This window comes from Neodiprion pinetum, chromosome 7, assembly GCF_021155775.2.
Source record: "Neodiprion pinetum isolate iyNeoPine1 chromosome 7, iyNeoPine1.2, whole genome shotgun sequence".
Lineage (NCBI taxonomy): Eukaryota > Metazoa > Arthropoda > Insecta > Hymenoptera > Diprionidae > Neodiprion > Neodiprion pinetum.
In genome coordinates this window covers 21,937,613-22,140,788 of record NC_060238.1, presented here as the reverse complement: position 1 = coordinate 22,140,788, position 203,176 = coordinate 21,937,613, and the positions used below count along the sequence as shown (strand labels likewise).

Sequence of the window (203,176 nt, the reverse complement as noted above, 5' to 3'; positions counted from 1 at the left end):
CATTTACAAATGTGATAAACAAAAATATATTTTCACGCCGAAAGGGCGTATCGACCAAACACGACACCTTTTAGAACCTTTACTTATTTTTTCTGCTAATTTTAGTGTAGATATATATGCGTTATTTGGAGTGCTTTTGAGTGGCAAATACCGTGTACAAAAAAAAGAAAGTTATCCGTTCTTTTACCACCAAATTCACCCTTTGGGTGTAAGCGTCCTTATACCATTAGACACGCCATATTATTATTACCATACAGACTCGACCTGCGGTTCCGGAATTACATTACATTAATTACCTACATACTTGTTGTTGCGTTACTACGAATAATTATTCCGTCTCTGTAACGTATACATAATATATATTACATATACATTATTCAATCATAAATATGTCTACTTAGCGGCTAAGATTGTAGTTGAAGCTTGGTCATATATATGTATATTTTCTTTCTTCAAATTACAAATTCAGAGATACAAAAATCGTAACGATTTGATTAATAAGTCATAAAAAATCAATGATCGTCGTTCCCAATTTATATTCGTAGATATAGAAAAATAATTTATACATACACACACTGAGAGAAATTTTTATTTCCGGTTACCGCTCGTCCTTGACTATTTTCATTTTTTACCGCAATCGACAAAAATATAGTTCTAGGTAGAAAATGAAAATTAGTTTTCTAACTGTTACCGGAAAGTCTTCTATCCGTTACTATTCTTTCGCATTACGATCACTGTTGCTAGATTTTCTTGCAACTGTTGCTAAAATTTAACGCTCGTGCAACGATAAATTGACGTTAAGGCCTTGTTTGATTAAAAAAGTAGTGTAAACCGAACAAACTGATTTTGCTTTGCAATAACCAAAAAAGTATCGACGATAGCGCAAAATGGTTACACGTACCTCGTTTCTCGTAATTCCAACAATATTCAAACAGTTTTTTTTAACGATACCTGTTTAACTAAATTTTCCTAGTTACTGTAACAAATAAAATTTTTCTCAGTGCACCCCGATTAATTTTCACTGTAAACCGAACGAAAGAGAAAAAAAAAAAAAAAAAACACACAACGAAATAAATGAAATGTAAAAGGAAACCTTTAAAAGAATCTTGGAAATTTGACCACACGATTAAATACACATGTATTTATATCGCGAATCGCGTATAATATACATATAGCGGAAAGCAGAATCGAGGGTCAGATCAATTGCGATGTTAATAATAATATTAACAGCTGATTTCAGAACGGATCCCTGAAATGCATTACGTTCGGTTATGTAGTTATATTACAAGGGCCGTCCGGAAGGTCAAAGGGTTCGATGAAAACGTGATCCGTTTTCTCATATCCGGTATCGTCGTCGGCCATTACAATACGTATATCTACCCTGCCCATTACACACCACCTTAAACACGTTGATTCGAAGGATATCTGTGACAACGCGTGTCGATGAAAAAAAAAAAAATTATTTCTTTTCGAGTTTATAATTAAATGAATAAATTTTTATTCCATACATCTAATGATAACCAAAATCTGCATTCGTTGCTCAATTAAAATAGTTTGCTTTTGTCATTTTTACGTTCGTAAGTAAGGCAAGAGCAAACTTTAATATAATCAATATTATCAATTATTCGATGTATAAGAATCGAAATTTACTTATTTAAATAATATAAACTGAAAAAAAAACAAAATCTTTTTCAGTTTACCTGTGATTAATTATTATTTTTGATGAAAAAGTGATTTAAATGGTTAATTGTTACTTATTCACAATAAATGTTGAGAGAAAATGGACAAATTTTCTCAAAATCCGAAATATCGTTCCGACTTCTAAAAATGCAAACTTTGTCTGATAAAACTATTTTTTTCTTTTGATAGTTACAAAAACAAAACGCGTAACGTGATCGGTAAAGCTCGTAAGCTTTATTTTTGTTCACCGTTCGATAAAATGGAGAACAGAGAATACGTAAAAAAAAGAAAAAAAAAAAAAAAAAACAGCAAATAAATAAAAGAATGAAAGACAAGAAATAACAAGGAAATTAAAATCCAACAAAATATCTTGTCGACGATTACGACGTATAAAATATAAATGTAATAATTAGATCGTATTTATACGACATGCGCTAGGTTAAAATTTAAACTATATCTCTCACGATCGACTGTAAAAGTGTGTAAGGTCAAAAATGAAAACGGAGGAAAATAAAAAAAAAAAAAAAAAAAAAGAAAACAAACGAATCCGTACAAATCAGACAAGATTTGTTTCTATGCTACGTTATGTGATACGCACGTTACGCACGCGTGAAAAAAACCGCAAGCGTTGCATCGCATCAACGAGATCGATCGTAGCGGGGAGAAAGAATGACATTTTTCCTCTTCTTTTATTACTTTCCACGCCAATTTTTTTTTTTATTTTTTCTCTTTTTTTCGCCGTTGTTCTTGTTTTCCCCCCCCTCCCCCAGTTTTCTTTTGTTACGTTTTTTTTTTTTCTTTCTCCTCCTTTCGCGCGTCCACGCGAATTATCTCCGCGAATGAATAATTCAAATTCAGGGTGGTCAAAACACGCAACGCATACCGGATATATCATACATTACATGTATAGGTACTTATATGGGGCGTTCCACGCCAACTCGGTAGACGGTTCACTTGACTAAATTTTTTTTTTTTTTTTTTTTTATTTCGTTACAGATTTTTTCTATTACGGTACGACGGCTGAAAACCATCGAAGGAACGAATGTCGATTTTCTTTTTAATCGCTCGTCTTTACTCTATGAATTTTCAAACCCGTATAAAAATTGACGGAATCGATTTTTTTTTTTTTTTTTTTTTACTCAACAAGAAAAAAAAAACATTCCGTTCTCGAAGTGAAACATTTTTACCCAAGATTCAACGTCGAAGAACGTTTTCTATTATTTCCCCTATCGTTTTTGATATCTTTTTCAAATCGTTTTTTTCTTCTTTCGTTTACCATCATAACAGTTCGAAACCTGTGATAAAAATTGGTGAATAAAATGAAAAAAAAAGAAAATCGTAGGGTGTATTTCAGGACTACAGAATCGGAAAAAAAAAAAACGAGAAACAAATCAGTAATCAAATCGGAGGTCCGATACATGCGTTGCATTAAATTTGAGACAAGTACGATACTAGTAGAAACGATTTGAGAAATAGGAAGAAAAAAATGGTGAGAAAACAAAAAAAAAAAATAGAAAAAAACCTTCTTCCGCTCTGAATCTTGCGTATGAAACGTTTCGTTTCGAAGACGTGATGTCTTTTTTTTATTTTTGTTTTAGTAAAAATCGATTCAGACATTTTTCTCGGATGGGTTTAAAAATTTGTAGGGTGAATGTGACGGGTGATTGAAGTAAATTGAAAGATATTTTTTTTTTTTTTCCATGGTTATCAGGGTTCGTACCAGCGTAAGAAAACTACTTTATGAAATTAAAAAATGTCACGCACGTATAAAACCGTTTACCGAATTCGCGTTGAATTCTCCATATATATATATATATATATATATATATATATATATATATACATATATATACGTGTATTATTAAATAATCCGATCGTTGAAATGACTCGAAAAATTTTACAACATATAAAATCATCCCTCTTATCCTGCATTAATTGTAGTATCGTATATGCGCGTTATAAATATCCTGTTCATCGAATCGAACTTATTATATACTCGATGAATATAATATAATACTATTATACAGCTGCGTGTGTTGTCTGAGGTGTAACAAAAAAGAAGAAAACCAACATCACTTATAATAACGCAAACTCGATGATTTCTATACGCGCGTTATCTAAACCATAATTAATAACAATAGTAGTAATAATAATAATAGTAATAACAATAATGATAATTGTTATGATAATAACAATCACCACGACCATCGTCATCATCAATCATCAATCATCAATCATCGTCGTCATCATTACCATGAAAACAATCATCAACAATCGTGAGAAGTTCTAATTCTAATCAATTATCACAAATAACGACGGTTATACATATAGAACTATACGCGTATACGGATCTCTTTTAAGCGAATCTGTATAATCGTTATAACATAAAAAGTTTTATCATCATCATCATCATCATTATTATTGATGTAAAAAAGTGATTTATTGATAAATAATTGCGAGAAATACGTAGACGATTTAAAGAATTCATATATAATAGTATACGCATACGGGTAGGTGTATGTATGCATATATATAGGTGTATTATTACTATTATTATTATTATTGTTGTTGTTGTTGTTGTTTTTGTTGTTATTATGATAATGTGAAACCCGATTAGACCGGAAGCTGCTGGTATACTGTATATTATTATATTGTATCAATTTAGCCGATAATTCATTCAACGTCACTCTCGTGTATTGTAATTACTCATATATACATACATATTCGATTATATGAATATATATTATGTATACACGCATGCATACATGTATATATATATATACGTAATGTAATAGTAAAATAAAAATCGTAGAGTACGATATAATAAATAAAGCGGATTGATTAATCTGAATCGGGCTCGAATATTTGCGCAAACTTCTCACACAGGCAACTATCTGAAAAAATAACGAGCAGCATGGGAATATGTGGGAAAGATGAGAGTGAGGGTTTGAAAAAAAAAAAAAAAAACAAAGAGTAAAGTGTATTTCGGAACTTTCTGTGTGGAAAAAAATAAAATTAAAATTAAACGCGTTGACATGCGATCGGTTTTACAGAAAAGAATATGATAAACGATAAAAGTTGCAGATAAACATCGGCAAGAAACAATGCAATTGGAAAATAAAAACCGTTCTCGTTTAGCAATTAAAATCGTTGAATTTTTTTTATTTTCTCATCACGTTCATAATCGAAATATTAATAGGATATAGGTTCAAGATGAAGAGGAAAAAATGATTGTATAAATCGCGAGTTACGATTCGAACGTTACTTGAAACCAATTTCGTGTGACATTTTACTTACCTATAATATAATAAAAAACTCAAACGTTAAATCTATAAATAGTACGAAAGTAAAAAAAGAAAGAGTGTGTGCGGTGTGAAAAGATTTTTGAAGAATTAAAAAAAAAAAAAAACTACATGATAAGAATAATAATGATAATGATAATGATAATAATATTACAAATATATTAAACAAAATCGGTAGGCTGCTGATTGTACGATTATACTATATTACACACGTATGTTTGTGTGCGTATGAATTTTAAAGAGTCACCTCGAGAAGGGAAAAAAAATAAATAAATAAAAAATTTATAAATACATGTATGATAATTAATAATTAACTATACACATTGTATTATATTAATATGTGTTGCAAGGTTTGAAACTCCTGATTGAGATCGCGAATTTGTTAACGTGAAAAATTAAACATCAAAACGAAGAGAAAAAATACAAAGAAAAAAATTTCAGGGACCCGCGGAGTAAATTATAACAACACGAATAAACGAATAAATAATAAATCGTATCGGTATAATAGAAATATGTATACACGGATGATGTAGCCTGCAGATGTTTTCGGGTGAGAGAGAGAGAGAGAGAGAAAGAGAGAGAAAGAGAGAGTGATAAAAAAGAATTGCTTATCACAATTATCATTACGATAACGATAATTGTCGTTATATTTCTTGTTCCCCTTACATTATTTCACGAGAGAAAGAAACAAATTTCCTTCATTTTTCATACGTTTATCTATTTGTTTATTCATTTTAGTACTTTGTACGAAAATCTTACACCTCGAATCGACAAATAATGCGACAGATCTGTAAACGAAGTAATTGATTAATCGATCGATGCGGGATAATTGCGAAAAGAAGAAAAGAAGAGTTGAAAACAAAAACCGGGATGAAAAATTTAGAGAAAAAAGAAAAAGAAAAATATAAAAATACGAAAATCACGGGACCATTTCGCTAGCGATTTTTATTATATGTATAAATCACCGTTTACGTGTATGTAAAAATTTTCTCTCCCGTGCGATCCTACTTCAGTTTCATTAAAATCAGCATACACACATGCAAAATACGCGTGCGGTATAATACTTTTTCAATTCAATCTGATATTGGACAAAGCTGACAAAGCTAGTGGTTAAAATTATAATTTTATACTCCGAGAGACACACTAGAAAAAAAGAAAAAATATATATTATATTGTTTTTCCAATCGCTGTCACACCTGTCTATATAATAATGAATTCATTTTGTTTTCTAATAAATAATTACGTTATAATATGTATATACACGTCTGCAGGCAGCATCGACAAGTGTGTATACATGCATATACATATATATATATATATTTCCAAATTTATAACATTGCGTATTATTGCGCATTTAAAAAATATTATATTAGATTATAACATATTATTATTATTATTATTATTATACATATATATACATATATATATATATACACGTATCGCGCTTAATCGCACGGATCGACGCGATTAAACAATAATTATTGTTATATTAAGATATAATATTGTATAATTACCGTTAGTTGATGTAAATTATTTAGGGAATTGGGATAACGTTTCAATTTTAGTATTTTGTTTCATCGATTTTTTTTTCTCTTTCTTTCTTCTTTAATGACAGCTCTTTGTTCATTCTCAGTGTTGAAAGAGCACAGAAAAAAAAAAAAGGAAAAAACATTTATATCAAAAGGTACGATTAAAATTGAGAATTTGAACGGAAGAAAATCTATATATATATATATAGCAAAATGGCAAGAATCTGGGAATATTTTTTTCATCTCAATTGATTTAGGGAAAATTGTTTCATAGAATGTAATTATAATTATAATATTAAATTAAACGCGATATTATTAACGTCATCATTACCTGATCACCATCGTCATTATATGATAATTAATACTGTTATTATTAATCTAGGTCCGGTTATAACTATATAGTATACACACACACACACACACATATACATGTATATATACATGTATATATGGAAATTATGTGTATACATACATGCATAAATTAAGGTAAAATAATAATTAATTACAATACAATTATATTATGTAATTTCGAATTAATTCTAAAGAAAAACGAAACAAATAAACAAGAAGAAAATTTGAGGAAGTAGAGGAAAAGAAAAAAAAAAAAAACAAGGAAAAGAAGTCTAATAACAATAACTTGCAACTCGAACATTTCTCAATATATGTCTGCAATCATGTATTATAGAAGGTATATTGATTTAATTCAATAAAAAATACGAAAAATAGTATAATCACGATGAATTTCTTTGCCTATTGCAATATCGTTTCGAAGATACCCGTTATTTGCTTCGATCCCGCAATTAATTAATCCCTCGAGCCCGATGACGCGCGATGAGAAGGAGAAAAGAAAAAAGAAAAAAACAAAAAAATATCTTACTCCTCTTCGAGTAAACAAATATTTCGTTCGCTTCATCGTCGATAACAACGCGTAAGCGCGTGCGATAAAGATAAACGAAAAGAAAAAGAAAATCAGCGCCGTTGTATGTCTTTTATTGTTTATAGAAACAAAAATTCTACCGCGTATTTAAAAAAAAAAACCAACAGGTAAGAAACACCACGACGACAATTCATCGTTTGTATAATATTTATATTTATTTGCGCATTGTATGTAATAATATACAATAAAAATTGCCTTAATTCTATACGAAACTATAATGACAAATTCAATATTAACTGCGACAGGGTCAGTGGCATTTATATCGAAGACCGTAGCATAAGGTAGGTCAAGTTTTTTATTTTCCTTACGTAAATCCGAGAAGTTGAAGGAAGAAAAAAAAAATATATATACATATATATATATATTTATAACACACTTCACACCCGCTTTTATCGTTACCGCGGTCAGAGAAAAAAAACACGCATAATTTTCCCAAAATCGATTATTCTTCGTTAATAATTTATACTCTGAATGTTAATTAAAAATGTTTACAATTATTATATATATATATATATGCACATACGCGCGCGTGTGTTTCTATGCGTGTACGTCTATAATAAACGGTAAGTAACGAAGTGTTGAAGAATACAAAAAAAAAAAATGCACGAAAAAGAATGTGTGTGTATATATATATATATATATATATATATATTCGTGATTCAACAATACAGTTTAAATACAACGCAAATATATGATATGTACCTACAATGTGTGTTTGTGTGTGTGTGTTTTGTGTTGCAACAGTAGAATATATGTGTATTTAATATAAATATAGATGCCTATGTATATAGGTAAGGTATACCTATTCAATTTGGCACTGACAACTGCAAGACTGTCACCAAAAATTTATCAATCGTTTGACAAACGCGAATAACGATAACTCGATAATTATCGTTCGATGAATTTAGCTTCGTTACGTTTTTTTTTTTTTTTTTAAACTACAAACTTTTACGCCGTATCGCTAAATAATAACATGAGACAGAACTGTAACATCTGAATAATAAAATCTATGTATCAAGATATCTGTTGCTATTTTATTTTCTCCCTGTTCCGTTTCTAACACCCCCCCCCCCCCCCCCCCCCCCCCCACCCACGTATTATATATAAACCGAAAATTAACGCGTTTTTGAATAGACGGAGAAAAAAAAAATATATATATATATCTATAATATGCATATAAATATATGTATAAAGTGTACAAACGGATCGCGGATGGTGCGAAAATTGATTACGGAAATGAAATAAACGATTGAAATTAATTTCGATGTAAGGCAGTAGTTATTAAATCTATGTATTATTATTATTATTATTATTATTATATATTATATATTATGTATACATATTATACAGGTGGTGCGAATACGTGTGTATATATATATATATATATATATATGTATATATTCAATAATTCCTTTCACGCGCGATAATTATGCGGTAAGTATAATTAACCAGTGGAATGATAATAAACCGTTGATTGTATAATTTGTTGTACATAGTATCGATGGTTGTCGTTGTAGTTACGGTGGTGGTGGTGGTGGTGGTGGTGGTGGTGGTGGTGGTGGTGGTGGTGGTAATAACAATAAGTTTAAAATGAGCAAACTTTGAATCACAGAGTAGGCGAAGAACCCCTAACTTAGCTATACAGCATATTATAAACCTCGCTAACAATAACGATAAGGATCAGAGATCAGAGATCAACGAATTACTCGTGCAAAGTCGGAGAGCGAAGAGCGCCGAAATTACATCGATGTAATATGTATATTGTATAGAAGCCAAAGCCAAAGCCAAAGCCAAAGACCCTTCGCAGCCTTTTTCTCGTTTGAGACATAACGTTTAACGTTTATTATCGATAATAATATTATCATTATTATTATTATTAGATATTATATCCTGCTAAATCTATTGTGATAACAAAAAATATATTTTACACAACTATTAATCATAATGTATGTATGTATATATCGTAATTATTTTTTGCATTTTTCACTTTGTTGTTGGTTTTTTTTTTTTTGTTTTTTTTTTCATTCTTTTTTTTATTATTCACTTTTACTCGTTCTCTTCCCCGTTTTCTCGTATATCGTTTATTCGTAGAATGTTGTTGTCGTTATACGTTAGCGTTAATCGATTACCCCCGATTACTTCAATCGATCGTGTCACTCTTCTCGCAAATTAGCCAAACACTTCTTGAGTAATTCGGCATGAGCCTGGATTGAAATACGTTTTATTAATGCGAGTTAGCTTACGGCGATTTAAGGGATAATATGAATGAACAATCGTTGTACGTACTTTGGCGTGTTTGATTTCAAGCTCGGTTAACTCGATAAGATTCTTTTTAAACGCGGCCACTCGCCTGGTCTTAAAATCCGTAAGTTCTGAAATGAAGATTGTATTGATTCATTCGCATTGAATTGAACGTTGCGAAATATCCATTTAAAAAAGCAGTTTCTTAGTTAATACCTTCTTTTCCTTTTTCCGACATTTGTTCAAACTTCTCGCACGCCTCGGTCTGAGATTGTTCCGCCTTCGCGATGGATAGAATCATTTTGTTATACGTCAATAAATACAATATTAAATCCGGACAACAATTACACACTAACACATTTCAAGTGGAAATTTTTTTTTTTTTTTCTGGTATATACCTTATCCTTTAGGATAGATTACTCTCGTTTACAAAAATTTTATTGAAAAGGCTTAATGTTTCACACGAAAGGTTTCTAGCGATTGCTCTTATATCGTCGTGAAACTAAACAGTCATGCTTTTCGAGAAATGTTCAAACCCTTGGAAAAAGATACTGAGAATAAACTATCGTCGAGGAACTATAATTGGTTTTTATTTTTTCTATGCAAATATAGAAGAAAATTAATTTAGAATATTATATATCCTCGACGATTGTCGGTAAAAGAGAAGAAAAAATGAGAAACAAATTTCTTCTTACAAGAATGTAATTACCATACGATAAACACTCTAAACACGAATGACATATCGTAACAATATGTACATATTAAATGGTATATAGAAATGGGGACACACCTCTGCAACTTCCAGTGCCTTTTAGGAGCAAGAAAAATTAAGATGATCAATTTTTAAAATTTCAATTTTGTCAAAAAAATTAACGTCATTATTAGTTTTTGCCTCGTGAAAAAAAAAACAACAGAAAACAGGGAAAAAAAAACGGGATCAAGTTAATAAATTCTCGTAACAAATTAGATGTAGCGCAATGATTTTTGAAGCGCGAAAAAAGACAACCGTGGAAACATCGGGAACCATCCGTAGTCAAGCGAAATAGCTTTGCGGCGGTGAAAAAAGAGAAAGAAAAAAAAAAAAAATTGATTTGTTCTCATTACTCTATACAATCAAAACTGTTCACAAGTTACATTCCAATCAATTATAACCCTGTATTTCATTATCAATTAACATTTGATCTGAGATGTGGCCTAATCGAAAAATTTTATTGATAAAGGAATAAACGTGGTTTACCAATAGAGCAAAAACCGAATAAGCGATCGATGATAATTAACCAAGGGGTAATACTATGGATTCCATTACTTACGGCATGAACATCTTTATTTTTAGCGCGAGCTTTTTCCAGGGTACGATTCGCAGTTTCGTAAGCATGAAGAGCTTTCAGTCTCCTAAATAACAACCGTTTCGCAGCAGCAGTATCTCTCATGTAATATCTCAGAGTGTCGGATAGTTTTAAATCTTCATCAGACGCGACCCTGCCTTCGACTTTCTGAAAATGTAACAAACACGTCAGAAACGACATCCGTTGAATTAAAGACCGAGAGGGAAAGATCGACGCTAGAAATTACCCTAAGTTTTTCAAGAGTTTCAGCAATCTTGGTGAGAAACCTTTCTAATTTGCCATTATCTGTCGTAGCGAGCTGCAGAAGATTGGTGGATATTTTTATGTACGAATCTGCAACATCCTTGTGTTTAACCGTCTGACGATCGGCTCTGCCTGTAGATTCTTTTAAATTTTGATGATATTGTTGAAGGAACGTCATCTCCTGATCAAAGAAATCGTTAACATCTTTAACGGTAGCGGATAAATAATATTCGTCCGTAGTTTTGGAAAATGATTTCACCAATCCGCCAAACATCTCCATCTTATTTTTCCCTAAACGATAAAAGTTCAATTATAGATAATTGCAACCAACCATCAATTTATCGACTCTGACTAAGATACCAATATTCGTACCTCTCACGCATAGATCCTGATCATACTCCAGAAATACTCTCAAATTATGATCGTTTCGAAATACAGGATGATGCGCCAGCCGAGTAAGGAACATTTCGTGCATCGCAACAGTTTTTTTAAACGTCGCAAGATACTCGCTATAAAACGATATCAAGTGATGTTGATATTTATACATATTAGATCTGATGCACGAATTGATAAGAGAAAATAATAATCTAGCCATTGCAAAGATTATTTCAAAGTTGAACGATATTTCACAACTGCGACAATTTCGCGGTGAACTAAACACAGTGACTTACGCCTCGAGCTCTTGCTTCATTTTGGTAAATTCTTCCCTAGTCATAGTACCCTCTCCTTCTCCAAGTTTTTGTAGCTTTTCTCTCGAAGCATCAAAATCAGGCCTCGGTGGCACAGGTGGAATCTATACGGCGAAACAATGCAATGGAAATGATAGTCAAGCCATTCGTGCGAAATTAGCGCTTCTAAACAATCTTCAAAGCCTGGGAAAAAACCATCAAGAGACAATTCCAGAAAACTCACAATATATCCGGCATATTCTTCGTTCTCCTCAAATCGATCGTGAAGCCAGACAAATTCCTCGTGTTGCCTGACGACGAGAAATTCAGGCTTCTGAAACTCCGGCAAGGTTGTTTTGGTATGAACCGTAAACTTCACCTTATCCTTTTCGCTGAGCGCGTCTGATATATCGACTTGCAAAGATTTGTCCGACAAGTCGATTGTGTCGGCGTGAATAGTCTGTAGGAAAGTTTTGATGAATAATTTGAATCGAGACTATTGAAAGTGGATTCGAAGACAATGGAACGAAAGAAGACAGAATCGAGATACGAAATAGAATAGTAAAGAAATGTTATTGAAAGTATAAAGTGTGTGAGAAAAGCTACCTTCTTCGGAGGCGCGCTGTTCAATATATCATTCGAATCGCATATTCCATCCTGGAACAAGTTGAAGAACATATTGTTTCAACGATAAATCTGAATTAAAAACGACTTGTACTTTGCTAATCCTGAATCGGATGATTAATTTGTGTCATAAAATGACGGTCATATGACAGACCGGTTGAAAAACAATCCTAGTGATAACAGGTACCACCTACCATCATGGCTGCAGGCGTCTCCTTGACACTTGACACGAAGCAACTGTCAAATTGATGATATTTTCAAAAGCAAGATTAACGGGCAGAAGGGAGGAAAGCAAAATCAAATGCGCAGAAACAATTGCCAACCGGATGATAATATGTGTAGTGTAGCGCAGTTTATGAAGAAATGCGGAAAAAAATACCGGTAGCGTTGACTTTCGATCAAATAAAACAAAAACACCGTTCAAACATGAAATTGTTCGCAACGGCCGCGATATTATGGCTTATTTTATACCTCAAAACAATTTACCAACTAAACTCTCGCGATCAGCTGTACTATCACGGTGCACAGCAACGCCCACGTGTCACTTTGCGACACTACGCGGGCATAGAGTACGTGAGATTCAAAAGAAACGCTTTCACCGCATGGCGGGAAAATTTGTAAGTTCCGTTCGTAACCAACTTTAGAACTTTGGACTATCAAGTTTACGGACAATAAAAAAGCTGAAAAGTGATATTCGGAATATTGTGTTGAGATTTTTTTACGTGAAAAACAATTATTTTAACCAATTGTATTGTTCGATTTACGATTGGAGCAGTAACTTGGCGTGCGTTCCGAAACTAGCTGGTAGAATTAAAACTCCCAAGGACGAATGTGGAGCTAATCACGAACACGACAGCGCAAAAGAGATGAAAGATTGTTGACAGCACTCGGAGCTAATTTTTGAACGCACCCTTGATTGACCACGAGAAAGAACTTTTATTTTTGAAGTGAAAACTTCTTCAGAACGAGAGTGATTTGAAACTCGATGAAATAAAATGAAACGACTATCGATATAACGAAATATAACGAACAAGATCGAAAACAGTAATTGACGCTGCATTTCAACGATATATTCATCAAATCCAAACCAATGCATTTATTTCATATTTTAGTTACCATAAGCCATTCGTGTCATTTATTAAAATTAAAAACATGGAGTCGGAATAATGAAATGTAAAATAACTTTTAAACCTGGTACCAATATTAAATATAATAAATAAACCCTATAATTAATCCACTCCTGATACTGCATTTTCCTCATTCTCTCGCAGTTTAGTTTCTAAAGGTTTCACTTTTACCATGTGTGAACTGCACACATTTTTTTTATGTGACAATCTTTTCCTATTAACATACAACCAACGGTTATTACGGAAATTCGGGACTGAAAACAATCACCAAAGTTCTATGACCGATACACAAAATGACACTATCAATGCACAGAAATAGGTAGAGTTGTATTAATTTCAGTTACTGTAAAACATCGCATGAAATGATACGTCATGTTTCGGACCGAAAACAAGTTAACCGGAAGCCCAAGGTATTATTCAACATTACTTTACAATGTGGAGGCGTGATTAGGTGAGTACACTTTGTATCTCTCGCTATGCGCTGTGATTTTATGAGCCTACGCCCGTTCGATGAGGCCACCAATCATGGTGCAGAACATGAGAGACAGAGTATACTGATATTACCCTTAGCTGGTCACGCATTCGAAAATTCGGATGCTACCTCCATATGTATAAGCTCGAGTATTTGAATGCAAGAAGGAAATGGGCTCATTCACTTCAGTGACGTCGAGTGGTATTTTTGTGTAGAGAATCATGACACTTTTGTCCAATATCGGGTGCTTTCCATTTACTGACTCAAGTCGACTTGTGTCACTATTTCTGGTGTATTCCTCTGCCCAGATTGGCCGGTTACACCGGGAATAGCGACATAAGTCAATTTGAGTTAATAAATGGAAAGCACCCATCACAAACATGTACCATATAGAAACAAGACCACTAGTGTCACAGAAAAAGTTAGTCCACGTACTTACAGTTTTCGGCCAAAACTTAGAACCACGTGGTATTAAGTCCACGCCGCAAAAAGCGCATCCGATTCCCTTGATCAATTTACGTGCGAATAGCAGGGTAGCGACAATTTTGCAAACATTAGACTCCCGGAATTTTACGGTAAAAAAATGCAGGATTCCTTAAGGTTTACCTACGAAAATTAGGTCATGTTGGGCAGCTTTTAGGACCGAAAGCTGCATAAGTTGTTCACCTCGAATATTTAAAATTAGATTTAAAAAACATACTATTGCTTCGTTTCACATGAATACTTGGAAATTGAACGATACCGTTTCCGAACGTAAGCTTGATTGAATTTACGAAGCACAGCTGAAGTTTGAAAACGAACCAAAAAAAAAAAGAAAAAACGTACGTTTTTCCGTATGTTCCATAATAATTCGCTGACTGTTTCCGATTTTCCTGGTATTCCCGATCTATCGCCACCCTGACTCGATCACTGGACCACTCGACCTCTCAACCACTCAATCGCTGGATCGATCGTCACTCGGACACTAGGTTACTCCATCACTGGATCACGGGACCACTGGATCACTCGATCACTCGACTAATCCAGAAGGTGACGTCAAAAATTTCCGCGTCATTTCTGCAAACTTCATTTTCATTGTATGAGATATCCGTGTATCATATAATTTGCTAATGTATGAACGTCTTGCAATGCACCCTCGCAAAGGGGGGTTACAGGAGGATTAAAATTACAGCAAAAAATAAACAAAAGAAATGTATAGCCACATTTGCGAAAATTGTCGTACGCATTAATTGAAACATAATAATCTCAAAGGATATAGTCTTCCACCTAAATTACACGACAAAACTCGTCTTCCACCCACAATAACGCGAAAATTTGTTTTTAGAATATATACCCGCAAGGATGAAATCGATTACAATGCTTCTTTATGTAGTAAGAAACACAAAAATAATAGTCTTCCACCTATAAAATACAACAAAGGTAGTCTTCCAAGCCTATGAAGCTGCGCCTGGCATGTGGCTACAACGCTGCATCTTTACCTACCTGAATTTTCACGAAATTGTCTCTTAATGTCATTGTAAAAACTTGTTTTTTTTTTTATATTAAAGTATTTTATCGAATTTCATTAATATATTTAAGTCTCGATTTTCACGGTAAAAGATCTAGTAAAACTTCCCGCCAAAGTTTAAATTCATTCCCTGAACAAATGTGTAACATAAAAAAAAAAAAAAACCTAATGATAGTCGTTCAACTATTCCCAACAACAACGTTCGTCTTTCGGGCAGGTCCTGAAGATGCAGCGTCGTAACCGCATGCTCGGCTCAGCATCACAGGCTTAGAAGACGATCTTCGTTGAATCTTAGGGCGGTTTAGAAAAGGTCCTCTTTTTTTTAGATTTCGCTTTTCTCCGAGATTTTTGCACTTCTCCACTAGAAAATAGCTCACGCGCAAGAGCTGGGCTGAGAAATTTTTTTTTACCAGTACCTCAACGACATTGTAATTTCGGAAAAAAGCTATTTTCGAGAATTTGAAAATTAAGGTACCCTCAATACTTCGGTGGCTATGTTCAGTATGACGAAACAGAAATTCTTGAAAATCCTGAGATGCGTGCGATTTTTTATAGTACCGATAATTCTATGTTGAAATTCATCGAAATACTTGAGAGTTGAGGGAATTATATTTCACGAATTTCAACATACATTTTTCCGTATTAAAAAAATCGCATGGATCTCAGGTTTTACAAAAACTTTTGTTTCGTCGTACAAAATATAGTCTCCGAAAGATTTAAGGATACCTCAATTTTTGAATTCTTGAAAATGTCCTTTCTTCAAAATTCCAAAATCGTTGAGGTAGCAATCAATTTTTTTTTCAATCCTGCCCTTTCGCGAGACTATTTTTTAGTAGAGAAGTCCACGAATCTCGAAGAGTAAAATCTAAATAAAGGCTTTTTTCTGAACCGCCTTAAATGTATTTTACAGGTACAACACTATTATTTTTGTGTTTCTTATTATAAAAAGACGCATCATAATCAATTTCATCCTTGTGGGTATAAATTTTTCAAATATTTTATCGCGCTTACTCACGTGGATGGAAGACGAGTTTTGTCGTGGAATTTAGGCGGAGGACGTCATTTTCTAACCTATTATGTTTCAATTAATGCGTTCGACGATTTTCGCGTGTGCGGCTATATATTTTTTTTTTTTTGCTAATGTGACCCTGTAATTTAGTCCTCCTGTACCCCTCCGTCTTGGGGGTGCGTTAGAAGACGTTCATATTGGTTAAGTTATACGATACACGGATAACGTATGCAAGAAACTGAAGCTTGAGGAAATGGTATAATGAAATCTGTCGTTAACTCTCAGACTAAATCACTCGTTCACTGGATCACCGGATCACTCGATCACTGGATCTCCCGGCCACTGGATCAATCGTCACGGGATCACTCGATCTTTGGATCCCTCGATCACTCGATCAAAACCAGGATGGCGCCAATTTTACTCAAGTAAAATTCCCCGACTTTTTCCGTAAAAAATTCACAATTCTCTGATGTTTTCCCATAAGAATTAGGTAATGCTGGGTAACTTTAATGATCAAAAGCTCCAGGAGTTGCGCAACTTGAATATATAAATTTAGATCTAAAAAACACCTAGTATTGCTTCGTTTCACAAGAATAATGAGAAATTGAAGGATACCATTTCCGAAAGTTAGCTTAGCTGACTTTACGATGAATGGTTAAACTTTGAAAACGATTTATAAAAACGTACATTTTTCCCTAAGGTCTATCATCATTTCCTGACTTTTCCCGAGAGACAAAATTCTCTGACTATTGTCGTTTTTCGAGGTCTATCGCCACCCTGGAAAACGCACGGCCGATTAATCAGTTAAGAATCCTTAAATATCTAGGAACTGTCGCAAATTTCTGTAGAGATCCAATCCGCATCTGCGTTTTTTTGAATCCGACACATTGTGATGCGGATTGTTGTTTACAGATGCGAATCAATTCCGGGAGGGAGATGGGAAGGCATGCATTGTGTGGCGTGGCGGTCGGCGGTCCTCTTCGACGCGAAGTCTTCGAGCTCAGCATCTCTCCCCATCTAGCGTACCACGGAACGCGATAGATGATCCAGAGATGCGTTTTGCCCATTCAGACGATCACAATGATCAATCAAATGAAATAATTGTTAACAATGACTGAATAATTAAATTGAACAGCTGAAAAATTGTCGCAGAATGACAAGAAAAGAGGAACTAAACCTCCTTAAAATTTGAAAGCGTACGCATGGTCCGAAGATTATTACACCAAGACTTTTTATGTGTTCTACGAGGAAAGTCACTGTGATCGTTTGACGCTGTGAATTACAAAAGTTAGTAACATCACGGTGCATCGCGACCTTCCTACCCTTACCCGTTTCCCAACGGAACCACCCAACGGAAAAGAGAGACTCACACACACATGCATAAACCCCGCGACGAATCCCAAAACGTCCACCTACCTACCCGGTTACCTATATTCGATCTAAACGATTCTCCATTTTTTCCAACACACACCATTCTTCATCATTTGCGCCGTGGTCACTGACTTACATTTTCGTTGGTTACCTGTTGGGAGCAAAATGTTTTTGTATCGTAGTCTGCCTACTCGTTGTCAGAATGAAGTATCGCGGTTGTATCTCGCCAACCGTAAAATTGTATGTATTATTTTAATAAATTTTGGCAGACTATCGGTACATCAACCTTTTGTAAAATGGATTAGAAACATGCTGTACGTTAATACGTATTTTTCTAAGCGAGCTAAACCTGCAATTGAGCAATACTTGTTGGCTGTGAAAAATTAAAAATGATTCCAGACATAACAGGCAGTTTGATTAAGTTACATTATGCCAGACTTTGGAATTTTATCAATCAAACAATCATATGAGTACGATTGAAGAATAGTTGGAAATTCAAACCTCAGGTGAATCCACCGCTTAAACGACGTCATAAGTAAACTCAAAATAAATTGTTGTATCAATTAAAGCTAAACACACTTCGTCATCGCGAACGCCGAGTAAGCGATGGCTACCTGCCGCGATGCTCATTCCGCTTTTAGCAACGTGCAAAATTTCTAACGTGAATTAAGCTATGGTAGAAAGAATTGCAAGAAAAAAAATTATTCGGCTGAAAGTCAAGCACCGTTGCAATCGCGAATGAGCCTATCCATGCAACTAAGAAATCGAAGATTTGTGTAAAAATTGTTACCGCCACGCCACGTGACAGAGGACACCCAGGGAAATACCCGTAACCTAAACACATGCAAACTCACCAACCAACGTTGCCGAGTAATGGAGGAGTTACTCGGATGTCTCTGCTTAAATCTGGAAAAAACAAAAAAGAAAAATAAAGTTAATTTAGAAAATTGGCTTTTTTGCTCTTAAATTAATTACTACTTTTGTCTACTTCCATATTTATTGAATGCATGTTACGCAAGGAGAAAAGTTCTACTTCGAATGTACGAGCTTCGATTATCAAACAATAATCAAAATAAGCATTGTTACCTCCTCTGGGATGCTCCACGCTTTACAAGTAGTAGTTCTGGCAGCATCTGAGGAAGAACAGTGAAGCGACGCACAGTTTACACTGCAATAAGAACACAACAAAATTTTACTCACACAATGTAGACTTGGATTAGAATCTATGTTACTACAGACTCTTTGTATCAAAATAGTGTTTATTTCATAATAATTTAGTGGTATCCGATGTATGAATAAATAAACTGTAGAAACGAATAATAGAAGTTTGATAAAATAAGCACAAGTATTGAATAAATCAGTGAGCAGTGTTCGACATCAGTCAAGATTAACCAATCAAATGATTCGCCATCAAAAGGAACATTATAATTCAAAATCACATTTACGTACCTTTCACTTTTATTCACAGAAGTGGATGGTTTAGTTTTCACCTTGAACTCAAAAATCCATCGGCCAGGTCACTTCCTTCAAATAATTTCTAGTATCGTCAATAGTGCTGCAATGTAGTCTGTGCCTGTAATCAGGTAAGAGATGACATTTTCTTCGTATTTCATATTCCAAATCCAATACACGCACCATTAGAAATTTGCGATTGCTTTTATAGAATATAATCAAATACTGAATAGCAATCCATTTCAACCAAAAGATAAATTTTTCGAAATAAAATTAGCGTAATAATATAATCAAAAATTGTCCAAAACATGTACCTATTTTTTATTCTTCCACAATAGTGTGACCGACCAAGACTCCCTTTCATTCGACCAGCGTTCCGATCGATAAGTTTTTATTTGTATACAAAGTACGCCACTATCAATAAAAAGTATCACGCGATGATCACTACGCTACAATTGCATTTCACAAACATTCACTTATCATCCACCTGAGAAATTTAATCCGCGATCTAAAATCCGAAACGTGAAATTGAACGGTCACATATCGGAAGGTCCGTTTTATCAAGATGTAAAAAAGAAAACAGCACATTATCGTGGCATTTCGTCGTCAGAAAACGCGTGTATGTAGTCAAAAATCCGCAGACGATCAGAAATACCAATCCGTCAATAAGCTGTCTCAGAAAACTTTATACAGCTATAATCAAATAATAAGAATCTGCAGCGTAATAACACTTGATTCCACACTCACTCCGACCTTCTGTGTTGTAGCTGGCTGCCTGATCAGTACAATAGTAAACACGTGCTGACAATGCAACTACGCATTTATCGTAAACTAGCGCAGCGATCAAAAAAAAAAAAAAACAACACCGGGACAGAGAGAGAAGGCTTGATATCACTCAAAGCTGAAGTTGCACCAAACAATGAGAACACGGGACACAAAACTCACATTCGATATTCACAGGCTGTTTATACTTTAATAACTCGTTTTTTTCTTTGGGCCACGCTGCCGATCGTGTGTTATTCACTGATGAACATAGTGGGTATATATTTTGAACTATCGGCAAGCGTGTCTTTCCTTTGACTGCGCAAAAGCGAATAACGCAGCGCAACGCGACGATCTCGGAAGCAAGTTCAGACCGATCAGTTCTAGACAACGCTGACGAGCTGCGCGAAGTGAATGCGCAGAGACGCGGGCTGCTCGGGGTGTCAGGCGTAAGTTTGTATTCGCTGACGACCTTCAGCGAAATGGAATATACGTAGAAATGAATGAAGAATATGAGAAAAATTATGAACCTTGTTTCTTCTTAACGTATGAAGACATTATTTAAACAAATAGAGTATATTTGTTGGTAACGTGTCTCTACGGTATTACATACGTATAGTAAAAGGACAACCGCTTGTCGGGCAGCGCTTTGCTGCCGTTTCCGACACATTTTCACGGACAATTTTCGCTTCGCAGTATCACTAGTAACTTACTAGATGTTACCTACATCTACCTAGTAATTTAACGTAGCAACAGCAATGCTAACAGATGCTCATAGCCTTGCGTTTACTGCTCTGCTGTTCGGACAGTACGTACGAATGAAAGTCAAGCAGGAAAAACTTGCGTTGGAAGTGCAAGTTAACTTTTAGCGAATTGCTGCTGCTTTGCTGCCAATGAAATTCTAGCCTGAGACTACCGCGGCATATTTTGCTGCCCGTGAAAATCCAGCCCGAGAAAAATTCACTGAACGAAATATTTAACCACGCTATCTGTAGCCGTATGACGAAAGATTTTTACTTCGTTATTTAGTTTTCTTACCTTTGTAGCCAGTTATCCACGTGCTTGATCCAACACCGAGCCAGCCATGGTGTAAGTAATCCAGCCGTCAATGCTGTCATTATTTTACGCGAGCTCGCGTCCCCTGATGTATATATCCTGGCAAAATGTGTAAATAAATTTGTAAAAAAAGTGAAATTTGGTTTATAATATCAGTATTTTCTCGTTTTCATTATTACCGACTGAAATCAGTCAATACTTTGTGAACGAATCAAGTGTACGAGGCACCGATGAATGAGAGTTAACCTCTTCGAAATCACAACTACTGAATTACATCTGACAGTAATGCTGTCAGGCTTTGCGTATTCGACCTGAACGACTTGGCTTTCAAAAGTTTTGAGGATTACATTAACTGAATAGTAAAAATGGCGGATGTACGCGATATATTGGACATCGAGGTACCGGCCGTGCCAGAGGTTACAAAAGAGGCAATTTTTGGTGTCGACAAGAAAAACAAGAAACGATATGAGTACAAAGTGCCAAAGAGGCCGGAAGGAATGCACCGAGAGGTCTACGCTCTCCTCTACAAAGACAACAATGACGTTCCACCTCTGTTTCCAACAGATACGGGCAAAGGCTACAAGCAGACGAAAGCCAAGCTCGGAATGCGCAAAGTGCGACCCTGGAAATGGACCCCGTTCACAAATCCAGCCAGAACGGATGGTGCGGTGTTTCACCATTGGCGCCGAGTCGCGGATGCTGGCAAAGAATATCCATTTGCCAAGTTCAATAAGAAAGTTCCAATCCCATCCTATACTGACGGAGAATACGTCCAACATTTGGTCACCAGCGGATGGACTCGCTCCGAAACTGACCACCTCTTCGATCTCTGCCGACGATTCGATCTTAGATTTATTATAATCAAAGACAGATGGGATCGTAATAAATTTCCCGACAGATCTGTTGAGGATTTGAAGGAACGGTAAGCTGGAAGGGGAACTTACATGTTTTGCATTTGGGTATCGAATGTGCGAAGAGCTAGAACGATGCTTGCCAGCCTTTGAAAAGTTATTCAATAAAAGCTTTGATATCCCTCAACTTTTTCAGATATTATCAGGTGTGCGGTGCTTTAACGAGAGCCAAATCTCACAACGATAAGGTTTACACGTTTGATGCGGAGCATGAGAAGCGGCGGAAAGAACAGCTGAAGAAATTGTTTGAAAGAACGCCGGAGCAAGTCGAAGAGGAACAAACTTTGCTATCTGAGCTGAGAAAAATTGAACAGCGGAAAAAAGAGAGGGATCGTAAAACGCAAGATTTGCAAAAACTTATTACGGCCGCTGACCATCAGGTTGATCCCAGAAAGACTGAGAGAAAATCAACGAAGAAAAATAATAACTCTAATAGAAATAGACCTACAAAGATCGACTCGGCTCACGTAAGTATATAATTAACTGACCCAATTTCAAAGCGTTGCTATTTGTTGCTATGAATTTGGAATTTTCAGGTGGTCGAGTCGGCTGGAATAAAGTTTCCAGATTTCAAAAATAGCAGCGTAAGCCTTCGTTCGCAAAGGATCAAACTGCCCAGCAGTCTTGGCCAAAAGAAAATGAAGAGTATAGAACAAATGCTGACGGAACTTCACCTAGGTAAGCCTGAATAATTTACCTACTCGATTATCATTCACTGAAAATACATTATTATTTCATATGTACATAAATACAACGTTTGACATTTCTCCTTTCTTTCGGCTATTACAGAACTGAATCCGCCTCCAACGGAACAGATATGTCAACAATTCAATGAACTACGTAGCGACATTGTGCTGCATTACGAGCTTAAGGGTGCGTTAGCTACCTGCGACTACGAACTACAATCCTTGAGACATCAGTACGAGGCTCTAGCTCCTGGCAAGGTGAGGATGAATTTAGAAACCAGAACCTAATCGTTTCTACGTTGTTTGAATCGAAGCTCGAGACTACTTTGATATGTTTGAAACTTAGCAATATTAAAATTACAATATTTGTTCAAATTTCCCCAGACTCTGACGATTCCGCCATCTCTACTGCCAAAAGTTGAACCAGAAGTTAAGGCAGATATAATTGACGTTGTCGGCTCACCAAGTATGCCAAATGTAACCCAGTAGAGGAGATTCATTTTTCATACTCCCACGAGTACCGAGCACTTTTAGTTTTAAGAAGAATTAATTTAAGAATATATCCGACGTTCCAGTACAAGTTCCTAATGCATTAATTTCTCATCATTCATCTATAATTTTGGAATTCGTCGTCGCTGATATCATCGAATTTTTGTCATCTGGAACAGAAAAGTACAAAATCAGGAGAAATTGATGGATCAAATGATTTATCATTGGGAAAACTGTAATCGATGAAATCATTACCATCATCGTAAACAAAAGGCTTCATCAAGAGTACCATGACTAGACCAAAGACAGCGGAGCCACCACAGGCGTAGATTATAACATCCCTGTAATAAGCCGGACAGTCGGACAGGCACTTCCTGGAATTAAGAGACAGGAAATGTAATTAATAATGCAAAGAGCACTCAATAAATTTTACTATTATTATTATTTTATCACAAACTACTTGCATTGATTGAATCGCCATCACAGCCAAGCCGTTGCTCAATTTATCGGTAAAGCTCATTGCTCCATAAACGAATGCCCCGCTGTCCGAACTCTGGCCAATTAAATCGGCAGTGATCCCAAGACTAGTGACGAGCATAACCGAGCCACTGGCACCTAGAAAATTAAAAATTAAAGATTGACCATACCAGTTATAATTTGCAAGCCATAAAAAATGCTCAAATTTACCAAGCAGCATGGAGACCGGGTATATTTCGTACGTGGTATACATTTTGCCGTTTCCAAGTCGAATCCAGACACACGCAGTCAATCCAAGCATTACTCCGATGAAATAAGATACTTTTCTTCCCAGTTTTGTGTTCAATCTTTCGATTATTAAGGAAGTTATAAAACTGCTGAGAAACATCGTTAACGGTACTACAGCCAGCGATGTTGCTACCATTTTCAAATAGTCGTGTAAATACAATGGTATATAAACTTGTGACAAATTAACAAACAGTCTCGTGGGCATGTAAACACCGGCTACTTTATAGAACTGAATATCCATCAGTATAGTACCGACAGATCTCGTGTTGCGTCTTTGAGGTCCTGTAATGGACAAATTCATACGCGTTGGTCAATTTCTATTATTCATTACTCTTTTAACACTTTAGAAAAATATCTACCTGTCGTATCGCTGGTTCCTTGTTCTTTTACATAAATATGAAATATTAACGATGCCCAAGCGCCAACTGCCAATCCGATTATTACCACTGTTTGAAAATGAGGCGCATCTTTTGGTCCGATCTGAGAATTCGAAGCGGTATCACTCGTTATGTGCAGGACTGCCCAAGTAATGCAGTAAACAAGTACATTTGAGCATACGGTAAAGCTATACCTGTGCAAATAGAAAATGATATCCGTGAGCAATGTATCAAATGCTAATTACGCAATGGTGACATGTTTCTGAAAAACTGTAAAAGTTTGAAACTTTGCAACAATTCTAATTACGAATATATACAGAATGCGATTACGGAAATAGTATTCACCTAATTGCTGTAAGTTCTGTTCTCTCGTGTTCGGATGGCGTTAGATCGGGAATCAATGAAAGATGCGATATTTGAACGGCAGCCCAGCCGAATTGAAATATGATAACAAAACCGGCATAATAAACTAATTGAGCCCACTGGTGAGATCCTTCGCACTTTATGCACGGCGAGAATATGAACGGAAACGAAAAAACCACACCGACGGTGCCTGTGCGAGAATCAGAATGAAAAGATTATGAAGTCCGTGGAACAGTGCGGCGCTTTCTTCTCTTACCCAACAAATGCCAAGTTTTTCTCTTTCCGTAACGACACAACCAGAAATCATCGTTTCTATCGCATTGCAATCCGATAAATGGCGTCGCCAATGCATCGGCCACCTGACCGATCAGCATTACGACTCCGGACAACGCGGCGCTAAACTTGAGTACGGAGTGAAAAAATACCAAAATATACGTGAACCACATGGAGGCGCAAATGTCGTTCATTACATGGCCCACACCATAGGCAAAGCGCAGCCTCAACGGCAGCCTTCTGACAATCTCCGTGTAATCACTTGAGATGGAATGAATCGACCTTTGCATTTTGCTCCTCTACCGTTTGACGACCACAGCTTTTACCTGTGTAGCAGATAAAGGAAAACTGTGAGTCAACAAAGGCCTCGTATTGCAAATAAGTATATTTTATTATATATCGCCTTTATTTATATATTGCTTATCAAACTATTCCGCAATACCGGACTTAACCAATATCCGCAACTTCTTTGACGAGGTATATATATATATACTTATAAATTTTTATAACAGTTTTCCGCTCAGTTTCTCTACCGCATCACAGTATGACAGATCACGTGACTGTCAAAATGACAATGTAAAAGAGGGAACAACACGAGCGGATGTTTTCCGTCCGTATCTTGACATTTGCGATGCAGGGCGGCCATGTTTGTTCTCGTAACGGTGTCATCACAACGTGGCTCGGCTACAGCTTGATATCGTGTAGTATATTGTGCTATATTTCAACGCTGTTCCGATAATTCATAGAAAAAAGGTAACCCGTTGCGAAATTGAAGCTGCGTTGCTCGTCGCTACGCTGTCTGATCGTGAACTATTCCGAATAGCCGCTGCAGCGTCTCATTAGTAAGTGCAGCACGAACGGCATTGCGAATATCTTAATTAGATTCCGCGCACCCCCGCGGGATTATAGCCAATGCGGTCTCTTTGAATTTCGCTTATTATCGTTATCGCGCCGAGGTCAGAGCGGCGATGAACGATTATATGCCGTTTATTGGGATCCAAAGATCGGTTAAGTGGAAATATTGTGTTTACCGCAGATCGCTGAACTTGCACTCAACGTATAAAAGTCACGCGCAGCATGCATTATGCAATATTAATTAACGCGAAAAAGATAATCGCGAACGACGTTTACGATCGTTTAATATCCAGCTGCAGCGTTTGCCGCAGTTGAATTTAATTGCTCGTAAGACTCGTTGTTTATCGGCGATTTTCAATTTTTATTGTAAACTTTGGCTTTTCACAACTCGCCGTTGTACGGTTTTAGATTTAATTATATTAAATGAAACGAATACGCGTATTGAACGTGCAATGTTATTACTTACCCTCAACCGTATTTTCGTTCGACAAGATTCGGAATTGTTAATAAGCTGTAATTTGGATACAACTTCGTTCGAAATGTGTACAAACCGATAGCACCGATTACGCGTAACAAAAGAATGCCGAGCACCGATCATACCTATAATGGAAAATTAACTATAAAGCTAAGCACGCATTGAAATGCGATGTTGACGGTGTTGCCTCAGTCCGCAGACAATTTTATTGGTGTACGCAACTCGAGACGGAATACTATTGCTCCATGACGTAATTGATTCGAGCATGAAACTAGTTGCGTTGACGGAAGAATTTAAATACGGTTACCCCTGGGAAAATGTTGAGATCGGTACCCGGCGAGTCAGTGAGTCTTGGTCCATAAGAAACTGTGTTGGCGATCCGGTAGCTTCTTTATCGACAAGAGCCGTTTTGCATGCAACCCCATAAAACACGTTCAACCCCGTTAGAATAGGCAACCCCTTTTTCGTATAAGTCTGGCAGTCTACAGTTTAACGCTAGTGGTATTACTAAACAGCCCCTGCGATTGAACCACTGATATATGTATACACATGTATCAGTGGATTGAACACTGAAAACTCATGCATATACGTATCTATCGGCTTTCGATTCGTAAACGATCATAGAAAACTGTATACATGTAGATTTGCCTCGATTGATTATTTAATGTAAATTCCTTCGTCGTTAGTTTGTTTTAAATCGTCATTGTTTAAAGTACGTGCACCGGATGCATGCGCAGATACGATGAATTTCTCTACCGAAATTATAAAGCTGATGCCAAAGTTACCGACGAAACAAACGATTCAAATGCCGGACCTCGAATCCCCCCGTCGTCTGTGTACCAGTCGGCGCAATGCACGACGGGACGATGGGTTGTGCTGGGAGCAGATACAAGATGGCTGACACTTGTTAGTGGTGTATTTTTGTTCGATTCAAAGTGCATTTTACACAGCGAAGTCGAAGAGACTTAAACAAGAGTAATCCAGCGGCGAACGGAGTGCCTTGATAGCGGATAGTATTTCGACGAAGTGACTGTAACCGTAGGGAGTCTCAGTGTCGTGAAATTTTCTATAATCAGATATTTTGATACAATGCATGTATACGTATAACCGGGTGTGCAGGCGTAGAGGGATTCAGGATAGATACTTACGCGCTGCTTTGATGTGCTGTGAAAGTGTGTTGTAAAAAGTGTACGACGATGATAATTATTCGTCAGCGTCAAGGAGCGTCATGTTAGCGCGGATTCTTTTCTTACGTTATAGCGATGCAACAATAATTCTTGCTAAATACTAGTGTGCGCTCAATAAAAGATATAGAGAAACCTAGTGTCTATGGCCTAAACCTTCGATCATATTCCACTCCTCGTCGCGACCAAAACTCACTGTGATTCACAAGGCTGGTTCTGCAGGACGATTCCGCTGCTGCTGCTCGTTATTCAAAACATCGAAAGACGCTGTCAGTGGATTAAATGAAAGGTAAAAAAGAGCGCATAGCGCTACACAGATTTTACAATAATGAAACAGTCTCTTCAACCCTATTTCTCCTCACTCCGCACGTTGGTATTTACTGATCCTCCGCCGTTAATTAACAGTCTTGTAACGGTACTCGGATTAGCCTGTCATCGCATTGTCGTCGACTGTCAATTGTTACAAATGCGTACGCGGCTTAACCTAATCGGTGTTTACCGACATATCATTCGCTTTTATTATTACAACAGATATCACGATATTCCCGAACTTTTCTCCTAATCCGCACATCGTCGTCGTCGTCGTCGTCTTCGTCTTGAAAACAACGAATCTTGTCGAAATAATCGGCCGTAACTTTGCAGGCCGCAGACCGAGTTACGTGGGCTAGAAAAGTCGACGCACTTCGAACACACGCAAACGTCGCTTCTTCTTCTTCTTCTTTATGGGCGGCACAAACGCGTACGAGTCTCGCCTCTTCCTCCTCCTCCGTCTTCTCCTCATCCCGAGGACGCTTTCCTGCACACAACATTATCAACGGACGCATCCCGTGGCAGAAGAGTCAGCGGTTTCCTGTTTTTTCGGACTCCTTTGTCGTTGTTTTATCCTCGACCCTTTTTCGCGCTAAATTGGAACGCGTGTCTCCCTTGCATATCGACCGTTATTCCTCGGAGTGAAATAATATAACAAACAATCTGCCGTCGACTCCTCCTAGTTCGGTATAGTTGTCAGGTGAGTTGTTTACGTTGGCACGCGCGTTTAACCCTTTGAGTCACACGTTATTGTGCTGAGTCAACTTTGGCAACGAGATTGTATTTTATCGGTTTTCGGGTCGCTGATTACGAATCCGAATTCAAATTTTTTTTATCCAAGATGGCGGATCCAATATGGCGGACGAAAATTTCAAATTTCACCGAATACGCGCAGTAAAACTCTACGCAGGGGTTTTCGAGGTCGCAGTTCGGATTCGCCTTACTGAATTTTCAACATCTGATTTCAGATTGGTAATCAGCGACCTCAAAAATCCCTGGACAGTGTTTTTTCTCCGGATTCGATCGAATTTCAAATTTTCATGCGCCATATTCGATCCGCCATCTTGAATTTTTAAAATTCGCTTTCAGATTTGTAATCAGCGACCCTAAAAACTTGTACATGTGTGGAGGAATAACTTTCTCGGAATTTAATTATTCCTTCAATTTTCACGATTTTTTAATCATTCAATTTCCTTTTAACAACAACAATTTAAATTATATCGCAATAATTACTCTCTAGAAATAACAAAAAAAAAAAAAAAAAACGCCAAAGAAATATGTTTTAAAAGTTCTCCAAATATTGAGAAAATAGATAACTTATCACTACGATTCGAAGGGCTTGAATAAGAAATCCTTCTTATCCTCTTTTTGTTTCTTTCTCTCTCTATAATTTTTTCCAATTCTCGTTCCCTTTATCCGTGTAATGCCTACCTCACTGCGTCTGAACTTTTTTTCCGTCTCTTTTATTATATCCCGAACGAACGTTTTACTTTTATCGCCACACGGACTTTATTTATTTATTTTTCTATTTCCAATTCGTACGTCGAAAAAAACACGCGCACCGCACAGCTGCAGACGTCCCTGGGTTTTAATTTTTCGCGGACAATTATCGTCGTCTCCTCTCTTGGCTGTGTTTGTTCGTTTTTTTTTATTTTTTTTGTTTTTTGTTTTTTGTTTCTTATTCTTTATTTTCTTATTTCTTATTCTTTCAGTTTTCCCATCTTCTCTTCTATTTATCGGAAATTTAAATATTTACACAGCTACGTACGTTTCTACATTAATCTTCTTTCTTTTTTCACTCTTCTTCTCAGCACATGCGTTATAGGTATACTACACTCGTTCCATCCTTCTCGTCCTCGGCTTTTTCTAGAACAATTAATAATATAATCCATTCGCATGCGTCTAACAGCGATCAACTCGCGACGGTGTAAACATAAACGTCTGTATATCGCTCGTTACACACGATTGTATTTTTCTTCGTCTCTTTTCCTTAAAAAAATAAAAAAAAAATTTCCCTTGTTTATAATTCATTGTCGCAGCAGTTCTTCCATATCGTTTTTCTTTTTACCTCCTCTCTCTTTGTCGTATCCGGAAATGCTGCTGGCGCATTGCTGCGCGATATTTTTGCGATAAGGAAAATGGATCGCGTTAAATATACGTATTATATTTCATTAGTAAGTAATTTTTTCGTCATCAAAAGTTTTTCGCAACCAAACCAACCTTTCGCGATCAATTTTTTTTTTTTTTTTTTTTTCTATTTTTAATTTTTTTTTGATACGTCGGTCACGTTACAAGCGAAGATAATCAATTTTTGGCGTCAAGGAATGGTTAACCAGCCTATTTTTTTAACAACGACGATCGAGCCGAAGCAGCGGCACCAATTAACAAACGTCAATTCAGACACGACGGTGATAATTATACGAATATTCGTCGAGGAACGACGACTCGACGCAGCCAACAGAATACGCGATTCGATTCGTCGAAACGACCTTGACGTTGTCTTACGTGTGCATGTAATTAATGACTTAGGGGCCATTCGTTAATTACGTAAGGGTCCCGAGGGGAAGTGGGGGGGGGGGGGGGGGGGGTTAAAAAAATCTCTGCGTGCCCTTATCTTGGCGAGGGGGGGTTAAAACTTATTCTCATACTCTCTTTTCGATCTTGTAAATAAAAATTATAGTACGTTCCTCCCGTTTGTTGATATTATTTTAATTATTCGGAAAAACTACATAGAATCTTACGTAAGACGGGGAGGAAGAGTTTAAGAAATCTTATGTGCCCTTACATGGGGGCAGGGGGGGGGGGGGGTCAAAAATTACCAAAATCGTCCTTACGTAATTAACGAATGGCCCATTACTTACTCGCTTACTTACTTAAATACTTACTTCGTTCCCCTCGGCGCAATTATCGTCACATATAGATCAGTTAGGTAATATCTAATCGTGCAGTTACGAACAATGAAATAGAAAAGAAAAAAAAATGACACTTTCAATTTCAAGGTCTATATATATATATATAGTCGTCGAAATATATATATATACATATATATAATATGGTGGAAATAATTATTTTCTTATTTTAACAACGATGATTTTAAAGGAACTAAGATTGAAAAATATCGAGTATTTTTTGTTTCATTGAATACCGTTTAACGAATTTCAAATTTTTCACTTCTCCAAAATCCCGAAATAACGGTTTTTACGAAGCGTGGAATCGTTACGATAATCTTACCAACTTCAACACGATATAATTTCGACCTCTGACTACCAATTTTATTTTACGATTAACCCTTTCGCTCACAAAAATTTCCACGCCCTAGTAATTATCACGGTTTATCGTTAATTCTCACTTCATATTTGTGATGAGCGACTCGAAAAACTCCCGAGTCACAAGTTTCGGCTAAAATCATCGAATTTTTATAGTTTTTTCGATTCTACATCCGCCATGTTGATTCCGCCATCTTGGATTTAGAAATCATCAAATACTGATTCACTTTAGATTCGTGCACGGTAACCCTGAAACTCAGGCTGATATATCGAGTTGAAAAATGTGTGAGCGAAATGATTAAGTAGAGAAATTCGGACACTCTCGTAATTCTGGTATAGAAATTTTTAGTAGGTTATCATCGTACACTTTTTCGTAGATTATCGTCTTTTGTACAGATGATTATAGAACGGCTCGGCTTTACGCTGTCTTGTTCTTCGTCATCGAATGTTGAAATGGATATGAATTTTTTTTATAGAATATAGTCAAATTCCTGGTTTAGAAACGTAACAAATGTTGACTTTTTCACAAGACTCAACTATTGAGTTAAGGTGAGTTGAAATATGTACGACAGATTCTCTAAATCCGTCCGGATCATACTGAAAAGATGAAAAGATCATTATTCGAATTTATACACAAATTTTAATAACAGGTACTTAAATTGTTCGTCGTAAGTTTTCCTCGTGCGAAGATAAATACAAGTTCCGATAGAGCAAAATTCCGACAAATTAAAATATACTCGCACAGCGTGATTTACTCGACGAGTGGGTGTGAAAAATGAGAAAAACCGAAAATCAAAATGATCAGGATACCGGACATAAAAATATGCTGAAATTTCACCATGTCAGAAATTTACGGATCTGAAAATCTTTGACGTTTCGTCAAAGTTTGTTTTCCTTACTTAATCGAGTTTCGTCACCGAATTATTCGTAACTTATCAAATTCGGAATTGCAATCCCGCCCCATTTTGTGGAAACACCTGCGCCTTGTGCGAACAATTCTCTCCATGCATGCGATAGGCTGCGTCGTGTATCACACACACACACACACACACGCGCACACAAAGAAACGCGAAAGTCGGACAGCGTGCGTTGTGTTAGAAATTTAACGCACTCGGTGCCGGGTATAGCAGCCGTATTATAAAACGGCTGTGCGCCAAACACGCCTTCTTCTATTCGATAAGGAGAAAATAGAGAGACGGATGATCGGGTCGAACTCATTGTCAGTAACGTTACTTTAACGATGCACGTTTTCACAAAAAGAAAAAAAAAAATCGTTTACACTCGCATCCGTAGAATTTTTTTAAATTCAGCTAGTAAATAATAACAGCAAAAAAAAACATTTTCAAACTTTGTAAAAGTCAACTTCTTGAAAGTCCTTCTCTGAACTGTGTAATAACGATTTTTTTTTTTTTTGATTTTTTTCTTTTCATCAACTTGAAGTTAGCAACTTCAGTATCGCGAAGTATCGACGAAAGATTAATATTCTGCAAGTTTAGAATGTTTCTAAATTACAAGTAAATTATTTTTTGCCAAATTATAGTTTCGCGAATGTTGATGTGAGTTGAGAGAGCGATGTGAGTTACAATATTTTACACCACCAGTTCAGGCGTTGTTTAAAAGTACCCACTTGTAGTCATTTACTATCTTATTATGCGTTCGCGCCTCGTTTTCTCAACACCGCGAGCGTTTCTAATCGTAATTTACAACAACGTAATCTTCCCATCTCTCTCACTCTCTCAACACCGAATGATCAAACCTATATACACCTATAAGTTACAGAGCTGCTTTATCTCTCGGACCGGTGTGCAGGTGTCGATGACGATGACGACGACGATGATGATGACGATTATTTAACATCGCGTCGCGATAAACTATACTTTGTTACTTCGTTACCCGATGGAAGATGGGAATGAAAACATTTATGACGACTAAAACTTATTGCTCGGAAAGTGAAAAATCAAGGTCGATTTTCTATTCGCAGATTATTTATTTATTTATTTTTTTTTTTTATTCGTTCTCTTTCTCCCGTCTCATCGTTCTTCTCTACTTCTTTTTCCGCGACGAAACGAAACGCAGGCGACTCGGTTCGTCCGTTGCACTGCCGGCGAGAGAGGTGAGCTGGAGGAGGAGGTAAGACGAGAGACGACGGACGAGGGATGAATGGAAGCGGTGGTCCACGTCGCAGTGCCGCTGCCGCCGGTGGAAATGGGAGCGGAGTCGGGGAACCTCCGCCGATCGCCACCCTCGTAGTCTACAAGGACGAAGCAGGATACGGGATGAAGGTTTCCGGCGACAACCCCGTCTACGTTCAATCCGTCAAGGAAGGTACGCCCTCGAAAACGTGGAATTGTCGGGGGACTTTTTAATTTCGCTGTGGGGAAAAGTTGAAGATATCAGTTTTCTCTGTCGTGGGAAATTGGAAATGGATTTTTTTTTTTTTTTTTTTTTTTTTTTTTTTTTTTTTTTTACGTACGTCACAGTTTTCTTCGAGACGAATTGAATTTTAATACCGAGTGTAGAGGTGATAAGCCGAACGATTTTGGTTTTAGTAATTTACCAGAAGTGGGGAAATTTGAGGGAAATCCAGGTAATCTGGTAATGGAAAAACTGAAATTGTCATGAAAATATCCAATTTTCGCCTACTAATTTCTATCGAAATCCGAATATTATTAGATTTTTTTTTTTAAACATATTGAATTCGATAATTTCATAAAAATCCAAATAGTCTTGGTGTTTTTTTTTTTTTTTTTTTTTTTTTTTTTTTTACTTCAGTCCATCGAATACGCCGAATTTAAATTTTGTAAATCTGACTTTAGACTCGCGATTACCGACCCAAAAAACTTCACGGTATCAATTTTCATTCAAATCCATTAATCTATTCGCAAGGTATCATAATTTTTATTCTATTTTTTGGAATTTCGTTGTTTAAATAACTGAAAAAGTACTAAGACGATCGAAGGGAAAATCTAATCAGTTATAAGTTTGAAAAAGTCCCGTCGATTGAAATAAAAATCATTGAAATCCGATAACTCGTTCTCGAGATATCGTCGGAAAAAAAAAATAAAAAATTGATCACACAATTGATTTTCTAGATCTCGAAACATCGATATACGTAATTATGTATATAGTTTGGTTATAACTTGAACCAATAAATCTAACATGATATTATTATTCTTTTTCATTGATTAATGATCCTTATGTATCATATTTTCTTGTAACTGTTGCGATAACTTGACGCTCGCGTAACAATAAATTGACGTTGAGTTTGTTGCCTTATTCAGCTGAAAAAAGTCGTCGTAGCTGTAAACTAAAAACGAACGAATTTAACTTTTCAATAATTCAATAAAATATAGTTTCGACAACTATCTCATCTACATTAAATAGTTACTATAATTGTATCACATTTTCTTGTAATTCGAACAATTTTACAAAATCGTTACTGGAACAATCACATCTGTTTTACATTTTTTTTTTTTTTTTTTTTTTTTTTTTGTTCCTCTTATTTCATGATTCGTTTAGTACAATAAAAAATTTTTTTCGATGCAATTGGGTTAAATTTGGTAAAAAGCACACGAAACGAAAATCATTATTTCGAGATTTAATTATTGTGAAAAATGTAAAATAAAATGTACACGTGTTGTATAAAAATTACGGTACAATCAAAGCGAGTATCTTTATTTTTCACATGTACCGAAGCCTAGAGCAATTAATTAATTATAAACGCGATCTATGTACAGTGTTTAATAATTTGACGTTTAAAATCGTTTCAAATGTATTCTTGATTTTCATTTTCAATTGTGCTTGAAACATTTCAAATTAATATAATAATATACACATGATCGTGTGTGAAATCAATAGCGCGAAAAAAATTCACTCCCGTCGGTCGATGATTATACGTAACGAAACTCGCTCGCGGTGTGTTTTGCAAATATACAAGAAATTCTACCGCCTGCAGTTATTTGTTTACTTTTTAACATATCGCCGACTCGGACGCGTTACATTATAACTTCTTCGTGCTTGAACGCCTGCTTATAAATACATAACATTGTCATGCTCGATGGTGATACGGTTATAATTAATTAATTAATTGATTGATTGATTGATTGATTTATTGCAGGTGGCGCGGCGGCGAGAGCGGGACTTCACTCTGGTGACAAAATAATAAAGGTAATAAAGCGAAGTTTTTATTTCATATTTTATGTTTCTTAATATTATTATAGTTTTTGTTCTCACAATTCGCCCGTTAATTAGCCCCTCAATTCGTAAAAAGAAAAGCAAGAAAATTAAAATCCCACCGTATTACAATATTAAAAATGTTCAGAAGACAGTTTTCTAATTCGTTTGTCACGATCTTACTATAAAATTAATCTTACAATTAAACGCACAACGCGTTTCGGACCAGAGTGAAAACTTTCAAGAATTATCTCTACCGTGCACGTATAAATCAGAGAAAAGTTGACAATACCGATGGAAAAAGAGAAAAAGATAAGAAAAGAAATCAGTTACGAAAGTAAAGTTTTATAAATTCTTACTCGTATAGTCGCATCGACGTTTTTTCCCCTACCGCAATTTAAACACCGATTTATACGCTTGTATTATCCTTCTATCATTGTTATACCTGGAATTATGATCAGGCATATTTGTATACATACGTATAAATACCATAGACTGAAGAGTATCGACGGCCATACCGTTATATTGTTATCCTTATTTAATTTTTTTTTTTTTTTTTTTTCCTCATTGTTATACATCCTGACGCGGTTGATCGTTGTTATTGGCATTCGCCCAGTTCAGTTCTTTATACACGCTGCTTCTGCTCGTCGATCAGCTGCAGCCACTCTGTAATCTGAAACTTGAATTATGTAATACATGTATTATCAATTTGCAAATATATATGTATATATATATGTGTGTGTGTGTGTTGTATCTCTGATTTGACAAATTTTATACATGTAATTAATATAACTAATAATACGATAACGGTTTTGGCGCAGGTGAACGGTGTCAACGTAATGCAGTCAACGCACACCGACGTCGTCCAGCTGATCAAATGTAAGCATGTCGTCGATAATAAGAATCGGATTAATTATACGTAATTACGCCCAACTGCGATCCTTCGAAGGCGACGCCTCGTCTCTGCGACGGAGATAAAAAAAAAGACAAACTAAAACGAGAAGCGGAAAGTTGAGGATGAAAAATAACAAGAAGAAGGGAGAATTGAAGTGGAGAATTGAAAAGAAAATAACAATGAGACTGAAGTCAGTAACTTTAACGTAACGAAACATCGGGAAAGAAAACCGTTATATCAAACAATTTTACAATCGCTTTCAAAGATTCGACTTTTCAAAATAAGAGAATGTTTTTTCCCTCGTTATCGTGGTTTACTAAATTTCGAAAATTGTCAAAGGTTCCAAAGTAAAGATTTTTCCTAAACATGCATCGTTAAAGTAACGTTACTAACTTCGTCATCCTCGTAAAAAAAACAAAAAAAAAGGCCGTAAGCGCCTGCAATTGGGAATTTAAAAACTAAACGAAGAAGACTTTTCTCTCTTTGCTGCACAGCTATTTAACGCAAAAACAAAAAAACAAAAATGAAACTTGCAGCATTTTTTTCATTCTTTTCTTCAATTGTCAAACGCGTTTCCGGTTCTGACGATCACGACTATTTCGCGTCGCGATTACGTCGTTATTTTGTTGTTTGTTTGTTATTGTTGTTGTTGTTATTATCGGGTACGCACAAAGTGACACATGTATGAGTGAGACTCTCGCCTGCAAGGCAAGACTGACGTAAGCGTGAGAGTTAATAGCGGTGACTGCTTCGCCCATCCGTCCGTCTGTTTAACCGTCGGACAATCCGCGTACACACAGAGAAACTGGCAGGCCAGGCTAAGACTCTAAAAACGCCTAGCCTCAATAACGGATTCGATCTCTCGTCTCCTTGAAATAAAAAAAAAAATTATTTTATCGTCGTTCTAGCACGCGTCGATTTCGTTTTTTCGCTCGATCGATTTTTCCCTAATTTATTGCTTTCAACGCGAGTTGCTAACAAGCTTTTTAATCGCTGGCTCATTCAATCATTTCATTTATTACACTATCAATCCAATAATCTAATTTTTCTCACTATTCGATTGGAATTATTCTTAATATTGATTTATCGACTGAAAATCTTCAGTCTCGTTCAACTGTTACAAGAATCTTTGTTATTATTACTATCGAAACTTTAGCGAATTCATAAACAAAAAAACTAGAATTTATTTAGTATCGGTAGCTAGCTGTAGAAGTTGAAATTCTGACAGAAAAATTGAAAATATGAGAAAATTAAAGTTTTTCGTTATTACGCTCGCGAAAATTGACGAGCCAGTTCGAGTGCTCCGTTCTTTTTTTTTTTTTTTTTTTCCCCATCCTTTCCGCTACTCTCGTGCTTGCGTAAAAATTTTCTAGCTCCACCAGTTTATCACTGTGTTTTTTGGGACTCATGGTAATACGGGGCCTTGTGCGGCATGTAAGCACGATGATGTTTATTATCAAACGTTGCGCGGACACTTGTCGTCGTTCATTTCTATTTATAATCTATAATATAACGAGTGAATAAATCATTGCGAGAATGATGATTTTACCATATTATATATCCTATGTTTGTGTTAAACATCAAGGTGTGTACGTAATACGTGTACAACTATATGTATGTACATATAGGTATACATAACGTCTTTCGTCACGTAACCTTCGCTGCTAAATTCTAGGACAAGTGCGTTCGTCGTTCGTTACTCACCAATTTCTATAAACGCGGCGGATTGGCCGAAAAATATTTTACTCAACGCGTAATATTTCCGCGATCTACTCTTACTGCTTTTCACCGTGGCGTTAATTCTTCGGATTATTCTCAACGACCGTTTTAGACCTTTGCTTGGATAGACGTACATGCTCGGTTTATCGCTGCGATTTATAAGAGAAGAGAGGAGAGATTTTCTTATCTTCGCACGGAGTCGCGGGAAATATAGAAACAAATAAATAGAAACTCGTTGGAAAATCTTGGAAATTGACGTATGTATAATCCTTGGTTATTTCGGGTTTCTTCGTAATTCGCCAGCTTTCACGGCCGGTTTGTATGTATAATAATTACGCTAATAAAACGCGGAGCGTTTATGAAGTACGTGTACCGAAAATTCATGCAACGTATACATAATATCAACGTGTATTATCGTAATATCGTGGAAAATGTAATAATAATATAACGGTACATCTTAGAACTTGTAATAACTGGTATATATTTTTTTAGACTTTTTGTTTTTCTTTCTAATAACACTAAATACCAGTGAAATTCTTCAAACATATGAAAGGCAACACCGGCCATATAACTTGGGACATATCAGAGTATGTAAAATAAGCTCGTATAATTTTTCCGAACCACCCATGCATTAAGTATTTTTGAAAATAAGAAAGCGTAAAATGTGGGCTAAAATTTTTCTTTTATCATAAAACGATTACAAATATTTATTTCATCTCTGCGAACGATATTATTCTGTCCATGTAAAAACTCATTCGAAACTGCAAGGTTGAACTCGGTAACGTCATCGTAACGAAACGTTGAAAAAAAATCACTACTTTCTTATTTACTACAATGATTTTGAAGGAACTAAGATCGCAGAATATGATTATGTTTTGTTTTATTATGATTTTTTTAAATTTCAAACAGTTCCAAAATCGCAAAGTAACGGTTTTTCCTCAGCATGAATCGTTACGCTAAAGTTACTAACTTCAACATGATTCGAATCTCGTCATTCATATTATTAACCCGGTACCTGTGATTCTCCGACCGCTTTTTATCTTGTTGGTGAAAAAAACCAACGAAACAAAAAAAAAGAAAAAATCCCTAGAGATTTTCTTCGGGCTTTTTCCGAGACACCCATAAAACTGAAATTAGTAGCGTTATAGTATCGCAATTTTATGAATGTCCGAAATGCATTGAGTTATATAAATAAGGCGCAAAACTAATTCATGTTTCAAAATTCAGCCAAAAGTCACTACAAAATTGGAGAATAGTGACTTTTTAGCGCCACCACCCCAATGTTTCGTCCCGCTAACGTTACTAACTTCAGCATCGTAGGCAACCGCGAGATTCGACGCGGTTGAAGCTAGCAGCCAGAATTAGCAGTCAGACGTTCTAATGTTCATTCGAGTAAGGTAGTAAAGTCCGAAAAACAAAATTTAGTGAAATACCTTGAACCATCGATACGTTCATAGAATTATGAGGATAAGATCAAACTGTATGTTTCTATTTCCAAAATGTTTAACACGTTTGGCTGCTAACTCTGAAAGCCGCTAGTTTCAGCTTCATCGGGATTCGTGGGGCGGCGATTCTCAGAAAGAAGAACGCAGGCGCTGCTCTCGCCACTTCCAAACCAATTTCTCAGGCAGCTTACAATGGAGCTTCTCTCTTTTTGCGCTGCCGGCTCATCGTCAGTAGTAGATCTCTCGACCCGCGGCTGGACCGCCGGATCTACATTATCGATCTCTTACTCCTCGATCGCGTCGCGCGAATTAATCATACCACGAATTTCATTGACGCAATAATCGCTGTGCAATAGGCGTTTCCTGGAAAAAATAAAATAATAATAATAGTAACTCTGACGCTAAACAAAACGTTACGAATTTTTATTCCACTAGTTTATGCAGTTTCCAAAACATAAGGATGACGATATGATATTTCGAACAGTGTAGAAAAATATTACACCGAAAACACCGAGTGTTTTCACCTAGTGCGTGGTATTTTTTTTTTTTTTTTTTTTTTTTAATACTGGTGTATTTTTATTTATATTTCCCATAATTTTACCTCCTGGTGTAGGTAAATCTTCGTTTTCCTAATGAGAACTCCGACAACTTACGACTTGAAACGCGCCTGGGATCAGAGCCCCGTCGAATTTTACTGCGGTAAATTGATGGATTGCTTGTGGTTTTTCTTTAACCACTTGTTGTTAATTTTGCCTATTAATCGGGTGAATATTTTCTGCTTTGCATCGATGATGTATGACGCGCGCGTATAATGTGTAAAGCTGAAGAGAACAAACAACTGAAACCGGACCCTCTGTCGCATTTGCGCAGCGAATTTCTTCGCACACAACACAAACAGGATGAAAAGAGAGAGAATACTTGACCTCCTACGGTTCAAGGGATACCTGCCAAGGATGTTCGTTTCAAGCCGAGAGCGAGCGGCTCTCAGATCGTGAAGGAATATTTAAATTTCGCGGTTCGACACGCGAAAATCTAATCTACGTTACGATATGTATTCATTAGATGTAATTTATAAGGGGCAAGGTTGATTTCTCAATTCCTGATTGTGCAAAAAAATAATCTAGAGACAAATTTTTTTGCGGATCGGTAAAATATAGAGTATTGAAGAATCGGGCTGAAGTTTATAACGTTTAATGCATATTTGGAAACAGTCGTTATTTTGCAACTTTAGGATTACTTGAAATTTAGTAAATGGTTAATACAGCATCGAGAAACTGAGATTTTGTATAATAATTTTTGTTTCCAACGTTTCGATACATTTAATGTTACCGGGTAACTTCAGCCTCGTATATTGAACAACGTTTTCGAAAGCGTAATAATTCACCATCGCGAATCTATTGGAGGATAGAATTTATTATGATCAGCATGTTGGAAACAGCGACGTTGCAACGTTTGTTTTCACAACAATATTTGCGTGCAATAAGCCATGTTTTGCGATCAATTGGATTGGGATGCTCGATATTGGAACGAGTCGCGCTATGTCTGTGAGTCAGAAATTCAAAATTACACCGGACAGCCATAGCGGTTGGGCTTGTGCTATTCTCGGAATCTAAACCAGTAGTCACTCGCGAAAATATTTTGTCGTTTTCTAGTGTGCGAATTTTCTATCCTTGTACATACCATTGCCCTCTGCAGAGGTGTTTTCAAACTTTTTTCACATAAAGCGACACCTGATTCGATCGCGAATCTCTCCCAAAATGCAGCAACACTCCAAAGAGACGTTTTTCAAGTTTCTTTCTCAATGAGCAATAGAAAATTTAAGTAATATTAATATTGTTGCAGTGATGGAAATATCTTACAAGTTACTATTTACTGTAATTATAGTTCTCCATGCTTAATTTTCTGGTTATTGCAACATCAAATCTATCTTGCTTTAGTCTGTTAGAACGTTTCAGTTGAATAAACCCTTATCATCTATTTATTGTTCAACTAATTAACACAAATCCATCGCAATGTTTACTAGAAAATGTAATACGAGTGACCGTTATCGAAAAGAATTTTAAGTCTTATTGAATTTTCTGGTTAAAACAACAAAACTCATTTTCATTTTGTACCCAGAGATGTATTTTTCGATTTTCGTGCTTAGTCAACTTTTATAACAAGATAGTATTTTATGGTTTTGGAGTTGCTGATAACGAATCTGAAATCGAATTTAAAAAATTCAAAATGGCGGATCCTATATCGCAGACGAAAATTTCAAATTTGATCGCATCCGGTCAAAAAACTATATGCAGGGGTTATCGGGGTTGTTGATTGGATTCGACATACTGAATTTTCAAAATCTGATTTCAGACTCGTAATCGGCGACCCCAAAAACCCCTCGACAGTGTTTTTTCTCCGGATTCGATTAAATTTGTAATTTTGGTCCGCCATATTTGATCCGCCATTTTGAATTTTTAAAATCCGATTTCCGATTCGTCGCCAACGACCGCAAAAACTTATAATTTATAGAGGTGTGACTTTCCCGGAAATGAATTATTCCTTCAATTTTCACGATTTCTTTCAATCAATTTGGTTTCTAACAATGTTAATTTACATTATATCGCAATAATTACTCTCGAGAATTGAAAACTTATTTGAGTATACTGTCACAGATAGCAATAAACCGCAAAGAAACATATCTTCAAAGTTCTCTAAGTATACAAAAAATAGGTTGTAAAATAGGTGCTCAGAATACTTACCACTATGACTCAAAGGGTTAATAACCGCATAGTAACCACAGCTGGAAATTTACTCATCTCGTACCTTATAATTCATTCATGAATATCTTGCAGCCTCGACGCAGGTGGTTCTGACGGTGCAACAGAAGCCCTCGACGGGATTGCAGTCCCCCTTGACCGCCCACCAGATCCAAAGGCCAGTCAGCTTGTCGGGCTGCGGTACAGGCATGGTGTCTTTGCCTTCGCCCCCGACGTCGACACCGCTTCATCGTGCTTGGACGGCCCCCGCACCCTGCGGAGCCGCCCCTTCGACGGCCCGGATAACGGGCCCCCAACCCGTTGACGTAAGTCCCAAATCGCGCGGTGACTATCGATCGAAATCTGAGCCGACCGCGAGCGCCATCGGGCACCTTCTTCAAAGAAATCTTCTTCACCCCGCGACCATAGCATCACCTTCTACTTCTTCTTCTTCTTCTGTTTCCGATCCCATATCGTATATTTCACTAACACAACGGTCACCGAACGCTTCTAGCTCACCGTTGAAACCACGAAACGTAAGACCACTGCACCATACCTATAATACTTATTTTATTTTCTTCCAATTATACCTTTTTAGCTTATTATTTTTATGTCGAACAGTCTTTTTCGCTATGTTCCATTCATGCCGCAAATATTCTCATCTCGAAATCACCTAGTCTTTTCAAGGTATTTCGATATTGAATATTTGATACAGTTGGCCTGCTGTTAAATTATTTTTTACTCACATCCTTTATTCGTTTGATTTTGTCCTATTCTTTATTACATTTCTTTTCTTTTTCCAACCTACGTATAATACGTAATGCTTTTTCTTTTATTACAGCATATTAACATATTGTATGCTTTTACTTTTTCTACATGTTTTCCTTTATATTCAGATATTATTTTAATGTTTACGTACTGCGACGAATCAGACGATTATTGTATCAGTTGTCATTCGAACGGATCAATTGTGAGAATAGTTTTTTCGTTTGTTTGCTTTTTTGTTTATTTATTCTTTGCACATGGACTAACTCACTACTGGACAACCTTCTAGTGATAACTGTAACTAATTTTATCTCAGTAAAAACGACTAATTGTCATTCTTTGAATTCATCCGACTGATTTTCGTTGAAAGATAAGATAAATCGATAGTTCAACACCGAGAAAAGAAAATTTAACTCTGATTGAAATAAATGCCGGAATTAGGAGAACCGTTGAACCACCATGGAGAAATGTAGATCTTGAAAATTTATAGCACGAGAAATTACGGCAGCTGGAAACACAGCGGGTAAACACCTTCCAGCAAATGCTGGAAACAGAACAACAATATCTTCAAATGTTACGTGACAATTTGGCAAAGGCTGGAGCCGGAGGAGGGGGAGAAAACAACGTTGCTACTTGGCAAACCGAGCTTGTCGGCGCCGAAAGGCGGGTTCGCACCCTTCAGGACCAGCTAACAGCAATAACGAACAACGGTCAGGTGCGTTCCTGGTTTTTGCATATTTTTTCTTATTAATTCTTGAAAAAACAGAACACATTTTAACTCAGTAATTAATACGCTTCGCTCTGGACTACGTACATGGAAAAGGATGTTTTTCCATTTTCATTTTGTTTTCCAATATAACTAGAAATGATTTAAATTTCTGCCCCGTATTTCAAACGACGAAAGCTGCTTCTTGTAAATAAATAAATGTACATAGGTTCGGAGCTACATGCTCCTTAACACTAACTCAGAGAAGCTTGGATAAAAATTTATCTTTCACGTGGTTTAATCGAACGATTGAGAGACGAATTTTTAAAGTTTAAAGAAACAATGACTCGTAATCCTCGCCTCACTTGTTTCGTCGGTCAAAGATTTTTATACGCGTATAAATATATATACTTGAAAATTTCATACACACGTTATAAATAAATATTATGCAACGTGCGAGTGATCAAGTGATTTATTTTTCATGCGAAACAAGGGTGTGAGATTGTCTCTGTATACGTAGCTAGGCTTTTGGCTAACCTCGCCTAACAGCTTTTTGTTGTGTCTCTATTACAGCTTTACTCGTTGGTAACAAACACTCCGCCTTCCCCAAACCGTTACTCACCTCCCAGCGACGTGCCGCCACCTTTACCCTCCCGGAAATCCCTCTCCGTGCAAAATCTCGCCCCTCCTCCGCTTCCTCCCAGACCTACACCAATGTCAAATACCCACAACACTGTCCAGTCGGACCTGGAGCGACATCAGCTGACCCATTTAACGCCCCCCGCCAACAGTCACGGTATACCTACCTCTGTAAGTAGCCACCTAATCACCTAATCAATCCAGACTTTCGTCGACTCTCTGCCGAACCGTGATTAAATTTTATTACAGATGGAAGTTTTCATCATTTCATCCATATATTTTATTACCACCGTTTAAACAGTGATTTTTAATCGGAGAGTTTTTCATACAACGTCAGGTGTTGCCCACCACTTTTGTCTCGTGTCGTTGAAACGATACTTCGTATTCTCATTAAATATCGCTTTACAACACGTTATCGCTTATCATTTCTACATTTCCTAACATTGATCTGCAATAATTTTTTCTCATTGAAGCGAAGCTATCGGGTGGATTAAATTGTACGCTTTATATCGCTTTACATCGTATACTTTATACATATGTACATACGTCATGTGTTTAAAACTTGCTACTCATCTTTTGCAACAGGGGACGGGCAGGAACTCTATTTTAATTTTAGCATTGTTGAGCTTGGCCGCTTTTCACACCTGTTCTTTTTCTCTTTTGATACGATCTGAAATATTGCCTCGTTACGAGTTTCTAAAGTTCGATAAATCCAGTTGACATGGTAAATAATAGCAAATATTAAATCCTTCTCAACAGGATAAGTCCTTGTCTTACTTTCGTTAAGTCTAAATCGAATGGTGCAACGTTTCGTGATTTCAATCTGCGCGCCTATTCTTCCCATTGCCCCTCTGCCCTTTTTCCCCAAATCGCAAGGATCGCGGTAAATCTATGTATAATTTGTAAATAATGCAAACTAACTTTTTTATCATTTCCAAATGTATTTCATTCAAGACAACAATTTCACCGGGAAACATTTGCAATACAGTGTAACATTGTATCCAGGCATTTTAATGAACTGATTTATTCACGTGTCTACAGTTTTCTCAGGGTGCCAATCTCGGCTCTGCTGCACTAAATAAACATCAACGAACCAAGTCCAGCCCTGAGCAACTCGACAAAACGTACCTTCCGGCTCTGTCTCCTGCCGAAGCCAGTCGACGTCTCATCGCTTCCGAATCTATGAACGATCTGTCACGATCGAAATTTGGCCGACATAGCGGCATCGATTTGGATGATCCACCTCGTATTACACCGCCAGGCACTCCGCCACCTCCTTATCCTCAGTCCTCCGGATCGACCTCTGATCACGGATCCTCGACGATAAACGATGTGCGTAAGAAGAAAATAAAATAAACTGGTCAATTTAGGGTGTCCAGTGACCGGAAAAATACGAGCATTTTCAAGTCCTGTGTTGTTGGACACCGTGGTCATGTTTGGGTCTTGTTTCTCTTCGAACGACGTTACTAATTCTTGTTTTATTCATATTGTTTTTCGTGCAGAGCATCGGCGAAAGTTTTGTAACAGTTTCGCCTGTCAAACAAGCTGTACTAAATGAGAACAGCCCTGGTTTACCGCCGATTCAGCAGCCAATCATGTCCATGGAGGATGACGATATGAGCGACCAAGAAGTGGTGAGTGGAGTTGCGCTTTCCATGACTTTTCTTCTCGTGCTGATTTTTTCAAGCATTAACTTTATATTACTTTTATCCAGGGCCAACTCGAAGATCATGGTCCTTTCAAGTCCCTCTCGAGACTCTGGGAGCATCACGCCCATCTCGCTGTTTTTATCAACTACGTTCTCTCCAACAGCGATCCTTCCAGCCTGGTGAGTTGTTTGCACGATATTTTGATGTTTCATCGGTTTTTTTGATTTTTGATTTCGAATAAAATTTACGAACAACGTAAATCTGTTTCAACAACAAAACACGGTAAATATTTCAATTTTTATCCATACCGAACCATTTATTTCACAGTTATTCTACCTAATAACAGACTTGTACAAGGAGGGAAATGCTAAAGAGATGAGAAAGTGGGCCTACGAAATACACTCGAGCTTTCTGGTACCCGGTGCGGTAAGTTATTCGAAAACTATTATACCTGAATAAATATCTTACAAACATACTGTAGCTGATTTCAATCAATCACGTACGCTTCGATTAATTTTTCAGCCTCTGAGATTGAATAATGTTGACGAAAATGTGGCGAGGGAGATAGACGACGTTTTATTAAAAGAATCTGACAAAGAGGAAATATTGCGAAAGGTGACTCATTGCTTTAATTTTTAATCAAATACTTGTATTTTCTTCCTACACTCGTTAAATTTTGATTCGAATGAACTAAAGCAACGTCACATCATTTTTTACCACAGATATTCTGGAAAGCGAGAGCTCGAGCAAAAGAAGAACTAAACGAACAGCTGGCAGATTTTCAACAGAAACGAACCGCCGGATTGGGAACTTTGTTCGGACCAAGCGATGCTCAGCTGGACGAAAGTACAAACGATAAAGCGAGAGAGGCGCAGGTCATCGACACCTTCCTTTTGCCGAAAATGGAGCCCTACCTGTGAGTGTGGCCGGTAATTTAGTTAGCCCAGCTTCGTGTTACTAAAATTGAGTTGTCTCGACATTTGTGTACCTAAAATTTCACAGGGAAGACACTGAGAAGGAGCGGGACGATTCTCGCGAGTTCACAACGGCCGCGGGTCTCGCTACCATATTGACGAAAATCTTCCAAGTACGAGCCGCCACTTTAGATCGATTTCCAACCTTCGTTTCCAAAGACAAGTCGAACTTCAAGGCCCGGCTTCTCACTGGGAAAACGAGGAAACTCACCGTTCGGGGACACCACTTTGTCGTTCATCAGTACTTTACAGTCACGTATTGCAATCACTGTCAACTTATTATTTGGGGAGTCGGTCCTCAGGGTTATCAGTGCAGCGGTGAGTCGAACGGATTCTCTTGCATCCCAAAGTTGTAATCATTTATTTCTATAATTGTGTTCATCCCTTTGCAGATTGCTCGCTAAACGTGCATCGTCAGTGCGTTCATGTCGTCGACGAAAATTGTCCGGGTCCCTTGGTGGTCAGGAAAGAAAAAGGTGATCGCATCAGTAAATTTATGGGCATAATTCGACCTGAGCGAAAACCACCATCGTCGCATCATCATCTCTCCCAGCATTTTTCACACAATCGTAAGAATGGTTTTTTCTCTCCATCCTGACACATGCTCGCGTTATGAAACAGTATTCGACAAACGATTTTATTTAGCATTTATCGAAAGATCTTATTCACTGTCGAGAATAGAGAATATCTAACGAAAAGTGTTGAAAAAAAAAGACAAAAAAAAAAACATTGAATAAGCTAGTGTATTTTTGTTTCTAGTCGATCGAATTAAAAAATCCGAAGACGACAGCGGAGTTCTGACGGATGGCGAAAACGGTGAGTTATTGGTCGACGGTTTTCTCGTCTCTCTGAACGTAAAACATGCGAATCTCCTCAAAGAATTGAGATGCAACGTGTGACGTACATAATCGAGATCTAGCCTATTTTTGTCAATTTGCGAACACATCATTAAGACTTACTCAACTTGCTTAACTCTCTTATCTCTGCAAAAGTATAAAGTATACAGATAAGCTTATCTTTGCGGGCGTCAGAACGTCGGGGGAAAAAATCCCCAATCCCGATAGATCGAATATCGGCAGTATAACGCGTATCACGTTGTTGGTGACGATGAGGTTGCCGTCAGCTGTTAGTGGAACAGAAATATTGGACAGTAATTGTCGTCATGCGGCATTTGCCATCTTGCTACAAACACTGCATACCATTAAAGTACAATAAATTATCACGGAAATATGCCGAAAAAGTGAAATGGTTCATCTATCTCGAAGGTCAGTCGGTTAAATATTTAATCAGCTTTGCACAGTCCTGCGTGTATGTACAATTAATTGTTGTGTCCTCAACACACACTCTTTATCTATCTAACTAGTTATCAGCTTCGACCCGCTGCGAATATGTATGAAACATTGAAATAATAAGTTTTACGAATATCCCATTCATTTTCTTGTTTGGCAAAAAATAGTTTAATCCTTCTTATCTACTTTTAACTTCGTTTCCGGCTAACGCATTCATCGCGATTCATTATTTTCGAAATAAACTTTCGATATTTGTCTGTGGGTGAGCATTATTATTGCCTCTCTATTGCGCGTCGTTATTTACCAGCGTTTGTATATTTCTCGATATGTTTTCGGTTAGATCACGTATCGGTAATGCGGCAGGGAGCCGGCAACACGCTTTGGTTCAATGCCAACGTCTGCATGTATCCACAGTCTCGCCTCGTACAAGAAATTCGAGACTTGCTACCGCTGCTGCACTTGGGAATTTAAATTAACATTTGCCAAACCTATTACACGTGCTCCTTCTGCACGTGCGAAAATAAACGATTGGCTTCTCACCGGACACACAAAACACAAAAGCTCGCAGGCATTTTCGAATATAATAACAAACTGGTTATACGAACGCGTTATAGACGAAGAAAATAGAAAGAATAAGCTCTGATTGAAGATTCGTCAGGTATAATCTTATAATCAATTAATTTTCCACTTGGAGTGTTTTCTAAAAAATTTATACGCAAAGCAAAAGCTGTGTTCCGATTTTAAGCAAAGCAATAATTTAATGTTCATCAAGTCTTTGCCAACTTTGACCGCATTCTTCGTTACAATATCTGACTTTTAATTTCTTTTTCGTGCTGGGAAAAAATACAACATTTTCTATGTGTTCAATTGTAGGGAGAAAATATAATATATAGAGTGAATTGCTAACGCCTGCATGGTCAGTTATCCGCTAAAATTTAACGCGCATGCGCTACGAATCGAGAGCAACTGTTTACCAGAGTGACCAACTGTCTCTAACCTAAAAAAATTTGATTGTTATCGGTGGCAGTTATGCTCGATTCACAAGGGTGAAAAATGTTGAGGCTAGAGACAGTTGGTCACCCTGGTAAAGATTTGATCTCGATTTGCAGCGCGTGCGCATTAAATTTTAACAGAGGATGAGTCATGCAGTCGTTAAAAATCCACTCTATACATACCTACGTATTACATTTTCTGCGGAAGCGTTACGTGTATCTACAAATTCGCAAATGTATCAGAAACGCGGCCGAATCACTGAGGTCATGTTTGCAGTGATGACCGAGTGCATAACACAAGAAGATAAGAACGACCGCGCCGACGATGAGTAAAGAAAGATCTTGAAAGAAAGCGGGGAAATTATGCGATATTATTAGTGCGCGTGCAGCACGTATAATGAAATGATTATTCACTTCTTTTTTTTTTCCCCTTTCTTTCTTTCATTCTTGAATGTATCGTACACCTATGCATACGTATTGTGATCAAGAAATTTATATACAATAATGTCGAATCAAGCCACATCCTGTGGTGCCTTTGGTAGGAGAGTCGGGACTTCAAGTTCTAGATACGGTAAAAAGAATGAGAAAATGGGGCGGGGGGAAAAGTAAAGTAAGAGAAATATTTATTTTTTTTTTATCTAAATCACACGGACATTAACGTGAACGACGATTTTCAGTGTCGCACGAATTACGCCTGACCCATGTCTGAATTATACGCGTGTATGGATGAGTATTTTCATAATACCGAGGGCGTTACACTTGTCGGTGTATCTTCCACGTGACCGGGAGGTTCGGCGGATGGAAGAATATACTATATATAAACAGTGATTATTTTTAATCCCTCTCTCGCGGACGTCCGTATGCCTGCAACGCTTCTATACTCTTCGAAATGCTGGGGGAGCTTCGAACTTTCGAAAATAGTGCACCCGCGGCTATATAACGAAATTCCTCCTACGGATACACGAATTCCGGTGGGCAACGCGACGACTCGTTTCGTTCAATCCGCCCGATACGAGGTGCTGGAATTTCGGAGAGACAGAGGAATGGAAAAAGAAGAAAACTAGACAAAAAATTTCCCCCAACTCGGAGCATTTTTCTATAGACTTATACGTAAGTTGCACGTTTTCAGAATCGCTGTGTAACGACTCGATTCTCTTCGTAGTCGATTTGAAGTGTCTAAATTTTGTTCAACGATAGCAGTCGAGCTTCGATAAAGCCGAACGAGAAAAACTGAACAATGAGAATTCAATATTTGTCTCCTAAGATTTGGAAAAATCGAGATATATCTGATTTGAATTTCTTTTTTCCACCGTCTAGTCTTGTTTCACGACTGCAGCTGCTTCGCTGTACTGGAACGGAAAAAAAGAAAACGATCATGCGTGTAATAATACGCGCAGAATTTTAATTATCGCGTAGCAGATCGCCAACGTTTCACGAGTATTAAACACGCGTTAAGAACACACCAGTTTGCGTCGTTGTCGTCGTTTCCTGTTCGCTGTTGTTAACACAGCCGAGATACGATAGTGTTCGAATATATGTAAGTTTGTACGCGTGTGTTGAATGTGCGGTAGGGACGGAGCAAAGCCTTGTCGTTCTTTCGTGGTTTCAGTCAGTCAGTCAGTCAGTCAGTCAGTATGTCCGTTTTCAAAGCGACAAACGTACCGTACCTTCTTTTACACCGTGACTCTGTCTAGTTATTATTTCTTAGTTATTAGTTAAATTTTAAAAAGCAACCGCGTCGGCAAATCGTCTACGTCCGATATCTCCGAGTTTTGACAAAGAAGAAAGTTTTAGACGAAAATTTTAATCCGTCAGTGATATGTACGTACATATATATATGTATATGTAAGCGAGTTAGAACTGTCAAGTGCTTGCGAAATACTCGCACTAAGAAACAGTGATTAATTTATCGTTTCAACGTGGTTTCGTACTTTATTTATCGATAGTCACATTCACCGTATTGTTTTACGACGTTTAATAAAAATATCGATGTGTCTTTACCAACAATTCAGTGACGGCGTAATTTTCACTATAAAAATATAAAAATTAAATGAAATAAGAGAGACAGAAAATAATTATTACGTGTTTGATTTAGACACGGATTGACGGGGAAAAATGGAACAGTGACAAACGGGGTTCTTCCAATGTGTGAAAAAAATTAAATAAAAATCCAATTTTATTCGCGATTTGAATTTCTCGCGACAGGAGATAATAATATCAAAATTACATATAAATATATATATATATATATATATATATATTTTTTTTTTTTCTTCATCTTCTCATTCATGGAAAGTAACCAAAAATCAACGTATCCGTTAAACACTTTGGCGAATATTTTACACGATATCTGTCAAAAACCGCGGATATTTGTTCCGCAATCGGGGGGTTCGCACGTGGCTGAAATACTGGAAAACCGGAAACGTCGAAGGACTGAAAACCCCGAAGGGGCGTGAAAATCAGGAAGAAACATTACCGTCGAAGATCGTCGAGGTCGGAAATAACGCAGGGAGTACGAGGGAAACAAGGGAGGGAGAAAGAGAGAATAGGAATAAATAAATAGATATACAGGAACGTGGAGGAGAAGAGACGGCGAGATAGAGAGACACAGATGTTGGAGATAGAATTACGAAGAGGAGTAGGAGAAGGAATCGGCGGGGGAAAACTGGAAGAAGAGGAGAACCGAATGAGAGTGGGAAAAACTTTGGACATGTCTCCCCACCCCCGAAACAACGTCGTTACCGGCACTTCCTCTTCATCTTCTTCTCCGTCTTCATCTTCCTCACCCCTTATTAGCGGCTTCAGTCCGTTCAGAATATCCTCGGAGAGCTACATGAGAAAATTTTCCCGCAAATCGCCAAAGATCGATGGTATATATATATATTTATATATATATATATATATGTATACATATATATGTACCGTTAATGTTAATAGTCAAACACCGCACTGCGTTATTTTTCTTTCTTCTTTTTGTTTCTGTTTATTTTTTATTTCATTTTTTTATTTTCTTACCTTTTTCATTGACGTAAATCAATCTACCCCAGGGACTAATAAAACTCTTCCATTCATCGTATCGCATTCTTGTTCTTCTCTCTTCCCTTTGGTGTTTTTTTTTTTTTTTTTTCTTCGTTTTGTGCCGCGAATTTATATTCCATTCTTTCTCGTATCTACGCCAGGGCTAGCTTCTTTGTTTATCTCTATTCTTCGCGTGTTTATCGTTTCGCGTTTTTGAGACTCACTGCGATGTATTGTGTATATTTTATATACAGGGTGTCCCAATTTAAATGACGCATTGCGTTTTCAACCGATCTGATTAATTGTTCAATTGGAAAATGTTTCATTCAATAGCTGTACGGTTCAGAGTGGGACACGTGAAAAATTTTTAATGGAATAAGAATATTTGAGTTGAAACAAAAGTGTGTGATTCCATTAAAAAAAAAAAAACTGGTCCATCCTCCACGGCATCACCAGTTATTGAATCATTAGGTCGGCTGAAAACGTAATGCGTCTTTTAAATTGGCACACCCTGTACGCATTTGTATATATAAAGAGATGTGTATTACAAGACTAATTCGCGGAAAGATAAATGAGCGAGAACTCGAGAGAAGAATAAATAAAGAAGAAAGAGAGAGATGAAAAGTAAAAGACACATGCTGGTGATAATATGGAAGAGTATAATTAGACCTGGTCGTTGGGAAATAATATAAACAATAAAAGCAAATATGTATGATAAAATGAAATGGAAAACGTGAAATCGTTATGTAAATAAACACGAAAAAACTAAACGTCAACAGCTAAACCCGAGGAGGAGAAAAGTGTCTTTGGAATCGTGAAACTTCCGTCCGAAATATTGACAGGAGTTAACGAGAGAATATCAAGAGAAACTCTTCAGGTTGTCGGCATTACGGATAGCAAAGTTATATCGCCGACTAGCCCAACGACAAGGGATAACAATAAAGTGGTAAAAATATCCAAGGCTAAGACCAAGGCTAAGTCTAAGTCAAAGTCAAAGTCCCTGAAGAGTTCGAGGTCCTCGTCGCTGTACAGCAAAAATTCAATCGCCGGCAGAGTTTGGGAGAGATTAGGAGCCGTGAGGAAGACGAGAAGCGCCGGTGACATCGCTGACGCGGAGGAGGATAGCCAAATTGTTATTTGCTTCGACAAAATTATACCACCACCCCCTTCGCCTTCTTCGTCCATCGCCAAGGAGGTCCTCCAACTTCGGTCGGAGGAAAAATTGAGACAAGGTTTTTTTCTTACGATTTTTTTACTTTCAAGGGTTGGTTGATAAGAAAAGAGATGAGGGAAAATTGAGATCGTGTGAATGTGATATTAGAAACGATAAGAATTTGATTATAGTGTTTTTTGAAAGTATTGTCATCGTTTTGTAATTCGGGAATAAGGAATACGAGGTAATGTTTTTTTTTTTACAGTTTGCAAATTCTTCAAAATTGGGGCTGGGGTTGAAGGTCAGAAGTTGGAAAGTACCCAAAGCACCTAATTCCGAATTGTTTGGGTAAAGAAATCGAACTTTGGAGAAACGACAAAGTTTCGAATGGTCGAAAAGCCGATGGCTCAAAGTTCCGAAATGGAACATTTCGAACATTCAAGTTTCGATGGAGTAAAATTCCGACAAATTAAAATATATTCGCACAGCGTGGTTTGCTCGACGAGTGGGTGTAAAAAATTGGAAAAACCGAAAATACAAAGTACTAAAATTTCACCGAGCCAGAAATTCATGGAACTGAAAATCTTCGATCATTCGGAATATTGACGTTTCGGACAATCGAAGTTTCTCATTTTCGCACTTTCGGAACTTTGATTTTTCGTCAAAGTTTGATTTACTTACTTAAAGTTTCGCCAAAAAAAATTTGCAACTCTTGAAATTTGATATTTCAACCCCGCACCCCGGAGTGGTGTAAAAAAAAAAAAAAAAAAATGAAGAATAAAGAAATAAAAAAATTCACGCGAAGCGATGAAGCATGTTTTTATTTTGAATTTTCTTCGCAGTGTCGTGACGAATTTGTTGATTTTTATCATACAGCGAATTTTGATTCATGACTTTATTTCCGTATTTCTTTTTTCTTTTTTTTTTTTTTTCCCCTCTTTACTCATTATAAATCATGCCTTTATACTACAAGGAAACAAACTATTAAAAACCAACAATACGTATGAATTTATTTATGTACGTGTATAACAATTTACGGTATATATGCAATATATATATATATATGTATATACACACACATACGAGTATATACGTGTATGTAATGAAATAATACGAACCAAGGCGTCGGACGTGTGATTCGTCAGGGGCGTTGAATAATGTGACGGTTATATTATAAATATAGAAGGACGAAGAAGGAGAATGAGAAAAGAATAAAGATTGATCAGTTTTTCACCTGACGTTCTCTCTCTCAGCTACATATTTTTTTTTTTTTTTTTTATGTATGTATATGCGTGCCAGCTTAAAACGCTTCTATTTATGTAACAAACAAAAAAAAAAAAAAAAAAAAAAACGTAATTATGTAATAAGTTACACGCGATAGATTCTTCTCTCGAGTTTATAGAATGATCGGCCCTGCAATTGGTAATTAAATCATTATAATACATCTTTTTAATAATCTCTTATAAATCGTAAAATGAAAATTGTTTCAGTCACTCCGTATCCCCAAAGTTTTGGGACATTATTTGTTTTTTTTTTTCTTCCCTCATCGCATCCGTTAAAAATATACGATTACGTGTATCTTCAAGTCTGTATTATTTTTATATATTTCATTAGTCGATGGGGTTTTCATTTTACAGCAAGATAGCGATTATTATTATTATTGTTGTTGGTCTTGCCCCCCCCCCCCCCCCCCCCCAGGAATAAATTCGGAAATTTTCACCACGTATTAGCCGCATAAAAAGCAAGTAATAAATAAAAAGAAAATTCGTGTTTCTTTTTCTTTTTCTTTCTCCCTCACTATTTTAATACACTTTGATTGTTTTAAATTGACAAACATTGTACACAATACATATATTCTTTGTTATCTAAATTTTTGACGAAACTAATTCAGAGAGAGAGAGTGAGCGAGAGAGTAAAAAATTGAACATGCGGTGATATTCTGAAAAAGTTTTTGAATGCCTGATTTTTTTTTTTTTTTCCTATTTTCTATTCTAATTTATTCATTCATTGATCGAAAATTGAACGAAACAAGAAAGAAAGAAGCTGACGGAATATAGCGTGTTATAAAAGAATGTAAAAAGATGACGAAATGAAAAAAAGAAGGCAATGAAATGTAAGAGCTTGGAAACAAAAAAAAAAAGAAAAAAAAAAAAAATAGAGAGAGAGAGAGAGAGAGAACTCGAGGCAAGAGAAACCCTGTAAAATGTTAAAAATAAATAATCGATAAGTGCAGGTATGTTTAATACCACGTGTTAAATGTAAACAGAAATCTATTTTGAAACGTCAACAAGCCGCGGGGAATATCTATATAATCTAAGGTCTATAAAAGTCTACCAGCGACTGAGTGACTGACTGACTGACTGACTGCAAAACTCCGGAAAACGGGATGAATGAAAAGAGTCGCCTGCCTGCCTGCCTGGCACGGTGATGATGAATAATTATAGGATACAGAAATCCCATACAAGTCGAGAAGTCCTTCAATCATCAATTACGCTATCCGCGTTTCATACCGACTGGAACGAAAATAAATGACGAGAAAACATTGAAAGGGGGTAAAGAAAATAATACGCCTCGCGCAAATTGCGAAATTATGGTCGGGATGCATTCCTGAAGGTGTAATAATTTCTTCGCGGTGTGAGGGGGGGATGCAAATGTCGCGGTATTTTCAAATTTTATTGTCGTTGCAGCTCTGTAAAGTTTGACGCGATACTATTATTATATTATATATATACATATATATATATATATGCAGGGTGAAAAACGGATGTGCGGAATGCAGAAGTAGACCGCAGGAAGGAAGAGAGATTAGATGTGCTTCCGTGGATCGCAGTCTCTTCGTATAATATAAAACCGTTTCACATTTATTCTAAACATATTCACTGAGAAAAATTTCATCTGTCACGGTAACTAGATAAATTCGGTAAAACAGGCATCGTTGAAAAAACTGTTTGAATATTGTTGGAATTACGAAAAACGAGCTATTATCGATCCTTTTTTGGTTATTGCAATGCAAAATCAGTTTCCGAGGTTTACTCTACTTTTTTAGTTAAACGAGGCTTTAACGTCAATTTATCGTTCCACGAGCGTTAAATTTTCGCAACAGTTGCAAGAATATCTGGCAACAGTGATCGTAATGAGAAAGAATAGCAACGGACACTAGAGTTTCCGGTAACAGCTAGAAAACTAATTTTCATTTTCTACCTAGAACTATATTTGTCAATTATGAATAAAAAAGAAAAACTCTTTACATCCCAAAAAAAAATTCAAAATTGCTAATAAATTTTGTCAAGTCATCCCGATCGTTGGTTATATATTTATAATAAAATACCGCGAGTCCTGCAGGGATCGGGGATATTCTTCGAGTTATTATTCATCCGCGACGGTTTTTCCCCGCAGCAGGAAACGACGATTACGATGAAACGGAGTCAGCGAGAACGGCCATAAAATAGCAACGCGGTTCTTTCATGCACGTAAGCTTCGGCGCCTTCGTATAAAACGATTCCACGGTAATATTGCCCGTCTATATTTAGAAAGACGGTCTTGCGCTAGCTCGCCTCTTGTTAGAATGTATGTTGTATGTACGTTGATCGGCGTCCCGACGCCCCCAACCTTCCTCAAACTTGTGTAGTACGATAACTCTCTCATTGGAAACGACCTCGTGATTGAAAAATATTCGAAACAAGGTGGCTAATGGTTTGGTTTTTATTTATATTTAGTTTTTATTCCTTTATTTTCTTTCAAGACAATTAATCGAAAAAGCTGTAAAAAAAGAAAGAAAAGAAAAAAAAAAATTGATTCTTCACCAATAATTTTCGAGCCAGAACCTTTAAACGCTTATCGGTAGCGGTATTAATTATCTTTTTTACACTCACTCTCGCTTTACGTCACACTTTTACAGTCTTCATTCATTCGTTTTGCAAATTTCCAGATTTTTCCTTCTCGACAAGAAATAAACCACATGCGAGTGAATTTTATCCTTGTAAATTGACGCTCGCTTCTCGACCTGGAAATCCGAAAAACTTGGATTGATCGTGAATTTTTGTCGGATAAATCGCGGAAAAGTCTGGGATTTTTATTTATTTTTTTTCTTGTATTTTGGGGAAAAAAAAAAAAACTGCGATATTCGAAACTCGCAACTTTTACATCGTTCCGTATGTTACAGTTTCCGTGAATTATGCACTATGCGTGATTTAGTTTTGAATGAAAAATTTTAATATCTAAGAAGCGAAGTAAAAAACTTAAAAATTAAGCGAACATCGGATACAATCCAAAAATTATGGGTGACTCTGTAACGTTTATTATGTAAATTTTCTACTATGATCGGTAAAAAATCTTTACCGAATCGCATGGTAACAAACAATAACGCTTGATACAGGTAATTAAAAAAAAAAAAAAAACAACAGCAGTGAATATGTTTTCAAATTATTCACGCAAATAGAGATGAAAGAGTAATATTGATTGTTCGGTTTTGAAAAACGAGCGAACGGCCATGTACGTTATAGGCGATAGAAAAGCCTTTGAGAGTATAAATAAATCAATCGATTCCAACTTCCATTTCGCGAATTATTAAAAGGACGAACGGCTTTGGGGCTGTAAACTTCTCCACGTTTCAATAATATATCTGTATGGATAGATAACGCACTCGCGTTTCGGTTACGAACGATCGAGATAAAAAACTACTCAATACGCCTTAGCTGCTGTTGTATTTGAGGATGCCCGATATCGCTTCGGTATCTTCGAATTTCGAGTGTGCTTTTAGCCCGAGCCTCTGCCTCCCATTATAATATACGAGCCTCTCTATATCGTCCCGTTTCTCTTATCCGCATCCCCTCGTATTTTTCCGAGTGTTTTATGCTTACCTACCTGTAATAATACGGTTAGAAAATACAACGCGCAATTTAATTACAATACTATTACTTATTACGTTACGTACGTGTGATGTGTAATAACAATAACACGATAGGTTTCGCGATTAACAGTGACCATAATTTGGCAATGAAATCTCAGGGTTAATATACATCCGTTGAAATATTATTTAAACACAACAAACGTGTTCGGTTGATTTTATAAAACGCAGAAAGCAAAATGTTTCAGTAATGCCTGAAAAAGGTTGCGCATCGGAATCCCATAGATTTTGTTCCGATTGCGAAATCAGTTATGAAAAGCGAAATCATTTCGTAAAGATTGGAAAATTATTGTTTAATCGTTGTGACTGATAAAATTATCGTTTTATTCTAATTTATGCCGCACGAATTAAGCGCCACATCGAACAATGACTAAGAAATATGCCGTTGCGAATTGACAGGTCGATTCAACGATGTTGGATCACGAATGATTTTGTTCTGCTGATTATACCGGACGGATGCCCGAAACCCCTGCCAATAATTGCTAATCTTACTTCACTAGCGAGAAAGGATTTTTAACGCGTTACGCAAAGTATTTTGTCACTTCGACAAAAATTCTTACAAATTAACGACGTAAAGTGTTATTTGATAGCGTTAATCAATTAGTAGCTCTCACGATTTCGTCAATTTTACTAATCCTTATCCACCGAATAGATTTCGTGAACTGTACGAAGCGATTTGGTTTAATCTACCGGAGGATATTCAACATTTTGATAATACAATGGGAAAAGTATCGTTTCATTAAATTGTCTGAATTAAAATCGAGATTTCGTATCCATGAGTATATATTTTCTATGCAATATAAATTTTTTTTTTTTAGCAATTATGAAACAACTACTTTACATTAACTTTGGTATTTACAATAAAATATTGCGTTCCCACGAGAAACTATTCTACAAAATGCGTTCGCGAATTGATTTTTTTTTTTCTTTTTTTTCTCAAGTAAAAACTTTTCTCCGATCGCAAAATTTCCAATTTTTATACGATGTTAATCGTCACCTCGTTTCTATTTAGGAGATCACCGAGGCGGTGGATTCGGAACCGGAAGCGCTGGCGGTAACAGCGAGCGAGGACGAGGCGGTTCCGGTTACGGAACGGGGGCGGAACACGCCGAAAGTATGGACGACCCTTCGTCGAGGGAAGACATCGCGGAAATGTACGCAAACCTTGAGACCTGATATGTAAAATTAATTGCAAACTTTTGCTGAAACTAATCTTCGACGCACTGAGAAAAATTTCGTTCCTCACAGTTGATGTAGAAAATTCTGATAAAATTTTCAGAAAATTTGAAACTAAATTATTCCACAAGTAGATAACTATTTTACGTTCAATGCGATTATGCTCTGCCAACGTTGCATTTTTTGAACATGTCAACTTTGAATCGGGTTTTTTTTTTTTTTTTTTTTCCCTGAACATACTTTTTCAAGTTAATACGAATTTTTCGTTTCATCAATATCAAATTATCGTTATAAAAAGATGATAATAGTACAAACTAAATTATTGTTTTTTTTTTTTTACCCGGAACTGTACTTTTCGGTTGGAGAGAAAAAAAAAAAAAAAAAAGAAGAAATAAAGAAAAAAAGTTAAAAACCGTATATTAACTGCAACCGGAAATTTCTCTCCGTGCAATTCTGCGGCTCGATCGATCACAGCTTTTGCACTTATGCATATATATATAAATATAAATATATATAAAATCAATAGAAACGAAACGCAAATTGTGCTCGATACATTTTTTTTTATTTTTTCTACTTTTGCAAAATTATTTCCTCGTATTTGTCGACCGTATGTACTTGTAGTAGATATATATATATATGTGTGTGTGTGTGTGTGTATGTATATATTAATTTATGTATTAATTTATACGCTTTTGGTATTGCGATTACTTAGGTTGCAGCAAAATATTCCCAGTAAGCCAAAGACATCAACTATAAACAGGTCTGAAAGTTACAAGGAGCAGCGGTTACACCATAAGGTAATAAAAAGAAAAGAAAAAAAAAGAAAAGAAACGTCACCTGCGTTAATGACGGAAAAATTTCACAAAAACGGCACCGACGTGAATTCGATAACTTTTTTCAATCGTTGATCGGTATCGATTACATTCAATACGATTCGACTGTACGCGAATTAGTCAACGATTTGACATTTAACGAACGCGTGCGTCTTATCGCATATCTTTTTTTTTTTTTTTTTTTTATATTTACTTATATATATATATATATATATAATCGGCGGAGCAACAGGTGGTTGATTTGTTTACCGGTACGCTTCTCGTTGCGCGTATCAGAGGTCTTGTATACCTGTGTCAAGTTTCGGACCAATTAGCAATTTGATCATTCGAATCGACCCCTTAAATTCCTCGTTCGCTTACACAATCACACCCGACGGCGAAAAGGAAGAAAGAATAACAAAGAATCGTGTCGCGTGATTGCTCTCCTTTCAGTTTTCTCTTTCTACATTTTTTTGTTGTTAAAAATTTTTTTTTTTTTCGTTTCATACCGTTTTTTCAACTCACTCGCGTTGATTCTAAAATAAATCGTCTTACATTCCAAATTATAGGTCGTTTTTCGATCTTATAACCTCCGCCATTTTACTTTTTTTTTTCTTTTTTTTTTTCATCATTATCACTATTATTATCAAAAGATGGAACAAAAATTCACTGCAATTCTCTATTTCAGCGACATCAGCGTGAGAAACGGAAAACCAGCGACCCGAATCTCTCCAAGACAAAGTGAGTCTTCTTTTTCTTTCATTCTTTACAATTATTCCATAAGTTGTATTATTTTTTTTTGTTTTCTCCGTCTTTTTTTTTTTCGTTTGCGTACTCTTGATCCCATTTATTATCGTTCTTGCTGTTATCGTTACTGTTTAAACTTATTTGTAATCGTGACTCTTGTCCGATGAATTGTAATTTTTTTTTTTTCTTTCACCAAGGGTCAAAGAATTTGCAAACTCATTGTCGGTTGAATGAACGTAAAAAAGAGTGTGTAAAAGAGAGTCGAAAGAGATAGAGAGGGTGTGATAAAAAGTGAGACGGAATGTTTTCGCATATCATATCCCCTAAGTCACAGTGAAACATATAATATGTATATTGTATAATTAGACGCAATTAACGTCAATTGCTACGCGCATATATAACGCGTATACAAGTTATGTGTACATTACATGTGCATTTACATACGTAAGTAAAGAAAACTGCTGTGGAATTCGGCACTGTAATTGGCTTATTCGGCACTTGAAATTCTTTTCGAAAAGGCAAGTCGAAACCTGCCCAGTAGAAAAAAAGGAAACTAAGGAAATGGTGAAATTCATTGTTTTCGCTTGTTTGGTATAAAAAAAAACAAAAAGAAAAAAGAAAACAGAAAAATGTTTTTAAGTGAGCGTAACAGTGTCGAAGGAATTTGACAAAAAAAAAAAAAAAAAAAAAAAAATAGGAAAATGTAGTTAGGTAAAATGTGAAAGAAAAAAAAAACTTTGACAAGTCTGACGATTCTATATTTCGGCTTATCTACTAATTTAGAGTCCGGATTAATTATGTGAATACACATTTTTTATTTCAATCATATTCATGCCTTATTCGGTTTCTCTACATAAAGTATAACCTGTAATGTTTGGAACCAGAAAATGTTGTTTCTATTTTCCATACATTACTTTCTCAAGTCTGTATTTATTATATGTGGTTAATTTTTAATTTTGAAAACATAATTTTAACCGAACCCGCGATCTAAATTTTTTAATAATTTCTTCCGTACTTTGTGCAGGCTTCTATATCATCCTTATGAAAATTTTCACCCCTCCGGCTCTAAACGATATTTTCGAACTTTGATCGTAACCGTGTTCCGAAATAGTGATTTATCACGAACCACGCCTGCGGCAAAAGGAAGAATTCCAATTCAACTTCTTTTCAAGCGCGAGTGTTGCGGCGGCGTGTCGCTTGTTGTATCACGGAAGGTTCGTGGTATATATGAGGTATAGATTTTTCGACCACCTCTCCACCTCTCCTCTACACAGGTATAACGTCACATCTACATATACATGGGTATATGTGCGTATACGGGGCATTCCATGCCAAATCGACCACGGTCTGACCCTCGACCTCTTGGATATGGTCCACCAATTTTTTTTACTCTCGTTCCAAGTATCAAAAGCGCTGCAATTTTTTATTCGCATATTTTTTCTTTAAAGAAATTCCTTTGAAATTCAATCACACATTTTCCACAACTCAATATTTTTACCTGAATTTTGTTAATCGAGTCGGTTTTTCGGGTCGCGGTTCACGAATCCGAGGTCACAATTAATAATAAACCGTGATAATGCTTAGGGGCATGAAAATTTTTGTGTCTGAAAGGGTTAGTCGTAAAATAAAATTGGTAGTCAGAGGTCAAAATTATATCGTGTTAAAGTTGGTAAGGTTATCGTAACGATTCCACGCTTCGTAAAAACCGTTATTTCGAGATTTTGGAAAAGTAAAATTTCAAATTCATTAAACCGTATTGAAAAAAAAAAAAAAAAAAAAACACGATATTCTTCGCTCTCAGTTCCTTTAAAATCATTGTTGAAATCTGGGGTTACACGAGGATAATAAAGATCGTTTGAAGTTCTAAGTGATACGGTTAGTAAATGAAAATTTAAAAGAAAAAGAAGAAGGAGAAAAAAATTACGGTCAAATAGATGGAAAAATATAAATTACTAAACTACGTTTCAGGGTTTACAACAATAGCATAAAAAATCGTGGACCAACAATCCAAGTGATCGAGGGTCAGATCCTGGTCGAGATTTCGTGCGGAATGCCCCGTATATGTACATACATACACATCTTTAACTACTATTCGCGTCCGAGTTTCAGGCTCTCGATGAGCATCAGAGCGCAGAATCGCGTGTGTGGGCGTCGTGTGGATCAGAATGGCGGTACGAAGAAGGGGGGAGAAAAACGAGGTTAGGTGCGCTGCCTGAACCCTCAGTACGACACTGCGTGCCTCCTACGCGAGATCGGGGGTTGCGTCTCTCGCTCTCTCTCTCACTCTCTTTCTCTCTCTCACTCTCTCTCTCTCTCTCTCTCTCTCTCTCTCTCTCTGTCCGCTATTTCGCCTTATTTGCGATTTCTGCGCCGCGACGTTTCGCTACTCCCGCGATATTTCCACCGCAAACGTTTCCGTCATCGCCCCCCCCCCCCCCCCCCCCCCCCGCCGAACATTTTTCTTTCACCAACCCCCCGCCGTTCGGTTTTCAATTTTATTTTTACTTTCTTCTTTTTTATATATGTATATATTTTTTCATCACCTACACGCATACCGTCATTTTTTACTTTCGACGAAAGATATTTCCATGTTTTCTCATCCCATTTATTTTCACTAAACGGTGAACACGGTTTTCGTTGTTGAAATAACTTGTACAATGACGAACGAATCGAGCGTTGATTTGGCACGTTTGATCTGTTTGCAAAAAGTTGCATACATTTTTAACGCCCAGAGGCTCTGTAAGACACGACTGACTTGGCATAGATTGATTGATTTATTGATTGATTGATTGATTGATTGATTGATTGATTGATTCGTTTTTTCCCCCGTTCTTTTATTTTATTTATTTATTTTTTTTTCTTCAATACTTTCTTGTTATAATTTTGGAAGAACTTAGGGTTTTTGGTTTCTTTTTTTTTTCTTTTTTTTTTTTTACGGTATTGCGTGTGTCGCCTTCCTTCTCATTTTATTCTTGTTACTCGTCGACGAATTATTGCTGATATGGAATCATTTATTAAATGTCCTGGTGGAACGTGAATCCGCGCAAGGAAAAAGGTACCTGCACGACAACTACGCGGGATTGTGAAACTGTGCATATCCATTTCGGCAATTCACTCGTACGTCCGGCCTAATTTCGAGGGGACCTTTATAAAATCGATCGGCCCTTTATTACTCGTCCTGTACGAGTAAAGCGATGATGATATCGTTATTGGTCGAAAATTCGTCTCGACGTATCGACGTGATGAAAAAATTTGTAAATCGTCAAAAAAAAAAAAACAAAAAAAACAAAAAAAAAAACGAACCGGTAACAACAAAACGAGTCTTCCATTTTGGTGAAATTTTGAAAATTTCCGCGAACGTGAAATCGATTCGGATCCGCGGCGAATTTGCCGCGGCGTGTGAATTTGCCAAGTGTGCGAGGTCGCGGATTTGTTGCGGGTTTTCTCTGCATGCCAGAACGTGCGGCTTCGAAGGATATAAAGGACGAGATGACGATCACGTCCGCGAGAGTTGTGCTAACGTCTTTGCCTTTCGCTTCTTTATTTTCGAACGAATCGATACCTCGGAATCAATAGTCCCGTACAGCAGACAGACCCAGCCTCCGCTTCTCTCAGGGCTTTGTATACCTTATGTGACCACATAGACGGACGGACAGATAGATAGACAAATAGACAGATAGATAGATAGATAGATATGAAAAACATTGATAGATAGATAGATGTAAGATAGATAGATAGATAGATGTAAAACAGATAGAAATAAGACAGATAGATAGATAGATAGAATGCGACGAAATCTGCAACTTCGATAGATAGATAGATAGATAGATAGATAGATAGATAGACATAAAACAGATTGATAGATAGATATATGTAAACCAGATAAATAGATATAAGACAGATAGATAGATAGATGTAAAACAGATCAATATATATAAGACAGACAGATAGATAGATAGATGGATGGATAGATATAAGGCAGATAGATGGATAGACAGGCAAATAGATAGATGGATGGATTACACAGGCAGACAGATAGATAGAGGTCGATGTCGGTGTGCGGATCGGTACACGGATATTTTGTGGCATACATGACGTATAATGCGAAGGATAGAACCCTCGCGATGTAGGTAAGGGTTGATTAAAGTGGCGCATAAACGAGGAGCGGCTCGGTGTTGAAGGGATGAATATCTAACGTCGTTAGAATTTGAAATCTGAAAAATCGTGGCTGCCACATTGTGTGTTCTTGAAAACATTGAGAACCTGGAATAGTCGGAGTTATTTTTAATTAACATTTTGACAATTTTCTTTTCTTTTTTCTCTTAAAGGAAATTGAATTTTCAAACTTAAACTGTCGTATGTCGTTTCAAGTGCTACAGCATGAACGCGAAATAATTTGTACGTTTGTTCATCTTCGGTCATTCAGTCTTTTGCTTGGTTATATTAATAATAACAGGTATAAGAGGTAGCTGAAAAATTATTATTGGACAACACTTGGGATTCGATGTGCAAAACTTGGAAAAATCGTCAAGTTTTACGAGTGCGAAATTACCGAATACAGTTGGCAACCCTACAGTTTAAAACGAGAATCATGAGACGTGATTTAAAGATGCATCGAGACTGTGTATCGCTTTGAGAAAAATAACGTCGAGACTAAACAAATGATGAAAGAAATGTTCAAAAGCTATGGGTTGAGTCAATCGAGTTTCAATTTAATTCAAACAAAATATCGTTGAAATTAGAGGGGGGAAAAAAAAACAAAAATTGAAATTGAAATCCATGACGGATTTTCAGGTGATTTATACGAAATTAAGATCAGTAAAACTGAATATACAATGAGTTTTTATAAAAAGAAAATGGGAACGATAAATTTGACCTGTGGAAAATTATCTCTGCAATTGAGAAGTCAATCCTGGACTTTGTCATTTCTACTATTAATATGCTCATTTTTATTTTTTTAATGTTTTCATTACATCCGTGACATCTCTGGTTCAAATATTGATTTTTATTTTCGTTCGCAGCGCGTGTTTCTCAATAGTGTCAAAATATATTCCTCTATAATCTTATCACTGTACGTCTCGTTGCGTTTTTTTTTACAAGAATTTAACGACGTAACTTCATTTCCGGTCCGGAACAGACCGAACGATGAAGTACATATTCACCTTATCGTATCTCTTATTGCACAATTGCGCAACTGTTCAAATATAAAACAAATAAAATAAATAAAGAAATTACGACGCTCTATATTAAATCGGTATTTAAAAGCGGGAGAACTTTTAAGTGGGAAAAAGAAAAAACTTCCGCACGACGTAATCGGGTTCTGATCGTAAAAAACTTGCCTTAACTTACTGGTATAATTCAAAGTCAGTGGGGCCGGATCTACGAGTGAAAAAAAGTAGGAGAAGAAGCGGAATAAAAAAAATAAAATAAAACAAAACGGCGAAAAATATTATTATTTCTTATAAAAAAAAAATCCCCTTTCCTCGTTCGACGCGTAATTTAAAAAGAAGCGAGGAATGAGACAACGTGGCTCGAAACGCCTCCGTTCCCAGCGTCAGGCCCAAAATCAGAGTGAAACACCGACAGAGACGGAAGCGGTGGATGAAACGCTGCCGACGTCTTCTCCCCCCTCCGAAAGGGTCGGTAGCGCAGGTGCCGATTTTACCAAAACGTTGAAAAACCTCAACGAAATCGGCGAAAATATCACCGCGAGCAAGAGCCTCAACGTCATCGAACGTCGGAGCCGATCGGAAAGGTATTGAAGCTGATGATTGTGAAACTACGGATGAAAGCTCGAGACAGAAATATGATGAAAATTTCTACTTCATTTTTTTTTTTTTTTACCCACCAACTCGTTGCGTAATTTAAACCGTGCCACAAAATAAGAGGATTGGAGGGGGGACAAAAATGTTTTTCCTTGGCTAGCGTTGAAACAACGTGTAATATTATGTCACACTGCAGGATGTCGAGGCGTTGTAAGGAATTGATAAAGGTGATGCTTTGCGTCAGACTGGAGGGGGGGGATGGAAAATGTAGGGGCTGCTATCTAAATGTCGCCCTATGTAATAATTTTTCTTTTTTTCTTTTCACCTCTTACTTTTACACCTTTTTCCACCCTCCAAACAAACCTAGGCGCAGTTTATAGCCACAGATGTTAATCGAATGCGCATTTATATCGTGTGCATGCAGGCTGATGTTTATTTTGAAGGAAATGTTCAGTTGATCCCGGATTCTTCTTGAATTTTTTTTTGTTTTGCTTTTTATTTTTCATTTACCACTATCATAAATTAACTAAGTTTGTAAGATACAATATTTTTCAATAAATTATAGACTTTAATTTTCTTTACTCGTGTTTTATTTTTGTCATTTCTGTTTTTGTTTTAAACTCTAATTCGCTTACACTTAGGAACGTGGATAATAATCACTGAATTAAATATATTCGATCCTCTCAAAGCGGTATCTAAAGACTTGAAATAACTTGAAACATGTTTTAACCGGAGGAATGTATTTGTATAATAACTATAAACGATCGTCGACAGAAATCGTTGAAAAACAATTTAATTTTATCCGCGCTTTCATCGACGAAAAGAAGTTTAACAATTGATTACATTAATAATAATTAACTGAACTGTTGTTCTTGAATAAGTTCCGTAAAAAATTCCTGGAATATTGTAAGACGATTTTTCAAATTTTCTCCCCAACAAACACGTTTAAGTACCGATTATTCTGCGGATCACAGCGTTGCGAATTAAGGATCTTGAAATCGAGACACGAACTATAAAGATTTTCAGTTCAAAAGTACTAGAAATAAACAAACAAAAAAAAGAAAAGACTGGTAAATCTTGAGTCCATTTCTTCTCTTTGTTTATTTCGTAGAACCGGCGTAGAGTAGTTCGTCTTGCGAAACAAGATCTGCTAACATTTGACCGTAGGGCTGGTTTCAGTGACTGCGAGGCGACGGGAACGTTTCCTGGTAATTCGGCGGGCAGCTCATCCACCAGCAGCTTGTCGACGAGGAGTCTAGATAGCCTGAGCACCAGCTTGGAACATGTCCACCCCGCCGCAACTTCGGCCAACACGACCGCCTCCTGGGATAGCGACGTCGACGTTGAGGCAGATCCTCCGGACTGGAGCCAAGGCGTCGCTGAAGATGTTCTTGCACGTCTTACCAACTCCGAGAAGAAGAGACAAGAAGTCATAAACGGTTCGGCCATTTGCTATAGTTATCAGTTTTCCGTGACAGATAATTCTATCTGATTTTCGTAAACATGTTCGTCGTTTGAACCGTAATTTATACAATATTCTCTTCTTTTCAGAATTATTTCACACAGAGCGATCGCACGTCAGAGCGCTGAGGGTCCTTTCGCACGTATTCCACAAGCCTATGGTAGAGTCTCAGGTTTTACCGCAGGAGCAAATTCTTCTTCTGTTCTCGAACCTGGACGAGATGTTGGAAATTCATTCTGGCTTCAACCAGGCGATGAAGAGCAAGAAGAAAGAGAATCCTTGCGTCGGTGACGTGGGCGACCTACTTCTCGGCATGTTCGACGGTCCGGCCGGCGAAGCGTTCGAGCGAGCGGCGTCGACGTATTGCGCAAAGCAGCAGGTCGCCTTAGACGCGCTTAGGGATCGTCGCAAGAAGGATCCGAAGCTTCACGCCTTCCTCAACGAAGTGGAGGCGAATCCATTGTGCCGGAGACTTCAGCTCAAGGATCACATTCTGACCGGAATGCTTAGGCTGACAAAGTATCCTCTCTTGTTCGAAAATTTGGCTAAATACACGCCGGCCAGCAACGAGAAGGAGAAGGCTGCGGTGCTTCGGAGTCTTGAGAGGAGCAAAGAGGTTTTAAATCAAGTCAATCAAGCGGTTAGAGTCGCGGAGGACTACCATCGCCTTGCCGAGATACAGAGGACCATGGATCGCTCGGCTTTCGATAAGTTCGATCACTCGACGGTTAACGAGTTCAGAAATCTCGACATTACCAAGAGAAAACTCATATACGAAGGCCCGCTGCAGTGGAGAATGGTTAATCGTGCGAAGCCCGTCGATCTACACGTCGTTCTGCTCGACGACACGATACTCCTGCTTCACAGACAGGACGAGAAGTATTTACTCAAGTTTATAAACACGAATCAGGTGAACTCGGTTCTAAGCCCGATCGTCAAAGTTTCTACCGTCCTTGTGAGGCACAATGCTGTCGACAAAAATTCCCTCTATTTGGTAAACACGTCTCAGAGCGGTGCCCAGATCTACGAACTAGTCGCCAATTCACCCGCCGAAAGAAAACTCTGGTTCAAGCACATTACCGAGGCTTGCGAGGCATTCAAAACTCGCGATCGCGAAGGCAGAAGACCGCCGCATCCCGTTCCACCTGTCGAAGAACCCACGCCTCTAGTCCAAGACACGTCGACCGCTGAGAATGAGGCTAACAGCAGTAAGGGAGACCAGGAAGAACCTCAACCCGACGAAGTTACGCCTGAGGAACCTGCGACCAGCGTCGAACGTCGAGAAGAGGAAGAAAACTCGAGTGCAGCAGTTGAAGCGCCGACCGAAACTGAAAAGCCCGATCAACCCGAGGAGCCGGAGCAGGAACGGCAAACCGAGACAACTGAGCAACCTCAGCAAGCTGATCGAGATTCTGTTAACACGAGCGTTGCGACTGGTGGTAAGGTTTTAATAGAGGGAAATACTGTTAATTTTGATTATTAGGAAATAAGCAGGGTCAAACTGAGTTTATTCGATCCAATTAATCTGTTGTAATTCAATTATCAAGCGTGCGGAGATCCCTTGCGATTAGTCACCTGCACTCAGTCATCCCTCATAGAACCGGATGAAGTACGAGTTGAGGTGCGGCCCATACATCTGGCTGAGCCAGTTCTCACGCCAATCGGTAAACATTAATCGATTATTTATTGCTTGAGTGTTGAAAGAGTCGCTTGTTTCTTGGCTGCTTTACTCTCACCGAACCGGTTTTTTTTTTCTCTAAATTCAGTAACGAACAGTGCAATTGTCTTTACAGAACGTCTACGGCGTAAAGATGCTCTTATCAAAGAAGCCTTGATGGAAAAGCAGGCCTTGGTGGCCGACATTTTAAACGTCCCCAGAGAAGACTTCGAACATCTCGCTGATATGGCCTCGGAACCATCCCCAATTCAAAAGGAGCCTACCGAATTAATACTTGCTGCTGTTAGCCAGGGTACATTTAACTATTACTTCTGAATAAACAACTCCGGTTCTAACAGATTGCATTTGACAAAGGAGGAAATAATTTTCTTTGGTTACGTCGTTGGCGGTGTTGACCATTTCATTCGTTTTTACAACTTGTCTATCTTTCTTATTTTATTTTATAGCGAATCAATTAATGGAAATGCTTAACTCCTCATTGAATGTGACCGAAACTGAGACGGTACTCGCATCTCGGGGAGCTTCCGTTTCGGCGGTTGGAAGTTGCGAAGCACCTGGTTGTCCAGCACCTCGACCACACTCGCTTTCCCATCACCCGTCGATACCAGTCGCAAGCTTACAACCCGTTTGCAGCTCACTGGCTTCTCAACTCTCGCAACTTCTGGTGGGTTTCAGTGAAAATATCTCGAGTTATGTATAATTTAATATTCCCAGTTCTATGGTTGCCGTTTTCTCGGTCCTCGTGTCAAATCCAATTCTGATTTTCGCAGGAAATTATCAAAGACAGAGAAGAAGAACGTGAGAGAATGAGACGCGAACTACGGAGGAGTAGGGAAAAGCTCCACGCTATAGACGCAGACGTCCAAAGACGTGGCGTATTGCAAAATTTAAACACCTCCACTCATACCCAAACCGATCCCAGTAAGTCGTTCGAATTGGAACTGAGAAAATCTATAACACAAAACTCATCATTCTATAGTATTTGATTGTTTTTTTTTTCTTTCCCTCTTTTTCACCAGGTGAATCTTTGAACGGCGAAGGGTTTGTGGAACTTAATTTAGATGTAAGTATGGATCGATTTACCTCGAATCTAATTACCTATTGGAATTTTCATCAATGTTCACAAATTTTTTTTTGTCGCGTGGCAGGAATTTGTCGATGCCTTTAGTGACCCGGAACCGGATCTCGACTCAACACAGGCACTGGGAGAACACCGATTAACGGAAGTTGACGTTGAGGAAAACCCGCACGGGGTTGGAGATAGCGTGGGTTGAACGGACTGAATAAATCTTTAGAGTTAACGTTAATCTGGTGCACTTTGAGAGCGACTCAAATGAAAATCCCTCGAGGGCTCGGTACAGAAGAAAATCAAAATTATGTAAAAAAAAAAGAAAACCAAAATAAAAAAAAGAAAAAGAAATAATCAGACATGTTTGCTACGATCTTTTGGATCGAAAGCAACGATCTTATAAATATCAACTTACGCAAAACAATGGGTCTAAGTTTAGTAACGTCACTTACCAAAGATTTTATGCAAATAGATCGTCAAACAATCGGAAAAATGTAATAACAAACAAAAACATTGAAATCAAATGAGAAAATGAAACAATAGTCAGTAAAATTAAGATAACTAAACAATTTACCGTGGCCATCGAGAATCTGTTGGTTTTTTTGCATCCATTATTTTTTCTCTTTCTCTCGACCTTGACGAGCGTTGAGATATTTAAATGCACATGAGCAGTCGTATAGCGTATCACACGTATTGGAATTTCACTCGGTCCTTTGTATGTACAATATATTTGAATATTTGCAGCACCGTGACTTTGCATGACCGAATTTATGTTAGTAGCTCCCTCGATCGAGCTGTAAAAGTGCTGTTACCAGTTGTATAGGAAGGAGTAATGAAAATGAATTATCTACTTACATAAAGTCTTTGTTTCGACTAAATACTAATAATTACATACATACCTAATAACGAATTACAAACCATTATTATAAATACAATATTATATACATGTATAAAATATTTAATAACATTATTAGTTATTATAATAATAATTATTATTATTATATTAAAATGCTTATCAAAATGAAATCATTGTTCTTCCTACGGTTGATGATGATGATACACATAAGTAAAATCTTATACAATTAAATGATGAAAAAAATTCATATTCAAATTTATACCCAAAAAAGAAGAAGAGACAAGATATAATAATATATAAGTTATAAATTAGTAAAATTGATGCACACGTTTTGTTCTGTTTTTCCAAGGAGAAATTCCATACATACAATAGACCTGAACGTTGCCTATATTTTATTAACGATATAACAATTCTAGTGATTCCTTTCTTGTTTTTCTAATGGCAATTACTTTTCGTATTAGATCAAGCTGATCCGAAGTTCAAGTTTGTTTCGGGTATCATTTATTTGACTGAGATAAGTAATACAAAACTTTGCAAGCTGTAAAAAAATATAAAAAATAAAATCGAGAATGGCGTGCAATCCTTTCGCATTTCTATTTTGGGGCCTTGTCCTCATTTTCGTGTCATTTTTCGTTGCCGGCTTCTGCTCTTTTTGGTACATCCTAATTTATTGCTGCTCTGCTTGGATATCAGCTTGTGGCGTGAGTAGTTCAATTATTAATTTTACATTGATAACATTGACATTAATCATTGCCAAATACAGCGCAGACTTATTTTTAAATGGTAATTTGGGCGACGAAAAATTTGTTTGCAGGAGTTTGCCGACATTTTGTTGAAGGGTATACAATTTCCCTACTACTGCGCCTCGAAAATGTGTTGACTTGCTTCAAAGTAGATTTAGTTGTAAGAACAGTGTAGAATGTGACAAATATAACTATCATTTGCCCAATGAGACATCCGTAAATATCATTTTAAACGTAAGAATTGAATAAATTTTATCAAGGTAATCTAGAAATAACGCGATGTAAGGAGCAGCTCATTTGCAGATATATTGAGTTGTGTAGCTTTTTTTTTATCACCAGATCGCGCCACCTCAATAATCGCGAATGCGTGCGGAATAGGAAAATATAACCTAAAACTAAACAGTTCTCATTCATAATTGAATATTGTAAATTAAGATTATTACGAACTTGTGATTAATGTAGTGCATAAAATTGACTAAAAAAAAAAATCCAGTATGGCCTTTAATACGCGTAAGTATATCAATTTTCTAATCAGTATTTCTCTGACAAAGTTTGTGTATTAGATCAGAAATAATTCTAACCGCTTTCAACTACGATTCTGTTGTTCGTTACCTGAACCATTCGTGCTTTAAACTATGCTATTTTACAGTCAAAGTGGAGAACTTCCTCCGCCGAGTATCTGCTGCTAGCATAAAGAAATATGCAACAGCCAGCGAAGCTGTACAGGTCCAAGAGGAACCCCCGGTTCATTTCAGAACTGCTGAGAGTAATCCGGTTAATCACACGACTCAGCATCAGGAACGGTTTTACACAATACCTAATGACGCTTACAAAAAATTATACAGTGGCGGTGGGCTGCCAAAAGAGTTTATGAAGCAAGTGAAAACCTTCAACGAATGCTGTTTTTTGACCAGATCGCCGACTATTGAAATTTTATCTTACCTACGAAACACAAACTACAATAAACCAGTCAATAGATATGTCTTGTGTATCCTTTTTCAAAGTATTATTTATAGAAATGATTTCTATTTTTTTTTTTAATCATTGAACCAAAATGTTGTCTTTGAATGTTCATCGTTAATACTTCAGGTAGTTTCTTAACTCTTTGAGTAGATGGACCATCCGGATGTGGAAAGACACTTTCAATGGCACACATTTTACACTATGGATTGGCAACACAGAAAGTACTGATTCACATACCTTGGGGTATGTAACAGGGTATTAAGATCCATGCAGCTGGAAACTATTTTAAAAATCGCAATGCACGTTATTGATCTTTATTTCTAGCCCCAAATTGGTTCAGACATCCAAAAGAAGTGGCCAATTCGACTACCAGAGAAGGCTATGTCGACTTACCAATAGATGCTGCTGCTTGGCTAATACATTTCAAGAATCAGAATTCCCAACTTTTGGAACAGCTCAAGGTACGTATCGACGTGCAATTAGTTTTGATCGGGAACTTAATGCAACGAAACTTGTACCAAATTTTTAGCTCACTACCGACAAGGAGTACACGTGGAGTTTACGAGAATCAACACCTCGTGGAGTACCCTTGATGCAGCTGATTGATCTGGGAATCAATCGGGTGAGGTATGCTTCGGAAATAATAATCGCCCTTACCTCAGAGCTGAAGGAAGCCAGTATTGCGGGAAAATGTCAAACGCTAGTGATGATCGATGGCTACAATATATTCTTTACGGACCGCACAAGAGTATTCACTGATGCTAAAGCAATGGTGCTACCTGACAAAGTATCACTCACTATTGCCGCATTGGAAATGACGAAATACGATTGGTGCAACGGAGCTGTTGTCGTGAGCGTGGATCAATTAGCTGTCGGGGTAAATTAGCGAACATTTTACCCGTTTTTTGATCATCTGAATACTAGATTCATGATAATTTATTTGGTCTTCATCTAGGGCAAAAAAGAATCTGATCTTCCAAGATTGCTACTTGGAAAAGCCGGCTTTGAGCATTTGGATCCCTTTATGCCAGTATCTGTGAACCCCTACACGGATTCAGAGTTTTATAATGTTATGGATTACTTCAAAGATAGACGGTGGGTCAGAAACTGCGATGACGAGGGATTACAAGAGTTGAAACTCTTATCTGCCAAAAATGGTTTCAAACTTATGAATTTATGCGCAGCTTTGTAAGATGGATATGTAATAATTGAAATAAAAGTTGTTTAGCTTAGAATAATTTTCGTAAATTAAGGTATTAAATTCATAGGAAAAGTAGGTTTATCGTGAAATCAAGTAAATAGTCAATTCAATGCTTTTTGCTTTGTTTATATTTTAGGAATCAGAAAACAAAGTCAATACAATCACCATTGCAGGAATTATTATCATTTCTCACAGTAAAACATGAGCAAACAAAAGGGAATGCTTTTTTTCGGTAGTTACGTACAATATAAACGGTAAAAGTAATAAAATTGCAGTAAAAACTATGCACATCATAGATATCAAACATATACCGTTATTGAATTAGCAGTTTAGTCGTCAACAATTAACCACTACTTTCGTCATGTTTTTTTACTGCTTGCTATTGCCGGGACGAACTGGTTGCAGAATATCCAGAGCCTTGCTAATGTCACCATTTTTGGAAGCCAGCAGCTGAGTAAGCCATCCGCCTTCGTTTGTGAAACCCATCTGCATCATTGCAACCACAGCGCGTTGGATGTTTGGGTCGGGGTGATAAATTGGGATCGGAGCCTCGGCCTGTTGCGGCAATTTGGGATAAATTGGTTTCGTAGCTACGGTAGAAGCCAATATCGGAACTGGTGCAGAAGCTGTCGGAACAGTTGTTGACGGCTGAAAACAAACAATATAATAGAACACCGATCACTTTTCAATGCATGGAATCAAATTGCAATTTATTGTAAGAGAAATTTACCACTTTAGGTACGGCTCCAGTAGACAAACTGATGCTCGAAACTCCTTCAGTAACGTAAGAGACCGGGGTATCCTGTTGATTAAGCAGTGTCCACTCCTCGCTTTCCATGTTAGGTTTGTCGATAGGTGCGGAAGCATCGACAGTAGGCTGATGTACAGGGTTCTCAGAAGTCGATGCAGTATCAACTAGCTTCTTTCCTTCCCCAGGAAATTTGTGTGCCGAAGTACTAGGTGGGCTGTTTTCAGGTGGGGTTTTTGCGTTACCGCCAGCAGGAGCCTTCCCAGCTGCATTGGGAGCCTCGGCATGAACTTCAACGTCGATACTCAATGGGTTCAAAAGATTGGCTAGATTCTCTCCGACATTCTTAAAAAGCTCTGCCTGTCGATTGATCCTTCGCTTATCCTCAGTTTCAGTCTTAGATTCTTCACCCACCTTCTGCCCAGGTTGTTCTTTCATTGGGCAGCTTCCTTCTGACGGAAGTTGAGCCCATTCGTTCAAGTAGGCAGTTACAGTGTCCAGCCAAGAAGGTCTATCCGCCTCCGGTCTCCCAGCGTGCGAGTTATGGGTAAACTTTACCCTCTTGTAGGGACACTTTGTCAAATCTGTATCTCTTGCAGTCCGCCCATTCTTTCTGGCTAACTTGTACATGAAGTGCGATAGTCGACGTCCAACGTGGGGGTTCCACTGCAACGGGACTGGACTGCGTATCATACAGTGCTCCGGATGAAGTCCCTTGGACTCGCAATCCGCGCACAGGTCATAGTTTGGGCATTGGATGCACTTGTAACGAAATCCATGGACATCCTTTTCACATCCGTCGCAAATTATGTCGATGTGAATGGCCTGTGCCTGCTCGGCGTCCGGCTGAGCATTCTCAGCTGGGTACTCGGAGTGCAGGACGACGTACAGTTTGCGAATGCTTTGCTCAGCAGTTTCGGATAGGGCAATTCTGAGCTCCTCGTCGCTGGATACGATGACGTTGTCACCATCAGCGTCTGTGATTAGAAAGTTTGTGTCATTACTATAATTTTTCAAATTTACAATATACAGATTTTGGAATTGCGCAATAACGTTGACGATGATTACTCGCATTTTACGCGATTATCAGATTGATATTTCGTACCTTTCCAAGAGATGGTAAAACGCCGCGAGCGGAGTGCCGCGAAGACGGACTGCAGCTTCTCGTTCAGGTAGAGAAAATTCGTCACTACGTCCTTATCGATGCCGAATCTCCTAACTTCGGGCTTAGCGTCGATGGGGTCCTCCTCTTTGGACAAGAATACTTTGAAGCTGACCGTCTCAGACATCATTGTGGATGTTGAACTGATTGTGAACTCAGAATGTCAGAAGCTCTGGAATGTAGATTCGCGTGTTGTGTATTTTTCAACCTCGTAAACGCCTTGAATCGTTTACAAATCGCTTTGTTTTTTGAAGCGTGCACAGAAGCGTCGTCAGGCGATGAGAGTCTTCGAATGATGTGCGCAGTTGCCAAACGGTGATTTTTATACTCGACGCAATCCGCAAGCGGCCATTCGTCTCAACTGGCGCGCAGGTCGCGCGAATGGCGCCTCGCCACGACGTTCGAAATTCGAATTTAAAACACCGTGACACAGCTTTCGGGGATTACTTCGAGATGATGTAGCTTGAAGAAACTCGTCGCACAACTTCAACGAGAAATGTCATCATGTAAATTTCATCCGACGACTCGAAATTGTGGAAAATTCTACATTTGAAAAGTCGACATTTAAACATTCGAACCTCAAAATGGCGTCTTCGGCCTGCATGAGATGCAATTTTCGTGCGCAGCACGTCACTTTGTTGCCATTGTCATCATTATTCATCGTGACTCACTACCACGTGAGGTATACAACGACAAGTTATCAATATCTGGATACGTGGATTACTGGATGAATAATGCGTACATTACGAATATTCAGGTAGCCTAATTTGCAATCGGAATTACGCGATACGGATTCGAAAATCTAATCTTTCAATGTTTCCAACTTGACTCATACGGTGAAAAAATGTAGATATTCTGCACCGGTGGAAAAACATTAATTTTCGTTTGCATCCATTAATTTTAAGTACTGCGTTTAAGTTTATAATCAAAGGAAATTTCGCTGAAATTTTTACCCATAGAACTGGCATTGGAATATACCAGAAGCATCTTGAAATTTCTTTTCTTGTGACTCACACCTGATAGAACATTAAATTTTTTCTTTCATGTTTTACGCCGTGCTTCCTATCTACATTTCGCTACAGGTTGCGTGAGGTTGCGTCAGTGTGAAGCCAAACTGGGTATCCAGCGGCATCGCATTACATGGCAGAATTGACGCCGAAAGTTGACGAGTTCACTCGCTCAAGCTTCACTAACAATGAATCATTTATACTCGAACATTCCCAACTTCTATGCCCTCGTGAAAATTTATCCTCTAAACTTTGTTGAGAGACGATGATAAAAGAATCTAAAAAGTTAGGTGATTCAAGATTTTCCAGAGTAGGTCACAGCAAATTAGAAAACAGAAAAGTAGTGGAATTATATCCCATTTCATCTGGTTAAAGGATTTCTTATTCAAAGAAACTAAACAATAGTTTTTCAAAGCAAAGTTTCTCCCGGTGTTGGTATTAATACGGGTATGATTAAATAGCCTATACGATATTCGAAAGGATGGAAATCCGCATGTGGATACAATATACGAATTTTGTTTAGGATAGTTGTAACGTACCTGAAACAGCAGGCAAATAAAATAATCTTATATCTACAGTTATTTGAACGCGTTTTACAATATAAATAGTCTTTGCAAAAGTTTAATAAAATATATGAAATATACACGCAGTTGGTGTATAATTTTGGTAAAGTTTACAACTTGTGCGTGGGAATAAATTATCGCCTCGACGACTACCTAGAATCTGGTCTCTGATGGTTTTCGTAAGATTCTCCAGAGACAAGATCAGCGGAGGATAATAGTATAATACGCGTTCTTATTATAAACGGAAACTTTTGCAAGTGTGTAAGTAACTAAACGCACGGTGAAAGCTGAAGCAAATACAATTTTCCTACGCTATCATGGCTTTGACTACTTATACGCGTATATGTAGCCACAGAATGCGACTTACATACATTCAGTAGTTGCTGAAGTTATTACGCAAGAAATTATTCTAGGCTTGCGCAACGCGGTTATGACATTGTTCGCAAGTATTAATTGCATTCTATTTGATTTCTATTTGAAATTTCGTATTATAGGCCACGTTACCGCGGAAGAATACAGACATTAATTAGTATAGGCCGAAACATCGTTCGTAACATCGAACGATTATCACCCTAGCAATTTTATTTATTTCAAGACAGCACATTGTTATTAAATACTCGCATATTCACACGCTGATTTAAAACTCGCACAGGTATGATACCACATATATAATGTATGAGAAAATACGTTATACCGACAGCGATCTATACAGCTAATAAGCAGAGTAGTAAAACGCGAAGATCTCAGCGGCGGATAAGAAGTGCTGCAGGATTATTTATTAACAGCTGGTGGTGGCAAGATGCTATCCTGCACTATTACCGTCGGCACTGATATTAGGTATTAGTTATTGCTGCGGCGCCAGTCGATTCCAGACCTGCAAAAAGAAATGCGGACCGTTACTCCGACCGCCAAAATCCTCCTCATCTCCCTTTTGGCCGCCTCATCGATCGGCGATATCCCCAAAGTACCGAATTATTTCAGCCTGGTAACCCAGGTGCATACTTACTTCGGTACTTCCTGCGTATTTTTGGTCCGCAGTAGAAACGACAGTAAGTTTGATTATAATTGAATGAGAATTTAATCAAGAATCACATCATCGAGTTTGATTGATCCGCTTTTCCTTAGCTTTGAACAACGTGTATCGCGAAGGTGAGATTGTGCGAAAATTTTCTCACGAAGGAATCCTATCTTTGACGGTGGAGTTTTTGCGACTCAATGAAACGCTGCAATTTTACTCGAAACGCGTTATCCGAGCGCTGATTGTCGTGCACTTGAGGACGCGCGAACTCGTGGCTGAATTTTCAAAAATCACTGAGAATTTCGAAATGACCTCACCCTGCTGGCTCCTGATACTCAGTGACAAGATTTTCCTCGAACATTATCCCACGGCCAGGCCCTGCGAAAACACATTCCACCTGACATTCAACACCGAGATGCTCGTCGCTCGACCTCCACATCCGGTCATTCAGGAATGGTACTGGCTGGTCGACAGGGTAAAAACGGAGGATCTAGCGATCTGGGATTTGGACACAGGGTTCGCTCTGGGGAACAACATGAGCCTCTATCAGCGAAGAAGTAATCTAGAGAATTCAAGAATCTCTGTGACGGTAGTGGATGTAAGTAGCAAACAATGCCGGTACCAACATTCACAAATCGGCAAATCAAGGAATAATTTTCCAGAACCCTCCGATGATAACATTCGCCAAAGACTCGATTGGCGGACTGTTTGGCGGAATGCTGATGGAGCTGAGCAAAGTCGCCAATTTCACCGTCGAGTTTGTCGAACCCAAGGAAATGTCCTACGGGAGCTGGAACGAGGACGAAAAACGTTGGACGGGGATGATGGAACTTCTGACAAATCGGAAGGCCAGCATAGCGGCGGCCGATTTCAGCATCACAAGACCGCGTTTGGAGTCCGTGGATTTTTCTCTACCGTTGTTATCGACAAGAAACAAGTTGTACATCAGGAAACCCGATGGTGGAATTCAGTGGTCGGCTTACTGGCAGGTATTGTCCTTCTTTTCGATACAGTTCAATAATCGGCAGCTGTGATCATATTCGAAATTCTTATTTCTTCATCAGGCTTTCGCTCCTGGGATATGGATCCTGGTTGAAGTCTTGATTTTTGGTACAACGATGCTCCTCACTCTGATCGCTGCCGTTAATAAATTCAGGTCGATCACCATAGACGTGTTCACAAACTACCTCCTACTCGTCTTTGGAATATATTGTCAGCAGGGATTGCCCGGTGAGTATCGTCAATTACGAGGGCATGGAAAGCGCTTCTGATTACCCTACAGCGAATCCTTTTCTTTCAGAATTTCCGTCCGATTCACCATCGCGTATCGCCTATTTGTCCATATTTCTGTCAGCCTTGGTAGTTGCCGCGGGTTATTCGGCCGCCCTGATAAGCTATTTGACAGTGACCAGCATAGCCCTGCCCTTCTCAACCATGGAAGGATTTGTCAAGGATGGAACTTACGATTTAATAGTATTCCGAGACGGCGCCGAGTACGACATGTTCGCAGTGGGTATTATGATATAAAATTGTGTTATTTACGGAGAATTGGGAATAGCAGCTGAAACAACTTGTTTCTGCGAATTTACACAGACGACGACTGAACCGACGATGATGAAAATGTGGGGCATGATGAAGTACAGAGACCTGCTGCCAGAGACGTTGCTGGAAGGATTCCAGCAGGTGAGATTAAACAGTGCGAAAAATTTTACGCCTGAAAATCACGACGTGGGCCACCCGCCGTACATGCCTCACGTTTGGCTTGTCTATTTTCAGACGTTACCAGCGCGCGTAATTCAAATGTGTATTTTTCCGTTCAAACTAGGTATGCGATGAAAAAGTTGCTTTCTACATACCAGCAGTGCTTGCAGACACAGTCAGCATCTATTTGCCGTGTAAAGTCGTCGGCATAGACACCAAACGAAGCATGAGTCTAGCCATGGCGTTATCCAAGGGAAATCCCTACAATGGACTGATAAATTATCAGTGAGTATCGAATATCGAATTACCCTCGTTATTCCGGCATTAATTTTCACCGTCAATTTTCCAGCGTTCAGAGGTTTCGGGACCACGGTATTTTGGGTCGTTTAAAAGACCTTTACGGAAGGCCGCAGAATCCGTCAACCGTCTCGCCACATTCGGAGGTTACAGTGTGGGGCGTGATGCCGGTTCTCGCAGTTTTGGCGGGGGGTATGATTTTCTCGATTCTGGTTTTATACCTTGAGAAAATATGTTTCTCTAATCGGAAACGATGGGTAAAAGACAAAGAGAAGAGACTGGCGAACATCAAGAGCGAGGAGATCACGAAAATCCGACTGCGCAACAGACCTGGGAGACTTCCACCACCGTCAAAATTTTACCCTTGAATATAGCGAACGGTTTTCTTAATCCCGGTGATTCTATGACGCTAAAAATAGTCACCTTTTATCAACGTGGCGATGATAAAGCAATATAAGAAGTGAATTAACTTTTAAACAGATTAATATCTGCCGCATCAAACGTGACAGACTTATAAAAGCTTTATTCCTGCCTGAACAATTTCGATAAGATTCGGCACGCTTCGTCGATATAATCTTAAAGCATAAACAACGTGCAGCTGGTATAACTTTCCGTTTATGTACCGATGGGTCAACGGACGTTGATGAATTTTCAAACGACACGTCTCAGATTTTTATCAGAAATTTACGTCGTCTAAGCCATTCGTTATGTCCGCCAGCGATCATTCAATGATTTTACCTGCGGCTCGCTGAGGATTCCCTGATAATTCGCTGACCTATATTAGAGGTATGACACAAAATAACTAATTTCCAATTATTTTGACGGAGTATTAAAAAGAACTTGGTGTATGGAAAAGAGCGACATAGATTCCCCATTTTGGATAGAATAGGGGAAAAATCGTGTCTACCTCGACGCCTGCACGATATCTATGCGATTTATAAAAGTCCACGAACATTTGCGTTTGTCGCTTGAATTACAATCAATAATGCTTATCACTGACGGTTGAGGCAGCATCTGTGACTCGAACCATGACCATACGTAACGCTGCGGTGCATTAATACCGGCTGATCTTTATCTAACTGATGTTTAAGTATACGCATAGATTTCTATATTATGCAAGGCTACAAAACGAGGATAAAATATGCACGTGCTGCTCCGTCCCGATGCTATCTTACCAATAATTAACGTAACATCAATCAACGACTGCTGTAAATAGTTTTTTACCTTCAATTCTAACGTTTCGTTACTCCTGAAAATCCAACCCCAAGGCTTCCCAGTTGCGTTAATTCCGATTCGGAAATTAATAACAACTGATAAGTTTAATTTGGTATTCCTGCAGATAATGACGTACCATCTAACTACGAAAATTTATCAGCTCGTATAAAACTGACGTAATACATTCAATTAACATCGGCTAGCGTATGAAGTATACAGAGAGTCACTTTCGTGGGCGGATTATGGTTTTCAAAAGATCATCGACTCGGCCAAGGTACCTCGCTGATAATTATTTTATCCACGGCGTTCAGCTGTTGCTGGGTGTAAATGACGTAGCATTTTAATTGGTCTATCCTTTATGATTTACACATACATTATAGACGCGGGTACCTATATCGAAGAATCCGGTGGTTTATGTTCATGTGTTTCGGCGTTGCCCGGGGGCGATTGACACCCACGACTCGTCTTGACCCGGGGATCTTTTCGCCTACGATTATTCGAGCAAAGTAGGTACGTATAACGCATCCAGGTATAAAGCTGAGGCTATAAGTTTCGGCAGTGCGGACAATTTACTTCCATTTCTAATAATATCTGCCCATGGGCTCCATTCCTGGTTACGGTTTATTTATCCAATTCCTTCTGTCCCCCTCTTTTTCCTCACTTTTTCATCCTTCCCCTTTCCTTTTTCGTCGCCTCGATTAGTCGCCCGAACTCCAGACTCTGTTTACTCGACGTCTGCATGCCGTTCGTTCCACGTTCCCGATGCAGCTGACAATAAAGATTGCTTTACGTATGTATGTGTAGATAGAATAGCAAATGCCTCTCGACGACTCTTCTCGCACATTCTCGTACCGCATCTATGTATTGTAGATATACATATCATAAACCGAGATCAAGTGAGAAGCTTTTCCGCCTCGACGTCCTTTTGACCTTTTTTGCGTCCATCTTTCACTTCGCGATCCTGCCTCCACGCCTAAACTGGCATCTTCTCCGTATGCAGAAATCGTATCAGAAAACACTCACTTCGCCCTGCGTAAATGATAAAGCTGCGAAATTTGATGTATGATGTCAATAAGAGACGCGTAAATTCACCGAAAGTCACTTGAAGCTACTTGAAATCACGTAAAGCTACTGGAAGTCACTTGATGTCACATGAAGTTACTAAATTGAAGTCACGCAAAGCCGCTGGAAGTCATTTGATGTCACACGAAGTTACTGCAAGACGCAAAAACTTAGCTAAAGTCACTGTAAGGTATTTGAAGTCACACGAAGTCACTTGAAGACTCGTAAAGTCATGGGAAACTACTTAAACTCATGGCATTATTGAAAGTCACGTGAAGCCACCGAAAGACATGATGCTACTCTCTTTTTAACGTCATTAGAAATCAGTTGTAATCACGAGAAGTCACTTCTATCCACGCAACAATCGCAACGCAAATTCCATTCGCTGATCATCATTGTTTCCTGCAAATTTACAACGATTCGCGGCTCATGGCGTTAAAATTCCACGATATAATTCTCGCAGGTTCCCACGTACGTATAAAACACGCGCATGCATAATGCAATCAAGTGCGCGCACTTACGACGTTATATCTATAATACTTGAACATGTTATAACGTACCACAAGCCAACGACATTAGTGCAGCATTGATGCTAGTTAGCGGCGCGGGTTTCGGTAACCTTTCGCTTCCTTTAGGCATTCCAGCCCGTCATCCCACGCTGGGTTACCATGGCATCGTTCATGCTGTTGGTACTAGAATCGTAACCGAGGTCCAGTGTTACAACAATGCCGTCGTCTCCTCTCGTCTCCTGGTGTCTAGCAATAAGCGAATGATTCACGAATAACATAACAAGACAGCCCTCGACGTCTCTAATTCCTCTGCAGTGCCTTATAACATCGACGTCCAGTGTTTCAACAGATTCAAAACAATGCAGAAAAGTGTCTTGGTTTTTTATTTTGCCATCAAAAACGTGTGCTTCGTCATTGCTTATCGACATCACTATTTTAAATGTTGTGCCCTACCGATTTGCCGACTCTTGCATTTTCTTTTTTTTTGCACCCACGCATAGTCATTCTTGTCTTTGCATAGTTTGTTAAATTTTTGGAATTTATATCTAGCCAATCGATTGTCTGATTCGCTTATGGAATTGGTTTCACTCAAACGTATGTAGATCGAAGAATCGAATTTCAACCATTCTCCTCCTACAATTGGAGTCATATTATTTTAGCAATGAAGTTGCGAGTCGACACGTACTCGCGATGCATCGCGATTTCATTGCATCGCAATTGCTGCTGCGCCGGTGCAAGCGGCTTAAAAATCTCGCAGGCCAAGCTTAAGGTAACATAACAGTACTCGTTCCTTAGCACCGGATATGGACGGGCACGCGCTGAGTTTCCGGCCTTGTTTGACCGGAAGTAACCTTTGTACGATTAGAAAAACGGGCACGTTTTAACGACGGGCCATCTCGCGTTACCGAGATCGCATACCTTGCGGGTCTTCGACTCTATTATATATCAGATTCGAACACCGATTTCTCGCTATGCAAGTCTCTCGTGAAAACTACGGAGAATTAAACGGAAGGTACGAGAGAATTGTATATACTGCAAAATAATTACCTTTATAAATCGGTGTAAAAATCACTGAATCGTGAGATGAACAATTGCACGATTCTCTGCGAGATAGGATTGCAAAATGAATCGAAAAAGATCATCCGACTTTAATACAGAGATGCTATAGAAAAATTACCGATTCATTAGACACAAAAAAAAAAAAAAAAAAAAACAACAAATATTATATCACTGCACATTTTTATGAATATGTTTGCTCATACCCTACCGAATGATCTCCTAAAGAATAGATGATGATTTCAAAAATGCTTCGAATTTCTTGAAATGTAAAAAAAAAACGTCGGATATCTTTTTGTTTCTTGAGTTGAGTTTTTTTTTTTTTTTTTTTCTTCCGCTCAAGCACTTTTTGTATAAATTCATCCGTAACCTCGACTGCGGGAAGAATCTGGAGCACCGATGCTCCAAAGAACAATTGAACCGTTGTTGAGACGGTTATATACACGGAGTTAAATTAGCGGGAGTTATCGCACCTTTCACAATCCATTTTATCGGTGTATTTAATCTTGGGAAATAGGTAAATCCAACCGGTATACTTTATAATTATACCATATTGTATGACCACAATGCCAACGCAGTTCTATGTATAGACAATGCACAGCTGCTGTAGGTACGTAACAGAAAAATTTCATTAAAAAACATTTTTCAAACGCTCGTGTAATTGCACGAGCCACCGGCTAATCGTTTTTCGCTCTAACAATAAAACGGGGCTAATTATATCTGATCGCCGGTATTTCAATCCCAGATTCGTGTGATTTCGAACGTGTTACAACGCAGAATCCATTGTACAATAATAAAGTTAAATAATCAAAAGTGTGTAAGAAATTTAAAATACTAAATTTAAACAAAGGTTGAATTAAACTCTCTGAAATTAAACGTGAAGGAATTAAAAAAATTTAGTATATAATGCAAAATTTAAATGCAAAAATGCGTTATTCTAATGAAATTCGCTTCCAGGTAGGAGGAATAAAATTTTTTTATAAAATTACGTATCTTGGCACCAATAATAATTTAGAACATTAAATAAATTTCATTCATTTCTCGAGAAAGATTTTTCTCATTTTTAAACGCGTCAGCTAATCGATTATTATATTTTTTTTTTTCGTATTTGCGCGAGTGCAGAATAATTGTTCGATGCCTGATCGTTCTATTTTTTTTTTTTTGTCTTTACTTACCTTATTTCAAAGCACCTGGCTGTACGAAAGTAAAAAACGCGTTCGCAATAACTGCGCAATTCGTGATGCGTGCGCCAGATGGAATGTTTTGCAACTGAATACCTGCCCATGTATTCTATCTCGACAAGTTGACGGCCTCGCTCGGATCTCCGTCGTCCAGGTCGATCCGCATGATGCGTTTTGCCCCGCATCGACGCCTCCGTCTCGCGCAGCGTTTTTCGCAAGCATCGTAACGCTGCAAAAAAAAAAAAAAAAAAATTGGCGGTGTTAAAATGGACCAACAGTGAATGGTAAGAATTTTCGTGATCAATTCGGAACTTGAACGTCTGAAAGTCGGATTGACATCAAATAGTGTTGGATTGACATCGAAACATTTCTATAGATGGTCACACCTCATGTAATTTTTTTTTTTTTTTGCATTATAGTATCACAGTATTCGATATTTCTTGTAATCACATTTCCTAGGAAATTTCATTCGAGATGGTTTACAGACATTCAAATTTTCTTTGACGAATGCGAGTCCACGAGCATTGTTATTATCATTGTTATTTGTGAAAAATTTATATCGTGTTATAAAGTTCGCGAGCTATGCATGACTAATTGTTCAAAGGATGAGAATTTTTGTGCAGTTTTGTATTTATCTCTCTCAGGGCCAAGTTCATGCGAATTTTATACACATGTGTAGACGTTTGGAATGATATACTTGCTAATTTAGTCAGTCTCAGATCAAATTTACGCAAATTTTAAGAATGTTTCGACAATCTTCGTCTGATTCGGATCAACTTAATGCAAATTTTGTACATTTCAAATGAAATACTTGAGAATTGAGGGCAATTGATTCAGGTCAAGTCTGTTCAAATTTAACAAGTTTCAAATAAAATACTTGCAAATTCATCTTGTTGTGGGTGAAATTCACTCAAAGACTTGTTTGAAACAAAAATCTCGGTTCGACTTTCGTTTTTTTCGTGTCAGATTCACGAAAATTCTTCAAGCTTAGAACCAAACGCTTGCAAATCCCGGCTGTTTTGGGGTCAAGTTCGTTCAAAGTCAACAAGTTTCAAATAAAGCACTCGATGTTAATCTTGATGCGAGTGAAATTCACTCAAAGACTTGTTTGAGACAAGAATCTCGGTTCGACTTTCGTTCTTTTCGTGTCAGATTCACGAAAGTTCTTCAAGCTCAGAACCAAACGCTTGGAAATCCTTGCGTTTTTTGGGGTCAAGTTCGTGCAAAGCTCGCGTGCATTTGTCGCAACGGAGTTGAAACTCGACCCGAAGACACCGGAAGGTGTCTCGAACTGCTCGTGTCGTCGATACGGTGTCATAAACGTTAAGGTGTGTGTGATAATTACGGGCTTGTACCGTACTTCGCGAGACAACCCGGTATACACGGTATAAGCTTAGGAATCGTGATCATTGTTCGAAGATTGTGTCATTCGTGGGCTCGCCCATCGGCTGCATGCCGCACAAATATTTGGCCTTTGTTATTCGCACTCGCAGAGCTCGCAAGTCGGACGACTCTTGATCTGTCGGATCAGAAGCGATCTTGTAGCACTGGTCAAGAAAACTTTTTGAACAAGGAAGTTGCTTACTGACTTTTAAATGCCTATTTTAAAAATTTTTTATTAGTTTTTTTTTTGTTTTTCGACTTACAATAAATGCCGGATAGATAGCTACGATAAATAATAAATAAAATTATCCCGAATCAAAAGAATTAAGTCAAAACGATAAAGATTCACATGGGTATTTCAAAATTAGTGGGAACCTTCCTTGTTTACAAAATTTTATTGACCGGTGTATTGTAACAATATCTATGACCTCATTTTTCTCGACAAGACCTGTACTTTTGGAAAAACTAATAAAACTATTCGTATCTAAAATATTCTAATATCAATTCTATTATTCTAAAACTTGTGTCTAACGTAATCAATAAAAAGTTTTCGTGTTACACACAAGAAAGTGAATTTTTAATGGTAATCCTTGAAGTCACGACAATTATAAAAATGACGAGAGAAGACGGTTTTTTTTTTTGATAAAATTACAAATTTTAACTCATCCTCGTTTCACTTTCGGTATATATTATGTATATCGTAAGTAATGTTTTAATCAACGATCTCATTTAGGGCGACAGCTGTGCACCGTTTATGATCTATATTTGTTCCGTTTCGATTAAATACAGAAACCTAAATACGAACGAATATGTATGTATAGATACGTGTAACCGAACTTTGTCCGTATGCACAAGCAGCTCCAGATGCCCTCGACTATATATATATACATGTGTGTGTGTGTATACGGCCCAAATTCGAGCAGATGATCAAACATTCGTGTAATATAGGTAGAATTCGTTGGAAATGAAATATTCTCCGACGGTGATCGATTCTATCCCGATTTACAGTTTTAACAAGCCACGTTGTAGAAAAAAGGATCGTTCCTTTTTATCCGCAGTTTTTTTTTTTCTTTTTTTCGTTTTTTTGATTCGGTTGAACAACTATCAATATCACAGGTAAAATGACAAATCGCATTCGTGCGGTATTAATTAGCGAGTGAGAATAAAAAAAAAAAAAAAAAAAATGGCGAGTAACTTTTGAGAAATGTTTACTAATTTTCGAAAAAAAAAAAAATGAAACATTTAGCCGGGTAAACAGATCTTGTCTGCTAATGAAAATATTCACAGCATTCGCTGTAACGGAAGTTATGTACTTTTATTAATTGTTCTTTTTTTTTTTTTTTTTCTTCTCCTCAACTGTTACACAGGTAATGATATGTAATATATGGAATTTCGTTTTAAAAGCATCATTTTTATTAATTTTTTTTTTTTTTTCTCTAGCGAAAAACAAATTCGCTCAAGTTGAAGGTTAATTGAATCAATGCTTTGCAGAAATAAAAAAATATCACATTATTTTGCGACGAGTCTAGTATTTTCGCTGTTGATCTGTAAAAAAGTAAACTTTGCACGATTTCAACGTTAAACCTTGATTGAGTTTGTATGTCGTCAAAAAATGATAAGAGACCGTTTCTTGTAGATTATTAAATACCCTACAAAAATATGTACAGGACGTAAATTGCCTCGTTAACGAGCTACAATTTTCAGAAATTACTAAAACCATTTTTTCCTGTCAATTAAATGGAAAACGAAAAATTTCGTTCAGAAGCCACTGAATATTAACATTAAGGTATCAATTTATAACAGGCGTCTCGTTACCTCTTCCTACAACCGTTGAACATGTAACTTTGAAAAAAAATAAAAAATTTAGTCGATTTTTTTCCACCAGTCTAGTGTATATACATATACATATATATATATATATATTATAATATATCCGGTGCGGTGATATAAACGCGTATATATGGAAGCCCGAGGTGGCGATCAGTGTGGAATATAATGATACACGTGTGTTTTTTGTGTGGGAGAAGTTTGGTAGAGTCAACGAGTATGTGTAATAATATATATACATATGCATACATACATATATATATATATATATATATATATAAAGAGCGAAGGGAAGTGAGAGGTAGATACGAAGAGAGAGGGAGAGAGACAGGGAGCGATGGTGACGGGGGGGGGGGGGGGGGGGGGGGAGGTGTAGAGGTACGTGAATGTGATTACGCGTTTCTGTCATTCAGTGTCTATCGCGTCGCGAAGCTCCGAGCACCTTGGGGGAAACGGAAGTCGATCCCGTCCCACTCGGCTTCAATGTTTTTCCGCCAAGTATAACGAGAAAAAGCATTAAATCAAAAAGGAAAAAAAAAAGTTAACAAAATAGAAACTATCCCGCGAAACAAACGTCAATTTGATTATCCTGATCGGTTTTTTTTTGTTTTTTTTTCTTTCAATTCATTTTACACTCTTCCTTTATTATTATTATTATTATTATTATTATTATTATTATCAAACGCACGTTATACAAGGAAAATTGCGCTTCATGCGGGCGAAAGGTTGTTGAACGTTTTTTCCGAACGTCCGTAATATACGATAATGCCACACTGTTGTACTCGTTTTTTATTTTTTTTTTTTTTTCTTGTTTTTTATGTTTTAACAGCAAATTTGAATGTTATAACTAATACCGTGGTATAATAATACGTGTAATGTACTGTGCGTATAATTAAATCGATCCTTTCTCAATGGCAAACTTTTCGCGAGACCGGTTTCTGACGAGTTTTTAATTATTCTTGTTATTATTTCTTCTGGTTCGTTTTTTGTTTTATTCTTGTTTTTTTTTTTTTTTTTTTTTTTTATCCTCTCTCACCAATACCGCTCAATTACCGTGACTCCGTGTGTGATTAACCACGTACAATAACCAATTCAAAGTTTCACTTTAGCGCGTTTGTTTGTCACCTCTAATAATATTCATTGTTACAAGCTCGTGTAGAGTGTCGTTTAATGGTAATTATTACATCGTATAATATGTTTAATCGGTATACATATAGGATCAAATTTAATCGAACTGCTTCTGCGAATTCAGTTATACATATATGTGACTGTAATTTCTTTCTACATATGAGTATGCATGCATGTGTATAATTTGCAAAATCGTCCTAGATACTCAAACGAAACGACAACCACGAGCCGCAATAACCGCTGCGATCATATTGCATCGATTCTGCAAGGCCTTCGACCTGAATTTTAGCACACAGAGCCCAGAATCGCGATTCGCAACTATAATCGACGGTAATAAAAAAGAAAAAAAAAAAGAAAAAAAGAAAAAAAAAAAAACTACACCCAATGTGACGTATAGAACGACACCAACGACAGTCTGATTTTATCGCAACTCAACTAAATATACACTGTTACAAAAATCAAACGGTCCACTTTACGTTTAAGTCATTCGTTCACGTTTCTGTTGGATAAATATGACGGCTTGGCAGTGCATTAAAAAATTGTAAAAAAAAAAAAAAAAGGCAAAAATTTTTATTCGACTTGCTGGGATGTATCTTTTTTTTTTTTATTTTTCTCTCTCTAACCGCGTGCACAGTGTATAATTATAATTAGATCTGAGAAAGTAATTAGAGGAGGCTAATTCGGAAGGGGTAAGAACTAATTGAACATCAGGTGCAGCAGCGTGGATACTTTAACGGGCGTATACATGTATGATGTTTACTGTTAAATCCTGAAATTAGCATATCGTTACGTTTGCTTGGTTGCAACATAGGAAAGGACTGAGACGCGGGCGTTGTAACTTATAAGGAAGGTACATATGTGCATACCTACCTACCGTGTATTAAAATACGAGGTGGGGAACAGCTCTGCCTACATACATCCACCCACATCGTTGGCCTTCGGAAATGCAGTTAAATATCCTCGGAAGTTGTTGAATATAATATTAGCCAGTTGCCGTGCCGTTCGGAACGAAGTTACGAAATATTTTTCCATCGGTTCGAAAGTTGTTTTAGAACATTTTAATCGACACCCAATAAATTTCTTATATCACCGTCGTTTTTCCCCACGGTGACACTGCACCAAATTCTAATCGTAAATTTGCTTTATTTTGGTTAAAATATACTCCGACTAATCACGCGTTTTTGAATGTCATACGAAGTTACGTAGGGAAAGAATTTTTTCAACTTTTTTTTTTTTTTTTTCACAGTTGCACCCAAATATCGAGGTAGTCATATTTTTCGATTCGAAGATGAATCGATTTCTGATTAAAAAAAAAAAAAAAAAAAAAATAGAGAGACAAACTCGACGAAGAAAGAAGAAGAATGATCTGATCAAAAATAGAATTCTGATCGTAAATTAAAACTGTATTTATTTAAATTATCAAATATTTGTTTCACCTTATTTGATCGCTGTACATTGTTATGTCAATAAAATTTTTGTTCGTACGTTGTATTGTTTTTTCGCGACGGGCATTCTTTTCAAAATATAGTTAATATAAATATTTGCTCGCGGGACGTTTCTTCGTCGAAAAATCGATGCCTGTGCCATGACTTGTAGGTATATTCTTTCCGTAGTTTCTTACAAAAATTTAAAGAGGTTTTGAAATTTTTTTTTTTTTTTATCCAGTCGTTTTTAAGCATTTCAGCAGATGTACCAAGTTTTTCAAAAAAGTAAAAAACTCGTACAAAGTGTTCGAAAATTGACTGAAAAAAAAACAAAAAAAAAAAAAAAAACAACGTTCTATTCGTCCTCGAAGTATTTATCAGTTCAATCAATGGCGAAATATTCTCCGAGTGCCGAAAGCCGATAGATTCGAGAGGAAACGAGTAAAATTAATTATCCATGTATTTCATTTCCGCCGATACGTAAAGCCGTCAAATAATCGAGTTGCTTTCTTCGATTCTAGAAAAACGAGACAGCTGTACGATTAAAAACAAAGATATTTAATTTGTACGGAACAAGATAAATAAACTGGAAATTAGTCTCAATGTGAAGATGATCAATATCGATATTTGATGAATTTGAAACGAATTGAAATTCCGAATGGGACTCTCGCAGTCCAAATCTAAAGTTGGGAGAAGATAAAAAATCAAGTCTTCACTATTCGACAAATCTTTACCAGTGTTTTTAATTGCAACCATGATGGTAAACAAGAATGAAACGATATCCTAGTTTATTAAAGAAATTAAATGATTCTTAGCAAATTCGAATAACACAAGATAAAACGTCAACGAATTTGGGAAAATGTTTTGTACTTAAAGCGTTAGAAATTGTTAGACTATAGTTTTTTTTTTAATGAAATTTTAATGTTTTCAGGTTAGTTTCTTTTATTCACTAGATTTACAAAAATTATCCGAAAAACGTTCAAGACATATTACACGATATCAACTTCGGATCCTTGGAGATGATCAGAATAATTCGAAAAACATGAAAATCGGATAAAAACCACCAGAGTTGTTCCAATTCGAACGATCTGTTTAAAAAACTTTTTCTCAAACAGCTGAAATGTTAGTTTATGTTATCCGAATTTGCTCAGATTCTTTTTTATTACATAGCAACGTTGCGATTTTCTTCACGTTCGCTATCGCTGGTAAAAATCAGATTGCTGGTTAGAATTTTTTTTGTTCTTCTCGACGTTTGATTCCCATTTAAGTAGCCTTGAAACTCGGTTTGACAAATGTTTGATAAACCGAGCCTGCAAATATTCTACCACCACGACGATACAAACAAACTGTGAATTTAAAACTCGTTAAAAATTTCCACAGGTTGCGGTTGAGAAATGGGCAACTAATCAGCCTCTAGAGGCGATAACTCGAGTCTAATCGTCGCGGGTTCCTGCCTCGAAATCGGCCCAATTTTTCGCCACAAGGCCCAAACTCAGGCGGAAGAAAAAACCGAATCTCCAAGGCGTCAAGTCCAACGGAAAAATGGTGTACAGAGGAAATCTGCAGACGGACGATCCAAGGGACGCACCTAAGTTGCTCCGGATGGCGCCGTTGCGCGCGAGTGGTCCGAGAGTCCCAAAATCGGGCCCACCGGCCGTCGGAAATAGTGAAACGGACTCGCGGAGGGGGGATGAAAAGGGCTGCGCTCGTTCCAACGGTCCCAAAATCGGCGTTCCGAGGCTGCGGAACATAAACCAAATCCGAGAAACGGTTTTCGTCGACGGTTCGCTGACGCCGATCGAGCTGATCGGCAGGGGGGGTGGTCGGCCATTATCTGCTACGGTTCCTTCGGAAGTCGAGGCCGCAAAAAACGCGCGCAACTTCCGGCCGCAGAGCACGATGTTGGCGAACCTGCGAGACCTGGAGAGGCTGCGAAACACGCCGCCGTCCGAGCGGTGCGGAAAAATCGGCAGATCGGCGAACTCGACGGACGTGAAACTGCTCTCGAGAATGGCGGCGACGGAGCTGCGAAACGCGACCGGAAATCCGAGCCGCGAGGCGCTCAAAATCCAGTCGGATATATCCAGGATCCAACGGATGTTCGAGGGATCGATCGGCGCCGGATATCAACCGGTTAAGAAGGTAGATCAGGGAAATCGCGAGGCTGCCAGACGTATTAAACCGAGACCGGAAGTAACAAGGCCGAGGATTTTGACCAAGGAACTTACGGACGCGCGCAAAGATACGAAAGCGGAAAAAGTCTGCGGCTCGAAGCCTCCGAAACACGCGGCCAGACCGCAATCAGGGGCCATTGAATCGTCGTCGAAGAAATCGGAGGCCCCCTTGGTTCCGGTAAGGAGACGGAAGGAGGTCCTGCGGGACAGAGCCGATCCTGCTATCGTCGTGGATTTGACTCGCGGCCAAAAAATTCCGCCGGGTAATCGATTTGACGATTCGAGGAGCGAAGAACCTGCGACGAACTCGAGGACTCAACCGGTTCAGGCTCTTCAGCGACCCGACATCCTCGAAGGACTCGTCAAGGAGTCGGATCGGCAGATCGCCGATCTTCAGCAGGACATTAACGCCAGGAGGAGCAGACCGAGGAGCGTTTGGCGCGGCATGGTTCAGTCAATGAGGCTTCACGACGTCGAGCTTCATTCCGACAACGAGGATCAGCACAAAGGTAATTTTTTTTTTTTTTTTTTTTGTACCTTAATTTTACATTCAAACCGGGTGTCTCACGTTAAAAAATATTCCCAGATATACCAGGGAGTAAGGATTGAATTGAAAAATACTTCGGACAAAAGTTGGTGGATATGAAAGGGGGGCGTCGGATGTGAATTCCAGTTTTTGGGTCCGGGGGACTCTGCTGGGCCCACTGAGGCCCAAGTTTTGTTTTTCGAATTGAACCTCCTATTTTTTTTTTTTATTACATTTTCTTATTTCTCATTGCAAAGTGAGTAAGTTTGACGTTTAGTCGTATTTTGGTTTTCGCCTTTGAACAGGCCCAAAATGTTGTTTCCATATGTGTACATCGGATAACGCTAATGGCAGCGGTTCTTAAATGCTTGGCAATGCTCAAAAAATGATGCGAACAATCGCCTTCGACCCTTTTCAATGTTGAGCAAATCTGTTCGCCGTAGAACTCGTTTTTATTTTCAAATTCTTCGGAAAGATCGAAGCATCGCCATTCTATTCACGAGAATACTTCAAACAACGTTTTGGGCCTGATCGAAGACGAAAACCAAATAATAACCAACTTGATCACTTTTCAACGAGAATCAAAAGAATTCGATGAAAAAAATCAGACGTTCCATTTGAAAAACAAAAATTATGCCTAAATGGGCCCAGAAGAGGCCCCGGACCCAAAAGCATGTTTTTTTTTTTTTTTCAAACGGGACACCCTGTAAAAGGCGTTGGGTCTCTCAAGTCGCGTCGATATTCTCCGCTGGATTCATTGCGACGAGAGGAAGTTACCGATTTCGAAACGGTGGAATACGGATTACGCTGTAGGAAGCAAAAGGAAAAAAAAAAAAACTTCCGCGACTTTGACCAACTTGGATTTCCCCGATAATTCAGATTGAAATCTAAATCTAAACAGTTGTAATTCTCTCTTCCACAGATTACAGCAACTAATCGATAGCTATGAAGCAATTTATAATTTGTGTGATTGAGTTTTTCTACCTCGTAATTTTTTTTTTTTTTTTTTTTTTTTCACCCTTATCCATCGAAAAAATGATTAATCGATCAATCGAACCGTCGCACAAATCCAAGTTACTTCGTAATAATAATTCTGCTTGTCCTTCGGTAAACGAATCGAATTCGTCGATTAATCGATTAAACGGTAAAACGATTAGTCTAAAAACTCGATTAATCGACTTGTCGAAAAAACGACCATTCGACCGATCGCCCGGCGCTCGTTAATACTAAAATTCGCCGACATGAAGCGAATTATTTATCCCCGTACCAAGCCCCAAAATTACTCGGCACCCCGCGTTAATTTCCATTGCGGGGTTCCGGCAGCCGGGCCCCGGTCCCCTATTTTTAGTCCTCAGCCCCAAGCCGCCTTCCCGAGTCCTGCATGTCACATACGGCCAGGCAGTGGTGGGCCAGGTCAGGGTGTCGGGCCCGAACATATGTCGTCGCGTATGGATTTTCTCAGCGTTAAAACCGTGCCCGGTGTTGTTTGTTTGTTTGTTTTTTTCATTTTCTTTTAACTTTTTTTGCGGCTGGCCCGGTTTTTCGAAACGCGTGCCGCTCTGATTTCGAGACTCGCGGCGACTCGCCGTCCAGCGTATTTGCAACAGATATAATACGCTTGTCGTGTGGGAGTTTTGCGGTTTCGACGTAATACGCGCATCGCGCAAATTTCCGCTAACAGCTCGTCGTTAGCCTCATAATTAAACCCGAGTTCTACGTTACGAATGCACGTCCGTTACCTCGAAGTCTATTTATACATACCCACGTTGGACATAATTTACAGTATCGAGGGAAAATGTTGCGCGGACAATTGCGACCTGGAATTTAAAACCGCGATTTTACAATAACTCTTTTACCAAGAATGATTCAACAGTTCGTTGAATTATTCTAACAAATATTTTTTCTCTTCCTTTCCGCTTCACTTACATATATTTTATTCACGCATGCATCGTACATTATCGTACTCGTAATAACGATTGTAATCGTTGGTGCCGTTGAAAAAATTGATAAAGGAACCATTTCCGTCCTTTTACATAGTTGGATTATAATTGCACGCACGGTTTTTTTTTTTTTATTTACCTCCTTCCATACGTTTCAGCGTTTTAACTCCTTCCTTTCCCACTCGACTCTGCAATTATACTTCAAGACGGGTGAACGTGACTTATCGCAGATGAGAAGAGCCTTCCATCCTCATAGATGGCGGTAGACTAAATATAACGATAAGCACCGAGTCTTGAGAAACTTAAACTCCGCTATCAGAGCCACTCGAGTCCTGTGACAAACCACGTTGCAATTCTTCCCGAAAAAATTTCGCGATAATTTAAATCATATTCTTACTATCTGCAAATCTTTTTTGAAATTCTGGATATCTTTGCTTGTCTGATTGAAATTTGCTGAGATTTATTAGGGATTCTTAGGGGCATTTCAATCACGTTCAGAGATTTTTCGAACAGTATTTTCGCTTTTTATAACTCCCGATTCAAACTATATTCAGCCAAAAAAACCAACCTATCGAATCTATGGTCTTGAAAGGACCTATTTAATGAGAAAAAAATTTTCCCGTTTGGAAAAATTTTTAGCTCAATTTTAAAAGGTGTCGATGGTCATTTGAAATTTTCCATTTAAATAATACGCTAAAAATATTTTCCAAGTATATTCTTGCAGGGCATCAAATTCTCTAAAAAAAAGACCCTGGAGTTGATTTTCTAGACTCCAAATCCGTATACTTACGGCCGCCGTGAAAGTCGAAGAAAAGCGGAAATATGCAGTATAGCGTTGATACAAAATTATAATCGAACTTTAACGAAAAATGAAGAAGAAAAACGATTTATTTTGCAAGCAGCGCAATTAAATCGCCAGCTATATCCTAATTGTAACGAACAAAGTTTTATCAACAATTAGAAAGAATATTAATGTTTAAAAGTGCGATAAAAAATAAATGAACGAGTTGAAACTCTACTCCTTTGACGAATCTAGTTTATAAACAACATCTGTCGCACACCTTGTTTCATTTTAGTTTAAGTCTGTTCATTGAGTATGAATATTTTCAATCGTAGAGCCCTAAAACTGCATATTTCTGCTTTTCTTCGACTTTCATGGCCCGTAAGTATGCGAATTTTTGAGTCTAGAAAATCGATTCGCGAATCTTTTTTTTAGAGAATTTAACGCCGTTAAAGAATATGCCTTGAAAATTTTTTTCATCTCAAACGGTTCAAAAGTTACAGCATTTGTAATGAAAAAGAAAAAAAAAAAAAAAAATGTTTCGCGTGTTATTTAAACGAGAAATTTCCAACGTCCAACGACACCTTTTAAATATCAGCTAAAAACTTTTCCAAATCTTCTCATCAAATAGATCCTTTCAAGACCATACATTCGATAGGTTACTTTTTTTGGCTCAACCTAGTTTACACATATTTCCCGAATTCTCATATCCTCCTCCGGTAGTTTGACTCGATATCCCGAAGGGATAATCCGGTTTCCCGATTCAGATCATTGCAATCGTAGGCTGAATAATCGGTGGGGGGCTCGGAGATTTTTTCAAATTCTTATCTCATCGGGTGGAATCGCGTCGGGCGAGGCAAGCGCTTCCGGTTCTCTTTGTGTCAGGACTCCTCCGATCCTTTCGCCTCTCAACTTCCCGCAGGATCCTCGCTCCGCCACCCCTGCAAACAGCAGCAGCAGCAGCAGCAGCATCCCTTCAGTCTACGCCCTAATATTGATCTGGGCTCTCCTCATCCCCTGCATCCTCACTTTCTCTCCGTCGGCGCGCATTCACAACCACAATGAGAAATCCCTCCCTCCCCCCCCCCCCCCCCCCCCTTCACCCCCCCACCCCTCATCCCAGCCGTCGGCACCCAGACACGCTTAAAGTACGTCCGATGTGATACTCGACAGTAGAAACGTAGCTGTCAAACCGTTAACACGCCGTTGACAATTCCGGCGACACGTTCGTTTCGCGAACGAGATTAATCAGCTTCCGGTTATAAACGCATCGTCGGGCGTTATTCTTTAATTTGTAATACTAAACGTATTTCGGGGTGGAAAATGCAGACGATTTTTTACGCCAAGGTTTATTGTTACACTACCGATGCAGAGCTTAAGCAGCAGTGATTACTTCCGAATTCAACTTCCGGAAATGGTCTTGTGCGATGTATGCGACTCCAAGGGTACGGCAATCATTCGTTATACGTAATAAATTTTTCAATCCTCCCGCACGTCGTACGATGCTTTTCGTTTTCTTAATTTCATCCAATTATGCCAATTTTATACAATGGCTGTATTGTTGGTAATTCGAAGGATGTATTTTCGCGTATTTTTAGCTTTGTGTCATCGGCGATTCTGAATCGGTTTATACGGTGCATATTATCGTGTTTGTACCAGATATTGACAGTTTTTTTTTTTTTTACAGCAATTGCAAAAACATCAAATTACAAAGTTGCTTAGAAACTGTGACTAATAGTTAAATAAATGTAGTTTGATTCAAGTAGAAGAACGTGATCATTCTATTTCACGTGTAGATGAATATTTTGATCCCCTGAATTTTATCCGAAAAAATTCCGATCTATAATAATTACAATTTTGTATCATTTTTCGTTTTTATCGCAGAATTAATGAATTATTAAATACAGTTCGTTTCGTTCGGATGAATGAATGATAAAAAATTTACAATTGCATGATTCGTTTGTGAAAAATTCGTCAACGTTCGATCGTGAGATCGATTTTTGGCATTATAAAAAAGTGTTCGAATAAAATAAGATAAACAAAAACGGTCATCGACCGTTAAAGATTCTTCGATTGAATTTTCGTTGTTGAAAAAAATTTGCCTTTATAATACGTAAAGAGATGATATATTCGTTGTAATCGAACTTTGTTTAAGTTCAGTTTTAATTTATACCACTGATCCGTGAATCATTCGTTCTGGTCTATCAATTTTTCTACCGGACTGTACGCCTGTTGAATCTTTAATCCGAAAAGCTGCTTATAACATATACTGTATACGATTTAATGATGCGAAGTATGACGCGTGTATGCAGATGCACGCATAGCTGAGCGTACGATCGTCAATGTTGATCTTGAAGTAGGTGTGAATTTGCGTGTGTGTATATACATACACACACCTATTCTCTCGACGAAGATCATCAGAAACTGATTTTGCGTTGCAATTGCCAAAAAAAGGATCGACGATACCTCGTTTTTCGTAATTCCAACGATATTGAAACAGTTTTTTCAACGATGCCTGATTTACCGAATTTTTTCAGTCACTGTAACGAATGAAATTATTTCTCATTGCATAAATTATTTTCACACACTTATTATTTCGAGGAGGAGATTGGCTCGGTTAATTTTATGCGAGATAGCCGACGTAAGGGGTGAACGAGTATCGTACGGTGGGAAAAAAATGACTACAGCGAATGAAAATTGAAAGAAAACGAGACGAAACGTCGGCGTTCGGCATTTGATGATATGGGATGTAATCCCCCATCGGAGAGTGAACTTTAGAACAGCAATGCTGACGCGACTAGCTCGTTATCGCCTCGCAGGCATTTGAGATAAGAAAAAATAGAGAAAGAGAAGACGGGGACGGACTGGCGGGTAAAAAATCTCGAATCAAAACACAGCAGCTATGCGGGGTTCGGCTTATCACGAAAAACCAACAGCATCCCTCTCTCTGAGATGTTGTTACGCATCGCAGGCTTCTCGCTTTCTCGAAGCTTTTTGGATATGGTAAAACGTTGACGTGCAGGCGCGATTTTTTTTCTTCCTTATCTAAGGGATACGAAAGAATGAAGAAAAATATTGTGTGTAGGGTTTTTTTTTTTTTTGGTTCTCTTCTCCGTCTGTATTTAGAGGTTTCGGAAAAGAGAGAATTTTTTTCTCTCTTCAAACACGCGTCAAAATTTCAGCACAACATCTCAAACGGAATATCTCAGCTAAATATAAACTCTTGATATTGATGTTTAAAAGTGTCTGTTTCATTTTTTCGATTTTCCATTCAAATGACGTGTAAAAAAAAAAAAACACACAGCAAATATTTTAATTTTTCTTGCTCGTAAATGGCTCGACGTACAAACTATCCAAACAAAGATTCTCACAGGAAATTTCACGCTCTATAAAAATGTACAGAGATAGAATTTTCCTAGCTCTAAGCGTTTTCGAGATATTCGATTATGAACGTTGAGTCGTCTTAAATATCTCTTGATCGGTTAGAGTTAGGAAAATTCTTTATCTGTACTTTTTTATGGAGCGTAAAATTTCCTATAAGAATCTGTATTTAGATGGTTTATGAGTCAAGCCATTTACGAGAAAGAAAAATTCAAGAAAATTCCCGATTTTTTTTTAACCGTTATTTGAATGGAAAATGGTAAAAATAAAATTACCGCCTCTAAATATCAATATTAAGAGATCATGTTTCGGTGAGATATTCCGTTTGAGATGCTCTGTCGTAAGTTTGACGCGCTTTTGTGATAAATAATTTTTTTTTCCGTAAATGGTTAATTCCTATACCAATAAAAAAAAAAAATATATTCAAATGCAATCCGATCTACACTCCATTGCTGTGCAATTTATCGATCAATCGTTTTTTCAATTCATCAATTAATTGACTATTTCGATTAATCGTATTTCCGATAAATCGATTAATTTGCCAGCAGAATTATCGTGAGGTAACTTCGATCAATCGATAAATTGATCGATTGCTTGTCGAGGCATAAATTTCCGAAATACCTTTTTTGATATTGAACCTTCGTGAGAAAACCTCGTTAAATCCTTTCATCGGCATGCTTTTTATCTACCTTATTCCACGCCGCGAAGACGTGTATATATATATATATTTAACACACACATATATTTAAACTGCGATATTATACGGGCTGTTAAGGAGGCGGCGGCAACGGTGCAATTGGGTTTATTTGCCTTCCAATTGTCATTTCCAAGTAGACGTTACATCGTTATTCATTATACGCAAGATCCAAATCTACCTAGCATGTATACGTCTGAAGACTGAAAGGGCCTTCTTGTAGTTAAAATTGTTTATGGTGTTCGTCGGGACCGCGGTGACGTCACATATTGACTTAACCCATAGCGCGTTATAGGAACCGTCGGACAAGCACGTAGTTTCGACTTTATAAATTACAACGGTAATGCCAACGAGTCAGCGTATGTAATTCAATTTTAATCAGCCGAAAGCTCGATATTATTTTCACGTTGTGACATTTCAGCGGTATAAATTTTCTTTTTCGTTTTTTTTTTTTCCCTCCCTTCCTTTTACCGTTTAACCGCAAGGATTTTCTTTCCACCGTTTTTCCTCTTCGATCCGTCAGACTTTACGTTATCGACGGATCAATTCGGTAAATCGTGCACGTGTAATCCGGAAACATTACACGATGGGGAAAATTACACGCCCAGGTTCGTCATGCGGGCTACCGGGCTTGTGGAACGAGACCGTCATCAAAGAGCCGTCGAGTCATCTTTGTAATAATCCGTGAGATCTTGTTGCGACGAATCATGCAGGAGCTTTGTTCGTGTCGAGTGATGCGATCGGAGGACAAAGTGGAAAATGGATACCGTCAAAAATCCGGTTACTTCTCAATCGGGCTTTATTTTGCGCCGCTGTGAGGATTCTGATTAATAATCCTTTTGATGCGTCGTATCATCGTTTTTGAATTACATGATGTAGGGATTTTGAAAACAAATGATCGTACGATTGGTTACGATCGATTATCTTGGTTCACAATGTCGAAAGGAATTTCATTAATTTGCGAATTTCACTTTGGCCAAACATTTTTCCGTTGTAAAATAATCTTTGATTATGAAATACAAGTCGACTTTGAACTGTGATCAAATTTTTCAAAAGTCGTCGTGAACCATTGGCCGTCTTAAAGGATGTGTGAAAATTTGTAAAAAAAAAATTCAAAATCCTTTACCCAACGATGTGAGTTTCGTGCGGATCTTTCGAACGCACCGGAAGTGGCGATAATGCGAGATCCAGAAACGAGCGGATAATCCTAAGACTCGGTCGGTTAAGTTGTTCGTACGGAGCTGTAAAGTCTTGTTAGTGTCACCGACCTCTGACTGCTGACACTTGTTATGCACGCGTATTTCCCTCTCCGTGAGTCGTAGAAGTGCATGCCGAGTCGAACCATGCGATGCGCGCGATAAGTATTGCGGTGATTTTGTCGATGGATATTTTTTCCCAGTATCAGTTCCACTGTTGGAAAATTTCTTTATCAAAAATTTCCGCACCTTATTGGAAGTTTTATTCGGATACGGAACAGTGATTTCACCACAAATTTGCTGTTTATTCAATTTACAATCGTAGACTGAATTTAGTAAATTCAAATTACTTTTTTTTTTCTTCTGTTTTTCCTACAAGTTTTAGTAAAATCAAAAATTTTCATTGAAAATTTAGGACAAATTGCGCGTAGTAATTTTGATCGCTGCACCGAATTTGTAAATTTTCAAGCTGATTTCGTAAATCGATAAATCTTTTGCGCGGTAGATGTTAAGTAAATTTATAAACATTTTTAACGGTGTGTCTGCAGTTGCGTTTGACGAGGCCTCGGGTTTTCCCATACGCAATATTATGGTGAAAATTAAGTGTGCAGATAGTTAACGAGTTGAGAAGTTTCAGTTGTCTTTTTTTTGCAAGCCTTAGATTTTTCACTTTTTCAAAACTAAACCTCGTTCGTCAAAGTCGGATCGTATTCGATGAAAATTCGTTGAATTTAAACCCTGAGCATGAAATCAGCGTATTTCCAACCTGTCGTAAACCAACATCAAAGTCAACCGAATATTTTCTATCTCGAAACTAAGTATACGATTTATTTTATTCCTCTGAATGGTCAGAGGTAGACAGACGTTGAAAATCGAATTCGGTAGAAAACTATCAACTTTTTAATATCGAGAAAACCTTGCGATTCTACTTTTACTTGAAATCTTTAACATCGTCATGTCGTTGTGTAATTCCGCCGAAATCTTGAGCCCTGATTTCAAGCTATTGGTTAAGTCTCGTTCATTGAAAGTTACTAATTGACGCAATCGTCATCCCTCTTTTAAAAATTCATTCCCCTCAATTGATTTCATGCTGATATCTATTATCATATTACAGGCTCTGACTTACACAAGGCGTCAGAGTGTATACAGAATTGTATATAAACGAAGCAGAGTTGTGATTTCAGCTGTAAATCGTTTGACTAACTCCCGTTGTAGGTAGATATGTGTGTGTGTGTGTGTGTGTGTGTGTATATATGGGGCATTCCACGCCAATTCGACCTGGGTTTTACCCTTGACATCTTAGATTTGGCGCGCAGTTTTTTCTACGATTGTTCCCACTTTGAAAGGTACTCTGTTTTTTTTTCTGTTTTTTTTTTCGACGCAATTTGCATTTTCTACAATTTTTAGAAACGATTTCATTAACGTAACGTAAATTTTTCGCAAGATTTATTTTTCTTCTTGATTTAAAAAAAAATGACTTTCGCTTCTGATTTTTTCAACGTTTTTTCTTTTTTTTTTTTTTTGGAAAAAGCTTGAAAACAGTAAGAAGGGAAAATCGGCCCACTCCGGGTCGAAGCTTGAAAATTTTGATGTCTGACGCAGGATTTTTCAGAATTTTTTCAAATTTTTAATGTTTGGTCGGGCGATAAAATCGTTTCTAAAAATTGTAAAAAATTCAAATAGATTCGAATAAAGGAAGAAAAAAATTATCTAAAACAGAGCACCTTTCAAAGTGAGAAAAATCACATAAAAAACCGCGAACCAAATCTTGAGAGGTCAAGGGTAAAATCCAGGTTGAATTGGCGTGGAATGCCCTATACATGTACCGATAACCGAGCGTACGTGTCAGCCTTTATCTAACACATAATAGGTATAACGTAACTTTCGTTCTAATGACTTTTCCCTCTCCTGTCTTCTTAATTTTCTTTCACTTCGGGGCTAATACAACAATCTTCACATTATTAATCATCGTCGAGTTAATTAAGCGGAGGGACTCGGAGTAGAATATCGCCGAGACCTGCGTGTATGTGGGTTGACTGCTTCTCGTTCACCATTCCTACAGAGTATAAAATATTGATTTACCGCATGCGTAATACCTCCTCCTCCTCCTACGCGCGTTATCGCCACATGTACACAAAAATGATTCCGGTGACGTCTAAATGGGATTCTTCTGTCATTCGTATGCCGTCGGTTGATAAACACACTATCGGCTAACTGTACGCAGACAATGGGCCAACCCAGACTTCCTTCGACCGCTTATTCGTGTGTGTGTGTGTGTGTAAATGATGTACACGCTTGATGCACGTACACGCATCGTTGCTTCTAATTACACCAGAGGTTCCCAACTTGTAATCGGACTCATCGCAACGTCCGCCGAACCACGCCCCGCGAGATTTTTCCCTCGTTTCGTTGAAAAAAAAAAAAAAAAAAAAAAAAAAAAAACGGCGGAATATTTCCACCACCTCCCCCAGAGAGAGGAAAAATTGAAATCATCGATTTTTCATCTCCTCGTAAAACTCGGCCAAGACAGAATGTACAGGTCGACGTATTTAATGGCAAAAGTACGATATCCGTAGCGCCGAAATTTGACGGAGAATTTTGGGTTTTCCGAGTGGAAGTAAACAACAGTTAAATAAGCGAGCATTGTCGTAAGGAGGCCAAACTCGTGACCAAAGAGGAAAAATAAAAACATAATTCGTTCGATTTTTGCGTATTTCTAATCACCGTTAAAAGCGTTTAGGTACATCTTCTCAGGGAAACCTGAACGGTAAATCTTTTATTCTTGAAATTTTCGTTACCTTTGTTGGTAAAAATGTCAAGAATCAATGATGAAAAACTTGCCATCACGGATATCGTAACCGTCCCACAGCTTTTAATGAAAATACAATTGATCAGCTGGATGATTCGTGATTGAGCCAAGGTGACGACAATATCGCCGGTTAAACAAAGCTTTCGAAACAACAGCTCGAGCAGCGGCAAGCAGCAAGCAGCCATTAGCATTTCCTTTTCCGGTGAGAATAAATGATCGGCAAGAAAACAAGAAAAACAAAAAATTAACAAATAAACAACAAACCTAAGACCAATGAGAAGAATTGTCGATTAATTGATGCGCGATGAAACTCCGACTTGAATAAAATTGCACTAAATGCCGTATCTCGGAGAGTGAAAGTAAAAAAACGAGGAACGAGTGCCGTTGCTGCTGTTTGGCTCGAATCTCCCCGAACGCAACCCTTATCTCGAGTGTCCGTCTGTTTTGGGACCGTGTTTTCAAGTTTAACCAAGTCCCACGTTCATTCGCCTACTTCAGACTTATTCACCCTAGATCCTTGCATGACGCACACGCTGTGCCTTGTCTGGTTTTCTAAGACTGCGCGCGTTCCATGGTCTAGACTCTAGACTACACAATGCGCGGTCTAAAGCCCAGGCGCGGTACGTTGTGTTAATGCAGAGATTCGGAGTGATTTGATTTTATTCCCGAGCTTTGAAGCTTGAAACTTCGGCTACTGCTAAGAATTTTTACAGAAATTGTTAATATGTATGGTTTTAATATTTTTATTTTATTTATTTTGTAAAGAATTGTTAATTTTCGGTAAAACATTGCAGTAGCTTGTAGATTTTTTTATACCGAAGAGATACTAATTTTCGTGGCAATCGACAAGTTTTTGACGAGAAACTGCGCTTGTTTATAATTCTGTGCGAAAACGATTTCATTCAAAAAATTCTACGAAATATGCCAATTTTTATCTTATTTTTTTGAACATTTTGCGAAAATTTTGGAAATCATTTTCACCAGGGCTACATTTTCACTTATTATTTCATTTATTTATCACAGGAATCGTTTTCCGATGAGCTTGAGTAGCCATAATTTTTAATTGAAATTCGCATACAGCTGGATACGAATATTCCCCTCAAGAACAGTTTTTAGAAAATCTGCAGGCTTCCTCATTTAATTGTCTTTTCCGCTGAATCGATCTAGCCGAGATTAAATTCCCCTCAGTGGCTCTTCAAGTTCTTTTTCTAAACATATTTCTACGTACAGAGTGAATTCCTAACGACTGCACGGTCCGTCGTCTGCTAAAATTTGCCAGCGTAGAAATGTTGATACTTTTTGGCGGCATTTGTGCTGATTTCGTGAGTGTGAAAATTTTTGAGGTTAGAGACAGTTGGTCACCCTGAAAAACAGTTGCTCACGGATTTTAGCACGCGCGCGTTAAGTTTTAGCAGACGACGGATCGTGCAGTCGCTAGGAATTCACACCGCGTATAAAACTCAACGTCTTTCTGTCCGTATGTTCGCTTACGACCCGAGAACTACCGAACCGATTGTGATTATTTTTTCATCCGTGAATAGCTACAACGTCTGGCCATGTTCTAGGCCATTTTTCGTTAGAACCAGTACAATAGTTTGGGAAATATGACGACGTTTGCAAACCAAGATGACGCACTTGTGCAAACACTGACCAAACGTTTACAGATAGAGGAAAATTGCGTCGAAGAGTTTTCAAGGTCTCGATGAGCTCTGTAATAAAGTGGATGAGAGGATATGGCTGTGTTTAACAGTGATCCTGAAAACTTCCTTGAACTTTTTTTTTTTTTCTTGTCCTTGAAAATGCTGGAAACTGTCTTTGAATTTTTCTCGTACCCAGAAAATGTTCCATTTTAAGCGTCCTTCAATTTGTGACGTATTTTTTACCGGACACCGTGAACAGTCTCGTCGCAGAAAGCTTTTGAAACTGCTTGCCAGCGGGCAGTTAGTGAGGAATAAAAGGTACCGAGACCCGACGACCACTCATTGTCAGTCGTTGCGGCGAGTAATTTCTACGGAATAGCTCGGATTAGACCTGGGAGTCAGGGTTGTTGGGTCAGCTTCGGCCGGGCCCCTCCGCAGAGTTACGTCAAACGAAGCATACGGTCGGGGCCCCGCCACAATGGGCCATGAAACAAACATTCTCTCGAGTTGAGCTCACGACTGGCTGGCAACGGGCATTGCAAGGGGCACGTGTGTCACTGGGCGTAAAACGCCGCCTTGCACAGACACAAGCAAAAATGGGACTCTGATTGTGAGCGTACTTCGTATCCACGTACTTTTATGTACGGGCAAAACGTGCCGTGATCCGCGTTTCCAATTCCCACGTGCTCGGCGGCTGAACGTTGTTTCCAAGGCATACGCGTCGACGGAACGAAAGAAGATGGAAAAATCGAAAATCGTCCCTCCGGGTGCGTAACGGAATGAAAAATAATAAAAAAATAATTTTAAAAAAAACCGGTGGTTAACGAAACTCGAAAGTTTCTCCGGAGCATAATTTCACGACGATAGTGAGCTCCTCTGTTTCTATTGCGAATTGATGAACCGATGGTTCATTACATTCGCGAAGCTCTGCTCGACGTGTGGTTGCAACTACTGGGGCGGGGATGAAGCTCGGAAAGCGATTAATTTCGAATTATTTGCTCGCGAAACTTGAAGTAAAGAAATCAGACTTTGAAGAAACGACAAAGTTTCGAATGGCCGGTAAGCCGACGATTCAAAGGTGCGAAATGCAAGATTCAGAAAGTTCAAGTTACGATTGAACAAAATTACAAAAGATAAAGTTTCGATAGAGTGAAATTTGGGAAATTAATACGTACTAACGCAGCGTAGATTACTCGACGAGTGGGTGGAAAAAATGAGAAAAACTGAAAGTAAAAATGTGGCGAATCGAAAGAAAGATCAATGTGGTGAAATTTCACCAAGCCGTAACTTCAAGTTTCGCGAGCAAATAATTCGGAACTTTTCAAATTCCAAATTTCAACCACGTCCCCCTGATTTTTCTCCCGCAATTTCCATCGCCTCGCGTGCACGCTGTGTATACTTTTCACCAACTCTGGGACTCTGGCTGTGTGAGTTCCCTGAAGCAGCACGAGCGCACAGAGACACGCGACCTACACATTGGGCCCCACTGTATCCATCCATCCATGCCTCAGTGCGTGCCCAGACCGCGTGCAGTGCGTACACCCCATAAGTGAACGCCTCGCTCCTGAGTCGAAATTCTTTTACCGTTTTTAACATGTGAATTTTTCCCGTGTTTAAAAATTATCCAGCGTCAAGAGTGTCGTGTTTACGGCGTATTAATGTATCGGAAGATCGATATATCGTCGCTCGAGCATCGCTCTCAAAGGGATTTTCAAACCGAGCCCACATTCTATTGGCGCTAAACATGCTAGCCATAATTATCGGTTTCGCGTATTTTTATCTCGAAATGCTGCGACTTGAGGTTGAAATGGCGTTAGAACCGGAGGATTATAGATTGTCGAAATTCGTCGTTTAAGAGGTTTTTCTTTCATCCTGTGAAATTAGATAAGATAAATATGTTACGTCCGATTATCCCGCGTTATTTGAAGAAGAGAACGACGCGTGAAATTTAAAGACAAATACTGAAAGTCGTTTAATCGCAACGCGGGAAGATAAGCTCTGGAATAATATCGTTCGACGCGTTAATGTTTCGTAGTTTAAAACATCGAGTATACGGCTTACACGACAATCGGAATGAAGCTACGCAACGGAAACCGGTATACAAATATCACAAGTGCTGACGGATGTATAATCGTTACGTACGTACGCGCATAATTTACAACCGCGGAAATCTGGAGCGTTCTGCAAATTTGCTGATTCACTATCAAGCAGTTCCCGTTTCGTTATGCAGAGTCTCCGACGAGTGGTTGGAACCGAAATTCAAGCCGCGAATTAATCCAGAAGCAGAACTGACCGAGAGTAGAAAGAAAAAACGGCGCAACCCTCTGGGGGCCAAAATCCGGGGCACTGTCATAAACGAAGAGGGATTTTCAAGGGTGCTGCATAATGGGTTGGCTACTATCGGGGTGAAAAACATTCCATTCGTTCCAGGGACGGTGGAATGGCCCGAGGAAGCAGTGAAGATGGAAACGATACTGAATTGTAATTAGGAATAATTACAACAATATAACTGGCGATAAAAATACGCGGACAATTTCGCTGCGTTGTTTATTATCTTCGGGTTCCAAATGCTCCGCAGCTTATCGTCCACGCAATGGAACATTGCTCGAAACGTTCAATCGGACAAATTATATTCGTTGAAGTTGGTAGCGTTGCTTTAACGATGCATGTTCGCGAAAAACGGTTACTTGGATCCTTGGGGTTTTTTTTTTTTTTTTTTTTGACATTCAGATATCAAGTAATAGCAAGAAAGATGTGTTTGTATTTTGAAAAAGTGAACGCTCCTTGAAAGTCGGTCTAGAATTGTACAATAACGGATTTTTCAAATCGTGTTTCGATAAGTCAACGTCGCTAACTTCACCCTACTTAAGTTTAAGCAATGATTTTTTTCGCGATCCATGAGACATTTCCCCTCGTATTTTGCAACGCTTCTTTAACCGCTGGTGTGGAGAATTAATCTATTCCCGGTATTGTGTCGATGCATTTACATATCCCATCGCTAAAACCTCGGACTGAATCCGTGTGCTGCACACCATCAACACTCGTACCAACACGCTTAGAGACAACTTCACGCCTTAGTGATTTTCGCGTGGGAATCATTATGCGCACAGCGCTAGCAGCCATCTTGATTTTTTCGCTTCAGCTTCCTGAGTTGGGTCAATTTTGAAAATTTACGTTTCTTGGCGAACACAAAATAGACCAGTACTTACGAGAATATGAAAGTTTAATTCTTTCACTATTATTAACTAGTTATCATACGTGAAATAAAATTCTAATCCGTTTGTCTAGTTCATCTTTCCTTTCTTTCTTTCTTTTGGACCAAATAACGCTTGATGACACTTTACAATTGTTTCATCCAAGATAAGATGTATAGAATTTAAAATAAAGAAAATTAAAGAACATAATCGGAATTCGCATACTAAATTTTCTATTCATAGCTAAAAAACTGTAATAAATCTACATCTTGTACCAAGAACAATATCTTTTCGGTCCTGGCAAAATGCAATAATATTTTGAAAAGATTGCGTAGTGACAAGAAATGAAATGTTTTCAGGGATGGGATGTATAAAGTGAAACCGAATTTGGATGGGTTTACCGTGAAAATCGGGAATCATCGCGTTTAACGCTAACCTGTAAAAAATTTTCAGACATCAACTTGTGGAACAAGAGCATAAGCCAGCGGTGGCGAAAGCTGAGACGAAGATGCTCGGTTCAGGAGATTCCGGAGCCTCAGGAGTCGCTGATTCAAGGTGGAGGAGCGAGCAGAGGAGTTATCCAGGCGGTGAGATCGACGCCGACGAGCCGGGAAGTCTCGCCAGCCGCGAAGTCCCTGGAGGAAAGGTCCTCGCCGAAGAAAATCCTGCAAACCAGTTCCCTCAGGCTGCCAGGTATACACGATTTATTTTTTTACTTTTACTTTGATTCATGCTGGGTCGCTGAGCGTCCCATATTTATTTATTTATTTTTTTTATTTGTAGCTTTTCATTTATCGAACTACTTTTCTGGTAACAACTGCCGAGATTTTTGGTTCTAAATGTACCCTGGAATATTTCCAAGTATAGAAAAAATATAGGATTTGTTTATTAATTTAATTATTGCAAAAGTAGCGTATGTAACCAAACGATCGAAATTTGTACTTTTCGACGAAAAAAAAGGATTTTCAGCTAATTTACCATGAAAAACCGAACGGCAATTTTTACACAAACTTAATGCACACCAGAAAACTTTACAGAATTTTTAAAAAAATTTTCGTCTCGTTGTTTTTGTTTGTTCGCTATATTGGATCCGCCATTTTGAATTTCCATATTTCGAGTTCAGATTCGTCATCAGTGACCCCAAAAGCTATGTAACAAAAAATGTATGCACGAAAGGGTCGAACGATGCAGTATGCGTTATATCAATTGCGAGTAAATATGCATTGGGGCGTGACTAAGAGCAAGCAATATGGCGCCGAGCGTTGGTTTATGAGCGGATTGTTTTAGGTCAATTGTACGAATACGAAGGTACAAACAGCTTCGTGCAAGCCGTGAGAGTTTGTCTTGCGCACATGGAATCGATACGCTGCAAAAAATACAACGAAACGCCTACTTTAAAATTAAATATGGGACAGTTAGAGTGACGCATTTTTCGCCACCAGATGTCGCGCGGACCTGTTCGGCTCGGAGATTGAACCCCGGCTCTCGACCGAGTGACTAATTGCACGCGCTATCTGTGCAGTGATTACATTGCTGACTGCATAGCAACATTGTGCGGGCAAATACTAGCAATATTTTTTTCTTGATACCGACGATCGGGCTCGTGAGTCAGACGCAAGTTTCCGATGCGGCATATAACAAACAATCGGTGTTTATTCGTTTCAACTGTTGAAAATGACCGAGCCTTTGTTGTGCCAAAATGTGCCCATCGCATATTTGACAAGTTTTCAAATAATTGCTACAAATTTTTGGGCAACATCGATAATGATATGTAGCGAATTTTTTTGAATTAATTTTACTATTTAAATTTCGGATCATGAAGTCGTCTGAGACTCGCAAGTTTAATTTCATGCCAAAAGCATACTGTTATAATAGGTATAATTATTTTGGAAATCGGGAATGTCTTTCTGTACTCCTCAACCACGTCCATTCGATGTTGTTCCCGAATTTTAAACGATAAAAATTCATAATGGCGAAGATGTAGAATATCATGAGTTGAATATTTCAAAACTTTAAACAGTTAGAACTTTTGAATGTTGATGCCTCTGAATAATTAGTCCTGCATAAAGTTTTATCTTCAGAATTTAAACAAATTTCTGCAATTTATCAAATATTTTGTAACCACCACTTTTATTCATTTTGTGAATCAAATTTTCTGGTAGTTTGAACTATTCCGAAATTTTTGTACAAACCTTCGTAACATGTACAATGTCATATTGACTACAATTTGCAGTGCAGCTTTCCGCAATGAAATGGGACCATTCGAAAATTTAAACTATTCAAGAATTCGACCTTTACAAAATTCGACTCTACCGAAATACGACCATATCAAAGTTTAATGTTTCAAAAAGCGACGATTTCAAGATTCGATGATTTGGAAATTGAACCATTCAAAAATGTGATCGATCAAAAAATCCTCCCATTCCAATAGATTCGACGATTCGAAACTTGGAACCATTCCACAATTCGACCGTTCAAAACTTGTAATACCCCGTAGTTTGGAAATTAAAAAAATCCAGCAAACTTGTCAATTCCAATCCTCAGCCTCTCAGAAGTGTTCGAAATAAAATCTGACCACATCTCTTCCCGCTTGGCAGGTACCTCGAAGGGTCTGTCGGACATCCAGCAGGTGCTGCGGAGTAAGTTCAGCAAGATAAACGCCGGTATCCGAAAGCGTAAGGCATTGAGTGTGACGGAGGTCTTCCCAGCGGGGGCGAAGGACGCGGGTTCGAGTTTCTACGTCCCGAGCCCTTTGAGCACCTCGGCGAGCCAGGGATTCCCAGCGGGAAGTTACTCGGACCCGGAAGACGGGCCCATGTCCCTGCCGCCGTATCCCTTCCACGACAACCTCGAGACCCTTGCGGAAACCAGCGTCCCAAATTCGCCGCGTTTCAATGGGCCCCCTCAGGTTTCCCGGAGCTTTGCGGAACTCGACGAGCAACAGAAGAACGTCGCCTTCGGCCGGCCGGCGCGCGGCGCGTTGCACAGAAGCAACTCGGAGCATCGGGGGGAACGTGAGGCCCCCGAGGTGGGGGGCCTGTTTCGGGGTCCCAGGGGGCGCGGGCCCGCCGAAGGGGACTGCGGCCTGGCCCGAAGTCACTCGGAGACGCGGGACAGCCACTCGTACGAGAACGTCAGCTTCCAGCGTGTCTCAAAGTCCAGGAACCACTCGGACTCGACCTACGAGAGCGTTCACATCCCGAGGGTGACGCCCAGGAAGAGGACCACTGAGTTCAAGATCGGGGGCCAGGTCTCGGGGCCCAATCAGGCTAGTCCTTCGTCCGTTTCCGGTTCCGTCGGCGTTCTGACCTCCCTTGACGAGGGACCATCGAGTCTTGGTACCCGCAGGAGTCCTGCTGGAAAGAAAAACGGACGGAGATTGAACAGCCGCAGTGTTGCCAATATTCCAAACTCATCAGGGAACGGCCTCAAGGTTTGGCAGGTGAGATTTTCGTACGGTGATTAATAAGGGTAGGATATGAAAGGAAGAAATTAAACGTTCCGGGATGGAATATCTCTTCTAGGAATGAAGTTTCCGAAACATGACATGACATTACTATTCAATTTTCTTATCGCCTTTATTGTGGTTGATTTTTTTCAGATTTTCATCTTATCGCAAAATATTCAATATTGTCAAAGACACTCACTTTTGGTCGACAATGTATAGCCAATACATTCTTAAAAGCTGACGTGTAGAGAAATTTCAGCATTGGCGCAAAATATGCAACCTGCCTTCGCTGGATTTAAAATTTACTTTACCATAGCTTTCAAAGATCGGTAAATCCGTTTAAACTTGAGTCTATCAGAACCTGTCATCGAAACTTCGATAGAAAAAAAAAAAAAATGAAAATTAATATTTCAGGCAAAAACACACAGCAGGTTTTATTCACCAGGCAATTCCACGCGTCAAACATCTACTATAATCGATTTTAATCAAAGCGAAGAACGGCCCAATGGATAAAAAGCAGAATCGAACGATCACAAATCGTGAAGACTTTGATTTATCGTTACTTTAAGTTTAATTTTCCTTGTAACATTTCTTTCCAGGGTGCTCAGGATACCGACGAGGGTCTAAACTCCGACTCTGAGCTTGAGGACATCGACGAGAGTCTCGAGGGCGAAGAGTCGAGGTTCTGCACTCTACCGAGACCGGGGAAAGGTGGAGTTTCCTTCACGATAATGACTGCCAGGTTCCTGAAGGGCCCCGGTCACAAGGTTCTCGGCTTCAGCATCGTCGGGGGCACTGACAGCCCTCGAGGTAACATGGGGATCTACGTCAAGACGATATTCCGTAACGGACAGGCCTCGGATCTGGGAACCGTGAAGGAAGGTCGGTATCCGATGGATTTTAATCATTTCGACGATGCGATACAGTTTTTTTCTCTTTTTGTTTCCACGCCATGGAAGTGCAATTATACGTCCCTTATGTACACTTGGGGACAATGAATCTGAGACGGCTAATTTTTTCCACTAGATATTTATTTATGTTGGCAACACAGAAAAACCTACAGCGCCATAGTCGGCCGAGCGCGAAACCAATTCAATCTCAATAAATATAACATAACCCATGACTGTCGAATTTAACCTTAGAATACTAGGGATGATGACTTGATCTATACATGCACCCCTGTGGAGGGTGAAAACTACCCCTATGCATTGAATTTTGTAAATCTAATTGTCATTCCGAGATCTCTGTTTGTCATCCAATGAATTCCAAGCATTTTTAGTACACGTTTATTATCAAATTTCTCCGCTAACGAACTGTGTTCACGAAAATACGGTTTTTTGTTTTTTTTTGCACATGTTTATTTATAACAATTATAAACAATTATGGATTCACAAAGAATCCTAATCATTTCAAAGTTCGAGTATTTTTTTTTTCACCCGATATTGCGAAAGAAATCACAAAAAAGCGAATAAAAGCGTTAAGGATTACTATTAAGGAAAACTTGAGAAATACAAGTTTTTATAATGTACAACTCAAGATCTACCCAAATTAAAGCCAATCCAAAATGTCTCCTCGTGATTCGAAGGAAAAAATATTTTGTACCATCGAATTCCAATTGTAAACACTTTGTTATTAACATTGCTGGAAAAATCACACTGCTTTTTTTTTTTTTTTTTTCACCAATTTCCAACTAAAAAACCCAGATATTTAGTTAAATTTTGATGGAAGATATAACTCATTTTAGTCACGAACGAATTCCTTAGAAATCGTACGTGTGTGTGAATACAAATTTCTTTGAACTCGTCAATTGGTGTTAATAAAAAAAACTTACGATTTGTATAATCGTTTATAATATACAGATGATAAAGTTACGATTTAAACAGAAATACATTTCTGGTATCCAAAATATAATTCAATTTATTTGTGGTAAATTCATTCGGGACTAAAACGATTCGTTGTTTACCAGAATCAGGTAAGTAATATTGATTTTTCGCTGAAAAAACGGTTGAACGACTCGATTCTCTTGCAGATTGTCAATAAAACAGTTACAACATTAATTTTTCTGCAAAATCACTTCTCGTTTTATCACGTAAAACTTTTAGTCCCATAACGCAACTCACAGATCAGCTTCAGTAATAAACTTTCAAAATCTTCGTTTCGTAACGTTTTCGATCCGATTGTACGATCCATACACGATCATTAACATATTCCCATGATTTTCATAATTCTAAAAGTCGAATCTGTAGAGTATTCGAAGTATAATAAATACCTCGAAGTGTTTTGAAATTCGTAAAAGTATTTCGAGATCTAGAAATCCGTCGTGCTTGCAGATTTATCGTACGAGCTTATACATATCGATCCGATCGACGAAATCACTCTATTTTCCTACCCTCCACTTGGCGTTGACCACTGAGCTAAAAATAATCAATGCATCGATGAATCGGTTCGAAAAAAATATCGATTTAATCGTTGAAAATTAATCGATGCGTATAAAACCAAAATTTCGTTAAACTTCATTGCCTAGTCTTAATAGCGGAAAAGTATTATTTGTTTTTTTTTTCATAATTTATAGTTTCTTTAAAAAATATTTTTCAATTTCAGGTGAAAAAATTCAATTATCTCTCACCTGTTATATCGAATAGGTATATCTCAGTAAGCAAGACAATTACAATAATCGACAGTTTAATCACGTAAATTGATATTGCGTCGCGTTGCTCGTGGAAGCAACAAAAAAAAAAAAAAAAAAAACAATCAATTGTGAGAAAAAATAATGGATTTAATTGAAAATAATATCAGTAAAAGCTAACAAATTTCAAAAATTCTAATTTCCAGGCGACGAGATACTTTCGATAAACTCGAAGCCTCTCCACGGCATGACGCACGCCGAAGCGATTGCCGAATTCAAATCCGTCAAAGCCGGAGACGTCGTGCTTCACATCGGACGTCGGGTTTCGAGACGTAAACGAGAATCCTTATCCTTGGCACCGGCTACCGGGACCCCATTGCAGGCGGTTAATTAGTAAATAAGATCGAGCGTCGATATCGAATCGGAAAAACGGCCGTCGACAACTGTACAACAGTTAAATACCCAAGCTTAAACGTTGCTATACCTGCATGCATACATATACCATAAATATGTACAACACGTACGACAAGCAATCATATCAAAATTCATTAATCACATATATCATATATATATATATATCTATATAATAAACGTCTCACGTAATCTCAATATACGTACACAGGTACGCGCTATATACGTATATTATAAACAAATACATACCTATGTATAACTATTCGTACTCTAGATATTAATTGTAAGTCAGAGTTCGCTGAGCTTCCCAGTTCGGTCCGACCTCCGACGATTAATTATTACAGGTGGTACGTGCGGTGTATAATTGTGTGAAAGAGAAATATTCCGAAATCAGATTCTTCTCATCGGTTATGCGTATACACGGTATAATATCGATGTGTAGATGTATTATTTATATGCATACGCGGGGGAACGTAGAATATTATCGATGCTGCTATTGTTGTTAAATTATTATTACTATTATTGTTGTTGATATTATTATTATTATTATTATTATTATTATTATTATTATTATCACCGATATACCGATAGGAAATAGAATATCTCAGTTTTTTGAGCAACGAATAACGGTGTATGATGGAACATACTGGGAAGCTGAACAAATTTACCGGGCCGATCGATTTCCGATCTTGAAAAAAAAAAAAAAAAAAATTAACTATTTGAAAGGAAAAAGAAAAAAGAAGAAAAAAAAAAGAAACTAGAAAAAATCTGAAAAAAAAGTCTACGATGGTGAAAAATCTGACGGAAGATGAAGCAATGAAATTTAATCGTTGATATTGTATCATTATTCTCACTGTCGAGACGAAATGGGCGCTCATAGTTTTTTTTTTTTTTTCTTCCAACTAACTAACGATACGAATATCTCTATGCATCTGTACTTCATATATACTTAATCATTGACGGATATGAATTAATAATCACGATCGTATACATATATTTGTATGAAAACGAAAGATACGAATAGTCGGTAAATTTTTGTCCGGATAAAATTGGTAAGGGAACAGAATGTTTTTTTTTCTTTTTTTCTTTTTTAACACACTTTGAAATAGTTACGCAAGAAAAACCTTCCATTTTTTTTTTTTTCTCGGTGCAAAATATCCTAGACGACGAAGGCCTAATTGTTAGTGAACGATTAGTTTTGTATAAGTGAATAATTATGGTTTTGTTATACAATATATATAGTGGTAGGTATAGTATTATATATGTATAAGCATATAAGAGTAATAATATAGTCGCAGTGTACGATGATGATGATGATGATGATGATGATGATGATGATGATGATGATGATCATCAGGAAATCCAAAGTCCAAACTACAATTTAAGAACAAACGAATTATTTTATATTAACCGTTTATAGTTACGTAGATTTAAACGACACAGAGCTCGCCCAAAGATGAAGCCCAAAAATATTTTTACAAAAAAAAAAAAAGAAAAAAAAGGCAAAACACGCAGAAAAAAAAGAATAACAATCACGTTTTTGTAAAGAAACAAAATAAAAAAAACAAAAAACAAAAAACAAAAGTGAATAGAGAAAAAAAGAAGAGAGATAGAGGAAGAATGAAATGTTTAGTAGCTATACAAACGACGTATTGAAAAATATGAGAGAAAGTTTTTATATTTTGTAATAACGACACAACTAATAATCGTAATTAACAAAACGATGATCAAAACAAAACCTCGAAATATATATACGTGTTTATTTTAAGACATATACAATATTCATATACGTAAAAAAAAAAAAAAAAAAAAAGATAGAAACGAAACAACTAAGAGAAAAAATTACTTTAGCATCTAGTCCTGCAAATGTTTCTTCTTCTCCGTCTTTATACTGCTTCTCATTTTCATTGTTGTTTTTCTTCTTCTTTTTCTTCTTCTTCTTCTTCTTCTTCTTCTTCTTCTTCTTCTTCTTCTTCTTCTTCTTCTTCTTCTTCTTCTTCTTCAAATACGCGTATATGGGTATATACAGGTATAGTTTTATCCTATACTTTGAAAATTTTATACATGCCGAGAATTATATTATACGTGAATATGGTATATATAATATATTATAAGAGTTTATATTATATATATATACATATATATGCGATAACGAAATCTTCCCCCCCCAAGGTGTAACTAACGTAATAATAATATTTATATTATTGTTATTACCCTAGCACGTAGATGTATGACTATATTATTATATACATTATACATATAAAATAGAATTAAGAAATTTTCGCTCAAACGAAGTAATCTTTTGATATTAAACGATAATATAACGATTGGTCAACATTGACGACAAATATCACACGTTTATTAATATCGGAAAAGTTTAACTCTATGTCTTGCCGATATTTTCCAAATTCTTTCTTCTTCCCGTTAAAGAAAACGTTCACGTAGTGCGGGTTCTTATAAACACACAACGAACAATTACTTAATCACGTCATTTTTGTAGTGATTATCGTTGTTTTACGCAAACAATTTTAGCTATTAATACAAATCGATTATCGGATAGCTACGAGAAAGTGAAAAAGAAACTAGTATATTTCGTATGTTGTTTTTTTTTTTTAATGGCGTTTTTTATTTTTTTTCAAAGGAATCAATACAGTACAGACATGTAATACATATTAAACATTATATTTATGTTTGTGTGTATATTAATATAATTTTCTAATACTCTCTTATAACACGATCGTGTGATTTGAAACGCGCGAGAAGAATCGGGAAGAATAAACTTTCTCTGTATTTTTTTTTTTTTTTTTTTTTTCAACTACACAGGATAAACAATAATAATAATAAATAATTTAAACTTATAAGTAAGTATATTTGTATATAAAAAGTAATCTTGTCGATCCAGCAATCGACGACGCGACAATTTTTTTTTTCTTTTCTTTTCTATTGTTGAATTACAACGTTCAGTGGTACTAGTTAATTGAATATGGAAACTTTTTGCTCTCCTTTGTTTTTCTTTTCCATCGAGTGTCGTAACGCAATGTGCCGTTGGATAATATGACGATTATTCGCGCAATGCGAGAAGCGAGGTGTAGAGAAGCTAGAAGAATGTGGATTTCGTTGTTTTAGATTTTTAACAAGTTTGTTTTTACAGCCGGTAAATAAAATTTCGTAAAAAAAGAAAGAAAGAAAGAAAGAAAAAAAAAAAAACAAACACTGAATGTAACAATTTAAATACCGTGCAAATAAAAATTCGCACGGTAAAAAACTTTCAAAAGTTTCGACCTCCGTTGTAGGGGTGCTTTGTTTTTTAATTTCTCGAATTTTTCTAAAGGTTTTTGGGGTCAAGGGTGAAAAAAAGAAAGAGAAAAAAATCAGAAATATCGAATGATCGAAGGGCCAGAGTATCGAATTTTCATAAATGCAAAAATATCTGATAAATGAAATTGCGGAAATTCAGAGTATGAAAGATTGTGAGTATAAAAATTCGAAGTACGGAATAGCAAAAAATGTAGAAAGATTAAAACATAAAGTGGTATCGAGACGAATTCCGACGATTCTGCAATTCGGCATTCCGTGTTCCGACTTGTCTGTGATTTTGCTTCCTCCGTACTCGGACTTTGAAAATTAAAAAAACAATCAACGAACCAACTTTTCATGCCTTTATAAAAAAAAATTCGACACATTGTCCGATCGATTTTTTGATCTTTCTATATTTTTCCACTATCCCGCAGCCATTTTCGCACGTAAAATCTCTATATCTCGTTGACGTGCTGATGGATGTTGTAGGCGCGTCCACCCCTCCGCGATTCCCTCGGGACAACGGCGAGGCCGTCGATCGGCACTTCCGGCTGCTTCACCGCCTCGGGCTCGACGAGAGAGGCCAGACTTCCGGGTCGGGGCGGCTCGGTGTAGACGTAAGTCGTCTCGACGTCGGGGACCTGGCCGAGCCTCGGCGACTCCTTCTGGATGTTGTCCTGGGCGCTAAGGATCTGCTTGAAGCGTTCCTCGCTCTTTATCGCGTCCCGCTGCACTTCGCCCTCGAGCTTTCGCGCCCCCCTCGAAGATCCCGACGATCCCGAGGCATCTTCGATCGGCGATGTCGTCTGGTTCAGGCTCGGGTTTAGGTTCAGGCCCAGCCACTGGGAGAACAACGCGATTCCTTGTTCGGCGCTCGCCGAAACCGCTGCGATCAGCTCGTCGGGGTTCAGATTGTAGTCCTCGTCCTCCCCCGCACCATCGCCAGTTTCCGGTGCCTCCGAAGTCTCCGGAACTTCCGTGGACGTCAGTGCCTCTCTGCTCGTCAAGTCAGTTTTGGGACTTACGTCAGTGAGTGACGATAATAAAATTTAAGAGGGGAACTAAAATAGGCTGTAAGCGATAGTGTTCGCTGAGAGAAATTTTTAGTTACGTTTACAGCTCGGTCATTGACTGTTTTCATTTTTTAACAAAAAAAATTCTAGTATCCGTTGCTATTCTTTCAAACAAAAAAAAAAAAAAGCAGCACTTACAGCCTTTATTAATTCTACTCGTCGAATGATTTTTTTTTTTTTTTTTTACGAGAATTGGACTCCTCTTACACAGTAACGGTTAAAAGTATATTGACAAAGATAGTAATTGGGTTGATTTCAATGAAATGTAAAATACGCAAATGAATATGATTTTTTAGTGAAAGAAATTTGATGTTCGACGTGATTGTAGAGCATTAATTTTCGTTTGCTGGCAAATAAGGTTTAAGTGACGAAAAATAAGATGAAATGACGGAGATGAAGATGATAACGAATTTCATATCGTCAAAATACTTTTAACTGTAGGTATTAAAAGCGGATTACGAGGATATTTTTAGAGTGTAAGAAAATCTGCCGATAGGCACTAATAAAATTAATACAGTCATGGATGTTTTTTCGGTATAATTTTGAAGCTTCAGTTTCCACGATGTGAATTTTAGATTCTCAACGGCGATAATAACACAGGTCTGCAAAAAAAATATTTTATTTCAACCGCATGGGATATTTTCGTAAATATAAAGTTATCGAGTGTGCCGAATCCAAAAATCACTTCCATTTTCCTCCCTCACGTACGGTATTTTTGCAAAGTACAAACTGCTTGCATAAAAAAAAACATACGAATAACGAAACAACCACTATTTCGTTACAACGAATGAACTAAACAATACATCTTATAAAATTAAACAAACGAATTTCTTCGTGAAATCTACTTTAACATACCGTGTTCATTCTTTTTCCCTATGAAAACTTTTCTTCTTCTCTTTGATGCTTCTCCGAAAACGTTTCCGCTTTCCATTTTCTCTTTCCCTCTCTGCATTTATTCTTGAGTCTCACTCTGATACGTATTAAATGAAAGTAATATATCACTTTTGCATAGAATTTTTACACTCAAGAACAGTATACCAGATTTCGAGTTAAACGGGAGTTTCGCTCCAAATGAAACTCCAGACACAAGTTGAAGAAAATACCTGACGCGATGGAGTTTTTTGATTATATTCTTCCCAGTTTCAGCGAGTAAAAATCTCTAACAAGCGGTAGATAAAAAAAAAAAAAAAAAAAATTGCCGAGTTTTTTGGATGCAGACCCGTGCAACGAAAGAATAGAAATCTCCGACCGGTTACCGTTTCGGCAAAACGAACGTGTCGAGCCGTCATTGGCTCGCACCCACGTGTTGCGGGTATGGTGAAAGCCGCGAATATATCGCGTGGGTTATTCGTAGATTTATACCTTCCGCGGTTTACTTACGCCGCTGTCGTGTCAAGCTGTCGAATGTTGTCCTGGTTGAAATTGAAGCAACCGATTTGGTAAACCGCCTGCGTCGTGCTCAGGAGCTCTGGTTCCACGGCCAAACATCCGTCGTAACCGGAAGCCGCCTCTTTAACCGTCGTGAATGTCGCGCAGAGTTGCGCCAAATCCGAGAGAAGGTTCATGCAAGTTCGCTTGTTCGCCGCCTCGGCTGTTGACATTTTTTATCTCTCAAAATTCACTCGCCATTTACTTTAAGAATTAGAAATTCAATGACAAGAATTTTTCAAATATAAACACTGCAAATCTGTGAATTTAATTTAAGAAGGTTGCCGGCTGCCCAAGAATATCTATTTGTTTTTAAAAATTATTATACTCGTAAGCTACAAAAATCTTTTTAGAGATACACTGAGAGAAATTTTTAGTTACGGTTACCGCTCAGTCTGCAACTATTTTCACTTTTTACCACAATCGAAAAATATAGTTCTAGGTAGAAAATGAAAATTAGTTTTTCACCTGTTACCGTAAAGTCTAGTATCCGTTACTATTCTTTCTCATTACGATCACTGTTACTACATTTTCATGCAATTGTTGCGAAAATTTAATGCTTGTTTAACTAAAAAAGTAGAGTAAACCTGACAAACTGATTTTGCGTTGCAAATACCAAAAAAGGATCGACGATAGCGCAAAATGGTTAGGCGTACCTCGTTTTTCCCAATTCCAACAACATTTAAACAGTTTTTTTTTTTAACGATACCTGTTTTACTGAATTTTTATAGTTACTATAACAAATGCAATTTTTCTCAGTGCACAAAAACAGAAAATACCGAGATTCGTCAACAAAAGCTTTTGTGCATTGTTTCATTGGGTTGAGTTAATTATTTTTTTATTCTTCATGCGTCAAAACAATAGAAAATTATATACACTCCCCCATTAAAGTTTGCTTCTGTAGTCTTGGGAGAAATAATAACGATTTAATAATTTCGCTAAGCACAAGTCAACAGAGATTTGTGTACGTGATTGTTATACATCGAGTAACATTAAAAACGGACGAAAATTGATATTTTTCGAAAACGTTTGATTTTGCAGCCATAAGAGTGCTATTTCAAAATTGCAAAAAATGTATGATTTCAATTATTCATCTAGCAAAAAACCGAAACGATATTATTCTTTGATTGTTCAAAGAATTGTTCAAAGGTGACTCAAATGCGAAACTGAAGTGTGTTTAATTCTTATTTACAATAAATGTTTGAGGAAATGGGCAATTTTTCTTAAAACTCGAAATATCGTTCTGGTTTCTACAAAAGCAAACTCTACCTTATAAAACTATTTTTTCTCTCGATAGTCACGTGGAAGATACAACAATCTGACGTCTGGAATTAAGATTGAAAATTGGCGTTGACCGGTGTTAATTACCAATGCGAATCGTCGCGTTGTGCATCGCGTTCTCCCCGAAGCTCATATTCAGGGTGACGTTTTCCTCCTTCTGTTTAATGTTGAGGCATACAGGACCTCCCAGGTCAATGGCCGCTGTCAAATTAAGGTCGACGCAGCAAAGGCAGCCGGATGCTTGACAGAGACACTTGGACGGCGGCGGCGTCGTCGATCGGGCTTCGGTTTCAGCCAGGCCCCAGGAAAACAGAGTATCTGCGGTTTCGAGTCTGGGTTTATCAGTAGCTCGACTAGCTTCGCGGTCGCTGAACCCATTTTGCGGTCTTTTGACATTCAAAATTTACCGTAATATTCACGGATCGACAATTCTCGCTGTATGTACGATGAATGGATGAAAAAATTTCGCGGGGTTTACATCCAGTCAGGATTTTTCAAAAACCCATTTTTTTTTATTTCAATTCCATCTTCGTAATGTACAATATTTTCGAGTATATACGCAGAAAATTTCGCGTCGCTCCGACAAAGATTCTCGAAGTTTGAAAGTGCTTTTGAAACTTTAAACGCGTTGTTCTTAAAACTGTCTTCAAAAACAGTGTGCAAGATTTCACGGAAACGGTTGAACCGATTGGTCTCAAATTTTTACGCAAGCTTTATGAACATATTTTTTATTCCTTGATCAAAGGTTTTTTATCGTCGATAAATATTTTGCATTGTATAAACAAATTGAGGCTTATATTTTGCTTGCTTCTTCGATTAAAGACAGATTAATACCTTTCATTGACTAAATCTTTTTTGTTTCTTCATTTCGGATAATCCAGTCCAGAGATATTTTGCTCACCGTAAGACGCATTTTTTAGAAGCGCACCCGGGGGATCGGTTATACTAGTGTTGAAAATCATTATTTTTACAAATAAAAAGTATCAAAACAAAGTTCAATGCTACCCCAATACGTAAATAAATTTTTATATTGACAAAGTGAAATGACTCTTCATGAAAAGTCTTCGAAGAATCACGTTTTTCGACCTCCTGACTGGGTGTAACCTCTTGAAACGTGCCGATTTCCATCTTCCTTTTGGCAGGAAATTTTTTTAAAATGGAGAAACTCGACGCTGCTAAATAGGTATTAAAGACCGCGAAGTGTGCCAGGTATCGTCCGTGATTTCTAACGAGTTACTTTCTTGCCGTGTATTTACAAGCCCCGTCATTAGGCAGAGACGCTGAGAACATCTTCATTACCTCAGGAAATCACTTACCGATCGGTTGATTAGCAATTACAATCACGGTCTCAACGAACCTTTCATTTTTTTTACGAAGAAATCGAGACGAGAATTCAACGATTTTCAAAATTATCTTCGCGGTGAATCGAATTTGCGCGTTGAAAGAATCAACGTAAAATTATTCTACATTTCTGGAATATGTTCCGATCGTCGGTGTTGATCGATTTATTACAAATTTTTGTTTCTCAATGTATGAAATCTCACCAAGTATTCCTGCCGAAGACACGGTTACCATCACTGAGCATATGACGAAAAACTTCACCGTAAGATTCATGTTATTTTTTGTATTTTACCAAGATTCCTTATAATTCAATTTTTGATTTAGTTACTTATTTTCAAATTATCTTTTCACCGGAATACCGATCGACCTGATTCCTCGATTTAGCGAGGAACCGATACAAACTTGGAGAAAAGTGAACGAACTTCGAACAACTCGTGCGACGAAGAAGAATAAACCGTAGCCGGGCGAAGCACCGATCTAAACGGAAAACTGCATCGATTGAAGTAAGAAAAATAGAGAGAAAAAAAAAAAAAAAAAACGAAAACGGTAACTCTCGCGAGTAATAATAATACGTATGGGAAAAAAATCGGCGAAAACGTCGCGGAAAATTTGTAAAAGGCAGACGCCTCGGAGATCCTGCCCGCCAAGGAACAGGCTTAAATCTGCGGAGACAGCGAGCACGCGACTCTCATACGCGCCGAGTAAATCGTGGGTTGAAAAGACGACGCGTTATTGGTCGGAGATCGGCGGGGACGCAGCGCCATTGGGCGAGAATGCAGGCGGCAAGGAACCCCATCTGGGTTACCCGGTGACCTGGATCCTGCCCTTGGCTCCGCAACGCCTCATGTCCTTCTTGCTCACGTCCGTCGTTCCGGCGGAGGAAAGATTCCGGAAGCTTTCAGGGAGTTAACCGATCGATCCGAAAGCAAGGATCGAGTGTCGAATCGCGGCGTGAAGATAGGTGGATATTTTGGCGGGAAAATGGTGGCACAAAACTCGGTCAGTTGGTACCGATTTTTTCCCGTCAATATCCAAGCAGAATTCAAATGTTTCTCTTGCCGATTGCCAACCGATTTCATCAAGTCGCGCGATTTTCCCTACTTTTCCATTACACGCTGTGCCGGGCTTCGGAATGAAAACGTGACTTGAGGCCTTGCGAATCTGACGACGAGCTTCGGGTAGCGGAAACGCGACCGATTTTTGTCAACCGATTCGTTGAGGTGGGTGGCGGTAAAAGAGCGTTGCGAATTTCTAAACGTTCCACTGTGCCAAGAGGTGACCTTTAGAAGCAGACACACGCCCCGTCATTTGTCACCGATCTCTTTCCGCCCCAACAGATTTTCGCCGATCTCATTCGCGCGATCGTTCGTAAAAATTAGTCTCGAGATACAGACGAGGCGCAAGCGCCCAAATAAGTCGCAAAAATTGGTCCCCGCTAATAACGATCAAGATACGGATTAGCCGATCTTCTGCCGATTCGAGAGCGCAATTAGATAACAAATACGAATAACGCCGTGAGCCCGGAATATCGGCGCTTCGTGTCCCCTCGGTGTTATATAAAAACCAGTTTGAGAGATGGCCCACATATCTTCTCCCGCGGCGCGTATGCTCCGAGAGATTCGTCGATCGGTTCAAGATCCTCGGCTTAACCGATCGTCGCGGGAGACGAGCACCGGACAAATTCTTCACCTCTGCGGGTCTTTGTTCCCAGGTTCGTCAAGCCGAGCGTCGAAAAATTATTATCCAAGGCAAACCACTATGCGCCGAGGTACAACTTTCTTTGACCCACTAACCGGAGAAAGGCCTTTTTATCCACCAAAATACCCGCCTTCCGTATTTAATGTACAGTAAAACGTCCCTGTATGCACTCGCGTGCTCGAACAACCGGCTCCTCTGTTTTGACAGATTTATTTATATGCCGTTTCTCGGGGCCTCGAATGACGTCATCGCCTTAAGGGGCCCGGAGAAACTCAGACGCGTATCACCGCGGGCCCAAAATTACTGATCCCGGAAATACGCCCTTCAAAGACGCAATTTTTTTTTTGGAAATTGAATCCTTCGCATTCATTCGTTTTAGAATTTCTCTGAAATTCGACGAACCGGAATTTAATTTGTAGAGATTTTCATAAATAAAAACTGAGAATATTCCAGAGATATCCCGTTTCAATGTGAATTTTGGGTGAAATCATCTTCAGCGATTTAGAAAGCAACAAGAGAAGAAAAGAAAAATGATTTTCTCCGAAACTCTCTGGTATCGATACAGCTTTTACCTTTCTCGGTCGACGATTGTACCTAAAATTTCATAGTTTTTGACTTGTACTCCTAGAGAAGCGGGAATCTTTTTATCCAGTATTCGAAGAAGCCGAATCATTGTGATCAGTGAAATAAACAAAGTTCCGAGTTCCGTACATTGCAGTACATGTGTACGTATAAGAAAAGAAAAAATGTGCAAAATTTTTCAAAAATTCATCAAGTGTGAAAAATTATGCGCACGCACGAACGGATTGATAAGAGCGATTCAAGGTGTAGAAAATGCGTCCTCACGTAGCGATTACGTGTGTAAGGACAAAAGTTCCGATCGGCGCGTCTTAAACGGCGGGCGATTAAAAGTCCGGCTTGAGCGTGACAAACGAATACGAATGGAAGGCGTCCTACCTTCCGCACTGCGGAAGTGGGGGCAAACCGGATGACCGACTTAAAGAAGACACTGGGGGGAGTTAAGCGGAATCTTCAGTTAGGCATTGGCCTCCGTAAGATTAAGAGTTGAAAAATACACCACCGAACGAGTTGCTCACTCACTCGCACAGGATCTCGAGGAGTAGGGTTGATTTTATCTCTCCTGCACGGGCGGTGGCACAAACGAAAGGAATTTTTACATTCGACACGTTTTTCTTTCTACAAACACGCGCCACTTTTTCTTCACATCATACGAGAGAGGTAAGTGAAACCTGCTCAATTTAACGTATACTCCTTCGCCCGTGCACGTCACGCTTTTTACCCTGGCTCGCCTTCGGTCCCAAAATTTCACCCATCGTCCCAAAAGCACGCGCGTGAACTGTGTTTTTCTTTTCTTTTTTTTTTTTTTTCTTCGTTTTTGTCTCATTAATTCGCCGAGTCTGCACGGCATCAACGATCCTGGATCTATTTCGAACAAGCAGAATTTGAAAACGCGTTGAAAAGCAGCATCGAAACGTCTGTTTCCAACGACGACGTCTGCGGAACGGTTTAACGTGGGCAGATATGCGTCGAGGATCGTTGGTTCGTGACATCGATGCCGAGGCGTGCAGCCCAGTTATCCAAGTCTGGTATCCGCACGTTCGGTTCTCTTTTCATTCGGTGCACTTCGGTCCTTATAGCGAATCGTTTCGTTTACGGTACATCGTTGACACAAGTCTGTGCCGAGTGGTACCGAGCACAGGTACCTACATGGAGAATATTTTTCTGACGTCTAACAAAGTCGACTTTGACCGTGACCGCGGCGCGCTTTGGATATGTAGGCCATTCGGTCACGCCCGAAGGACCGTGTCTCGCGACGGTATAAGGATATTTTTACGAGGTGACATTGCGCCTGGACTGACGGGGGGTTGTCTGGCCGACGGTGCAACCTACGATTCGTTAGACATTTGACCCGAAAGTATAATGCGATTGCAAAGTGCATCGAGGACGATGGATTGAACGAAAATGTAGAACCAATTCGAGACACCTTTCCTCTTTTACTGGTTACAGAACATTCGTCCGATACACTTCAGCGTCACCATGCGATTATCCACGGTGTTTGAGCTCCTGCTCATATTTCTACTGGTAGCTTTCGCAGCCTACGCAAGAGTCATAGGTGGGTAAAAATGGAGTGCTAATTTCACAAGGAGCTAGATGATGTTCACTTTTATCAGTGGCATCTATGCTTGACTGCCGAATTGAGGTTCGAGTTCATTTACCTTGTTCTTCACGACCGTAAACAGATCGGCATGAGGTGACGAGTCTGCACAGAGTGATCAGAGCCACGAAGCAGAGCAACGTTGGAGTCTCGACGATATCGTTGAAGCAGGCCACGGACAATGTGAACAAGTACTGCACATGTAACGACAACATTTGCAACTGTTGCCGGAACTTCGACGTCCCGTTCCTGCAGCTGAAGGGAGCAGGTAGGTCAACAGTTCGTGGGAACTGACGTGGTCTGAACTAGGCGCTGATCGTTATCTGGAACACGTAGCGATATGACGGATTGTGAACTCTTTTTTTCGCGCAGGATGTGCTTCCGTCCAGTACTTGAAGGGCGACAACATGGCGCTGCAGCTGAGCTTTGGAGATAATATCTTGACCAGCACGGTGGTTAACGGTGAGTTGATATTCAGGGGATTACGTTTCACCGATTTCCGGGATCGGAAGAGTGGGGCTTTGTTTTCGTTGATTGAGCGTCAAGAGGATGCTGCGATCGGGACACTCCAACTTTCTCCCCATGAATTTCTGACTCACCCGCGTCTCGCGTTTGTTTGCTCGGACTGACGCACGTTTGTGAAAACGAGATCTGGGAGGAATTCTTGGAACAACGATTTCTACATCCTCTTCCAATTTCTTCGACACTTTCCTCTTTCCAATTATCGCGTTACATCCGCGAACGATTTATCACGCAGTAATCGCAAATCGTTGCGGTACCCTTTTAACCAGTTACCTGCTCGAAATCTCTTTCAGGAAAAAATCCCAAGCCTGTATGCGTGCCGCTGCCGGGAGGCTTTTCCAAATTCTGCGGGAGAATCTATTCCATCCAACGAGAAGCGACGGATCACTTCAAGGCCTGTCTTGGTCTGGAATTGGAGTCCTCGAAGCAAGTGGAAGCCAGTCTACGAGTGAGCTGCTTTAGGTTAGTGGAAGGAGCAACAAGCTTCGAGGAAGAACTGCTCCGTCAGTCAGTGATCAATCATCTCTTTCACTTTTCAGGTTCGGTCCTGACGGTTTGAAACTCCGCCCAGCGGAGCCACTTCCGATAGTCGAGGCCGACTCAAGTTCCGACGACGACGACGACGAGGACGACATATTCGGGCTTGGATCCGACGATGACGACGACGAAGACGACGATGATGACGACGACGAGGAGGACGATGATGACGATGACGACGCGCCGACCGGAAACGCGGTTCCATCGTCCTCCGCCGACGACGACGACGAAGACGACGATGTTTTCGGACTCGGATCCTTCTTCGACATATTCGGCGACGACGACACTCCGAAAAAGCCCAAGGTTACCACTCCGTCCCCTCTACCGGTTTCGATTCCGCTTCTTACCAAGCCGATCAGCGAAGCTCCGGCAGTCACTGCGGTCGAGCCTGTCGCTCCCGGAAATGACATTCCCGTGGAAAGTGGTTCGGTCGAACCACCCAAGCCCGTCGAGGAAGAGGTCCCAGCTTCGAATGCCGCCGAAGAAGTTACCGACCAGGGTGTCGAAGCCATCGCTGATCCGGTCGCAGAGTCAGAGACGGCCGTTAACGCTGTCGACGACTTGGTACCGTTGGGATCGGTGATACAGAACAACGTTGTCCAGCCAGCTAATTCGCCGGTTGAAGAGGGTGTTCAGCTGCCGGAATTGGATACGGGTACCGGAAGCGACAAGGTGAAGGTAACCGTAAAGAAGCCGGCGGTGACGTCCAGCACTATAAACGCGATCCAAACGGATGTTAAGAAGCCAGTCGCGACGGTGGCTTCGAAGCCTGAAAAGCCCGAGGTTGTTCAAGGTGAGTCGGATGAATCGGAGGAAGAGGAATCCGAAGAAGATGACGAAGACGAGGACGAGGACGACGTCCTCGAGGCTGATGACCTTGACGAGGATGACGATGAGAAGGAGGAGAGCGTTGAGGACGAGAGTGAGAAGGAGGAGGACGAAGATGAGGATGAGAAGAAGCCCGAGGATGTCGAGCTCGAAAGCGACGAGGAGAGCATCATCGACGACGACGACGACGAGGACGAGGCTGCGCTCCTAACGGCACTGTCGAGCGACGAGAAGGACGAGAAGGTCAAGAAGGACCAGGTCAAGGTCGACAAGATTTCCACCAACGAGGCCGAGGATCCCGAAGCCGACGACGCTGACTACGGATTTGGACTGGCCGAGATGCTGGCGAGGAAACGAAACCAGAAGCACGCGAGACCAGGTCGGCAGAGCAGAATCATGAGACTTTAGGAGGCCAAAACGGATCAAGTTGGAATCGAAATGTCAATTAATCGGACGGCCCAAGGAGCTTAGCCATATTTAGCGTTTAGCTCAGCGTAGTGTGTTAGCCTTAAATTATTATCTCAATCAACTAATCCCTGATATATTTATAATGTACATTTGTAACCACTATTTATTCACGATCACTGACTGTATATTTATGTGCTATTTATTGTCCGCCCGTACGAGCGTTAGTTTGTTAAAATAAACGGTACCGATGAAACCAAATCGTAATCGAGGTCCCTCTTGTTAGCGGTAAAATATAAACTTATTCCGCGAGGTTGACACCGTCGGCGAAGAGCTATTCTCAAACAAGGTGCGCAGCTTGTACGTGAGGCTATTGAAACGCGATAATTAGCGACTTTCTGTGGCAAACGTGAGAGGCCTGTTTAATGGCATTGCCGGTCGTAAAAATTCATCGTCCGACATACCCAGAGCCGGTCAGACCACTGGGGCGCGGTTTAATCCGATCATTTGCTAACGGTTGCTCGGTGGGTAAGGTTGTGGACCTCGGATTTGGAAGCTTATTCGCAATACCCAAGTGCAAGATCAAGTGTTAGACGACATGGCAGCCATCGTAGCGATTCTCGTTCTCCTCGCCATCGGCGTCTGCGAATCAGCGATAATCAACACCAATCAGTTGAAAGGTAATCAACACCACAATCACGACCACGGTGTGCTTTTCTACCTGCACCAAGTGCAATGTGGCTCTGCGGCTTCAGTGGCATCGGGGAAGTAGAAAGTCGGTGGCCTTGACCTTGGTACCCGGGGTTCAAGGCCCGCTGGACTCTTTTTCTACGACCGCAACATGAATTCTCTCCGCTTACAGTGTTCGAGGTGTTGTACAAGGGCGTCTACTACAACCCGGATACGAAGCAGCCTCTAAAGTTTGAGATAGAGGATGCCAGTCGACTTCCTAACACCAGAATCGGTTTTCGCGGAATGCCTTGTAACTGCGAAGGGTATTCGTGCGGCTGCTGTGCCGGGATCAACATTACGAGACTGGGGCTGGACCAGAAGGCTTGCACCAACTTGACCTACGACCCTTACGACTTCGCGATCAAGATGCAGGTCACAATGAACAACATGACCATCTACACTAACCAGTTATCCGGTGAGTCGAATTACACAGAGTGAATTATCACTTCGGCAGACAAGCTTTCCCGGCCCTGTACACAACTTGACCTTGAGTTGCCCTTGCTTTCAGCCAAAAACCCGCCCCCGGTTTGCTTCGCGTTTCCGTACATACCGGAGCAGTTGCTCCAGATGTGCGCCAGATTTCACGACATTCACATGCCCAGTCCGGATAGTTTTCACTGCTGCATGGACCTTCAGGCGAAGGTCGCACAGACACCGATCCTGGTTCTCCACTTCGACTGCATGCGGATCACAAGTCAGGGTATCACTTGGATAAAACCTGATCAAATCGACAGCTCGGACGATGGCACGTCAGGAATTGCTGGGTCGGAAGTATACGACGAGGTGAACTTCGAGACCGACGATTTACAGACGGCCACCGTTCTCACCACGACGCTCAGTCCCGAGGACGAGCTCTTAATAGGCCAGCTGAAACTGTGATTTGCGTACAACTGTATAATTCTTTACCTAATAATCCACCGATCTAATCGTGTAATCGCTATTTATTCGTAATATGTGCGTAGCTACGATTGCAGAAAAATTTGTGCTTCGTAGAAAAAAAAAAAAAAAAATCAATTCGTAAACGCATTTTGTAAAAAAGTTTCTTCTGGGAAGGCGGTATTTTATTGTCAATACCGAAGTTAACGAAGTAATTGATTCGAAATTGCTAAAAAAAATTTATATTGCATAGAAAATATATACTTATGGATACGAAATCTCGATTTTAATTTTGTCAATTTAATGAAACGTTACGTTTTCCATGGTATTATCAAAATATTGAACACGCTCCGGTAGATTAAACTAAATCGCTTCGAACGGTTCACGAAATCTATTCGGTGGATAAGGATTAGTAAAATTGACGAAATCGTGAGAGCTACTAATTGATTAACGCTATCAAATAACACTTTACGTCGTTAATTTGTAAGAATTTTTGTCGAAGTGACAAAATACTTTGCGTAACGCGTTAAAAATCCTTTCTCGCTAGTGAAGTAAGATTAGCAATTATTGGCAGGGGTTTCGGGCATCCGTCCGGTATAATCAGCAGAACAAAATCATTCGTGATCCAACATCGTTGAATCGACCTGTCAATTCGCAACGGCATATTTCTTAGTCATTGTTCGATGTGGCGCTTAATTCATGCAGCATAAATTACAATAAAATGATAATTTTATCAGTTACAACGATTAAACAATAATTTTCTAATCCTTACGAAATGATTTCACTTTGCAGAACTGATTTCGCAATCGGAACAAAATCTGTGGGATTCCGATGCGAAACCTTTTCTCAGACGTTACTGAAGCATTTTGTTTCCCGCGCTTTAGAAAATCAACCAAACTTTTTGGTTGTGTGTAAATAATGTTTGGAAGGGTGTATAACGACCCTGAAATTTCGTTGCCAGTACCAAATTGTGGTCATTAAGATAAAAATTTTTTCCGAGTACACGAAGACGCATCCATCATTCATTGAAACCTTAAATTTTCTCACGTATCTAACACACGACAGTATCCAATTATACAACAGGTTTAAAAAATGTTCTCAACCGAGTTGACGAGCCGATTTATCGCCCTCGAGAGAATCCACGCAACGTATCTCCGGCACGCGATCCTTTTTGAAAACCACCGCGTTGAATCCCCGTAGTTTGATGCACCGACAAAAAAAGCAAATGAAAGCGTTTGAAACTGGGCCTAAATTTCTCTTTGATCGGGGTCATCCCCGCACGGGTGTTGGGCCCGACCGGTGGTCACGTGCAACTCGTTTTCCACTCGGAGCCGGGAGCTTCGAAGGAGTCGCTTCGTGACATAAGTCGTAGGAGCTGCAGTCCTTCGAGAGACGAGATCCAAGTCGAGCGCGAGGTGCGTTCCGTTCTCCCCGTTCTCCACGCCCAAGAACAAGTCCATCGATAGAGTGTACAAAACGTTTTACAAGAATGCGTGGCATTGACCTCTTCGTCCTCACCGCGACGCTGGTCCTGCTGCAGGACGAGAAGATCCTCGCGGAGGAATCCAAGGCCACCGATCGACTGGGCAACGAGTCAAAACCGTTCCTGTCGAAGCAAACCGCAGTCGCAGTTCCGGTCGAAACGTCGACCGCTGCTCAGGCCCAGGTCACAGCCACTAGAGAGGGGCCTTGCCACTGTGCCAACGGGGTCTGCGGGTGCTGTTCGAGGATCCTTCTGAGCACTTTTCGCCAGAAGGCCTGCGTCAACGTCACTTACGAACCGGACGACTTCCGGTTCACCGCTAACGTCCTGATGAACGACAGGGTCCTCTACACAAGAAGCGTTTCCGGTAATTAATTCACGCAGGGCTTAGTTCAGAAATATCGATCGTCATTCCCGATAAACTCAGAGTCGACTAATAGCCAACAGCATTTTTGCTGGTAATAAATTAAATCGAGTAATCTTAGACTGCGGATGAAAAAATGCTAGTTTTCGCAAGCCAATTCTTGACCACATGTCATTAACCAAACACTCTCGAATCTTCCGCCAGGTTGTCAATTTATACTCAACAAGTGTTGTACGAGTTTTCATCATTTTTTCCGATCTTTCTGCAATTATCTAGTGAGATTTTTCATTCATTCACATTACGCCGGTTTTTTAATCAGTCAACGATATTCGATGTCTCGAAAAGTGTGCTACCTGGGTCACTAACTGCGAGGAACTCATTCATCGGTACCACGTTTCGTACCGCCAAGATTCACTTTCGTTTTGCAACCATTAACCGTTTATTCGGTGGTAACGGTAAAATGCGAGAGTGGTCAGAAATTTTTAGCTAGCTTGTATGGTACAATATTAACACAAGGTAGCGGTAACTGATCGGTTTGTTTGGGCAGGCAAAAATCCGCGACCCTTTTGCGTTCCGGTTCCTCGGATTCCGATCGTCAGGGCCTGCGTCAGATTCTACAACATATACTTCCAGGGTCGAAATGTCCACGCCTGCGTAAACATGGAGGGAAAGTTTCAGGACACGACTCTCTTCAAGGTCCGTATACACATACGACTCTTCTTTTGTTTATATTTTTCCGCACGTTATCCGAACTGGGGCACGCGATATAACTGCGGTTCGTTCTTTAACTTTTTTTTTAACCACCACTCGGAAAATTTTTGACAAATCGTGAGAGAAAAAAATTGTTGTAAAACCTTGAGGGAGTAGGAAAATATTTAGAAGTCGCTGGCAATTGTTCTAATATTTTTTATTTAATTTTATGTATACACCTAACGGACTTTTGTATATTATGTATTAGTTTAATTGTTTCGTATCGTGGTCCAATTAATCATTGTTCATAAAAATCGCTACCAAAAACAAAATATGGACGTTAAGGTAACGCGATACTCTTATTTCCAGTAAGAAAAACTGTTATCCAAATTTCTTCGAGACGATTAATCTTTCGGATAAAAGACGAGAACAGCCAACTGTTGAATTGTTAGGCGCGGTTTGCTGTTGATTGGTGAACGATTAATTGGACCACGATACGAAAAAAATAAACTAACATATACATATATATATATATATATATATATATATATATATATAGGTTCGTACGGTGTAGCCATAAAAATAAATAAAAAATATTACAACAATCGGTAGCAATCTCTAAATATTTTTCTACCTTCTCCGGGTTTTGAGACAATTTTTTTTCCAATATTTGTCACAAATTTTTCGAGTTCTCACTTGAAAGAATTAAAAAATGTTTAAAAATGAACCACCCCAGGGCTGGTCTAGCAACTGACGCGATTTCGCATCAGATAACACCGCGGTTTTATCTCCGGGGATTAGTTTTAACGCCACCTTATCGTCGCTTATATGATCCAAGTAAATAGCGTCTAGCGTTGCCTGAAATACTTGAAAAATATATTTTTTTAACAAACGTCCATCCACTGGTATCGTTTTTATAACGAATATAAATTTTACAGGTTGGTCTGGATTGCCTGAGACTCGGATCAAAAGGCGTTGCTGTGGTAAAACCTGAAGACGGCGGAGGATTGGGCCTGGAATTCTTGCCCGAAGACGACGACGACGACGACGACGACGATGATGACGAGGAAAACGACGAGTACGAGGGAAACGACGCGGGGGATAACGACGACGATGACGAAGACGATGACGATGATTTATTCGACTACTGAAATTCAATGGACAATTCACTGATTCACTCTCATTAATCCCATCGTACGATAATAATCGATATTATTTATAACATTGTATATTTATTACGCAGACGAGTGTACAAAGACTGTATCTATAATATTTCTATTTTTTTTTTTTTTTTTAATATATAAATAATAATGATAATAACAATAATAACAGTAGTAATAATAAGATCGTGGCATCATTCGTAGCTCATAAAAGTATAAATCATCGTTACCGCAGCGATCCCATATACATATATATATATATATACTGTTTCGAAAATCACAGATACTCGATCTCGAAGGCGAGTTCCGATATAAATTCCCTTACTATGAGCTGGCGCCAAGCCTTGCGTAGTAGATTCTTGATCTTGATCCAGGCCGGATCGATGTGGGTGATGATGGCGTGATGGTCGATGTTCTTAAGTCGGTAGAAGATCATGATTTTCACTGATTATGTTCTTTATAACAACCGCAAGCTCCGTCAACGAAGAAAATCGAACCGGTTAATAACAAACGCGGTTAGTTGGCGAGTGTTACACGATGACGATCAATCTTGACCCGCGATTGCTGAGGCAAGGATTTTACCCAGCCCCAAGTCGAATGTGCGGATAATAAATTCTTGTCGGTTGAATTTACTAAATTATACATATACTTGTAATTGTGTTTGATGTGTAAATTTGAAACGTAAGTTAATGTACTTCACGTTACTTCGCATACATTTATATATACTTATATATATTATTATATATATATATATATATATATATATATATAATATGTACAACTACGCCGCTGCGATATTCTGTACGATTGCATCGGCGGTTCGATCGCGTGTGACACGTTCGTTCTATCTTTGAAAAATAAAAAGACTAAATGATAAAAAAAAAAAAAAAAAAAAGAAAATGATGTACACACATCCCATCGGGAACGTTATCTCGTAATCGGCACTTGACTTATTTAGATAAAACTATACCAATCTCGGTGCCTTTATCTCTGCTGTTCGATCTACGCTCCCCGTGACTTTTCACCAAACGATCATCAATACACGTTTTCGAATAATCCGCACCGCTATGTTAAAGTATTACCCTTTCCCCCCTAACACCGTGTTACCTATCTCGATATGCTTTTGCCATAATATCTGACGGTTTATGTTGCGATCATTATACCGTACTCGAGAGTGTGATTGTTGTCAGTGTTTAGGAGTTCTTGTAGCTCGCACTTGTTGGATTATCGATTTGTGTATTCCGTGTCGTCCCGGAATATATATAGAGAGTAATCGACCGACGCAAGCGCGTCCCGATCAGCGTCGATCTTCTCAAAATAAGCTGTGTCTCTAACGTCGTTGTAATCGTTAAGGTGACCGGATACATCGGAGACCGAAGCAATAAAAAAAAAAAAAAAAAACCTCGATCTTCTTTTTTTAATTTCTTTCTTTTTGTAATTCTATTGCATTTATGCTATCACTTTTTTTTTCATACATTAATTTACGTATATTCAAGTATATATGCAAATTATTTCAATATTTATAACATTCAAAACGGCGTCCATAGCAGCTGGTTGAATGTAAAAGTTCCTTTTCGGGTTAATTAAATCATGAAACTAGAACTTGAGTCAAACACATTTTTCATTGTCGAAAACACGAAGAAACAAAATTAAAAAAAAAAAAGCAACAATTCCTTAATTTTTTTCTACAGTCGTTCGAATTAAAAAAAAAATTAAAAAATAAATAAAATTATGAAAAATCTGGAAGACTGAATTCCAAGATAAATTATAACTAACGCGTATGCTGTCCAAAATTTTAATGTAAATCGGTCAAATAATTATCGAATTATCATGTCCACCGTTTTGAAGGGCGTTATTTTCAATATTGTATGATAAAAAAAAAATTTCCATTCGTAAAAATAAAGAAAGCGATAGCATAAATGCGATAGAACTGTAACGAGAAAAAAAAAAAAAGAAAATAAAAATTCATTTTGCGACACGCGGTGTCCAATTACCGTATCATTTTTATTGTTCGAATCCCATCAGTAACCGATACATAACATCTGCCTTATTATCTCGACCAGGAAGCTTTCGATTTTGTTGTTACAACCGAACCAAAACGTACATACATACATATACATACTGTATGTATAACATCGGATTCGCTCCACTCCACGTCCCTGTGCTAGAAAATGCAGAGGAGAACCGGTGATTGTTGCAAAAAAAAAAAAAAAAAAAAAAAAAAACAGAATCGGTATTGATATAAATAAGAAGAAAAAAGAAAGAAAAAAAAAAAAATACTCACACCTTGACAATACGATGGATATAATTAATCGGACTGTGTATACGCTTCGCTGATTGCCATGGTAAAAATATGCAGGCACTCTGTGTGCCGATTTTACTGTTAACCGTACGTATATTATAATAGCTATACGTATTTACATGTTGCGTTGTTGTTACACGGATGTGCGCCTAGTTTTCACCGGGATTATGAAATAACACAAACGCACCGTGTAAATCGCTGTACGTAGCGTAATTTCAAACTAATTCTTTTTCCCCTGGATAATTGCATCCTGTTCGGGTCACAGCGCTTACCGGTATTATTATTCAAAGCTTACAATTGGCCACAGAGTTACGGGTCTTTTATGCGATATTCGTCATTCGGTTTTCCCATATTCGCGATGAAACATCCACGAGTCATTTGAATAAGACTTCGATACAACCGATTGATTATTTGTCAATTGCTCGGGGTTATTTATTGATAGCGATTAATAGAATAATGAAGAGTTGGCTTCCCCTCAATCTTTACTTTATCGTTATCCTAGTGTCCGCGGGTAGGTTCGCGGAAATCGAGCCGATCGACGCTGTGATGGAAAGTGCGCGATTTTATTTCTTCAATCTTGATTGTTTCCTTGTCGATTTATCGCGATTTTTTTACCCAATGTCGAATTCATTCCAGGATCGTATTTGTCGCTGGGGTTTCTTCTCCATCGAACCGTTTCGGTCACTCAAAAAAGTTGCTCCTGCTCTACGACATCTTCTTGCTCGTGTTGCCAAAGCGTAACGATCCTGCTTCGGGGAGTTGCAAAAAATCGTGAGTTATTTTTTACGTAGGTTTGCACGCAGTCGGGAGGCCGAAAGGCAAACGATTTTTCAAAGATTTTTCATCCACAGACATATCAATTTATTGATATGATAATTTTTATGCATATTGGGGTAATATTTAACTTCATTCTGATATTTTTTACACGTGAAAGTAATGATTTTTAAAGCTGCAATAGTCGATATCCGGGAACAACTCTGAAAAAGGACGTCTTGCGGTGAGCAGGATATCTCTGGACTGGATCGTTGGAAATGAAAAAACAAAAAAGATTTAGTTAATATACGGTATTATCTAATCTTCGATCGAAGGAACAAGCAAGATATTGATTTTTAACAAAACGGCGGTTTTTTCGAAAAACAAAAAAAATTCGATGTTCCATAAAAATTTTCGTCTCAATTTCTTTACAAAATGGAAAATATTTATCGGTGAGGAAAAACCTTGGATCAGGGACTAAAAAATGTGTTAACAAAAAGCTTGTGTAAAAATTAGAGACCGATCCGACCTTGAAAACATAGTTTTGAAAAAAACGCATTCAACGTTTCAAAATCACTTTCAAACGCTGCGTGTCGTCTTTGCAAATGTGCGCGTAACTTTGACAATATTTGTCGGATCGACGTGAAATCTTCTGTGTAAATACTTGAATGTATTTACATTACGTAAGTGAGATACAAAAAAAAAAAAAAATAATCGATTTTTGAAAAATCCTGACCGCGGATAATCCTTTACAATCAACGAACGTTCATATCTTTGGTATTACGAGACTAACAATAAAATTATATCGCAAAAATACTCAAAGCGAACATTGTTTACCGATTATCCAGTCTGCGTCAACTTCGCCTACCAGCAAACTGGACTGAGCATGAACATCACTCTGGGCTCGAACACCATTCGTCACGTCTCTGTAATAGGTAATAAAAAGCCGGCAATTAACTATTCCAAGCGACGTTAATCATCGAGTTGTTAATTTTGCGCAGATTACAGAGCGTTCAAAGTATGCACTTCAATACCAGACTGTCGCTATTCGTTCGCCTGCGTCGACGTTATGGAAGTTTCCCTGTTTCCAAGGTATTTAAGAATCGGGAAAATTTTCATTGGGACGCCGCCCAAATATGTTGAAAATCATTAAGAAAAAAAAAAAAATAAAATTAGTGTAAAGTTTTAATCCTCCACGTCAATTGCAACACGCGCCTCTAACAGTAAGCTCCGAAAGTTTTAAATGTAAATTAATACATGTAGTTTTTATAAACAGTTATTTCGTTTTGTATTGCTTTGGTATAAATTGAGGGAACGATTTGAAACTTGGCATAGTTGTTGCTTACAATGATAGGAACAAATCTTAAAAATTTCAAAATCTTATCACAATTTTGTGATATATTTCTTTTTACATATATAAGCTTAATAGCATCATTTTTATTAGGCTTATATATGTAAGGGAATAATGGTTATAAAATTTTGAAATTTTCAGGCTTTGTTCTTATTATCACAAGCGCGAACTCTGCCAAGTTTCAAATCGGTCCCTTAATTTATACCATTCTCATGCAAAACGAAATAACGTATTTTTAATTTATAACCGTTAGAGCTCAGAGGCATGTGTTCCAGTTCACGTACGTGCTTTAAACTTTACATAGATTTTTTTAAAATAATTTTCAACACGTCCAGGAGCCGTCTAAATGAAATGTTTCCGAGCCCCAAATAAGGACCACCCTAAATAACGTACAATCAATCCGGCTGAAAGAGAATAAACAGCTCAGATTGGAAAAACAAACCGATTCCCGTCATACCATCTTTCAGATCAATAACGATATGCGCTCAACTCGACGTAATGTCGAAGGCTGAGAACTGGGTGATCAATTACAACTGCATCAGTCTCTCGACCATTTTACCAAACCAATCGTCAAATGCGAGCGTCGGAACCATGGGACCACCGAACACCACCAACACTGTACTGAATGGTTCGACCGGGATGCAACCAGGAGGTGGTCAAATGCCACCTTCCCAAACCGGAACCAATCCATCAAATTCCGGTCAGATGCCTCCACCCAATGGTTCTCCTCCTCAAATGGGTCAAATGCCGGAAGGTCAAATGCCACCAGGTCAAATGCCGGGAGGTCAAATGCCACCAGGTCAAATGCCGGGAGGTCAGATGCCTCCGGGTCAAATGCAAAGGATGGCGAACGGTCGGGGTCCAATGCTTCTCTCAAGATGGATGCGGGAAGTGAAAGAACCCGGAGATTCGACGAGGATGAAAATCCGACGCTATTCGGCAGGGAAGTCGAGAAAAGGGGTGACCATACCGAACGGATTACACAGGTCTGCAAAAAAAAGTATTTTATTTCAACCGCATGGGATGTTTTTGGTAAATATAAAGTTATCGAGTGAGCCGAATCCAAAAATCACTTCCATTTTCCTCCCTCACGTACGGTATTTTTGCAAAGTACAAACTGCTTGCATAAAAAAAAACATGCGAATAACGAAACAACCACTATTTCGTTACAACGAATGAACTAAACAATACATCTTATAAAATTAAACAAACGAATTTCTTCGTGAAATCTACTTTAACATTCCGTGTTCATTCTTTTTCCCTATGAAAACTTTTCTTCTTCTCTTTGATGCTTCTCCGAAAACGTTTCCGCTTTCCATTTTCTCTTTCCCTCTTTGCATTTATTCTTGAGTCTCACTCTGATACGTATTAAATGAAAGTAAGAAATCACTTTTGCATAGAATTTTTACACTCAAGAACAGTATACCAGATTTCGAGTTAAACGGGAGTTTCGCTCCAAATGAAACTCCAGACGACAAGTTGAAGAAAAAACCTGACGTGATGGAATTTTTTGAGTATTCTTTCCGATTTCGACCAGTAAAAATCTCTAACAAACGGTATGAAAAAAAAACAACTGTGCAGTTTTTTGGTTGCAGACCTATGTTACTTTTCGACAATCTGTGGCGTCGCTCGACTCGGAGTCTGAAAAAGCCGGGTAATGCGGCAGCAAAAATGCAGGTGATACTCAGAGGCAGGAATAACGGTTTGCCGAGGATGATAACGAGGAAGAGCGGCGGACATTTTGGTGCCACCGGAATCGTGAACGGAGAAACGATTTCGATACCGATGTCAGAGCCGGGATCGGGAAACTCGATGAAATTCGACGTAACGCCGTCCAACAACGTGATATCGGCCCAGGAACCGATGATCTCGGTTTTGCCACCGGGTGTCTTCGTCCTACAGAATACGCCGTTCATCCAGCAGGACGAACCGATCGAGTCGGACTTCTCCGGGCATTACGACAACAGGACGAGCAGCTTTCCCAACAGAATTCCTCCCGGGTTTGGAATCGTTTCCAGAATCGGACCCGAAGAAAATAACCAGGGATGGATCGTCGACAGAAGCGTCGAGGAGCTCGAGACTCCCGGACCTCGGAGTTACCTCGATGCTAACAGCAAAATCGTTGAATTACCCGTAAACGATAACTCGGATGGAAAAATAATATTTCCCGAATGATTGCAGTTTTTAATTTACTATTATACCCTTGTTTTCTATATTTAAAAAACATTTATACATACATACGTTTGATTAATTTATGTACATTTGTCACGATAATAATATTTCTTTCACCGATTCGTTGGCATGAAAAAAAAAAGCAAAAAAAAAACAGAAAAGAACCGAAAGCGTTACGTAGAAAAAAAAAACGTTGATTTATTTCGTATGGATTGCATAGAATATACTACAGAATTTCATCGTTTCCGTTGAAATTTCCATTGAAAGATGGGCGGTCCGTCGGGTGTTGCAGGTTTGACTTGCTTAGGGTTCGGAACTTTTTTATCCTGTAACGCTCGTTTCACTTCAATTTTCTGCTGCACTATCGACAGTTCTCTCTCGCGGTCGATACGCTTGTGCAATTCTTTGTAAGCCATGTGTTTCTGCTGTTCCATTTTTGACAGCATCTTTTCATCGATATCCGGTAGCTTCATTTCCCTTAGCTTGGACAGTTTTGGTCTGTTCGTTCGCCTGCCGAGCAGCGTCGCATGAGTGTCCAGCCTCTTGGCCACGTCGAAGGACTTCAATTCGTTCCCATCGTCAGCGAAGAATGTGTGCTTATTTTTGGTCTCGTTAGCCGCGTCGATCATGTGCAGCTGGCTTTGCAGTTTGTCGATTTTTTTCGCCTCTATGTTCCTCTTGTAAGAAACATATCTGATGTCCTGAGTCTCCATAAGTTTTATCTGATCCGGTGTGTGCTCCTCGGTCTTTACCTTCTCTCTGTGAATCCCGTTACGAAGTTTCGCGTTTATCATGTGAAAGTAGAACTCGTCTGGATTCTTGTTCAACGCCCGCTTACGCAGCAGCTTTATCGTCGATTGTTTCTCATGGTAATCCGTAGCCCTTGCTACGTAATCCTTCTTCTTTTCTAGCAGACCCAAGTGCGCTCTGCTTTCCGGCTGGTGACGCTCTCGATGAGTTTTTTGGTTCGCCTTTGCCGCTCTTTTCCATGACGACATTTTTCTTTTTCACCTGGAATTATTCGATTACGTTATTCAAAGTTTGAAGTCGATACATAGATTCGTTCGAAATTCGCAAAACTTCTATATTTTCGATGATAGTAGAAGGGTTAAATTTTTTGTCGATACAGAAAACAAATGTATACAACCATTACTCGTGTATGAGAATAACAGTAGCAAAAATTATGCGGTAGACTTAACCTAAAATTTAAATCTGCTTTGTCAGTAATAATAGCAATAATAATTTTCAATTAGTTCATTTGAATATTTGGTGAGGTTTCGTTTCGTTGTTGATTCAATATTTATATATTATGTTTCACTTTCTGACGTTTTGAAGAAATTAATGTTAGTGAAATAACCTAACCTAACCTCACTTTTCCCAGGTAGATAATTAATCCTCTTACACCAAATGACTCGTATCCCGATTAGTTTCCAGAGAATTATATGCCGACACGTTTTTTTTTATTTCACCTTTTAATTGATAAATATGCTATACAAATGCAATGAGTATAATCGTGTGGAGCATGCGAATGTATTTATACGTTCGAAATATGGTTGACTGAAATTCTTCTTTTACCGTAAAGGGGTGGGGATACAGCTTGGACGGTCTGAAATGATACGTATTTTAAGGATTTTTTTATAAAGGAAGTGAAAACACTTGGAGAAAATTGACTGAGAGGCATTTATTATTTATAGTTTCAAGAACATTTTAGAAATTTTTCATTGAAATTAATAACAAAATGGTGGTATGGCGCATATAAGTAGCGAACGACTCTGCATTCGTGGGCTTTTACGGTGGCGCATATCCTGACATTACTGAACCAAAAATTTCATTTTTCTGTCAAAAAATTGTGAAAAAGATTCTGGGATTGAAATTAAAAAATTTAGCCACGAGCTCGAATCGATAAAAAAGTTTTAAAGATTGTGTCAAAATTTCAAGTCGATCGGATAAAAATTGATCGAGGAATCTCCGCCACAGGATTGAAAACGTGATCGTTCGTTACTTATACGAGCCATGCAACCATTTTGCTATTAATTTCAATGAGAATATTCTAAAATGTTCTTGAAACTATAAGTAATAAAGCTATCAAACTCAAATTGCCTTTGAGTGTTTTCATTTTCGTACGACAGCGCTTTTGGTCAAAAGTTTGTGTTTAAATTAGCCGCCAAGTCGGGCAGTGAGAATCTGTAACGTTTCCCTTGACCCCCACCAGAGGTGCTAGCGAGCTAGAAATGGCAGTTTCTACTCTATTCCATCATCTTTGATCGGGAACATCATGCACGAAGTTGGTTCTCAGTGACCAGCTGTCAGTGACTATTCAGTCGTCAACGACGTGCGAATGTTCGAGCACGCTCGAGACTTTGAGCTCGCGAATGAGAGTGTGTAAATTGATTAGTATTAATAATCTATAATTCACACACTGGTGTGAAGCGAAGGAAGAAGAGGGCGAGTTTAGGAAATTAATTGTGTCTCGTGTTGTGGGCTGTGTAAAAAAAATAAGTGCGACGTTGACACCGTGAATTTTATTTTGACGCGGGATTATAAGTGTCTATATTTAGACGAATACATTTTTACCTTCTCGCTGAAACTGATTTTTTGCCCACTCAATTTTCCTTCTCCTTCTTTTATTCGAACGGAGAACCAGACACGCAGGTATTACGTAGTTCGCTTGCCAATAATAATCTGGACTCTTCTATCTCGGTTCTTCGTTCAAGTTATTTTTTTCTCTTTCTTCCCTCTGGCATATTCCCTTAGTCTTCTCTGGTATTCTGTTTGCGCGTGTCGAGTAAATATTGCGAGAGACGTCGGTGACACGTTCCTACGCAAAAAGCCAGACGGCTTACGTAAAAAATAAAAAAAATAAAAAAAAATAAAAAAAAAGAACCGAGAAGTAATTGGTGTTGAAAATTGTTTACTCGAATTTATTGCCAATTGGCTAATTTAACCCGAGCTCGATACGCTCCATTTAACACAGTTATACTTACGCTCTTCTGAGCGCGCGCTCCGACGAAACAATTGAAATATCTGCACGCGTTTGTTTGCAAAAATTGATCAAATAAAAGAAAAAGAAGAAGAAAAAAAAAAGAACCTCGTTCAACTTCGACGAATGTATAAAAATAACTATTTAGCGATTCTTCTTTCTAGGTTATACATAGACGACAATTGATGCTCGCCGTTTGTTGGCACTTTGTTTAATTCAAATAACGTGTCAATATGGTATTTGAATCGAAGATCAGCAAATTCTCCGCAAGGTATTTGACACAAGGTAGATAAATTAGGATTCTATTATAAAAAATATCAAGGAACCATGAAATAATCGATATTCACTTGTTCCAGGCGCTGATTTTTTAATCTCACCTCAACCTCGACTATTCGTTAACAGTGCCGTGAGCTGCGGCAGCAGAGATTCCCGCATAATCACAGTTGCCAACCCGTGAATAACAAGAATATTTCGCTTGTATTAGCATGACAGCGTGAGGCGAGCGATAAGAAACGCCGCAATCTTCTCAGAGAAGATATTTAGCGCTTCACCTGAGCCGTTCCAAATTCACCATTCATTTCCCGGGGATGATCGACAAGAACAAGCCTATCCGAGTAGTAAGTAGATGGGTATAATTGATAAAAACAAAGGAAAATGTGCGTGCTCAATTAGCTGTATTAATTTTAGTTCTCATCATCGTGTAGAAAAACCAAACCCCAGAGTTCGCTTTTTAGTACCGCACCTGCTTACTTGTACCTAAATTTGCTGTATTAACACAGCAGAGAATAATTAACAAAATATAGCTTGTGCTGTTTATATATTGCATTAAAGTGCATTGAAAATATAAAAAGTGATATATCCATATAATCTGAATTTTGTTTTTGAGTTAAAAAAAAAATTGTGTAATTTTTTATTTTTTTTATTTTCATCGATCAATTGATCTTTGGTTACAAAAAACTTAGGTGTTATGTACGTATCATATACATATTCACGTATGCACCTATAATTTTTTCTCGTAATTATCAGTTCCTTGTATATGCTCTTACTTGGGTATTTCCATTATCTTTTGAAAGTCAACCGTAAATTAACTCTTATCTAATGTTAATTTTTCTTATCTATAATGCGCGTTCTTTCTTCCGTGGTATTCTTGGCATTCATTTGTTTGACACTTACTTAGTTATGTAATAAACTTTTTAAATAATCAGGTCTATCGCAGGAGTACTTGTGGAGAATGATAAAACTGATCAGATATGGCAGTGAAAGAGGCGATCGAGTACGGAGAGTAATTTGGACGAGTATATGTCTGTCTGGAAATTTGAATTTGAATTTTAATTACTGTTTAACTGGCCTGCGTAATTCATGTGCAGGGTGATGTTGAAAAAATGATATTTTGAGTCTTCCTTTCTTTTTTCACCTTATGTTTTTTTAGTTTACGGATCACTTAGGCTTAATGTGATTGAAAATACCACCTGATATCGCGCGAAGATGGCCATCGGCAATGTGATTTGCGGAGCAAACACTCCAAAAGTGAAACGAAAGAAGGTCAAGGTAGAGTTAACCAAGTCTTGTCAATTTCTCTCTTCTTATCAGAGATACACGGTGTATGACAGAATTGAGCGCTGTATATGAACTATGATCACATTTACGTGTGAAATTTTTTATCCTTGATTAACAGAATTTAGTATTCATTAACAATTTGTGCTTTGCGCTCATGTCTTACCAGCAGTAAAATTAGTGTCCATGTTTCCAAAGAAACTCATAGAACTAGTTTTTTTTTTGGAAAAGCTTTACTCCATAGTGACTAACTTGAATAATAAATAGTGAATAATATATCAACGTTCTCATTGTGATTTATTTATATTTTTATTTGAAAATATACCATGATCAAATTCATTTCATTCGATCGTTCGATATTATTTCCTTAAATGTGTGCAATTTGTATTTGTTCAGTATTCGTGGTCCTGATGAAAAAAAAAAAATATACATATAGGTATAAATACCATAGTTGAAATTTATTGAGATGTGAACAGTATAATTTTCAATTACAGACAACAGCGCGGAGTTGGATAGAAGCTACTTTTCAAAAGAGGGAATGCGCAAAATTTATTCCTAGTCCTCGAGATGAGCACAGGTGAGTAGGGTGGGATTAGGTGGCATGAATCTGTTAATATTTACAGCCTCGATCTACAAATCATATAAATTTATGGATGGGCTATTCATTATCAGGAATAAATTTATTGATGATTTAACAACCTGTAACTGCTATATGTGAAATTTTATGGTGCGCAAGCAGCTATATATGAGGTATTGGAATCTTAGGGGCAGCTAATGGCATGTGTGCTTATTGAAATAATACTGAAATAACTTTCATCATTAGTGGTAAAGTGAAAATCTGTTGATAGTATCGGCAATTGGTATACTTTGGATTCTAAGAGGTATCGTTGAGGTATCGAAAGTATGAAAATGGAGATGGATTATATTATTTTCATTCAGTTTAATTTTTATACATATTATAGGCTTTCTTATCTCTGACGCAGAATGGTAAAATTGGATAAAGTCTTAACAATTAACACTGGTCAAATAAGGCTTGGTCTAGTAAATAAGTTTGCTGCTATTAGCTTTACGTGTGCATTTTGTGTTTATTTTCAAATTCATCAATCAAAATCATGCTTTTTATACTCATTATTTCAGTTAGATCAACTCAGTTATATGCATATTATATATATATACATACATATATATACATATATTTTTGTTTTTTCTTTTGCAACAAGGTGACTTAAAGTGGAGCACATCAGATGTATAGTATTCTAAATTTATTCCCGGACAATTCGAGTCCACTATTATTTGCCACTATTAAAACGGATTTCTTTTCTCTTATCACTACGTTTGGCAAATAAAAAATTGCTCTCACTTTTCATCTTCGTTCATTCATTTCAGTTTAATTTATTTTTCCTTGTTTCATTGCGTGTTTAGGTTGAAAGAAGTAGAGGGAGATAAGGGTGCTGAGTACGACGTAATCACAACAGCCAGGTGAGAATTATCTAGAATGCTCCGTCCCATGTTGTACAAAATTGTAAGATTGAGTTCTTGCTGTCAGAGACGTGACAGAGAACTGTTAAAAAAAAAACAAAATAAAACTGTATAATATCAGATCGGACATCATACGCACGCTCTACTAAACCCTTGCGCCTTGACGAAATTAATCATTGTTGTGTCCTATCAATCCGAGCAATAGATACATTGAAGAAGACATTTATTTATTTAATTTTTTGATTTTTCTGTTTGCTTGGATGTGGCGCCTAGTAAGTGTGTTATACTGCTTGCTATTCGAAGTTCGATTATACAATGCTGGTAACAATGTGTAGTACAGATGCAGCCTGCAGATCGTCCATGCGTTCCGAGGTCTTCTTGTTGATATTATTTCTTACAGTTTCCTCATCGGAAGTACGATACGTTATGACTATGCAGATTATTGGATATATTGATGTAATACTTTTTGCAGTGTAATTTCATATTTTTTTTTTTTTTGCAGAAAAAACTGTACGATCCTTGAGAGGCTTGTTCCAGAGCTTTTAATTAAATTATTATTTCCCTGACGGTTTTCCTTTAGAATTTACTCAGCCTTTTTTGTCCCATGCTATTTCAGATGCTGCTGCGGGCATTCCTTCACATTTCACTGCGGAACTGGCGCCGATGTTCAAACTCATTCCACCGCTGGCGCCAGCGCTGCTACCGGAGATAAGAAAATTGATCATGAACGAGAAGTTTGGACTCCGGGTAAAAATACTCGAATTAGCCCGACCGATGCATATGGCACGATTGAGTTTCAGGGTGGACCTCATCCAACCAAAGCGCAGGTGAATAGAAAAATTTTAGGAGATGCCATCTTTAGGACATTGCTATCGATAAAACTCTAACTCAAGATTGTCTATCCAATGCTCAGTATGTCAGGCTCGCATACGATACTCGACCAGAGCCTATTGTTCAACTACTGAGGCACGAATGGAACCTCGATTTACCAAAGTTATTGATCACCGTTCATGGTGGGAGATCGAATTTCGAGCTACAGCCAAGCTTGAAGAAAGTCCTTAGAAAAGGCCTTTTAAAAGCAGCAAAAACAACGGGTGCTTGGATCTTTACGGGCGGAACAAATACCGGTAAGTCAAGAATTCTCTGGCGCAAATATAGATTCGATGACGTTTTTGGCTCTATTTTCAGGTGTAACACGACAGGTTGGCGATGCTCTGCTTTTGGAGCGTTCAAATCAGAGACAGGGGAGAGTCGTCAGTATCGGTATTGCGCCTTGGGGGATACTTGAGAATGGACACGAACTGGTCGGTCGGGGACGCGACGTTCCTTATCACGCCATTGCATCTCCAAGGTATTTGAAACACAGTGTTATTATTTTCTCTCGTCAACTAGGAACGGTATGAATAAAGTTCAGTTGATTTTCACAGGTCCAAATACGCTGTACTGAACAGCAGGCATGCATATTTTCTTTTGGTTGATAATGGAACTGGAGGGAGATATGGAGCTGAAATAATGCTGCGAAGGAAGCTTGAAAAATACATATCAAATCAGAAACTTCAGCCATGTAAGGTTACCAGTTATTATTGTTGTTTCAGAACCGATTGAATGAAATCGTCGATCAATTCTTCATGAGTTGTTGTGTATTTTTAGACACGCATAGTAGCATTCCCGTTGTGGCACTTGTAATCGAAGGAGGAACAAACACTATCCGAGCAGTTCTTGAATACGTTACAGATGAACCGCCAGTCCCTGTCGTTGTTTGCGATGGTTCCGGTCGGGCAGCCGACCTCATTGCTTTCATGCACAAGTAAAACAACAATCATTGAGTTTAATTACCAAATCTCTTGCCTCATAAAGTACTGCCTGTATTGTTATTTTTTCAATTGCTTTCGTAAATATTGCCAAAAATCATTATGGTATTAGTTCTGTGCGATAATTTTTTCCGTTTTATTTACGAGTTCCCTTTTGTAGAATGTAGCTGTGAATAAAAATTATTATCCTAAAGGTACGCGACAGAGAGTGAAACAGAGGGTGACGGCTTGCCAGACGGGATGCGTCTACATTTGTTAGGCACTATTAGGCACACCTTTGAAGTTTCTACCGAACAGGCGGAACAACTCTACTTAGAGCTACTTCAGTGCACACGTAACAAAAACCTTGTGCGTCTTTATTATAACTTTTGTTATTCTACAATAGATTTGCTAACTCCTTTTCTGTTCTCCAGATTACAGTATTCAGAATTACGCACGACCGGCCTCAAGAACTTGACCAAACAATCCTCACAGCCTTATTTAAATCGCAGCAGCTCTCGCCAGCTGAACAATTATCACTGGCTCTGACTTGGAACAGAGTAGATATAGCTCGTAGCGAAATATTTGTATACGGACAAGAATGGCCGCCCGGAGCACTCGAACAATCCATGATGCAGGCTCTACAGCACGACCGAATTGATTTTGTAAAACTTTTGCTCGAGAATGGTGTTTCAATGCGTAAATTTCTCTCCATACCTCGTCTCGAAGATCTCTACAACACAGTGAGTAAAATCACTTATCAAACTCATAGTCTGGCTACTGTTCAATACATCTTCACCAAATAATTTCGCTTTCTTTTTTTCTGAAAAAATTTACCAGAAAGAAGGGCCATCCAACACTCTTGGCTACATTTTGAGGGACGTGAGACCACACATACCGCGTGGATATATTTATACTCTGCACGACATCGGTCTTGTGATTAATAAGCTGATGGGTGGAGCTTATCGGGCTCAATACACTCGGCGAAAATTTAGAGCGGTTTATTCTCGAGTTATGAAGAAGTCTGGTGGACACGCGCATCACGCTCATGCCCATCGTACCAATAGTGCAACGAGTTTTGCTGGTCGATGTTACTCGGTTAGCGGCGCTGCTGGAAAAACTGATAGTTTGACGATGACTCTGCTGGCCGAGACGCTGCCAGGGGACAGAGACACACCGCTCTTCGATTTTCCGTTCAACGAACTGCTGATATGGGCTGTACTAACGAAACGTCAACAAATGGCGCTTCTTATGTGGCAACACGGGGAGGAAGCATTGGCCAAAGCGCTGGTAGCTCTAAAACTTTATAAGGCAATGGCGCACGAAGCTGCCGAAGACGATCTTGAGACAGAGATTTACGACGAACTGCGTAGTTACGGCAAGGAATTTGAAACTATCGGTGAGTGTCCACAGAGTTTTATGAAGCGTTTATTGATTAATGTTGAATTGGCAATTAATGAATGTGTTCGATGTCGTTTTGTATTATTCATTTCATGTGAATTAAATGTTTAGCCTTAGAGCTTCTGGATTTTTGTTATCGACAAGACGACGATCAAACTCAACAGTTGCTAACGTCAGAGCTTCAGAATTGGTCAGGTCAGACGTGTTTGTCACTTGCTGTAACTGCGAACCATCGTCCTCTTCTAGCACATCCTTGCAGTCAAATTATTCTTGCTGACCTCTGGATGGGTGGCCTACGAACACGTAAAAATACGAATCTCAAGGTCAACCTTGTTATCTAGTATATGATGAAGTTACTTTACACCTATTAGTACCTAATTGTGAACTTATCATAATATCATTTCAACAATTTATGGTACAATTTATTTTGTTATAAAATATCAGTTTTTTTTTTTTTTTTCCGCAATAACTCTGCTTTTGATTACACCGACAGTTAATCGACAAGGAAGGGGTAAATTGCATGCCACCACTACGTTTTGCTTTTTGTTTTTATGATTTCTTAGCCTTGATGTTTAATAGTTGTTACTTGGTACCACCGTAAGTCCTTCTATGTAGTTTCACTTTCACTTTTGACTCGATCATCTCAATGCTTTGTCCGAACTGTAGGTAGTACTTGGCCTGCTGTGTCCGCCATACATAACACGGCTGGAATTCAAAAGTCGAGAAGAGCTGCAGCTTATGCCACAGACACAGGAGGAACATTTAATTGCTCTTGAGGACGAAGATGAAGACAGTGACTATGAGCAAGGAGTCACTCCCACATTAGCGTCGGCTCCGGCACACCCCGAAGTCGAGGTAACATATCGTTTTTCTCAATTTTATAAGTTTTACGAGTTTTCACGTTAGTATTTACTAATACAATAAACACACTAGGTATTATTGGTTTTTATTTTTTTCCTTGTGAAGTTTAAAAGCCAGTGCGAGGCGTTCCGCTAAACATATATGGTCGATTTCTAAGTAAATTCTTGGACCGATCTTGAAACGTCATTCCAGTGGCTGGTAAACTTTGCGAGGAGAAATCAGTTTTCAAGTGCTAACATATCCCGAATTATTATTGCTAATCAATCACGACCTTTTCTTTGCGTTTGAACTATTTGTCAAGACAACGATTAATGAAAAGCCGTAATGATATTTTGCATCTGATTGTTATCGGTGCTTGTATTCCATATTTTTTTAGAAACGTCCACGTAGCAGCTTGAGTATTCGCAGCAAATCCTCTTGCAGTCAGCAAGGCATCAAGGTACAACAGTGTCGAGGAAATCGAGATCAATCAGTGATCGCTATCTTCCATTTTTATATAATGCTTGAATTGTCATGTGACGTCCTTGTCACCCACTAAGAAATTCTTCAAATACTGTTGATTGTTCTTTCTTCCGTTTTGTCCCCGGTCAATGTCATTTTTCTTTGTAGCAGCTTTGGTTGCGTTTACATAACACAACAATTTATTATACGCTCTTATATTATATGCCTGTTGTAATCGTTAGATGTACGTATTTCATTTTCCAGGTTCAATTATCTCTGCTTTCTTACTACTGCGAAAATCCTTCCATCACTTTTTCTCAGTACCGTCGAGAAATTGTTACAGTTGCCTATGTATCTACTTTCACTTCTGTAATAGCCACCATCTTTCGCTCGCTACGCACTGAACAATGTTAACATTGCTTTAATTACTTGATCGGTTTTTCGCAGGCACTAATTTCCACTGAAAATGGAACAATAACTGCAAAAGACACAATCGTTCGAGAGAATGGTAAAGTTATAACAGATCACGATGATTGCAGTCCCAGATTTGTTCACTCCTTGCCCGAATACTATGATATAAAAACAAACCGACCCTTACGTCTGAAAAAGAAGCTCTACGAATTTTATACAGCTCCTATTACCAAATTTTGGGCAAGTTCGGTAAGTACTTGAAACATAATTACACGTATTCTGTTTTATTTATTTGACAAATGGATAGCGGGTACAAAATTCGTACGTTTCAGATTGCGTACATAGTATTCTTGGTGCTATTCTCATACTGCATTCTTGTGAAAATGGGTCACATGCCTGCCTGGGCTGAAATATACTCCATTGCCTACATTTGCACACTCGGCTGTGAAAAAGTTCGGCAGATAGTGTCTTCCGAGCCAGCAACTTTATCCCATAAGTTCAGTGTCTGGGCATGGAATATGTGGAACCCGTGCGACGCCGCTGCCATTCTATTTTTTCAAATTGGTCTCATTCTGCGGTTGAGAATGCCCACTATGGAAGTAGGGCGTGTTATTTATTGTGTGGATTGTATATATTGGTACCTGCGAATTCTCAACATTCTCGGAGTCAACAAGTACTTAGGTATCTGGGTTTAGAATAGAAATTTTGGAAATAATTCGTTTTCTCGTTCCTTAACTTAATCATTTTAATGACTTTGCATTGCAGGTCCTTTGGTTACGATGATGGGAAAGATGGTGAAGAATATGATATACTTTGTTGTACTGTTGCTAGTTGTACTGATGAGCTTTGGCGTAGCCAGACAAGCTATTCTTAATCCTAATAGTGAACCCAAGTGGCGAATTTTGCGAGATGTAAGTCTGCCACATTGTTACTTCCTTTTCAATTATCATCACCATTTGTCGATTGATCGTTGGATTCATGTATTGACTTATCAACAGATATTTATGGAGCCGTATTTCATGCTTTACGGTGAAGTGTACGCGGACAATATAGATCCAGACTGCGGAAATGACCCGGGACAGGATCCGTGCCTTCTGGGAAGGTGGATAACACCCGCTGCCATGTCCGTCTACCTTCTCGTGGCCAATATTCTCTTGATCAATCTCCTGATAGCAGTATTCAACAACATATTCAACGAAGTGAACGCTGTCGCCCACCAAGTATGGATGTTCCAACGTTTCACCGTCGTCATGGAGTACGAACAGAAACCGGTTCTCCCTCCACCACTGATTATAGTTTCGCACATCTATTTGCTCATTAAATACATCATCAGATGCGTCAGGCAAGGCGAGATGCGTTCCACAGAAGCATATGACAATGGGCTGAAACTCTTTCTTGAGGAGGATGATATGGAGCGATTATACGACTTTGAGGAGGATTGCGTCGAGGGATATTTCAGGGAACAAGAACTCAAACTACAGATGTCGACAGACGAGCGAGTGAAAGTAACAACCGAACGCGTGGAGCACATGCATCAGAAAATCGAGGACATCGACAAGAAGGAGAACAGTAGGAACGTTTCCTTGCAGGTAAGAATTTAGCATTAGTAGCATTGCTAATTGAAATTTTGTTCTCAACGTTAAAATCTAACATATTTTCTTTTCAGGCTGTAGAATTTAAGATGCGAAAATTGGAGGAGCTGAACGAACAGACGTTGGCTCATTTAGGAGTAATACATCGTTTCATGGCGACTCATACGTCGAATTTAGATCTACCCCGGTTCGACCCAACCACAGAACCACGTCCCAGACGAGCTTCTGAGAGATCGGAGGCCGCTTCCGAGTCGGACTTGATCACGCAATCGCCTCTGCTTCACACCCGACGCCGCAAACTCTTGAAATCATTAACGGACGCAACCTTCTTCCCAACAACAACAACGCCATTGGAGGACGATGTACCTTTGCGAGCTACGATTCTTAGCTCGCTGGACAATCTGAGTAAGAACGATTCGTCGAACAACAGTGACGAACCAGCGTCTCAGGAGGTTTTCAAAACCTCGGAAAGTAGAGAGAGCAACGTTAGCGAGGGGAATGCAAAACCAGAGAAAGAAATTAACGATCATTATAAAAGGTCGGGCAGTGTTGACGTCACATCGACTTCGGCGTTCGAGGCGAGACGCGATTCCTCGGGTCATCCTCCGTCGGTGAGGCAATCGAGCCGCACGCTCTCTGAGCCGGATAATCTTCTCGCTCCTCCTGTGAGCGGTGCGCAAAGAGTGACGTGGGCCGAGCCGAAGGTAGCTGTGATACCGAGCTCTGCGGGGAGTAACAACGCCTCGTCTAATCAGAGGTCGGTTCTTCTCGCAATGCGGTCCGAGTACACCAGCATCACCGACGAGCTCGAAAGTTACTGCGGGCTGTTGAGTCCCCCCAGAACTCCGCCTGTCTCGCCTCCTCCTCGTCGAGGAAGATACGCGTCGGAGATGTCAAACCCCGAGATGGCTCTGCACATTGAGAAGGAGCATCTACGCGACGCCGAGGAGTGCGACTATCAACTTATGGAGGGACTTATACATCGGCGATACATGCACGATACGGACATAGCGGAGGATGCAGAATCCGATGACAACGAGGACAGCGCCTTCTTCCTGACTGTACACAACGAACGGCGACAGCTCAGACGGGCCTCCGCCATCGAAGATGAAACATTCAAATCCCGACCCACCATCAGCGTCACCAAAGAAATCGAACAGACTCTAGCTCGACCTCCTATTCGAGAGAGTGATAATGATCTACCCGCCGATCATGGCCTCAGCTCATGTCCTGCTCCGGCGTCTGAGACGATGTGTTGATTTGTGCCATCATTTTTTTCAGTCAGTCGCGGATAGCTTAGTACATGATTTTTGGCTCGTGCCTTAGTTATTCGCAGTCATTTGTCGGTGGCCTCATTGATTTTTTTAACTGGTATTTCAAATGGAATATTCTCTACGATTCATCTTCCAGTATTCCACATTGTGACGTACATAATGCGCGCGCACGCACGCGCACACACACACACACACACACACACACACACACACACACACACACAGATCTTCCGTTGTGCTTTTATAATCGACTGTATCTTACAGATTCTTATGAAGTCTGTATGTTTGCTATACATATCTTTTTTACTTCTATTCTGTAAAATTTAGAAATTGTGATACATGTTTTAGTATACACTTAGTGTAGCCGGCAATATCATCTTATACACATACGGCAAGTTCGATACTTGATAAGAATATTTTGTAATCAATTCAGCTTTGGAAGATACCACGCATCTGAGTAATAATCATTTATTCGCTGCAGTAACAAAAATACTCTGAAACACAACCTTTCGCTGGAAACGGAAGTTGGAATAAATATGAATTTTTACTCGATACTGTATAGTATCTAGTATATACATGCTTAACGATCCTTTAGCGACCGTTTGATTAGGTGAATATATTTTATTAGATTTGCGATTGCTATGCAGGTAATTTGATAATTAAAATTATTCTCATCGTGTATTTTGCAATCTGTAGGTAATTAGTTTAGATTAGATCTCAAAAGAGAACATTTTGTTGGATATTTGTCTGCGGTGCGTTTTCTAGGTATGACTTCGTGAATCGATCCTATTCTATGGTTCACGATAGTGTTTTTCTCCTTTCTTTGCGTAGCCTCATAAAGCAAAAACGTCTAGTTTACCCACGATAGTCATTGCTTCCAATAAATTGTCCTCTTACAGATGTAGTGAACACGGTTTTTTTGTAAAAACTTGGTGATTTAAATTTAATATTTCTTCACGTTTATATGAGATGAAAATACGTATATGTATACATATATCTACAATTTACATGTGTATTATGAATACCTTTACATGTACGAGCGTAATTTTTTTACGCTCAATCTTAACTATATATGTACTTCAATAGAGCTTATTAGCTTATTGTAGTATTAGTAAATTCTATCGAAGATTTGATTGAAGAATTTGTAACGATTAATTATTAACAATCGGAATTTGTACATAATAATAATAATATCAAGAATGATAATAACAGAGAGATAGAGAAAGAGAGAGCGAGAGAAAGAGCTTAAAATAATGAATGTTATAGGTTTTGGAAATTAATCGACTAATATCGTGTGTCACCTACGACTTGTAATTCGTACATACCTACATCCTCCATGCGTCGGAAGCTTATCAGCTTTGTAATTGAGAATTTCACTCGCAATTCAAAGCTCCAAGCTTATGCAAGTACACACTGTAATATTGCTCAAAGAAAAAAAAAAAAAAAAAAAAAATAACCAAGGACATATGAAAACAAATACAACATAATAATAATATTAGTTGTGAAATGAAAGTTGAAAAAAAATATATATATATACATATATATCGCAATCGTTGGATCGCACTTCTATTACTGAAACACGTAATATTTTATATAATTATGTTGACAATTATGATTTACTTTGTTCGGTATTTCATTAGCTAATTTTTGTTCATTTATTTATTTATTTTTTTCCAAACAGTCAAATTTATATACCGCGAGATTTTTCGACTAGTCACAAATGTAGGCAATAATACGAAACTATTTAGAAAATTTTTTATATGGAGATTCTTTTATCAGCTGGACCACTTCTCCATTTATCTCTCAAACATTTCTCGTTATTTGTGTGTTTTTAGTACAAGTTTAAAATAAACCATTCGATTTTTGCTCCAAATTTTTAACCCAACGTTCTCAAAAATTCGCGACAATTAGGACTCGATGAAAATTTTTTAGAACAGCAGTACGAATAGTTTCATAATAAAATTACCGAAGTAAAATTACAGTGGTAAAAAATATATTTTCAATTATCTAGTTTTCCTGAGATTTGACATTTATACCATGTCTTAATTCCAAATCTCTACATAATGGTGCTGTATAAGTTTTTTTTATTTTTTTTTGTTGATTTTGGTAGCGTTTCGGAAAATTGAATAAGTTCCGGGAAAAATTTAGAGTACAATGAATTGTAGAAAAAAAAAAAAAGAATTGTTTTTAAGCATAATTATTTCCAAGCAAATGACAGTGGAAACAAAAAAAAAAAACATATCCAAGAAGTACATGGAAAAATTGGTCCAGTTTACAAAGAACATCCGTATTTTAATAAAAAGTTACCATATCAAGGTTACCTAGCCTAGCTCATAATATTGCAATAACTTCAGTTAAATCGTCAAACTATGATACGATTAATAATTGTGGTAAAGCGATAAGAATATAGTGTGATAGGATTTTTATCTTTGGTCAAATAGGTGGATTAAAAGCTTATTTTTCCTATTTCCGTGTGACAATATAGCAACATGTATTTTTTCTAAAACATGAGATTATGAAACAAAAAGACACACAAAAGAAGAAGAAAAAAAAAAAAAAGAAAAGAAACTGTATAGAAAAGAAATAAAGCGGAGAATTAATTATATTTACGCATATTTAATCAATCATATTTTGCGCTATCTGCAGCAATAATTAAGATACGTTATTATCATATCGTCGAGATGACATCGTAAGTGATTAAAGCGAGACAATAATTATATCTGTATGTATACATTTGCGTATATTTTGAAAATAATGCTGAAAACATGAGTTCGTATTTTACTTTTTTAATATTGTAATTATATTGTGTACCGTTTACAGATATATACATGTAACGATCGGTTACCTGTGTTTGTTATATAAACTATAATAATGAAATCACTTTTCAATGGCTATGCATAAAACGTAAGTAAGACAATTATTGCTATACAGTAGTAACTGTATCGTTACACGTACATTATACAACGATTTACGCGCTTTTATTCAACGATATATTTAATTTATGCACATCAGTATATGTGTAATGATTCCTTCCTAGAGTTCACCGCGATGTATTTCAATATTGATAACATACTGTATACATATGTAGAGATTCAGAAGTAAATTTTCAAACTGTATGTGCTTAATGACGCAATTAACGTTTAAGATAAACAAATTGGCAATCTTGTTAACATATGACTATATATACACACACACCTATACACATATACACTAGTGTAAAATTTCTATAAAATTATTATCCCAAAGTGATAATCAAACGCACGCATATATTCGCATCTAAGGCTATTCTAGGTATGCTATATCTTGTATACATATTTGTATTGTGATATACCGGGGCAATCTCTTGAAATTTGAAAATCAACTGCGCATGCGCGAGTTTTATCCGCAGTTCGTGCAGGTTGGCCAACCCGAGTTTTCACCTGCCAAACTGTTTCTAGCGTATCTGATGTAGTTTATACGAAATTTCGAGGTTAGAATCTCAAATAATTGAGGCAGCGACTCGGAAAGGTTTCGGAAGCATTTGTTATCGGGTCGGAAATTTGTTTATTCGAAGAACGATCGGAATTTAATGCTTATGCTCTTTGAAAATTCAAACGTACACATATTGTGTACGTTGGCCCGCCTGCATGGCAAACAAACATAACGCTGCGGGAAGACTTCGCCGACCAATGAGATTGAATTATTTGGCGCGTGCGCGGTTGGTTTTCAAGTTTCAAGAGATTGTCCCGGTACGTATATGCCGCGGTGCGTTTTGTCAGCCAGCAAATGAAAATTCTACTGCCTACTTTATTATAACACATACTATATTATGTATTATAGATTTATTGTTAACATGAGCCGTAATTATCGAACGTCGAGAAGCAACGATATATATTGCGCATAATATGCACATTTATACGTTAAATTCATTCTTTGTGGTAACGTTGAAATTTGTACACCTTATACACAACTCATTGAAGCATACACGTCGAATTATTTTCGTTCAAATCAGATCATTTTTCAAAATCAACAACGGTAAGTTCGATTCTTTCGAAATTGATTTTTTTTTTTTTTTTTTTACGACAGATTGGATTCGAAAATAATTCGATTTAGCGAAGGGAATTTGAAACTAGTAAAAATATTCTTCTTGCTTGCTGCGGTACTTGACTATTCGAATACTTTTCATCTTCAGTAGTAAAAAAATCAAAAAATAGTATAGTAAAATGACGAAGAGCGTAAACGTTTTTTGGCTTTTATTAACTTTTGCAATAATTCGTCTCATTTATCGCGAGTATATCGTATAAATTGTTCAGTAATTTTTATAGGGTATTAAAATCAGGGTTCGTACGCACAGGGAAAACCGGGAAAACTCAGGGAATTCGGAAAATAAAACTGGAATTCTAAGTTTCTTGAAGAAATAAACGCGTCCTTATACGTACATTACTTGATATCAAACCTCCTTTCGTTTTTTTTATTACTGAAAATCGCTGGCTGTTGCTTGGAAATTGGTAGTCGGACGGTAAATTAATTACTAGGTAGTATTGAAGGTATTAGTATTAATATGCAAAAAAAATTGTCATTAATCACCGGCATATTTCTTGGAAGGCTACTGAAAAAAAATCCTATTTTCAGGCTGGAACACCTGGAAAAGTCAGGAAATTTCGGGTTCCAAAAAGCGTACGAACTCTGAAAATTTACAATAATACAAATATACACGAACACACATAAATCGGCTGATCGTCAGGTACTTGACTATACGTATTGAACTGATTTTGACCTCATACATATCACTTTTTCAATTTTTCTCCATTTTCCGGAGACACGCTTCCTTTCAAACTTTTTTGCTATAAATATGTGTATACATATATATATTAGAAAAATGTGCTCCTCGATGGTAATTGCGATAATGGATTGTTATTTTCCGTGGTAAAATTTGGTAACAAAGAGAGATATTTCAACCTCACGTTGCGATTTCTCGTTTGTTTTTTTTTTTTTTTTTCTTTTAAATTTACCAATTGTATTTTAAAAATATTTAAAATGGAACATACAACACGTATGTTCGCACAACTTTTGTCTCTGAAAACTTTCGAATCTCGTATCACAGTAAAACGATTTAAATCCAAGACGTGTTATTATTGATATTGTTATTAAAAAATTATTTCTTACGCGACCCATTTCTCGTTCCCGAATTTTTTACCCGTTGTTTCGAAATAAATACTAAATTACATGTAGTTTTATACCGCGTAACCTTCAATCTGGTCAATCTGATACAGAGCTTTCATTATTTGCGTGACGAGTCTAACGCGAACCGTTGCGGACAGGCGTGTAAAAATTGACGCGTAAATAAATAACGAACAGTCGTAAATTCCATCCGATTTTTATTTCAAAGCATTATGTTTCGACTCGTGTCAGTTTTTGCATCTCATGAACAAAAACATAATATTCCGAATCTCGTCTCCGAGTATTCTGATTTTCGTTTCGTACAATCTAGTTACGCAATTCAACGTATACAACGTTAATTATCCCAACTCTGATGGTACGTGATGTGCATGAAATCATATTCGCTTCTCCCCCCCCTTCCCTCTTAAGAAACTTTCCTAATCACGAGTGACTTGATGCAATTTCTGGATGTCTAACTTGGACCCAATCCCATTACCCTTGATTTATACAGGAAAGATTTTCGACCCTTATACCTTGCCCTTCGTGCCGAGAATGTATGCCATTTCATACTGGAAACGTTTATTTGTTTAATGTTGAGAAATATTCGCTACTTTTTATCGGCGTTTGTAGAAATTGGAACAATTCAAGATCATCAGAAATAAAAACTAAGTAGAATGACTGTAACACAAGTCATTTAGTCATTGCAAGAAATAAATTTATTTCTAAATTTTCAAACAAGGGAATCTCTGCAAATATTCGAATTCCGATGAAAAATCACAATCAGATAAATTTCCGATTCGTGCCGGATATGTAGAATCTGAATAACCATATTTTTAGAATGTACATATAGATGACTTGTATTTTTCACTCACTGATGAAATCAATCACGAATCACACTTTATTCTCGTGAAATTCTTCTTCTGAATTTTTCTTAAGAATCTCACAAAGTGTGTTTAAACTTTTTGAAAAAGGTATGAAAAAAGCACGAGGCTTTTTTTTGCGCATACTTTCGTGACGACTTTTTAAAAATGTAAAATAAATATTACGTGCTTTGATAGTGCGACTGATCGATAACACCGGAAAGTAAATAAAAAACTGTTTACCAACTACTGCATAATTTAGTATGCAGTACAAACCCGCACGTTCATATTCGCCGGCTCGTTACAGTTTCACTATCTCGCGTTGCACGAGTCACGAATAACGCTTTTTAATTTTCATTCTCAATTTTTCCCGATACCCGGTTCTCAGAGGTGAATATCAAAACCCTTTCACAATTATGGCTATTTCGAAGCAAAATGTTTCGCAACCAACTTCCGGCAGCTTCAGAGATTGGCTGAAGGATTATTTACGAAATAGTTCTATCGCGGGGTGCGCGTATTACGTCACACCCAGTACGCGGCCTAAAGAGCGGTAATTTACGACTATTTAAACACCCAAAACAAGTTCCTCGTTATCTAAAATAAATGTGTCTCTTTCTGTGATTTAATTGCGCTCTTTTTTTTTTTTTTTTTTTTTTTTTTTAATTTTTAAACAAAATTACAATCTAATCAAACTATAAATTTTTCCCCAACCAATCGCTCGATGCGTTGACGATAAATGTTCAGCTACTAAAATATGTTGAAAAGATTCTCCAACGACTTGATCTGATCATGAAAAATTAATTATTCGAAAATTCATTTTCGCAGAACTTATGTATTTACTTTACCGAAAAACCGACTGCTAAATTTTTACCTTGATTATTCTGAAATATTTGATTCGTCAAGTGAAATTATTATCGTTCGTAGGATTTTTTGGCTAGCTGTTCACGTGACGTCGATCATATTCATCGGTGTAATGACTATTCACGCGACCGTTGAATACGCGACAAGGCCAACGGTCACGACTATCGACAGAACTGATTATCCACTTCAAGACGTCGATTTTCCGGGAATAGCCATTTGCGAATTGAACAAGATCAGCCTGAGCGCGGCGAAAAAAGTGGCCCGCGAGATATTGTGGGTACTTGTAATCTGCGGGATTTGATAAAAAAAATCTTATACACCATATTTCGAATAACGCATTTCTGAATTTTACTCAGAAGTCGTATAAATTTTTTCACATTTCACTGATCATTTATTGCGACAATTGCAGCGATAACTACGACAGCGTAAATGACGACGTCAGCCTTCAGGAGATCCTGGATATGTTGAAATACTTGGGACACCTTTACCTCTTCGAATTGAACGAGGGCGAGGAGAACGGTGTCGAATTTCTTCACAACTTGTTGACCCAACGATACGAGAGTTACGCTCCTCGCATATTGAATCAGGTTTGTTTTATTTTCATACATGTATAAGCGTCGTCGGTTAAAATGATTGTAAAATATTGTCTTGCTTCCTTTGTAATTTGTCAAAATTAATCGCGGTTTTGAATTCCGTTGAAACGTTGGAACTACTTCTCATTAATTTCACTGTAAAATTATGCATAAATGCCTTAAACTTACGGCTAACTCGGTTTGGGTTCGAAACAAAACGCGAGTTCAATTTTATGTTGAAAACATAATTCATTGTTCAATTAGTTTGTATCTCAAGATTTGAAGAAGAAAAATAAAAACTTGACACAGCATCCGGTAAATTTTGACAAAAACATTGAAAGTAAAAATTAATCTCCTCGCTTGTAACGATCGGTTCGATTTAATTATGGAATTTCTCGATCCAGATAACTCCGAATTGCCAATCGATGCTTAAACGCTGCAGCTGGGCAGGAAAGGAACAGACTTGCGAAGACATATTCTACCCCCGTAAAACGGCGGATGGTTACTGTTGCACTTTTAACTACGGAAGACCAAGCGATGATTTTGGAGCGTGAGTATAGCTGGTATTTAGTTTCTCGATAATTATCGTAGATTATTATTTCGTAAATTAGATAATTCTCATGTCACACGCCTTTTGACAACTTCAGAAGCAGCAACGACAAAGACATCGTGACGATCGACGGGATCGAGCGTGCCATCGGCGTCGGTCTTCAGGCTGGTCTCAGAATATCGCTCTACTCAAATTTCACCGACTACTTCTACAAGACACTTCCGGTTCTGGGCTTCAAGGTATACGATCATGCGATCTTTCAGGAATCGAAGTCTCACCCCACTGAAAATGTTCGTGTGTTGAATCATAAAACGTTTTCAAAGAATTCAGCCGGTAATTCATCACACGATATGTCTTGTAAATTCAAAATAACGCTCAAGAAATTACATAATAAGTTGCAAAAAGATCTAGCAACGGTGATCGTAATGAGAAAGAATAGTAACGGATACTAGACTTTCCGGTAACAGCTATAAAACTAATTTTCATTACCTACCTCTAACTATATTTTGTCGATTGTGGTAAAAAATGAAAACAGTTAAGAACCGAGCGGTAACCGGAAATAAAAATTTCTCTCAGTGTAGATCAAAAACCATACAAATTACATTTGTGATCTAGTATATCTGACGAATCGTACTTTTGTAAATTATCGAGTCATTTCTTACATATTTTATAGAACTTACAAGGTAAATAATGTAAGAAAATTGCATGCTGAAATTTTTCAAAATAATATATGATTTAACATACGAACATTTTCATTCGGGTTCCAGTGACGTTGGTGAAGGTTTTTAATTTTTTCTTACTTTACCGCTTTACTCACTGACGATTTCATTGATTGCTTACGAGGTCCTGATATTCTCGCCGTTGGACTTCCCGGACACGTCGAGCGGCAGTCTTCACGAAGTTATCATCTCACCCCAAACTGAATCTTCCCTCACTCTTGAAGCGACGTCGTTTTACTCTGTCCCGGTATGTGAGACTTAGTTACAATCTTGCGATTTTGGCGTAAACATCCTTTTTCAGCTCTGCTTTGAAACCAAAATGTCGCAAAACAATCGTTCGAAAAATGCAGCTCAAATTATTCGTTGGAACAGTGTCTCAAAGGTCTGGGAAAACCTTTGCATTTGAAAATTATGGGTTTCGCAACTATATGAAAGCGTGCCATTATTTTAAAGTCAAAAGTATATTAGGACAGAAAAAATTTCACCGATCAAATGTCAATGTTATATTTTTTTCGTTGAACAGAATTACGCTCATCGGTATTTGCTACTATAATCTATCGATATTGCGATAACTGGGTTCTCGGGTTGGAATTCATGGTATTAATGTTTTATTTTTTGTACTGAGAATTAAGACTGTTTTCATTGAATTCAAATAGCGTGACTTTAGTTGTACACTGTGAGGAAAATTCACTACTTTAAAAGCAAACATGTTTACTTCTGCCTGGTTTGGTTTACTCGATAAGTCATTTATTTGGTTCGATTTAACCGCACTCAGATTTAATAAATTTCCTAGGATCAAGGCATTGGTCTTTTGATTCAATTTTTTTGTTCACCAAGAACAAGTAAACATCGTCGAATGAGTGTATGTACATATAAAAATGAATTTTTTCAGAGCAAAAAGCTCACATAATTTGAATAATACTTTCTCGATAAATTTTTCATAATTTGTGTAATAAAATTTTACTCGAATCGAGTGAATATTTCAGGTACCAAAGGATCATTAATTATTTGAATATCCCTCGGAGGATGTTCAAATTTTTCAATTTCCAAAAGCAAAACAACAGTTTAGAAATTTATTTGATTCACCGAAAATAATAAAATATAACTTAATCGAATGAGGCAAACCAGGAGAACAAGTAAATATATTTATTTCTACGAAGGTGAATTTTCATTCTTAGCACACTTTATAAAACCGTTGTGTCAGCCACATTTTTTCAAAACATTCTGTAGCGACATTCGGCTGCGCCTGACCATAAACTGACTTTTACTACTGGCCTGTGATTTCTGATGCGTTGCCGTTACCAAAATCGAATGTTCGTCGTACCTGCGTTTTAGGAAGTTCAGCATCATAGCGTCGAAATACGAGACTGCCTTTTCAAGGATGAGCTGGCCGTCACATTCGGAGGACACTATTCGTACAGTGATTGCATAATGTACTGCAGGATAAGCGACATTCTGAGCCATTGCAACTGCGTGCCATACTTCTACCCGATCCCATTGGACAAAGGTACGATCCTTGAGTGGAAAAATTTATCTAGAGCCATGGTGGGCACATGCCTGGAAAATCAGGCAAACCTGGAAAAGTCGGGGAATTTAAAAGGGATCGTGGAAAACCTGGAATTGTCAGGAGAATTTTAATTTGGTCGTGGAAAAAACTGAAAATATCAGTTTTCTAACGCGGGAATTGGAAATGAATTTTTTGAGATAACAAGTTTACTGTTTTTCGTTGAGAAAACAAATTGGCTTAAACGGTTTTTTTTTTTTTGTACACTATATTTTTCTTCGATTCGAATTGAATTTTAACCGAATATAGAGTTGATAAGCCGAACGATTTAGGTTTTAATAACTTACTAATAAGAAACTTGAGACTTGAATATTTCCTGAAATTTTTGATTATAGTTTTCTGAAAAAAGCTTGACATCTGACGCATCTAGAATTAACTAATTTTCAACGAGTTTCGGACAATTGTTATAAAATTCTTTGAAAATTGTCCAAAAATCATCTAAACAGCTTTGATAATTTTTTCAAGCGAAACAAAAAAATAAAAAAAAAAAGACCCGTGCAATTGCTCATCCTTTTATCATCGAGTCTTTAACTGAGTTTAGAACATTTGTTTTCAATGTTTCAGAGCACGTGAGGACTTGCGATCTCAAGGATCTCTCTTGTTTAAAGAAATACAGGAGTAAGTGAAATTTGCGTGACATGAATACACACACGGATGGATTCACATCTTACCTCTTTGTTTCTCACGTTGCGTGTCGCAGACAGATGGTGGAGGGTCATACCAAGGATTGAAAATCGGATGGAACCATTCAACGAAAATTTTTCGACTGGACCAGATGGATACTTGAACTGTACCGGCTGCTTACCGGCCTGCGAAGACATCGTTTACGGTTTTTCACTAAGTTCGGCCCCGCTTTTATTCTCCGAAGGAGAGGACACCTGGGGACACGGAGGCTGCATGTGAGGATTTTGAATCGTCGAGTAATTTTATCCGCACTATCCTCCAACTTTGACGATGAATTTAATTTCAGAAACAGCAAACAATCCACGAATCACAGCATAGTGAACATATTTTTCCAAAATCCCGGAACGGTCAGACTCAAACAGGACGTTATTTTCTACTGGTGGGAGTTGATGAGTGAGTACACGACGATTGTGTGAAAACTTCCATTCTCATTTGGTAGATTTATAGCCGTAGTAGTTTTCTTTCCCAATTCCGTACAGCTCCGTTCCCAATACAAACTTTTCCTATCTTCGAAACGACTGCTTGATCGATTTTAGGTAATTATGGCGGGATATGCGGATTCTTTCTCGGTGTCAGCTTGATCAGCGTCTTTGAATTAATTTACTTCTTTACTATGCGGCTGTACAAACGGAAGGACGAGGTGACAAACGGAAGAAAATCATCCAACTTCACCTTGGTCAAAGCTGTGAGACCTAGTCTGCGACCGTTGTATTGGGAGGAGATGATGCAGCCGTACGGCAAATACTGATAAGGACGAGATTTTTTTCGTACAAAAGAATGTCTGCCTTTTCTGACCCGGTGACTTTGAAATTAATATACAGTTAAAAACTTAAATAAAAACCTCGCTTGATAAACTTTTTTTCATCTCGTCTTACGTTACCAACAATTAATTATTCTTTCGAGCCTCGATCCGCAATGAAAGTTTCGGCTTGAATTAATTCCACTACAAGAATTTAATGAAAAGCCTGTGTGTAACGCTAATAATCGAGGCGGACTGAATTTGACGACGAGAATGAAGCGCGATGGGTATAATCATAGTATCAGATTGTGGGAGCTGTTATTGTGTCGAATGACGTTTTCCGTAATGCAATCGAGTTGATTTCGAAAATACTGTCAGTGTGTATAATCTTGGTGTGGAAATAATGAAACACCTAACTTCAGGAAACGTCATTTTTTCGAACGTTATCGGTGCTATCAGTTTTTACACACCGTGTCGAATTTCACGTTGATAAGCTTTATAGTGCCGTTCGGTTCAAAAAAAGTCTTTCGATCCACTTGGCTGATGTTAAAAAACTGTAACATGAACACATAGAATTTCATACCAGCAAGTATACGTTCGACACGTAGCATCACTGATAAAAGCTTTCATTTTCACGGAAGTTATTCAAGTTTTTGTCAGCATTTTTCATCGTAAAGCTTCCCGCAGTAGCTGATTGAACAGAACGGAAAAATTTGCAGTATCGCTTCTTCGATAGAGAAAAAATCATCTGTAAGATTTGTTGATTTTTGTGCATTGGTTAAAGAATCGCAGCATTTGTACTGTGGCGTGATAACTCATTGTCAGAGAATTAATGGCATCGATTGAATGCAACATATCGATTTTAATTCGTTACTTTCATTCAACTACAGTTTTCAATGTTATTGCACCAGTAAATTTTTATTTGCGACTAGACGTGACTGAACCTCAGCTGACATAATTTTTTTTAATTTGCGTTGTCTGCTTTCATTTCTATTTTCCTACTATACTAATCAGTTCAAGGTTCGTCGTAGTTTATTCACAAAGAGTCGCATCGTTTTGGTGTGTAACACAGTTTCAGTGCGGGGTCTGATAACAAATAAGATATCACAGTTTTTCGACTCAACTCACATGGAATTAATATTGATGATTAATGAAGGCAAAAGCTTGGTACGACATATTATTTAAGACAAATATATGCATATCTCAGCCATCTGTAGCAAAACCCTCTAACGTTTGAAAACATTTAAATAATTAATACGACAGATCAATAGTTAGAATATGCGAATTCACCCTAATCAGATTTTATTATATCAATACGCTCCGAGTTGTAGAATTCGTCTTCATTTTGACTCCAAAATTTGTCGGAGAAGCATCCCAAACTGTATTGTGTATGACTTGAGCCATGGTCATAATTTCGACAGCAAAATCGAGATGTTCCAGTTGTTTCTACATGCCAAACACATGTTAGTTGTTCCCAAACTGGGATCATGTATTGATCAGAAAAAAATATAATTACGCCATCAAATAGACACTCTATTAATTTGTTTTCTAAAATGTTTTAGCACCGTATCAAAGCCTGTCGGTAACTTGATAGTTGAAAAGGTGACGGACTCGCTAAAGTACCTCGTTCACTTTTATCTCTTCAAACTGAAGAGAAACGAGGAGGAGGAGGTTGCGATGACGCTTCATAGACTCTTGGTCTCATGGTTTACTGGAATAATTACGTACCTCTTGTGTTGAAGATAGTCAGTTTAAACTTGCCAGTTACGACCTCATTGGTGAGTAATAAACATACTGAAAGATACTGTCAAAAAGCTCGGATAACTGTTCATTATTTGGCCACAGGCACCGAGGGCGGAATATGCGGTCTCGTCCTCGGTTTCAGTACTTCTCCACTCTCCGACTTCACGAACGAAAAAACCTCAGGGTGAAACTAGAAGGAAGTATCCAAGTGATCCGTGTACAAGATCCAGTACCAAAATCGTGGCTACTGGACTGGGGCATTCTGATGCTGTCCAATTACAGATGTGGACTCGTCCGAGCGGACTCGAATGGTTTGAATAAATAGCCGAGTACTCTCCTTTAAGCATTCTCAACCAGACTGTATAATTATAATTCGTCACAATCGTTGACTGGTACAGATCTCCGTGAAAAGTTCAGCACTTCTCATCACACTCAGTTATCATCGGTGGGGCGCAGTCGCTGTGACGTATACCGAAGCTGAAGTTTGGAGCACACTTGTGGCACTTGTAGCAGTACATGTACTTCGGACCAGGACCACAGGTCTTGAGGCTCCCGGTCTGTCGGGGCGCAAGGCTGAACCTCGGCGCTCGTGGTTTTATCACATCCAGGTTCGTCAGGCCCTTCGGCCCTGGACTCCCGTCACATTTGGTCCCGCAGGGTCGAGCTCCGCTGAAAATTTAATCGATTTTATACTCGTCCGTCATTCGACGCGGCGATGATTCCCAATCTTTGGAATCGGGGGATATGATTCCCAGCAATTTACAATGTGAAACAAGGCGACGCCGTCTTGTCGGGTACGCGACATCCCATCACGGGAGGCAGCTGGTATGGTCCTGGAGTGACGCCGGCTGTTCTTGGATTCGTTCTTCCCCTGATTGTGAATATCGGCGAGCGTGGACTGTCAGGGAGCTTGTATGGTCCCGGAGTGCAGGATTTAGCTGATAGAAAAGTGGAACAATGGTGTATTTAGCCCCTGAATACGGCTTTAAAGTTTTGTAAACAGCTTCCAAGCTCACCCGTCGATGACGCTCGGAACCCGAAGGAGAATGCTGGAGGCCTTGGTGGACTTGAGATGTAGTACTTGGGCCCAGGACTGTTGCATGGCATCCCCGAGGACTGCCTGCTCCGGAAGGAGAAGGCGGGATTTCTGAACCTCGTTGCGTCATGATGAGGATATCCGGTCAGCGGGGGAAGGAGGTAACGTGCTGGACCCGGACCTGAGATTAGGTAACATGACCGTCAAAATCATCAGATGTTATCAAATGTGCAATTTGTCTCCGAAATGCGGTTCAGCTACTTATCGTTTGTATCTAATATTGTACAGTATGGGTCACAATTTGGTATCAATCTGACACCATATATCTGATGTTGTAGTTTCGAACAGACCATTAACATTGTTCTACATCCACACTAGTCAAATTCGGAAAATATTAACGTTAATGGGTCACGTCTCGGTAGAATCGCATAACTGTCACACTTGGTGATATTCACCCCAGCTCCAAAAAAGTGATACGCTTCAGAAAAGAGTTCTAAAAATGCAAAAAAAAATATCTAGGTATTGTTTCAGGACCGCAGTGAAAGCTTTCTCAGTTTTTCTGACCAAAATTTATTGTTTAAATATTGTAAAACATCGGCAAAGTTAAGGTAAAACGGGGAAAAAAAGCTGTGAAACTCTATTCCTGAACTCTGCGAGGTGTTTGAAGAATGTTTGGGGTGAACTTCACCCAGAGTGACATATTATGGTCAACACCGCTATTTCTTACAGTGTGTTTAAAGCTTTATGTATGTACCATAGCATGAATTGCATGAGCAGGTCAGATTTGATCTTTTTTTTTTTATTCGGTGGTGCCGATTTCTTACACATGGTAGTTTGACTTCGAACGACTATTTTTTTTTAACCAAAGTGAGTGTCCTGGTTATTGACCCTATCCCAATTATTGAGGTTTTTTCGTTGTATCTGTTTAATCCTAAGTTCTGGAATTACCAAAAAATAAATTTGTAGTGTCTAACCATGTAGCAATTGGTTTTAGTAATCGAGAAATTCATAATTTCTGACGTCAATTTATAATTTTGTAAAATAAAAGGTTCAATAATTGGGTCTAAACGTGTCAACAACTGGTACATTTTACCTCGTTCGAAGGGGAAAAATCGCGCTGCAATTTAACGCTCTGTGCAAATTTTTATACGATCGTCAGCGAGTGTTTCTCTATCTTGAGGTAACCCAAAGCAAAGTCGTAAATTTTACGAGTGTCTGTTCATCGTAACTTTGAAGGTCTGAAGTAAATTCGAATATACGGGTAAACCAATGTCAACGCGTGCGCACATTTTGTCACATTGAAATAGCTGGTGCATTATAGATGCGGTAGCTCTCATCGTCACTCGCCGACAATTTATTCAAAGGCAATTTTATCGAGTTGCAAGCGCGCGGAAATAGCTGTTCTACCTGTACACGGGAAATTTTTGGCCATAGAAAATCGTTGAATAAGCAACTCGAATTTAGTGCTCGTAAATGGCATGCGTCACTTACCTTTGTTGCTGACGCAGCCACTGGACTTCTTAGGTTGCTTTTTGGATGATTTTGAGTTGTCTTTTTTTGATTTCTTTTCTTTCTCTTCTGGCATTATTGGATGGGAAAATTAATCGTGGTTTCTGTTGTTACGTTTAATTTCGATTAACGAAAGTTTTGCTCCTCACTCGAAGCTTCACTCCATAATTTCTGACAATTTTGTTATTTTAACCTAAATTATCCGTAATGTGACACCGATGCACGGAGGTGTGCAAAATTTGCAGCTCGCGTCTCTCTTGCCGATTTATATTCATTTTTTTCGCACATTTTTATGTTTCCTTTTTTCATTGCCAGCTCTGACTCACGACGCGACTTTTATCTCGAACCAGGTTTGAAGCACGTCATAATAACTGACTTGTGCTGTCTTATCGATTCGCAGTTTAAGTGAAGAGATGGGAAAAATTATTTATTGCCTACAAAAATTATACACGTCAAAGTGCCTATCTTACTAATTGTCCCGCATTTTATTACTACTTGAGTATCGTTTTTTAGTATATACAACTTACGACTTGAAAGCTTTTAGTTGTAAATTGCGCAACAGGCCTTAGTGTTGAAAATAAAATCCAAATGACAAACACGACTGTAGCTTGCACAATTTTATTGGAGACAAATACATAGACGCGGAACAAAATGCGCATGCATAAATATTAAATATCTTCATAAACACACTCGAAGTTACTCCTCGTCGTATTCGGTGATGGCCGGTGGTGCGCACTCGCTGTGTTTCACTCCGAATGAAAACTTTGGAGGATTTTTCCCACCAGAGTATTGCGGGTAGTACCGAGGTCCGGGTCCACACGCTGTCCCAAATTGATGGTGTCTCGAGGCCAGCGTGTAGGCTGGAAGTCTGCGCTTAACCAGATCGTAATTCTGATTTCCGTAGGCCGCAGGACCCGGACTTGAAACGCAATAGTCCTTTCCATGCCGGCCCGCGCTGCGGGGTCGTCAAACTTAGAGCAATAAAATTAGGGGTGGATCCTGGCCGGAAGCACGGTGGTAAAAAAAATGGGTAGTAGAAATGGAAGCTGTAAAACGCTGCGTTCAATTGGCACACTGAGTTTGAACTTGATACCCAATGAAATGAGGTAAAACATCTGAAAATCCTTTGAAACCACTCGTGACTCTGAAAACTTTTAACCTGGTTTACGACTAAACGACCTTGTGACAAACTTTCCGATGATCTAATCACCGCTTTTCCAGAAAATCGTGATCCATACGTACATTGAAAAAGCTCCCAAGGCGGTTTTGTCCGGGACTTTGGGCCCGAGACAGGACGGAATTAGGTAAATAGGGCCCGGTCCATCCCCGGACATGTGATCGCTGCATCGACTTTTTATCGTGAAGGCCGCTGGTCTCAGACTGTGATTCATGGGCGGACATCTCTCCGGACTGTAGGCCCCGGGTCCTGGGCCGCTACAGCTCGTCACTGGAAAGATATTGTTCGGTAGTTCAGTTGCCGTTAAGGTTTAGTCGAGAGACGAAGGCTAACTTTTGGTGCCATCGCGAAAGCCGAGGGAGTAGGCGGGGGCCTTTTGCACTCCGTAGTTAGTCAGCCCCTCTATTTTGTAACGGGGACCCGGTCCCACAGCGGAAATGTTGGTCTCGACTCGAGTCCTCATCGTGAAAGCAGGGTTGCGATATCTCGATGGATCGTGACCGTTGTAGCCGACAAGACTGGGCAGCAGATAAGCCGGGCCTGGACCCGCTGCGAAACATATTTGAAAGGGAATTGGTATCGTCAGGTTAACAATCGAGCCCCGAATGTAGGTACTCACCCTTCCCCGTGCAGCTGAACTTCGGTTTTTCCTTGACGTCCATGCTTGTTGCTAAAGCGATTAAAAATAAGGCTGTTATTAGCAAAATCTGTAAAAAAAAGGTTAAAAAAATATTATCGTCAACATCGTATGCTGGTAGTGAAAAGTGAAGACCACGCGTACAGTCGACTTAACGTTCCTTTTGTCTTCGACGTGCGAGCTCACCGCGTTGGCTTTGGTTCCATCATTTATAATCCACCGCTCCGAACCCTCGGCGGGCCGAGGATCAATAGATTCCCAACTAATCCAATATCGACACTTTTGCGCTCGCCATCTGGCTCCATTCTTTAAGTGTACCACAAATTGGTCACCGATAGGATAATGGAACCGAGAAATATGGTTATTCGGTTTCACACCCAGTGAATTTCTCCCTTCATGAAGTTGAGCGTGGCTTCTTTGTCAGGCTGAATCCATCCAAGACTTATCATTACTTTTTCGCACGCGGAGTTTTTTCGGTATGAAGATGTTCAGTAATGATTCTCACCATACCTCGAGGGATGATTTTGCATACGTCCTTCGACGGATGACGCGTCGAAACTCTGATGATAGCTAGCAATGAGAAATGTACTATGCGCCACCCAAGACTGTTTATCAGCTATTAAACCAATTCCCATTTACTGTGCTAATGCGAAACAAAATATTCGTAATCATGCGAAGCGTCGTGCCGAATGGGAAACTGCTCATTGTCAGATATACTTCAACCGCAAAGCAAGACGGACTATCAATCCGTGGAGTCGTTACTGAAAACCATTTTCTATCTCGCCAGTAGAAGCACCCGCGTCAATGTCAGACAGCTACCGAGTCTCTGAACACCCGGAAGGTGACATTGAACTGAAGAAGGTGCGAGACTACTCATCGGGTGAGTATTTTTGACCAAAGAAAATTTTCCTCTACGATTGATCGTTACGTCCAATCCCAGCATATCGAATGTTTGGAAATTCAAATGATTACAGTTAATCATGAGAATGAGTTACGGTGAAGCGTGATGTTCATTCTTTGACAATTTATATCATTCGGAGTTTTGATGTTTCGGATTAATGACATTTGACCAAATGATCAAACCGATATTTGAACATTTGGAAGCTGACCCTTCTTCACTTATCAACAAGTTTAAACACGCTAAACATATCTAGGAGACAAACCCAGCGAGCTGAAGTCAGCCGACGAAGAAGTGGACCTGGAACGCGCCATCGAGTTGACGGGTGAGTTGCTCATCATTGCAAGTTTCTTATGTTCACCGGCTTGAACTTCAATCTTTGATTAGGTTTCGGATGGTACCATATCGGGCTGATCGCGATATGTGGTGGAATCCTGGTCGCCACGGTCTGCGAGACGATGGGGATGAGCTTCGTCCATCCGGCAGCCCAGTGTGACTTGGCCTTGACGACCGTGAAGAAGGGCTATTTATCCGGAGCTATGTTCTTGGGTGAGTTGCCGATGACTGTAATTTTTTTTCCGGTCTGATCAGCTCTTCCCTCAGGAATTGTCGTTAGCGCCAACGCTTGGGGATTCTTTGCTGACACTTTTGGGAGGAAAAAAGTACTCTTGATCTCCATCATCGGTACCTGGGCTTTTAGCTTCATGTCGAGCTTCTCCCCAACCACCAACCTGTTCATAGTCCTCAGATTCCTCACTGGTTTGTTGTAAGCATTCGTTCAAATTCCCGTAATTATCGCTCTTCGAGGTCTCGCAAAGTACGGACAGGCTGCCTGAACCACTCAATGCAATTTCCTTTCAGCTGCAGTAACCAATCGACGGTGTACGCCTACATTACCGAGTTTCTGCCCACCTCAAAACGGGCGAGCATCATCACTTGGACCTGCGGCTTCATGGCAATTGGCTACCTTCTGATCCCCGGTGAGTTTTTTGATGACAGACAAAGCCAAGCGACGGTTTACAAAGTGAAATTCACATCCCGCGGTAGGTCTAGCCTGGTTGTTGATCCCGTTGGAAGTAAACTGGGACCTGGGTTTCGTGGTATACACATCGTGGCGCGTCTACTTGGCAGCCATAGGCTCACTGTCATTCGCAATGGGCTTCTTGTTACCCTTCTTTCCGGAAAGTCCAAAGTTCCTCATGTCGGTTGGCCGGAAACGGGAGGCACTCAATGTTCTCCGACTGGTCTACAACAGGAATTCGGGAAACAGCAACGTCGAGTATCCGGTAAGCTGCCGAAACCATTCACTCTAAAATTCAGATGCAGCGTATCAAACTGCCTACGTGTTTCGCAGGTCAAGAATCTTAAGTCCGACGTTCATGACACTCCCGGCCACGTTACGACACCTCTGTCGTTTACGCTCCAAGGACTCTTTAAGCTCATGTGGCACCAAACCGCAACGCTTTTTCGGCCGCCGTACGGATGGACCACCCTACTCTTCTGCCTGATTCAATTCGGCATTTGCGTCACGTATGAACTTCCATGAAAATTATACGAATTAAGACTGTGTTCTCTAAATGCTCTTCTACTCAATGACAATCGCTAAGTGATTCACGCTAGCGCAACATCAGCTAAATACTTGTTCTTTTGTTATTGGCTCTGTTCCGTCTTAATCATATGCTTCATAGTGTAATTTTTCATTTCAAAGCTCGATGGGCATGTACATCTGGATACCGAACCTGTTGAACATGATCAAGTCAGGGGCTGGAATCGGGGCGACGATATGCGAGTTAGTGTTGGCCAACCAGGCTAATCTGACCCTGAATTCCGCGTCGGAGTCCGCGGATTGCAGCAGCCTGATCAGGAGTGAGGTCTATACGAGCACGTTGGTCACTGGGGTCTTCTTCGTGGTGGCGTTCGGGACACTCGGAGGGCTGGTCGCGATCCTGAGGAAGAAGACAGTGCTAGGTAGATATAACCGAGTACAGTAAATACTCGTCGCGAATCCGCTGATCGGTTATCGCGACTCACGCAGCGGCCGTAAATGTGTCACGGCCATGCCATACCTTTACAATCACGCTGATAACACACATGCCAACTCTACGGTCAAACTACACTAACATTTACGCGTGCCGCGGTAAACGCGCTATGCCAAACCCGTATAAACTAACATCGATCTAATCGCTTTCTTGATTAGTTTCTGCCCTGTTCTTGAGTGGGATTGCCGGTTTCGGGAACTATTTCGCCACGAATGAGATCACCGTGGCTGTTCTCATATCGGTATCCGTCGCTCTCGCGGGAAGCTGTTCCACGGTATCGAACACCATCGCCGTCGAGGTTTACCCCACCAATCTTAGGTGAGTCGGTGTAATATTGTTTGAATTTAAAAACTTCATCTCGCGTCTCGCGAGGCTCTACAATCATCGTAGTTACAGTTGGGATGGATGAATTCCACTTACGGCGGGGAAATTCTTACCGCCGGAACGACTTTTCCCCGTCATACTTCCGGTGCCTCTTCACCTCTTTCTCCGCGAGTTGAAACACTTCCCATCCCCACATCGGACTTATCTTTCTATAGTTTGTACTGTTTTTTTTTCTCAAAACGAAAGTGGACGTTTCTTAATTCAGCCTTTCACTTCGATCACGAGCCACCTACTGATCAGTTATCAATGTATCGGTCAAATACAGCATTGCGGAAAAATGAACAGAACAGATGAATGATAACGTATCAGTCATTGGAAGCAAGTTGAATTACAAATTTGTGTCGATGCTGAACGTTTTAACGCTAAACTCGTATCGGTTACCTAATTACTCTAATGTTATAAATTGCTCGACATTTTTGTTCAATCCTGTCTCATCGAGAACTTTTTTACTCATGTTAAGCAGATAAAATATGAGATTGTAGTTATATTTAAAAAAAGTGAACTTAAGCTTGAGGGAAAATGGATGGACTAATGCCTTCGGTCTGATTGTCATTGCGCTAGTTTTTATTATGAACTATCCTCCATAATTGGAAATTGTATGGAAATCATTTGGGAATCGTTAATGATTTCGAAGTGAATGGCCCCTCGTTCCTTTGCGCGGAGGTCTCGTTTTTTACGTGGCAAAAGCTGAATATAAATGTGTCGGTCTCTCAGAGGCCTGTTATAAGTAATTGCCTTCGGAAAGACGCGGGTAGTTTGATAGATTCTTTTCGCAAAAGCGCAATACGAAATGCGGCTGTCTGAACGACATTAGAAAAATATTCAATTCGAATATCGTGCAGGTTGCTCTTTGATGTCGTTTGGTAGGCTCAAATGAAATGGAAGAGAAAAATTGCGGGCTGTGGCGTCTCTCCTCGAGTAATTTTCGTCAAGCGTTTTCCCCGAGACGGAGGATCCTTTAGAAAAGGAAGGGGTGGTACGAAATTCGTCTTTTCTTTATCACGATCAAGTTGCTTGTGTCATTTTGTTTAACAGAGCAATGGCAGTTTCTTTGGCATTCACTATCGGACGTTTGGGTATCGCTCTTGCTGGAAATACAATTGGCATCCTCATAAAGTCCTACTGTGATTTCACTCTGATTGGATTGGGATGCGTGACCTTGCGTGAGTTTCAATTATTGCAATGTCTGGATGAACATCGGTCGAAAAAATGTCAAGTTTGTGATAAAAAAATTATATTTGTGATTTGATTTGTTCCAGTTTGCAGTCTCCTCTGTATCCTGCTTCCGGAATAGACGGTACAGCACTAAAGACGATCGTTTTTTTTGTTTCTACCTTGAATTTAAATGCATTTTCACAATTTCACGCGGCGTACACCTTTTATCTCGTATTTCAAATCCTGCCTTGTAATCGGTTTACTCACACTGTTAAAAAACGATCCGTAAAATCGTTTTCGATATCACGTTATTCGCACAAACTCAACATCGACATCGACTTTCGGAACATTTATGTGTGCATGTGAATACAGAAATAGGGTCTTTGTAAGCCGGTGGGTATATCGCGTCATTGCAGGAACCAACAAAATCTCTACATTCTACGAAGCTTTCGGGTTGTTCGGGTATTGTTCTATTCGAACTGCGGTAAGCCGATCAGCTCGGCTTAACAACAGAATGCAAAATCCCCTTATAACCGCCATGGCTGCACATTACTGCACGGAAATTTTATCCAGAAATGCTAAGAAACGAATTCCCTCGTCACTCGAGGTCTTTTCGAAGGAATTGGTCGATTTCACAGCGAGCGTTACCGTTTTCCAACGGACATCAATTATTAATCTTACTTTTATGGAAGAGCCAATACTAAGACCGTGGAATATATTTATACCGAAATAAAATTCCCGGTGAAATATCCGTTCATCCAGTCCTTCCCCCGATATGTATTTAGAATAAATAAAACACAAGAAAAAATTGAATCGTAATAGATTTGTAAGGCCAGTTCTGCGTACAGATTCCGTTACCGACATCTTATCGAAATTTTTTGGCCGCTTCACAGCTGAGACACAAACCCTTTTTTTTGAGTGGAGTTTATCCCGACATTGGTCAATTTTATCGATCATCGATATAGTTCGTCGATACCATCGATAAAAAAGGGTTTGTGTCTGAGCTGTGAAGCGGCTAAAAATGTCGATATAATGTCGGTATCGGAATCTGTACGAGGAATCGGCCTTAAACCTGTAATAATAATTGTGCAGGGTCGATTTTTTATTTTGTTCATCTGATATATCGACCTAATCTAATTCGATCATCCGATATTGGCCCGATGTCTAATGTCTAGTTAGACCGAGGGTGTGAGTCAAGGGAGGTGACCGCATCCATCGGGCAATCTCGATTCAATTTCGCACAATAGGGGTAAAACCGTCGGGATTCGTGATCACCCCGCTGGATTTCCGGCGACGTTTGGAGCGCGACGTACAGTTTGGGTAACCCACCCTTGTATTTAGCTTTAATTTCCATACGTTCGGAGAGCACTGCAGCTTTCGGGGGATGGCGATTCGCGTTTGCCGCACCCGACAGGCCGGGGAATGTTATTTTACGAGGGCTTCGTGTTATTAAACTGACTGCCCAAAGGAAATTTAATCATTCCCAATAATGGCCCTCTCCGGTCCCATCTTCCCTCAATTCCCGCTCTTCTCGCTTTATGTATCCAGCTGGACCCATCGCTGATTCTCTCCCGGTGGTCCAACCCTTCCCGTTCCACTTTTCCTTCTTCACCATCATTCTCATTTCTTTCTTTTCGATCTCGTTCCGCTACCGGATTCTTTTTACCTTTTATAAAGCGGCACTCGTGCCCGAACGATCCGCGCCCATAACACTTTCGATAATGTCACGAAATCTCAATTTCACTTCCTACCATCTCGTCATCCTCTCCATCCTTTCTTGGATTCTGTAATCAGTTTAAGATCGGCGGTAATTCTTCATCTTTTCGAAAGTGGCTCACGCAGTTCGATCCCAATTGCATTTCATTAGTTTAAATGAAACTTTTTTTTTCGTCTCTTTCTCATTCAATCGCTTCTTGGCTCTGTGCAGGCCCGCGTAAATGACCGTCTCGTTTCATCGCGTTTGTTTTTATTTGCTTATTTATTTTTTTCAATCTGTTCTATAAGCTATGAATACATATCTATGTACGTATACCGTATACCGTCGAAGATAAGAAAAACTAATTTCAACTCGTGTTTTTGTTGCTACTACCGGCGAAGAATTACAGAAGGATCACGGAAGAGTTGAGCGGAAACCGGATATCCTGTCAAGCTCTACCCACATAGATATCCACTCGGACGAACGCTCGGTTCAGCAGCTTGAAGCTTGACCGTTGAAAGCCTCCGTTTGGAACGTGAGCAGATTCCAAAAAAATATATAACCAATGATATTATCACTTAAAAACAGTATTTTTCACAGAATCTCGAATCTCGTTTCAGCTGTTCAGTTAACAACAATTTCACGATATGCATTGATGATGAAAAAATCGTAAAAATCGAAATCGAAAAATAATGACTGATATCGAATTTCAGATCTAAAATCAACATTTTTCATCATTCCAAAGCTACATAATTTGATCCGAATTTCTGTTTTTTTTTTCTCATCACTTTGCAATCACCGACTCAAACTCAACTACGCCTGCAACACAGAGCTGAGATTTTTTGTCGAATGAAATTAAAATTAAGCAAGCATAAGTTCACTACAGACTGCATATGACGCGTGAACATGAAACTTTTTTTTTCACGTTTTTTTTTTTTTTTCTTCCTCTACATTTATGACGCTGATTCTTTTGTAAGTCTATAAAATGGAACTAAAAACGTTCGGAGCTTTGGGAGGGGGGGATTGAAATAGTTTGGATACTCTTCGACGAGGCATAACCTTGTTTCGCGTCGATGAAGATCGGCGTTCTTCGGCGTAGCTCCTTGTAATATATATCGGGAATCGAAACTTTTCAATCTGTACCTGTAACGTAGCAGCCGTGTATAGCCTGGCACGTGCACTCCCTGGATCAGGGGGGGGGGGGGGGAGGAAAGTGTGCCGGGAATTGAATTCTCCCATACAACCCACCCCCTACACCCTCCGCTTATTCCCCACTCCGGTCGACATTTTCACAGCGTTTCGCGTCGGGTTATTTCGCTTTATCGTCTACCGGGTTTAGAACGGCACTACCTTTTAACCCGGGGTACACCAGGGACTCACCCCCCACCCCACTCTTAGTCCCCGTTTAATTGAGTATAAGATGAGATTGAGCGCGTTCGAGGGCCGATTTCGAGTCAGTTCGTTCGGTTCTCCGATCGGGTTTTCCTAGGTTGCGACCCCGTTTCCGGTTAATCCGACACATACCCCTCCCCCGTCAACCTGCTGAATTTTCCCGTTTCTCTACCAATATTCTTTATTGCCACGGGAGGGGCTGCTTATGGCCATACGGACGGCCGCTTGGCCAACTTATCCAATCAATTGCCCTGATTGGCTGAGAGGAATTGAGGTAAACAATTCGGGAATCGTGAACACGCGGCTTGATCCTTGTTGATATTGATTCCCGCGCTTCTTCGAAGAACCGTTAGGACTTGGGTCCTGAGGATATATTTTACTTCAGCGCACCTAAGGCTAGGCGATTAGTTTCTCCCCCATTCCCTAACTCTATCGATACCTATAATGTATACAGTTCGATATACCTATATATGTATTCACCTTCAGCTGGGAGATTGGATTTTCCTAGTGTTTTATATTATATACCGAACGTTGTTAATGGCACGTGTGCTAGATGCCTTGAAAATAATTATTATCGTACGCATGAAGCGAGGGTTCAGCATGTGGTTTATAATCTGGTGCGTAAAAGTTTGACGGTTTTTTTTTCTTTTTTTATTTTACAACTCTCGTTTTGTTTCGATTGAAAATAAAGCACAATCCAAAAAGGAGATTTTCAAATATACATTTCTTGGTTGAAATATTTTATACTATGATATGATGAATTTTTGTGAGCAGTAAAAAATTTCGGGCTTTTTTTTTTTGCATGAAATTCTTTAAAACATTTTTGTAATAATTTGCCGAAGACGTGATTGAATTCCGTAATATTTTTTGTACAAGCTGCATGCATTAGTGCCGAACGAGTTACAAGATGAGCTGAATATTTTTTTTTTTACCATCGTTCCAAATCCCCCGAATCACGTTCATTCAATGACTTCGCCCGCGGCGTAAATAAGAGAACGTTCGGTTGTATTGATTATGTAATTTCGGAACCTTTCAGCAACGCGAGCTTTCGCGTGAAAGGCTTTTGTCGCTTCTCTCGCGGGGCTCTTTAGGCGTGTTTATTTTATAACCCCCTTCGCGCCCCTCTCGATACGGGGGAAAAATGAATGGGCATAAAGGCAGGGCGAAAAAGAGCGGACGCGAATTACGTGCGGGTGTCGAAGAAGCGGGGAGAAACCGTCAAAGAAACGATAAGAAAGGGCGGCGTTGCCTCGACGTATTCGCCCTGCCAACTGACCGTGAAATGAGCCGGGACTCCAGGTCGACCGACGTCTGGCTGGGATGTATTTTCCGCTTGACCGCTGCTGCAATATCTGACATCAGCCACGGCCCTCTAATCCGACATTCGAAAATCGGATTACCCGGAGACTCGTCGAGCTGAGCCGTCGACGCGATGCCGGCTTCCGGAAACCAGGAAAGAAAGCTCGATTTTTTCCCTAAGGCCGACGAAAATACGAAAATTTCCCGCCATTCTTTTTCGCGCCCTTTTTGTCTGCGCCCGATTTTCAGTCCGGTCGTTTCTTCCAAACCTCGTTAAAGGTCAGGAAAGGGTCGATTCAACGGTCCTTGCTTTAGCTCAACGAAGACGCGAATTTAACAGCTGGAAATCGCATTACGAATTAAAGGGACTTTGTTTACTGTAGGAATATAATTCTTCAAAAGAAATCAACTGAAATTATGGAAATCTTTTTAAGTCTTGCCGATTTCAATTCGTTGACATTCCATTACTTTCTATCCAAGCAGGAATGATTTCGTTGATATACAGTTTTCAAAGTTATTCACAGTTAGTTCCAATGATTTCTCGTGATTTCCTGTCATTCTATCCAATCTGGAAATCACACAAAATTTTTCTACAACGCTCGGAAATTAATGAAAATTAGATAGAATTGAAGTAGAAATCGATCGAGATCAATGTTAATAAATTGTGTATTAATCTGGAGCGTCCCTCTTTTGCTCTGCAAAGTTCCATTTCCGGTCTCATAATGCAGAATTTGAATTCTTGTCGGCTCGCCAGTGGCCTCAACGGACAATGTTGCACTAATCGCGTCACTGCGATGCCATATTTGATTAAACCGCGCCTCGAATCCTAGACGAGCTTTCTTATTTCTTGCCAAAACCGGTTAGTCACTCAACCAAATGATAGAAAATATTACAAACGCAACTAAATTATGTTTCAAATGTTATTGTAAAAAATCATGTAAAATCGGAGAATTTGGGATTTTAAATAATTAGCGAAATTCACGATCTAGCTGATATAATATGATTGAATCCAGTCCTATCTAATTATAGTTAATCATACTCGGTCATATTAATTGGTTACGAAGGATCTATTTGGCCATCTAAACACGAAATTCGTATCCGATCGACTAAAAGTTTGGAATTTAATTTACAAAACAATTTTATTCTTTTTGCCCTTCGTTTGAAATATCCCTACTTAGATAAAAATCAGAATCGTTTGAGAAGAACAGCGAATTAAGATTCAGACGGCGCGAGTTGTGAGGGGGATAAAAAAAAAAAAAAAGATGGAAGGGTCGTTTTCGAGAACTGAAGCTTTCTAAAAAGGCAAAGTTTTATCTGCGAAACGCGGAATTGAAGTTCGGTCATCAAACTTCCGCGCAGCCTGAACTCTCGGGGCTTCGTCCTTTTCCTCCTCGTCGTTTCCTTTTATTTTCTTTTTCTGTTTTCGTTTTTTTTTTTTTTTTTTCTCTCTCTTTCTTCCTCGATAACGGTTTAAGGACGCGTTGAGGAGCCAATTTTTCTCTTCTCCGCGATAAATCCTTCATTGGGTTGCGAATTGGGGGAAGGTTCCCGCCAGAACTTTTTCCCCCCTTCTCGTTCCGGGTCGACGGGCGCTCGATGTCTCGCACAATGTCAAGTGCCCGATTTTTGAACCAGGCGGTGTCCAGGTGCGTTCACAACACCGATTGGATATCGAGTCTTTGACCCTGTTCGAACTTTTCACTCCCGGAATTCGGCAAACCCTTTAATTCCCTTACCTTTCATCGTATATCCGATTTGACGAAGGGGAAGTTTTCCGTGAAACTGAACGCCGAACGCCGGCCGATAGGCAGCCGAAACTGCATTTGGTATTCTTGGCCTATTTGATATGCAGCTCCGGTTGCCTATCCGCCGGCGTTCGGCGGAGAGTTTCACGGAAAACTCCCGGCATACTTTATACGCATCGGCGGTAATGCGAATTTACGATAAAACTGTTAGGCCGGAATTTCATCCCTTTTTACCAACCTGGTATCAGCTTAATTCCGGCCCCCTTGATAAACGGATATCAAATTTTTACCAGCTTGTGACTTTCACGGTTCGTTGACGTTTCTATGTGGAAAGTGAAACCGAGACAAGAGACCCTCGAATCAAACTTGAACGTTTTGTATGCTCGCCTTGTTCAAAGCTCAGCAAAGATCCCGGAATTGAAGAATTTCATAATATGTATTTGTAAACGAGATGACATTGCGATTCTCTTTCTCTCCCTGACTTTCTTAAGTTTCCCGTACCTGAAGATCTTACAGCCTAATAAATTCGTGGTTAGAAACCAGGTTTACGATCTCGAGATCGTGATATGAGAATCTACGCAATTTTTCAGACTTTCAAAAATTTCATATTCACCGTTTTAAAATTCCTCTTTCACCGGATATTTCGAATACAATTCTTGAGTACAATTTTGGACTGAAGTGATAATAATTGGATGATGTTAAGTTTGCCTAAAAAAAAAAAAATAATAAATAAATTAAAAAAATCAGTGCGTCTCAAAAAGTGTCTGAAACATTTCGAATAATTTCGAAGATTATTTGACTTTTGAACCACTGTAAAAAAATCTTACAATTGCTTTGAAAGGATTGCGTAAGGCGGTAAAAAGCGCAGAAGATTTTGAAGGAGGTTAAAAAGATTCGAGTCATTACGAAAGCTTTCTGAAAATCAGATTTTGGATTCCACAACTTATTTCCAGCTTTCTCAATCGCCATCGCGTATTGAAAAGACTTAAATAAAATCTTGCTATCGCATTGAAAGGGTTTTGTAGGGCAGAAAGTATCCCAAAAGTTTTTTAAGTTGGTCGAAAAGGTTCGAGAAACCTGAAAAGCATTCCGAAAATCAGATTTCGCATTTTGCAATCTATTTTCAGCTTTCTCAATCACCGTAGCGTGTTGAAAAGATTCAAATGAAATTTTACAATTACATTGAAAGGATATCTCAGGATTTAAAGTATCCCAGAAGTTTTTCAAAGTACCTACACTGAGAAAAATTTCAGTTGTTACGGTAAGTAGAAAAATTGAGTAAAACAGGTAAAGTTAAGAAAACTGTTTGAATATCGTTGGAATTACGAAAAACGAGGTACGCCTAACCATTTTACGCTATCGTCGATCCTTTTTTGGTAATTGCAACGCAAAATCAGTTTGTGAGGTTTACTCTGATTTTTTAGTTAAACAAGGCTTTAACGTCAATTTATTCTTGCACAAGCATTAAATTTTCGCAACAGTTGCAAGAAAATATAGTAACAGTGATCGCAATGAAAAAGAATATTACCGGATACTAGACTTTCCGGTAACAGCTAGAAAACTAATTTTCATTTCCTACCTCGAACTATATTTTGTCGATTGTGGTAAAAAAATGAAAATAGTTAAGGACCGAGCGGTAACCGGAACTAAAAATTTCTCTCAGTGTGTTTAAAAAGATCAGAAATACCTGAAAAGCTTGCCGAAAATCGGATTTTCGATTTCACGGCCTACTTCCGGCCGGCCTTACGGATCGCCATCAAAGCGCGTGTTCAAATTCGCGAATAGAGTACTAGAAATTCAAATTTGCGCAGTGACCTGGGGCTTCGATGCCGCGGGCAGAAAGGACGAGCGGTGCTCGACGAGTTGTTTGTTCTACGCTGACGCGGGTCCGCGCAACGATGCATACCAAGTGAGCTCTTCTCGTCGAGTTCATTCCGGTCAGGGCCGTGCCAATCCAGCTCGGCGGGCCCGCGCCTCACGTAATCTGGATAGCGTTTCGCGCTTTCGGAGTCTAGGCTTCGGGCCCCTGGGACCTTGGCGATTGACTGCGTAGGCGGGCTTTGACAATAAGCTGCAATGGCTCTCGCAAGCTCGTCGGAGCCGAATATACAAGCTGTTCGTAATATACGGAACACCGGCGTTCGAGTCGAAGGGAAATCACAAAGCCCAAAATCCAGCGATTAATCCCTTTGCAAAAATTTTTACTCTCAAGTTTCCCGAGGAAGTCATTAAACCTTCCAACTCCCTGCGTGAAATAACCGCGATCAAACGACGGGAATTCTCACAGTTATGCACCGAGAGAGAACTCAGAGTCATTAAAGATCTATTGACTATACACACTGAGAGAAATTTTTATTTCCGGTTACCTCTCGGTCCTTAACTATTTTCATTTTTTACCACAATCGACAAAATATAGTTCTAGGTAGAAAATGAAAATTAGTTTTATAGCTGTTACCGGAAAGTCTAGTGTCCGTTACTATTCTTTCGCATTACGATCACTGTTGCTATATTTTCTTGCAACTGTTGCGAAAATTTAACGCTCGTGCAACGATAAATTGACGTTAAAGCCTTGTTTGACTAAAAAAGTAGAGTAAACCTCAGAAACTGATTTTGCGTTTCAATTACCAAAAAAGGATCGACAATGGCGCAGAATGGTTAGGCGTACCTCGTTTTTCGTAATACCAACAATATTCAAACAGTTTTTTTAACGATGCCTGTTGTACTGAATTTTTCTAATTACTATACAAACGGAAATTTCAACATGCTGAGAAAATTCTATAAAAATTCATGTGTATTCAGAAAAATCAACAAATTCATTTCACATGACAAGTAAAAACATTCCCTGAAAATTTGCGAATCAATGTTTTGTTTAAAAATTTTATCGACAACTTTTGAGGATTGTTATTATTCAAATTTAATTTTCTTATCGTCTTTATTTTGGTTGATTTTTTTTTGCCGATTTCATCTTATCACAAAGTATTCAATTATGTGGACGAGACTCACTTTTGTTTATAGCCAATACATCCTTAAATACTGGTAGGTTCAAGTATTTTGTAGATAGAAATTCAATACGCTTCCAAAGTATCATTCTTACCGATTAATCGATTCAACATGTTTTTAAGATTGTCTATTCGAACCGAAAACGTATAACTTTATTCTGTTTAAATTTTTCAACATTGAGTTCTGATCGAAATTGGATACTTTCAGGATAAACCATATTTTCACCATCATAGCGTTAGCAACCATATTTTCACCGGTTCGCTTTTTGTCGATGACGCGTTAAAAAAAGATTGCAGAGTGTTCTTCAGCCCTGTATAATGTACGGAGAATCGCGTGGTTGCACAGGGAAATTACAGGGTTCACCTAATTGAGATCTTCCACGTTTTAACCATGCTAATTACCCAACTTCCATTCGCAGTTCGTGTCGGAAATTTGGTGAGTATACCTAATACGAGTCAACCTGGAAGTTGTATAGATTCGCACGTGGTGAGAGGTGAATTAAACTGCAAAGCGGATTTCTCCCGTGATAAACTTCTCGTTTTGTACTCGCTGAGATAATTGTAGAATCTTGAAAATTTGAAAACTGATGACGTATCGCGTCATCGTTCACATCGCGACCTGAGATACGACAGGTCGGACAGTTTTACTGATCTTCGCTGCTCGTTTGACGGACAGTAAAGAATTATTAAATCGCTACTATATATATATTTCGTACTCGCAGGGCGAATAGAGAAATTTCACAATCTTTTCATAGGATTGGCGATACGTGTAATAACAGATCGATATCGTAAAAAAATAAAGTGCGTGTATTTCCATTTTCATAATTTCATCCACGCGGCGAGCTTTTTTTGCTTTATTGAACTGTGATTTGTAAAATTTCAATGAGAAAAATCGCGACACGTTATTTTTTTTTTTCAGGATCCGAAATCAGATAAATCGAAAGCTCAAAATGGCGTGATTTTGTGCAACTTGCAGTGAAATTTCAGTAAATTAAAGTCAGTTTTTCATTATCAATGTAAATAAAGCAGAAGCACAAAACAAAATCTAATCGAAGCGTGATGTAAGATGTCCAAAAACTTGATAAACTGTCCCTGCAAGTTTTCAGACTCAAAATTTGCTTCATCTTTTTTTTTTCTGTTTTATCAAATGTGCCATTTCAAAAGTTGAAGAAACGTACATCCGGACGTGTTTGCAGGTAATAACGAATCAAGGAGTCAATTCAAAGTCCGAAAATTAAAAATCGTAACTTCTTGAGCATCGACTATTGTACAATTATCCATGCAGAGATTTTTTGCTAACAACGCGACGCATCGTCTCTGCCGGTGACGTGTTTTCAAATTTAATTAAGCTCGAACGGGGCTCTTTTGTGCAGGTGCGTCGGCGGATCCGCGAGTTCTCGACGTTCACCTCTCGTCGCCCTCTCATCGGGCTTTGACGTTACTGCTTCAGGGGTGGAATTGGCCCTGCTGCAGTCTAACAGGCGTCGGGGTTTCCCCGTCTTTATTAGCCTCGAGCCGGGCGAGGATATCGCTAAATCTAATCGGAACTAAGTCGCTGGGGATTTTCCTCTCGTCAGCTGTAACTGTTGGGGATAACAATCTTAGCTCCGAGGAGCCGGAGATACTCGCTTCTCCTCGCTGCATCTCTGGTTTCATTTCACTTTTATATATATACACACACACATATATGTATATATATATATATATATATAAGGGTGAGGCAAAAGAACTAACCCATCGAATCTATGGTCTTAAAAGGACCTATTTACTGAGAAAAAAATTCTCCCGTTCGGAAAAATTTTCAACTCAATTTTAAAACGTGTCGCTGGCCATTTGAAATTTCCCATTTGATTAAGACACTAAAAAAAAAATTTCATTAAAAATTTTGTAACGATTGAAACGTGTGAATTAAAAAGAAATTTCGAAACATATTCTTGCAGGGCATTAAATTCTCTAAAAAAAAGACCCTGGAGTTGATTTTTTAGACTCCATATTCGTATACTTACGGCCGCCGTGAAAGAACGGACGAGAAACAAAAAAAAAAAGTAGTTCAGAAAATAAGGAAAGAGGCCCGAAAATTGTCGAAGAAGCTCTACTTTTTACCAAGTTACTATTTTATATCTACTTTTAATCTAAGAAAAAAAAAAAACGAGTTTCACAAGAAAAAAATATTTTTTTTTCGTTTTTCGTCGGCAAAATAAAATAAAATATTCTTGAAAAAAAAAAAAAAAAAAAAAAACACAACAATGCTAGTTCTCGGTCCACTTTCGGACTAGGACGAAAAATTATGTTTTGGGTCCTGGTTTCTGTGAAAAAAAATCATCAATTTAAAAACGATCCCTCTTCAGGTCTTCTCACAATTTTACGATTTTTGAGCTGGTGCAACCCCTTAAAAATGAAATAAAAACTTCCGAAAATTTGAGGTCGTATTTTGGGCCAAACGGAACTCAAAATAAATTGGACATCAAAATCGGAAGGGGTCAGGCCAATGGCCCGGCGAATTGACATGGAATGCCCTTTATATATATATGTATATATATATATATGTATATATACACACCATATATACCAACGCAGAGATCAGACTCGGCTTACCGTTCGGCTAACGGAAGCCGCGAAATCCTTCATGGACGTTTCGCCGCTTCCTCGGCTTACCGAAACGCAACTTTACCTCGGCTTACCCAATTGTGTGTGTATGCTTCTGCACACCGGTGGAAAATTTCTACAGTTTTTGTTACCAGACAGTTTTAAACTTATAGGTATATTTAATTTTTAAATCATATAAACGGAAATGTGTACTAGTTCGAGGTACGGAATGAAAATTAATATTCTAGGGTACATTTTATACGTGTTACTATTATTTTCGGTTATGTCTTCGATACAGGACAATATTTTCTTGTAACTATAGCGATAGTTCGATATTCGTCCAGCAGTGGATCATGAAATTTCTTGAACTCCTGCGAATTTCCTGACGGTCAATTGGATTCGTGATAATGTTTGGATACATCTTATCCAGTTACGCGGAGTCTGTTGAAATCTAACAAGATCGTATAATAAAATCTTGTGAAATTTTATATATATATAAAATCCTCGGTGCTCTGTATTGACGTCCGTTAAGTAAACACTTCGATTTTCAATCCCAAGAAACGATTGAGTTTCAACCGAAATTACTAAGATCCCGTCTCGGATTCTCTAAGTTAGTTTCAAGAACCCAAGGATCAAATTTTTTCATACTTACATAAATATCCTTAATCAAGGGGAGAAGAAAATTGTTTCTAAAAGTTCTCCGAATCTGCAGCGGAAAGAGCGGAAAAAATGGAAAGTTTGACCGGTCTGACAATTTTATTAACGCTGACGGAATTCCGTAGCTTAAGTCGTCCGTATCAGCAGCTCGTCGGGTTCAGACTTTACCCTGTAGGCACTGTTTCAGACACGTGTTCGTCGGTATCGCGTAAGCGTCAGTAAAGAATAACGCGAAGCGGTGTAACGCCAGTGAACTGGGCAAATATTTGACCAGGGGAAAATGGAAAGGTTCTCTTTGCGCCAGGAAGTCACAACGGGGAGTTGGGCATGCAGAGGGACGTTGTCAAGTGGGAGAAGAGAAGCTCTACTCAAGAAGTGCGCCCGTTTAGGTTTAAAGGGAAAGGGATCATGTAAGAAGGATCCGCACCTATCCTAAATATGACGCCAAAACTCTCTCTCTCTCTCTTAGGAAAAAAAAGAAAGCTTGCCTGATTATTTTCGACAAGAAGAAGTCGATCCTAAAGTTTGATCAATTTATTTGAGGGGTCGTACGCAGTTAGAAGGTCGAAAAAAGCGATTTATCAAGGATTTTTCATAAACTGAGAGAAAATATAGTTCTAGATAGAAAATGAAAATTAGTTTTCTAGCTGGTACCGAAAAGTCTTCTATCCGTTACTATTCTTTCTCATTACGATCGCTGCTGCTGGATTTTCTTGCAATTGTTTCGAAAATTTAATGCTCGTGCAACGATAAATAGACGTTAAAGCCTTGTTCAACTAAAAAAGTAGAGTAAACCTCACAAACTAATTTTGCGTTGCAATAACCAAAAAAGGATCGACGATAGCGCAAAATGTTTACGCGTACCTCGTTTTTCGTCATTCCATGAAATTCTTCTCAGTAAGAGGAGACATTCTGATTTTTTTTAGAAAGGCGTTTTACGGTGAGCAAGATATCTCTGGACTCGATCATCGGAAATGAATGAACAAAAAAGATTTAGTTAATGTTTAGTATTATCTGGTCTTTGATCGAAGGAAAAAGCAGAATATTAATTCTCAACTAAACGTCGGGTTTAAAAAAAAATAAAAATTCGATTTTCCAAAGAAATTGTCGCCTTAATTTCTTTATGAAATGGAAAATATTTACCGGTGAGAGAAAAATTAGAGACTGATCGGTTCAGCCGTTTCCAAGAAATCTTGCTCACTGACTTTGAAAACATAGTTTTAAGAAAAATAACGCGTTCAGAATCGTTTTTTGAAAAATCCTCACTGCTCATAACGTTTCTTAAAAAGAAACTCTCCGTGTCCATAAGAAGCTCGCTGCATCCCTCAAAAGAATAAAAGCACTGTTTTGAAAGTTTCGTAACTTCGTACCCCAAGTTCCCTGAATTTTTTACGACACACATCAAACTAATTGCTACGATTGTTTAAACAATTTCGTCACTGATTTTTAGTACCGGAGCGTTTCTCTACTAATGGGGATATTATTTGATTTGATTAATTATCTGGACCAAAAAATTCCGATTCATTGATCGGTGACGCGTATTCTGGCTCGATTTGTTCAATTCTTTTTTTTTTTTTTTTATTTTCACTGAACCGACCGAATTACATGTAAAAACGTATAAATTCGCGGGCAACGAACCTCCTCAAGCCGGCGTCGCGACGCTAAGCGTCCCGTTCCTTCCAATCGGTGAAGATGAGACGCGGAACAGCGGAAGGAAGACGAATTAAGTGGGCCGTTGGCAACCAAGTCACGCGAGCAGGTAACCGAAGAATTTTCTCCACACCTGTCGCACAGTCGAGTTTCTCCCGCGCCCCGAAAAAAAACGCGAATTTTTTTCGCGCATCATCCTCGAGCTCGACGCACTGCAGGGTGAGAAACTTGGAAGGCGAACGTGTGAATTAAGGTCCGAAAAAGGAAAAGGAAAAACGAAAATAGGAAAAAGTGAAGGAAAGAAGTAAAAAAAAAAAAAACCTCAAACCCTTCGTCCAGAGTTGTTCGTTTCTTTTATTCATACACGTCATATGTGTGTGGGTGTGCAGAGTTTGGGATAAACTTATATCCGAAAGTTTCTCCAGCAAGTAGCGCGTAACGCGAAAGAATTGAAACGAAATTTCGCTGCATTTACCAGCCATTGATAAAGCTATTTTTTCACCGAGTTTATCCGAGTTGAATTTTCAAAATTTCCATCCTTAGCGCTGGGTGAAAATTTTGAGAGTATAACTGGGAAAAATAAAAGAAGAGGTCACAGATGTACATATTTTTTCGAATTAAATAATGCGGAGTTAGAAATTCCGTGTTCTCCGTTCTACTTTTACAATCCCAGCGAATCGATCGATGGAATTTTCTCGCAAGCTGGTTTCTTTATATTCGGGCTAATTAGTCAACTATTAATTAGCTGCGATATTGACTGCGTTATGTGCGCACTTTCACAATTATATCAGCGCTGCTCCTTGAAGTCGGCTGTGAGTCAATTAGCCGAACTTTGCACAACTATAACACAGTGCACGGTGCGTGAGAAACGCGATCACGGCGTTGACTCCTGATGTGTTTTGATCGGGGAGCGTGTTAATTAACAAACAACCTTTGACCTCCGTCAAGAAGGTTTTACCCGTAATCAACTGACGTGGGTCGTTCCCGGAGCTTTTAGTCACTCGGCAGGACTTTTGCCTTTTTTCGTTTCCTTCATTTTCCACTTTCCTAAAATCTGTAAGCCACAACTCGTAACTCATTTTCCAATAGCGATAAGACTGGATAAACCTCGTATATTGCATTGATATTACGTTAGATAACACGTGGGAACCAAAACAGCACTGAAAAATATTTCATTTGTTGTAGTGAGTAGAAAAATTGTGGTAAAAAATAAAAATATTCAAGGACTGAGCGGTAACAGGAACTAAAAATTTCTCTCATTGACGTGCGTAAATTTGCGACAAGTGTTTCCATCGTACTCAGAGCCAGGTGTAATTATTCTCGACATTAATAAATGGACGTTTCGTGTTTCTCAGAGGAAAACACGAGCCCTAGACTTATACGGAATACTCGATGAACAGCGTGGACCCTTGCGAAAGGTCCGATTGATCACGGTGGTCGGTAAAAATTAACACGACGAACAAAAGGAGGACTCAGAAATCGGATTAAAGAGGATGTTTGGCCAAAGACCGACACTATTTGTTAATTGAATTACGAGGCAGTTGCGCATCGTTTTCAAAATTTCAAAATCCATTTCAAACATTTCTTTAAAATATAATATTCTCGAGTCGCGAGGTATTCTTTTATTTAATTACCATAAACGACAACTTGGATGTCGATGCTTCGTTTTAAATCGCTTCGAAATGCTAAAAAAAAAAAAGAAAGAAATTCAATGAATTCGTTGCATTTCACTCTGAATTGATTTTTCCTATTAAGAAAACTATTTTCAACGTTCGACTGACCTCCTAAAGAAATTAACAAAAAGTATCAATACCAGGTCAAACAATCTTATCGAATGATTCGCAGTGACGGAAGTCAAGGCGATACGTGATCCTCAAATGATACGCGAGAAAGTGAGAGAAAGGCAGGGGAGGAAAAGTTTTGCTGCTCGGTGCAGACGAAGGGACGGGGGAAAAAGGAAAAGGGAACTAGATGAGAATATGGGCGGTGAGAAGAAAAGTTGTCCTGTCCTATACAACGAGACTACCGCCGGCTTCTTTCCTAATGAGACGCCGACCATTACTCCAAGTATGTTCGTACTAACAAACACGTACCTACCCTACATGTTTACCGACTCGGTATGTCTTTCCTTTTATTCTTTTTCCCCTTGTTTCGTTCCGTTTTTCCTTTTTCTTCCACCACAGAGAGAGAGAGAGAGAGATTCCATCCCCTTTAAATGCTTGATGAGACTCTTCCGCGTTATCGATTCTGAATTTTGGATTTTGGCAGGCTTTGGTTTTCAAAATGTTTAATTATTCTAGTACTAAGAAAAAAAAAAAAAATAAATAAATAAACGAATAGAAATTTTCAGGGACAATCGAATATTTTAAACCTGAAAAAAATTACCATCGAGAATACGACACGCTTTAACATTCGTATTTGTGTTTCTTGTTTCGACGTTTTCAAATTTGCGTATTTTTTTAATTTACTTTCGGTGGAAAGTATTGCTGCGCGTAGAAGAATTAAGGGAAGAGAAAATAAACATTATTGCGGAAGGATAACTATTGAATACAATTTTAAAAGTTCGCCTTTTTAAATACCATTGTCAGCACTCTGCCGCTTTTAATGTTACAGACTTGATCATTGAAGAATTTTGTACAGAGTTACATCTTCTACAAAAAAGGTTGTTCAAATATTTTGTGTAAGGTCAATCGTTTAGTTACACCCATAAATAGGTTTGGAAATAAAATTTTATACGAAATTGTTGATTTTCAAAATTTGTATATATTCCTGTGTAGAATTAATTACCCGCAAATTTGTCTCTTTCAATTTTTACTTTCCGGTCATTTGTAGTTTAATTACCAAAGAAAACTTAACTATGGAGCTTAGGTTTACAACTTTTTAACATTTCGAGTTAAGGATTTCGCCTCACGGTGATTGTTGTATTAGAATAATGGTAAGAAACGAAAAGTAAAAGAATCTTTTCCTCCTATACTATTAAAATGATGCGAAAGTGCTTTTTAATTGGAATATTTCGAATTCCAAGAGTGACCGTTTAAAATCGTATCGAAGATACACCCTTCCATGAGAATTTATTTTTTTTTTCTCCTTAAACTCTTAGGACAAGCGTTTCAGATGAGGGGCAAAAAAAAAAAAAAACGTTCTTTTCAAGCAAGGAAACAACGTTTGTATATCCTAAATTCAAAAAATTCTTTCTCGTTAAACTTTTGAAACATCGAAAATTGCGAAAACTTTCTTTTCTTTTTTTTTTTTTACCGTACAGAATATCGTACGAGAAAAATGCTTGAGCTTTCGTTGTTTATTATATCAAATTGAAAACGAAAAAAAAAACTCTTTCCTCTACCGTCAGCATTTCGCGAGTCCTAATTTCACCTGCATTAATACAAGATCAGTGATTCTTTTCAGAAGCTGAAGCAAGCAGGCGATGCGATGCGGCGAAACGACGCGATAATGAAAAGCTTCGGGGGTGAGCGACTATATCAAGGCATTATTCGACCTAGCAGGCGACATAAAGCTCCGGATCTATCAGAGAAAGGTGTCCGGAAACGGTTTCGGAATGACCCTGTATTATTCTCTCTCACTCTCTCTCTCTCTCGTGACAACTTCGAACACAAGAATAGAGGGTCGCGAGTCTCTGAACCTCGAGGCGAATAGAGAGGCCGTGCTGTGTCGGCCGCAGGAAATTATTGTTCCTCGTTTCCTGGGGCTGTACCTTGTGTATATATATGGGGCATTCCACGCCAGTTCCACCTGGGTTTTACCCTTGACATCTCAGATTTGGCGCGCGATTTTTTCTACGATTGTTCTCACTTTGAAAGGTACTCTGTTTTTTTTTTTTTTTTTTTTTGACTCTATTTAAATTTTCTACAACTTTTAGAAACGATAAAATCGTTTCTAAAAACTGTAAAAAATTCAAATTGAGTCGAAGACAAACAAAAAAAAAAAAAAACAGAGCACCTTTCAAAGTGAGAACAATTACAGAAAAAATCGCGCGCCAAATCTGAGGGGTCAAGGGTAAAACCTAGGTCGAATTTGCGTGGAATGCCCCATATACGTGTATATACATAAGCTGGCAATACCTACGTACAACGGTGGCCGCGTGTATAAAATTATCACGCATACCACGTGGGTCAGAAAATTTATTGGAATTATTGTTTCTCTCCCTCTCCGCGAACTTTTTATCCTCGTTATATATACGAATATCCGTATATTATCGCGATAGAAGATAAAAATAAAACGAAAAGAAAATAATGGAAAATATAAGCAATAAAAAGTAAACCGTCCTTTGATCGAAATCTCCACACGCGCGATATCTCGTTATTATTCGTTTAGCGAAATAATAAATTTATCCACCCCCCCCCCCCCCCCCCCCCTTCCCCCCCATTTCCGTTACTGCTGGTTATTGTGTAAATATATATGTTGTATATATAGGTACATGCGTATACATCGTTGCTAATGAAATACATTTTTCCATCCCGACCCTAAAATTTTCATTACAGGAGTCGAAACACCGAGGCTGAATATAAAAAGCGCCTATCTGATTTTTTTTTTTTTTTTTTCTTCTCAGAACCAAATTTCATTCTTTCGATAGATCTTTCGTCATGTGTTTAAAAAAAATCGTGACACTCTGTGGATTCGGTTGGAAAATAAGAATAAGAAGGAAAAATTGAAGGAAAATCGAATGCTTTCTGTGGCTGCAACGAAACTGATATTTCTTCAATAAAATGGGAAGTCTCGGCCGCTTTCGTTTCGCGGCTATGAACTCCTCGAGGGGGGGGGGTTTCGATATGTCGAGGTAAAATTGATTTCTAACTGTTGTCCGATGAAATATGTCGCGGGCAGTATTTTCCGACACTTTTTTTCCAACCTCCGCGATCTTTGCTCCGCTTAAAGCCCGAACTGACCGCCAAGGCCAACCTCTTCTTATATCCGCGTGCCGTACATTTTTTCACCCTCCTACCCAAAACATTCCGCTTTCTTGTTCTATCAAACGTTTCGCTTTCCATTTCTTTGTTCTTCTTTAGCTGTGGATAATTATATGTAATTTTTCTTTTACCCACGAGTCAAGGAAACTTTGAAAAATTAAAGAGAGAAAAATTCAGGTATTATTAATTATCAAGATATTGTGTTTAGTTGTTCTGTTTTGTCGAGAGTCTTGCGGCTCAAATTCTGAAGTTTATTAATTAATATCCAAACAGTGTTTCTTGGATTGGAATTCGCTGAGAAGGATATTGATCTGGAAAACTACAGAGGGAATCATTTTTCGAACGAGATGTGTTGCAATGCATTGCAATTGTTGCAGATTAAATTAAAAAAAAAAAAAAAATTTATTGGAATTGAAAAATTGTGGGCTTGTAACTTTGGCTGCAATTTATCGGGCTTATATAATATTTTTTCCCGCCCGCGTAGCAGACGTCGTTTTTCAGTGAAATTCAACTTGAATTGAGTTCGGTCGTAGTTTTCGTCTCATCCGATCGATGCTGAAACCACGATTCCACGAAAAGCTGAAGAAATTGTCAAAATTCCTCGGAATTTCGAGTAATGTTTTGTTTTCTCGTTAAATTGTTGTTCGTTTTTTTTTTTTTCTTTCAATTTGTCGTTTCAATCAAAGTAGAATCAACCACGCGCGGACGAAAAAATAACTGGGCGAAGAAAAAAGAGGAGATAACGCGAGCTAATCTGCGAGAGTAATTAGGTAATTACATCACCGGCAGGCGTAGGAAAAAAAAAAAAAAAAAAATCGTGTCGTGGTTTTTATCAGCTCGGAAGGAATTCAGGACAGGCATTAATGCAGAGTGCCCGGCTTGTCGGTATAAGCTCGCAGCAGCTGGCACATTATCCGCACAGAAAACGTTAGAAAGATTTCCGCCATAACGGGCCAATGAATGATTTCATTATTCGTATAATTAGAGCATGATGTAATTCGTAATCCGAAGCTGCTGTACTGCGTAGTGCGTTTTAAATCCAAGAAGACGAGCTCTTGTTCCGTTAAACTCTCTTCCAGTAGCGTTAAGCGTGATTAGCGAATTGTATATACGGGTATTTATACATATATAGTATTTATATATATATATATACATACATACATATATATATATATATATAAAATACACGGAGGCAAAGGGTTAATTAATTTATTCAAAGGCGCGATCAGGGAGGCACTTCTGTTCAAAAGAGAGAACGAGAGTGAAACGGCTAATTTTCAGTCGGTAAAATCGTCCTCCCTTTCACCGACGTTTCATTCTCAAGGTGATTAATTTTAACGTTGTTATATTGTACAAAACACTCTGACATAGGTAAAATTCTCCAATTTCATTCCCGTTTGCTAATCGAGCTGTAAAATTTACAGTAAATCGATTGCGCATACGTTGTTTGCAAATCGATTTTCAGTTTTCGTTGTACTACGTTAACAATTAATTTGTAATTCCGAAGTTGATTTGTTAAAAAATTTGTAAAAATAGCTTTATCCGTGAGGATTACGACCGGCTTTGAGACGAGATAGGTGATGCTGAGTTTGTCCCGCAACCTCTTTTCCATTCTGATTGTAATAAAAAAAAACTGCAATTTAATGAAGAAAGAACCAGACTAAATAAAAAGGACTGGTATTGTAGGAACGAAAGAAATACAGGCTAAAATTTTCATTAACTAACGACGCCGAAATTGCACAGCGATCGATAATGTGTACTCTCTACGGTAATTAGTTGTCGGTCTTTTAAAAAAAAGATTTCCTCAAGCTCCGCTTCGGGAATAACAGGAACTAGGGAATTATATCGCGGCATTAGAAATGTAAAGAAAAACCAAAAAAAAATAAATAAATAAAAATCACGAAATTCCAAAAGTGCTAAAGTTGAAAGGGTAAGTCAAATCACCGTTTTATGTCACGATTGGAAAATAAAATTCGAAGAGTCTTTAGCTCTGACAAATTTTCATGTAACAGAATTATCTTCGAATCGAATCGAAACGCTTACAAGAATTTGAGTGAATAAATATTTGGAAGGGTTAGAAAAATTGCGAGGACTTATCCAGGATGATAAAAATTTGATTTTTGATTTCTTGCAGATTGAAAATTATCGGAGTTGACGAACTTCAGTGAATTAAACTTTCCGACCTTTTCATTATTTCATCACGATCCTGACTACTGAACCGTGCTAAAAACAAGCCCGAAAAAACAGTCAGTTGTTATTTTTGCTTACTGAAATTAAGACAGGTTATTTGTATTTCAAAACAAATCCAGTCTATTCGGATACAGCGAAATAAAAAATTAAAAGATAAAAATCGTCGTAACGAACAATAGAGAAAAGGGAATCAATTAATAAACTTTGTATGAATTTTTGAATGAAAGTATTATTTGTTATGGTAGAAACATGCGTGTTGGTTCGATTATATACATATTTTTTTTTTTTTTTTTTTTGTTATCAAAATTTTAACAAAATCCTGTTCCGTACAGTAAAATAACTGATAAAAAATATTTCCTGCGTCGCAAATTTGTAGACCGGATTAGAATTTATTCTTCTTGCCTTACATTCGTAATAAAGAAAAGGAAGAAAATTACTGGTTGCATAATTTAATATAAAAAAATTGAGCGTTACAAACGGGATTGCACAACGAGAGAGAGAGAGGGCAGCGAGTAAATCGCAAAATTTTCCACATACTTCCACATAATGCCTACATAGGCTGAAAATAATAAGGGAATGCGACGTGGGGGCGACGTTTTGTTCGGCGTAACGCTGACGCTATTATTTAACGCGACTGCCGTGTCTTCGGGGTTGGTTATTGCGAGACAAAAGGATCCGCGTCTGCCACGCGAGGAGAAATGACTGACGCTTAGGAGGTATCCGTGTCCGTCATGCGACGCCACGGAGAAACTGAGCCGCTGAAAACGCGCCCCGTGTGCCAAGGGTGAATCCTATCGTGCCAGTTAACGCCGCAGCCATGGCATCGTGCCGTGGCTTATATCTATGGATGTTATACTCGCGGAGAGGGTTGGGAGACGAGAAACGTCAACACGACCTACAACCGTATCTCTCTCGCTTCAAGTTTGCACAACCGGCTAAAAAAGCTCCGTGCCCGTAAGCCCCGAGTTTTCCGCCAACACGTGTGAGGTATTCACGTACCTGTACTTTAGGGTGATTCATGACAAAAATTCGTGACAAATACCGAAAGAAAATTGTACTGAAATCTCGGGGAGGTAGGAAAATATTTAGAGATCGCTACCGATTTTAGTAATATTTTTTATTTATTTTTTATGTCCACACCTTACGGACTTGAATCGAAGCGTTATCAGTGGTTCAGAAATATTTGAAATTACTTGGAAGTGTTTGAAATCGGTTGAAACAAGAGTTCAAGTCCTTTAATCGTCGGTTTAAAACATTCAAAACCGTTTGAAATAATAATTCGTATGTTTGAAAATCGGTTGAAACGATTTCAAATCGAATGAAATTCGAATACAAATTTTTTTAAATCTATTAAAACCAGCTTATACCAGATAAAATTAGAGTTAAGATCTTTAAGAATCGGTTGAAATCGTTTGAAAAACCGGTTAAGATAAGATCTAAATTTTTTATTACATTGGTTTGGTATAATCTCATACCGATATTGAAGCCGTTGGAAATTGCTCCAACTCATTTGAAATCGGTTAAAATAAGAATGCAAGTTTACGAAAATCGATTCAAATCGTTTAAAAATACTTGAAAGCGTTGCTGAAACAAGAGTTAAAGTCTTTAAAAATCGGTTGAAATAAGATTTCAATTTTTTGTCAGATCTGTTGAAGTCGTTTGGTGAAATTCGACACGAATATTAATATTGTTACAAATTGCTTAAAGTAGTTTTAAAATGTATAAAATCGTGCACCCTTGCACAAGTCGAATTCTTGAAAATCGTCGCCGAGTAATTTCTCCGAAAATTGAATGCCTGCCAGTGTTTACCAAAAGCCAATTCCACCCCTGAGGATGGAATGTGTGTATTTTATATTTACCGCGTCTATTTGCGGTGAAAAGCTCGAATGGTGTTTTCTTGTGTGTTTTGCGGAGCGCTTACCGTTTACCGTTTATCATTTACGGCTTACCATTTATCGCTTAGCGAGCCTCCTCTTGAGTCGTGCGTAGATTTAGGGCTCGAGGGGTTACGCCAAGCCCTGCGCCCTGCAGGCCATCCGATAAATCATTCTTCGCGTGAAATTTCCACCTGGAATATAAGGGCCAGGCAGGCCGGGGTCAAGTGCCGAGGTGCTGGGACGGAAAATTATTTTATACCGTAGCGGTAAGCCTCCGGAATTACGATGGGCTCAAAATTAACTTCGATCGGCGAGGCGGCTCGAAATAAACTTTTTCAATATCCATACTGGTACGGCGCGATGATCGATCGTTTTAGAAATCTGAAACTCGCGTTCTGCCGTCCCTTCTTCGACAATGGATCAAGAATCAATCTGCCGTTATTACCCTACCCGATGCGGAATGGAAAAGAAAATGACCGACCTTCCACTACCGCGCCATTTGACGTTTACAGTACAAGGGGTGGAAAAAAAGCTCTCTTTCTCTTGCAACATATGTCGTATAATTACAAACCATCTGGCAGACGGGCCATCAGTGTTGATCACAGCGAACCAACTTTACCCCAAATAGACGTATAAGTACAGAGGGTTAAAGAAGGGCTGAAAACTCGTAACTGAGGCCCGATTGTACTCCCGTTTAAAACTGTTGACAGGTGTAGTTTTATTTCTAGT

At 38.7% G+C, this 203,176-nt stretch overlaps 20 protein-coding genes and 2 long non-coding RNA genes across 56 annotated transcripts; 14 read left to right on the top strand and 8 right to left on the bottom strand.

Annotated features, from left to right (window-relative positions):
• Window positions 1–9,415: 9,415 nt before the first annotated feature.
• Snx6 (sorting nexin 6) lies at window positions 9,416–13,093 on the bottom strand. 4 transcript variants are annotated; one of them, XM_046634598.2, is made up of 11 exons: window positions 12,765–13,093; window positions 12,553–12,603; window positions 12,191–12,406; window positions 11,950–12,071; window positions 11,651–11,787; window positions 11,262–11,569; window positions 11,000–11,182; window positions 10,480–10,497; window positions 9,906–9,969; window positions 9,735–9,820; window positions 9,416–9,652 (listed from the first exon to the last, which is right to left on the bottom strand). In XM_046634598.2, exons 1-11 carry the CDS (start codon window positions 12,768–12,770, stop codon window positions 9,602–9,604), a joined length of 1,242 nt encoding a protein of 413 aa, XP_046490554.1. In that variant the 5' UTR covers window positions 12,771–13,093; the 3' UTR covers window positions 9,416–9,601. The 4 variants fall into 4 exon arrangements, with proteins under 4 accessions (XP_046490554.1, XP_046490556.1, XP_046490555.1 ...); XM_046634600.2 differs by lacking the exon at window positions 12,553–12,603; XM_046634599.2 differs by lacking the exon at window positions 10,480–10,497 and having other exon boundaries at window positions 12,765–13,091.
• Window positions 13,094–18,921: 5,828 nt separating this feature from the next.
• Window positions 18,922–21,488, bottom strand: LOC124223221 (uncharacterized). Its single transcript, XR_006884231.2, has 4 exons — window positions 21,309–21,488; window positions 19,506–19,629; window positions 19,143–19,224; window positions 18,922–18,962 (listed from the first exon to the last, which is right to left on the bottom strand). It is a non-coding gene; the product is annotated as an uncharacterized lncRNA (long non-coding RNA).
• On the top strand, window positions 21,114–23,503 carry DMAP1 (DNA methyltransferase 1 associated protein 1). Its single transcript, XM_046634988.2, has 5 exons — window positions 21,114–22,248; window positions 22,374–22,704; window positions 22,774–22,915; window positions 23,027–23,181; window positions 23,308–23,503. The coding sequence occupies exons 1-5, from the start codon at window positions 21,692–21,694 to the stop codon at window positions 23,410–23,412; spliced, it is 1,290 nt and encodes a 429-aa protein (XP_046490944.1). The 5' UTR covers window positions 21,114–21,691; the 3' UTR covers window positions 23,413–23,503.
• Window positions 22,943–28,373, bottom strand: LOC124223213 (major facilitator superfamily domain-containing protein 12). 5 transcript variants are annotated; one of them, XM_069137566.1, is made up of 8 exons: window positions 27,901–28,373; window positions 25,174–25,516; window positions 24,900–25,107; window positions 24,537–24,748; window positions 24,100–24,459; window positions 23,873–24,027; window positions 23,668–23,782; window positions 22,943–23,582 (listed from the first exon to the last, which is right to left on the bottom strand). In XM_069137566.1, exons 2-8 carry the CDS (start codon window positions 25,478–25,480, stop codon window positions 23,527–23,529), a joined length of 1,413 nt encoding a protein of 470 aa, XP_068993667.1. In that variant the 5' UTR covers window positions 25,481–25,516; window positions 27,901–28,373; the 3' UTR covers window positions 22,943–23,526. The 5 variants fall into 5 exon arrangements, with proteins under 5 accessions (XP_068993667.1, XP_068993664.1, XP_068993663.1 ...); XM_069137563.1 differs by lacking the exon at window positions 27,901–28,373 and adding an exon at window positions 26,512–26,715; XM_069137562.1 differs by lacking the exon at window positions 27,901–28,373 and adding an exon at window positions 25,633–25,938.
• On the top strand, window positions 26,422–71,406 carry RhoGEF2 (Rho guanine nucleotide exchange factor 2). Of its 8 annotated transcripts, none has more exons than XM_046634963.2 (27): window positions 26,422–27,993; window positions 33,356–33,604; window positions 35,397–35,446; window positions 36,274–36,331; window positions 42,346–42,575; window positions 43,505–43,729; window positions 44,294–44,530; window positions 45,401–45,691; window positions 45,862–45,993; window positions 46,074–46,187; window positions 46,336–46,434; window positions 46,531–46,623; window positions 46,731–46,924; window positions 47,011–47,300; window positions 47,375–47,551; window positions 47,742–47,798; window positions 59,353–59,494; window positions 60,229–60,313; window positions 61,017–61,069; window positions 68,008–68,279; window positions 68,392–69,741; window positions 69,850–69,966; window positions 70,096–70,272; window positions 70,427–70,644; window positions 70,751–70,901; window positions 71,000–71,043; window positions 71,129–71,406. In XM_046634963.2, the coding sequence occupies exons 2-27, from the start codon at window positions 33,436–33,438 to the stop codon at window positions 71,252–71,254; spliced, it is 5,151 nt and encodes a 1,716-aa protein (XP_046490919.1). In that variant the 5' UTR covers window positions 26,422–27,993; window positions 33,356–33,435; the 3' UTR covers window positions 71,255–71,406. The 8 variants fall into 8 exon arrangements, with proteins under 8 accessions (XP_046490919.1, XP_046490922.1, XP_046490924.1 ...); XM_046634966.2 differs by having other exon boundaries at window positions 26,423–27,993; window positions 68,020–68,279; XM_046634965.2 differs by lacking the exon at window positions 26,422–27,993 and adding an exon at window positions 28,337–28,713.
• LOC124223217 (uncharacterized) lies at window positions 49,752–56,231 on the top strand. The gene is made up of 3 exons (XM_046634991.2): window positions 49,752–52,133; window positions 53,061–53,513; window positions 55,701–56,231. Exons 1-3 carry the CDS (start codon window positions 51,875–51,877, stop codon window positions 55,784–55,786), a joined length of 798 nt encoding a protein of 265 aa, XP_046490947.1. The 5' UTR covers window positions 49,752–51,874; the 3' UTR covers window positions 55,787–56,231.
• An 808-nt stretch (window positions 71,407–72,214) lies between the features above and the next one.
• Window positions 72,215–75,329, top strand: mRpS29 (mitochondrial ribosomal protein S29). Its single transcript, XM_046634989.2, has 6 exons — window positions 72,215–73,158; window positions 73,298–73,636; window positions 73,762–73,854; window positions 73,936–74,072; window positions 74,141–74,488; window positions 74,567–75,329. The coding sequence occupies exons 1-6, from the start codon at window positions 73,143–73,145 to the stop codon at window positions 74,801–74,803; spliced, it is 1,170 nt and encodes a 389-aa protein (XP_046490945.1). The 5' UTR covers window positions 72,215–73,142; the 3' UTR covers window positions 74,804–75,329.
• On the bottom strand, window positions 74,923–77,025 carry ref(2)P (refractory to sigma P). The gene is made up of 3 exons (XM_046634981.2): window positions 76,666–77,025; window positions 75,543–76,537; window positions 74,923–75,460 (listed from the first exon to the last, which is right to left on the bottom strand). Exons 1-3 carry the CDS (start codon window positions 76,850–76,852, stop codon window positions 75,182–75,184), a joined length of 1,461 nt encoding a protein of 486 aa, XP_046490937.1. The 5' UTR covers window positions 76,853–77,025; the 3' UTR covers window positions 74,923–75,181.
• A 1,952-nt stretch (window positions 77,026–78,977) lies between these two features.
• LOC124223209 (glutamate receptor U1) lies at window positions 78,978–82,452 on the top strand. The gene is made up of 8 exons (XM_046634977.2): window positions 78,978–79,341; window positions 79,418–79,908; window positions 79,973–80,299; window positions 80,375–80,540; window positions 80,611–80,819; window positions 80,904–80,993; window positions 81,136–81,296; window positions 81,361–82,452. The coding sequence occupies exons 1-8, from the start codon at window positions 79,179–79,181 to the stop codon at window positions 81,674–81,676; spliced, it is 1,923 nt and encodes a 640-aa protein (XP_046490933.2). The 5' UTR covers window positions 78,978–79,178; the 3' UTR covers window positions 81,677–82,452.
• Window positions 82,453–89,967: 7,515 nt separating this feature from the next.
• Window positions 89,968–118,770, top strand: LOC124223207 (uncharacterized). Of its 4 annotated transcripts, none has more exons than XM_046634973.2 (7): window positions 89,968–90,266; window positions 90,871–90,999; window positions 93,474–94,776; window positions 110,882–111,121; window positions 113,026–113,870; window positions 114,476–114,758; window positions 116,709–118,770. In XM_046634973.2, the coding sequence occupies exons 3-7, from the start codon at window positions 93,636–93,638 to the stop codon at window positions 116,894–116,896; spliced, it is 2,697 nt and encodes an 898-aa protein (XP_046490929.1). In that variant the 5' UTR covers window positions 89,968–90,266; window positions 90,871–90,999; window positions 93,474–93,635; the 3' UTR covers window positions 116,897–118,770. The 4 variants fall into 4 exon arrangements, with proteins under 4 accessions (XP_046490929.1, XP_046490931.1, XP_046490928.1 ...); XM_046634975.2 differs by having other exon boundaries at window positions 89,982–90,039; XM_046634972.2 differs by lacking the exon at window positions 89,968–90,266 and adding an exon at window positions 90,566–90,714.
• An 869-nt stretch (window positions 118,771–119,639) lies between these two features.
• On the bottom strand, window positions 119,640–126,121 carry LOC124223216 (uncharacterized). The gene is made up of 4 exons (XM_046634990.2): window positions 125,537–126,121; window positions 124,080–124,310; window positions 122,664–122,874; window positions 119,640–121,206 (listed from the first exon to the last, which is right to left on the bottom strand). Exons 1-4 carry the CDS (start codon window positions 125,604–125,606, stop codon window positions 120,666–120,668), a joined length of 1,053 nt encoding a protein of 350 aa, XP_046490946.1. The 5' UTR covers window positions 125,607–126,121; the 3' UTR covers window positions 119,640–120,665.
• A 1,938-nt stretch (window positions 126,122–128,059) lies between these two features.
• On the top strand, window positions 128,060–131,760 carry LOC124223208 (mitotic apparatus protein p62-like). Its single transcript, XM_046634976.2, has 6 exons — window positions 128,060–128,270; window positions 129,060–129,165; window positions 129,293–129,475; window positions 129,580–129,669; window positions 130,023–130,191; window positions 130,269–131,760. Exons 2-6 carry the CDS (start codon window positions 129,090–129,092, stop codon window positions 131,500–131,502), a joined length of 1,752 nt encoding a protein of 583 aa, XP_046490932.1. The 5' UTR covers window positions 128,060–128,270; window positions 129,060–129,089; the 3' UTR covers window positions 131,503–131,760.
• A 147-nt stretch (window positions 131,761–131,907) lies between these two features.
• On the top strand, window positions 131,908–133,297 carry LOC124223218 (uncharacterized). Its single transcript, XM_046634992.2, has 3 exons — window positions 131,908–132,179; window positions 132,362–132,646; window positions 132,740–133,297. The coding sequence occupies exons 1-3, from the start codon at window positions 132,098–132,100 to the stop codon at window positions 133,108–133,110; spliced, it is 738 nt and encodes a 245-aa protein (XP_046490948.1). The 5' UTR covers window positions 131,908–132,097; the 3' UTR covers window positions 133,111–133,297.
• Window positions 133,298–133,441: 144 nt separating this feature from the next.
• On the top strand, window positions 133,442–138,208 carry LOC124223219 (uncharacterized). Its single transcript, XM_046634994.2, has 3 exons — window positions 133,442–134,957; window positions 135,502–135,650; window positions 136,583–138,208. Exons 1-3 carry the CDS (start codon window positions 134,597–134,599, stop codon window positions 136,793–136,795), a joined length of 723 nt encoding a protein of 240 aa, XP_046490950.1. The 5' UTR covers window positions 133,442–134,596; the 3' UTR covers window positions 136,796–138,208.
• Window positions 137,252–143,516, top strand: LOC124223210 (uncharacterized). Of its 3 annotated transcripts, none has more exons than XM_046634980.2 (6): window positions 137,252–137,319; window positions 139,743–139,877; window positions 140,708–140,794; window positions 140,861–140,951; window positions 141,678–142,196; window positions 142,806–143,511. In XM_046634980.2, exons 3-6 carry the CDS (start codon window positions 140,746–140,748, stop codon window positions 143,383–143,385), a joined length of 1,239 nt encoding a protein of 412 aa, XP_046490936.1. In that variant the 5' UTR covers window positions 137,252–137,319; window positions 139,743–139,877; window positions 140,708–140,745; the 3' UTR covers window positions 143,386–143,511. The 3 variants fall into 3 exon arrangements, with proteins under 3 accessions (XP_046490936.1, XP_046490935.1, XP_046490934.1); XM_046634979.2 differs by lacking the exon at window positions 137,252–137,319 and adding an exon at window positions 137,380–137,485; XM_046634978.2 differs by lacking the exon at window positions 137,252–137,319 and adding an exon at window positions 139,363–139,659 and having other exon boundaries at window positions 142,806–143,516.
• LOC124223226 (probable U3 small nucleolar RNA-associated protein 11) lies at window positions 143,451–146,182 on the bottom strand. 6 transcript variants are annotated; one of them, XM_069137561.1, is made up of 2 exons: window positions 145,957–146,182; window positions 143,451–144,393 (listed from the first exon to the last, which is right to left on the bottom strand). In XM_069137561.1, exon 2 carries the CDS (start codon window positions 144,378–144,380, stop codon window positions 143,619–143,621), a length of 762 nt encoding a protein of 253 aa, XP_068993662.1. In that variant the 5' UTR covers window positions 144,381–144,393; window positions 145,957–146,182; the 3' UTR covers window positions 143,451–143,618. The 6 variants fall into 6 exon arrangements, with proteins under 6 accessions (XP_068993662.1, XP_046490959.1, XP_046490956.1 ...); XM_046635003.2 differs by lacking the exon at window positions 145,957–146,182 and adding an exon at window positions 144,958–144,978; XM_046635000.2 differs by lacking the exon at window positions 145,957–146,182 and adding an exon at window positions 144,745–144,945 and having other exon boundaries at window positions 143,452–144,393.
• Trpm (transient receptor potential cation channel, subfamily M) lies at window positions 145,687–159,733 on the top strand. 9 transcript variants are annotated; one of them, XM_046634137.2, is made up of 22 exons: window positions 145,687–145,760; window positions 146,527–146,647; window positions 146,719–146,979; window positions 147,792–147,910; window positions 148,411–148,493; window positions 149,339–149,395; window positions 150,012–150,222; window positions 150,309–150,522; window positions 150,584–150,746; window positions 150,823–150,959; window positions 151,046–151,202; window positions 151,401–151,554; window positions 151,620–151,928; window positions 152,026–152,584; window positions 152,698–152,909; window positions 153,253–153,441; window positions 153,824–153,886; window positions 154,336–154,548; window positions 154,632–154,980; window positions 155,065–155,210; window positions 155,298–155,888; window positions 155,966–159,733. In XM_046634137.2, the coding sequence occupies exons 4-22, from the start codon at window positions 147,848–147,850 to the stop codon at window positions 157,148–157,150; spliced, it is 5,055 nt and encodes a 1,684-aa protein (XP_046490093.1). In that variant the 5' UTR covers window positions 145,687–145,760; window positions 146,527–146,647; window positions 146,719–146,979; window positions 147,792–147,847; the 3' UTR covers window positions 157,151–159,733. The 9 variants fall into 9 exon arrangements, with proteins under 9 accessions (XP_046490093.1, XP_046490094.1, XP_046490091.1 ...); XM_046634138.2 differs by having other exon boundaries at window positions 145,689–146,034; window positions 146,527–146,633; XM_046634135.2 differs by having other exon boundaries at window positions 145,689–146,034.
• A 4,381-nt stretch (window positions 159,734–164,114) lies between these two features.
• Window positions 164,115–168,954, top strand: LOC124222815 (pickpocket protein 28-like). The gene is made up of 10 exons (XM_046634173.2): window positions 164,115–164,298; window positions 164,435–164,612; window positions 165,002–165,147; window positions 165,245–165,386; window positions 165,991–166,113; window positions 167,202–167,373; window positions 167,995–168,048; window positions 168,131–168,329; window positions 168,401–168,507; window positions 168,651–168,954. Exons 1-10 carry the CDS (start codon window positions 164,138–164,140, stop codon window positions 168,860–168,862), a joined length of 1,494 nt encoding a protein of 497 aa, XP_046490129.1. The 5' UTR covers window positions 164,115–164,137; the 3' UTR covers window positions 168,863–168,954.
• A 1,480-nt stretch (window positions 168,955–170,434) lies between these two features.
• Window positions 170,435–171,529, top strand: LOC124222776 (uncharacterized). Its single transcript, XR_006884111.2, has 3 exons — window positions 170,435–170,631; window positions 170,699–170,907; window positions 170,995–171,529. It is a non-coding gene; the product is annotated as an uncharacterized lncRNA (long non-coding RNA).
• On the bottom strand, window positions 170,935–173,524 carry LOC124222775 (ciliary microtubule associated protein 1B). Its single transcript, XM_046634110.2, has 4 exons — window positions 173,124–173,524; window positions 171,613–171,813; window positions 171,360–171,534; window positions 170,935–171,265 (listed from the first exon to the last, which is right to left on the bottom strand). Exons 1-4 carry the CDS (start codon window positions 173,215–173,217, stop codon window positions 171,010–171,012), a joined length of 726 nt encoding a protein of 241 aa, XP_046490066.1. The 5' UTR covers window positions 173,218–173,524; the 3' UTR covers window positions 170,935–171,009.
• A 243-nt stretch (window positions 173,525–173,767) lies between these two features.
• LOC124223743 (ciliary microtubule associated protein 1A) lies at window positions 173,768–175,376 on the bottom strand. Its single transcript, XM_046635978.2, has 5 exons — window positions 175,100–175,376; window positions 174,938–174,988; window positions 174,652–174,867; window positions 174,384–174,588; window positions 173,768–174,096 (listed from the first exon to the last, which is right to left on the bottom strand). Exons 2-5 carry the CDS (start codon window positions 174,978–174,980, stop codon window positions 173,838–173,840), a joined length of 723 nt encoding a protein of 240 aa, XP_046491934.1. The 5' UTR covers window positions 174,981–174,988; window positions 175,100–175,376; the 3' UTR covers window positions 173,768–173,837.
• A 277-nt stretch (window positions 175,377–175,653) lies between these two features.
• LOC124223041 (synaptic vesicle glycoprotein 2C-like) lies at window positions 175,654–189,953 on the top strand. 3 transcript variants are annotated; one of them, XM_046634654.2, is made up of 12 exons: window positions 175,654–175,835; window positions 176,110–176,178; window positions 176,241–176,402; window positions 176,457–176,619; window positions 176,715–176,833; window positions 176,901–177,139; window positions 177,208–177,383; window positions 177,562–177,821; window positions 178,051–178,210; window positions 179,312–179,439; window positions 179,536–179,573; window positions 189,936–189,953. In XM_046634654.2, exons 1-11 carry the CDS (start codon window positions 175,760–175,762, stop codon window positions 179,568–179,570), a joined length of 1,587 nt encoding a protein of 528 aa, XP_046490610.1. In that variant the 5' UTR covers window positions 175,654–175,759; the 3' UTR covers window positions 179,571–179,573; window positions 189,936–189,953. The 3 variants fall into 3 exon arrangements, with proteins under 3 accessions (XP_046490610.1, XP_046490608.1, XP_046490607.1); XM_046634652.2 differs by lacking the exon at window positions 189,936–189,953 and adding an exon at window positions 181,529–181,876; XM_046634651.2 differs by lacking the exon at window positions 189,936–189,953 and having other exon boundaries at window positions 179,536–179,649.
• Window positions 189,954–203,176: the final 13,223 nt, after the last annotated feature.

Bases quoted from the DNA above. Each gene is read 5' to 3' on its own strand.
- Snx6 (XM_046634598.2), bottom strand. The intron at 12,407-12,552 runs GTAGCTTTTCTC...ACTTTCCTACAG, and splicing joins ACAGCGCGCCTCCGAAGAAG to ACTATTCACGCCGACACAAT. The intron at 9,821-9,905 runs GTATTAACTAAG...TCTTCATTTCAG, and splicing joins GTCGGAAAAAGGAAAAGAAG to AACTTACGGATTTTAAGACC.
- DMAP1 (XM_046634988.2), top strand. From the start codon at position 21,692: ATGGCGGATGTACGCGATATATTGGACATCGAGGTACCGGCCGTGCCA. The intron at 22,249-22,373 runs GTAAGCTGGAAG...CAACTTTTTCAG, and splicing joins GTTGAGGATTTGAAGGAACG to ATATTATCAGGTGTGCGGTG. The intron at 22,916-23,026 runs GTAAGCCTGAAT...CGGCTATTACAG, and splicing joins GCTGACGGAACTTCACCTAG to AACTGAATCCGCCTCCAACG.
- LOC124223213 (XM_069137566.1), bottom strand. From the start codon at position 25,480: ATGCAAAGGTCGATTCATTCCATCTCAAGTGATTACACGGAGATTGTC. The intron at 25,108-25,173 runs GTAAGAGAAGAA...ATTCTCGCACAG, and splicing joins AAAAACTTGGCATTTGTTGG to GCACCGTCGGTGTGGTTTTT. The intron at 24,460-24,536 runs GTAGATATTTTT...TGTCCATTACAG, and splicing joins AGGAACCAGCGATACGACAG to GACCTCAAAGACGCAACACG.
- RhoGEF2 (XM_046634963.2), top strand. From the start codon at position 33,436: ATGAATGGAAGCGGTGGTCCACGTCGCAGTGCCGCTGCCGCCGGTGGA. The intron at 68,280-68,391 runs GTTCGGCCATTT...TCTTCTTTTCAG, and splicing joins GAGACAAGAAGTCATAAACG to AATTATTTCACACAGAGCGA. The intron at 69,967-70,095 runs GTAAACATTAAT...TTGTCTTTACAG, and splicing joins GCCAGTTCTCACGCCAATCG to AACGTCTACGGCGTAAAGAT.
- LOC124223217 (XM_046634991.2), top strand. From the start codon at position 51,875: ATGTTGGAGATAGAATTACGAAGAGGAGTAGGAGAAGGAATCGGCGGG. The intron at 52,134-53,060 runs GTATATATATAT...AAACGTCAACAG, and splicing joins CAAATCGCCAAAGATCGATG to CTAAACCCGAGGAGGAGAAA. The intron at 53,514-55,700 runs GTTTTTTTCTTA...AAATGTAAACAG, and splicing joins GGAGGAAAAATTGAGACAAG to AAATCTATTTTGAAACGTCA.
- mRpS29 (XM_046634989.2), top strand. The intron at 73,855-73,935 runs GTATGTAACAGG...CTTTATTTCTAG, and splicing joins ACTGATTCACATACCTTGGG to CCCCAAATTGGTTCAGACAT. The intron at 74,489-74,566 runs GTAAATTAGCGA...GTCTTCATCTAG, and splicing joins TGGATCAATTAGCTGTCGGG to GGCAAAAAAGAATCTGATCT.
- LOC124223209 (XM_046634977.2), top strand. From the start codon at position 79,179: ATGCGGACCGTTACTCCGACCGCCAAAATCCTCCTCATCTCCCTTTTG. The intron at 79,909-79,972 runs GTAAGTAGCAAA...ATAATTTTCCAG, and splicing joins TCTCTGTGACGGTAGTGGAT to AACCCTCCGATGATAACATT. The intron at 81,297-81,360 runs GTGAGTATCGAA...TCAATTTTCCAG, and splicing joins AATGGACTGATAAATTATCA to CGTTCAGAGGTTTCGGGACC.
- LOC124223207 (XM_046634973.2), top strand. From the start codon at position 93,636: ATGGTGTACAGAGGAAATCTGCAGACGGACGATCCAAGGGACGCACCT. The intron at 111,122-113,025 runs GTATACACGATT...CCCGCTTGGCAG, and splicing joins CAGTTCCCTCAGGCTGCCAG to GTACCTCGAAGGGTCTGTCG. The intron at 113,871-114,475 runs GTGAGATTTTCG...ATTTCTTTCCAG, and splicing joins ACGGCCTCAAGGTTTGGCAG to GGTGCTCAGGATACCGACGA.
- LOC124223216 (XM_046634990.2), bottom strand. From the start codon at position 125,606: ATGAATCTTACGGTGAAGTTTTTCGTCATATGCTCAGTGATGGTAACC. The intron at 124,311-125,536 runs GTGAGATTTCAT...TCGAAACCGCAG, and splicing joins GTCTTCGGCAGGAATACTTG to ATACTCTGTTTTCCTGGGGC. The intron at 121,207-122,663 runs GTAAGTAAACCG...CTTGACGAGCAG, and splicing joins CAGCTTGACACGACAGCGGC to AGAGGCACTGACGTCCACGG.
- LOC124223208 (XM_046634976.2), top strand. From the start codon at position 129,090: ATGCGATTATCCACGGTGTTTGAGCTCCTGCTCATATTTCTACTGGTA. The intron at 129,670-130,022 runs GTGAGTTGATAT...AATCTCTTTCAG, and splicing joins GACCAGCACGGTGGTTAACG to GAAAAAATCCCAAGCCTGTA. The intron at 130,192-130,268 runs GTTAGTGGAAGG...TTCACTTTTCAG, and splicing joins CTACGAGTGAGCTGCTTTAG to GTTCGGTCCTGACGGTTTGA.
- LOC124223218 (XM_046634992.2), top strand. From the start codon at position 132,098: ATGGCAGCCATCGTAGCGATTCTCGTTCTCCTCGCCATCGGCGTCTGC. The intron at 132,180-132,361 runs GTAATCAACACC...CTCCGCTTACAG, and splicing joins CAACACCAATCAGTTGAAAG to TGTTCGAGGTGTTGTACAAG. The intron at 132,647-132,739 runs GTGAGTCGAATT...CCTTGCTTTCAG, and splicing joins CTACACTAACCAGTTATCCG to CCAAAAACCCGCCCCCGGTT.
- LOC124223219 (XM_046634994.2), top strand. From the start codon at position 134,597: ATGCGTGGCATTGACCTCTTCGTCCTCACCGCGACGCTGGTCCTGCTG. The intron at 134,958-135,501 runs GTAATTAATTCA...TTGTTTGGGCAG, and splicing joins CTACACAAGAAGCGTTTCCG to GCAAAAATCCGCGACCCTTT. The intron at 135,651-136,582 runs GTCCGTATACAC...TAAATTTTACAG, and splicing joins AGGACACGACTCTCTTCAAG to GTTGGTCTGGATTGCCTGAG.
- LOC124223210 (XM_046634978.2), top strand. From the start codon at position 139,563: ATGAAGAGTTGGCTTCCCCTCAATCTTTACTTTATCGTTATCCTAGTG. The intron at 139,660-139,742 runs GTGCGCGATTTT...AATTCATTCCAG, and splicing joins GATCGACGCTGTGATGGAAA to GATCGTATTTGTCGCTGGGG. The intron at 140,795-140,860 runs GTAATAAAAAGC...AATTTTGCGCAG, and splicing joins TCGTCACGTCTCTGTAATAG to ATTACAGAGCGTTCAAAGTA.
- LOC124223226 (XM_069137561.1), bottom strand. From the start codon at position 144,380: ATGTCGTCATGGAAAAGAGCGGCAAAGGCGAACCAAAAAACTCATCGA.
- Trpm (XM_046634137.2), top strand. From the start codon at position 147,848: ATGGCCATCGGCAATGTGATTTGCGGAGCAAACACTCCAAAAGTGAAA. The intron at 150,747-150,822 runs GTATTTGAAACA...TGATTTTCACAG, and splicing joins CACGCCATTGCATCTCCAAG to GTCCAAATACGCTGTACTGA. The intron at 152,910-153,252 runs GTCAACCTTGTT...TCCGAACTGTAG, and splicing joins GTAAAAATACGAATCTCAAG to GTAGTACTTGGCCTGCTGTG.
- LOC124222815 (XM_046634173.2), top strand. From the start codon at position 164,138: ATGACTATTCACGCGACCGTTGAATACGCGACAAGGCCAACGGTCACG. The intron at 164,299-164,434 runs GTGGGTACTTGT...CGACAATTGCAG, and splicing joins AAAGTGGCCCGCGAGATATT to CGATAACTACGACAGCGTAA. The intron at 164,613-165,001 runs GTTTGTTTTATT...TTCTCGATCCAG, and splicing joins CTCCTCGCATATTGAATCAG to ATAACTCCGAATTGCCAATC.
- LOC124222775 (XM_046634110.2), bottom strand. From the start codon at position 173,217: ATGCCAGAAGAGAAAGAAAAGAAATCAAAAAAAGACAACTCAAAATCA. The intron at 171,814-173,123 runs GTAAGTGACGCA...ACCTAATCTCAG, and splicing joins TGGCTGCGTCAGCAACAAAG to GTCCGGGTCCAGCACGTTAC. The intron at 171,266-171,359 runs GTAAATTGCTGG...TTAAATTTTCAG, and splicing joins GCGTCGCCTTGTTTCACATT to CGGAGCTCGACCCTGCGGGA.
- LOC124223743 (XM_046635978.2), bottom strand. From the start codon at position 174,980: ATGGACGTCAAGGAAAAACCGAAGTTCAGCTGCACGGGGAAGG. The intron at 174,589-174,651 runs GTTAGCCTTCGT...ATATCTTTCCAG, and splicing joins CTTTCGCGATGGCACCAAAA to TGACGAGCTGTAGCGGCCCA. The intron at 174,097-174,383 runs GTACGTATGGAT...ACGACCCCGCAG, and splicing joins GCCTTGGGAGCTTTTTCAAT to CGCGGGCCGGCATGGAAAGG.
- LOC124223041 (XM_046634654.2), top strand. From the start codon at position 175,760: ATGTCAGACAGCTACCGAGTCTCTGAACACCCGGAAGGTGACATTGAA. The intron at 176,834-176,900 runs GTGAGTTTTTTG...ATCCCGCGGTAG, and splicing joins TGGCTACCTTCTGATCCCCG to GTCTAGCCTGGTTGTTGATC. The intron at 179,440-179,535 runs GTGAGTTTCAAT...GATTTGTTCCAG, and splicing joins ATTGGGATGCGTGACCTTGC to TTTGCAGTCTCCTCTGTATC.